This window comes from Tasmannia lanceolata, unplaced genomic scaffold (genome assembly GCF_043159265.1).
Source record: "Tasmannia lanceolata isolate RefF3 unplaced genomic scaffold, GAP_Taslan_0.1 ptg000003l, whole genome shotgun sequence".
In the NCBI taxonomy this organism is placed as follows: Eukaryota; Viridiplantae; Streptophyta; class Magnoliopsida; order Canellales; family Winteraceae; genus Tasmannia; species Tasmannia lanceolata.
The window spans coordinates 8652601-8940130 of record NW_027518680.1 but is presented as its reverse complement, the minus strand read 5'-3'; the positions used below and the strand labels follow the sequence as shown (position 1 = coordinate 8940130).

General features: G+C 40.2%; 18 protein-coding genes and 3 pseudogenes across 25 annotated transcripts; 13 read left to right on the top strand and 8 right to left on the bottom strand.

The window, feature by feature from the left end:
- The first annotated feature begins 1293 nt into the window (after positions 1–1293).
- On the top strand, positions 1294–2530 carry LEA4-5 (Late Embryogenesis Abundant 4-5). Its single transcript, XM_077371852.1, has 2 exons — positions 1294–1520; positions 2053–2530. The coding sequence occupies exons 1-2, from the start codon at positions 1413–1415 to the stop codon at positions 2359–2361; spliced, it is 417 nt and encodes a 138-aa protein (XP_077227967.1). The 5' UTR covers positions 1294–1412; the 3' UTR covers positions 2362–2530.
- A 26315-nt stretch (positions 2531–28845) lies between these two features.
- LOC143850184 (zinc finger CCCH domain-containing protein 31-like) lies at positions 28846–45920 on the bottom strand. The gene is made up of 3 exons (XM_077359455.1): positions 45714–45920; positions 44294–44354; positions 28846–29816 (listed from the first exon to the last, which is right to left on the bottom strand). The coding sequence occupies exons 1-3, from the start codon at positions 45778–45780 to the stop codon at positions 29048–29050; spliced, it is 897 nt and encodes a 298-aa protein (XP_077215570.1). The 5' UTR covers positions 45781–45920; the 3' UTR covers positions 28846–29047.
- Positions 45921–49969: 4049 nt separating this feature from the next.
- LOC143864870 (uncharacterized) lies at positions 49970–52333 on the bottom strand. The gene is made up of 4 exons (XM_077375738.1): positions 52103–52333; positions 50713–51019; positions 50483–50625; positions 49970–50273 (listed from the first exon to the last, which is right to left on the bottom strand). Exons 2-4 carry the CDS (start codon positions 51004–51006, stop codon positions 49970–49972), a joined length of 741 nt encoding a protein of 246 aa, XP_077231853.1. The 5' UTR covers positions 51007–51019; positions 52103–52333.
- A 12740-nt stretch (positions 52334–65073) lies between these two features.
- LOC143850159 (protein NRT1/ PTR FAMILY 7.2-like) lies at positions 65074–71102 on the bottom strand. 4 transcript variants are annotated; one of them, XM_077359448.1, is made up of 6 exons: positions 70985–71084; positions 70296–70348; positions 69784–69949; positions 69166–69383; positions 67707–68263; positions 65074–65981 (listed from the first exon to the last, which is right to left on the bottom strand). In XM_077359448.1, exons 2-6 carry the CDS (start codon positions 70332–70334, stop codon positions 65123–65125), a joined length of 1839 nt encoding a protein of 612 aa, XP_077215563.1. In that variant the 5' UTR covers positions 70335–70348; positions 70985–71084; the 3' UTR covers positions 65074–65122. The 4 variants fall into 4 exon arrangements, with proteins under 4 accessions (XP_077215563.1, XP_077215564.1, XP_077215560.1 ...); XM_077359449.1 differs by having other exon boundaries at positions 70299–70348; XM_077359445.1 differs by lacking the exon at positions 70296–70348 and having other exon boundaries at positions 70985–71102.
- A 1684-nt stretch (positions 71103–72786) lies between these two features.
- LOC143860968 (pentatricopeptide repeat-containing protein At5g15300-like) lies at positions 72787–75411 on the bottom strand. Its single transcript, XM_077371840.1, has one exon. It carries the CDS (start codon positions 75305–75307, stop codon positions 73688–73690), a length of 1620 nt encoding a protein of 539 aa, XP_077227955.1. The 5' UTR covers positions 75308–75411; the 3' UTR covers positions 72787–73687.
- Positions 75412–80402: 4991 nt separating this feature from the next.
- Positions 80403–81762, top strand: LOC143860960 (uncharacterized). Its single transcript, XM_077371828.1, has one exon. It carries the CDS (start codon positions 80519–80521, stop codon positions 81572–81574), a length of 1056 nt encoding a protein of 351 aa, XP_077227943.1. The 5' UTR covers positions 80403–80518; the 3' UTR covers positions 81575–81762.
- A 2814-nt stretch (positions 81763–84576) lies between these two features.
- LOC143850148 (zeaxanthin epoxidase, chloroplastic-like) lies at positions 84577–103711 on the bottom strand. The gene is made up of 10 exons (XM_077359439.1): positions 103061–103711; positions 91952–92114; positions 91303–91377; positions 91131–91231; positions 90854–90969; positions 89848–90059; positions 89567–89658; positions 89261–89375; positions 88990–89093; positions 84577–84849 (listed from the first exon to the last, which is right to left on the bottom strand). Exons 1-10 carry the CDS (start codon positions 103489–103491, stop codon positions 84840–84842), a joined length of 1419 nt encoding a protein of 472 aa, XP_077215554.1. The 5' UTR covers positions 103492–103711; the 3' UTR covers positions 84577–84839.
- Positions 103712–108182: 4471 nt separating this feature from the next.
- Positions 108183–116042, top strand: LOC143860926 (non-structural maintenance of chromosomes element 4 homolog A-like). 5 transcript variants are annotated; one of them, XM_077371805.1, is made up of 8 exons: positions 108183–108318; positions 108469–108515; positions 114014–114247; positions 114347–114424; positions 114504–114753; positions 114890–114980; positions 115064–115283; positions 115385–116042. In XM_077371805.1, the coding sequence occupies exons 3-8, from the start codon at positions 114040–114042 to the stop codon at positions 115564–115566; spliced, it is 1029 nt and encodes a 342-aa protein (XP_077227920.1). In that variant the 5' UTR covers positions 108183–108318; positions 108469–108515; positions 114014–114039; the 3' UTR covers positions 115567–116042. The 5 variants fall into 5 exon arrangements, with proteins under 5 accessions (XP_077227920.1, XP_077227928.1, XP_077227912.1 ...); XM_077371797.1 differs by having other exon boundaries at positions 108185–108318; positions 108426–108515; XM_077371819.1 differs by lacking the exon at positions 108183–108318 and having other exon boundaries at positions 108332–108515; positions 115385–115476; positions 115676–116042.
- A 2868-nt stretch (positions 116043–118910) lies between these two features.
- On the top strand, positions 118911–125390 carry LOC143850137 (alpha/beta-Hydrolases superfamily protein). The gene is made up of 2 exons (XM_077359433.1): positions 118911–119288; positions 124967–125390. The coding sequence occupies exons 1-2, from the start codon at positions 118943–118945 to the stop codon at positions 125287–125289; spliced, it is 669 nt and encodes a 222-aa protein (XP_077215548.1). The 5' UTR covers positions 118911–118942; the 3' UTR covers positions 125290–125390.
- Positions 125391–125473: 83 nt separating this feature from the next.
- LOC143850126 (protein EMSY-LIKE 3-like) lies at positions 125474–145279 on the bottom strand. Its single transcript, XM_077359427.1, has 10 exons — positions 144931–145279; positions 141162–141367; positions 140958–141067; positions 140570–140822; positions 140270–140473; positions 140118–140186; positions 127285–127530; positions 127127–127195; positions 126981–127044; positions 125474–126155 (listed from the first exon to the last, which is right to left on the bottom strand). Exons 1-10 carry the CDS (start codon positions 144956–144958, stop codon positions 125920–125922), a joined length of 1485 nt encoding a protein of 494 aa, XP_077215542.1. The 5' UTR covers positions 144959–145279; the 3' UTR covers positions 125474–125919.
- Positions 145280–151666: 6387 nt separating this feature from the next.
- Positions 151667–170201, bottom strand: LOC143850115 (uncharacterized). Its single transcript, XM_077359418.1, has 9 exons — positions 170022–170201; positions 169786–169838; positions 168931–169419; positions 155135–155300; positions 154991–155041; positions 154478–154660; positions 154227–154344; positions 153218–153999; positions 151667–152303 (listed from the first exon to the last, which is right to left on the bottom strand). Exons 3-9 carry the CDS (start codon positions 169392–169394, stop codon positions 151932–151934), a joined length of 2136 nt encoding a protein of 711 aa, XP_077215533.1. The 5' UTR covers positions 169395–169419; positions 169786–169838; positions 170022–170201; the 3' UTR covers positions 151667–151931.
- A 10329-nt stretch (positions 170202–180530) lies between these two features.
- LOC143860920 (uncharacterized) lies at positions 180531–181267 on the bottom strand. The gene has a single exon (XM_077371778.1). It carries the CDS (start codon positions 181200–181202, stop codon positions 180690–180692), a length of 513 nt encoding a protein of 170 aa, XP_077227893.1. The 5' UTR covers positions 181203–181267; the 3' UTR covers positions 180531–180689.
- A 4217-nt stretch (positions 181268–185484) lies between these two features.
- Positions 185485–188087, top strand: LOC143860909 (G-type lectin S-receptor-like serine/threonine-protein kinase LECRK3; annotated as a pseudogene).
- Positions 188088–192089: 4002 nt separating this feature from the next.
- On the top strand, positions 192090–194622 carry LOC143860903 (G-type lectin S-receptor-like serine/threonine-protein kinase LECRK3). Its single transcript, XM_077371757.1, has one exon. The coding sequence runs from the start codon at positions 192202–192204 to the stop codon at positions 194620–194622; it is 2421 nt and encodes an 806-aa protein (XP_077227872.1). The 5' UTR covers positions 192090–192201.
- Positions 194623–195954: 1332 nt separating this feature from the next.
- LOC143860895 (G-type lectin S-receptor-like serine/threonine-protein kinase LECRK3) lies at positions 195955–208032 on the top strand (annotated as a pseudogene).
- A 13765-nt stretch (positions 208033–221797) lies between these two features.
- On the top strand, positions 221798–224998 carry LOC143864845 (G-type lectin S-receptor-like serine/threonine-protein kinase LECRK2). Its single transcript, XM_077375708.1, has 3 exons — positions 221798–221884; positions 221974–222080; positions 222633–224998. Exons 1-3 carry the CDS (start codon positions 221798–221800, stop codon positions 224944–224946), a joined length of 2508 nt encoding a protein of 835 aa, XP_077231823.1. The 3' UTR covers positions 224947–224998.
- A 1508-nt stretch (positions 224999–226506) lies between these two features.
- On the top strand, positions 226507–242365 carry LOC143864837 (G-type lectin S-receptor-like serine/threonine-protein kinase LECRK3). Its single transcript, XM_077375695.1, has 3 exons — positions 226507–226690; positions 240069–241593; positions 241747–242365. The coding sequence occupies exons 1-3, from the start codon at positions 226507–226509 to the stop codon at positions 242363–242365; spliced, it is 2328 nt and encodes a 775-aa protein (XP_077231810.1).
- A 3703-nt stretch (positions 242366–246068) lies between these two features.
- LOC143860886 (G-type lectin S-receptor-like serine/threonine-protein kinase LECRK3) lies at positions 246069–248798 on the top strand. Its single transcript, XM_077371736.1, has one exon. It carries the CDS (start codon positions 246224–246226, stop codon positions 248639–248641), a length of 2418 nt encoding a protein of 805 aa, XP_077227851.1. The 5' UTR covers positions 246069–246223; the 3' UTR covers positions 248642–248798.
- A 3873-nt stretch (positions 248799–252671) lies between these two features.
- On the top strand, positions 252672–255204 carry LOC143860878 (G-type lectin S-receptor-like serine/threonine-protein kinase LECRK3). The gene has a single exon (XM_077371725.1). The coding sequence runs from the start codon at positions 252784–252786 to the stop codon at positions 255202–255204; it is 2421 nt and encodes an 806-aa protein (XP_077227840.1). The 5' UTR covers positions 252672–252783.
- A 1332-nt stretch (positions 255205–256536) lies between these two features.
- Positions 256537–268615, top strand: LOC143860868 (G-type lectin S-receptor-like serine/threonine-protein kinase LECRK3; annotated as a pseudogene).
- A 13746-nt stretch (positions 268616–282361) lies between these two features.
- Positions 282362–285510, top strand: LOC143864821 (G-type lectin S-receptor-like serine/threonine-protein kinase LECRK2). Its single transcript, XM_077375673.1, has 3 exons — positions 282362–282448; positions 282538–282644; positions 283197–285510. Exons 1-3 carry the CDS (start codon positions 282362–282364, stop codon positions 285508–285510), a joined length of 2508 nt encoding a protein of 835 aa, XP_077231788.1.
- The last annotated feature ends 2020 nt before the right edge of the window (positions 285511–287530 follow it).

The following is a 287530-nucleotide window of genomic DNA, read 5'->3' as shown; positions in this document are numbered from 1 at the left end:
CGGGCAACCCAACCCGCAAAAACATGGGTTGGGCCGGGTAAACCCGCGGGTACCCGCGGGTACCCGCATTTTTAAAGTAATTTTTAAGAATTTATTGGAGAATGTTATCAGCACTTGGGAAATCATCAGATGGAAATGATTTTTGGAGTATAACCTATTTTGGCTATGGCCCATCTAATGGACGGTTTGGATCATCCGATGGTGTGGGTCATACCATACTTTTAATAAAGTGAGAGTGCCCTCCGTAGTGTTGATAACATTTCGTTTTTTTTGTTTTTTAATAGGTGGTAATACTCTGTGCAAAGATGCGCACAGAGGCGAAGGTTTCTAGCAAAAGTAAAAAGTAAAAAAAAGTAATCATTACACAACACGAAAAGTAAAATAACTGAGTTATAAAGTTTTAAATGAAAAATTACGGATAAGTGGTTATAAAGTTATAAAATTACGAGAAAAATACGAAAAATGTATAGAGTTATTACAATTACGGGAAAAACTAGGGTGCGGTCAAATCACGTCAAATCAGGAGAATTACAATCCCATATTATATTTGCGGGTGACCCACGGGTTGACCCGGCCCACCTGCGGGCCGCGCGGGTCACCAAATTTCTGACCCGTGTGACCCGCACCCGCGGGTTGACCCGGCCCAACCCACCCGTTTGCCAGGTCTGGGCATCACCCTCCGTCTACAAACTTGGAAAGGCATTTGCTAGGCAATGTCGGGGAAAGCCATTCCGTGGCTAACTTTTGGAGGAGAAATAGCCAATCAAGCTCACTTTTTAGCCGATTTTGTCTTATTCATTTAATACATCATGGGGTGATTATTCTCTCCTGCAAAATTAGCCGCAAAATGGCTTTCCACGAAATTGCATAGCAAATCTCTTTAGAATATTCAATTCAGAGTTTACGTAAAGGCGATGCGTTTCCAAATAATTTATGACCAACTAATCAGGAAAAGACTTTTAATAAAGGTTTAAGAGTGAAATTACTAAAAGGACCGTGAAGTGTCATTTACTCACACGGCTCAAGATAGAAAAGTCTACACATGAATATGTCCCACGTGTCGCTTTCACAGATGCATCCAGTAAAACCGTGAAAGCTTTGGAATGGGTACTTGCGTTTTGACTATTTCCTTTACTTTATCCACATCATAGGACACGTCAGGTGCCACGTGTTATAACATGCATAAAACCTCCGTCCTTATTTCTTCAAAGCCCACCACCTGTCAGTAACAGCCCTCCACGTCACAACTAGGAACTGAGCTCTGTTCTCTTCTATTTAAAGGATCAATCACATCTCCCTTCTCATAAGAATTCTAAAGATTTGCTAATTTTCTTTTGGTTATTCGCGTCTGGTTCTGATAAATTCCACTTTGCTCTTTTGTCTTATTTGCCTCCTTTTGAAAAAAAAAAAAAATGCAGTCTGGAAAGAACGCAGCGGCTTCAGTGAAGGAAGCAGCGGGCAATGTAGCGGCCTCTGCTAAGTCCGGCATGGAGAAGACCAAGGCCACCGTCCAAGAAAAGGTCAGTGTTTGGAAAATAAAAAATGCTCTTGTGGGGTCCCAGGCCCATGCTATGCATAGGTGTAAAAAATGGCGGGTCCCACCCTATTGCATCGGTTTGGGTAGAGATGGTGAGCCCCACTTAATCAAAAACATGATGTGTTAAATGGTGGGTCCCACCCTATGCATGATTTTGGGTTGTGATGATGGGCCCACCACATCAGAGCATGAGATGTAAAATGGTGGATGCCACCCTCTGCATGAGTTTGGGTGGAGATGATGGGCCCGCTAAATCAAAACATGAGTTGTAAACTCATGAAGATGTTGGGCCCCACCCAATCACGAGGTGAAAATAGTACGCCCCACCCAATCAACATGTAAGTCTAAATGGTGCCCCCCCCCCCCCCGCCTCCTACCCCTGCTCTGCTTGGCTAATAAAATCTATAGCATGGGCATGGGTATAAAATGTTGGGCCCCACCCAATCAAAAATAAAACGAAGAGGAAAAAAAGAAAATGTTTTCCAATAAAATTTTTTGGTTGGTTTATTGGGCAGGTGGACATGGTGAGTGCAAACAACCCAGTCGAGAAGGATATGGCCCACCATAAGAAAGGGGAGAGGACCCACGAAGCTGAGATGCACAAGCAGGAAGCACGTGAGCATAACGCAGCTGCTAAGGAATCGACACGTGCCGGTGGGGTTGCCGGTCACACGACCGGTCAGGCGCATGGGCAGGCCCACGGGCAGGCCCACGGGCAGGGTATCGGTGGGCCCGTTGGGACCCACCCTATTGGTCATACTCATACTGCCCCGGGAGGTGAGACTGGAACCACCGGGTACGCGACAGGGGGTGGTTGTAAGTGAAGAGAGTTGGGTTTGGGTGGGTCTCTCAATTTGGATGGTCTGTCTGTTCGTATTTGTTATGGTTTAGTTAGGGATTAGATTGGTTGTTGGATCTATCTCTATTTTTGCTTCTAGGTTTGTTCGGGTTATTTATGTTCTGGAAATAAAGTGGTACGTTCTGTTGGATGTATTACAGTGAAGCCCAATGAGTGTTTACATAGAACACTAGGAAGATAAACATAGGAAGGTATATGGCAAGATTTGGGAAAATAATCCTAATCTAATCTAGTTACTTAACCTAGCCTATTACCAAATCAAATCAAATATCCTAATTTATTTAGGTTTTCATAGCTAAACTACTTTCCTAATCTTCAACCTAAGATGAACCATTCCCAAAGAAATTAAAATTAAATATTCCCATATAGAATATGTGAGATCCAACGGTTGGATTGGGTTAAAGATCCCACCGTCGGATCATCTTGGACGTAGAATGGGTAAGTTGGCTAGATGAGGCAACTACAAAGATTAGGCAAGTCTGTTAAATGGGATAACCTAGATAGATTAGGCAACTAGATTTGATTAGGATAATCTCTTTCCATAGTTACTTTAACATCCTCCCACTTGGCCTATGCCTGCATAAGCCAGACACCATATGATCACCATTATGGGTAATGGGTTTTGCAAACATTCGATGTTGAGAGTCATCGGAAACTAATAATGAATCAAAGTGGGAAAAAGCAGAAGCCGAGTGTGACCCCGGCTCATCTCCAATCCCGACCTACACAAGTAATTGTGTTCAGGCCTTGGAGGAAAAAAGGGAAGATAACTAGTATTAGTCCCACACATGAACACACATGAACAGGAAAACATCTTCACTTAAAATCGGGAGCAGAGAGGGCGGCGAAGGCAGTCTTGTGGAGCACCTTCCTTCAGTTAAGGTGTGAGCTACTTTATGCACCACAGCTTTGGCATTTTACCAGCTCCCTCACCAGCACCTGCCCAGCAACATGCCTTCCAGTTCTATATCCAAATTCAAATGCAAATAAAGAAACAGGAAAAAGGGATTGAGGGCTTGGCCCCGTCCCGTGTGGAGAATGCCCCCCTTACGGCACTGCTTAGTCAGTTATTCACCCTCTGGAAAGGAAAGACGAATCAAAACAATGGGGTATAACGAATCTACGTGGATCCAGGAATTCATCCTCAAGCAAATTTGTGCCTTGCTACTGTGAGACCGACTGGTCGAACAGAGACAAAAGTCAGCCATAGTGATCTGGGAGTCCCGTGTGGGAAGGGCTCTCGCTCAACGGATCAAAGGTCGACTCTACACGTGCGGACGGGCCGAGTCAACACGGGCCCATGAATTTTCTAATTTTTTTTAGGATTGATAATTTGGTAATTAGAAGGTGGAAAATGATATGGAGACCAAGAACAGGACCTAGCAAAGGACCTGCAATGAGAATATGCCATGTGGCGTGAATCAGTTTTCTCGGTCCAATTTTAGGTCCTACTCTCGGGTCCAATTTTAGGTCTTACTCTCGGTTTCTGTAGCATTAGTTTAGTTTCTAATTTGGGTTGTATTCTAAAGTGATTTGTTATACAAGGCCTTCAAATCGTCGCCATTTTTTCCATTAAATACAACAAATTTAAAAGTATAATGCTAGTATAATGCCATTAATGAAACAAGGGAGAAGGAATATCATTTTTCCCCAAAAAAAAAAAATCATTAAAAATTGATGTCAAGCCAAGGATCATATGTTTATTTGTTACTTAGCTTATGTGGATGAATGGGTATTTGACGTGACATTTTGTAGATGGAGAAAGAGGCCATGTGGTGCTCTGTTTCTTTTTTCAGTTTTTTATTACTTGGCTTATGTGGATCATTTTTTCTAGGACTGCAACTCGAGCCGGGTTTTACCCGACCCGCATCGACCCGACCCGAAAATAACCTGGGTCGGGTTCAGGTTTCATGGGTTTCGGGTCGAGCCGGGTTGAGCATTCAAAAGCCCGCATGAATCTTGGGTCGAGCCGGGCTTGAAGGGGCCCGACCCGACCCGGCCCAAGTTACATAAGTTATAGTATGTACATTTTTTTCTATTGTTAGTTATAAGTTAAAAGTAAAAACCCACGCACCCACTGTTATTGTATGTGAGTGTAATTTCTGCTTCTATGAGTTGAGTTGATTCGAGTGTTTGATTCAGCATTGTTTGATTGTAATTACAACATTGTTTGATTCAGCATTGTTTGATTGTAATTACAACATTGTTTGATTACGGCATTGTTTGATTCAAGTGTAATGTGAGTGTAATTACATCATTGTTTGATTCAAGTGTGATGTGAGTGTAATTTCTACTTCTATGAGTTGAGTTGCCTTGCCAAATAAGAATTTTCCTTAAAAAATTGCGTCAATGTGAAAAAACCCAACCCGACCCGAGATTTATCATGGGTAGGGCCGGGTTTGGGAATCGTGGGTTTTCCAAAAAAAAACCCGACCCGAGTTGTAGCCTTAATTTTTTCCATCAAACACAACAAATTTAAAAGTATAATGCTATTAATGAAAGAAGGGAGAATGAACATCATTTTCCCCAATAAAATCATTAAAAATTTGATGTCAAGCCAAGCAAGGACTCAATTTTGGAGGTTTTGTATAGGGCTGCAACTCTAGTCGGGCGGGTCGGGTTTTGGAGAACCCAACCCTACCCGAGAAATATCTCGGGTCGGGTTTTTTTTTGGAAAACCCACGATTCCCAAACCCGGCCCTACCCATGATAAATCTCGGGTAGGGTCGGGCCGGGTTTTTTCACGTTGACGTTGTTTGGCAAGGCAACTCAACTCATAGAAGCAAAAATTACACTCACATTACACTTGAATCAAACAATGATGTAATTACACTCACATTACACTTGAATCAAACAATGATGTAATTACACTCACATTACACTTGAATCAAACAATGATGTAATCAAACAATGTTGTAATTACAATCAAACACTTGAATCAACTCAACTCATAGAAGCAGAAATTACACTCACATACAATAACAGTGGGTGCGTGGGTTTTCACTTTTAACTTTTAACTAACAATAGAAAAAAATCTACATACTATAACTTATGTAACCCGGGTCGGGTCGGGTCGGGCCCCTTCAAACCCGGCTCGACCCGAGATTCATGCGGGCTTTTAAATGCTCAACCCGGCTCGACCCAAAACCCATGAAACCTGAACCCAGCCCAGGCTATTTTCGGGTCGGGTCGGGTCGATGCGGGTCGGGTAAAACCCGGCTCGAGTTGCAGCCCTAGTTTTGTAGATCATTGAGTATTTGATGTGACATTTTGTAGATCATTGAGTATTTGATGTGACATTTTGTCTTTCTCTCTCCACTTTCTCTCTCTAACCCAGAGGAGAGAGAAAGACACATGGGGAGTCGATTTATCACTGCCCTTGATAATTTGATGATTAGAAGTTGGAAAATGATATGGAGACCAAGAACAGGACCTAGCAAAGGACCTGCAATGAGAATATGCCATGTGGCGTGAATCAGTTTTCTCGGTCCAATTTTAGGTCCTACTCTCGGGTCCAATTTTAGGTCCTACTCTCGGTTTCTGTAGCATTAGTTTAGTTTCTAATTTGGGTTGTTGACTTGTTATACGAGTCCTATTCTAAAGTGACTTGTTATACAAGGCCTTCAAATCGTCGCCATTTTTTCCATTAAATACAACAAATTTAAAAGTATAATGCTAGTATAATGCCATTAATGAAACAAGGGAGAAGGAATATCATTTTTCCCAAAAAAAAAATCATTAAAAATTGACGTCAAGCCAAGGATCATATGTTTATTTGTTACTTAGCTTATGTTGATCATTGAGTATTTGATGTGACATTTTGTAGATGGAGAAAAAGGGCGATGCCATAAAACACCGGTGTGACACCCTATTTCTCCCTTGTTATTTTCTGCTTGATATGACAGGAAAATGATCGAAATCTTCTCTACGTCCTACCATGCTTTCAAATTTCAGACGAAATCAATTCAACGGCTATTTTATCTGGTCGTTTATTTTCGACCGAAATTTCAAAAATTCAACTTAGGAAATCTGCCATTTGAATTTGACTAAGGATTACCCTTTTCCTGTTCTTGTCGATCCCGTCTATCTAACAGCTTGATTTTTTCTCTTTTTCCCAACTCCCAATTGTGAAAACCAAACCGGGAATATAATTGAAAAACATTCCATTCCATTCCATTTTCATGTCACCACATCATTGCTTTCCCAGCATCCGAACGGATCCCAAAGTGAAGTAAGCTCGGAAGAAGGCGCATGAAGTGGCATTTCGGGTCTATTAAGTTTCGTAGGGTTTTGTTTTGTGCGACTTTGATTGCCAAGTGAAAAAAATAAACTCCCGTCGGTTGCAAGTAGAGTTTCAAAATACCAGGGAACAATTGACTAGTCTCCTTCTTGTCTTTCTGTCCAGTGACATAGCATACCAGCAAACTACTAGCAAAATCCATCCAGGATTTTGCGGGACTACCGATGCCACTCATTTAACAGGCTTTGAAACACGTAACGTGATCATGACCGTCCGTTGATTTTGCTAAAAATATCTCCGGCGAGGATGCATATAGGGAATGACAAAAACACCCCCTGTCATTATTTTTAAAGACAAAACTTCGTGCCATGCTTTTAGTTATGGGTGCTGATAAATTCGCATCCCCTGAAGGATAATTCGCACCACTGCGATGCTTTTTCACATAGGGGTGCGAATTATCCTACACGGGGTGCGAATTTATCATCTCTCTTTAAAATTCGTCGGAAATTACCACGTGGATGAAACTGTCCTTGCAGTTGTGTACAAGTTTTAGCAGCCACATGACCGTTAATAATTTATAATGTGTGGCGTACCAGCCGTCGTGGGGCCCACCATGATCGAGGAAAACCATTTCCACGGAAAACTTAATCCTGAGAGAAATTGATTCGATTTTGAGAGATTATATAAGGTGAGTGAGCGTAAAGTCCACAATTTTTCAAAAAGTAGGGTGGGATACCTGCATAGGATGATCCCAACCGTTCAGTTGCTGGGCCACAATGCAAATAGGCTAGACCCTATTAATTAGTAACTAGGTCAAAATATCGGTTGGCGGTTTAAATGTCAAAAAATATCGGTTCGCGGTTAAATGTCAAAAATGCCGGTTGTTAAGTGCCTAGATGGGTCCCGCTATCGGTACAATAAATTAAGGGAAATGATTCCTGCACAACTATGTTTTGATACGAGACGGTCTTTTAGCATTTAATTGTGAGTAAGTGCTTTTGGGACCGTAAAAACCTTTTACAACTGATATTTACGCTCCTTTTATCATGAGGGACACCCATTTGCCAGTATACTTTGCAATCAAAGGCTCTCGATTTTTCTGACATAAAGTACATGAGCCCCCTTTTTGCCATTGATTCACTGACGCTGGGTGTCCCTGGTGATGAAAAGGGGCGTAAATATCACTTCCCCTCTTTAAATGTAAAAGACAAGAAACATGAGCTCTGGTGTCAAAACATGGGTGTGTTGAAATCATTTCCCTAAATTAATTTAGATTTTTGTATATTGAGGAGTTTTTTCTAGCTGTTTATTATGGATTGGAGTCTTAGAAATAAGGGCTTCTGTGTCTATAGATGGGCTTGGGTAGGAGTTTTAGAGGAAGTGGTCAAGTGGCTCCCAATTGGGTTTTTCTTTTGGTATCAATGACATGTAAGTAGCCTTTCTCAAATTAATATCGAAATTTATGCTCAAAATTGAGTCTTTGCACATTAAGGAGTCAAGAGGCTTGATCTTCCCTTTGAGAAAATCAATCACATTGTGAACTGATTTGGCTCTGCAGTAATTGGTATGAAAGCAGCACGATACAATCTTTGGGAGAACCAGATCGGAGGAACACTCGATCATTGGGAAGGGGCAATGAGAAATATCAAAAGGCATCTAGCTTCTACGAATGCCAAGTTCAAAATGATGGTAATCTCGCTTGGCATGAAGATTGAAGAACCTCCACGTCTAAAGAAGCTAAATGAAGAGTTCAAGGAGAACACTATCGAGAAGAAGACTTAAATGAAGAGCAGAAAAAGAGAGAAAAAAAGCAAATAGAAGAAAAGAAAAATATAGAAAAGAAAGGCACCGATGATTATTAGCATTGTCAATTCCACAAGGTCATTGCCAGAAAATCAGTCATTCCTCGCAATTTCTCCAACATCGTCGAGAAGATCCTCACCATAACCATCCGTGTGCCAAAATTTTAATCATTCAAGAAAAGAACAATGAAGGAGGCTTGAGGGATGGCACGATGAGCTCAATTTGAAAATGGAGCTGCCTCAATCTTTGATGACGACACGCAAAATGCTGACTAATTGCAAGACAAAGAGGAGGTAGCTAGAGAGGAGAAAAAAGTCAAAAAGCTTGGAAAGTCTTGCACAAAAAGATCTCTACAAGGTAGAGTCAAGAGGATTTTGGGATCACTTCATCGGCATATGAATTGGGGTGTCCATTATGACATTGAGAAATATCATAAGCAAGAAAAGGGCTCATGAAATTCTTTAACAACTGACAAGCGCTTAATCTCAACACTCCCCCTCATTTGTGGCCATGGTTTTAAATTTCATTTTCGGTCCAAATTTCAGCCTTGGCCGAAAATAGTACGCCCCACCCAATCAACATGTAAGTCTAAATGGTGGCCCCCTCACCCCTGCTCTGCTTGGCTAATAAAATCTATAGCATGGGCATGGGTATAAAATGTTGGGCCCCACCCAATCAAAAATAAAAAGAAGAGGAAAAAAAGAAAATGTTTTCCAATAAAATTTTTTGGTTGGTTTACTGGGCAGGTGGACATGGTGAGTGCAAACAACCCAGTCGAGAAGGATATGGCCCACCATAAGAAAGGGGAGAGGACCCACGAAGCTGAGATGCACAAGCAGGAAGCACGTGACCATAACGCAGCTGCTAAGGAATCGACACGTGCCGGTGGGGTTGCCGGTCACACGACCGGTCAGGCGCCTGGGCAGGCCCACGCGCAGGGTATCGGTGGGCCCGTTGGAACCCACCCTATTGGTCATACTCATACTGGCCCGGGAGGTGAGACTGGAACCACCGGGTACGGGACAGGGGGTGGTTGTAAGTGAAGAGAGTTGGGTTTGGGTGGGTCTCTCAATTTGGATGGTCTGTCTGTTCGTATTTGTTATGGTTTAGTTAGGGATTAGATTGGTTGTTGGATCTATCTCTATTTTTGCTTCTAGGTTTGTTCGGGTTATTTATGTTCTGGAAATAAAGTGGTATGTTCTGTTGGATGTATTACAGTGAAGCCCAATGAGTGTTTACATAGAACACTAGGAAGGTATATGGCAAGATTTGGGAAAATAATCCTAATCTAATCTAGTTACTTAATCTAGCCTATTACCAAATCAAATCAAATATCCTAATTTATTTAGGTTTTCTCAGCTAAACTACTTTCCTAATCTTCAACAACCAAGATGATCCAACGGTGATATCTTCATACTCTAACCATGCCCCCTCAAATGTATGTGGATTAAAAAATCGAGATTACAATAAAAAATTCCCAAAGAAATTAAAATTAAATATTCCCATATAGAATATGTGAGATCCAACGGTTGGATTGGGTTAAAGATCCCACCGTCGGATCATCTTGGATGTAGAATGGGTAAGTTGGCTAGATGAGGCAACTACAAAGATTAGGCAAGTCTGTTAAATGGGATAACCTAGATAGATTAGGCAACTAGATTTGATTAGGATAATCTCTTTCCATAGTTACTTTAACATCCTCCCACTTGGCCTATGCCTGCATAAGCCTAACACCATATGATCACCATTATGGGTAATGGGTTTTGCAAACATTCGATGTTGAGAGTCATAGGAAACTAATAATGAATCAAAGTGGGAAAAAGCAGAAGCCGAGTGTGACCCCGGCTCATCTCCAATCCCGACCTACATAAGTAATTGTGTTCAGGCCTTGGAGGAAAAAAGGGAAGATAACTTGTATTAGTCCCACACATGAACAGGAAAACATCTTCACTTAAAATCGGGAGCAGAGAGAGCGGCGAAGGCAGTCTTGTGGAGCACCTTCCTTCAGTTAAGGTGTGAGCTACTTTATGCACCACAGCTTTGGCATTTTACCAGCTCCCTCACCAGCACCTGCCCAGCAACATGCCTTCCAGTTCTATATCCAAATTCAAATGCAAATAAAGAAACAGGAAAAAGGGATTGAGGGCTTGGCCCTGTCCCGTGTGGAGAATGCCCCCCTTACGGCACGGCTTAGTCAGTTATTCACCCTCTGGAAAGGAAAGACGAATCTAAACAATGGGGGGTATAACGAATCTACGTGGATCCAGGAATTCATCTTCAAGCAGATTTGCGCCTTGCTACTGTGAGACCGACTGGTCGAACAGAAACAAAAGTCAGCCATAGTGATCTGGGAGTCAGCCATAGTGATATGGGAGTCCCGTGTGGGAAGGGCTCTCGCTCAATGGATCAAAGGTCGACTCTACACGTGCGGACGGGCTGGGCCAACATGGGCCCAGGAAGTTTCTAATTTTTTTAGGATTGATAATCAGGACGACTCCCTAATATCTTAAATCGACTCTCCATGTGTCTTTCTCTCTCCACTTTCTCTCTCTAACCCAGAGGAGAGAGAAAGACACATGGGGAGTCGATTTATCACTGCCCTTGATAATTTGGTAATTAGAAGTTGGAAAATGATATGGAGACCAAGAACAGGACCTAGCAAAGGACTTGCAATGAGAATATGCCATGTGGCGTGAATCAGTTTTCTCGGTCCAATTTTAGGTCCTACTCTCGGGTCCAATTTTAGGTCGTACTCTCGGTTTCTGTAGGATTAGTTTAGTTTCTAATTTGGGTTGTTGACTTGTTATACGAGTCCTATTCTAAAGTGACTTGTTATACAAGGCCTTCAAATCGTCTCTCGGGTCTAATTTTAGGTCGTACTCTCGGTTTCTGTAGCATTAGTTTAGTTTCTAATTTGGGTTGTTGACTTGTTATACGAGTCCTATTTTAAAGTGACTTGTTATACAAGGCCTTCAAATCGTCTACCGGGTCCAATTTTAGGTCGTACTCTCGGTTTCTGTAGCATTAGTTTAGTTTCTAATTTGGGTTGTTGACTTGTTATACGAGTCCTATTCTAAAGTGACTTGTTATACAAGGCCTTCAAATCGTCGCCATTTTTTCCATTAAATACAACAAATTTAAAAGTATAATGCTAGTATAATGCCATTAATGAAACAAGGGAGAAGGAATATCATTTTTCCCAAAAAAAAAAATCATTAAAAATTGATGTCAAGCCAAGGATCATATGTTTACTTGTTACTTGGGTTATGTAGATCATTGAGTATTTGATGTGACATTTTGTAGAAGGAGAAAAAGGGCGATGCCATAAAACACCGGTGTGACACCCTATTTCTCCCTTGTTATTTTCTGCTTGATATGACAGGAAAATGATCGAAATCTTCTCTATGTCCTACCATGCTTTCAAATTTCAGACGAAATCAATTCAACGGCTATTTTATCTAGTCGTTTATTTCGACCGAAATTTCAAAAATTCAACTTAGGAAATCTGCCATTTGAATTTGACGAAGGATTACCCTTTTCCTGTTCTTGTCGATCCCGTCTATCTAACAGCTTGATTTTTCTCTTTTTCCCAACTCCCAATTGTGAAAACCAAACCGGGAATATAATTGAAAAACATTCCATTCCATTCCATTTTCATGTCACCACATCATTGCTTTCCCAGCATCCGAACGGATCCCAAAGTGAAGTAAGCTCGGAAGAAGGCGCATGAAGTGGCATTTCGGGTCTATTAAGTTTCGTAGGGTTTTGTTTTGTGCGACTTTGATTGCCAAGTATAAAAAATAAACTCCCGTTGGTTGCAAGTAGAGTTTCAAAATACCAGGGAACAATTGACTAGTCTCCTTCTTGTCTTTCTGTCCAGTGACATAGCATACCAGCAAACTACTAGCAAAATCCACCCTTGTAAAATCTCTCTCTCTCTCTCTCTCTCTCTCTCTCTCTTCTTATATTGGTAATGAAACCCTACTAGCAAAATCCTGCATACTAACAAAACCCATCCTCTCTCTCTCTCTCTTCTTATATTGGTAATGAAACCCCTACTAGCAAAATCCTGCATACTAGCAAAACCCATCTCTATCTCTCTCTATTGGTAATGACACCCCTACCACTATTCTACAAGGACACAACCAAACACTACTTACCACTACTCTACGAGGTAACAACATGGAGATTACTTGGCTTGTCTACTCCCTATTGACTACTTAAAGTTATAATTCAGCATCATTCTAGTTGGTAACCACCTGCAACCATGTGTGTGTGTTGCCATCATCACCAAACCCCGTGTGCGGAATGTAAGTTTGCCCGACCTTGTACTGGAAGAACTATCTAACCCCCTATTCCACTTGCCAGAAATCAAGACATAGCAGGCAGAAGTGTTTTATTTATCCCCAAAAATTAGAGATAAATTTGTAGGGCAATAGAAGAGGCCCTTCACACAACTTGGGTGATATCGGATTCCATATTTTGATTCTTCACCCAACATTAACATAATTATTTGGTATGGCTTCGACATGCAATTGAAGTAGGTGGGAACAACAACTGAAAACATATAGAAAGTGGGTGGGAACAACAACTGAAAACATATAGAAATAAGAAAATCAGACAAATATTCTTTGCAATGGATATGCTGTCTCGAAAGAAATGATTCTTAATAAAACTAAAGCTCCAATATAAGCCATAATCAGAAACCAATAGTTCCTACAAAAGACAAACCAACATGAAACTAACCACCTGTTGGACGGACGCGCGTCTGATATCTTTTGTCTATTTGATTATATCACAGTATTAGATACTACCTCTATTGACATACAAGAGCATAGAAACTTGCTCAGAAACCATGAATTTTAACATGTTCCTTCTTCACAATGCCTGCCTGACCAAGAAAAACAGAGAACACATATTATTATAAGCATGAATATACAATATACATTAGGGGTGCAAGTTTGGCCCTGTTACCCCTGACCTGCCCTGAGCCCAAACAGGGTCAGGGCTGGATTTTCGAACCCTGATATTTTTTCAGACCCTGACTCAAGTCGGGTCGGGTTCTGGGTTAATGCCTCGGGTACCTTGACCCGGACCGACCCTAAGTTTTCTATTATAGAATTGAACCATCTGTGCATGTTTTTTTTGCTAATGTTTTCTACTATCTTGGATTGATGTTTCTTTAGATTATTATTATTAATTATCTCGATTGCCCGTCATGTTGTTGAATTCATATTGTCTTATTTTGTTCCCTTTCTCTGTTTATTGATCATTTTGTTCTATATGATAAGTGGTTGCTTTATTTTTGGCACTCTTAAGAGGTATTTGCACTAGGGTCAATTAGGGCCGGCCTGGCTCGGCCATGCCCAATCAAGGCCAATCAGGGCCGGCCAGGGCCAGCACTGAGCCCTGTAGGGCGGGCAATGGGTTGAGGTTTTTCGGCCCTGACTCAGGGTCAAGGCCGAGATAATGGGTTCCAGGGTTGGGCTAGGGTTTTGAAAAACCCGACCCAACCAGACCCTTTTGCAGCCCTAATATACATGTATGAATCAAAGAGGAGGCAATGAATGATTGTGTTTAAACCAAATATTCAGCACATATCCAGAAGAGGAATGAGTATACAGCATGTAAGCTGAACATTCAGCATGTATCCCATCAAACCCAAACCCGACCCCAACCCCTACCTGAACACCCCCCACATGTACAGGCCCACCACCCTAAAAAGAAGGATAAAAAAGAATGCATGCTGAGTATTCCGAGTATAAATTGTCAAACACAAACTGGGACACATAAGGTATAAGCCCACATAAGGTTGCAAGTTGGGTTGCGTCTAGTTGAGCTATTGTTAGGAAATGAATTGGATTCAACCCTGACCTAACCTCAATACAAGGTAGAAGCTCAACCTAGCAAAGCCAAAAAGAGTGCAACCCTAAACACCCAAGAAGATGCTAGGTAGAGCTTTTTGGTAACATTTTTACGCTGGTCTCCTCGCAATTGAATAACCTGCATGTTGCAACATGGAAAGTGATGGGGTCCGGACTCAGCACTGAGGGAATCCGGACTCACCACTGAGGGAATCCGGACTCAGCACTGAGGGGTCCGAACTCAGCTCTGAGGGGTCCGAACTCAGCATCCAATTGGCTGCTGGCACGTGGCCCTCACAAGGACCGTTGGAAGGCCAACACCTGTCCCCACTAGGTGTGGCACCTGGACCAATCAGGGACTTCCACCTGCCCTTCTTAGGTATGAGACCTGGTCCATACAGAGCCCACCACCTGTCTTGGACATGTGGCTCAGAATTACCACCTGTCCTAGACAGGTGGCTCAGAATCACTATAAATAGCCTTCACTTGTGCTAAGGTGAGGGTCCTGAAAATCTGCGAACCAAAACTCTAAGCTTTTTGCTCTGACATTGCTCTGCACTCCTGCTCATACTGACTTGAGTGTCGAAGCGCCCGTCCGGAGTATCACTCCGGGTTGGTCCTCTGACCCTTTCCTTTCTTGTCTGTACTCTTGTGCAGCGCAGGACTCAACCAGCCCCTCAGTCGTGGCTTGTTCGCTCGGACCACCCAGCCCTACCATAACCTGTTACCGATTTTAGGCCTAACAGATTTGGCGCCATCCGTGGGACTACGCAACAAAAAGCTGTTCGAAATCTCACCTAGATAAAAATGGTAGGACAGACCGGCAAGCGAGCACCTCCGACTTCTCGGGCTACCCGGGCTACGGCCCCCCGTGAAGGACGAAGTGAGCGGCTGGCCTCACAGGTGGAGGTCGGGGCGGCCGTGGAGCGGACTTCGCCCCACTCGGACCGTTCAGACCCTACCCCGACCCCAAGGGAGATGCGGGCCCTTTTTCAAGAAATGACTGCTGTAGTTGCGCAGTTCAGGAATGCGGCCCCCGTACTCCAGCAACACCCAGTCGAGGTTTCTCGACCCGTTCAGAGGGGAGAAAGCTCCCGCAGAGAACGCGCGTCTCCACCCCGGGACCAAACTCGTCACTCCACAAGAAGAGACCACCGCTCGCGGGACAGGAACGTGCGCCCTGAGCCTCGTCAGCATCACCGGTCACGATCTCCCTCCGTGCAGAAACGTGGCAGCAAGAGAGACCCTATGCACGGAGAGGGATCGCGGCACCGGCGAAGGAGTCCCCTCAGCCAGTCCGGATCCGCAAGGAGCCCATCAGCCGTAAGGAGTAGACCTGCCCGTCTGGCCGAACAGAGGGATGATCCGATGTTACTGAGAATCCAGAAGATCGATAATAAAATCGAAGAGCTGGCTAGAGATCATGGCCGCCCTGCTTCAAGGATCTTCAGTAGCAATCCCCCTTTCACAGACAGGGTACTCGGTGCGGCAGTCCCCTTGGGCTTCAAGATGCCGCAGATCCCGCAGTACGATGGGACCACCGATCCCGTGGATCATCTGCAGACCTTCAGGACCATGATGCTTCTCCACGGGGCGTCGGACGGGTTCCTTTGCAGGGCACTCCCCACCACATTAACTGGAGCCGCGAGAGACTGGTACTCACGGCTGAAGCCCAAGTCTGTGGACAATTTCGACGACTTCGGGGACGACCTGGCCCGGCATTTCATGAGCAGCAGAAGACCTCGAAAGACAACGGCTTCACTGATGGCCCTGAGGCAGGAAGACGGCGAGGCCTTAAAAGCGTTCGTTGGCCGGTTCAACAGGGAGGCCCTGCAGGTACCCAACCTGGATCCCTCCGCGGCAACGAATGCTCTTCTGGCCGGAGCCCGGTCCACCAACTTCAGAAGAGCAGTCGCTCGACGCAATCCGCAGTCCTTGGCAGATCTGATGACCGGGGCGGAAGAGTACATTTCCGTCGAGGAAACTCTCGCTGCCCTGGATTCCGTCAGCAAGAGAAGACCAGAGGAGAAGAACCCCGCCAAGCAGCGTAGGGATGACAGACCCCAGAGGAAGGAGAGCAGCCCGTCCCGGAAGGAAAGGAGCTCCCCCCGGCCTCGAAAGGAGAGGAGCCCCCCGATGAGGGAGCGCTACACGCCGCTCACCGCATCTAGGGCTCAAATTTTGGCAGCCATTCGGAAAGAAGACTTCATCCGATGGCCGAAGAAGCAGACGCCAGAGGCGGGCACCCAAGATATGTCCAGGTATTGCCGGTTCCATAAGAGCCACGGCCACGACACCAATGCCTGCATTCATCTCAAGGAGGAGATCGAGCAGCTGATAAGCAGAGGGTACCTTGGGAGGTACTTAAAAAATAATGACAACAGAAGGGAGCGCCAGGACAACCCGAGGCCCAGAGACAGAAGCCCTCGAGACGCCCAACCCCTGGGCGACCGCATCCAGGCTCCTGCCCCGGCCGTTCTCCCTCCTCAGGTACCTCAACCTCAACTTCAACCTCATGGTGTTATTGGTACCATTTCAGGAGGGCCGACCGCGGGAGGGACCTCTTCATCGGCCCGCAGAACCTATGCTCGGCAGGTCAACGCCGTCCATGCCTGCAGCAAGAGGGCCGAGCCAGAAAATGAGATATCCTTTTCGGAGGCAGATCTTGACGGTCTGATCCTCCCGCACGATGATGCCCTGGTCGTCACAATGCTAGTGGCGAACTGGGAAATGAAGAAGATCCTGGTCGACAACGGGAGCTCCGCCGACATCCTCTACTATCACGCCTTCGAACAGATGATGATCGGAGCTGACCGTCTGAAACCGGCCAACTCAGATCTGTTCGGGTTCTCAGGAGAAGTTGTCAAGGTCGAAGGGCAGATTGAGCTTCCAGTTCTTATCGGGGAGCCGCCCTGCCAGTCCTTTGCCATGGTGACCTTCCTGGTGGTTAAGGCCAAGTCGGCCTATAATGCCATTCTAGGACGCCCTGGCCAGAACCTCCTCCGAGCCATTCCCTCCGCCTATCATCAGAAGATGAAGTTCATTACGCCAGGAGGCGTAGGTGAAGTCAGAGGGGATCAGCCTCAATCAAGACAATGCTACGCGGCAGCGCTGAGAGGGAAGAATGCGTCCGAGTCTCTTCCAATCGAGCTGTACGATCTGAGAGACGAAGCGCAGGTCACGGTCAACGAGCCCGCAGAGGACCTCATCTCCATTCAATTGAACAGCGGTGACGAGCAGAGGGTTGTCCAGATCGGCTCTGCCCTGCCAGAGGCCGCGCAGCAGGATCTCGCTCAGTTCCTCAGAGCCAATGCAGATGTCTTTGCCTGGACTCCTTCAGACATGCCCGGCATTGACCCGTCGATTAGCACCCACGAGCTCGGTGTCGATCAGACCTGCAAGCCCGTGAAGCAGAAGCGGAGACACTTTGCACCAGAAAGGCGGAGAGCCATCAGAGAAGAGGTGGAGAGGCTTTTGAAGGCCGATTTCATCCGTGAGATCCAGTATCCGGACTGGCTCGCGAATGTGGTGATGGTGAAAAAGTCCAACGGGAAGTGGAGGACCTGTATAGACTTCACAGACCTGAACAAGGCCTGCCCAAAGGACAGCTACCCACTCCCAAAAATAGACCAGCTCATTGACGCCACAGCAGGTCACGAGCTGCTCAGTTTCATGGATGCTTTCTCAGGGTACAATCAAATCAGAATGTACGAGTCGGACATCCCGAAGACATCATTCGTCACCGACCAGGGGACTTATTGCTATCGGGTGATGCCTTTCGGACTGAAGAATGCAGGAGCCACTTACCAGCGTCTCGTCAACAAGCTGTTCAGAAATCAGATCGGTCGGAACATGGAGGTCTACGTTGATGATATGCTAGTGAAGAGCAGAAGTGCTTCCAACCACGTCTCCGACCTCGAAGAGGCCTTCCAAGTCTTGAGGGAACACAACATGAAGCTTAATCCGACCAAATGTACGTTTGGGGTTGGAGCAGGCAAATTCCTGGGCTTCATGGTAAGCCAGAGAGGAATAGAGGCGAATCCGGAGAAGATCAAGGCAGTAATGGAGCTGACTCCTCCCAACACTATCAGAGAAGTACAGCGGCTGACCGGACTGGTGGCAGCTCTGGGGCGGTTTATTTCTAAATCCGCCGAGAGATGCCTCCCGTTCTTCAATGCGATCAAAGGTATAAAAACCGCACCCTGGACTCCGGAATGTCAAGCAGCGTTCGAGGAGCTGAAGCGGTACTTGTCCTCCCCCCCTTGTTGTCCACGCCGGAGCCAGGAGAAGAGCTGATTCTGTACCTCTCAGCGGGACCCTTGGCAGTTGCAGCAGTACTGATCAAAGAAGAGTCTAACCAGCAAAAGCCGATCTATTATGTCAGCAAGGTCCTCCACGATGCAGAGACCAGATATCAGCGAGTAGAGAAGCTCGTGTGCGCCCTCATTATGGCGGCCCGGAAGCTAAGGCCGTACTTCCAGGCGCACACAATCAAGGTCTTGACAGGGCAGCCTCTCAGACAGATCCTCCACCGACCAGACACTTCGGGCCGACTTGTCAAGTGGGCCGTGGAGCTCAGTGAGTTTGATATCAAGTATCTACCCAGGCCGGCGATCAAAGCTCAGATTCTCGCTGACTTCATAGCCGAGTGCACAGTTCCGGACCCAGACCCCGGGCTGGTAGCAGTTCCGTCTCCAGAAGCAGAGCTGGCTCTACCGGAGCCTCGAGTCGTTTCCAGAGCATCACCGCCCCCGGGACTGAGTCCGTCATCGCGCACCCAATTTTTGACGAAGAACCGCTCTGGACTAGTTCTCACTGGACCAGAGGACTTCGTCCTGAACTATGCCCTGAGGTTTGGTTTCCGTGCGTCCAACAATGAAGCAGAATATGAAGCGCTCATAGCCGGGATGAATCTCGCTGTGCAGACCCGTGCTCAGAGGTTAAGGGCGTACTGCGATTCACAGCTGGTCGTCTGTCAGATCCAGGGAGTATACGAAGCCCGTGAAGAGCGAATGATCAAGTACTTGGGAAGGGTCCGCAGTCTGGCCGTTCATTTCAAGTGCTTTGAGGTCGTCAGAATCCCCCGAGCAGAGAATGTAAAGGCAGATGTGTTATCAAAGCTTGCGGCATCAGGTTACACCGCCCTCAGAGAAATTCGCATGGAGTTTCTGAAGAGGTCCAGTATCGATGCCCAGTCCGTCGTGGTGATGCAGATTGACGACGAGCCGTGCTGGATGGATGAGATAATCAGGTATCTGCGCAGCGGAGAGCTCCCGGGAGAGAGAAAGGAGGCCCGTAAGGTCACGCAGAGGGCAGCGAGGTTTTCACTGGATGGCGAGACTCTATACACGAGGTCGTATACCCTCCCGTATCTGAAGTGTCTTCGCCCCAGTGATGCCTTGTTAGCCCTGCAGGAAACCCATGAAGGAATCTGCGGAGAGCACCTCGGGGGCAAGGCCCTGGCCATTAAAATCCTCCTGAGAGGTCTGTACTGGCCTACATTGAGGAAGGACGCGCTGAGCCTTGTGAAAAAGTGTGAGAAGTGCCAGAAGTTCTCTCCGACCGTCCACCAGCCACCCGTTCCGATGGCCCCGATCATCAGTCCTCTTCCCTTCGCAGTATGGGGAATGGATATTCTGGGCCCCTTTCCGCCGGCCTCGGGAGGCCGTGAGTTCGTCGTTGTCACCATTGATTATTTCACCAAATGGGTAGAAGCAGAGCCTCTGGCCAAGATCACAGAGCAGAATGTACAGAACTTCTTCTGGAAATCAGTGGTGTGCAGGTTCGGAATCCCCCGGGTCCTCATAACGGACAATGGCAAGCAGTTCGACTCGAGGAACTTCCGAAAGTTTTGTTCTGACCTGCACATAGAGCAGAGATTCACATCTGTGGCACATCCTCAGACGAATGGGCAAACAGAGGTGACGAACAGGACCCTCTTGCAGGGGATAAAGAAGAGACTGGATGGCAAGGCCGGGCGTTGGGCAGACGAACTGTATCATGTGCTCTGGGCGTATCGGACTACTCCGCGTACGGCCACAGGCGAGTCGCCCTTCAATCTCTCCTTCGGAACAGAAGCAGTGATCCCGGTTGACATCGGCGTCCCCTCCCCAAGGATCGTCCATTTCAGTGAGCAGCTCAACGGGGACGGACTCCGTGCCAACCTTGACTTGCTTGAAGAAGTCCGTGAGGAATCTCAGATCAGGTCGGCGGCCTATAAGCAGAAAGTATCCAGATATCATGACGTCAGGATCCGACCAAGAGAATTCCGTGCCGGCCACCTAGTCCTGAGGAAAGCCTCCGTTTCCCAGCCAAGAAGCGTGGGCAAGCTCTCTCCGACTTGGGAAGGACCATACCGAATCAAAGAAGTCATCCGCCCAGGAAGCTATCGGTTAGAGTCCCTCGACGAACAGACGCTACCACACGCCTGGAATTCTAGGAATCTTCGGATCTACTATCAGTAATTTTGTTTGCCTTCATAGGCTTGTAAAGAACTGCTGTAATCATCCAAGTTCTGGAATGAATAAAATAAGTTTCCCGAACAATTGTCCCTCTTTGAGTAACTTATGTAGACATCAGCATATAACAGTAGTGGTGCACTCCGGCTCATCCTAGTGGCTTGGAGATCAGTTCCAGCCAGGACGCCCGCAGTGGAAACCACCTTCAAATATTTCCTAAGTGTTTGAGTACCAAGCTTCCAGCTCGGTTCTCGCAGACTTAGGACGAGCAGCAGTGGTGCACTCCGGCTCATCCTAGTGGCTTGGAGATCAGTTCCAGCCAGGACGCCCGCAGTGGAAACCACCTTCAAATATTTCCTAAGTGTTTGAGTACCAAGCTTCCAGCTCGGTTCTCGCAGACTTAGGACGAGCAGCAGTGGTGCACTCCGGCTCATCCTAGTGGCTTGGAGATCAGTTCCAGCCAGGACGCCCGCAGTGGAAACCACCTTCAAATATTTCCTAAGTGTTTGAGTACCAAGCTTCCAGCTCGGTTCTCGCAGACTTAGGACGACCAGCAGTGGTGCACTCCGGCTCATCCTAGTGGCTTGGAGATCAGTTCCAGCCAGGACGCCCGCAGTGGAAACCACCTTCAAATATTTCCTAAGTGTTTGAGTACCAAGCTTCCAGCTCGGTTCTCGCAGACTTAGGACGAGCAGCAGTGGTGCACTCCGGCTCATCCTAGTGGCTTGGAGATCAGTTCCAGCCAGGACGCCCGCAGTGGAAACCACCTTCAAATATTTCCTAAGTGTTTGAGTACCAAGCTTCCAGCTCGGTTCTCGCAGACTTAGGACGACCAGCAGTGGTGCACTCCGGCTCATCCTAGTGGCTTGGAGATCAGTTCCAGCCAGGACGCCCGCAGTGGAAACCACCTTCAAATATTTCCTAAGTGTTTGAGTACCAAGCTTCCAGCTCGGTTCTCGCAGACTTAGGACGAGCAGCAGTGGTGCACTCCGGCTCATCCTAGTGGCTTGGAGATCAGTTCCAGCCAGGACGCCCGCAGTGGAAACCACCTTCAAATATTTCCTAAGTGTTTGAGTACCAAGCTTCCAGCTCTGTTCTCGCAGACTTAGGACGACCAGCAGTGGTGCACTCCGGCTCATCCTAGTGGCTTGGAGATCAGTTCCAGCCAGGACGCCCGCAGTGGAAACCACCTTCAAATATTTCCTAAGTGTTTGAGTACCAAGCTTCCAGCTCGGTTCTCGCAGACTTAGGACGAGCAGCAGTGGTGCACTCCGGCTCATCCTAGTGGCTTGGAGATCAGTTCCAGCCAGGACGCCCGCAGTGGAAACCACCTTCAAATATTTCCTAAGTGTTTGAGTACCAAGCTTCCAGCTCGGTTCTCGCAGACTTAGGACGAGCAGCAGTGGTGCACTCCGGCTCATCCTAGTGGCTTGGAGATCAGTTCCAGCCAGGACGCCCGCAGTGGAAACCACCTTCAAATATTTCCTAAGTGTTTGAGTACCAAGCTTCCAGCTCGGTTCTCGCAGACTTAGGACGAGCAGCAGTGGTGCACTCCGGCTCATCCTAGTGGCTTGGAGATCAGTTCCAGCCAGGACGCCCGCAGTGGAAACCACCTTCAAATATTTCCTAAGTGTTTGAGTACCAAGCTTCCAGCTCGGTTCTCGACGCAGCACAGAAATAATGCGTACAAAAAATAAGAATGCTGTACAGACAGTTGAACAAAAATGTATTTGTATTCAGTATTCATATTACAAAATTGCTCTCTTCGCCGAGCTGGCTTACAAAGAATGGGCATTACAAACTGTGCAAAAAAACATATTACCAAAAAGAAAGAAGGCTTCTACTCAGGCCTCCTCGTCTGCCACCACCTCGGTGACGACCTCTGTGGGAGTGAGGGCTGCAAGCTCGCCGCCCTCCGCAGAGGAGACGGCGGCCACAGTCACCTCCGCATCTACCTCAATAGGCCGGGAGGAGTCCGGTTCGTCTTCCTCCTCATCTTCCTCCTCCTCCGGAGGTGCATACGGGACGGTTAGCCCGTCCAAGGAGATGCCGGGGTGAAGCCTCTTCACCTGCTCGGAGCAGAGAAGGAAACCCGCCCTGTAAGCCTGGAGGCCTAAGTCGAAGTGCTGGGCCTCCTTCCTCTCCTCGGTTTCCTTCACGGCCTTCTCCACGGCCGCCTTCTCCTTCCTTCCGGCCCTCTCTGCCGAACTTAGGAGATCCTGCACGGCCTGGTTTTTGACCCTCTGCAGTTCGTCCTGTAAGCTGTTGAGTTCGGCCTCTTTGATCTGGACGGCTTCATTGAGCTCGCCGTTCTCCTTCTGGAGCTGGGCCTTTTCAGACTCGATCCTTGTGATCGTCTCAGAGAAGAGATATCGCTTCTTAGCCATATCCCTTGAGTAGACCTGGAGTTGATAGAGGGCGGAGCTGATTGCCGCTTCGCAGGTCTCCGGCACCTCTTTTTCGACTTCTAACCGGTCGCGTGGGAGGACGCCCTTGTACATCAACTCTGTGGCCACCCGGGTATCCCCCAGACCGGTGTCCGTTTTCTGCACGGCCCAGTTCGGGCGGAAGACGTTGTCGCCTCCAACTGATGCGGCGGCCGGAATACCCAGTACTGCCCCGCCGTGTTTTGGCCCTGTCGCCGCTCCGGACTTGGAGCTCTGACCCGTGGTATCTGCCCGGCTCGATAGGGCAAGCTTATGCGTCGCCCGGCTGCTTTTCAGAGGCTTAGCCAGTGCGACCATCGGCGGAGTCGACTCCGGCACCTTCCTCTTCTTGCCCTTTGTTTGGGGCTGTTCCTGCGCTGGGGACGCGCCCGAGGTCTGCTTGATTCTGTCCAAAAGGGACATCTGCTTCACCATTTCTGCAAAAGAGAACGGAGCGCAGTCAGAAATATGAAAATTGAAGAACACTTCAGAAAAACAAAATGTTATCCTAAAAGATCTACGTACGTGCCGGCGTCGCACGACTGACCCCGAGTGCGACCAGCTCGGCCTCTTCTTCGAACTCTGAGCAGTGTATTGGACCTCGCTTGAGCTCTTCTTTGATCAGAGCGAAGGTCATATGGTCATAGTCCTCGAGGGCTGGTTTCTTACTAAGGCGGCGAGTGTCCGGCGTTCTCCATTGTAATGAGAACGGCCAGTGCGAGCCCGGCACGGTGTCCTTTACATAGAAGAACCTGTTCTTCCATGTGTGAATGGAAGAAGGTATCCCAGTGATCATTTTCATTTCAGGCCTCTGGCTAATGTAGATCCAGCCGCCGTCCTTATGCCTCTTCAGGTGCGCACACATCCTGAAGACGGGCACGGTGGGGTTCCTACGGAGCCGGACTTCAAGAAGGTACAAGAAGCCGATCAGCGTTCTCCAAGAGTTTGGGACGACCTGTGTAACTGCCAGCCCGTAATAATTCAGTACGTCCGCAAAAAAGGGGTGGAAGGGGAGCCTAAGCCCGGCCCGTAAGGCCTCTTCATATACGCAGAGGTCTGCGCTATCGTTGCTGGCCCGATCCCCTTCGACAGCCGCCCTCAGAATGTACCGGCTAGGAATACAGTATTTGTCCCTCACGATCTGAAGCCTGTTCGGCCACAGATGGTTCACCTCGTATAGGGCACCGATGTTATACTGTGGGTTGGCTTCCATCTGTGCCTCCGCTATCACCTCGACTGGCATGCGCGACGATTGAGGAACTGCCGCTTCGACGTCCTCATCATCGTCGCTGGTTTCTACCCGGTCCGGTCCGTCCCCACAGGCCGGGATTGTGTCTAAATCCACACTCATTTCCTCACCGCTCTCCTCGTCTATTACGATTACTAGCTCTTCGCCCTCAATACCGGCCTCCACTATAGGTGAGGCCGGCACCGCCCTCTCCGACGCCCCGGACCCCGTGGCGGTACTGGTCGAACCGGACTCCTTTGAGCTGGAGTCCGTCTCCGAACTAGTGCTAGACATAAAAAAGGGAAGAAAAGAAAAGCTAGAAAAGATTACCGAACTGAAGTGTTGGACGAGGACCTCCGGGCTCGCTGATCCGAAGCGGGCAGAAAACTTGAATGGCCGAACAGAGGAGGAGGAGAGTAAAAGATGAAAAGTAAGAAATGAAGAGTAAACTTCAGTATTTATAGAGAGACTGGGAAGAGCGGGAAAAATCCCGCCCCTTTCCGCCAGCCGGAGTGCGCCACGTCGCCTTCCGCATTAAATGCGCCGTTCGCATTAAATGCGCCGACCGCATTAAATGCGCCGCCTGCATTAAATACAAGGCACAGGTCCCAAAGCGCCAGACGACAAAAGACCTGTCCGGCTGTCCGGCTGTCCGGACAGGATATGGTGCATACAGACGACAAAAGACCTGTCCGGCTGTCCGGACAGGATATGGCGCATTCAGAAGACAAAGACCTGTCCGGCTGTCCGGACAGGATATGGCGCGTTCGCTAGACGACAAAAGCGCTAGACGACAAAAGACCTGTCCGGCTGTCCGGACAGGATATGGCGCGTTCGCTAGACGACAAAAGCGCTAGACGACAAAAGACCTGTCCGGCTGTCCGGACAGGATATGGCGCGTTCGCTAGACGACAAAAGCGCTAGACGACAAAAGACCTGTCCGGACAGCCGGACAGGATACGGCGCGTTCGCTAGACGACAAAAGCGCTAGGCGACAAAAGACCTGTCCGGCTGTCCGGACAGGATATGGCGCGTTCGCTAGACGACAAAAGCGCTAGACGACAAAAGACCTGTCCGGCTGTCCGGACAGGATATGGCGCGTTCGCTAGACGACAAAAGCGCTAGACGACAAAAGACCTGTCCGGCTGTCCGGACAGGATATGACGCGTTCGCTAGACGACAAAAGCGCTAGGCGACAAAAGACCTGTCCGGCTGTCCGGACAGGATATGGCGCATTTAGAAGACAAAGACCTGTCCGGCTGTCCGGACAGGATATGGCGCGTTCGCTAGACGACAAAAGCGCTAGACGACAAAAGACCTGTCCGGCTGTCCGGACAGGATATGGCGCGTTCGCTAGACGACAAAAGCGCTAGACGACAAAAGACCTGTCCGGCTGTCCGGACAGGATATGACGCGTTCGCTAGACGACAAAAGCGCTAGGCGACAAAAAGCTTTACCAGCAAAGACCTGCCCGGCTGGCCGTTCACAGCCTTAGCCGAACAGGACCACATAACCTCCTGAACCAAGGACGTCCAGGAAGCCTGGCCGCCCAGACCTCTGGTCAAAAATTTAGCCGTGCTGGATAGCCGAATGCCTTCTGCCCGGCCGTACTCCTTCAGGCCAAACGCCAAGGCCAGGCCAGGGCGCCCGGAGTCTCCTGTCCGGCCACTATTTCTCCTAGCTGAGTCTGAGGCCGGCCTGAGCTGCCCAGAGGCCTTAAGGCCGGCCAGATGCTGTTTTTAACCCTCTCTTTGCTTCTCCCAGCCACTCTCATGGCTCGAAGAACCAGGGGGCAACTGATGGGGTCCGGACTCAGCACTGAGGGAATCCGGACTCACCACTGAGGGAATCCAGACTCAGCACTGAGGGGTCCGAACTCAGCTCTGAGGGGTCCGAACTCAGCATCCAATTGGCTGCTGGCACGTGGCCCTCACAAGGACCGTTGGAAGGCCAACACCTGTCCCCACTAGGTGTGGCACCTGGACCAATCAGGGACTTCCACCTGCCCTTCTTAGGTATGAGACCTGGTCCATACAGAGCCCACCACCTGTCTTGGACATGTGGCTCAGAATTACCACCTGTCCTAGATAGGTGGCTCAGAATCACTATAAATAGCCTTCACTTGTGCTAAGGTGAGGGTCCTGAAAATCTGCGAACCAAAACTCTAAGCTTTTTGCTCTGACATTGCTCTGCACTCCTGCTCATACTGACTTGAGTGTCGAAGCGCCCGTCCGGAGTATCACTCCGGGTTGGTCCTCTGACCCTTTCCTTTCTTGTCTGTACTCTTGTGCAGCGCAGGACTCAACCAGCCCCTCAGTCGTGGCTTGTTCGCTCGGACCACCCAGCCCTACCATAACCTGTTACCGATTTTAGGCCTAACAGAAAGTATGAAATTCTAGAATGATAGTAATAGGAAAAAATCGGGGCTTAGGCCTGTAGCTCAATTGGTTAAGGTTTTCTTTCTCAACCTTGACATCATAGGTTCAACTTCAATCTCAGCTTAACTATCCGGAAAAATAATACCTGGCCAAGCTCCGGGTCTTGGACGACAGTGCCATTGCAGCAGAATTCCTTCTTGAGATCCTACAAGATCTTGTTTTAGCTAAACACTTTCTTCAACCCCTGCACCGTGGTCAGGCTCTTTCTACCATTTCGCTGATGTATGCACACATGAACATACTCCATCGATGCAACACCAGAGTCCTCAGCATTTGCCTCAACAAAAGAGGAACTAACATAAACCCCATGCATGTTAAAAAATAATAAAAACTTGAACAGAGATGCATTCCAATTGGATTGATAGGTTAGAGTTAGACAAACATCCAAATCAAACTGGCTTTATAGTAAAAAAATTTCAGAATATTCAATATGTAGAAGACGATAACATGGTATTATTACAATTATCTTTCTTTTTTTTTGGTAATGAGAGGGAATTTTTTTTTTTTCAAAATTCATCACATTTTCAAGGCATGTATTCCAAAGAAGTTGACTGTTAAACTAACATACCAAAGGCAGTAGGAATCTTAACGTCGAGATCAGACAAGAACTTTAGCTGTAGAAAATTGAAGAGATGAACTTTAGCTGTTGAAAATTGAAGAGATTTCCTATCCTTTTCCTTTTGCAAATTCAAGAGACCGTATTTGACCACGTTTTAAATGGGGACTAGATGGAATCTCTGGAAACCCAACAACTCTGAGGTCTCAGTCTGATCAGAAATCACAAGCATGCACTGTTCCAATAAGATAAGAAACACACCACATTTTAATGCAATTATAGCAACAATCATAGGGCCTGAGAACTAATACACCGACTACCCAAGTATGCCTATAACTAATACTCAAGGAACTCACAATTAAACCAAAATAAATACTCAAAAATGTATATTACTGATAGATTCAAAAGCGAAAAGAAAAGACCAGTCAATCGGTGCATAAACAGAATATCTACTATGCACGCAACTAAGTAGAAATTGATTTAAGAGATCAATCCAGACTCATGCCCAAACATGATGATGAAATTGATTTCGGTGGAGACCGAAATTTGGCGGAATTTCGGTCCGAAATTTCCAGATGAATTAAATATTCTTTTTTAATTTTTACCAAATTTCAGCCCGAAATTTCGGATTTCCGTGGGGTCCAAAATAGGTACCGAAACCGAAATTTAAAACCTTGGTTACCAGATAGTTGTTTAGGTTATAGGTTGCGGGTGTTAGTTTTTATGTGTGATGTTAGTGGGTAAATGGTTTGGTTTGATTATGTGGCACTCTCTTGTGAATTTACACGAATACCCCTACTTAGTTAGTGTTTAGGTTTACGCACTACGGGGCTCCTACTAACTGGTGATTAGATTAGGAAAGAATCTGCAAGATATTGAGACCATTGATGTGTTCGCCCATCACACGTCATCCTGGCCAGTGGGACCAATCTGACCGTAATCAGATGATCCCTGGCCCTTGATCCAGTCGAACAAAAACACAGCCTATCCAGAGAAATTAAGCCGTTGATTGTTCTCAACCTTCATCTCATGGTTAAGTACACGACTTCCACATGATCGTGGGTCCAATCTAATCCATATGCAAATCTGGCAATCAATGTCTAGAAGTGAATTCGGAGAGAGTTTCATAGCCAAATGATCATCCACAAGTGATGAAGGGTCTATACATATCATGAAAACAGGATCCAAAGATTTTTATATGATGAGTGTATGTCTAAGCGCGCACTCATCATATAAATTCATCTCTCCATTAGCGAGTTTTTACATGGGTTTCCCCCTACAAACCCGAAGGTTAGGATCATCCTACAGAGATGATTTTCTTGCACAGCCTATTTAAAATGAGGGCCAAAAAATGAATGGTTTGGTTCTTCGAACAAGGTGGGCCCCACTGTAATTTTTGAAAAATACATGCTAACCTTTGGGGTTGCACCATCACAAGTCATAACCTACGAAGAAGCTGACACTCAACAAGGTTAATAACACAGGATATGGAGTTTCTCGAACTGATCAAAACACAGAATTTTTCAAAAAGAACAAGAAAGAAGATAACAGAGATTAGAAACGAAACACTGAAGACATCAGCAGATACCATATTCTTTGCTTCCACAAAGTTGCATCTCACCCATCAGCAGTCGGAGCTCACATCCCTTGCTTACGCAGATCACTCGCACCGTGTGCAAAGTGACACCGGTCCCCAAACGTACACGACCCCTTTGCAAAGTTCTCACACAGCTTCGTCTTGAAATTGTTCGCAGCTGCCACTGGAGCCGCTGCAGGGATCTTCATCGGACCAGGACCAGGACCAGGACCAGTGGCTGTGCCAATGTTCACAATCAGATCACGCACAAGAGTACTGGCCTGCTTGATCTGATCAAATGTTCCCTCAAGCTCAATGTTCTTCAAGTTGGGGTCAGACTCGTGATCCCTAATTGAAAGCTTAGCACCCGTAATGCGACATATTTGCTTTGAATTCACTCCAGCCTTTCCAATGATGGCACCGGCAAGGGAGGCATCAACACTGATTTTGGCTGTGGCAGAGGCACCAAAGTTTCCAGCAGTATTTTGCGCAGGAGGTGGAGGTTCAATTCGACCAGCTAACCGGCCCGTCATTGGGCCCATAGGGCGATCCTCGTGTGATGGCAAGAGGGGCCTACCGAGTTCCCACTCACCATGGGCGAAATGGCATTTGTCCCCAAACTTGCATCCTTCTGCAGTGTTGTACTTGTTGCACATACGGGTCTTTACAGTTGGAGAAGATGAACTGTCGGGAACAAATGGAACCACCGGGTTTCTTGAAGGCATTGGAGGAGTTGGATTGCCTAGATTGGTCATCTGGGCTATGGCATTGATGCCTCCGGGAACATAGTGCAGGAAATGGCAGGACTCACCAAATGGGCAACCAGCAACACTGCATCCCAAATCAGTTCAATCAATTAAAAAGATAGTGGGGGAAAATATTATGACTCGTGTAATAACCATCATCTTCAATAAGGTTAACAGAACAGAAACTGGTAGCTCACTAATTAAAAGAGGTGAGTTCCCTGATGAACACTAGATAGTAAAAGAGTACCGAGTGATCATACATAAAACCAAGTAACAGCTTGAAATTTGAATGTTTCATAACTGAAATTGTGAATCAGGGAATAGCCAATGAGATAATGCCATGTGAAGCGATTACCAATACGAGAAATAGACTAAAATGAAAACATGAGTCAAGGCCAAATGGTAAAAAATCCATATCAGAGTCATCATCAATGTTTACTATTTTTTTTTTGAAAAAAGACATTATATTTATACCATGAAGATCAACGTTTACTAAATAAACACCAACAATTTTAGTTCTTGCGGCATCACATGCATGTATTGCCACAAATTAGTTATTAAAGAGAATTTGGATTACTTAGATGACCATTCCAGCACCTACCAAATCTACTTGCTAGTCCTATTTACTAATGTTTGAATGATTAAACTACATGTTTTCATGCAATTGACCTTCCATTGGCTCTCTGTTGTCTTCTGGTCCTTGATTTGATGTTGTTCACTGAACGGATTGCATAGAAGCCCAATTGCTGGGTGCCTGGATAATAAACTAATTAAAATTGTTTCTATCAATTTTGTTCCTGGCTCAGTCTCAGGTCCTTTTGTTTGGGTGATTGATTTTTCTGTGTAAAGGGCCGAAAGCACAGTCTAGACTGCTCTTTGGAGCCCCCTAAACCTATAGTTACTATTTATATTTAAATAGATTACTCCTAGCTTAATAAAAAAACTGAAAGAGACTGAAAAAAAGATGCCTAATCGCCTCTGAAACCACAACAATGTCAAGAATGGAAGAACAAAGAACAGCATATCTTGCAAATCATAGTACTGTGCGACAATATACCAGGAGAATTGTACATTCTAAAAAAAAAAAACTAAAAATTTGTGACGATAGATGGGGGAAAAAACTTGAGCAATCTTAAAATTATGGTAAATCAATGGAAATCGATGAACAATAACTTGAGCACCCATCAGAGGAGAGCAGCCATCTATTACTTGATGCCAGACAATCAGTTAGACAGTTTGTGCCGATGAATATGCATCATCTGATACAAAGCTAATAAAGATTACCGATGAAAGAACCAATGGGAGAAAAAAAGCTATAAGATGAAACAACTAACTACTAGAGATGTCCCCCTGCCATCACAATAGGTTCTAATCAAACTGTCTAACTGACACCAGACAATCAGTTAAGACAGTTTGTGCCGATGAGCAATCTTAAAATCAATTAGAAAGGGCATTTTGCTAACTATGGTCATGATATATCAAGAGGATCGGGGAAGACAAAAGGGTTTGGATCTAGTGCTCTTGCGGGACCTTCAACATCAAATCATTCTATCACCAGTTAGTTCCTACTTATGCATCTTCGCCTCTTGCCATGATATGGGACCATCCCACCCCCACCCGGAGTTAGTGCTTCGGATGATCATCATTCCTCAATATAATTCTCACCGTGAATGACATGTGATGATCATCGATCATTTCACTTTATGCGCAGAGGCAGGGGAATCAGTCGATCATATGCTCCTACACTGCTGGGTGGCTAGGGATGTGGGGCAGAATCATGGATGCACGAAGCGGGTGCGGGGAAGCGTGGGGTTCTAGAAGAGTCTAAGGTTGGAAGCTCCATGGGAGTGTTTCTACAATATTTTTTTTTTATATGCTTTTCAAAATTCAAGTACATCAAAAAATGGAACGCCGGAGTGCTAAAAAATCGTGATTTTTAGAATAAAAAGTTTAAAGAACATTTAAAACGTCTAAAAAGCATTTTTTATCCTTTTTTCCAATTTTACACTGTTCATCTTTCAGATTTACAAATGTGCCATCCAACCCTAATTTCATCATCTCTCTCTCACCATCACGCCACTATTGGTCTCTCTCTCTCTCTCTCTCTCTCTCTCTCTGGTGCCCTCTTTTTCTTCCCCCTCTCAGAAATTGATCCCTCTCTCCCCTCTCACCCAATCAATCTCCCTCCCTTTTCCTCCATCTCTCTCTATTCTTTACCCCTAACTTTCCCTTCTCTCTTTTCATCCTCACTAGATCTTTCCCCGTTTCTCCCTTCCTTCCTTCTCCCCTCCCCTTCCACCATCCTCCCTCCCCTCTTATATTCTTTCCTCCAACTACGCTCTCTATTCTTCCCCTCTTTCTTTGTAGTCTCATTTTCCTTTCTATTATTTTCCCCTTCTTTCTCCACGCTTCCTTGGTTGGGCTTATAAATCACCCCGCCTGTATCTTTTCTCCTTTCTTGATCTCAATCTCTTTCTTTATCTTGATCTTTATCACTTGATCTTGATTCCCTCCTCTCTCTTTTTCATGATCATGATTCTCTCTTCTTTTCTTTCTCCTTATTTGGCTGAGATCAGCCTCTTTATATCTCAATTCTAGCAATCCCCTCTGGAGATCACTTGCAACAGGACTATGCCTGAGGTACGGATTCACCTTTTCTTTCCCTATTTTTCTTAATTTTCCCCAACATTAACCCTAATCATTCCCATCTTATTTCCTCTGCTGCACATGCCCTGAACCTTTCAATCCCCATTAGTTAGTAGATTTGACTGTTTTTTTTAATGATGAATTTTAGTAAGAAAAAGGAGAAGAGGCTTGGTCGAGAGAGTCGAGAAAAAAGAGAATGGAAGTCAAGATACTCCAAGAGGCACATACATCATAGGGGTAAGAAATCAAAAACTTGGACGGTGGGCCAATCCACACCAGATTTAGTAGTGTTTGATAGAATTATGTACAGATTTGATTTCTTTGCTTCATTTTGATTAGAACCTATTGTTGGAGCTTTACTTGGATGAGCTGATTGTCTTTTGATGAATTATTTCTAAAAGCTTTTGACCTTAATGAAAAATCTACTAGTTCTTGATTATCATGTGTTGTTTACTTAGAGTTGGGAATGTAATAGAAACCATTTCTAAGTTCCAAAGTTCCTAGAAAATGATCCACAAACCCCAAGTTTGAACCAGAGAGAGAGAGAGAGAAAGAGAGAGAGAGAGAGAGAGCGTGGGGGGAGAGAGTTGTGTCTAATGTTTCTAGGAGGAAGGGAAAAGATCAACTTTTTTTAGCAAGAAAATTTTGGCTAGAAATGGGCCGAGGCAATATGGTACAATACATGGTTACAAAGACTACGTATTTACGTGATCAACGGAGAACAAACCAATCGAACTAGTACTAAGTACGACCTACAAAGTGCAAGGCAAAAACTTTTTGAATTCAGAAGGCAAATCAATGGTACCCAAAAAATGGAAAGATAACAAAAAAGACCACAAAAACTACAATACGAAACATCTAGCAATAGAAGATGTACTCCTGCCATCACAATGATAAAAGTCACAAATATTGAGTAAAATGTCCAAATGGATAAAATCCAAAATAACAAGCCACGCGTACAAAGCGAAGATTTAGAGCCCAAAGTACAAGGCATCACACTTTTCTATTTCACAAGAAAAATCAAGGGCATCATTCAAAAAAAAAACAAGAAAAATCAAGGGCACCCAAAAAAGAAAAAATAAATGAAAACGAAAGAAGCAACACAATAAAAACTACAATATGAAAATACTAAGTAGAGGATATGTATTCCATGCATCACAATAGACAATAGCACGTGGAAAACTGTGTTTATCACTGCTTTAAAGGATACAGAGTCATATAATGGTTAGATAGCTAACAGAGAAAGTGTCACAAAACTCAGGCAATGATGAGAACTAGACCAAGGTAAAAAGAATTGAGTTAAGCGAGTCAATGGACCAAGGTAAAAAGAATTGAGTTAAGCGAGTCAATGGATGACACAGATCGATTTTGCATTAACTCAGCTGGTCAAAGCAGTTTTGAACGACTTAGTAGGGATGAAACGAGGAGTCAAAGACAAACAGGCTAAGAAAAGGGATTCAATGCGAGGGAGTGTCCGAAAGAACGAGTCACCCTTGCAAGAATCCGCCCAAGGTTACCAAGAAAACAAAGAAAAATAGACTTGTGTTCCTGGAATTAAAGTAATAAAAACCAAAATTAGCCTAGGCAACATAGATTCTACATCTTGGAACCAAGCTAATTTTGGAGCAGCTTTGTGATACTGAAACCAACCGGCAAAAGGCATTAACGCTGCAAAGACCAATGCACCAATTGTGGTACAATAGAGTTGTCATTCACTAGTTATCGCAGGCGTGTGTTGTACCCTCTACCACGGCCACCAAGAGCCGTGTACGCCTTTGATGAGCCTGACCGGTAGCAGCAACCAGGCCATGCCTGTGTTGTAGGTCAGGATTGGGACGAATCTGGCCCAAGCTTCAAACTGAGTTAACTCCTTTAGCTTGTTGGGAATGAATACTGATTACTAGGGGTCTGAACAGGTCAAGGCATGGCTGTTCTCCTCTTTCAGCTTGGTCTGTCTATACCCTATTAATTGCAACTGTAGTCTGAAATAATTATGGATATGTAACTGACTTTGAGGTGTCATTATGATAATTTAGATGATGCTGATAATTATGTCCTGTTTCCTCCACAATACTTGGTCTTTGTATTCTTGGATTACTTACTGCCTTTGAGGCAGCATCAGCTCTAAAACTTAAGAACTTGGCAGATCATATCTGCCTTAGATTTCTCTACATTAATTTTTAGTCTAAAGAGAAGCTCCATCTCCTACTTTGTAATGGGCAATTTAATGAGAAAACACCCTACTCTGTATGAACCGTGTTAGAATGAGCCTGCAGTTCTCAGCTGATTTCTTAAGTGCTTCAGTTCAACCAACAATTGACTTGAGGAGTGTTCATACAGAGCCTTTAATACAACATAACTATCATGGAATCCACTAAGAGCTTGTTTGGGTGCAAAGAAAAAAAATACAGACGGGATAATTTTTCCTTTCAGCAATTATATTATATTTTCTGGAAAAAATAATATAGATTTTTAATGGTCATATATAATAATATACTTGTTTGGTTCACTATATTCCCCCAAATAATTCTTCTATCTTCTTTGTTAGCTTACACAGATGAGTTAGGAAACTACCGCGGAATTGACCAACAGAAGGTCTTAACGGCATCCTGGAACGGTGTGAATAAGTTGACAAAATGGATAACGGAGCTGTCCAAAGATGCCAAGCATCTAATCAGGTCAGACCAACGTTTCAAAACTCAAACTCGGTCGAGAACTCATCCAATTTTAAAAGAGGATCGACTCAGCAAGTCAATGATTGACACTTAAATTTTAAGTACCTCGTGCGATTCAACAGAGTTTTGATTTACTTGGTAGGGCAAAACTTGAACTCCGATGAGAACTCGATCAAGGTAAGAGTGAAGCAGCAAAGATCCAAGCCGGTCATTATAATATCGGGATTGTCTGAGGTCATCATTTGTCATTAAAAAATGCAAAGGAGAATGCAGAGAAGATAGAGAGACTCAAGGGAGTTACGTCCACGGTTTTCCTATGAGGAAAAAATATCCACCAATTTCAGTTGGAAAAAAATGGGCCAAGGTAGAATGGTAGGATACAAAGTTATAAAGACTGTAATAAGTCAACCAATCAAGGGAGAACAAACCAAATGGAGTAGTACAAAGTAGGACATACAAAACGCAAGGCAAGATACTTTGATTTCACAAGATGGATCAACTGTGCCCCAAAAAAAAAGGAAAGAAATAACGCAACAAAAACTAAAATAACTAACAACTAACCACAGGAGATGTACGCAGACCATCACAATGATACACGTTTCAAAGACTAAGTGAAATTTCCTATTAAGTAAAAGTCCAAGGGACTAAAAACCAAATGACAAACCATGAGCACAAAGTTACAAAGTAGGACCCACAAAGTGCCAGGAAACACACTAAATTTATTTATCACTTCAAGAAGAAGTGTTTCAACAAAGGTTACATAGCTAACAGAGATTGCACTGTTGTTCATACTCCATACACTAAATTCGAAAGAAACAAGTTAGGAACTATATATAAAGCAAACACAACAGGAGTACGTGACCATGGCAAATGTTCCATAATGTAACATCTATCAAGAATCCTCTTCCAATAGTACATCATCGACCACTATGCCAAGCTTTACATCATTAGGTGAAATAGTCAACAGCCTTTGGAAATTTTGTTTTTAGGTCCTTTGATCAGTGTTCCAAAACTTGTCCAAGGGCAGTAACTTGGCTTTGGTACAAGGGAGTTGACTCAATCAAGTGAATGATTGATACGATCAATTTTGCATTAACTCGGGCTAGTCAAAGCAGTTTTGATCGACTTGGTAGGGGAAAAAATAAGACTTAGAAGACAACTAGGCCAAGATATAAGGGAGTCAACTCAAAGGAATCATCGACTCAGGGAGATCTTTAAATAGAGTCTTCAATATAACACATCGATCATGAAATCCATGAAGAGCCTGTATGGCTTTAAAGAAGAAGAAAATAATGGACAATTTTCCCTCAACCATTATATTACCATTTTCCCTAAAATATAAAATAGCCTCTTGGTTCACCATATTCCCCCAAAAATCTATTATCCTCTTTCTTTGTTAGTTTGTTTGCATAGAAGAGTAGGGGACGAGGGCGGATCTGACCAGCAGAAGGTCTTAAATCATAATGGCATCACCAGAATGGTGTGAATACACATACGAAATGGATAGCGGAGCTGTCTGAAGAAGCCAAGCATTGATCGGGTAAGACCAATGTTTCAAAACTTGGATTTGGTCAAGAATGTCAAAGGAGTTGTAATTGACTTGGTAGGAAAAAACATGAACTCCAACGAGAACAGGGCCAAGAGGGAGCCGGCGGAGGCATGTCGACAATCGATGTGGGGAGCTTTTAATTAGTGAGGTAGCAACCCAGACCAAAGCCAGCCATTACAATGTCGGGATCATTTGGGGTCGTGGGAGAGAGAGAAAGAGAGAGTCTTGTCCAAAGTTTTCTAGCAAGGGGAAGGGAAAAGTTCCACCTTTTTTACGTGGAAAATTTTGGCTCGAAATTGGCCTTACCGCAGATAAAACATTTCAGCAAAAATTTCCCTTCCAAAAAATGGGCGAAAGTTGGAATGGTCTTCCAACATTTCTCTGCAACAAAACAGACCCTAACTGTGATCCAAATTCAATGAGGTACAACACCCTGTCCATAATAGGAACCAAAAGAAGTTCATAACTTATATGCATGATGCCATCCATCTCATTCTATATGAGCATCTTCATCATCAAAACATCGCCATGTGAAGAGAAGGGTACAGAACTTCAGATCGAGTAGACAATCATCAATAGTTACATCCTTTTCTCGAGCACCCCTGATGTATCATAATCAGTCAACAAACAATTGGACACAATTTCAATATTTATTTATTTACTACTATTTTTTTGTTGTTGTGTGTGAGTGTGTGGTGGTGGTGGTTGCGTGTGTGTTGGGGGGGGGGGGGGGGGGGGGGCGGGGGGGGCTGGAATTCCAAATGAAACTGAACACGTAAAGGCTTTTCAAGTACTTAATCATGCTTTTGAGAAATAAAATATATTCAAACACAAATGGCAATGGCCTCAAAAATAGGTATTTTCATGATATTTCATGGGACTACGCACCAACTGAAATTTCTAAGATCAACTTCTCAGCAATCATAGCTCTGGTCAATCGTTATTCATGTATATGATAATGTCACCCATCAAAAAATCTTTCTATATGAGCATCATAATCAGCAAAACATCACCTTCTTCATGAATTTTTTCTAAAGGATTCATTTAGCCAACCCCAACTAGTTTGGGACAAAGGCATTGTTGAGTTGAGAATCAGCAAAACATCGCCATGTGAAGAGAAGGGTATAAAACTTCAGATCGAGTAGACAATCATCAATAGTTACATTCTTTTCTCGAACCCCTGATGTATCATAATCAGGCAACAAACAATTGGACGCAATTTCTTTTCTTTTCTTTTTTTGTTTGGGGGGGGGGGGGGGGGGGAAGAAACTGAACATGTAAAGGCTTCTCAAGTACTTAATTTTTTTTGAATGGTATCAAGAACTTTTATTGAAAAAACGAAAAGAAAAGGTGACTAAGACAGTCAGCCCAAAAGGATACAAAGGAAGAGAAATAAAGAAGAAGATAAAAAGAAAAAGAGGCCCAAAACTAAGGGGGCAGAAAATCAAACCACTCTAAAGCTAGGCTTTTCAAGTACTTAATCATGCGTTTAAGAAATAAAATATATTCAAACATAAATGGCAATGGCCTCAAACTAGACCTCAAAAACATAAATGACTACTCATCAACTGAAACTTCTAAGATCAACTTCTCAACAATCATAGCTCTGGTCAATCATTATTCATGTATATGATAATGCGATCCAATTCGCACCACAGGTCGTCTTTATTCTAATCAATGATAACAACACTATGCTTTAAAGTACATTAATCCCAACATGTGGAAGCCTCACTCACATCAATAATATCACTGCCATCCAACAGCATCTGACTTGGTGCCCTATAGCTACCTAAACAACATCGCACCAAGCGTTACATCCCTCAAAAATAGACATTTGAGCAAGTCAGTATCGACATCCAAATGATTTGTAGGAAATATATGCAAAGAACTTAATAATACAATCCCACATCAAATTTAACAACAATTATATACGATATCTTCTAATTGGCTTTAGTGTTTATAGGAACCTAGTTGAACAAAGAACAACCCTAGCTCTATAACTAGGCATATATCCCATAATAACATCAATAAAAATAATTTTGTGATCCAAGCAATCGAAAATGTTTTGCATCACACACCACCTTATACATCGGTGTTAGAGGGTGGCACTTCACCATTGTTTTTTGTCCAAAAAACTAAAATGCAAGTGTGTTTTGAATTTCTGCGATTGATTTCGCAGACCTGATTAAGTAGAGGGGATCCCTTTCAGAATGGAAATTCATTCATTGTACAGCCTGGCGATGACTTAGCAGATCAAGGTGCCTGATCACCATATGCATCTTTGAATGTGTTGTGAACATGTGCATTTGAAAAGGTTTTTGGACTGCTTGGGTAACTGTAGTAGAACTCAGTCAACCACCTCCATTTTCTTACAACCCCGTCAAAGGGTTCATCAGCACCGACTCAAGACTAACTATTTCAAGATGTTTAAACGATCACACTGCTTTCCCTTTCCAATTGGATTATTCCTTCCAGTTTTGAATGATATCAGTAAAATCCCAAGCTTATTGCTCATAAATGAGCTTTTAACTTTCAGATGACACTTTACAGCCTTAGCAAGCCTTTTAAGTCTTGCCTCATTGCAAGAGAAGAGAAATAACAGTTCTCTACAAACAAAAACAAGAACAACGCAAAAGAAGATGGGTGCAAATAACTGAATGGCCATCTCAATACCGAGCCAACTCCATTGCACATTTGTAGGTCTAAGAAATCTACACGAAAAAATCTTCAGAAATCTCGACAAAAAACAAAATATCATAATCAGAGAGGGGTGGAGGAAACTTCGGATCACGTAATGGTGCATTGCCCATTTTCATACCGATTATGGCAGGCCACCATTAACAGCTTCGGACTTACATGTGTATCGCATAGATCGATTACCAAAAATTTCTTAAATTGGTGTGGATGACCATTTGGAGAATTAGGCCAGGCCCTATGGAAATTGGTTCCATATGCAAGTACTTGGCATATTTGGAAGGAGAGAAACAATCGAATATTTAAGGAAAAAAGAAAAAGTTAGGGGAGAATCCTATTAGATGTGAAAATTGATCTAATTGCTTGAGGCAGAAAAGAACTAGGAGCAAACTATCAAGTACCTGACATTTTGAGAGAATGGCAGACAATCGTGACTGAGCAAAAGGCACGGAAAATCATTGCTCCAAAGTGGCAACCACCACCGGCTGGGTGGCTAAAATTAAACTTTGATGGCAGCTCAAAAGGTAAGCCGGGACCTGCAGGTATGGGACGCATCATCCTTGATTCATGTGGCAGGACGATATTGGCTTATTCAGGTTCGGCGGGAATATGTGACTCAAACGAAGCAGATGCCAAGGCACTATTATGGGGCCTTAAGTCGTATGCAAATGCTCGCGCCGGTCCCCTAATAATCGAAGGAGATTCAACTAACGTCCTTGCTTGGGCGTTTAACAAGGTGAAAGGGCCATGGAAATTAGCCACTTACTGCCGAAATTAGGGACCTTATACAGATTGTTGATCCTCAACTTCACAATATGAGGTGATCAGCAAATGTAAGCGCCAATAAACTGGATAAAGAAGGGGTGGATAAAGTGGGAGTTCAGATTGTAGAAGCCGGTATTATTTCCGATTATGATCCGCCATAGGGGGTTACATTCGCAATACTGGTGCTAACATGCTGATTGTCGCTTGGTGCTGAGAAGTTTATGGGCCACAAATTTGTGCTTGCAGTTTATTGTTGGTCCAAACGTAACTTTTGGCAAGGAATAGCTCCTGTGGAATTCAGTGTGGTGATTTCGGTATGCAGCTCAGAGGAGGACACGTATTGTGTAAATTGCATTCGTGGGACAACTTGTCGCCAAGGATGTAAGTCTGGTTTCACTTGTCTAATTAAATTCAGTTACTTTTAAAGAAAAAAATAATCAGAGAGGGGTGGTATGTAGTATGATCACCTGGCCTATTAATGGAAACTAGAATCCATAAAAAGCAATTTGGGGACTGGAGCAGATAAAGGATGACAATTATCGATCATTATAGAAATAATATTTCACTCAAAGTTGCACAAACAACACAACCTGTGGAAAGAAAAGAGAGGAAAAAAAAGGAAAAGTAAACATTTGAAGTATTGTGCAATCTCTGGAAGTGGCGGTTGAAACATGAATAATGACATTGAAAAATAAGTCATCAGATCTAAAAAGGTTTTGTTTATGTGAAATCAGCTTTAATCTTATTTAAACCAAGAGGGTAGCAGACCAAGATATTTTAAACATCCGAAATCTTGATTACTTGTGCTAGATCTATCATTCCATTCCAAACTCCATTAGGGAACTATTGGCCCCAAGACCATAAAAAAGTGCAGGAGAAAATATCCAAATTTGATGAAGAAAAAAGCAATGAGTAAAATGCATTTCTGGAACTTTCCTAAAGAATTTCAAGTTTGTTCTTACCACGGCTGATACTTAGGCAGACAAATGCATAGCAATCTTCGATAATTGGATATCGTAATTCACTGGGACATCTTGTCCCTGGTGGTTTGTATCTCCTTTTATTGGAATAAAATCGTTACCATTCAAAAAAAAAGAGCATAGAAATCTGTGTGCAACGTAAATACACACAAACAAGCAGGTGTGTACACTGACATGACATCTAACTATCTAAGGCTTCTAATGTATGAAACATTCTGGCAATTTTACTACCAAATTGCCTGACTGAATTACGTGTCTGTAAAATTGCAGCTTTTCTGCACAATACATGGACCCCGAAAATTGCATGAATGAGTTAAACTGTTAAAGTGATGGTGTGTCTATCCGTATGTCATAGTGGGTCTCTCGAACTCGGCCATTCTAAGTTCCGGGGTTGGGTCGGAGAGGACCAGGGGAGGGAGAGAAAGCACACTCATCGATCGAAGCAGCTGATAATCTCGCACCTGTAAAATCGCAGCTTTTCTGCACAAAACACAGCTAGCAATCCCATGGTGAAATCAATGATTCAAAACCAGAGATTTTATATGATGCGTTGACATGTATTTCCGTGGAAAATACGCGGGTAGAAATATGTAAAATGGGGCCCACCTATTTGGATGATCTAAACCATTCATTTGTTGATTTCCGCAATCGAGACGCCTCACCCAAATATAATCTCCATAAGATGGACCTAACCCTCCGATTTGTGGAGGTTTCTATAACGTCGTTTCTTTTTCACGGAAAAGCAGACTCATGTATCAATTTGCTTTTATGCAAGAATATGCTAGATCGCAAAGTGTGATGATTAGAGTGAAATTATGAAAAACTAAATACAAGTAGACAAACTAAAGAATATAGCAGGTTGCCAAGGAGTAGTTGATCAAGATTAATTAAATACCAAGGCAATTAAATGTATATCTAATGCATAGGTAATGACATTAGCATTTATTTTTATTTTATTTTTTATTAGTACATTATCATTTCTTATTATTGGTAACTGTGTCTGTTAATATCATGAATGGGACATCACATATCAGAGAGATATATCAGATAATAGCTGTCAAAGCCACCTTTGATAACCAAAAGCATGAATTATGGTTAGGACAGAGTTTTTATTCCAACAGAATTACAAGGATATATCAAAAGAAAAGCATATTCTCTACAAAATGTATTGAGAAATATTATTTTTGCTACCTCAACCCAAACTAGTTGGGGTCGGCTAAATGAATCCTGCAGAAAAATTTCATGAAGAAGGTGAAAGGAATCTACCCGACTCTATGAAATGAATCCTATTCTCTTTGCTACCATTCAAAAAAAAATATTCTTTTTGCTAAATGTTATAAAAAATATCAAGTGAATCTTCACAATCTGGGATTTGTCTCTATGTCAACTTGATGCTTGTTTTGTCTCTTGCATAGTTAAATTTGGGCTCGAGTCTCACAAGAGTGTGATTCTACTTCCAAAAACAATAGAAATAAACAATCCAAACCAAAGTATCCGGAAACTTCTTGGGTGGATGGGAAACTCATTTACCCTAAAATAAGTTTTGTAAACGTTTCTGAAACAAGATAGAAAAAATTGGGGAGCTGTTTCTGAAAAGCATGGGAAACATATGAGAAACTTATGTCAAACCTTGAGAAATGTATGGAAAACTCGTAGAAAACGTATCTGAAAAGTGAAACTTACGAAAATCATTTTGGAAAAGTACATAAAAAAATTGTGAAATAGATATTAAAAAGGAAAACAATAGCATATATTGTAATAAAAAAATAAAAAAAAGAAATTTTTTTTGAATGGTAAAATAAAAATAAGAAATATTCAAATAGAATTTTGAAATTAACAAATTTCAAATTTACAAAAACATATATTTTGTGTTTTCATTTGCATTTCTATCGTTTCTGAAATGTTTCTAATGCGTTTCATAAGATGTTTCTCGATGCATTTCCCATGCAATTTTCTATTGTTTTCCAGTTTCTCGTTTCCCTTCTATTTTTTCTCAGCGTTTGATGTTTTGTTTCACGTTTCGCTTCCCGAAATTCATTTCCCTTCCTAGTAACTATGATCCAAACCACTTATAAAAAGATCTTCTAACCTACTATATTTTATTGGAGCAACAGAAGCAGCCAATTTACTCCAGATTTAATACCATGTTTTTTGAAAAATATAGAACAAAAACAAGATGTAAAGAATGGTTTGCTTGTTCTTATAATTACCGCTATAAGAGATGGAACACAACAAGCAATGGATAATTTTTTTCAATGGTGAGTAGCCATGGCTAATCCAAGCATTAAATTGGTATATGCATAAACATACATCCAAAGTAAACAAGAAGTCAAGAATGGCCTACAAGGTCCCCTCCATTTATAAAGTTCTCCCTCACACAAGACTAAGACCAACTTCGATTATATCACAATCCAATCTGCACTCCATGTACCTAAAACCACTTTCAAACCAAGAGAACCAGACATTAAATGAAGTGATCCTTTGTCCCCCACTCATCTATTCACAGACTTCGTTCCAAAAAATGTGCTCTCCAATAAGGAAGCCCTCTTTCCACAAGAAATAAGACCGCTATTGATTCTACATAACCTTATTCTCAACCAAAACCAAGTTACTTGGGATGGCTTCATTAGTTAAAGATTTTAAAGCTCTTGATATCACAATCCCATCTGCACTTCATGTCCCTAAAACACCTTCAAACCAAGAAAACCAAACATGAAATGTAGTGAACCTTTGACCCCCACTCATTAAAAAGGAATGGGAGGAATTTGACCTTAGAAGAACTTGCACATGGTCCTCGCTCAAAAAAAAAATCAGATATGAATGTAACTAACAATTCTTAGCATAAGCTATGAAGTTAACCACCAAAAGTTAAAAAGCTGGCAATCAGATGAAATGATAATTAGTTCCGAGATTCTAAATTAAATATATGAATTAAATGCACAAATATATTCATTAACTAAAGGGCATATCCTGATATTATGGCTTGAGTAACATGCAGCACAGGAAGTGTTTATATGGAATGTGTTGTTGTAAGTCAACCCTTTTCTCTGTTCACAGGTCTTTGTTAACTTGATTAGAGCAGAAAAGGTTATGAACCTGTGCCACAACTTAGATGCCCAATTCATTAGCCTTGATAATATTAACTCCACTTGTAAAAAATTGTTAAAAAGGATTGTTATTAGAAGTTGCAAATACTTACAAGAGATGAGAGTTGCATTTAGAATATCCATCTTAGGCAGGTTAAGATTAGAACCTGAAAAACTTGGTGCATGGCTTCGATTTGCTTCCTATACCAGTTGATAAGGACTCCATTTCTGTTGCAGGACATTAATTACGTTTTCTCAGTTAAAATTTCTGTGCTTGTTAATCGTGATACTTCAAGAATATCCAAAACTTGCATCATCACTTAGCATCACTGGTAAAAAGATTCCTTGGGGTAAATTAGCAAGTTATTATCAGTTATTAAAAAATATATACAATGTTACTAGCATTGCCTTGTAAAAAAACAACATTTGCAAATAAAATCATGATACAATGAAGAAAACACTACTAATGGACTCCCTTAAAATAAAATTAACCACAACTAAATGAGTGGAATACCGAGAAAAAGAGAGAAAGAGAACGAGTAAAGATTAGGAAACTTTAACACTCATACTAAGGAAGTTTAGCACAATAAATTTCCAAGCGCCTTGGTTGAAACTTAAATATAAGTTGGCTTAAAGTTACCAGATAAGTATACAGAAACTTCAAAGCTCCAAAACAGGGTTTAAGGTTTTAGAAGCTATGTCACAAATATTTTCGATATTTTTTTCAAAATATAGCAATTTTATCACAATATTTTCATTTACGGTGATATGTTTACGATATTTTTAATTTAAATTTTTTACTAATTAATACATTTCTAAATTATTTTATTTTATCGTTTTTCCCCAATATAAGCCTGAAAAAATAAATATACAAATAATATATCCCGAGATTTTCCCCTATCGAGAAATTCCCGAGAATGGTATTTGTGACATAGTTTAGAAGTAGGGTTTAGGGCACCACAAACATATTTTATCAAACAACCACACTTTCTCCAGTTTCAGTTCAGCGTTAAGGAGATGCTATTGTACAAAAAACAGATATACAATCAGAATGGAATATCTCCAATCACTATTCACCACAAACACCCAAAGGAAGGTTACTACTGAAAAAAAAATGACAACATTGTGGAAAGTTGGAGAATTAAGACAGTTAGGGCAGCAACAGATACAAAAATCTACACCAAATCAAATGCTCTTGGACATAAACATCACCATTCGCCACACAACAACGAGCCACAAATCCTTACATAGTTACATCTTTAACAAGAATAAAAAACCCTCTCCACATATGAACTATTTTTTTAGAGAGAAATCAGTCTACTAAACACGTGAAAATCTAAAAAACCCTACAATCTACCTTGCTTCCATACAAGTCTACTTATTCCTAAGTGGAAACCCTAGAATATAACTTAACTCGTTAAGAAAATCCCTTGAAACCTTCAATACCCTAGCTCACATCGACAAAAGTATAATACAGATAACGATCATATAAAAGATCCAAAAAAACAGAAAATCGCAGAGAAGAAATGCAGATAAAATGCGAGAAACAAAACAAACAACGAACAAAAAAAGAAAAAAAAGATGGACCTTGCTTATTCCGCTTGGATCCAATGAATCCGCCATTTGCCCTGGGCCTCATCCGCTTACGCTCCATTGAAATCAACAGATCGAGATTCAAACGCAGAGAGAGAGAGGCAAAACCCTAGAAAAAAGAAAGGCGAAACAAAACCCTAGGATTTGCTATGAGCGGAGGTGAAGAGAAAGCTGAGGCTCCTCTCAAGAAAAACAGAAGGCCAGCATTCGAGCGAAGCGAAAATTATATGGGGATTTGCTAGCGTGCATCGTAAAAGGCATTTCGCGGATGAGCTGTAGTGAGAGTAGCCACACCGGCTTACTTTTCAGCAGATTTTGTCTTCATTTATGATATGCTGCCTCACTTGCAACAGCCCATCCGCGAAATGCATTCTGCTATGAATGCTAGCAAATCATAAATAATATTGAATTTAAAGGGGGTTAAATAAATGGGAAATGTTATCATCAGTCATCACAACCATACTAAAAGACAAGATGCTTTAGTGGAAATATAAAAACAGGGCAGTGCTGATATCATCTCCCTTCGCAACTTTAATCCTGTCAACATTGCTTGGCAACTTATGTAGTTTCTCCATTCATTTATACAGGAAAATAATATCAGCACAGCCATATTTTGATATTCTCACAAACCAATCTTGTCTTTTAGTATTTAAGGTGCTGTCAAAAGGTTATCAACTTATTACATTACATCTGTAATAAGTTGGGCCGAAATCTCGTAATAATCCGAAATTTTGGGCCGAAATCTCGTAATAATTAAAAAACATTATTTAATTTATTTTGAAATTTCGGCCGAAATTTTGTAACATTTCTTTCATTTAAAAAAAACACATTTTCTTGAAATTTCAGACCGAAATTTGGGATTTCGTAAAATTCTGGATTCGAGCAAATTTCGGCCGAAATTTCAAACCATGCTTGTGAGAGCCTTTTGGGAAATGTAATAACCTTTTGAAAGAAATTTTAAAACCTTGCTCACAAGTCAATTGAAAAAGAAAAGACAAGCTAAGACTATGCAACTATTAAAACAACTATTAAAACATGGTTGTGCTGACATCATTTCTCTCGAAGAAACTACCAACACGAAGTATTGATGCTAGAAAACTAAAATACCCTTTTGTAAAACGCCTCTCTCTCTCTCTCTCTCAACAACATTTTTGTCTACGAGGAATCGGCCATTGCATTTGGGTGATCATGTTTTTTTTTAACCAGCCAAAGGAATGATTTTTTTTCTTATATTTTACTTTGTTAAGCACCCTCTACCCTATAAGGAGATATTATGTACCTTAGAAGAAGGAGACACTCGCTACCCTAAAAGGATGCACCCATCGTCCCTGAAGGAGATGCCCACTAGCCTAGAAGGAGACATCGAGACACACAGTATCCTTAAAGGACACATTTCATGCCTTTTTTTATGAGTAAGCTAGGGTTTAGCGGGGACCCCTACCGATTTATTTGATAAAGAGTAAGATGATACAATAATAGCACAAAACTAACTCGGAACATGCGAGAGATGGAGAACCAAGCCTTAGCACATATGAGCAACAAACACAAAGCCTAAGAGATCAAAATGCTCAATACTTGTGAATTACATAATCAGGTAGTTTGGAAGGGGTATGTTGGGTTCTTTGTGAGCGTTTTGACCAAATTTTCTTGTGAACTTCCTACCACGATTCATTTGATTCCTCAAATTCTGGAGTCTCTTCTTCACCACTATCCTCATGCTCAACTGGAATACTTGATTACGTTCATCCACCCATAATACATTCTTTTTTGGAGACTTTTTGGGATCTTTTGTGTTTGTTTGATCGTCCTCCTTTTCTGAGGGGGATTATATTGAGGAAACCTCTTAAGGGTCGGAGTAGTCTTCTGATCCAGTGTCCTCTTCACTCTCTTAATTATCCGTCTTTGAATCAGTGTCCTGATTACTGATGGGTTTCTGCTGGGCTCATTGTGCTTGCTCTGCTGCCCTTTCTGGGCCTGGGGGATTATCAGTTTCAAGAGTATCGAGGATGTTGAAGGTGTTAGCTATGGGAGTGAAACCTTCATACCTCGAGATAAGGGATAGTTTCATGTCGGACAACGATGCATGGTTTGCAGATAGTTATTATTCTCATAAGGAGATTTTAGTTTGTCTTTCTTTTTATGTAGTGTGTGTAATCGTTTTGTGTGGTGTGTGTAATCGTTTTGTGTAGTAGAGCTTTCTAAAAAAGATTTAGAGAAGGTTAGAAGAGATGCCACCATCTTTCAAATTCAAAGGATAATATAAATATCATAGAAAGAAGTGGCGTCATATAAGACCAAAGCAACACATTATCATTCAACTATAGAGTGTATGAGAACAACAAATAATGTTACTTTGCAATTGTCAAATATTGTTTGTATTGTAATGATATGTGTAGGTGACTCCTAAGGCCAAGTTCCTCAAATTGTATACATTGAACAAAATGTCAAGGTTGGGAGGAATTCAAAATCCACTGAAGATAAATGTACACCCTTAACACCTATAACAAACAAGCAAAAAATTAACTAAGATAAAAAAAAAAAAAAATTTGAATCGTTGAAGAATGGGAAGGCCATTATTAGTGCACTTGTGCTTTATCATACTAAGAGGACAAGAATAGTTTAGGTCGATGCAAAGATTGACTACCATGCAAAAGAAGTTAATGATGAAATTAAACCCAGTTAGCCTACCGAATGTCGGTGCCATGGAGAAAAAGATTAAAGAATTTCTTAACAATAGTTATAAATAAAGCGTTTACCCTTGAGGAATTCTAGACTGAAGGGAGCCCTTGCAAAAACGAGGTGAAAGGGCTCTCCTATTAGCTGCACATCAACATGATGGTGATGTGCAGCCCAATGGGGGAGCCCTTTCACCTTTTTTTTGCAAGGGCTCTCTTCAGTTTAGACTTCCTCTTTACCCTATACATCTCTTTTGCAACTTTTCGACTACATAATACCTAATTATATTAATTTTTGTAGCCAAACTATTTTTGCAACTATAACTTGTTGAACTACAATGAAGATGCTTTTTATTGATTGATCCTCGGCAAATGTTTAAAGTTTACGATTCATTATCCACCAATCATATGGCTCTTGCAAAGACTAGTGTAAGTTGAAGTATTCAATCTATTTTAAGATACAAATTTTCCCACACGTTATGGTTTTTCTTACTTGCAGATTGTCTTTTTTCAATATGTACTTGAGAGCACGAAGATATAAAGGTACTCGTGAAATCCTACGAAGTAAGAAAATTCACTAGAAAGACAACGAGTGAGTATATTTTCAGCAGACTACATCAATATTATATTATTATTATTTTTCAGTTTTTTAGCTATGTATCTTTAATTCATATCATACTACACCGTTAGGACTGATTGTGGGGTAGAATGTCTATTAAGTTATTCCCCCCTTAACTTCACTCAGGTATATCCATTTATGCCCATAAAAAAGGTATACCTATTTACAATAATAATATTAGTGGATATATTATATGTTTGAATATTTCATTCTGTTGGGAAAGTTGCCTTATTTCCTAAGGCATGCCGGTCGAAGGCAATAGGGCAAAAAAGAAAGCTATTTTTTTTTAGGTTTTGAGGAAAACCTAATACCAAAAAGAGAGTGGGTTTTCTCTTGCGGAAGGACAGCAAGAGAGGATGAGCGAGAGTCTTGGGATGTGACGGCTACTCTAAGGAGAGAGAAGAAGAAGGAAGAAAAGGGTTTTTCTTGGGTTTCTTCTCGGGTTTCTCTTGGGTTTTCTTTCAGATTTTCTCGGGTTTCTCTTGTGTACGATATTGGGTTTGAGAAGCAAGGGAAGGGTTGCGGGTTTGTGGGTTTGTGATTAATATATTGTAATCCTTGTATTTTGTTTTTCTCATAGTGGAAGATCATATTTCTTGCCCATGGAGTAGGCTTTGCCAAACCACGTAAAATCTTGGTGTTCATCTTGTGGCTTGCTTGTTTATTTTACTTCCCATTTAATTTGCGCACGATCGGATTGGATTTGCCCGGCGGATTTTCTCAACACATTCATTGTCAAGCAAATATCTCCACCCTTAAAGCTGCATATAATATGAAATGATACATACATATATAATTGTAAATGTAAAACAGGAGTCGTAAATCAAGGAGAATATAAAGGCTCATCTAATAGAGTAGAAATTAGATGGGCAATCAAGGACAAAATAAAGGGTCTCCAAATGTTGTGAATACACCTCCATCGACGAAATTGAACTGAATGTAAAAAGAAAAAAAAATTATAGGTTGAAGGTTGTAAAATATATTTTGTAATTTCTCTCCCCCTTAAAGGTTGAAGCATATATTTTGTAACTTTTCTCCCTCCCTAAAGGTTGTAGCTGTATTTGTAAGAAAAATGTTTTTTTTAACTCACCAGTTGTTCTATCTTCAGCATCTACATGGAACTCATCAATAATCTCCAAATACTTACTTAGGTTTTCCTCTGTTATTCCCTCTCGTGACCCATCCACATCTTTATGCACTCCTTTTTGTGAACTATCTTCCTCGTGCTCTACCGCTTCTACTGATCCATCTACATTAGTCCTGTCATAAGAGAAAACATTATTGATTAATAAGTAAAATAATAAATAAAACATTCACTTCAAAAATATTTTACTAAAATACTTTTGAATACCATTCAGCCGACCCCAACTAGTTTGGGACAAAGGCTTAGTTGAGTTGAGACATTGGAATACCATTTAAAAAAATGATCATAGATGCTTGAAAATAAATTAGTATAAAAAAAAATATACCTGATATTATAATGACGGAAACTTGTACCACGTGTATCGATTTTATCAATACCATCTGTGCTCATGGGGATTTCTGAAGAAAGATCAGGCTCCAAAGCTCCGCATTGTTCCATATATTGGCAACCAACAGTCGGACTCCTCGACTGTGGTAAATTGTGGTTACACTCGGATGGCACATAGTCATCTCTTGGAAGTTTTGTTACAAATAGTTTCAAAGCATTCACACTTACATTACTGAAAAGTTGCATAACCGCCGGTAGATCTTCATCATCCATCACATCTAGCATAGTCATATGTGATATGTCGATTGGAAAATGACATTTTAATGATAAACTCATCTCTGACGGACTAGTTTCGATCCTTCTATGGATAATATTTAATAGATCGGAAAATTTAATCGTGCGGCTAACAACAATCGACTTTCTTTTACCCCCAAAATACCCATCTGGACAATCTTCTTTAATATATCCATCAAAGTATAGGATAAAACAAACCTTCTCTTTCTCCATATTTGAGGTATACATTTGATGTTAAGAACTGCATTAAAACAAAGAAACAATCAAAGAGATCATGTAAACCAAAAAAAAGGGGCAGTGCTATTCCCATTCCCCCCCCCCCCCCCACCCCCCCCCCGCGGCTCTCTGATGGCTATTTTCCACCCCTATAACAGTTTTCGTTAACTTTTATGAAGGGGTGGAGAAGCAACCGTTAACTCCAAAAGCATAAAAGTTAACGATTTCTATTGGGGGGGGGGGGGGGGGGGGGAAGGAATATCACTCCCCCCAAAAAAAAACCATAAGGGCAGGTAAGAGAAAAACCATTGATATTAAACTAAACCATCAAAGTCTACAACTCTTTATGGCTATTGATATAATTAACACCAACTATTAAAAGACTTGGACCCAAGTCCTCGCTAGTCATAACCAAAGCTCTTTACAGCCAAGGTCCTAAGAGGCCCGTAGACAAATGTAACTAAGGCCACGGAATATTTGTGGCGGGCAGTTGTGAGAGATGGGAGGGAGATAGAGAGACCTGAGAGGTGGCATGAATAATTTTTCATGGTTGCCAGACAGGCCTAAAAGATTTCACTTATCTAAGACACATTGTGATGATGGCCCACCCCAACAGAATATCATCCAGACCATCATTTCGAGATGCGAAAGTTAATAATCACCCATCACACCATCCGAACCATCTAACCCTAGTGATTTTCACATACGACACTCCATGGTGGGCATACATTATTAGTGGTGTGGATCACTCTATGACCAGCCCCAAATATGTTATTTTAGATATATTGTGGGCTAGATGTACGCTAAGAGGGTGAGCATTTGCACAACGGTAAGCTAGGTTGCTCTATTGTGACCTGGTGGTCACGGGTTCGAGTCACGGAAATAGCCTCTCTGCAAAACAGGGATAAAGGTTGCGTACATCTAGCCCTTCCTATAGACCCCGCAATGGCGGGAGCCTCGTGCACTGGGCCGCCCTTTTTTGTGGGCTATCAAATATATGGCATGGTGATGTATCATTTTAAAAGATGTTCTGAAAGGGGCTGTAGGAAAAGTAAGTTATTAGTACGCAGTCAATGTAGAGGAAAATTTGCTAATAAAGAGGACTTACAGATTTTCGATCCACAAAGATAGAAATCTCAAGGATTTAGAAACCGCCTAGCAGGGGCGGAACCAGGAATTTACAGTTGGGGCGGGGGACCCCAAGCTATATGTGCCTCCGCCCCCGCCGCCTAGGATCGGTCGGGTGATTCTTCATGAGGAAATGACAAGATTTGAAGAGAGAGAGAGAGTTATTGTTTATAACAAAGGGCAACGGCAAGACTTCATTCAAATATTGAAGTTTACATTTTGAGATGCAATAACGAGACCAAATTAAAGGAGTTTTACATCAATAAGAGGGAGATAGGAAAGAGAAAAAGTTGACAAATCCTATATTTTTTGAGGAATGATAGATACAAGGGCGTCCTTTCATAACGAGCCAGAAAAGGGCCTTTGATTGGATCCACTTCATTTTCGGTAACCTTCTAAAATCGTTTGAGAAAGTAATTTCAGTTGCACTTGATGCCGTGGATCGAATCAAGGGAACTTTTCTGGTCTTTATGCAAGGGCACCCTTGCATCTATCATTCCTCATATTTTTTTCATCAGGAAAGAAAAGCAGCATCGGAGGTTTTAAGACTTGGGAAGCATTTGGTCGGTTTAGGATGCCTTTCCTTTCAAAAAGGAAAGGACTTGCCGAGGCAGAAAGCTTTTTCCTTGGACCACAAAACGATGGTTAGAAGGTGAAAACTTTGTAAAGGGTTTCCTTTCCATTACTTTCTTCACAAGAGCTTAAATCAAGAACAGCCACCTAATTAATGAAATAAAGTCTACCACACTATACAGATTCCTCTATACAAAAAAAGAGCTTGGGAAAAGAAAAATGATGAAAGCTTTACAAATCATCATATATCATTTCAATCTTTCGGTCCATTCCTAGCTGTATTCACTTATGCTTTCTAAAAGTCATCCTAATCATTTTGCTTTCTTGTTAAAAAATTAAGTACACCCTTAGCTTTATGCCCGATTTGCCTAAGATACCCCTATTCTTTCAAAGAGAATAAATGCACCCATTATTAAGAATGACTAAAACACCCACCTTGACTCTCCTCAAGGCATCCTTCCAATGTATGTTAGAAATGAACACTCAATGAAAGAAAAATATAGGGAAGTGATATTTTCTCCCCCTTTTCTTCCCCGGACCACACACTAATGTATTTATGAGTTATGACCACGGTTTAAAATTTCGGTTTCGGTAACCGTTTCGGATCCCACAGAAAACCGAAATTTCGGTCAGAAATTTGGTAATTTGGTTAGAAATTCCGGACCAAAATTTCAAAATTTCGGACCGAAATTCCAAAATTTTGTAACCCTTTTAAAAAAAATAAAATAATGGCGTTTAATCAAAATTTAGGACCGAAATTTGGTAAATGGTGAAAAATGAAATTTCGGAAAATTTCGGTTTCGGTGCCCACCGAAATCCGAAATTTCGGTCGAAATTTAAAACCATGGTTATGACTATTCTTTTTTCACTGCAAGGAGTGACCCGAGGAAGAAAAGAGAGCGAATATATCATTTCCAAAAAAACAATGATGGGAATATAAAGAAGGGCCTATTTGGTCATTTTCTAAATATCGTGGTACTATGGTAATTTTGGGGAGTGTTGGATATGGTTGCAATTTTTGTGGAATAAGAAGGGCTTGTGCAAAACAACTTCCTTACAGAAGAAGGCATTTGCAAAGCATCAATGGCTATTCAACTTGATATATAGGGATAAACTTGGCTCACTATTTTACATTGTAAAACTCTTCAACCTGAATCAGATGGGGAGTCTCAAGGAAAAGGGCGAGGATTTGAAGCATCTCTTTCAACATGGGTTGAAAACCATTAAGCACATGGTCAAGAAAGGATGGCTTATGGCCAAAAACATGGGAAAGAAGGAAGAGGTTCATAGAGGCTACCATAGAAGCATGAGTTGAAGATCCTAATGCCTCTTTTGCTGTATTTTGCTGCTCCTTATTCGAGACGTAGATTCTGAAAACACCTTTCCCAGCATCTTGAGCCTGTTTCTTTCTTTGTTTCCTTCTTTTCTCTTGTTATTTGATTTTTCTTTTGTTCTTTTTTTTTTCCCTTGAGTTTGAGACTTGAAGTTTGTAGTTTGCACTATTCTATTGTCTGAATGAGTTAGTCATGGATTGAGACAAAAATAACATATAATGTTGTCAAAATTTTTTTTTTAGTTCTACCTTGTGGCCTTGCTTGAAGTTAGATTCTAAATTGTGAACATAAGAAAAGTATAGTATGGATATCTTCCCTTTCTTATGTGCAGACTAAGTTACGGAAAACCTTTTTTATTTTATTTTTTTAAAATGAAGATTGGGTTGTGGAAAACCTTGATTTGTCATTGATCAAAGAAACATTAACATATGAACTAATTAAGAGAAGAAGGATATAGCAATCGGTTCTCAAAATTATGGCCCCGTTCGTTTTAGATTGTGATAACCGATTGTGGGTCCAAACCAATTATTGGACATTTTGAGTCCAATAGGTTTGGGGCTCACAATCGGTTATCACATTCTAAAACGAACAGGGCCTAAATGGAAATTCCAGTCCAATAATCAGTTATGGACTCACAATCACCTCTCAAAATCCAAAACAAGCAGGGCCTAAGTAAACCACGAAATCAATCACAATTAGGCCCGCCAAGAGGAAATAGAATCGATCCATGTGACTTGTGTTAAGGTCTCCAAAATCCAACCAGGGCTCTTATCCGGTTGTCAAATAAATGTTCCATGTGTATAGTAAATTATAGATGTTTTAATTAATCTAAGCTGGTGTAAATTACCCTGTATAACACATGAGAGAGAGAGAGAGAGAGAGAGAGAGAGTAATTTGGTGATACTTTAGGGCCTGTTTGGATTGCAAGAAAAACATTTTTACGGGAGAGTTTTTCTTGGAAATTTTTTTCCTTTGCCCAATTAAGAGGTAAATGATAGGATTGTGGCTAGGTTGGTGAGTGTTAACTTACCAACTTCTCCAAAAGCTTAAGCTGTTGAAGAAAGGCGTTATTTATCTTTTATACTTTAACACTCCCCGCACGTGTGGCCTACTTGGCAAACACGTGGCACATGTGGTCCCACTTTGGGCTAACCATCGCATGTGGATTTTTGCTATCCGGAAGGTTTGAACTCGAGACCTTTGGCTCTGATACCATATTAACTTACCAACTTCTCCAAAAGCTTAAGCTAAAAGGCGTTATTTATCTTTATACTTTAACAGTGAGTGCATCCAGCAAGAGATTATCAACCAAATCAACTTTTCGTAGAGAGATAGAAAGGAAGAGAAACATAAATAAAGATGATGATGGTTTTTCGGGTGCATCCATATTGCCTATTCCCAAACAAGCCAACTTTTCCTATGATATGTCTTTGTGTAGTAAAAAGGAACCATACACACTCTGATAGAGAGAGAGCTTTTCCTATGGTATCTTTCTTAGAGAGACAGAGAAAGGTTTGGATCTTAATTGAAGAGATAATAGTATTCTTCTTACAACCCACACCATATGACTATGATGCCTTTAACGTTTGTGGCTACAATGATGTTGAAAAGGTTCCCCTATACGTAGCTATTTCATAGGAACATACCCTGGCATGTGACATGTGTCCCATGCAAACATTTCCAATTGTCCTCTGTCTCCATCTACCTCTATGTTTAAGTGTCCTCATCACCATATCACTGGGGCCATATGTACATCTACAACTTTGTCATCTATGTCAAAGGGACTTGCACTCCTATGTGAATGTGAATGCACATCAGCTGTCAAACTATTTTTACTACTCTCCATTTAAGGAAATGGAAAATCCGAATCTTCCCTCTCTTGAAATTTCTAACTCACCATCACTTGTTTAATACCTGCATTCCATGGTTAGTGCTTTGTATCAAATTCTAAATAAGGGAGACAACATTTCTACCAATTTTTAGTCACTTCCTCCCTTTCCTTTATTTAAATTACGAAGAAGTACCAATTGGTCGAGTATCTTTGACAAAATTACAAAATTTTCTAAACCCTTTCTTCTTCTTGCTTATTTTTAGGGGTTTTACAGTGTGTGTGTGTGAGAGAGAGAGAGAGTAAAAAAAGAGAAAAAGAAGAAGAAAAAGAACCCTAAAATCGGTCAAGAAGAAGGAGGAGGAGGTTAAGAAGAGGAAGAAAGGGAGAAAAATAAAAAATATATAATTATTAAAAAATGGGCAAGACGAAGAAAAAGAGAAAATTAAAAAAGAAGAAGAGATAAACCCCCAGAAGAAGAAAGTAGAAAAGATAGAGAAATTAAAAAAAACATCAAAAAACAAGCGATACCTTGTTAGACAACATAGACTACGCTAGAAAAGTTGTAGTACTATCTTGTGACACACGCACACACAAGTGTGATGGTCAAATACATTCTACCCTGGTAGGAAACATGCATTACTCTAGGATTCGCCTACTTATAATCAAGGAAAAACGACAATCTAAAGTAGAATCCGAAGTAAGTAGTGTGTTTTTCCTAGGTAGCGTGTATATTCTTTTCAAGGTAGTTTGTGTTTTTCAGGAGAGTGTTTTTTTAGGGTAGTGGGTATGTATATGGGGGCTAGTATGTTTTTCCGAAGTAGTGAGTATTTTTTTTTTCAGGTGTGATGCATTCTTAAAAAATTAGAAAAAACACTGAATTTAGTATTTTATTTTGATCTTTTTTTCTATTTCCTTATCTTCCTCCTTCCCCAAGATTAGTTTTGTTTTCTATTTATTCTTCCTTTTGTTTTTCTTCTCCTCCTTTTTGCCCATATTTTTTTATTATTTTCCTAATTTTCTACCCTCCTCCTTATTTTCTTCTCTTCTTCCTCCTTATGGGCAAAATTAGGTAGATAATAAAATTATCCTAGTAGAAAACCTACTGGTGCATGTTGATGTTATGCACATGGAAACAGATCCAAACCACCCATAGATTTTGCAAGTCTATAAGATACCGGTTTCTGTTTCTGCAGAATAATAGATAATAAGAAACCGGCAAAAAGAGAGTAAGGAAAGCTTAAAGAAGATTAAGAGAATGTAGAACTGCTCTGAAAATTTTAAGTTTGTAAGTTTCCACTTATTATGTCTGCAAATAGTGAGTTTCTACTTATTATGTCTGCAAATAGTGAGTTTCTTGTCTTTTATAGGCTTTTTGGTGTCTTTTTTGTTTGAAATACACCTTCTAAGGCACATGATTAGTTCGGGCTGAAATCTGCATTCTATCGTGATTCTACAGTCTATATCGACTTTGATCGTGACTATTGACGAGTGTAAAAACCCTTGTCCACCCATAACAGTTATTTGACCGTTAGATCATGATCTATTACCAACTTGGGCCCATATCGCATCCAATCATAATTTGATTGTTGGTACATGCATGATTGGTCGTGATCCCGCGGTCCAGATCGCACTCGACCAAGCACCGATCAACCAAGACCATCATGGATCACTAGATTGAGCACTGATCGACCAAGAGCATCATGGATCATGATCAACGGTTCATATCTCATTAGAGAAATTTTTTAACACTACTCGTAACGATATATACGGGGATACGGGGAGAGTGTGCCACTAAACACCCTACAACCCACTGCCGCATAACTGTCCTATTGGTCCCATCATTTGCAAAAGGCATTTAAATTTAAAACAAGTGGAAATAGTGAAGGGGATACTTATTACCCCTCATCACTATATCTTCTCATTTTACAACGTGGGACTAAACTTTTATTCTTCATAAACCACTTTTACTCTTAGGGGTGGCAATGGTTCCGTTTCGGTTCGGTTCAACCTCCAACCGAACCGAACCGAAATTTGAATCGGTTTGGTTTTACCAAACCAAAACTGAATTTTCGGTTCGGTTCCTCCAATTTTGCCACCCCTTACTCATAATAATTGGAAATATTCGGTTTCGGTTCGGGTTGATCCCCAAACCGAACCAAACCGAAATTTGAATCGGTTTGGTTTAACCAAACCGAAACCGAATTTTCGGTTCGGTTCCGGTTCTTTAAAAAAAGCTCCTATTTTCCAAATATGAAACATTTTTATTTTCAAAAAACTCTTTTATTTTGAAAATATCTAACACATTATAGAGGTTTTAATTAATCAAAGCAATACTGTTGGTGTAAATGTCGTTTTGATTTCGGCTGTTCAAAAAGACGAGTTCCAAAAAATAACTAAGCAATACATGGAGTGGAACATGTAATCTACCATTTGTAGGGCCATCACATATAGGGCTCGCAACGGGGCAGGGGCGGGGCCGGATGTTGCATTCCCCATCCCCGCCCCGTCTCACTTCGGGGATGGCGGGGGATCCCATCCTTGCCCCGCGGGGAATACTTAATCCCCATCCCACACAAAAAATCCTCACTTCAAAAAAGCTTTTTAACACCCATAAAAAAGAAAAGAAAAAGACAAGTCGTGTTTGTGCACTTATCAAAATATGGTAGTGCCAATATCACTAGCATAAAAGAAATATTTACTGTTGAAAAAAACACTAAAACAGTACTAAAATAAGAGGATATTGATAATGGCTTGCATATTAAAACGGGACGGGGCGGGTCCATTCCCATCCCCGTTTTGGGGAATACTTTAAGTCCCCGTCTCTGTCCCATCCCCCGCTCCAAGTCGGAGAATCCCCGCCCCGTGCGGGGCGGGGAGGATCCCCGTTTTCACGGGTGAAATTGCCAGCCCTAATCACACAAGGCATCCCCTGTAACTTTTCTAGAAGAGACCTGTTGAACATAATGATTTGATGCCATATATTGAATAGGATACAGTGACAGTGCAAAAGCTCTTGCACGCAGTCAACATCTAGCCGTAGCCCCTTGATAGTGTAGTTTCACTTTGATGTGCCATGTCCGCCGAGTAGTGCAAGGAATTGTCAATGTAACATTTGTTTCACTTGAAAATAACGTGAGAGCTTAATGGGTATAACCATCAAGAGATTATCAATTGTCATGTAATATTTGTTTCAATTGAAAATAATGTGAGAGCTTTATGGGTATAACCATCAAGAGATCATCAACAAAGTCAAGTTGTTCTATGACATGTCTTCTGTGGGGAAATGGTTATCTTTTGTATAACATGAGAGAGAGAGAGACAGAGATAGAGAGAGTTGACGATATGATTATCAAGCAAGTCAGCTTTTCGTAAAGGGGACAAGAAAATTTAGATAAAGAAATATGATGATGGGTTTTTGGGTGCATCTAAGAAATTATTAGACAAGCCAACTTTTCCTATGCCATGTCATTGTGGAGCAAAAAGAAACCACACTGATCTCTCTCTCAGCAAGGTAGGCCCCACCCATGTTTTTCAAATGAACCGTACGGCCCACACCATAGGATGATCCAAACCATCCATTTGATGGGCCACAACTTAAATAATTGTATCCCAAAAAATCATTTCCACAGGATGATCCAAGCCCTCCGATCTAAAGAGAAATTGCATATTATGGAAACCTTATAGATCGGAGGGTTGCGATCATCCTGTGTAAATGATTTTGGGGGCACAACCTATTTAGGTTGCGGCCCATCAAATGGACAGGATGGATCATCCTATAGTGTGGACCGTACAGTTTATTTTGAAAATTATAGGTGGGGCCTACAATTGAGCTTACTGTACAGTTGATGGGCACGCTAATATCAACTTTTGGAGGCAGTTTTTTATCTGCCATTATAGAGATGTTTAGGAGAAATGGTATTGAAAATCTCTATTTCTAGATAGATGATAGAGAGCTGTTTCATTTGAATTTATAGAAAATCATTCAAGAGTCAGAATGGAAGGTTATATTAACCAATTGGTTACTTTCCAAAAAAAAAAAGGCAAAATCTTCATTCTTAAATATAATACAGAAGATTTATAAAACTTTAAATTCTAACTCTTGAGATTTTAGTACGCAAATCTTCCGAAAGAATGGCATGCAAATATTCTAGAATGAAATCTTGACGTTTTTGTTGGATTTGGCAGGCTTGGATTCCATAAGTGAAAATACAGAATTTGGTTTTACGAAAAGACAAACAAAAGAGTGGAAATTTTGGGAAAGAAGATTAGAAATATCACTTCCCTAATCTTATATGTAAATGTTATGAAAAGAAAGAGGGCTAGAAATATCATTTCCCAAATATTACATGCAAACGTTATGGAAATTAAATAAGGCCACGTTTGGATACCAACAAGATTTAGATTTGGATTTAGTTGATATTTTGCACTGGATCAAATCCTTAAATTTTCAAATCAGCTACAACAATGCAAAAAATTCCGATTTTCAAATCTTTTCTGCGAGACATTATATGGAAATCAATATTTGTGGCAACTTCCTCCACCGTTGCTGCTCCTTGACGTTGCTCCGGCAGCAGCGAGACGTCCCTCCCTCTCTCTTTGTCTCCCTCTTAAAACATGTTCACGAAGATGATGGATGTATTTTGTATCCAAAACTCAAATCCAAATAAATAAAAATACAAATGCATGCGGTATCCAAACGGGCCCTTAGGTTATTTGCAAATAACAATTATAGCAATTTTAGAAATGAATGGCAACCATAAGACGTCTAGATATCATCGAGAACATCCTCATATATAGAATGATCTTAGGCGATGGCCCAAGATAAGTTCGCCAACTTCTTCCAGAGTAAAACGATCCTTAGAGAGTGTAGGCCAGAACAAATTAAGGTCTTGGAGAGGGGAAGGAAGAACCATTTTTATGAGGCAATGCTCAAACATTTTACCTTCATGGATCGGAACATGAGGCAATGCTCAAACATTTTACCTTCATGGATCGGAAGTGAATGAGGTAGCAACTTACAAATGAATGTGACAGAAAATGAAGCGGGAAACGGTGAATCTCTTTGGGGTTGACCGATAGGTAGTCCTATAGATGGATCTAGCCATTAGATTATGGGGGGCAGGAATACTCCCCCCCTGCTCTACTCTACAGCCTCTACAACTACTCCAAAGTCCAAACCAGTCTCTCTCTCTCTCTCTCTCTCTCTCTCTCTCTCTCTCTCTCTCTCTCTCTCTCTCTCTCTCTCTCTCAGAGACAGATTGATTGATTTGGCTAATGGTTTAGATCTTAACCGAAGAAACTGAGCTGTTTTCTTCTTGCAAATAGGATGATGCTTTATGGGTTCACTCACAATGTGACTATGATGTCTTCAACGTTTATGGGTTCCTCCTATATGTATTTCGTAGGCAAATAGAATGGCATTTCACACATGTCCCATGCGAATGTTTCCAATTGTGCTTTGTCTCCATTTCCCTCATGTTTAATTGTCCTCATCACTATAACACTATTTCACTTGGGCCATCTACATCTACAACTTTGTCATATATGTCAAATGGGCTTACACTCCTGTGAGCATATACATGAGTTACCTTGAGTTACCTAATTACTTTTACTAATTCTCTCCATTAAGGAAACTGAAAATTCTAGCTCACCATGACTTGTATAGTACTTGCATTTAGTAGATATTCCTTTCTACCAAATGCTAAATAAGGGGAGATGCTATTTTAGTATTTTTACACCCAACCACGCCACCCCTCACCCCCACGTACGCCCACCCCCACCCCCACCCCGCCTTCTTTTAGTCCCTTCAACCCTTTTATTTATTTAAATAAATTAGGAAAGAGTAACAAGTTGTCAAGTAACTTTGGAAAGACTACAAAGTTTCCTCATTAAAAAAAAAAAATCCCTAAAGCCAATTTTTAGGGTAAAAATAGGGTGATGATAAATTTGCACCCCCTGTAGGATGATTCACACCCCTTTAACGTGAATTGATGTCAAAAAGCGTCAAAGTCTGACGCTATTTGATGCTTTTTTACTCTTTTTACGTCAATTCACCTTAAAGGGGTGCACATCGTCCTACAGGGTGTGGGAATGTATCATCTCCCTAAAAATAGTGAAGTACCTTTCCTTCTTCTTGCCTAATTTTTAGGTTCATTTTATTTATGTGATTTGCTAGCGTCCATCGCAAAAAGGCATTTCGGGGATGGTCTGTTGCATGTGACAGCAGCCAGCTCACATTTCAATAGATCGATTTTGTCTTCATTTATGAGGTGGCTGCTATCACATGCAACAGACCATCCACAAAATGCCTTTTGCGATGGATGCTAGCAAATCCCTTTATTTATTTATTTTTTTAGGTACGGGTTCTACAACCATTACTAAAATGACAAAAAGGCAAAAATCCTAAGAATCGGTCAAAAAGACAGAAACCCCTTTATTTTTGCGATGGATGCTAGCAAATCCCTTTATTTATTTATTTTTGGAAAAGAGGGGGAAGGATCCTAAAAAGGTACGGTTTCTGCAACCATTACTAAAATGGCAAAGCAAAAATCCTAAAAATTGGGCAAAAAGACAAAAATCCTTTATTTTTTAGAAAGAGAATAAAACTAAAACGACAAAAATCCTAAAAATTGGACAAAAGAAGAATTAGAGGAGAAAAGGAGAAATTATGAAAAATAAAAATAAAATAAAAAAACCCATAAAATAGGGTAAGAAGAAGGAGAAGAAAAAAAAGAAGCAAAAAAAAAGAAAAAAGGAGAGGGCAATAAGGAAGAGAAATAAAAAACTGAAAAAAACCCACAAAAATTTGAAACACTTGGGCAAGAACAAGAGAAAATTGAAAACTAAAAGAAAACTATAAAACGTAAGCAAATACCTGATTGGGGTCAAAATTGACACCCAATAGGTGGCTTACATGTGTCCAAGGTAATAAGGTAATTCCACACCTTGCATATGGAAGCCCTAAAAACCCTAAAGGATGTTTCGAAAGCTAGCCACCATAGGCAATCCTAGAAACCCACCGTTTTGGGAAACTTAACAATCACACGATAGTCTTGGAAACCTCTATTCCAGGAAAGCCAGTAGTCGAGGGATATTTATAAAATCCCTAATTCTAGATATATTTCCCAATCCGGGAAGGAGACTTGGGACTCGAGGAAACTGAATTCGCCTAATATAGAAACTTACCTAATCTTGAAAGATCCCCAATCAATCAGGAAAGTACACTCTAAAGGTAACTTTCCTCTTCTCTCCAAGGCTCTCCACCTCTATAAGCACCCCCAAGGCTCAAAGGTACGGGTTCTGCAACCATTACTCTCTAGCATTCATTACGTATCTGTAACTGGTCGTTGACTTAAGCATCGAAGGACCTTCGCGGAGGACAAACTCCGGGTGGTCTTGTGACTGTATGTTCATGTGCGCAGGCAGCTCTTCCCATCTTCAAAGCCATCTCAGTGGATTTCAATTTTTGGCCGCAACAATTCCTTTTTAGGAAAAATGCGCTATCCTAGAAAAAATAGGCACGGCCTTGGAAAACACACATTCTATGCAAACACATGCAGTCGCACACGCGCACCATCGTGGACAAATGTATACACACTATCTTGGCAAGAAAAACCATAAGCAAATCATCCTAACAGAGATTCTAGCTAATATCAGAGTTCGAATCATTCACTTGGGAATGACATATTCCCCCAACCCCAGAAGCCTCCTGTTTGCAAATTCTTTCAATCTCAATGTCGGCCCTTCAAACATTCCTGAGATTTTCTCTAAATGGATCCTCTAGCTAAAAGCAGATCCAAACTGAATATTGATGCCTCTCTCGAAGAAAACAGAGCATCTATTGGAGGTATCATCCGAAATGAAAAAGGTATGGCCTCCATTGGATTCTCGGTTAACACCTCGGAAAAAAGCATCCAACAGCTTGAAATGGAAGCAATTCATAAAGGAATCCTCTGGCCTCCGATGAAGGAATTGAAAATCTCTGGATTGGATCGGACTCCCTCACCTCAGTTCTAAACATCTTGGGCACAGTCAGATGTCACTAGAAGCAAAGACCACTCCTTCATTCAATTCACTCCAAGCTGATTAGTTAAGGAACTCTCTACAAACGGCAGAAATGACTCCCATCCTCATCATGTTGTGGCTACTAACAGAAAGAGAACTATTCTCTTGTTGCTTTAGATGGCTCCATTGCCCCCTCTGTCTTGCTCAATCATTGCCTGAAGTCATGGAAGTTTCTTCTCAGTTGATTATTCCTATTTCTTCTAGCTTTCTTTTACTTCTTTTTTATATATCTTTTCTAGCTTGGCGCCGATTCAGGCCCCCGTGTATCTCTGTTTTATATTTATTTTAATGAATCTCTGGTCGGGGTCCGTCTAACCCCAGCTTACCGATAAAAATAAAAATAAAAACATGTATTACCCCATTAGAATTAGCCTATTTATAATAATGGAAAATTGAAACTCTAAACAACATATGGATTTTTAGGGACAACAAATAGACCGCCAGGTAGTGTGTTTATTTTTCAAGGTAATGTGTGCTTTTCTAGGACAGTGCATGTATATATGTTAGTGTGTAGTTTTTTAACAAGGTACGTACTATTATTTTTTTGGGTTTTGTCTGGGGCACTCGTTAAGGTGCATTGGAAATGTAAATCTACACATTGTCTGAGAAAAAAGACTCAAAAGCCATGTAAAACTCTTAATCCCTATGTAAATTTATTGTAGATTTACAATTTCAATGCACCTTAACGAGTGCCCCTGGGCACTCGTTAACAAAAACCCTTAGTTTTTTGGCACTTTCTTTTGATTAATTATATTTTTCTTCTTTTTGGTGGGTTTCTATTTTTCTTCCGACAAAGAAGAAGAAGAAAAGAAACAGAAAATAACCCTTAAAATTAGACAAGTAAAAAGACATGAGTGTTTTACATGAATGCACTTAATTAGGAGATAGAGCCTAATGCCCTAATCTACAAATCTTTTGTACGGAGAAGAGTTGGTTTATGAACGCTCTTAATTGATTTGGTATGAACCTGTTTTCAAAACTTAATTCATCAATGTACCATTATCATACCCAAAATTTTGCCATATAGGTGGGCCTAGATTAGGCTTCTTATAGTATTACTCCCCTCAATATTATAGACAAGAGGAATAAAATGAAGAATGTTTTGCTCTCATAAATAGAGTTATAAGGATCAAAGCTCATCAAGACATAAGCAGTCAAATCTCCTAAGAGAAACAAATCCATTTAAAAAAAACTATGCTTAGACCCTTCGAAGCATCTCTACATCATCTTCCTTTTCAGTACTAGGGTTCTCCAGTTCAATGGATTTGTATCTCTTTGCACAAAACAAGTAAAATACAAAATCAATTACAGTCAAACCCGCCAGGAGGAAGTAGAACCGGTCCATGTGGCCAGTGTTAAGGTTTCCAGGGATCCAACCAGGGCTATTATCCCTTGTAGTGATTCTCATAACTATCCTAACAAGCAAGCTACTAACATAATTACCAAAAGAAATGGAAGCCATGCAAAGAGAACTCCCAAAGCTCTTAATCCCATCTGGTGCTTGGTTATTGAAGAACTCTAACTGACCCACATACATGAAAACCTCAGAGGCTCCTATCAAAGCATATTGGGGAATTTGCCATAAAATGCTCAATGAACTTGAATCTTGTGCCACTATAACCCTCTTTAGTCTAGCTAACTCTACAATTCCGGCCGCAACCATGGCCAGCATTCCGATCACCAGTCCCACACCCATGCGTTGAAGCTCGGTGAGCCCATTAGGGTTGTTTGTGAACTTTGCGAGCAATGGAACGAGGATTTGTCGATAGAAGAGGATGAAGGTGGCGGCACTAAAGATGTCGAAGGCCGACATGCTTGCAGGAGGGATGTGGAAGTGTGCAATTTTGGTATTCATGGAGGCGCCTTGCTCTACGAAGAGTGAGGCCATTTGGGTGAAGACTACAGAGTAGATGATGGTGCAAAACCAAATAGGTAGCATTTTTAGCACACATTTTACTTCTTCCACTTGAGTTACTGTGCAAAGCCTCCATGGATTATTCTTTGGAGTTTGAAGGATCAAATCCTTCTTGGTTATGGTCGCTGCCTTGTCCAAAAACCTGTAAAAAGGGAGGAAATTGGAAAATTTTAGTCATCATACATATTGACTTTCATTTTTAAAAGCCATTGCATTTTACTTGTAATTGTTCATGTTGTAATGTAACAATTTTGAAAAGGAAAATTGTATTGCCACCAATATATTTTGATTCTTTCCACCAATTCTTTTGTATGGAAGTGTAAAGGAGATGGGTCAATATAGGAAATACTAGTGGGTGTTAGTACAAGCTCATTTGGAACATACCACCTTTTTAGCTCATGGTGATTTAAAATCTTAGACTAAGAATGTAGGCTGTCAATGCATGATCATTACTATATTTCTACAGGGAAAAACACATGATTCTAACTGTTTCGTAGAGGTTATGAATGCACTAATTTGGTTACGACACTTTCTCACTACCATGGGATTATTTCAAGTACAAAAGCAGACTTTAGTGCCCTTTTAGATGGCTTTAGATTATGTAAAAAGCTAAACGGGTACCATATCTCTATTGAATTTGAGAGCAACACTATAGTGGATGCTAACTTACCAACTTCTCCAAACGCTTAGGCTTCACTTGCGTTCCCGGGAAAGCAAATCCCTAGAAATCAGCCTCTTTTTTCATTGACAAGACATAATTCTGGTTTTCACTTGCTTTCGTGAGAAAGTAACAAGCCTAGGTGGAAAATGTCAAATAATGACATGGAAATTGCCAAAAATGATGTGGAAATGTCTCTTTTCTCACAAGTGTGGGAAACCAAATCCCACTATTTTGGTTGGATTTGCTTTCACGGGAACACTAGTGAAAAAAGGTGGGCAAGTAGTTTCTCGAGAAACCTTTTCCTGCACAGTTCCTGGGGACGTGAACAGGCGCGGGAAACCTTCTCCTACATAGTTTCCCAGGATTTCTTTTCCTAATGCCACGTCAGATTCCAGGGAAACCTTTTCTTTTCCTTTCCTGGCAAACACTTGGCACATGTGGTCTCACTTTGGGCCAACCATCGCATGCGGATTTTTGCTATCCGGGAGGTTTGAGAACTCGAGACCTTTGGCTCTGATACCATGTTAACTAACCAACTTCTCCAAAAGCTTAAGTTGTTGGAGAAAGGCGTTATTTATCTTTTATACTTTAACAAATGACCCAAAAAAAAGTTCTAGATACCATAAAAAAAATACTTTTGGAATGAGATTCACATTTATTGCGAGACGAACGGTACAGCTGACACCTAGGCCAACAAGGGATGTTTTACTCAAAGATAAGAGGCAACACCTTGGCCAAGGAGTGTTTTACTCAAAATAAGAGGTAGTACCACAGATGGAGGGATCTTCCCAGTATAGCAAGAAAAATGCACAGATGTGATAGATTGGCCTTACCTAATCTAAAGACGATGGTATTTCCTCTCTCTCTCTCTCTCTCTCTCTCTCTCAGTGTGGAACTGTTTCCGATTAGTTTTAAGTCCGTCTAGATTGGTTTCTCAAAGCCAAGGTGTCACCCTGTTAAGTATTAATAAAATTTTCGGATCTGCCCTGTTTTAGGTACCTAACCAATATGCAAAAAGCTCCAGAGCTGATGGAACGCGTTAGGCAAGACCCTTTCAACCTGTACCATACCATACCAGGCTGGGTCATACCTAGTCCCATACCTAGGCAGACCCCCCACTCATCACTGTATAACACCTTGGTTGATACACAATTCCAGGTTAAATTAAAAAAATAAAAAAATAAAAAGTTTTGGTCTCTTGCTTACCCAAATTCTTTACTATGGGTGATCTTCCTACTCCCTGCAATCGCAGACTCTTTCCCTTCCAACTCGTACAAGGTCTCTTCATTAGTAGTGACGCCCCATTTCCTAGCCGCAGCAACGAGTACCTGAGCAACACGTGATAATGGGTTGCCACTTGGGCGAAAGTGGCGGTAGCGAGGGGTCCCTAGCCAAAAGAGGAGAAGAGCTAGTGTGGCTGAACTTGTTGCTATCCAGAATCCGAGAGGCCACTTACCTGAATCCTCAAAGTAAACTAAGATGGTGTTGGAGAAGAGAGAACCAATGTTTAGGGCTAAGTAAAAATAGCTGAAAAATGCTGTTTTAGAGAGCCTTTCTCCAGGGTCTGTTACATCAAACTGATCGGCTCCAAAGGTAGCAATTGATGGTTGGTACCCACCATTTCCAAAGGCAATTAGATAAATTGATATGTAAAAGATCATACTTCCACCGTTGGATACAGGCATGCAGTCTAATTTTCCGTCTCCACAACCTGCTGGCTTGATCAACAACATCCATGATGATAGTGACAAGAGCATTAGACCCTAATTCACCAAAAAATTAATCGAATCAGTAAAAGCTACACTTATATAAAAGACAAGATGAGTTAGTGCAATTATCAAAACATGGTAGTGCCAATAACACTAGCCTTTGTTTTTAATAGCAATAGCCTGTTTTTTCATACCGAAAAACTCATCATATATAGGGGATCAGTGGATTTTTTGAAAATTTTGTATAGATATTTTTCCTTAAATAGTATTCCGGTGAAATTTTTTCTTAGGAAACAACACTATGGCATGGTTTTTTTTATTGAGATTCTATAAGGCTCTATTCACTTGCCTTCTTGAGAAAGGAAAGGAGAAGAAAGTAAGCCAAATTTTCCCGTGATTGGACATGATTTGACATTTTCCGCCGTTCACTTATTTTCTCGGAAAAGCGGAATTACACAGTTGGAAAATATAAATAATGACGTGGAAAACCAACTTTCTTGCACTTTCCCTCTAAATTTTCTTACCAAAAGGGTGAGAAAATCACTTTCCTGAGAAAACCACTTTGCCCGTCTTTTCCTTTCTCGGCCAAGTGAACAACGGAATTTTCTCACAATTTCTTTTCCTTTCTTTTCCAGTTTTCTACGTCATATTCTTTTCCTTTCTTTTCTTTTCATGCAGCTAGAAAACAAGTGAATAGAGCCTAAGGAATTTTTTTTAGTGTAAAAATCTCTTATTATCAAATTAACCTTGAAAATTTTGATTTTTACAGAACTTCTTTTGAGGAAAACATTTTCAGTGTATCCAAGCATGCCCCTGAAGTTAATTTCAGATGGAGGGGTGGTATAAGTTCTTTTAATTAGACATGGCTAATGTTTGGAATAGAAGAAAAATCAAATTACAAATTCACATAATTTCTTTGATTTGGAAACTTAATTAAAGGACTACAGATGTATTACCAACACAAAGATGAGCTGAAACACTGTGCACGTCCGATATCGTCCCCAATATGAATCACTGAGGAATGCTCCCACAAGTGAAAAAATGTAGACGGTTCCCGTCCATTGACTAACGTTATTCGCAGCATGGTCATTTTCTTGTTGCAGAACCCTTGTCAAGAACAAAACCAAATTCACACCAACCCCAAAGAAAGCAAGAGTTGCTAGACCTTGATTCACTGTGAAAAATGTATAATAACATAAGCATGTGAATAAGCATATAATGATTAAATAACACCAACTCTTCTTATAGCTTAAGCTTTTGGAGTAATTGGTCGTTTCACAGGGCATCATAGCTATTGCCTAGAGGCATGCCCCGAGTTCAAAACCCAACAACTCCTTGATATTAAAAATTCATGTGTATTACCAACCCAACAGAGGGGTCAACATGTGCCACATGTAAGGCTAACCCTAAAAAAAGTATAAATGATTATGTGACACCAACTCTAACGGCTTAAACTTTTGGAGTAATCCGTCGTTACACAATAGAGCAAAAACAATACAAGAGCATTAATTTTTTATTTTTTTATTTTTTTTTCGGGTCTGATCTCTTTATTTAATTATTACAAATTTGATTACCCAATAATAGAATTGCTGATTTCCACCCTCCTGTGCATGCTTTGATTGCTTGGTTTCCTTTTCTATCAATGGAGCCATCATCTGTGGTTTCATTAGAAACCGAATTTCCTTGATTCTCTTGTTTTTTCACAGCTTCGGAAGCTCCAAAATAGTCATCTTCTCTAATCTGTGCAATAAATTAAGAAATATAAGAATAAAAATCAGAATTTTGAATAACATTCATGGAAGAACCAATAGGGAGTGTCTTTCCATGCTTACAATTGGCACGAGATCTTAACCGTCTGATCATTTATCTACCAGTGGTTATGATCATTCCGTCAATGTTTGAGAATTAATTGGTGGGCCCGAGGTACATGATGTCACAACATCAAAATTACAAAAAAGGAAATGATATTTCCACCTTCTTTACCAGCAAAAGACAAACAAAAGGGAGTGGTAATATCATTTCTCGTTTTAAAAATATGACTAAATGCCATATGGTAAACCATATTGAGTATCTACGAGTCTCATACCACCTTAAATGGAAGATCTTTCAACTCCGAAGCTGCCATAATAATATATCCTTCTGAAAAAAAAAAAAATAGAAGAAAACACTTAAGATTTTTTATATAATCGACCATTTTGGTATAAAAAATGAATATTGGCACTAGCCTGTTTTAATAATCGCACAAACTCAGCTTGTTCTTTTTTATTTAATTGACTTCTGAGAGCTTTTTGGGAACTGTAATAACCTTTGACAGATGTTTAAATAATAAGAGACAAGATGGGTTAGGGCAATTATCAAAACATGGTAGTGCCAATAACAGTAGCCTTTATGAAAACTAATAATTAAGGGTATTTCTGTCCTTTTGTACACCACATGTTGTCCCTATTTGGGTGCATAGACCATATTCTTCCTGCTGCTTAATCCAAGCATGGGGTAGCAATAACATCTATAAGAAAAGGGTTTTGCTAACAAGCGCCCTAAGGGCACTAGTTAAGCATCATTTTATAGCCATTGGATCATGAACTTACGCATACTTTGATACTTTTACACAAGTTTTGAGATTTTTTTTCCTCAAAGCATGTGTAAATTCGTGATCCCGATGGCAATTAAATGATGCTTAACAAGTGCCCTAGAAAAACCCATAACATAAAATAGGAATAATAATAGAAAATCAAGAGGAATAATAATAGAAAAAGAGGAGAGAAACATGCATACCAGAAGAATAGAGAAGAAAGGTTGCAAGTGAGATGAGTTGAGAAATGAAGGGAGGGGTGGAGGCGAATATATAGGAAAAGAAAAGAAAAAAAGGGTCATTTTCGAAAATATTTTTGGAGAGAGGGACGTAGGGAAAAATTAATGAAATTTGTGGCCGATAGTAAAGAATGTCACTGTTTTTGGAAGGATATCTACCACGAACTGGATTGTTTCTTTCGTAGAGATGCTTTAGTCAGTGGATTTAAACACCAATGAAAACGATATTTTCTATCTGGATTTTGTTCTTCTTTTTTCATTTGTGTAATATTCACGTCACCTTTGCTGAATCTTACAATCCCAACCCTCTAATATGTGGAGATTTCCAGACCATTGGCCTTTTTATCAGGCCATATTTGAAGGGAAATCATAGTCCCACTCCCTTGTTTCAATAATGGCATCATTGGGAATTGTAATCAAAGTGTAAAGGGTTTTTTTTTTTTAATGGGTAAGCTGGGGTTAGGCAGGGACCCCTACTGGTTTATTTGATAAATAGAAATTAAAGATGATACAATATGAGGCATAAAACAATCCATGACTGGGAACGAGCGAGAGATGGAAAACCAAGGCTTAGCGCATATGGGCGACAATCACTAGGCCTAAGAGATCTAACTGCTCAACCCTTGTGAATTACATAATCATCTAATTTGGTAGGTGTATAGTGGGGTCTTTGTGAGCGTAAGTGTAAAGGGTTTAATTCTGAATCAAGGGGCTTTCTCATAAAAAGGTTGTTAACAGCGCCCCGTTTCTTAATCTTAACATTAGAAAAGTCGGTATCAAAGTCGTAAACATGGGAAAGAGTCATTATCAGGAGCAGAATACCAATAAAAGGGGCTTTCTCATAAAAAGGAGGGCCCTTGCTAACTCCAATTTGTTTTTGTATTTTTGTATAATTTTTTCCTTTTGGTCAAAATTCCAAGGAGTCATATGAAGTATTTAGTCAGTTTCAAAAGAAAGAGGGGTTAGAAGGCCAATTTGATCAGTCTTTAATAGAACTCTCTCTCTCTCTCTCTCTCTCTCTCTCTCTCTCTCTCTCTCTCTCTCTCTCTCTCTCTCTCTCTCTCTCTCTCTCTGCGTGCGTGCGTGTGTGGTGGGGGTAGCAGCTTAGAATGATTTTTTTATTAAGGTGTTAGGGTTTTTGTTTCTAAATCAGCACGATGAAGAGATCCAATGTTCTTTATAGAACCAGTCAATGAGGTAAAGATCAATGAGTCCTAAAGAAAGTCTTTATCATCCCAAGTGCCGTAATTATTTTAGTAGGAGCTGTAGTTGATGAGTTTGAAACTATAGGGTTAACGTTGAATGTGTCAAAAAACTTGAGGGGGGTGTAACTGTATTTTTCCTTCTTTTTTTTTTATGGGTAAGCTGTGTTTTGGCAGGGACCCCTACCGGTTTTTTTGATTAAGAGAAAGATGATACAATAATAGACACAAAACCATCCCTAACATGCATTTGTAATTTTGGCTTTATGAATACATACTGTTATCTTCCAAAAAAAACAAAACATCCCTAACTCAGAACATGCGAAAGAGGGAGAACCAAGGCTCAGCACATATGAGCGACAAACACTAAGCCTAAGAGATCTACATGCGCTAATTTGTTAAGGGTATATTGGGCTCTTTGTGAGGTCTTGGCCAATTTTTCTTGTGAACTTCCTGCCATGATTCCTGGGTTGTTTTCTTGTTTAAATTAAAACAAAACCAGAAGTATACTAAAACAACACAAAAAACACCCTTCTTCAGTGCTCCCTACTCCAAACACAAAGGGATAGAATTTTATTTTTTTTAATTTGACAAAATATATTTATACTATGAGAATTACATTGGGGACCAGAGGTCCCAACTTGCATTTACATAGTATGATGAGTCAAGACTATAAAAGGGATAGAAATATCAATGACAAACTTCCCTCTATCCATACCTTCTTTCCCAAGATCATCCGCCATAACATTTGCCCGACCAGATGTTTGTTTGAACTTTGAGCTGTGGTGCAATCTCTCCATAAAGATTCTATGCCTCCACGATAACGCTCCCTATAAATGCTTTCACACCCATAAAATTACATTTCTTGAGACCTCGTCCACCTAGAGATGTCTAGCCATCTCAGCATTGCAATTACGAGAAGCTCTGCCTAAAAAACTCTCACCTCTGCCTCATCTGAGCCAGTTTCGCCGGCTGGTCTGGACAATGGTTCGATTATTTCACCCAATGAATTTCTAACAATTCTCCCCACTCAGACAAGACCAGGATTTCCACACGAGAAGCTCAACTAAATAACATTACCCACCTATGGAAACAACCATCACATCTTTCACTTCAATATCGAGCGTCCGTTGTCTACAACCTTCTCTCAGTAATAAGAATAATAAATATACCCCATATGTTAATTTTCCAGGCTGCCCATCTAACAATATCCATCTTAATCTCCCTCATAATCCTGCCACCAGACATTTTTTCTACTCAAGAAATCCTAATCTCTCATCTCATTACCATCATTCAAATTAGGCTTAGAGTAAATTGTGAACCCTGATCAAACAACTCTATTTCTTGAATCCAAATTAGGCTTACAGTCCAACAGAAAATGCATGAGCTGTGTAATTTGGATTCAACAGTTCTCTCAAGTGACGTAAATTGTGAACCCTGTCAAATTAATTTCATATCATTTGGATCAAACAGCACTCTTTCTTGAATCCAATTTCGGCTTTGAATCCAACAAGAAATGCATGAGCTCTTTATTATCTGCCTCTATTAAACTACAACCAGCCTCTTTCCTGACTCCTCTATCATCCATCAGCCTCCTAACTCTCTCTACACCATTCCACTCACCCATAGATGCATATATGTTCGAAAGCAACACATAGTCCCCACTTTCGTCCGGTCTCATCTCAAGAAGTCGTTGGTTTGCATGCTCACCCAACTCAACATTGCCATGAACACGACAAGCCCCGAGCAGAGTCCTCCATATGATGGCATTGGGTTTGATCATCATTGTCTCTACAAACTCAAACGCTTCGCTCAATAGCCCCGCACGTCCAAGAATGTCTACCATACAACCATAGTGCTTAATATTCGGATTGATACCATACTCAATTCTCATAAGATCAAAGTATTCGCGGCCCTCATAGACCATCCCACCATGACTACAGGCTACTAGAACTCCGACGAAAGTAATCTCATTTGGCCTCACTCTCTCTCTCAGCATCTCTGCGAATAAGCATATTGATTCCTTGGCATATCCATGGAAAGCCAAACCACAAATTATCGAGTTCCACGTTGATACATCCCTCTCTCTCATTCCTCTGAAGACCTCAACAGCTCTCTCTATACTTCCACACTTTGCATACATGTCTATAAGCGCATTTCCCAGAACTATACTTATTTCCTTCAAACCCGTCTCCATAAGAGAGCAATGTATCCTCCGCCCGATATCTAGAGCTCCAGAGTCCGCACAGGCAGACAACAAGCTTAACAATGTGACCTCATCGGGTTGTTCCCGTGCTCTTTGCATCTCTTCGAAAATCTCCAATGCCTCCACATGAGCCCCGCACAACACATACCCCGCGATCATTGCATTCCACGACACCACATCTTTCTCGGGAATGTCATCAAACAGTTTCCGAGCGCTCTCCATCTCACCCCTCTTCGCATAAACACTAATCATAACATTCCAAGAAATCAAATCTCTCTCAGGCATTTCATCAAACAGTTTCCGTGCAGTCACAATCTCACCCCGTCTAGCATAGCCCGCCAGCAGAGCAGACCATGCCACCACATCCCGATTCTCTGATCCTTCAAAAATCACTCCGGCAACATTCAAGTCCCCACAATTGGCGTGCAAATTAATGAGGCTGTTCCTCACAAACGTATCAGATTCGAAGCCTAGCCTTACAATCTTGCCATGGATTTGGTTTGCCATGGAGACCCAAGACAGTTTGGTGCACGCCTTGAGAAGAAATGGAAAGGTGAATTTATCAGGTCGGAAACAACTTTTTTCCAACTGGGTATAGAGTGAAATTGAGTTTATCGGGTTGGAGCTTTGAGCTGATCCTCGAATCATGGTATTCCATATAAAGATGTCTGGGTCAGAAATTTGTTCAAACAGTTTGTGGGCATAATTTATGGTACCGGATATGGCAACGGCAGAGGCGTAGATGAGCTCTCGTAGTGAAGAGAGATGTGAGTTGAATCCGTTAACCACCATTAATGCGTGGATTTGCTTTAGAGCTCGAAAGCTCGTACAGAGTTTCCATGGGCCCCAACTTAGTCGTTGGTGGGATTTTCTTATCATGCTCTATTCCAGTCCAGTAATACAGGCTAGAATCGGACACAGGTGGATTGAAGGAATTTTCTGGAAAGGTTTGGAAAAGAGAAACTTTTCCAAATTTTCTTACTATTCTTATTTGTTTGATAACAATCGAATAAAGTTACATCCATGGTTTAAAATTTCGGTTTCGGTAACCGTTTCGGACCCACCAAAAACCGAAATTTCGGATTTTGCTGAAATTTCGGTCCGAAATTTGGTAGAAATTTGGTAATTTGGTTCCAAATTCCATACCCAAATTTCGAAATTTCGGCCGAAATTTTGTAACACCTTTTTTTTTTTTTTTTAATAAATAATGTCATTAAATCAAAATTTCAGATCTAAATTACAGAAAATCCGAAATTTCGGACATCTACCACAATACTAAAGTTCTCCAAAAATTGAAAACAAGATTGAAGATTTGAATTTAATGAATAGGTCATTTTATGGTACAATGGTGTAAATGGTCAAATGAGAGGCTATTGGCGTAGGTAGGGCTGCAACTCGGGTCGGGCGGGTCGGGTTTTGGAGAACAGAGAATCCAACCCTACCCGAGAAATATCTCGGGTCGAGTTTTTTTTCGGAAAACCCACGATTCCCAAACCCGGCCCTACCCATGATAAATCTCGGGTCGGGTCGGCCTTTTTCACGTTGACGCAATTTTTTAATGAAAATTCTTGTTTGGCAAGCCAACTCAACTCATAGAAGCAGAAATTACACTTACATTACACTTGAATCAAACAATGATGTAATTACACTCACATTACGCTTGAATCAAACAATGCTGTAATCAAACAATGTTGTAATTACAATCAAACAATGCTGAATCAAACACTTGAATCAACTCAACTCATAGAAGCAGAAATTACACTCACATACAATAACAGTGGGTGCGTGGGTTTTTACTATTAACTTTTAACTAACAATAGAAAAAAATGTACATACTATAACTTATGTAACTCGGGTCGGGTCAGGCCCTTTCAAACCCGGCTCGACCCGAGATTCATGCGGGCTTTTGAATGCTCAACCCGGCTCGACCCGAAACCCATGAAACCTAAACCCAACCCAGGCTATTTTCCGGTCGGGTCGATGCGGGTCGGGTAAAACCCGGCTCGAGTTGCAGCCCTAGGCGTAGGGATAATTTGGGAATACATGGCTAGACAAGTTACCACCAAGCAGGGGTGCAGCTTGGGTTGGGTTCGTCTTGAGCCTACCCGGAGTTCAAATGAACCCAAACCCCAACCCAACTTTACAAACTTCGGACATTAATCTCACCCATTTTTTTAATTGGGTTCATTTAATAATTTAATATTTTAAAATAAATGTTAGGCATTTTAGTAATCACAATGTAGACTTTTTATATGGGACATGAATATGCAGCCAAAAATTAGTCTGGCCTACATGAATGGATGTTCTAAATCATTCTATTCTTGGTCTCTGTTGTATATAGGCCATTCCTTGAAAATGAGTGAGATGAGATGATTTTTACCTAAAGTGACTAGAAACTTCATAGTTGGAGGGAAGCTTGCTTCCCCACAGCTAGCTTTGGAAGTTAAACTTCTTCTCACTTCTCATATTTACAGTAAGCACGCCTCCGACACGCTTCCTATGCATTTCTTCTGTATTAGCTCAATTAAGAGTACGTTTTATATTTTGGTGATAATTTTTCTTAACAGTGTTTTCTTCTTTTGATAATGCCAAAGGAACGCATAAAAAAATGGTATATCTAAAACTTAAAGACTTATGTTTAAGTTTTAAATGAAACTTATGTGGATCTTCTTCCAAAAACTTAACATTAAATCTACCTGAATAAATCATGTTAAACTATAAATCCTTAAAACTTGTAATTTTAAGTAGTTGAAGTCTTCTTTTACTAATAATCCTTACCTACAATAACCCTTCCTACTTAACATACTATAATCTTACTTTGCTTATACGCTTCTTATTTGCTTCTAATGCAGTTTATTAAATGTTTCATTTTGATTTTCAATGACACTTCCAACACATTTCTTCGTTACTTTTTTTTAGAACTTTCTGTTTCTTAAATTTTTTTTTTCCTAAACCCCTCGCTTCCCGCATAGCTTTTCGCTCTCGCTTCCCACTTTGGCACCTATGGACCCTTTGATTTGTGGATGAGTCAACATTGACATTTTCAATGTATGGATCATACCTTGCCCGTCCTGGGACTCTAGTCTCAGGTCTTTTGTGGAGAATGTGCTGACTAATGAACTCTCAAAGCATGGAGCATTGCTAGGCTGAGCTCCTATCCCCAAATGCCGCTTGGCTTCTAAGAAAGAGTGTGCTGGTGGAATTTGCATCTTTAAGCTCACTATCCGTTCCTCCACATGAGGGGTTACCTTCACTGCACTCACCATTGGGCAACCTTAGTGTTGTCCAATCCCCCGTTGTTTTCTTCCCAAAACAACCTAGAGGGGTGGAGACCCGGAGGCAATGAACGCACATCTATTCTCTACTCCGTTGATCAGTGTAGATTCATATACCAAAAGAGGGAGGAAAAAGGTGGCTATCGATCGAATGCAATGGAAGCGATACAATCCATATGTTTCTATACCACCATCTGTTCCTTTTGAAAAACGTGAGGGCTCCTATCAGTCCTTATAAATATAGTACATGATATGGCTTAACATTGACTTTGTGCTTGCATTAACTTTCTTGGTCAATCAACTGCGGGTTAGGATCCCCTGCTTTTGGGGCACAGCCTATCTATAGGGTGGACCAAAAAAATAAATGGTTTAGATCATACGTACATGAGGGCCCATTGTTCTTTTCTGGGGTGCACCATCTTTAAAACAAAACAAAAAGCAGCCCAGTGCACGAGCCTCCTTCCATTGCGGGGTCTGGGGAGGGCTAGATGTACCAACTTGGGGCTGCACCGACTTCCACCATAAAAAATGTAATTACACATAATTTATTACTGTATATGTTAAGAGTTTCATTGCAACATACCTATATTAAGGCCCTGTTTGTTTGAGATTGTGGCAACCGATTTTCCCTCCCCACTCCGATTTTGGATTAATATATCGCATTTCCACTCCCTCTGTCTCTTCCACACCTTTTGTTTGGCTAATGGTGTATTGTCTATCGAATATGGATGACCTATTTAAACACCATTGATTGGATGATTAGAATTTTTTAATCATAGTGCTCTTCTTACTGTGACCCATTCCGTATAGGTCCAACCAAATAGACACTGCTTGTCATCCTTCCGTGCAACTATTTCTATAGGTGATAAGTGGTAACAGGCAATTATGTGCGTCATGAGGGAAGACCCACAAATTAAATTTGTTAAGAGAACCAAAAAACGGTTGGGAAAAGATAAAATATAACGAAATTACAGATTTGAAGAAGGGTTTTGCTAAGGGCACTCGTTAAGGTGCATTGGGAATGTGTTTTCACACTTATTTCCAATGAAAATGTCTTGAACGTTTTATAAAAATCCCAAAACATTCTCAAAACATGTGTGAAAACACGTTCACAATGCACCTTAATGAGCAGGAGAAATGAGCAGATTCACTAGGAGTGTCAACAATGTTGGTGGGCCATATGCATTCATGACTAGGACGGTAGGACCCATGTTAGGCCAATCATTAATCTCAATCCAACGCCCCGCTTGTCATAGTGTGGGCCTGGGCAATCTTTGCAAATTGGTATTGAGGGTCGCGTAATTTGGTGATGGTAAGCAGAGTTAACAAAATGTGATTTGGTTAAAAACGGGGTGGGAAAAATTCGAGCTTAATAGGGTATTGCTTCGAATTGGAGCGCATGTTTATCAAAACATTGGAGCGCATAAATCATTTCCCAAATCATTTACAAAACGAGTGTTGCTAGGAAAACATGATCGAAAAAAGGCACGGGATCCTCTATTGTGACACGTGCACATACACCAAAAAAAGAGAGGCGCTTAGAAATGTAAAAAACACCCAAATCGATCCCCCATGTTTCTCCCTTCTTTCTTTTCAGTACAGGATCCCGTTTTAGAAGTGTTTTCCTTTACAAAATATAACTAGGTTAAAGTTGGAAAGAGTGCCAAAAATGTGCTTAATGCGTTTTTTTTCCCTCAGAGGGCCATTTTGCTAACTATGATTGGGATTTAAGTATTTATTGGGTGGGCCACCGCGAGGCTCTATCTTCCAAAATTAAGTTTAAATTTCAAATGACAACTTTATAAAATTAAGCTTAAATTTCAAAGGAAAATGATATGGAGACCTAGAGTAGGACCTAAAATGGGACCTGCAACGAGAATATGTCACGTGTTGATGATTTCCCTAAACTTCACCTAACTAGTGATGTTGTGGCGTGAAACAGTTTGTTAGGTCCCCTTTTAGTTCCTATTACCGGTTTCCCTAGCATTACTCAATTTCGAAATACAACGTTCCAATATTGAGTTTAAATTTCAAATTTGAGTTTCAAATTTGGTTAGGTCTGGATTTTTGTCTTCACTCTTAAAGGCAATTCTCCCTAGTTAGCTTCGTTAGAGAAGACATAGGGCGCCAGCTTGTACATGCATGTGTTGTTTTCCTTGTTTAAAAAGTGAAGTGGGCCCATGTGGTTTGATCTTGGGTCCTTAGTTAAATAGGTCGCTCTCCATAGGCTGATCAGAACCCTCCGATTTGAAGAGATTTCTGTAATGTGCCATTAGGATGATTTTTCAGGGGACAACATATTGAAGCTGGGTCTAATAAATGAATGGTATGGATCATCAAACAATGCAGACCCACCATAGATTTCACTGATTGCCCTTGTGACGAGAGATCACTTGATTAATCAACAAAATTGAATTGGAGAGTGATAAATCCACTCCCCATGTGTCTTTCTCTCTCCTCTAGGTTAGAGAGAGAGAGAAAGAGGGGTCGATTTATCCATTTGGGGAGTCGATTTATCACTGCCCAATTCAATTTCAATCATTAAAACGATCAAACGGCCACCATCTCATCTCATTATTTGTCCTGTCATGATTCCTGAAGCTAGAATGAGCCATAAATATTTAAAAAAGGACCCACTCATGGCCCACTAGTGCCGTTTTTTATTCCAATCCAACCCAAATAAACTGGCTAAATATGTCCTCTTCCTCTCACACCCTCCCCCCCCCCGATAAATTTAGTAAACGCCACCCAATTCACTTCATTCCTCCAAAAGAGAACATAAACCCTACCTTCTTAGGGTTTTTCTGCAGAGAAAATGAAGGCGTCTTTGAAGTTTAGGGAAGATCAAAAACCTCTTGTAAGAGCAAAGATTCCATTGAGTATTTTAGGGCTTCCGTTTCTCTCTGGAATCTCAGCCGGAGATTCAAAAGAGCTCTGCTTAAATCTCAGTACTTTCTTCGAATCAGGTCCTTCAATCAAACTCTCTTACCGTCCCAACGATTCATGGAATCCTTTCAGCCTCGTGTTAAAAACAGGAATCGGAGCCTTCGGATCGCCGGTCTCCACTCCCATGGCTATGAGTGCCGAGTTCAGCCTCCTCGGCAGTACAAACCCTAGCTTTTCCCTCCAAATCAAGCCTCAGATCGGCGATTTCTCAATCAAAAAGATCTCCGGATCGCCGATCGGATTTCAGGCGAAGTCTTTGGTGTTAGGATCTAAAATTAAACCGCCGGAGAAAGATCAAGACGAGGATAGGGATGGATCTGAGACTCCGAGCGAGAACGGATTTTTTTCGCCGGAGAAAACGAATGAGGGGTTTCTCCGGCGGAAAATGATCGGATTTCCGTCGGAGATTAATAACTCCGGCGGGATCGAGAGACTTTTTGCTGACGTGGAGGTGAGCGCGAGGAGCGTATTGCCTTTGAGGAATCGCGCTCTGTTGAAATTCCGATGGGGAATCAGATTCCCATCGAACATGTTTCATGAGGAGAGGAGGGAGAATTCGACGGCTGAGATCTCTCTTCGGAAGATTCCGTTCCTGATGATGAATAAAATCTCGATCGAACACGTGGCAGAAGATGGAAAAGAGAGCGGGAAAATACCGACAGCTGGCAGTGTGATTTCAACTGGAGATGCTGACGTGGCAAGAGCGTGTTTATCTTTTCAACGACAGCTGGAAGTTTTACAGGCGGAGAATGGAGTGCTAATAAAGGCGGTGGAGGAGCTCCGGTCGGAAATCGGTGCCGGAAAATTAGCTCCGGCGACTGGGAAAAAGGAACACCGGAGTGAGAATAAAGCACCGGAATTTGAAGGGTTTGTGGGGAAAGCTAAGGAGGCTGATGCGAATGAAGAGCTGAAGAAGGTTTACTAGGCTTCTTTTCTAGTAGTTGGTTTGGGGGTGTAAATGGGCTTTACATAGTTTGAGATATTCTTCGTTAATAAGATAATAGTAAGATAATATTTGCCTAAAGTTTTCAGTCTATTGTGATAGATAGTCGAAGTATCTTGTTTAATTTTATAAGTTTCCAATGGTAAAGATATATTCACTCCCTTTTGTCACTTTTGTTTACTGTTCCTTTTTAAAATAAATGTAAGTTTAAGTGATTTGGTAATGCTTAAGGAGAGTTTAACTGCTATTGGGATCCTGAATTTACATAAACTTTGAGGGGCCGTTTGGATACACGGATTTTAGAAACTAGGTTTTTAGTTTGAAAACAGTGCAAAAGAGGGTTAGAGACAAGAGAAGAAAAGGACCGGCCGCTGTTTTTACCTCATATTTTACTTCTCTCTCTTCTTTCCATCAGCAAGAGAGTAGAAGATCCTCCCGTTTTCCTAGTTTGTTGCAGGAGAGAATTTTTAAACTTGATTTTCTTGCTTAAAATCTAAGAAATGTTGTCAGGTCAGGACAGAGCACACAATAGCCTGATCATGAACCCTCTTTTACACTGATTTCGAACTAAAAACCTGGTTTCTAAAACCGGCGTATCCAAACGGCCCCTCTTTTACACTGTTTTCAAAACATGTCTTGAGATTTTATTATCAAAACATATGCGTAAATCTAAAACTGATTTTAAGAATTGATTTTGAGTCCAAAACTGATTTTTTTAATGGAAATTCAAAACTGATTATTGGACTCTGTCCTACCGTAGCGCCAATTCCAGGGTAGAACAAAACATTCCTATTATTCGGTCCGAGAGCAAAGATGAGTGGAGATGAAAAGGAAGTTTGAAGTGGGTGTAGAGTAGGCAAGCAAGCTCCTTTCAGGTCTTGTGTTCAAGTGAGTAGATCAAAGCTTTAGGACCCAAGACATGAAGTATCGTCTCTTTTTATCTGTATTGATAATGAGGTGAATCCCTGTAATTTTCATGATTTTAGGCATATCATCTGTGTCTCACAGGCCATGAGCATGACTCGACATTGAACTGCCTATGAACGGCCGAGACGTAACAAGAGACCATTTTCCCCCCAAATTCTTGTTTTATTTTTCTGTTTTTTTATCTCCACCATATTCGTTGTACTACTGATCACCGCGGCAACTCGGAAGAGGGAGAGGAAAATGAAGAGGAAGAAAAAAAAACATAGAAATAACGGAAAGAAGAAGAAAACAAAGAAGGAAAAAGCAGAATCGGTGCTAGTAAAACAACAATTGCTGAAAAAAATGGAAAAGAAGAGAAGGAAAAGAGAAGAATAAGGTCGAGTCACAAAATGATTGGGTCATCTTGTAAGAAGTTTGGGTCGAACTGCAAACTATCCGGGTCAACTTGCAAGCAGATTGGGCCAACATGCAAAAACATCCGGTCAAAATGCAAAATCTGGGATGACTTACAAAAACATCCAGTCAAATTGGGTTGAGTGAAAAAAAATCGGATCAAATTGATAAAATCATGTCGAATCGTCAATAGTCAGTTCGAGTCAATAAATATCCGGTCGTGTCAGTGAAAAAAAATGAACCAATTTTTTATCGATTTGACCTAATTTTTTGTTGATTTGACTTAATATTTGCAATTTTGACTCTATTTTTTACCGATTTAACCCCTATTTTTGCTGAATGGAACCCATTTTAATGAGTTGATGTTATTTTCCGCTGCGGTGATCTGATTTCTAATGAATTAAAATAAATAAAAAAAGAGAAGTAGAGGCGGACCGAAAACAATTTGGATAGAAACAGTGAAGAAAAACTTGAGGGCTAGGAATATAACATAGAACATGACCTTGGATAGAATAGAATGAAAGAAAATGATACATGTAGACAAACACAACTAGTGTCAGGATTAGACTTAGTCAATTTGAGCCGGGTAGATCCTTTCACCTTATTCATGAATTTTTTCTGAAGGATTCATTAGCGGATCCCAACTAGTATAGGACAAAGGCTTAGTTGAGTTGAGTAGAATTCATCCTCTCTTCTTCTTCTTCTTCTTCTTCTTCTTCTTCTTCTACTTGTTATTCTCTTCTTCCGTGTTCGATCAGCAGTCAGTGGTGTAACGAAAACAGTTGCAAGTGGAGATTTAAAAACAGAAAATAGAAGAAGAAGAAGAGATGAAGAGGGCAAATGGCCTTTGGTACGGCGCCCTTTCCGAGTGAAAAGAGTTGAAACTACGCACGAGCCGTAAATTGAGATACAATGTAATTATTTCGTCTTTTGGTCCTAAATCGAAAAGAACTTAAAGGATAATTGTACAAACTAGGGACTAATTAGCAAGAATCTTTAGAAGAAAATATTAATGGAGAACGTACAAACTAGGGACTAATTAGCAAAAGAGTAATATTAATGGTGGTTATACAAACTAGGGAGTAATTAGCAAAAGATATCTAGAAAGAAATATTGACGGTGGTTGTTAAGCATGGGATAGCCAGGACAGTGAATGGCTAGGGGTGGTTAGGTGTCTGATATAAAGACATTTCTATAATGTTCTGGGCCCCTACAGATCATAGGTTAGGATCATCCCCTAGAGATGATCCGAGGGTCAGGATCATCCCATGGAGATGTTTACAGGGTACAGACTATTTAACTGTGGGCCAACAAATGAATGGTTTGGATCAAACTATGAAGTGGCCCACTATAACTTTTTTGAAATACCGGACTTCACACACATACAGCATATAGAATCTCCTTCAGTAATATACTGAGGTGGATGTAATAATTCACCATCATCGTGTAAATATGGAGATTTCACTCACAGAAATGCACACAACCACCTACCTCAGTGGAAACTTCTAATCTGTGGAAACTTTCTTGATGAGTGAACTATTTGTGGAAACTTTCTTGATGAGTGAACTATTTAAATGGCAGAAATCAAAGTGTGGAGCATTTGTTGTGTAGGATTTTTGGGTGATGCCAAATCATAGCAGGGCCCATGATGTGAATGGTGTGGATAATAAAGAAAAATGGCCTCTTAGAACCTTTTCCCATCAATTGTTATTCCTTAGCTATACTTTATCAAGCCACATCCCTTGCTTAGAAAGGATATGTAACAATACACACAATAATATGTTTACAGTTCATCCTCATTCTTCTTATCCAAGACATTTAGCAATAAAATTTTCTGACCAAGCACTTTGAACGCACCAACACTCAGCAGTAGATGATAAGTCTTCAGCTTCATAAAATTTATTTGTCCTTTGGGTCCTCTCACCAGTCACCACAACCTTCGAGAAGAGCCACATGACAAAGTTTATTAATATCAGGGGCATTCTAATAAAAAGGAAACCAAGAGTACGTAATCTTCTATGTTGAGTAGTTGTCACATATTTATTGCATCTACCAAGCATGTCTTGCATATTAGGGTTCTTTGGATGTAGACTCATATTGCAATTGGGCCTTTTTAATTGTACATTGTGTTATTAGAGAGTTACTGTGTCATCAAGGGTATTTTAATAATTTTGTCTCTCATTCATGTATATAAGTGATGTACTCCTCTTATACGTACCTAGATGGGTCCCACTTAGTGGAATAGATTAATTAGATATTTTAGTGAATAAGATCATATCTTGATATATTTAGTAGTTAGTTTAGATTAGGATAGTCTCTAATTAGCTATTTCTATTCTTATAATAAGATCTTTCTACATCTTTCTATGTTTATCATTAAGTGCTTTATATAAGCATATGTTATCATTAATGAAAAGGAATGAAGAAAATATCTTAGAAATTGTGTCTTGAGCACAAGGGAGGACTGATCCTTCCCTCGAAGTGGATCAAGAGGCTGATCTTCCCTCCAAGAAGATCAATCACGTTACGTCGGGTTCGTAACATCCTCTTAGTTGAGGTAGTGAAAGCATAAGCATAGGGTGACATTCTGCTCAGCAGCATTTGTATTAAAATGAGAGAAGATAGACAGAAATGTGACCATCATGACACCTCTTAATATAAAACTTATGTAAGATAATAAGCTAACGTCATAAATGTTACTGAACAGAATGACTTCTCCCAAGGCTTCATGGAATTCTGTCATTCCCTTGGTATCTTACAAGAATTTCACCTAATCCTATACACCATCTCATACTGAGAAAAAGCATCGCCATATGACCGAGGCTGGATTGCCTATAATGTTTCATTCTGGTGCTCTGAAGCACTTCTAGACGGAAACCCACAATGTCAATCTGCTTCCTTCTATTACTCTTGGCCATTAGACACCCCCTTATGCTCTCATTGGTCAACATTCTGATCACTGATTTCTCGCTGTATGATTGGATATGTTAATGCTCTCATTGGTCAACATTCTGATCCCTGATTTGTATCTTTGTTGGGTAGTCATGAGCACATAGGTGATCAATGTTCCCTCCAAGAAGATGTCTCACGCTATGTCTCCCTCAATAAAGGTCAGTTCTATGATCCTCTAGACATTGGGAGTGAGCTTAGCCATCACACCTTTCCTTTCATACACAGCTCGGGATTCTAAAGTCTTATGAGAGGTTCATACCTGTCTGCACATACATAAGCACGCTCTTCCAGCATAGGCAATGAGTATTAGTGAACCCTCTTCTTTCACTGACTCTATCTCAAGTGACTGATGGATGGAAGCCATGATCGATGGATGAGTGCCTTGTACAAGACTGATACCTATAATTTTCCCGTAAGGTAAGAACATCGTTGGATATAAGTGGATTTACAAACTAAATAAAAGGATGATGGTACATAGGTAGGTACAAGGCTCAACTATAGCAGAAGGACATAATCAACAACATGGGGTAGATCATGACAGTACATTTATCCTGTCGTCAAGATCACTGTTCGATTTATTATAGCCTCGGAAAATATTTTTGGTGGTCTCTATCACAAATGTATGTCAAGAATGCATTTTTACGTGGAGGGCATGAGACAACAAACAGAGGGAACTCTGTGTGCATACTAAAAAAAGCGTGTATGAATGAACTTGAGAAAGCTTCTTGGGCATGGCTTGATAGATTCCATTGAGGACTCAAGAGAAATCAGTATCAAAGGAGTCAGATGGCTTGTTCACGAGACACTCATTCAGGAATGGCACTCGCTTAGTTTATGTTGATGACATTGTAATTACTGAAAATCATGTTGAGGAAATAAAATGGATGAGAGAGAGCTTGAACCAAGATTTCGATATGAAAGATATTAAGGAATTGTTCTAACTTCCTGGGTGTTGAGATTGAGCGGACCAAGAGGTGACAATGACCAAAGAAAATATGTAACAAATCTTCTTAACAGGTTTAGAATGATGAATTGCAAGCCAGTAAGCACAGATGTAGTTTACAATAAAAGGATGATAGGTAAGGAAGGGTAGAAAAATAAAAGATCCTCTCGTGTATCATAGTATGGTAGGTCCTTTTCACTTTTCTGTATCTTACTTTCACCACACTTGCATATGCAGTAAATCAGTTCTATCAGCATCTGCATGATCCTAGAGACGAGCATTTATAGGCAGTGAAGACAATTCTAAGAGGAAAAAAAATAATAACCATGGCTTATGGCTTATTTTATGAGAGGATCTAGGACAAAGAGGTTGTAGAATATTCTGATGCAGAATGGCAAGAGATCCAAACACGAGGTGGTTGTTACAGGTTTCTGTGTAATGGTAAGTGGGAGTTTGGCTTCCTATAGAAAGAAGTAGAATAGATTAAATATATCCACTGAAATAGGAGAGTACAGGGCCATGTCATCCATCATTTCAGAGCTTACATAGATGTGGCATTTGCTACAAGAGCTTCATCACAGGTCAAGCGTGCATAACCTTTCTTATGAGAATCAAACTACCATTAAGATGTCTCTCAACATCTAGGATTCTGTTTTGTTTCCTCCAGAATGAACGGAACATTCTGTTCCATGTTGGAAAACAGAGCAAATCACCAAACAAATCTTTCTACCCAATAATCTGGTCTGATCGGGTCAAAATCCAGATGAAATAGGGCAAAATTTCCTTGTTCCAGATGGAATTCTCAACTCAACTCAACTAAGCCTTTGTCCCAAACTAGTTGGGGTCGGCTAATGAATCCTTTAGAAAATTTTCATGAAGAAGTGAAAGGATCTACCCAGCTCAAATTGACTAAGTCTAATCCTGACACTAGTGGTTTGTTCCACGTGGAATAAACCAAAAAAATGGGAAATATTCCAGATTCATCATTTTGAGGCATTTTTGGGATTTCCATTTTTACCACTGTTTAGTGGCCATTTTGTGTTCATTTGAAGGGCATTTGGTGTCTTTTAAGTTTTAACCTTCCCAAACAAATGGAGGGTTAAAAATACAACAAATCCCTCCTTTTTACACTTTTGAAAAATCCATTTCTTCCATATAATCATACCCAAAGCTTGAATTCTTTTGACTAATTAAAATAACAATTCATCAGTCGGTGGTCTTTTTTTGGAAGAGAACACAGGAATTACCTATGTACAAAACCTAGTGCTTTAAGCAAGGACCCAGCATGTTGAGATCGACTTCCACTTCATGTGGGAGAAAGTAGAGAAGGGTGAGGTCACTCTAGTGCAGGTTCCTCGTTAAGGACAAAGTAGCAAATGTGTGCACCGAAGGTCTGACCACAAAGCATCACAATTACTTGATTGACAAGCTGAAATGTTCCAATGAACATAACTACATGAGAGGAGCGTTCGAGAGTCCTTGTACTTCATTAATATATAAGTGATGCAATATCTCTTATTGGGGTAATGATAATACACACTCAATGATTTGGGTCTCCATCTTCTTCTAGGTTCATTTCCATAGTTCATTACTTCTTTAATGTCTTTTCTTTCACCCTGACAGGTGTTTAGTCCTTTTCAAGCTATGTCAAAATCAGTCAACTGATGTCTTATGCAAAGCAACTGGAAAGATAGATCCATCCATAGATTTGTAAGTTCGGAATGAGAGTGCACTTTTCGGCTTCAAGGGAGGTTCATGTTATTCAAGTTTGTTGTTTTCACTTTTTGGAAGAGCAGCGGGATGACTTATCACATGAATATTCTTTCTCTGTTCTGTAATGACTGTACCTGATGCTGGTATGTTAGTGGCTGTGATCCATTTCTCCAAACCAATGATAATTTGTATTGTTTTGAAAGTTTCTAGCACTTTTTAGGCTGTTAGTTTCTGCATATGCTAGCATTTTATTTATTAATTGAGTCTGACTGGGTTTAGTATCATGTGAAACTGGTTTCTCTCATGTCTCTAAGGTGTGTAAATTTGTATGACATAAATTTCTATTTCCTTGCCAAAGAAAGATTGCAAGTTTCTTGGAATTTCAGTGGCAGATGTAGTTAGGTGAAAAAAATTTGATTGTATCTATATCCTCCATGATCCAACAGGTAGATATTATAAAAGAAGCTCACCCGTGACCTGCTAATAACCAAGTCATAAACCTTGGCATCCCAAGCATAACAAATAAGCGTCCTACGAGTAAACCCGGATGGGGTATCCGCAGCTTTGTCAGGAACTGCAACAATGAAATGCCATGCCCTCAGTAAACAGAAAATTGGATGCCTACCAAAGTTAATAATTCCAAAGCATTAATTTACTTCATGCTAGACTCTTAAAGAGAGATAAACAAAGTAAAGGATGACATGAAAACTTTTCAGAATAATACAAGAACAGAAAACTTACAGAGAGACTGCCCGACCCAAAATTCATATAAGGTTGGTATGTAGAAGCCATTTTTGATGCCATTCGAGCAACTGCATGCACTTTACTTACACGAATAATCCTTTTCCTCTCATATCTAATCAGGAAATCAACGATATAGGTTAAGCAGCACTCAGTCACCAAATTTCGAATATTAATATGGATAAGTTAAGATACCTTTCAAAAAAAATATGGATAAAGTTAACATTGAACCAGATGAATACATTGTTCTACTTCTATACCCTTATTGTAGCAGCAACCATATGGGTGATGCTCACTAAGTAATACCTTTTAAGAGCAAACGCAAGTTCATCTGAAATTTGACAATAAGAGCCTCTCTCGGAAGCTTTCTCAAGCTCAACTACAAGTTGATAACAGTCCTGCATACATTTTTATAGAGTAGAATAAAAGAATTTGACAACAGATTTTTTTTTTTTTTGGAATAACTATGTACATTAGGAAATCCTACTATCTACAAAAACTGGGTCATATGTTTTTTTTTTTTTTTGGAAAAGTGAAACCAGGGTCATATGTTGGTTTTACATGAGTGGAAAATGCAAGTAACATACCTCAATTGCCATGCAACCACCCTGACCTAGATTTGGCTGCATTGCATGGGCAGCATCACCTAATAGTGTCACACGCCCCTTTCCCCATGTGTATATCATGTCTCTATCATAAATATCCCTTCGTAGAATCATAGGTTCTGGTGTTACAGATAATAGAGTAACTACTTCAATGCACCAACTGCCAAATAGTTCTAGAAGCCTCTTCTTTTTACCTGCAACTTTCAATGATATAAATGTTAAATTGATTTCTCTAGAAAGCGAACTTTCCAAGCAGTTTATTAGATGAGGTTAAACTTAAGTCGTACACTTGATATTGGGAGGCTAGTAATTGCAACATCCTCATCATCTTCCTCTGCAACTTCATTCATTGGTGCCATATGGAACCAATCTCTTGTAATACTAACTGTATTCTTTCTAGATTTTCCTTTTTGAAACCTTCCAAAAGCTTTGCAAATCTCTATTTTACATCTAAAAGAACATTCTTACATGATGTTACTTCGCCCGGAACACCCGCTAGATGTTCTTTTAATGGGATAAGACCTCCACCCGATATAATCTTACAGCAAAATGAGCAAATGGTTTTATTTCTTCGACTTGACACTAACATACCATATGCCCATGCCAGGTCAACCCATCTAGTGAAGGCGGAACCAATAGGCAATACTTCTTCGGAAGGGACCCAAACTCATTTTGGGAGAGAGATTTAATAAAAAAAAATGGAGGCAAAGAATCCTACTCTTTGTGTAGAATGCGATGGAAGAAAATATTGAACAGGTATATTGCAAAAGGAGAAAACCAACTAAAAATCAATTCGTGAACCAACATAGAATGATATAATTAATAATGGAGTTAAAAATACCACGGAACGGGGACATTATGATAAACAAGTCAGTAAAATAGCATAGATGGTGTAATAAAGACGTGTGAAGCTAATATCAGAAAAAACAACAAAGCAAAGTTTACAAATTCTCCCAATAGAGGATAAAGGACAGAAGAATTGGCATGCCTGAAGGAGGATCAGCGTTTCCATGAGGCTCCTTATGGAATGCATACCATTGCATCTTTCCATCACCAATGTCAGAAGCAACAAAGTACTGATTGAAACCTAAAAACACTCGATACCTTTGAAGCAAAACACCAAAATTGCATGTTAGCTAAAAATATTCCCTGGAATGAATAACTCTAATTAAGAGTATATGTTATCCCAAGCAAAATTATTTCAAGTGGATATTCTTTTACGCTGGAGGAAAATATTCCAGTAGCTGCAAATAAATGAGCAATACCCAATGGTGGTGATATATGGTGGAACAAAGTCCACTAATCCACTGTAGCATGTAAAGCTTGAATACTGTGCTTCTTTCCACCCAAATAGTGTTGAGCGTACCTATAGGCTAAATGAGTTTAATAAAAATACATTTGACAATATAAATGAGAAATAAAAAATCCAAGGTTCACCTTTGACCATATTCCATCTGCCCCAACTAAAATATCACCTTCATAGTGGCGTCCATCTTCAAGGATGACGGTGACCTGATCAAGGAAATAGCCTGAATGTCAATCCGCTGCCATACAATATGCACCATGTTACATGGCTTCTTCTAAATGGGAGACGAATACATGCCGGACACGTCTCGTATTCCAATTCTTCAGGTTTCTTTGAGACACTTTTAGATCTATTTTATCTGTTTTTTTCTGAATACTATTACCATTACTTTGCAATCACCGCATATTTTGAGTTTTACCCATCCTAATAGTAGGTTTCTTAAATGAAAATAAAATATTATATCTACTTAGCATATTAAAAATTTTAATATATTACTTGTTATAACCAAATTATTATGTAAAAATAAATAAATTTGAGAATTGATTAAAATATTTTGGTGAATCCATGAATCGTTCTTTTTGGAGGTTTGTTGAAACACTCAATACCCGTGTCGGATTCCAACACTCGTATCCGTACTGATGCAACATGGAATATGCGAAACCCAATTGCCAGGATATAAATGAGTTGTTTGTTTTACCATTTTATCCTACACCTTATCAGATCAGATTCAAACTTCAAATTCAATTGAGTCACGGAAACAGAAAAATTAGTCATTCTAACCTTATTAGAATCTTCCTTGAAATCCACAACCTTAGACGTGTTATGTATCATATCAAATCCAACTGCATTCACTAAAATGTTTTGCAATCTCATCCTACAGATCACTTGAGTAACTGGAAGTCCCCTCTTTATGGCAGGGGTCAATGTATCAAACTTGGCAAACCTGCACTAGAAGAGTAAAAATATGAGCCAGTCAACTGAAGCCTGGCATATCTGAATGCTGATCTAATGAAATAGAACTTTTATTAGGTTCTCAGATGTTAACAAAAAGTTTAGAGAGAAAAATGAATGAGTTAGGGTTAATCTCCCCCTGACTCATATCTTTATACTAAAACATAAAGGAATGTACAAAGTCCTAAATGCCCTGAGGCAAGTTACATATTCCCCCTCAAGCTGGAATGTAGATATCATACATTCCTAGCTTGTTACATATATCACTCAATTTTGAGTTATTTAAGGACTTTGTAAACATATCAGCTAATTGGTCCCCTGACTGAGTAAACACAGTGCAAATCTCTCTTTTCTGGATTCTTAGACAGATAAAATGGCAATCCACTTCAATATGTTTGGTGCGCTCATGGAAAACTGGATTGTTGGCAATGTATATTGCAGCTTTGTTGTCACAATAAAGCTGCGAAGGAGAAGATGAAATGAAGCCAATCTCAGAAATAAGTGAACGTAGCCAAATAAGTTCCGTGCTTGTCTGTGCCATTGCCCTGTATTCAGCCTCTGCACTGGACTTAGCTATAACATCCTGCTTCTTACTCTTTCATGAAACAAAATTGCCACCTACAAATGTACAATACCCAGTGGTGGACCGTCTATCTGCTGGAGATTCAGCCCAATCTGCATCAGAGAAGCCTTCAACTTTCATATGACCATGTCTTTTGAACAGCAATCCCTTCCCTAGAGCCCCTTTCAAATACTTGAGAATCTGTATCACTGCAGCCCAGTGAAAAGTACGTGGAGAGCTCATATACTAACTGACAACTCCAACAGCATATGAAATATCTGGCCGAGTCACCATGAGATATATAAGTTTACCACAAGCCTGCGATACCTGCCAGGATCTCCAACAACTCTCATTCTTCTGGAACGAGTTCCACATTAGGATCCATGGGTGCAGAAGCTGGTTTAACTCCAAGATTGCCTGTTTCTTTTAGCAAGTCAAAGACATACTTTCTCTGTAATAGGAACAAGCCTCTAGAAGAACGAGCAACCTCTATCCCCAAGAAATACCTGAGCTGACCCAAATCCTTAGTAGAGAATTCCTTTTGTAAGAAGTTTTTCAAACGATGTATACCTTGTGAACTGCTCCCTGTGATGATTATGTCATCCACATAAATTATCAACAAAATACACCCAGCTGAAGAGTGATAACTTAAGACTGAGTGATCCACTGCGCATTGTTTCATGCCAAAGCGCATGATTGCCTCACCGAATCTCCCAAACCACGCACGCGAAGATTGTTTGAGGCCATAGAGTGACTTGCGTGGGCGACACACATAGGAGGAAGTCTCCCCCTAAGCAACAAACCCTGGTGGTTGCTCCATATACTCCTCCTCAGTCAGGTCGCCATGGAGGAAGGCATTCTTCACATCCAGCTGATGAAGGGGCCAGCTATGATTAATAGCAAGAGACAGGAGCACACGTACAGAGGGAATTTTCGCAACTGGACTGAAGGTCTCAGTGTAGTCAACACCAAAAGTCTGAGTGTATCCTTTCACGACTAACCGTGCTTTTAAGCGCTCGATAGTACCGCCAGGGAGGTATTTGATGAAGAAAACCCACTGACAACCAACAGGACGGGCACCAGGGGGTAGGGAAACTAGATCCCATGTATCATTACTATGAAGAGCGCCCATTTCTAGGTTCATAGTATCACGCCAGCCAGGATGTTTAAGAGCCTTAGTCACTGACTGTGGTAAAGACATAGAAGACAAAGAGGAAACAAAGCTCTGGAAGGTACTAGTGAGCTTATCATAAGAAACAAAATTCGAAATAGGATGTGCAGTGGAACGGGATCTCGTATGAGATGCAATAGGAGAATCAGAAACAACAGGGGAAGGCGGAAGAGAAGATACCTGAGAGCGGGAGAGAGGGATAATCGGCTCAGAAGATGATTGTGTGAGAGGAGGTAAAAGAGACCTATCTGTAACTTGGCGCTGCTGATACTGCTGTGTAATTTTAGGTGGAGCTGGCTTCTCCAACAAGGCAGAAGAAGTAGAATCTGCAGAAGTTGGCTGCACGGAAACAGAAGATGACGAAAGAGAAGCAGGTAGATTTGGTAAGAGAAGCGAGACCTCGGACTCGAGAGAAGGGGAGAAAGATTTCGCGCCATGTTTGAAGAATGCCTCAGACTCAAAGAACGTAACATCGGCTGAGACAAACCAGCGACGCAGACGAGGGCTATAGCAACGATAGCCTTTCTACGTATGGGAATACCCCAGAAAGACACAACGCTCAGATCGGGGATCGAGTTTGTCATGGCCAGGTCCAAGGTAATGAACAAAACAAATGCATCCAAATACACGAGGTGTCAGAGGAAACTGTTCCTTACCAGGAGATAAAATCTTGAAAGAAGAAGCACCCTCTAAGACGGAGGAAGGAAGGCGATTTGCTAAGAAACAAGCCGTGATAAGGGCATCACTCCAGTATGCCTTAGGAACACTCATCTGAAAAAGAAGAGTGCGACCTACTTCAAGCAAATAACAAAGTTTCCTCTTAGCAACACCATTCTGTTGAGAGGTGTACGCACATGAAGACTGATGTAGAATCCCATGTTGGGAGAGATAGGATTGAAAGCCATTAGTATCAGAAAAGTATTCTCTAGCATTGTCAGTACAAAGACATTTAATATTGCAATTATATTGAGTCCTAATTTTAGAATGAAATGTGCGAAAAGCAAAGAACACGTCAGATCTACTTTTCAGTAAATATAACCAGGTCATGCGTGAGAAGTCATCAATAAACACAATAAAATACCGAAAGCCAGTACAAGACGCGACCCTAAAGGGTCCTCATACATCAGAATGGACTAGACACTCGACTAATGACCCAGGAAGGAAACGACACACGACGGTGTTTCCCGAGTTCACATGACTCGCACTGAAAACTAGAAAAAGGTCCGGGAACCAGAGAAGTTTGCTGCAGCCGCTGAAGTGAAGGATGCCCCAGGCGACAATGCCACTGAAATATATCCACAGAGCATGTAAGACAGTAGGCGGTCGACAGTCAAGACGATAGAGTCCATCTACGTCACGACCTGTTCCAATCGTCTTCCCAGTCGAGAGATCCTGAAACAAGCAGTAAGATGGGAAAAATGAGACAGAACAGTGAAGAGATTTAGTAATTTGGCTAACTAAAAGTAAACTAAATGGTGATTTTGGTACACATAAAACAGAAGATAAGGTAAGAGCAGGATGATGGGAGATATGACCAACACCAGTGATAGGTGTAGTGGACCCATCAGCAAGGGTGATAGACTGAGAGGGAGACGAGAAGGAGCGAAAAGAATGAAGCTGAGAAGAGTTACCAGTCAGGTGGTTGGATGCGCCAGAGTCAATGATCCATGACCTTGAGCTAGATAGAAGGGTAGTGGGTGAACTACCTGGCTGAGTGAAACCTGCAAAGGAAGGACGATAACGCATGGGCGTAGTGGTAGATTGAATTGAGGCGGCAAAAACAAGCAGCAGATGGCTTGTTGTAGAGATAGCAGCAGGTGGCTCTCTCATAGAGGGTCAAAAGAGCAACAGGTGGCTCTAGTGGAGGTTCTCTAAAAAGCAACAATAAGCAACCAAATTTTATTCCAATAATGATCAAAACGTTTTACAATGATGCCTATTTATAGGCTTTTGAAAAGACTAATCCTAATCCTAATCATACGTTAATTAATTTCCTACTCTAAAGAAACTTCCCAAAATAATAAAACTCCTAACCTCAATCAAATTCCTAAAAATTCTCTAACTAAATCTATATAAAAGTGAAACTATTAACTAATTCCTTTTCTTGGACGTCACATCTAAAGAAAATTGCTAAAATTACTTAAATCATTGCTAAAATTACTTAAATAAAATCTTAAATAAAATCAAACTAAAATAGGACTATCTTGAAGATTAGTCATCAATGTGGACCATTGATTTGAGCGCCGCATAATATCTTCTGAGTAGAGGAATTCTGACAGTCCGATCAAGTTTCTAATGATCTTGACCGTTGATCTTCTTGAGTGCGCAAGATGCACCTGCATCAGACCCCCCTTTCTTGAAAAGAGCTCGACCACGATTTCAGATCAAAGGATATGTTAGCACTCTTTGCTCTAACTTGTAATTGGAGGCTTTTCCAACAGATTAGATACTTCCACCTGGTGGCAAGTGTAGGCAAACGATGGAATTTGATTTGAGTGGAAAGCTTGCCCTCGCTATGTTCATCTAACCTTGTTTGCGAAGGAAGAAAGTAGCTCTTGCTTTTGTTGGAATCAAGGGCTTTGAGCTCGTTTCAATCAATTCTTCATCAGCATCCTTATCGATTTTGTCTTCTTCCTCCAAGGAATCCTCAAGGAGCGGTTCTTTTGGCATCTGTGGATCTTCAGGGATAGATGGAGATTGTGCTTTGCTCAAACTATGTTCACCAACACGCTGGTCTAATCTATCAACCATCGCCTTGACTTGCTCAGTAAGGGTGTCGATCTGAGTTTGAAACTTTTCATCGCGAACCCGTTGTTCTTCATCTCGAGTCCGTTGTCGTTCTTCCATATCACTTATAATTTTAAACATCTTGGCGATTATATCTGCTCGTGATAGAGACATGGTGACCACTAATATTTTTCTGACCCAAGATTACAAAAGAGATAGAATCCTTTGCTCCCTAAGCTTTGATACCAAATAACGCATGGGCGTAGTGGCGGATTGAATTGAGGCGGCAAAAACAAGCAGCAGATGGCTTGTTGTAGAGATAGCAGCATGTGGCTCTCTCATAGAGGGTCAAAAGAGCAACAAGTCGCTCTAGTGGAGGTTCTCTAAAAAACAACAATAAGCAACCAAATTTTATTCCAATAATGATCAAAACGTTTTACAATGATGCCTATTTATAGGCTTTTGAAAAGACTAATCCTAATCCTAATCATATGTTAATTAATTTCCTACTCTAAAGAAACTTCCCAAAACAATAAAACTCCTAACCTCAATCAAATTCCTAAAAATTCTCTAACTAAATCTATATAAAAGTGAAACTATTAACTAATTCCTTTTCTTTGACGTCACATCTAAAGAAAATTGCTAAAATTACTTAAAGCATTGCTAAAATTACTTAAAGCAAATCTTAAATAAAATCAAAATAAAATAGGACTCTCTTGAAGATTAGTAATCAACGTGGACCATTGATTTGAGCGCCGCATAATATCTTCTGAGTAGAGGGATTCTGACGGTCCGATCAAGTTTCTAATGATCTTGACCGTTGATCTTCTTGAGTGCGCAAGATGCACCTGCATCAGAGAACTGAGCCTCAGACGCTGCAACTCCTCATAATCGGCAAGGGATAATGTATAGGTGGAATCCGCTGGCGCAGGAACAGAAGCAAAGGGAGCGGAATCTGAAGCAGAAGCAGTAGTAGCACCCATGTGAGCCGAGCGTGCCTGACGAAGCTCGGGATGCAGGGTATAGCAATGGTCTATATAATGTCCCTCGCGCTGATAGTGAGTGCAAAAAGAACGGCCGCGGCCACCACCAGAACGACCACCACCATGGCCGACACGGCCAAGACCACGACCAGAGGAGGCCCCACCACGAGGCAGACGAGTACTGCCATCATAGGTTGCGAGAGCAGAACCATCAATAGGAACAGATATGACCGGATCACAAGGAGAGCACTGCTGGACGCGGGAGTAAATCTCAGTAAGGGAAGAAATATCGCCAGAACCGATAATCTGCTAACGAAGATGCATGTACTCTGGACCCAAACTCTCAAGGTACTGCACAACACGGATATGATCCCTCTGACGGGCAGCCTCTGTGAGATCCGTGGTAAGCGGCATGTAAACATCAAGATGCTGACATAGGCCACCGAATTGGCTGTAATGGGTGGCAAGAGGGAGATCACCACGTCGGAAATGCACCCACTCAGAATAGGTAGAGCAGATCCGACTATTGTTTGCAATGCCAGAGTAAAGAAGAGTAACCTGATCCCAGATCCGTTTCGCAGTAGGTAGAAGCATCAATGGCCCAGAGACGTGAGGGGCCATACTCTACCACAGAAGGGTACAAACAAGAGCATCCTCCTGTTCCCATCGATCAAAGGTGGGATCCGTCTTAGGAGGAGGATCACGACGAATGACGTGGGCTTTCCCACGGGCAATAAGATACTTCTCAACGGCTGCTTTTCAAGTAACGTAGTTTGTCCCATCCAACTTAACAGTAGTGATCTGTGGGAATGATCCATCAACGGAGAGAGATGATGACGAAGAAGACGCCAAAGAGGGTGTCGGACGAACAGTAGGAGCCACTCCTGTGGAATGATGGTCAATCACCTCCTCCATAACAACAAGCAAGAAAGAAACACACAACCCAAACCAAGACGAATAACAGTAGATAACTGAATAGGTAGGCAAACTAGGACACGCCAAGAAAGCTAGACACGGCTCCAAGAATGATGGTCATCGACGAAGCTTGACAAGACGGAAGCCATGGGGCACAAAGAGGAGCCACAAAGACAAACAAGAATCAAAATAGAATAGGAGATGAAGATCTAACACATAGTAAGAGGGAGAAAAGAGTTTTAGGTTTTACAGAGGGAGAGGAGGAAGAATGATGTGGGTTGAAAAACTTGGGGGGGCTTACCTGCAAACCCAGGAATTAGGGGCTGAAAAAAAAATCACAGGGGCGGGGTGGATCGCAGCCCTAGAAACAGATTTCCGGGAAAGTGAATATTTGGGGGGGGGGGGGGGGGGGTCAGAAAATATTTTCCGGGAAAATTTTGGGGGTGCAAATCTAAAATCAGGAAAGATTTTCCTTGGGTGGGTGGGTGGGGCCGGGAGCTGCGGCTGCCCCGTGGGGGTGGATAGGTCGGGATGTGCTGGTGCCTGCAAGGGGCAAGCAGAGAGAGGAGCAGGAGGGATGCGCAGCGAAAGAGAAGATGGTGGCGGAGGAGATGAAGGGAGGGGGGAACGACTCCTTCTCAAGAAGAAAAAGACAGCATACCGTTTTGCCTAAGATGAAAGTTTGGCCGGAGTTGGGGTTAGGGTTTTGCAACGAGAGGGAAGGGGGTTTCGGCTATGTGAGGGTGGCGGAGAAGGTGAAGGCTGATAGAGAACCCTAGGGATCAGAAAACCCTAAGTCTTTGATACCATGTTAACAAAAAGTTTAGAGAGAAAAATGAATGAGTTGGGGTTAATCTCCCCCTGACTCATATCTTTATACTAAAACATAAAGGAATGTACAAAGTCCTAAATGCCCTTAGGCAAGTTACATATTCCAACATCAGAAAAAGAAGAAATTCTGGTAGGTGCCATAAGTGTTTCCCATATAGTTCCTTCAGCTCTTACCCGAACCACACGACATATGTGATGTGTTCATCACTTTATCCACTTATAGCGACCATATAATCAGAAATACATGCAGCCATCCAGGTCAACACATGCAAGTGAGCACTTCTCTGGAAGATGACTTTTTTGGGGTCATGGGAAGGGTACAAGGTATAGTCAGATATTGAATGTTGGTGCAAATCATGCACACACAATATACAGAGATGTGAACAATAACATAAAGAGTCAAAAGTTTACTCGACATGATTTGTCCTTGCAGAGAATCTACTCTAGAGAAAATTCCGAAATAGGAATGGAGGCCAGTAAAATTGCCCCAACCCAATGAGGAAAAACCAAATTTCCATGATGGTAGAAGGACGTAGAAGACTAGGCAAAAGACCACTGGAGATAAAAGCCCAACAGTGACGACCAAGCATCAAATCCAGACCACTCATGTTAATCTCAAAACAGATTCTCGATACTTGAAAACAAGGATTCGGAAGATTGCTTCCTGGAAATTCAAAAGAGGAATAAAATCACAGAGAATGGAATGGAAGATGAAAAAGTTGGGAAAATTTATATGTAGTTTTACATAAATGTATATGTGAGCTACTGATATTAGCACTACCATGTTTCTTTTGTTACTTTAATAGCGGTCAAAATTTATTACAATTCCCAAAAAGCTCTCACAAGCCAATTAAAAATGAAAAGACAATATGCATTTGTGCAATTATTAAAAGATGGTAGTGCCAATATCATTAGCCTATATGTGCAAGTGTATTTGTGTATATGTATATCCATATGCTTGAGTATACCACAAGCAAGACCATCCAAAGCCTAAGTATGTAATGCACGTGCATGCGAAAGTAACGCATGCACATGCGTACATGCATGTGTAAGTAAGTGAGTAACCAAGCAAAGCATGTGCGTGTGTGTGCGTGCACGCGCATGTGTGTCCTATCAATAACCTCACAAGAGAATTTAGATCTCGAACACACAAGGTTCTTTTTCCATCCACTCGTTTTCTCAAATCTTGTTGGATGATAAAGGTGGCAAATCTCCCCTTGCAACAGATAGAAGCTCTCTAGCTCGGCCTAGAGTTGTTGCTTTTGCTTGGACGTTCCCAACAAGAAAGATAAATACATGTGATAGACTCAAAAGAAGAAGGGTCTGATTAGCTAGTAGTTGTGCAGTATGTAGAATGGGAGAGGAAACACTTGATCTTTAATGATTCATTGCCCAATATCATGGAAAATTTGGTGCTCTGCTCTTAGAAGATTTGGTGTCTCATGAGTCAATTGAGAAGATTATTCTTAATTGGGAAGGTACATCTTTTGGGAGTGCCAAAAAAGCCCTTTGGCATCCTGTACCTTTTGTAATAGTGTGGCATATTTTGAAGGAGAGAAATAATTGAATTTTCAACGAGAAGTCTAAACCAATGGGACAAGTGTTAATGAAGATAAAAATTAAATCTAATTCATTGTGCGATGAAGAATAGCGCAATGCCTATACTCCCGAGCCCAACACAAGAAATTTAAAGGAGTTGGAGGAAAACATTTGGTAAAGAAAGCAGAGATCTATCTTATCTCATAGTTCCTGATTCAAAATGTTCATCCAGTGAGCCCCACCATGGAGATGACATAGACCAAAAACTACCCTGATTGTACAATCCTAACCACCAGATTGAAGGACTTTTCCCATTGAATTTGAACAGTTGCTCCATTGACCGAGTAGTAGGGATGTTCAATTGGAGTAATTCTGCAGCTACCAAACTCTTAGATGCAGTGACAGGGCTCAAAGAATGCATCATACAAGAGCTATGAGATAAGAACATCTAATGCAACCCAGTTAAATATTTTTAAATTTTGATAAAGGTGGTCAAATTCAACTCATGGTAGTTCTGAAATTGCTTTCTTTGGATCTAATCAGATAACATATAAACTAGTGTGTAGAAACTCTTCGACCAAAGTAAAGCTGATCGGGTCAGTGAATGATTGATGCATAGTTTTTCTTTGACTTGGGCAAGTCAAAAGAGATCCTTACTAACTCGGTAGGTTCAAAACCAAGTCGACTTGGGGGCGTCAGTGATTGATGCCGGGAGTTTTTAAGGAGTGATGTGAACTGCTGATACAAATTCAAGATAGTAAACTTGTTTAGCTCCAAATGATGAGCAGTCCAATTTCATATCAGAATTTGGACTAGAAGGGAAGAAGAACAAGAAAGGGAGTGAATTAACTTATTGTCATCCCCCTCATATTCATTTGTTCATGACCTTGAAAAAATTCGTTAAAATTAGGATTTTCCAAAAACAAAACCATGAACAGAGCAGCATTAAATAAGACATCTGTCCCCAGGTACGCAAAGTGACTATCGGTTTCGAGTGATGGAAGCAAAAAATACTATCAGTAAATATGCCAGCTAAATAAGGGCAGTATTGATATAAAAAAAAATTAGGTTAATGAAGAAAGAGATGGAAGCAAAAAATATGGCTACCAAAACGTGCCACATGATTTACAACATGAAATTTTTCAATATTTTGCAACTCTGAGAAAAAGGCTGAATAGTTCTGTTGCCAGTAAAAAATGGCAGAAAATAAGGTACACTTTCTGCTTTCACAATCTTGAGATCAAGGATTCGATCTCAGCTCTGCTACCAAGTAAGATATACAAGGGACATGATAGAAAAGAGAGTTCAACCATTGCAAAGATACAGATCTGTGTGGGTGTGTGTGTGTGTGTGTGTGTGTGTGTGTTTCTTTTTTGGTGATAAGCTTGGGATTGAAACCACAATGTTGTGGTTGCGAACCAAAGTACCTTCGAACTAGGATACATGTTCCAGCAAAAATCTAACTATTTAAATGACATTTGTAATGGAAAAAAATCTCTTAAAGACAAATTAAGATTGCAGTACCAGTAACAGCAGTCAGTTGGATACACAAGCAGGAACTAACCCTACGCATTAACATCCAAATTTATGGAAATTCTGAAACCAATTAGATAAAATCTAAAGCACATGTGGTTCTCTGAGATACTGCCATGATATGGTTTACAGAAGCTCATTGTTATTTATATGGTTACTTAAATCGTTTACTTGTGTTTAAGATCTTGCATCAATTAGATCCTCATGCCATAATTGCAAACAACTAATTGAGAAGTAAAAAAGCCACCAACTCTAAGAACTACAGCAGCAGAAAGCAAACGACTTGGCATACAAAGATTAAATCTAAGTAAAAGCTGGACCTACTTCTTCATGGAGTTTCAGTTATTTGCAATTTGTTAGTTCACCTTCTGAGAGTTCCTTTTGTAGAGACTCAATTATTTGCTTTTCTCATGACTTAGTAAAACAAAATCTTACACAAATATGAGTAATAATATCTATCCTGCGATAATTATGCAAGCATAATTTTCAATTTTAAGTGAGATGACAACAGAAAGAAAAGAAATACCAAGCATAATTTAAGGGATGCATGTTTCTAAATTTTTAGTATGGAAGTCTTAAATGATAGAGAATTACAGTTCAATGAAACTAGTTACACTAACCCACATCCTATACTTCAGGAATGATAATAATCAGGGCAAAACTGGAACAGAATTTACCAATTTCCCGTGAGGCCATCAGCGAGTCCATTAAGCCGATCGCCTGTAACACAACCAGCATTCATTACTTGCTCAAAAGCATCTTTATCTATGGCTTCCAACACTGCCAATGCATTGCTTTGGAGCTGAATTGGACCCCTGTACTGACCCTCCCCTGTTACACTGCTCAAATTCTTCTCAAAGATCTTCACTTCAAATCCTCGATTCTTCGCAGCAAGACCCAGAACCAAACCACCTATTCCACCACCAGCTATCAGAATCCTCAATTTCTTCCTCTTAACCCCCTCTAAATCCTTCTCCAATTTGGCAGAACTCTGATCTCCACATTGGATAATGGTGCTCATAGGAACAAAGTTCTTTAGTCTAAGTTGAGAAAATTTGGGAGAATATTGGTATTGGTTGGATAAACAAAGGGTTTTAGCATATGCCATGGTTCAAAGAGAATGAAAGAGAAGGGTATTGATATGTGAGGATAGTATAACATAATGCTCCTCCTAATTATAAGAATATAAGAGTAAGTGTCATGAATCCCTTAATCTTGTCACTATTCTGGTGTGAAAAACAATAGGAATGGGCTGAAAGTCAATTCATATTTCTCTCTGTTTGTAATGAATATGGAAGAAGGTAGGGGTCCAGCTAAAGGGGACACAAGTAGTGGAGAAGTAAAGAGGAGGAGGAGAAGAAGCACTTTTTCCTGTAGCCATTGAGAAGAGCAAAAACAGGACACGTTGGATTTGGACTTGTGTATCTAGGTGGCATTTTCGTAGCGAATTAAAATAGAGAACCTCTCTAACTGTTCCTTTCATCGAAAACATGTGTCACATGAACAGAGATTTGATGGTTTGTCAATTTTCTTGTCAGTGTCGTGGTTCGCGAGTCTCTCCAAATCGTGTCCCTCGCCATGCTCCACACTACAGTGTACACCGACTTCAAGGGGTGGACACACTTTGATGGGCCAAAGTAAAAGGGAGATGATAAATTCGCTCCCCCTGTAGGATAATTTGCACCCCTGACTCCCTGAGGACGTGAATTGTGGCGGACTTTAATGCTTTTTGGACCCAAATCACGTTGCATGGGGTGCGAATTTATCATCACCCAAGTAAAAACTCTTTACCATTCGGGACAGTGGCTGAGCAGGGGTACAACTTGGGTCGGGCTCAACCCAAACCCGACAGGTTCAACCCGATTTTGGCTCGGGTCGGGTTGGGTTAGGGTTGAGGCCTTGGCAACCCGACCTCCCTCTATTTTTTTCATGATTTTCTAAGAATTATGTTTTTTATCTTGCATATTTTTGTTTGGCTCTAGATTAACCCGAACCCAGCCCGATTTGGTGGCGGGGTTGGGTTAGTGTTGACAATCCTCAATCCGAGGCTCGTGTTGGGTCGGCTTAGGGTTGAGGAAATGCTATCTCGGGTTGGGTTAGGGTTGGACCCAACCCGACCCGAGTTGCACCCCTAGGCTAAGAGAGAAGCCAAAAGGGAGAAAAGCATTTGATAATGTATCTGGGGAAATGATATCAGCACAGCTATGTTTTAATAATTGCATACACCCAGCTTGTCTTTTCCTTTTAAATTGGCCTCTGAGAGCTTTTGGGAACTGAAATGACCTTTTGGACAGAGCTTTAAATACTAAAATACAAGATGAGTCATTGAAAATATCAACACATGGTTATGATATCATTTCCCTATATTCTTCTATAAATTTCTTTAGGCTACTGATATTGGCACTATCATATTTTAATTATTGCACTGATTCACTTTGTCTTTTGTTTTTAATGGCTTCTGGGAGCTTTTTAGGAATTGTAGCAACCTTTGAAAGCTAGTTATATAACAAAAGACAAGGTCAGTTAGTGCAGTTATCAAAACATGTTAGCACCAATATCAATCGCCTTTCTGTGCATCAAGGAATCAGGCTGAATGAGGCAAGCATGATTGATAAGGTAATAGTGAAAGGTGATTCATTGAATGTGGTAAAATGATTGAATGGTAACCTCTCTCATCCTTGGTGTTTTGCACACTAGATCGATGAGATTTTGGATTGAGTGGCAGGACCCTCTAGCTCCTTTCATCACGTGAGGAGGTCGGCTAATCGTGAGGCCGATAGGTTAGGTACAGGGCGTCATTGTGAGTCTTCGATTTCCTACCTCCTTGAGGGGTCTTGATTTGGCATTTTGGTTCTCTTTCTTTTTGGTTTTCCTTGTATTTGTTTTGCTTGTTGGCGGGTGATTTCTTGGGTTTCATTCCTTTTTTATATAATTCTTTGCCATTCAGAAAAAAGTATCAATCGCCTTTCTTTATTGCTATTAAATGTTTTTATGAACTAAAAACTTAGATATAATATATTAATTAGTGAGCTATACATACATGATGATGTGAAAAAGACTCAAGTTTATGAGACTGAATCATTGATTCATCCAGACATAAGTGTGTATTCATCCAGGCACGAATGTATTTATGTCAAATTATTGAAAAAGTGCCACACACGTGTATTATCTGTATTTTGAATCCCTTGTTGGAAGTTACTAAAGGTTTAGGGTTTCTAAACTTAAAAGTTTCCTTTGATTTGGATTCTCTAAACCATGGATTGCCATGTTTAGAGTTACTAAAGTTGTATGGCCTTGCATATTTAGAAACCTTTCATGTTCAAAGGGAAATCCCTTGAATTTGGAAACATTTGGGAAGGGAAAGATGACTCTAATTGCACTTTCTAATTAGGGTTTAATTGCCAAACGAATTTGGGCACTTTAGGAAAGCTCTATGAGAGCTTTTGCTTATAAAAGAGACCCTTGGTCCCTCTTGCCACACACCACAACACTATAACTCATTGAGAGAGAGATAGTTCACTTTTGAGAAGTTTCTCATAGACCTATTGGTGTGCAAGCTAAGAGAAGATCAAAGGGGCGTTTCTAGGCTTTTCGCCATGCTCAGAAAAGCTACGAGGATCGTCAGATTATACACGTTCAAGCACAAGCCATGGTGAAAGGTACATCAAACCCATCTCGTTTAAATTCGAATTTTTCTTTGTTTTCATTGCCCAGGATCCAAAGGGATCATTAAGTTAATGTTTAGAATAACATCCCTATCAGCGTGTGTTTGCATAACGAAATGGAATCACAAATACTTTTAATTCTACTCACAAATCTCAAAATTCTATCGGTGCTCACCATTCAAATTTTAAAATTTTGAGATCTATGATCGCCTGGGATGTTGAAATGTAGGTAATAATCCTATACATTGTACTTAATCTATACGATATCATTCAAAGAAGACATATCAGATCTAAGGAAATTAATACAAATGAAGAACTCTACGTACTTTTAAAAAAATCAAAGACAAACTAATTTTCAAAGAAATTAAAGTGGGGAAACACTACCAAGCTTTTGTTATAAGAAATCAATTGGGATTTTCTTTCTTCTTCTTATTGCATGCAAGAATATTATTACTTGTGATCAAAATTGATTCTCAATCCCTTGAGAATCTCTTGTTTTCGTTTTTGGTAATTGGTGGTAGATGAATAATCATTTAAGGTCACTCCCATAGTGTGAATCTTCAAATTAAGTGGCCAAATTAACTTGTTTCACTTGTGTATGATTCCTTTATGCATGTATATGGTGCTTTCGTAGAACTGTTCCAAGAAAAAGCACTAGCACAATTACAATGAGACTTGTATTATGTTCGCGATTGTGGACTCCCCGTGTTGAGTCCCTTGTCCGAGTTGCCCTACAAAGTCCATAACAATACCTTTGACCCTCTCGATTAATAATTGTGCCAACCGAGTATTCAGTTGCATTAACATGAGTACTTGACCGCATCGTGCTGAGTTGACTAGGATTTCCTTTGGCCGCATTTTGACCCTTATCCGTTGTTTCAGCTCACTCTGATGCCGATCGATTAGCTCGGCATGGTGTCGAAAGGGATAGCCTAGCCATCTTTGATTTCTTACCTCCTTGATATATTTTGCTTTCCTTTGTTTCTTTTCTTTTGCCTGTTTCCTCCTTATTTGTTGTTTTTTATTTCTGCCACCGCTTTTAATAATATTTGATAGGCCATTAAAAAATAGTTTAAATGACATTGTACCACCTTGATTTCCCAAAATTCATTTCCATAGATCGGACGGTTAGGATCATCCTATGGAAATGATTTTTCGGGCACAACCTATTTGCTTTGTGACCCAACAAATGAATGGTTTGGATCATCCTATGAAGTGATCCTTACAGTACTTTTTAAAAAAATACCAGACTACAAGCGTATATAGATAAAGCCTTCCTTTGTCCATTTCTTTGTTTCGATACGCCATTACATAATCGTTTTTGTGTTTACTTTCCTTTGAACTAGGGCTGCAACTTGGGTCGGGTTTTACCCAACACGCATCGACCCGACCTGAAAGTAACATGGGTCGGGTTCAGAAATCATGGGTCTTGGGTAGGGTCGGGTTGTAAATTGGAAAACCCGACTCAATCTTGGGTAGGGCAGGGTTTAAAGAAAAAAAAACTTGAATTCTGAAACCCGACCCAACTCAAATGGTTGTACTGTGACTTTCTTAAATATCTCTTGAATAACATAGATAATTATTTTCCAATATATTGATACAATTGTTTTCATTAGATGATCATGTCTGTTATGTGAAAATATATGAAAATATATGAAAATACAGTGTCCTCCTTAATTTATATACTTTCTTAAAATTAGTCACTATCCTACACTAAAAAATGAAAACCTGACCCGACGCGAGAAACTATCTTGGGTAGGGGTGGGTTTACAAATTTCGGGTTTTCCGGTAAAATATTATACCCGACCCGACCCAAGATAATTCTCGGGTAGGGTAGGGTTTTGGAAAGCCCAACCCGCCCTACCCGAGTTGCACCCCTACTTTGCACGTATATAATTTGATTTTACATCATAGCAAAAATTCCCCACACTTTAAAAAGCCCCTAAAATCACCCATATATTATCAAGGGCTAAGATACATCCTATCAGGGTGGGACCGGCAGGCATTAGGTGCGGACTTGTGGTGGCCCTCCCCATTAGTCATTGTGGGTTTAAAAATTCAAACGCCTCCATGGCTCCGTTCAGCTATAAAACGCGTTTCCCCGCTCCTCACAAGGTTTTTCCCCTTTCTTTCGTCTTTTTCTGTAGTTTGCATCTTTTGCCTCTGTAGATACTCATTTCTTCTCTCTCTACGCTCTCTCTCTCTCTCTCTCTCTCTCTCTCTCTCTCTCTCTCTCTGAGATCTCATTTTAGAAGATCTGCGCCTGCAAGGTAAGATCAAGATCCAAGATTTTTTCTCCAATTTCCCTCGATTTCTTTCTTATTTGTTTGTAATGAAGATTGTATTTTTCTGGTTCGAGTATCTGGCTTCTTTGTAGATTATTTTGGATAATAATCGGTTTTGGAGTCCGTGATTTGCAGTAGAGTAAAGCTGATAATCTGTCGAGATTATTTTGCAGTAGATCTAGGTAATTCTCCAATTTTATTCTTCTTATTTTTAAGGAAACTGTGATTAGATGAAATCTTTACAATTTTTAGAAATTAAGAGATGAACGATGAGGATTTTATTTTATCCTACTGTTAAAGTAGATCTAGGTAATTCTCCAATTTTATTCTACTTATTTTTTAAGGAAACTATGATTAAATGAGATCTTTACATTCTTTAGAAAGTCAGTAATGAAAGATGAGGATTTTATTTTATCTTATTAGGTACTCTCAAGGATTTCATGTAAACTAGTTCCATGTTTTATAGTGCATGTATTGAGAATTTGATTTGAATGGATCTCAAAAGTAGTTCATGAGGATTTCTCAATCAGGAAGGTTGATCATTGCTTGCGGTTACCTGAAAGACATGAATATATAGTTGTTTATTTATTATATTAACTTTTTGCACTGAATAATTCAACTGTGGACAATATGCTCAATTTCATTTATCAGTGTTCTTCTTTTGGTTGTGATCCATCTGGTGGTGATAAGTATGGAGACTGCATTTACGAAGAAAACAGCTTCTTAATATGCAAATGTTTGAGCAATCTGGTTAGGTAAATGATGATTTTCTATGCTGGATATTGTGCACGTATTTGTTAGTCAAATGCCAAATCAACATTACTTTTCAAAGTTTTCCACTAATAACTCCTACGGTCTTAAGGATAAGTACATATCACAAGCTTGTGATTCCACAGAGCATCTGCAGTTTTTTGTAAAGTTTGATAATTCTATGATGTTTCTAAAGTCAAGTCAGTGTTATATACATATCAAATATTTGCTCATCCAATAGGGTGGATGGGAAGCTAGTGCATGTGTATGCTGGCTGATTTGACCAATAACTTGTTGGCATAGCTTATCATTGTTTTTTGAGGATCGTGAAAAAATAAAAGGACGATGCTTAATTCCCTTTTGTGCGGTTAGATGGATTATATTGGTGATTCTTTGGGACTTTTCTTTTATATTGTTTGTTTTGATTTATCTATCCCTTTCTCCCACCCTATGATTTAGCCGACAAGGGTTGGGCCTGCAGCTCAATGGTTAAGGCTTTGTATCTCAACCTTGAAGTTACAGGTTCAATCCCAGCTTACCTACCAAAAAAAATAAAATGAAATAAATTTAGCTGAAGCTTTAAATTTTCATGTCGACACATATCGACACTTTTTCAATACTTGTAAACGTACTGCTAAACGTTATTGTATCATGTCAAGTGAAATACTATTTATTATCGAACATTGTGTCTACTTCCTCTTTTATCATTAATTTTTATTTTATGATTAACTCTTCTTTAACTAGTATTTCTTGTTACCCGCCTTCTTGAAACCTAAAACACTAAACAAACACTCTTCCAATATTTATTCATTGCATTCTATTGGTCTCTCTTTCTTGATGCATATTTCTTTGAGACTTATAGTTGCTTAATCCTAATATTTATTAGTTTTTTAAATGAATATCATATTTATTTTGTTAAAAATTATGATTGGTAATCAATACTTATATGTAAGATGTGTATGGGCCTTTCCCCATTTCTAGTTTTTAGGGGTTTCCGTATCAGGCATCTCGTATCCTCACAACACTGGACACACGATTCCGTGTCCACAAATCATAGTTCCTAATGCATTCCATTACAATAAAACATGTAATCTTATATCCATCACTCTGTTGGCTGTTGCAGGACTTGGAGAGTAAGTTTTAGGTGGCTAGGTTATCATGAATTTATCTTTTTTTTTTGTTTTTTCTAACAGGTGAATCTCAGAGGACATTTTACTCAGTAAACCCCATTGGTTGTCTTAGTAGCACCACAAATGATTACATACGTTAGTAATAAATATGTTATGTTATTGTTAATAATTGAAGGAAAAGATATTACAGAATTCACTGTTAAGCTATGATTTAGCCGACACTTTGAATTTATTGCTGACACACATGTCCGACACGACACGCATATCGACACGTGTTGACACTCCTTTGGACACTTTTAAATGTATTGCTGAGAGTGTTAGTTAATATGGGTGTGTGGACACGTATTTATGTAATAATCAATAATTTTGTGTAAGTACGTTACCAATTTCTAGATTTTTAGATGTTGCCATGTTGGACAACTCATATCCTTGTTGAAACTCGACGCACGCATCCATATCGAAAATTATGATTATATATAATTTCTATTTAGCCGTGTCCCCGTTTCTAAATTTTGGGGGTTGTCGTGTCCGACACTCCGTGTCCGTGTCCACAAATCATAGCTGTTAAGTATTGCACTGTGCTTTCATAATACATGGAGTTATTCACTTGATAGTCACTCAGCATAAACTCAAAGTCACCACATATTATAAAGATCTAGGAGATGAGTCATTGAGCTAAACTTCTGAAGAAAACTGGATGACACAAATCATGGTGATTACCATAAAGAATCATGGCTACTAAGTTCAAGAAACACCGCAGAATAGAAATTGAATTACTAGAATTCAATTATATTCATATAAGCACACTCTCAGAAAGGGAAAACGGTTGTGAATGGGACCTTTCCAAGAAAATAAGAGGGATATTTTTTTCATGTGAGAAATGTGGGAATATCTCAATTGGCAAGATATTCCACTGGTGTTTAACTAGATTTACAATAGGGGAAGTTTTGGTCAGATTCATTTTCCTAGACAAAGAAATTGAGCACCAGTAGCATAATTGCAATAAGTCAGTTGTAAGTGGGAGATTTTTGTTACATGTGATTTTTTTTTTTTTTTTTTTGAAAAGGCAAGATGAATTCATTAAAAAAGAAGAGGGCCGAGGTGGACCTCAACCAAAATTACAAGAAAACAAAACAACAATAACAAAAAAATACAAATCTCAGGGAGGAAGTCAAACCACTCCAACTCCAACCTCCTAACCCCACTCCTAGCCAAGGAGTCCGCCTCCCCATTAGCAGATCACTGAACATGATTGAAAACAATAGATGAGCCCTCAATTAAATCATCTATTTCATCAAAAGTAGAAGAAAATCTCCAAGGAGGCGACACCAAACCCTTCAACCATCTAATCACATTCAAAGAGTCTCCCTCCACAATAGTGCTATCCATGCTATCTCTCTCAAGCCTTTTTATGCCATGATAAACCGCCATCACCTCGGCCTCCGAGGCATCACAAACTCCAAGAGGGCGGGAAAAAGCCCATACAACTTCACCACAAGCGTCCCGACACAAACCACCAACTCCGGCCGGGCCCGGGTTCCCAATACTTGACCCATCAAAGTTAATTTTGAACATGTCAGTAGGCGGAGCCTCCCATCTCTGAACAATCCGATGCCGGATCTCACTACTAAAGCAAACAATCCTCCAACCCTCCCATAAATCAAAGGCCGATACAAAACGGAAAGCCGGTAAACTTCTTGCCCATGAAATAGTGAGCGTAATAATTTTCATATATAGCCAATACGGAGATTTTGCAACCCCTTCAAAGACACGGGAGTTTCTCTCTTTCCATATCACCCACCATGTTGCAAGAAGACACAAATTCCACAATACTTTGCCTTTCTTCTTCCATGGCACAAAGGTCCAAAGAAGCATCAACTCCGGAATAGAGAATGGAAAAATCCAACAGATGTCAAATCTCAGAAATATCAAACTCCATACCTGACACGTAAAGGAGTCATGCATGAAGAGATGATCCACAGATTCACCATCTTTCAAGCATAGGGGGCAATGGTCAACAAGCATCATATCGCGCTTCCGGAGGAAGTTAATCGATTGAATCCGATCGCGACATACCGTCCATCCAAAGATACCAACTCTAGGCGGACAATGAAATTTCCATACCTCGGCTGAAATGGAGGATACACTACAAGGCAACAAGCTGAAATAGGAAGATTTGACAGAGAAAAAACCAGAAGATTCTGCAGTCCATACTCTTTTATCCAAACCGCTTCTCTTAATGTAGCAACCATCTAAAAGCTTAAGAAATTGGGCAACCGACTCTAGCTCCCGATCAAAGAAGTTCCTTCTAAAACTCTCTTTCTCAACGGCTACACTATATAAATCCGGGAATAAACTCATAAGAGGCTCATCAGCACACCACACATCCCTCCAAAATTTAATCCGAGCCCCCGAATACACTCTAAACCTAACACTCAAATGAAAAGCAAATGACATTTTCAAAATGTCACGCCAAACGGTCAAACCTTGTTTCTTGAATTGGTTATTGGATTCCCACTTCCCCGGCTTACACCCATATTTACTCCCAATTACCCTAACCCACAACTGAGAATTTTCCTCCCCAAACCTCCATAACCATTTTCCTAACAAGGCATGATTAAATTCTTTCACTCTCCTAATACCCAAACCTCTATTCTTAACAGGTAGGCACACACTCTTCCAACTCACCAATACCCTTTTTCCTTTCATTGCCTCCCCATAAAAATCTACATTGGATTTGTTCAATACGCGACGCAACACTGACCGGGCATTTAAACAAAGACAAAAAATATATGATTTTTTTCAATACGCATTACATGTGAATTTTATGAGTAGTGTCTTCTCAACTTGTGTTATCTACAATTGGATGCATCCATCCCTAGTGATTTACACGCATGGTATAGTTGTCCTGGGTTGATACCCCTTGTGAGAATAATCAAAGTATAAGGAAACACATTCAGCTCAATTGTCTCAATTTGTTCGAGGTTGCCAAGGAGTTGGGGTAAACTTGTTAATAAAAATGACTGATGAATGCCAAACAATGCACAGCTGTATATATTAAAAACGGGACCGGAAGAAACATACATACCCAAATAAGCAAGCTGAAGGACTACATTTGTCTCCCTTGGAACTACCTATACCCGAAACTCCGTTATATAGAGGTTTGGTAATACATATGACTTGTAAGCAATAGGGGCTAATCCCACTTAATAACGATAGCTCCAGAAATGTAGTTTAGCAATGCATAATTGTAAAATTGCACCATTACTTAGGGACTACATTGAGTTTTTTCATAACAGTTGGGGATTGGGTATGATATTAGATACATTGAACTCAAGGGGAACGCTAGTTAGATTCAGTGAATGAGGTTTACTTAGAAATATTAGCATTTACACATTGATGTTGCTTGGACAAGATTTTGATAATTGCATTCAGGTTAATCCTGGTGAAACTATGTAGGCATTTTCTTAAATAAATATGGATACTTAATGCAGGTGGACATGGGAAACTTCCCGGTTAATGACAAAACTGGGATAGTTAAGCAATGCATAATAATAAAATAACAGCACAACATTGTTGGAAATTGATTTTTTATTCATAACAGTTGGAAATTGGATATGAGACTAGATGCATTGAACTCAAGGGGCATGCTAGTTAGATTCAGTGAGTGAGGTTTGCTTATAAGTATCATCATTTACACATTGATTTCGCAATGAGAAGATTTTGATATTTGCATTCAATTTTTTCCTGCTAAAAGCTGTGTAGGCATATTCTTAAAAAAATCTGGTTACTTAATGCAGGTTACAATAAGAAATTGCAAGTGGACATGGGAGGCTTGAGGATTAATGAGAGAACTGTGATCGAAACTAACGGTCTAAATCAAGAGCAAATGATTGAGAAAGTTGCCACATTACGTTCACAGGAACATGAACATGAAAATGAAAATGGTGACAGAACTCCAAGTAGCCAGCAGTGTGTGACAGACCTTCATAGTTTGAGGTCGCAGTATGTTGCTTTCAATGATTCAATCATGGGTATTTTTCCTCCCATGCATTCTTTTGCAGCAAAAAAAAAAATCCTTTTTTGAATCCTACCACTCCAGAAATTCAATCAATTGGATTTTGCTGAAAAAGGAGGAGAGGAAATTTCAAGAGCAGAATCGGATGAGTTCTATGCGACAATTCGCCAAGTAGAAAACCTGCATCAACAAGGTGATTATATTTGCTTTTGGCTGTAATGGTAATGTTATGTGGTGCCTTTGTCTTATTTATATTTGCTTTCATTTTTCAGTTCAGAAACCCCGAGAGCAAGTTTCTGATGCAGAGACCCTTCTCAACATTGTGAATACCTTGTTTTCATCCCTCAAATCCTCTCACAACCCTGAGGATATTCTACTATCAGATTTTATTTCTAGTCTGATAGAGAGATATGAAGAAAACGGAGGTGTGGCAGGTTGCAATGATCACAAAGCTGTATCCTGGATGAAGATGGGCTTAGATGCATCTTATATCTTTAGAAAAGGCTTAGGAATGCATACCATGTAAACATCCTCGAGCTTTTCTATACAGCAATTGTTGTTCTGCTCTAGAAGAGATATAGGCCCTTTCGTTTTGGATTTTGAGTCAAAAACTGTTTTTTAGTTCCACTCTGCTATTCCTAACCCTGGTTTTGTTCAGGGTTGGACCAATGGATGTCAAACCAACCCATAAGATGGTTATTACTCGAAGGAAGCGTGTGAGGGCTCCAGATATTTGTCGTCCCGATGAGGTGAATCAATCACAATTTCTCAGAGCCACATAATGTAGATTTTTTTTTTTTTAACTTTTTAAATAGTTTTCTAATGCCTTTAGGTGGAAGATACTGCAAGCACAAACAAAATTGATGATACCCAGAAAAATGTGTCAACAATGTTTGAAATTTTGAAGAAGCAGAAGTGCATCCAACTGGAGAAGCTACTACTGAACCGAATCTCATTTTCTCAAACCATAGAGAACATATTTGCCCTTTCATTCCTTGTCAAAGATGGAAGAGCTGAAATAAAAGTTAATGAAAATGGGATGCATCTCGTCTGTAAGATTTCTAGAATGCAGACTGCAGAGTTCTAGGCACTTTTTATTACTTCTATACCATGAAACTCTTCCTAAATATAAGTTTCTTTTGGCGTCCATCAGTACCACGAAATGCTCCTACTGCAGAGGCAATTGCGAGTGGGGAGATCACTTACTATCACTTTGTTTTCAGGTTTGATTTCAAGGATTGGAAGGTAAGCATTCCAAAGTTTGGAAAAAGTCCGAGTTGGTTTGCATATAATTTGCAGAAAAATAATACCATATTACATAGGGACCCTTTGTAATTTGCAGCAAAAGTAGCATTTACTTGCTACACAGAAACAATCACTAGTCTTTCCAGAAATTGTTTTTTTCCAGTTCTCATTTTACTTATCTGGCATTGAGGTTTTACAGTTAATGATGACTAGAGTTGAGAAGGGGGATGAGGTGATGCCCCACAGGACTAGTTTCCATTGACAAAAGCCTCATATCAAGAAGTTCTTGAGAATGAGGCCTGATGAAGAGGGGATAGATTGGACACTTGTGATGTTGAAATGGAGGCCATTTTTACTTTTAGGATTCAAATACAGCACAAGGGAATTTCTTTGTAGCTTCTTGTATATAAATTTCATTCCATAACTGATGCTGTTGATTTTCTACACTGGTGATGAAACACATTTCTTGTACAAATCTTCCCATTTTCTACACTGGTGATGAAACACACTCTTGTTTGGGTGTTGACAAAAAGTGTATGCAAGCTTAAGGTTCATCCGCCGGCCATTCGAGGAACCAAGTCTGAAAAAAATTTAAAGAAAAAAAATGTGTTTAAAGTTGATCATTTTATAATATGAGGAATACTAGCCACAGATGCAAGGGCTGTGTATGCACCTTAAAGGCTTAAGCTCTTCTCAAAATAATTGTTTTTTTCCATATTTTTTCGACCACTTCACACCATAACCTCAATCATGCCCTCTCTAACTCTTCCTGCTCATTTCTCACCACTTGTAAACTAACGTTCCATGAAAACAAAATTCATGGTTGCCAAACATGGCCTTGGATGTTTTGATTGTGCTCAACTAAATAAAATTTGGGAGAAAAAGGTAAGTATGCTTGTTTTTCGACCTCTCGAGGGGAAAATACAGATACACCCGTCAACTATGGCCAAATTACACTTCTAATCCCGTGGTATCGAAGGTCCTAAAGACACCGCCTCAACTTTCTGACATTTTTAAGTAGAACCCTTCTGTTGACGGTCCGTTAGTTTAACTTGACGGAATGATTAAAACTAACCATGATTAATATTTTGAAGATAAAAATACCCTTGTTACTGGTTTTAAGCCATTGGCAGAGGGATTAGGGCTACGTCATTTCCCACCGCCGCCGTCGCCATCTCCGGCCACAGCTGTCACCTCCACCGCAGACAATGAAACCCCACTCCATGGCTACATCAAACCCCACATTTGAAGGAAAAAATTCTAATAAAAAAGAAAATCTAAAATATTAGGGCTTCTGTGCAAAGCATGATAATGATGTGAATGAAGACAAATACAACCCCTACATCGAGGGTTTGTGCTAATAAATAAACAAGGGTTTGAATCAAACCCTAATTTTCAGTTTTCAGGTATGAAAATCCTAATTTTTAGTTGGGGAAGACCAGTGCATTATAGTCATTCCTCCTCTCCGTCCACTCCGTCATGTTAAAAAAATCCACGGATAGTTTAGGGGTCTCTTTGGTAACTTCGAAACCATGGGTTAGAAGTGGAATTTGGCCATAGTTGAGGGTGTGTATCTGTTATTTTTCCCAAAAAATAAAAATAAAAATTGAACCTCAAAAGTCTGGCTCGAGTCAAACGCTCACCGAGTGAACTCGGCGAGATTCTTTTCCCAGTTTGACCCTGATACACCAACCATAGTTGGGAGAAAGTGAATGCATCAACCACCCTCTCTCTAGTCTCTCTCGGTCTCTTTAGTTTCTTGGAACAATTACCAATAGGAGACAAAAATTAGGCGGAATTATCAACAGGAACCATGCTTTTAAGAAATTATCAACGAGGGACAAAAGAGGTCTTGTCAGTAAAAGTTGGACGAAAATGCCCTTTGGCATTTACAACATGTTTTCATCTTGTTTTTTCCTTCTTCCCTCTTCTTTTACTTTTCCATTTTCACTTTTTTTATTTTTTTACCCTACTAGTCATCTCCCTCTTTGTCCAGCCACCATTGTTGCTGGCAAGTTTTGAAAAGTTGAATGTTGAGTTCTTACCATATATCTCTTTGTATCTAGGTTTTGTTTTTATTTTTTTTAGGGTTTTGCACTATTTTTCATTCCATTGTTTCCGATTTATCTTGTTTAGGGTTTAAGCGGTTTGTATTTTAGGGTGTGTTCTGGAGATAATGCATGGATGGGTTCACTTACTTTTTGGAAGACAAGTGGTTGTATAAGAAAATTTTGATGTAATACATGTATGGATGGCTACACATTTTTTTGATATACTTAATTTTTTTTTGTAATACACAAATTGGGATGTAATACATGATGCACATTTAATGAAAACAACATCATTTTCTTTTGTTATTTCTATCATGAGCAGAATTGTAATGCGATTAGAAGAGTTCCTATAGGCAGGGGGTTTTGTAGCAGAAGGGGTTTATCAACTCTTTGAAAGGGGGTTAGCAACTCTCAAAAGTAGGGTTACCAATTTCCAAATGAGCTTATCAACTACCTGAAAATTGGCCGAGGGTACTGGAGTTTTGGAAGGGATTTTCAAGTCTCTGGGATTTTGGGGTTATCCAGCATAAAAAATGGAGTTACCAATTTCTGAATGGGGTTATCAAGTCCTTGAAAATTGGCCGAGGGTACTGGAGTTTTGGAAGGGGGTTTCAAGTCTCTAGGACTGGGGTTATCTAGGATAAAAAATGGAGTTACCAATTTCCGAATGGGATTATCAAATCCCTGGAAATTGACCGAGGGTACTGGAGTTTTGGAAGGGGGTTTTCAAGTCTTTGGGATTGAGGTTATCTAGTATCAAAATGGGGTTACCAATTTACGAATGGGCTTATCAAGTCCCAAAAAATTGGCCAAGGGTACTGGAGTTTTGGAAGGGGGTTTTCAAGTCTCTGGGATTGGGATTATCCAATATCAAAATAAGGTTACCAATTTCCGAATGGCTTATCAAGTCCCTTATGAACACGTTTTTACTTCCTGTTTTTTCACTCGTTCATTTTCAGTGTTTTTTTTTCTACTGTACGATTCATCTTCCTCATCTGCTATTGAAAGGGAGAAGGAGAAATGCAAAACCCTAAAACAAATGAAAAATAAAACCTAAATATAGGAATGAACTCGCGTTTTAAGTTTTCCCGCCTTCAATGTTAGCTAAACGATGAAGAAGATAACTGGTAGGGTAAAAAAAAAAGTTGAAAATGGAATATAGTAAACAAAAGAGGGAAAGAAGAGTGAAAGAGGGAAAGTGGAAAAGCAAAACATGTTGCTAAAGAAAAGGGCATTTTCGTCTAGCTTTTATGACAAGACCTGTTTGTCCCTCGTTGATAATTTCATAAAAGCATGGGTCCGGTTGATAATTCCGCCTAATTTTGGTACCCATTGGTAATTGTTCCTGGTTTCTTTGTTCTTCTTTTTCTTCAAAACCCCCATAGATTAACATCTCTCTCTCTCTCTCTCTCTCCATGTCAACATCTTCTGGTTCGGAGTCTTGTACGGTTGAAACAAGTGATGGGGTTAAGCTTCGGACTCGGATCTTCAAACCCAACGAGCTAATGGACAATTTGGTGATTATCCTAGTCCATCCTTTTGCCCTTCTTGGGGGTTGCCAAGCTCTTCTTAGGGGAATTGCTGTTGGGTTAGCAGAAAGAGGATACAGAGCTGTCACTTTTGATACCAGAGGTGCCGGTAGATCTACGGGTAGAGCTTCTTTGACCGGTTTTTCTGAAATTCGTGATGTCATTGCTGTTTGTAAATGGGTCTCTGAAAATTTGTCTACTGATAGGATTCTCTTGGTGGGTTCTTCTGCAGGTACTACTTTTGTCCCCCCTAATATGTTTTTTCTTGAGTTTTTTTTTATAAGCTTTGTAGGTTTTATGATTTTTGGATATTGATGAGTGAATCATGGGTTTTGATTAAATGGGTATTTGTTTATGAATTTTGTGATTGTATGGAATTGCTAATCATGTTAGGAGAACTTTGATTAGATGGGTTTTGTGTGATTTAGGGTTCTGGGGCCTACTGTTCATTTGGTGTGGAGAGGCGTGAAGATCGGTCTGTATTGGTTGATTGTTTGATTGAGTATTATGATGAAATTATGAGTTTTTAATATATGGGTTTCTGTTACGTCCCGAATTGGTTCGTAACGTGATTGATCTTCTTAGAGGGAAGATCAGCCTCTTGATCCACTTCGAGGGAAGGATCAACCCTCCTTTGTGCACAAGACACACTTTGTCAAACTAATTTCTTCATTCCTTCAATTCCAAAACGAGTGTTTTGATCTTCTTAAAATCCTCACGCATCGAATTCAAAATCTCCGAAGATATAGCCATGGCGTATGATCGACCGCTTTGATACCACTTGTTACGAACCGATTCGGGTACGTAACAGTTTCTGTTTTTATGTGATCTTATCTTGTCAAAAATGAGGTTCATGCTCGCACATTTTTTTTATGAGTTTGTATAATTAGGGTTTTGGATGTTTTTTGTTTTTTAACCCAGAATTTATCTTAGGGTTTTGGATTTTATGGTTCATATGTTGTAGATGTATTCCATTTCAAATTTTTTTTTTTTTATAGTACCATTTCAAAAAAAATGTTGTAGATGTATTCAGATCTTACCCACCAAGACAAAATGTATTCAGATCTTTCTGTATAGGTTGTATAATGGGCTGGGTATTACACAGATATTAGGAATTTGATGGTATGAGAGATGAACTTCAATTTTAAGGGTTTTTAGCTTGTCAAAATGGTTTGGGTGTTGTGGTCTTAAGGCTTCGGGATCTAGGCTTCATTTGTTGATGATTTTGGACATTTACAGGCAAGATGGATTTTCTGGGCTTAGGCACTCATTCAAATTTGCTTGGGTTTAATTTATGTGAGAAAGTTTGACTTTGTTTTCTTGTTATAGATTAGGGGAAATGGTGTTGAAGGTCTAGTGAGATGATAGTGGTATCAATTTCATGCTGCAGTGTAGTATTATAGCTAGATTACTACCTGGGGTTAAGGAAATTTTAGCAAAATTTACTCAAGGATTTTGCTAGGGACCATAGCAGAAGGCATTTCGCGTGTGGGCTGTTGCATGTGAGAGCAGCCACATAAGATAGAATTAAATGATTAAGACAAAATCTGAGCATGCGTGACTGCTCTCACATGGAACAGCCCAGGCGCGAAATGCCTTCTGCGATGGTCCCTAGCAAATCCCTTTACTCAAATTTAAATCTTATAGTAATTAGTGTTTAGTTTTATTTATTGTAGCTGAGTCTTTCTAGAGATTGATAGAGTGATTTGTTTCAGCTCTATAAAGGATAATTCAAGGATTTTGCTAGGGACCATAGCAGAAGGCATTTCGCTCGTGGGCTGTTGCATGTGAGAGCAGCCACATATGATAGAATTAAATGAATAAGACAAAATCTGAGCATGTGTGGCTGCTCTCACATGCAACAGCCCAGGCGCGAAATCCCTTCTTCGATGGTCCCTAGCAAATCCCTTTACTCAAATTTAAATCTTATAGTAATTAGTGTTTAGTTTTATTTATTGTAGCTGAGTCTTTCAAGAGATTGATAGAGTGATCTGTTTCAGCCCTATAAAGGATAATTCAAGGATTTTGCTAGAGACCATAGCAGAAGGCATTTCGCGCGTGGGCTGTTGCATGTGAGAACAGCCACATAAGATAAGACAAAATCTGAGCATGTGTGGCTGCTCTCACATGCAACAGCCCAGTCGCGAAATGCCTTCTGCGATGGTCCCTAGCAAATCCCTTTACTCAAATTTAAATCTTATTGTAATTAGTGTTTTGTTTTATTTATTGTAGCTGAGTCTTTCTAGAGATTGATAGAGTGATCTGTTTTAGCTCTATAAAGGATAATTCAAGACATTAAATGTGACGGCATATTAAATCTCAAATGGGAGTTTTTTTTTTTTTGGGTAAGTAAGTTGGGGTTAGGCGGACCCCGACCAGCTAAAATAAATGAGAAAGAGAATTACAATCTATGGGGGCTCAAAGGCCAACAGGCGGGGAACATGCTCCCAGGAAACAAAAAGAACAAAAGAGACAAGAAAAAACATAAGAGATACAGAGCTATGTCCTTGTGTAGGGGACTCCAGCAGAATCAGTTGCAATAATATCTTTGAGAGGGTTTGGGATGGACGACGGAGGGATGTCATCACCCTTGCAAGGGCAGTCCTCTTTTGAAAGGAAATCAGCAGCTGAGTTTGCTTCTCTCCAAACATGAGTGACTTTCCAGTCAACAAAGGCAGCCAGACCAAGGCAGATTTTGTCCAACAAGGTGAGGGCCTTCCATGGGCAGGGGGCTTGAGAGTTGATAATATTGACTGCATTGAGGGAGTCAGATTCAACCCAGATTCTGTTGAGGGCTTTTTCCTGAGCCAAAAAGATTCCATAGTCAATAGCTTTCAGTTCCAAGATTGTGATGTCGTCGCCAGAAGCAAGAATAGAGAAGAGGGCGAGAACAGAGTTGGGGTCCCTAATTAGACCTCCCAAGGAGGCACCATTAACAAAAAGGGATGCATCAGTGTCAAATGGGAGTTGATAGAGAAAAGCCATATTTTTAAGGTAAGAGTTTTCATTGTAAGTGAAGAAATCAAAGTTACAAGAAGAGGAACAAGATGTCCCATTAGAAATTATAAAGATTGAATCTTCCTAAAAAAACCCAGAATTAGAAGCTTCATCTGATTATTATGTGCTACATACGAGGCTTAGGAACATTGATGTTACAGACAGTATATTTTTCATTATTATCAAACTGTGAAACTATATACCGCCTACATTAACAATTGAAGTAAAACTCGTTTGTGTGGACGAGGGTTGTGGTTTGACTTTTCTAATTGAAAATTTTCTCTTCTGCATATTACAATAGGCTGAAAAAGGGGCACATATATCACTTCCCTTAATATTTTGCTTCTCACAGATGTAGTGAGGCTTAAATACTTGCTAACCATGCAGAGTCAAGTACACGATGAACACCTTCTAATGAAAGTCTAGGGCTAGGACTGTTTTGCCATTCTCCTATATAGGCATTTGGTGTGTTTCTTTGAAAGTACTACAATATTTGCTACCTAAACGCCTACACACCCATATGTCTATGTATGCATAATTGTATATTATATAGTAGTTACATTTTACCTTTCCTTGCTCAGCTAACAAGTTCAAGACCTAGTTCTTTCTTGCTCAAGCTGCCTCATGCAAATATAGTGTAAGAGATTACAGCTCATAGATGTTCATACTTCATTCATACCAATTATTTATGCAACTTGGCATAAAAGTGTCTTGGTGCACCAGGGCTTGCATATAGCATCATGGAGCCCAACCTGCTGACATGTCCATAAACTTATGTATTATTATGTAAATTTTAGTTCAGAACTGCATACTATATAGAGTTGTTTATATGGAAAAATAAAAAAGCCATTTGATCCTTTAGATAGTATATAAATAGTACCAAAATGAGAAAGAAAATAAATTAAGTCCTGTGGTTATATGACAAGTAGTTATACCCATGCCGTCGTGTGTTTGACGTGGTAGTTCTTTTTAAAAGTGGGGAGTTCTTGCAACATAGCCTATTTAGTTTTTGTGTTTCCATATATAGAGTAGTTTATCTGGAAAAATAAAAAAGCCATTTGATCCTTTAGATAGTTTATAAATAGTACCAAAATGAGAAAGAAAATAAATTAAGTCCTGTGGTTATATGACAAGTAGTTATACCCATGCCGTCGTGTGTTTGACGTGGTAGTTCTTTTAAAGGTGGGGAATTCTTGCAACATAGCCTATTTAGTTTTTGTGTTTGCATTGCATGCAGAATGACACGGTTAGAGGTTTGCATTACAGTGTGTTGCAAATAACTTACCTAGTCTGTGGTAATGATACCAAGGAGTTTTACAGCAATTAGAGCAGGCAAAAGTGTGTCTGAGTGCCATGACTTAAATAAAAGTTGGAGAAATCACATGCAAATCTCAAATGCGGAAAAAATAATCAGTAAAAACAAGTGTGTTTCAATTAAGAAGGCTAGAAAGTCTGGGTGTTTCAACTAAGGTACTGCAAGGACATTCAAAATTTATTGAAAAGATTCAGAAACAAATTCAAAGAACAATGAACTGACTCAATTATGTGATTGATCAAATTCTTCTCAACATATGCAGCAGTTAACAGAACAGTTGGTCCAATAAGCTGCCAATTTCTAGAAAATTACGAAGCACATTTATGTTGTTTTATCAACAAGAAATTGAGAATAACACCTCCCAATTTATCCGATTAGGCCGCCAATAAAAATCCTATTTAAAAAAAAGGGATATCCATGACAGGGTCGGTCATGCACATAAGGTTTTGTGCAGCGGGACTACAAGCCGGTGCTATGCGAACAGTCATATAACACATTCAAATATAAAAATATAATATTTAAAAAAATATATGAAAATTAGAAATTTATGAAAAAAAAATGATAAGGAAACCTAATCTTTTGTGCAACCGTATTGACACATACACCCATGCTCATGTGGTCAGGTACCCGCTACGTGTTCCTTGTACAGATATGACCTGTAACAATGCTAAAGGATGCTGTTTGCACATCCTCTAATAACTGAGTCCCATCTGAAACCAGATGCTAAAATCGAAACCAGGAAAAAAAAGATTTACACTGGATTAGAGCTTAGGTAACATCTACAGTTTGGAAATGAAGGTTGCCATCAAGGAAGTAGAGATATCTCAAATCCCAGGATCTACACTGATGGTAATTGGCGTAACACGCGTGATGTCGTGATTTGAAACTGTTTACTTATATTCTGGTCTGCCTTGATGTTGTTTAACCTTATGTGTTCACTTTAGCCATCTTTCATCATTTACTACTGCTTCATATGCTTGGGATGTAATTTTGCATGAGGAAGAATAAGATACAAGAACCGCCATGGAGAGACACAGATAACCCATCCACATGCTGATTAATCAGACAAAAAATGTTTCGAGGAGGAAGTACTGTAAGAAGTAGAATTGAAAGTGAAGAAAGAAGTCTGTGGTGCTTGGATTAGAATAAACTAAGTCTTTAATACCAAGAAATAACCAAATGGCTCCTACTAATCTTTAAAATTACTCATGTAGCTGTATTAAACCTCTTTGCTTCATTATCTTTATTGATGAACATACCCAGAAATAGCTACCATTTACCTGTGTGTACACAATAAAATCAGGGCAATCTAGGGAGACTACGACTAGCCTCGCCCACAATTTTATGAAATGACTCGTTCCCTTTGCAATTGCAACGTACCTTCTCTTTTTGTTGGTTTGTTCTATGGCTTACTATTTGAAGATTTCAAGTAGGAAAGTGATATGCTCTCTCCCTTTTCTTCCCTGGGCCAACCCCACATTACAAGGGGTGGCCCGGGGAAGAAAACTAGTTGAATATATCGTTTCCATTTAAATTATTAAGTCTCCTGAGGTATCCATATCTCTACAGGCTTTTCTGAACTTTGTCTTCACACACAGGTGCGCCAATATCAGGCTCTGCAGTGGATCAAGTGGAACAAGTTGTGGGCTATGTAAGCTTAGGATACCCTTTCGGTTGGACTGCATCAATCCTCTTTGGAAGGCACCATAAAAACATTCTACAGTCCCCAAAACCGAAGCTCTTTGTTATGGGCACCCGAGACGGGTTTACAAGCGTAAGGCAGCTTGAGAACAAGTTGAAATCTGCAGCGGGCCGCATCGAAACCCATCTGATTGAAGGGGCAGGCCACTTCCAAATGGAAGGGCCTACTTACGATGCCCAAATGGTGGATCTGATTATAGGATTCATTCAATCCTTGTAGGTCTACCAAACGTTACAAGCTTGCCATGTATGTACTCTAAGAACATGTATAATGCCCTAGTTTGAAATTGATAGAAATCTTGGAGGGCGATTATTATCGTGGTGATTGTAATCCTTGTTCGGCTTTCGTGGAACTGCTTACCACTACATTTCATCCCTTCTATGACCAACATTAGAGGAAAAGATGAACACAAAAACCAGCTCCTTAACATTCAAATTGGGCTTCCGAATTTCATATACAAAGAGAAACTTCTGAAAAAATATTGCAGGTTTACCATTCCTGCATTCCCACCATCCACAAGAACATGTAACCATGCTGAAGTATATGAAAAAAAAAAAAAAAAAATGGTTTCGATGAATTCATATTACTAAAAACAAGCCATTTTCAAGACACTCTTTATACAGTCACAAGTAATTTTACAGTGGGTATTCTAGCTTTTCCTAGCGACTTCATACCAGAGATACGTGGATGGATAAACAATTAACGCTAATCATTCTCCCCACAACACAAAAAAGACCAATGCAAGGAGGTGTTAGTTTTAATTTGGTAAGAGGCTAAATTAGAGAGCGTGGAATTTTACAGGGAGGTGGGAGTATTCCACCAATCAGGCACACAGAGAACACCCATAAATCAGATATCTCCGTCGCCTTCTTGCTGGTCATCGGAGGCAAATCTGCCCTCTCCGACCATTTGATCTCCGTCCGAGTATGCAAATCTGCCCTCTCCGGCCATTTGATCTCTGTCCGAGCCTTCGCCTCTACCTTCTCCAGCCATGTCCTCGAGGCCTGCATTGTTCTGGTTCCCACCACCATACTGCCGATTTCTCCACCCTTGTTCTCGGTCCACGGATTGATGCTCACCCTCGTCTGCTTAAGAATAAAAGTCCGGTATCACAATGCATTCATTTAAAAAGAAAAAAAGAAAAAAAAATGAAAAAGGATGCTTTTTGCTGCTTTCTTTATATAAACAAAAAGGTTGGCAGTAGTGAAGGGGCTGTATCAGGAATTTATTTCCAGAAAATTATTATAGATTAATGATAAAACCTATGCACAGGCTGGTGATCTACCGTTATGTCTCATTATCAGTTAATGCTGAATTGTAATATGGTAGGTAGGTTTTAATTGCATTTTGGTAAATCTGCTATTAGTCCAGACCCATAAAGAGTAGCCCGATTCTAAACAGATCAAGATACACCAAATACAAAAAATAGAGCCTAATTTCAATGAATCACATTACACTTCATTTGAACAGTGGATCAAAGAAAAAGGGGGAGAATGAATAACAATGTATCTGAGAAGGTTCCATTGGCCGTAAAATATGTTAGTGCGTCAAGTTAATTGTATTAAAAGGGGGAAAATGAATAACAATGTATCTGAGAAGGTTCCATTGGCCGTAAAATATGGAAGTGCGTCAAGTTAATTGTATTAAAAGGGCTACCTTCAAGATTATTAGCGCCGGGTTATTTGCCTTTATATGTACAGACCAGTGGCCGCCAAAAAGCACGATCAATTATTTACACAAAAAGAAAAATCCACCCAACCCATTAATTTAGAAACCATAAAGATGTTTCTAGAACAAAAGAAATGATTTGATACAATTGATAATTTATACAACTTGAAAGGACATCTTAGAGCTTGGGGAAACAAGATGCAAGATATAAATGTAAGCAAATGGAGCCTATATATATTTACCACTTTCGCCATCAGATGCATCTGCAAGTCTCGCGATTGCATCAACCAGTGCTTCCTCATGCTCCTGCCAATACAACTAGAAATCATCTAGTTTGCTCAACAGTGGAAAATGTAAACTCAGCAATTATAAAAAAAGAAATACTAACTTTCAGAACTTTCTTTGCATTCTCAACCTCGAGAGGATCGGGATGACTTGTACCAAAAACCCTCTCCACCTGGTCAATATCATTTAAGGGGGAAAATGAAGAAGATAGAATGAACATTTTTGGACTTCACAATCTGGAATGAGTTTCTTTGTGCATACCTCCTTAATTACATTATCGGTGCGAAGTAGTTCAATATCATCTGGGCCTTTCTTTCCTATGCCATTCTGTGATGGAGGGAAATCTTTCTTGAACTGATTCTTTGGGGCCCCTCTCCCTCTGCCTGCACCTGGAACCCCACTGCCACGGCCCATGGGCTTCTTAATCCCACGCCCTGGCCCACCGCGACCAGTCCAATGATTGATGCCCGGATCCTCACCTTCCCATCGGATGTCCTCAGGAGAAATCTGACAGTTATTTATAGAGAAACCAAATGAATCACGAGTTTACTCTTTGACAAGGAATTTACAAGTCCTGAGAAATATTTGCTGGGAACATAAAAGTAAAAGCAATACACAAAAATGATCTATCCATAATTCAATGACCACCAAGCTATACTGAGGAAGAAAGCAATCAAATACTCCAAGAATACCTAAGAAATACTGAAAATGATATTGAGTCTAGCACCATTTTCAATACATCAGGTGGAAATATTGGCAATTTTATCATCAATTATATTGCAACTAACTTGCATATGATGTGGCACCATAGAGTTCTGCAATTGCACCTCCCACAACAAAAAGGCAACTAGGTACTTCTATGGCCGGGACCACCTTCATTCTTGAGTGATTTTATTGACGGGCAAGTTCTTAATCATCATAGATAGAATTAACTTGAACAAATTCACCTTTTTACCACATTGTGTACTTTTAAGATTCTGGCTCCAATTGCAACGAAACTCTAAAAGATTTTATGCCCTTCCACAAGAAAGAATGGGGAACAGTCCATCCCGGTTAGAATCTGCCCCCTTTTTTTAAACAGTACAAAAACTTTATTGTGGAGAAAGGAAAGGAAAACTACAGCTGGGGTAGAGATTGCCAAGATACAATGATACTTTTCAATAAGAGATTTGGTAACTTCAGGTATGGCAACATCCTCATCAACATCAGGTGCCACCAAACCTCTATATACAAGGCCAAAGACAACAGCTCCATTCTCCAATTCATTCTTTACATCATATATTGACAAAAAAAAAATCCCTTTCTTCTCATCCTCATTTTTCTTAATGATTTCTTCTCATCCTCATTAATGTTATTTAACCAGGTCAATCGGGACGGGCGTGGATGAGGAGTGGCCTGCTAGTATTTTTATTTTTATTATTATTATTATTATTATTTTGAAAGGTAACAGATTTCATTCCAAGGAAAAACAAAATTTACAACCAAGGGGACAAGTTATCCCCCAAAGCATGATACAAATCAAACACGCCGTACACCAGACAATACATAAAATCCAAAAGATATACATCCTTAGCCAATCGATCAGCCTTCTCATTGGCGGACCTTCTCATGTGTTGAATTTTAGGACAAATTACGTGCACCAAGTAATATGTCTGCTAATATTCATCTCCTTGAAGGATATAGGTCTCCTCTTCTTCAGCATCAGTCTTTTAGATGATGCTCAACGTCAACACCTAATCCCTTTTCTTCTTACACATACAACTGTTGTTTCTGCATTGGGCAGTCATGCAAATAATAACCAATAATTCCGAACGCATGACATTTTGTTGTGGTCCTCACTGCTGAGGCACCTTGTTCGACAACATAAGACCTTGTAAATGGTCTGTCGGGGAATGTAGTAGCAGTTGCAGCCACAGACGGTTGAAGGTCTAGCAGGGGCAGGACATGTTGCTGGTCTAAACAGTTGTGGTGTCTCTTGATAACCAACATGTGATACACTGTTGCGATATGTAACCCTTCTGAGAGTCTTCCACTTGCTGAGCTTTGGCATGTGCCTCGAAAACAGAGTAGAATGTGTGTACTTGCACGACATCTTGAATGGAGGGCTGCATGTGATGCAGTATACTTGCAGGGTAAAATGTACTCACGACGATTAAAGGTCTGATAAGAACAGAATGTGAGGGCTCAATGGCAATTCACAGTGGCAGCGGTGCATGTGCTCGTAATTCTCAAAACTGAGATAGTATGTGTAGGCTATCAAATGCTTGGCTCCTTAGGAATTTTGAGATTCCGAAGTTAATTGCTGCTCACGACCTGTGGGAGATGAATGTGGGGTAATTCAGCACAAGCCTACCTCTTGAAACAAGAAAACAACATCTGCTGCCCTTAATCAAATGACATTGCAAAGTTCCAAGATGCTAATTTTCCACTAGGTTCCTTAAATCAAATGATGGAAGCAGGATTCTTCCCTGGGAGCCTTCGATTCCCGCTTTCGATTCCTGCTCTGGCAACCTTGAGCAAGATTCTTCCCTGGGAGCCTTCGATTCCCGCTATGGCAACCTTGAATCAAACTATCATGACTGTCCCATGGAGAGTTCAGCAATGGACAACTCAAGCTGAATGTCTTCTCTGTTTCTTTCATATGTCCATTAAATCTAAGCCTCACAAGGGGAACAAAAATTTAATCCTGACATTTTGGCCTCTATGGAAACACGAGTCAGCCTGCAAATTCCTGCTGATTTCATATTCGAACAGGCCCAACTTCGGTTCATTAGCCACTCGTGTAGTTCTGGTGATGTGACTACTGGTCCTTGTAGGAATTTGGAGACCCAATGCTTGGAGGCTTTGAAGCTTTATTAACTCAAAGACAATTGCACAGACAGTACATGTGCATCTTCAATGGAAGAAAGTTCAATAGTCATGACAACTCAGTTAATACACGAAATCTGGATTGCTTAATGCCATTGTTCTTTTGTTAATACTATTAAGTGCCAAATTAGACCACAGATATATCTCCAGGTCAACTAAAATTCAAGGCCTAAGGTGAGTGACAGAAACCAAACATAGGATCTGATATCAGGGCTTGAGAAGTTGTCCACAAAACATGCAAGTGGAGAACTCTAAACCTGAACCTTGGAAATTCCCTTGATGCCACATAAACCGTTCCATTTCAGGTCATAAAAATCATCTACAGTGGAAATCTGAGCGAGAACTTTCATTGCGGTGATCAGAAAATTGTTATAAGCTATATGCAAAAGGCCTGAACATTTTCCATGATAGTTGTGCGTTTCCCACAAGTAAAAACCAGGCCAGAAGGAAGCTCAGACGTCCCTTTTCCTTGTAATTTTTAACACTAAATCAAATTCTTAGGTAATTGAATATTGAAAAATGTGAGAGCACTAAATCAGAGAAGCATTGTGAAGGAGTTCCAGATCGTTTCAGCTCTATTGGCTAAAATGACTTTGAAGCCAAATTAAGAAAGAATTCAATTGAAAACTCTCTTCAAGCTAGTCTTTTTAAAATTGAATTGCAAGCCATAGGCAAATGCGGCTACAGATGTTAACATTTTTTTTTTTTTAAAATGGCGAGATATATTGATTAAAAGGAACCGAGATGGTCCTCGGAATACAAAGGGAAAGAAGAAAGAAGAGAAAGAAGAGAAAAACACATCAGGGACACAAAGTACAATTAAGGTGGCAGATAATCAAACCACTCTATACCCTGCCTAATGACCCCAGATTTAGCTAAGCCGTCAGCTTCTTCATTGGCTGATCTCTAACATGGGCAAAAGAAATCTCCGATCCGGACATCCAAATCAAAATCTCCTCAATAAGGCTGAGAAATCTCCTAGGAGGAGGAGCTTTACCAACAAGCCAGCTAATAATATTGGAAGAATCCCCTTCCACAATGACTTTATCCAAGACATGTCTTTCAATGTGAAGGATACCATAATACGTTGCTTTTACTTCCGCCTCTGACGAATCTGAAATCCCATTCGGTCCAAAGAAAGCCCACTCCAGAACTCCTACATTGTTCCTCATCAAGCCACCAAAGCCAGAAGACCCCGGGTTTCCGAAGGATGCTCCATCCACATTTAGCTTGCTGAACCCCACGGGCGGCGGAGACCACTTCTGAATTGTCTTCTGCCTCCTTAATCCTTCCATACATATGACATCCCATCTTTCCCACAATCATAAGCCGACACGAATCTGAACATAGGAAGACTCTTCGCCCATTGTATAGCCATAGCTATAACCCTCTGGTAAATACTGAAGGATGAAGAGGCTGTACCCTAAAAAACCCGACCGTTTCTTTCTTTCCATACCGACCACCATAGAGCTAACAAACAAATCCTCCACAGCACCTTCCCTTTCTTTTTCCAAGGAACAAAGTCCCAACAATTCAAAAGCATAGGTAATGATTGAGGGAAAACCCATTGGATACCAAATCTTACTAAAAGTAAACCCCATATCACCCTTACTACTTTACAATGTATAAACAAGTGATCAATAGATTCGCCATCCTCCAGACATAACAGACAGTGATCAATCAACCAAAAACCCCTTCTTCTCAAAAACTCAATAGTTTGGATACGCCCACAACTAACAGACCAACCAAAAAAAGACACTCTAGGGGGGCAATGAAAGGACCAAACCTTAGCCGCACAAGAGTCATCACCATCCGGAACAATCTTAGCATGCACTCAGACATTAATGGAATAATCCTCCAAGCTCAGGCTCACAATGGATCAGGAAATATTACAGAACAGCAGACTTGAGTTCCATCAAGCACATTATGATCACACAAAACTGAGCAAAACATAGGTGTTTCTGCTCCTAGTCTTTAATTCATGTTCATCGCCTGTTACATTCTAGATTAACAGAGATTGCATAGGATCCTACTGACAGAACAGAGTATGTTTGAAACTCACGGAAATATTTTTCTTTCCAGCAGCTTATAGGTAATGACAGCACCTTAGGACAGATTCTCCACCCAAGTACTCTTCTTGAACTTGTTGGAGGATCTCTCCATTAAAGGTTGCAATTCTCACATGGTGATGAGAGAATCAAGGAATTGACATACACTGTCTTCAACAAGGTGGAAGAAGAAGAAGAACTTAATGATCAAGCTCCAAAAATCCTCCTCCTCTGGATGAATCTTGAAAGGGAAAGATATTTCCCTCCAAATTCCAAACTCTAGATCTCGATCTCAGAGCCAAAAATCAAATTCAATTTCAAAAATCAAAAGGTCTCATACAAAAGAGAGGGGAAATGGCTATTTATAGCCTATTAATACCCCCATCTAATATCAAATGACCAAGACACCAAGAGTGATTGCGAAAAATGCTCAAGATCACTAACCTACCACTAGGCTAATGCATCAAATGAAAAAACTCCTACACTAATGAGCATGAAAGGGCCAATGTAGATATTCCAGGTGGGGATGCTCCTACATCATCATGTCACTTAGATACCTAGTGACCAGCAGTTATTGAGTGTTCTTCAAGTTGTTCCTCCACACCAACTCGAAACAATCTTTGATCCCTACATAAGCATGTGCAATCTCAAGCACATCATCTATTGGCAATCAAAAGGAGGAACTCTTGCCTCAAATCCTTTTTCATGTCTTCCCAACTCTGTATAGGGGTGTCATCCAATTGCCTCGGCGACGCCCCCAACCTGAACCCGGAAGCCTTCACACACGTGCTTCAGCATACGAGTGGTCACCGCAAGTCAACACATGATGCGGAAGTGATAATTCTCATGTTTCATCAGAATATGCAGCAAAAAAAACAAACATGAGGGAAGAGCAAAAGGAGATACCATTCCATTATTCCAAGTCAATTTTCTATGACAAATTCTGGTGAACAAAAAACTCAGGACTCAAGTTCCAAAAAGATTTTGATCTGTCCTTGGGCAAAAGGTGAAGCAACCCAACTACGAGAAAGCCACAAACCAAAACCTATCCTCACATTGTGGTCCTCTGGCAAGAAAAAATGATCGCAACAATGATCTATGCTCTACGAGACTGTTGCTTTGTAATTTAGCATATCCAGCACTCGTACATTATCCATCCAACATCTTGTCGAAATTCAGGCCAGTAATATTTGCTAGCATTCATCTCATTGACCTTTTCGAGACCAAAGTGACCTCCCAAGCCACCAGTTGGCAACTCAAAGACGATCCTCTCCCTTATCGAACCAATTAGAAATGCAGAATTTGTTTCCTTTGAAAATAAAAACATCATGTATAACATAATCAGCCCCCTACACCTTGCAATAATCCCAGATCTCCTTGGAATAACCATCCTCATACAGTTCTTTGAGATGGTCCATGCTGGAAGTTTGATGGACATAGTGTCAAATTGTCAATCAATGAAGTGATCTGACTATTGTATTTTGCACCCTTGATTTTTTACTTCAGGGCATGTAAGAATTCTTGTAGCTAAGAAACTCATTTTTGCAGATCTTAGATCAAGCCCGTATTGGTCATTAATATGTGACATGGATTCATGGTAATACAAGAAACTCATTTTGCATGTCTTCAATTAAGCTCGTATTGGTCATTAATGTCACATGGATTCATGGTATTAATGAATATGAATACAACATAAACTCACTTTGTAATAAAGTGCCATCAATTCCAAATCGATTGGACATTGGCATAAAATTAGGTGATATGTGTATTAATTCGTCCTCAAATCATTCAACTCCTCGTTTAAAAAACAATATTAGTCATCGCTCTTGGCTTAAATAGCCATACACCCACTGCAAATGAATAACCCTCCAAATAGTTTATCAATGCGTGAAAGCGCTAACACTGGAGTCCAACACATTCTTTCCTCAAGTATTTGGAAAGCCTTATCCGCATCTTTTGCCCACTCAAATCTGCCCATTTTCATACAATTAGTAGTTGGCGAAACGGTTGCACTAAAATCTCGGATAAACAACATATAGAACAATGTTTAATCATGAAAACTGTGAACCTCACCAACGCATGAAGGTGCAGGCCAGACTTGGATAGCTCGTACCTTGTTCTCATCAGCGATATGCCTTCTCCACAATCAACATACCCCCCACCCCCGGAAAAAAAAACAATCGGTCCGTCATAAAATAGCACTTCCTTATATTAGCAAACAACTCTTCTCTTAATAAAATTTCCAATACCTCACATAGATACCACATAGGAGTCTTTTTGTCAGCAATCTACACTAGTATGTCGTCGAAATGTACCACCGCTAATCGTATATCTTCGTTAAAAGTGCGAAGACAGCAAATGGGCACACCAATTCCCTAATAAATCCCTTCTTCATCAATTCCTCCGCTTGCCTTTTTAGCTTTCAATGCTCTAAGGAACACACTATAATGTGGGGAGTGAGTCAGGTAATTGTGACCTCGACACTAGGTCTATATGGAGTTGGATGTCCTGTATAGGTATCAACCAATAAGGTAAATCATCCAACATAACACCCATGCCTTCCTTCATGAGAGATTCCAATTCCTTATGGATCTTAGGAGCCCCTTCATCTCTTTCCCTTAGGACCCTTACTACAAGTGCGTAAGCCAAGCCACTCCTATTATTTGTAAAAGTCATTTAGCACAAGAACCTCCTCTATGGTGGACTTCAGAATTGCACAGATCCAAGAAAATTCCAATCATCAAGCGGCTCATCATATGAAGCACGCGAATGGACGGGTAGTCTAGGGATCTTGGGTTTCCAACAGCATCATTTGTCCCATAAATTCTCATATGCTCCAAATTGTTGGCAAACTTGCCCATTTTTTGTGTGTAATGTTCCTTTTTAGGAACATTGATCGAGTATTATGAATCAGATGGAGGTGCACGGATTGGGCTGTGTTGGGCCATTTTTGTGTGTTTGGGCATCATCGGTGGGGCCGGATTGGGTGGAGATGGTCCACTTGTTGGGCCATTGGAGTGTGAGTCCCTATTTAGGGGATTGGCCAAGGAGCCATCCAGCGTCCAAAAGGTCCATTAGATGGCCATATTTTGTACTATTTCTGACTTGTTGCAAAGCTTAAAACTCCACGACTCATAGTCATGTTGGTTTGGTGCTGTGTTGCATGATTCGGATTCACGTGTCAGGATCCGACACGGATTCGAGGTGTCGGATTCGGCAAACCCCCAAAAGTAGGATTCGGATTTTAAAAATTAAAATTAAAAAATAATAATAATAATAAAATAAATAAATATATATATATATATATATATATATATATATATATATATATATATATATATATATATATATACATATGAGAATAGAGTTCCTAAGGTGTCACCTCATATAGCTTATATGAGGTGGCGCTCACAAAACATAAATGAGCCACATTTTGGGGGTGATCCAAACCACTCATTTGAAAGGCACTTATATGGATATGGTGTCTACAAAAAATCAGGTGCATAGGATCATCCTAACCCTTCCATTTATGGAGGTTAAAAATGGGCAGATTTATGGAGGTTTATACCCATCCATTTCAACCTCCACAAATGGAAGGGTTAGGATGATCCTATGAAGTTGATTTTTTGGGCACACCCTATCTATATGAGGGCGTATCAAATGAATGATTTGGATCATCCAAACAAAGTGGGCCCCTTATGTTTTTAAGCGCCACCTCATATAAGCTATATGAGGTGACACCTTATGAACTCTATTCTCTCTCTCTCTCTCTCTATATATATATATATATGAGGAAAATGATTGTGAGCTTGAGGGTCCAAACACATGGGTCCCACATTTTTTGTGGTGATCCAAACCATTCATTTGCAAGGCCCCATCATAGATAGGATGTGTACCAGAAATCAGATCCATTGGATCATCCTAACCCTTCCAAAAGCGGAGGGCAAAAATGGGTAGATTTGTGGCAAACGGTGTCTGTCCATTTTGCCCTCCACATTTGGATGGGTTAGGATGATCCTATGAAGCTGATTTTTTGTACACATCCTATATATGTAAGGGCCTTTCAAATGAATGCTTTGGATCATCCTAACAATGTGGGCCCACATGTGTTTGGGCCCTCAAGCTCATATAAGCTATATGAGCTTCAAGCTCACAATCATTTTCCTCTATTATATATATATATATATATATATATATATATATATATATATATTGAGGAAAGTGTTACTAAGCACATGATGAAAAACACATGTGGCCCACATTTTTTGGGGGATCCAAAGCATTCATTTGGAAGGCCCTTCCATGGATAGGGTGTGTACGAAAAATCAGCCCTATGGGATCATCCTAACCCTGCCATTTGTGGAGGGGAAAATGGCAGAAACATGGACACACAGTGTCTGTCCATTTTCCACTCCAACTTTGATTGGGTTAGGATGATCCTATAGGGCTGATTTTGGTACACACCCTATCCATGGAAGGGCCTTCCAAATGGATGCTTTGGATCCCCCAAAAATGGTGGGCCACATGAGCATGTGCATAGATAAGTTTATCTAAGCACGTGCTTAGAAACACTTTTCTCATACATATATATATATATATATATATATATATATATATATATATATATATATATATATATATATATGAAAAATTTAAGGGTGGAGGGTCGAGGAGTTTTTATTATGAGAGTCGAAAAAGGGGGAAGGGGTGTCAATGTTCGAGGGTTGAGGGTCGAGGCGTAAATGTTTTAATTAAAAGAGTACATGTATTGATTTTATATATAAAAAGTTACGAAGAAAACACGTTTAAAGGGAAAATATATAGGATTCGCATTTTACAGAAAAACAAGATTCATGTGGGACACGGCTGTAACAAGAATCTGGGTGTCCCACGCGAATCCATGTCTGATTCACGTGTGGAGACGTGTCGACATGGATTCGGCATAGGGGGTAAAGAATCGATGCAACTCATGTTTGGTGGATTATCTCCACCTTTTCCTGCCATGGCCATGAAATTCACCAACCAAATAGGCCCGAATACCAACTAACGTACAGTGGTATCAAAGAAGAAGAAAAAATTACATCAAACAATGGATCCCCAAGAAGACAATCAAGAAAAAGATATTTTAAAGTGCCACGATGTGAACTTTTGTCAACACTTCAACTAACTAACCTAACATTACAAAACTTCCCCTATAAAATATTTTAAAGGAAAATGACATATCAGCCTGTATTCACACAGTATTTAACAACCCAGTCCACTTCTAATTACCAAAAAACAGAGCAAACTTGATCTATTTCACACCAAAGTTAAACCATAGGTAAGGAGTTGACCTGATGATGATTGTCTACGCAAAGTTCAACTCATATGCTTCAACATGGGGCCCGAAGCAGTGGAAAAAAAAAGTACGGTGAGAAAAGAAGGGGGACTGGTGTTGTGATATCTGTGCATATTCGAATTTTAAATGGAGGTGATCTTGTCGCTGGGCAAAACAACACATTCGATAACCTGCTTCTGAAATTAAACCGCCCAATTCGTGGAGGTGGGTTGCAAGAAAAGGCGTGGGGTCGTCCAAGCGACTGGTGTTGCTTTTCATGTAATTATCTCAATTTTAGCTGGCGAGTTAGATGCCGGAGATGTTGTTCGGAGAAGAAAAAACAAAAAGAAGGAATTCCTCCTCCAGACGATAGGGGGAACATCCCAGAAGTTGTACAAGCCGTTATTGAAGGTGATCAATGGCCTGATTCTGGTACGAGGCGTTACCCCAGTCCTATCCATCTCTGGAGAGGACGCAGTGCTAAGATCAAAATCACTAAAAAGTTGCTTAATAGGGAAAAGAAAGGATATCTCTGAGACTCTTCATAATCTTTGGTCTTGGGCTAGGAAAGTTTGGAACCTTCCTCTGTTGGCATGCCCATGTATTTTATCAAAGGATGAGGTCTCATTTATTTTCGAAACGGAAGAGGAAGCCACGGTGACGTTAGACAAAGGCAATGAGGTGTGGGAGAGCAATTACTTGCTCTTTTTCCTTGGAATAAAGACTTCATTCCGGGTATAGAGAAAATCTGGGTAAGATTTTATGGTATTCCCCTCCATGTTTGGGCCACGTCAACAGTTGAAGCTTTAGGTAACCTTTTTGGTCAAGAATTAGAAGTGAAAAAGGAAGGCATTCATAATCAATGTACGCCATCTGTGGCTGCTAGAATTCTTGCCCCTTGGTGGAGGATCCCGTCGTCCTTCATTCTAATCCAAATTTCCGGTCAAAGTTATACAATTGGCATTGAGTCGCAATTGCATAAGTCCTTGACGGTTCCTGCTGCAGTAGCTTTGGTCCTGCCTGTGATCTATGACTCTCATTCCCCGGAAATCTCTGTGCCAGATCCACCTATTGCCCCGTCGGAAAATCTTGCAGGGGAGCTATTGAACGCTCGGGAGCCTCCTTTTCAAATTCAAAATTCAAATCTCCCTCTTGCTCAGAAGCACCATCCCATACCGGCCGTACGGTTTTCCCTTCCTTTAGGAAGAAAGGAGCAAAGTTGAAGGGAACCTATCACAAGAGTCACCCTGGCAGAGTCAGTCTCTTTCGTTGTTGGTCTAGTAAGAGTAGATTTGTGGATTTAAAGAAAATCTGGGGGGATGATCGAGTTGGAACCCCCAAATCTTTTTCAGAGAAGAGTACCTCTAAAGTCAAGCACGTGAAGAGAAACATTGTCAGTAGGATATTAATTAAGCATAAGAGAGGGTTTCTTCAAAAAAGTGGACCTACTCTTGACCCTATTCCAGAGAAAACAGAAGTTTTCTGGAGGAAAGGCGCCAGGGCTAATATGCTCCATACGGGAGCTGGAGTCTCTATTGGATGATTTGCCCGGCAATAAATAGGGGAGCCTCGACAAGACCCGTCTGCGGATAAGAAAAGGCTTATTTATTTAAGATTAAAGGAACTTTGTTGGAATATATAACATGCAAACTTGGAATTATGAATTGTGATTATTAACCTGTAAAATGGAAGAGGATCATAATGTGCGCGTTGGATTTCGGTATCGTGAAGGTGCTTCTGGCGGTAGTCGTTTTTCTCTAGTAATGATAGGATACTTGTTCGGGAAGCAACTTTTATAACACCTGGAGGTATAGAGAAAAGGACGTGGGCCCGGGGATGCGAAAAGGTGAGTCTTATTTTACATAGGCGTTTAAAGGGGGAGTAGATTACTTTTTTGGGTTGTTCTTCAACAAAGACATCTTTCTTACTGTGGTAAAAAAATAAAAAATGGCCGTTTCCTCCTCTTCCTCTGGCCCTCGTACCTATAAAAGAGTGCGAAAAGAAATCCCACATTATATGGAATGGTTTCAACATCATGACTGGGATCGAGTAGAATTGATTTTAGGTTAGTAATGGATGATACAAGCAGGTATCCATATATATGTAAAAAGGGGGCATAAGAAAATGTTAGCAAATTGGATATGGTGGATGCTCTGAGGCTGCTTTTGGCATTAGTAACGTTTAGGAGATAGTCCCATTTCTCTGGTAGCTTAGGGTATGCCTTGAACTACCTATATAGATACTGTGTTTTGTTTTTAGGGACTCCTTGTCCCCAATGTATGACTCATGGGGTGTGTGTGTGTGTGTGTGTGTGTATCACTTTTCAAAAAAAAAATCACGGGGCCTGAAGCAGTAATCTGAAATTGGGAAAAATGTGGGACTTGCACACTGATTAGTCTCTTGTATCTTCTTACCTAGATCTACAATCATTTTTCTTTGATTTCTTTCACACATAGAATACCTTGGAACTCCATAAGCAAGCATATGAGTTCTTCTATCTAAAAATTTGAGACTTTATAAGTTCTTCTAAAATATCCTTCAATTATTCAATATTGTCCTTCACAAACCCTTGAAAAGGGATTTAGCGTCCAAATAAAATAACAACACATCGCACCCAAATTTGGCTACCTTGTCATGCTAATTTGATGATACCGAGGTGGTGCAAAAAATGTAACAGAACAGATGGAAATGGCCAGACATATATATGACCCAGAAGGGATATCACCTTCATAAATAAATAGAAATATGAGTGCAAAAGAAAAGATAAATTGACATGACATGCAAGAAAGCATGGATTCAGACAATTGTTTCTCCGTATTAAATTTGAAATAGTGAATCCTATGCTAATGTATGAACTTTACCTCTTTGAGATTGACCCACTCCCATGTCTCATTTGGTGTATTCATATCATAAACCAGAGCATGCAGGCCCTGACAATGATTTGAAAAGGCTAAGATCAGATACAAACCATGTTCTAGAACTGACATCATGAACAGTCACTATTCCAACATACCTCTTCAGGATTGTAGTCCGTTATAACAGCCTCATAAAAGTTGTTGTCTTCAGGCCAACGTGTCATCACTTTCCGCCCAACTAATGGATCATAAGGTGCAGCTTCAACAGGTCCATTTGCAACAAGACCACGGCCCCTTCCAGTTGGACCCATGGATGGATATTGCATGGACTTCATCGGAGATACACCAGGAAATGTCTGACCCTGTAAGAGAAAAACGAAGAAAAATAGAAAAGGAAACCAAATGAATATTACTCTCTACTTTTGAGATAGCATTTCTTTTTAAAATATATTACTTACTGCTTTAGGCTTCTTTCCCCTGGCTCCTATCGCAGCTCCTCGTTTTGCAACAGATGATGACGGCTGCATAGAAGTAGGAATCCTTTGCGGGTGTAAACCAGGGGATGGTGCACCCAAGGTTAGAGAAGGCATAGAATGCACTGTCTTTTGTTTCTTGCGAGATGCTGAGACAGTAGGACTGGGTATTGCATCATGAACAGGTTGAGAAGTACTGAGCAAGCCAGATTGGACCCCACCTGCCTTTCTCCACTCCCTAAGAAAGAATTATTTGATATAGTTTCCAATTAAAAAGTAGAGACCAAACTACTTGACATAGAAGAACACTTATGAGGAATGATAAAAAAATGAAACAATAGATTTTGTGTCACAACTCACAACAACATCAGACCTTATCTGACGGAGGATGTCATCTGCCTTAACCCTGCTGAGAAGAACTCTGTGTTCCTCATCAGATACTCTTAGCTCCTTCCTAAGTTCAGTTATCAAACCTTCCTTTTCCTGAAGAAAATATAGTTCGGAGAGACGCCATTCGAGATGTTTTATCAACAAATTCCAATAAGTTAAACAGTAGTAATGTGCAAATGATCTATACCCAAGAAAGGGAGTCTGATTGAGCTTTAAAGGCCCGCAAAACAGAACTGTATGCCTCTTGCTCAAGCCGGTGGATTTGGGTCTCCATATCGTTATGTATTCTAGAAAATGGGAGGGCACCAACAACCGCAGTTCTTCCATTCCCAGTGAAGTGGCTTCCTCTTGCAACTCTGTTTTGATGCGATGGAGGAAGGTCATCATCCGTTCCTGTAGTCATTTTGGAAAGAAACACGTCATGAAAAAAACATTGGAAAGAGGTATTCAACCAACCAAAAAGTCCCTGGTAATAAACAGAACTTTGCGTCAGGTGTCTTTTCCCACTGGGCTCAGCCTCAGCATCCCCTCTCATCAGCCATTTACATATCTAATCACAGATTAAAGATGTTTATTTTATTTTTCAAGAGTGCAGGTGATTCAATTGAAAGCACTTGATAAGGAACAACCGGTGCCAAAAAATCGCCCATGTACAGGGCTTCAGGCCAAGTGAGGTGAGAAAACCTGTGCATGGAAAGACAAAGGACACCATAGGGCAATCATGTGCATCAACATTCGATGCAATATGGTCGCACAAATGCATCTAGTAACTCAGTCTAAGATCACAGAAGCAAGGCAGAGAAAAGACTTTGGCATCCGTTGGCAAAGAGATAGACACATTAGTGCTCCACAACAATAGAATTCTAGTTGAGGCTTTGGAGTGGTGGCAAAGAGCTCCTTGGAGGAATAAAGGTAAGATATTGTGGAATATATCTTTCCTTGTGGAAAGAAAGGAATGGCAGAATTTTTAAGGGGCATTCTAAGAGTTCCTCATATTTATCCTCTAAGGTGGTGGCACTAACTATTTTTGGGCTAAATCCCTTCCATGCTTTAATTTTGTTTCAGTCTGAGTTATGGAATAGGTGGAGGGAGGTTTGTAGCAGTTCGGAGGTGAGACCTTCGATTGTTCGGGTTTGGGAGCCTCCTGGTACTGGCTTCCTTAAGCTTAATTTTGATGGCTCTAGCTTTGGAAACCCGGGCCTGGACAGAATTGGGGGACTGCTTAGGGATGAAGAGGGAGCAGTGAGGTGGGCTTTTGCAGGCCTTATTGGCATTGCTGACTCTAGTAAGGTGGAGGCACGTGCGGTACACCAAGGCATGAAACTTTTAGTGGGTGAAGATTTAAATCGTGTGGTGGGGGTCGCTCTTCCAACGTGATTTGTTGGTTGACTAGCTCTAACGTTTTCCCTTAGCACTTTGCGGATCTAGTTAACGAGATTAAAGATATTGTGGGTAACTCGTGCACCTCCTTTCATCATATTAGGATACCTGCTAATGGCAGGCAGAGAAGCTCGCTAAGGCAGGATTTCATATGGAGGTTTTTCAGCAGTTCGATTTCCTCCCGCCTTGATTTGTCTTTTCTTTTTTATCATTTTATTTGCTTGTATTGCTCTGTTGCTCTTTCCTCCTCTGTTTCTTTGTATTTGACCATCTCGGTCTTATTTTTCAATGAAATTTATTACCATTAAAAAAAAAATAGAACTCTGGACAGAAAATCCAACTCACTAGGAGCAACAAGTTCTCAGGCTTGACAGCACAAAATATGCATGTACAAGTATATACATCAAGGAGTTTGTTTCAAATGTGCCTCTTGGCTTAGTTTTTCAGACTTAATTACCTGAAGATCTACATTTACAAAGTTCATTCATTTTTATTATAAAATTCAATCAGATGGGGATTAGATGGGGGCTCCTTCTTGAGAACAATACGATAAAATATAACTCACATAAATGTTAAGTGAGTGTGTCCATCCTATGAGACAATGGAATATAAGATGAAATAAGTCATTAATTATTTACCTAAATATCGCTACTTAATGATAATGAAACTAATCACTGAAAGATAATAAGGGCAACATATGTGATGAGGTAGTATGGGGAGTATTGTGGACCATAAATGATGAGGACAACCCCCACATCTAGGCTCCAAAAATAGCAACAGACAAAAATAGGAAGAGAGCTGGAAATAGAAACTATCATAGGTGCTAAAATAGAAACTACTCAAACTAAAAGTCTCCAAAATGAAAAGTCACATATGGTCAGGGCTCGATCAAATCAAAAGAGGTAACTGTTGGTCCCCAAACCGAGGGGGAAGAGCTGTGGGGTGGGGGGAGGGCGAGGGGGAGAGGGGGGGGAAGAAGGGAAAGAGGGGGATGGGAAAGAAGGAAGAAGGAGGGAACTGTCTGCTGCAGTCCTGGACTGATGGCTGGCAGAGAGGAGGAGAAGGGGAAAAGAAAGAACGAAATGAGAGAAGAAAGAAGAGAGAATGAAGGAATAAAGGAGGGAAGAGGAAGATGAGGAAAAGGGGATGGAGAAGAGAAACGCGGGAGAGGGGGAAACACACTTTGCGGCTAGGGAGAGAGGGGCTCCTTTGCATTAAACCCTTTCAAACCGTCATTAGAGCTGGAGGGTATAAGGGGTTTTACAATAGATGGGAGTTGGGAGTGTTCAACAATCGGATAAATGATAAAAGAAAGAAGAACTTTTAACTGAGTAAATGGCAGGTCCTCTAATGCAACAAATGGGATGTAAAAGCAGTTTAAGTTGTGGTGAGTCATGGTGTGGGATGGGGATGAAAGGGAAATAAAAGGATAACACAAGGAAAAAATAAAGTGGGTCATAGGTGATGTGGATAGCCCCCACATTTAAGATAAAATGTATCTAAAAATAGAAATGAATCTTAAACTAACAAAGACTCTCAAAACACAACTAAATCAACTATAGTGGTTAACACATGCTATGCAACGAGCCTTAAAAGTAATTTACATTTTAAAATAATTCATATTTCTGTTGAGGTTTGACCATAGTCCATACACCAACTTAAACACGAGTTTGAAAGGCTTGGGTATAAAAAAAACAAATGTAACAAAAGCTAAAAAAAAACAAGACAACCATAGAAGTAAAATATTTAAAAAAATTAAAATTTGACAACGATGCTTAAAAGATATATAAATCATAAAAGCAGTACTAATACTAAACCAAGCATCAAAGAAATCAATCACACACAAACATGAGCTGAACTAGGATTACTCATATACAGTTCTTTACTGAACAAGCAAAGGAAAAATGTGAATTTTTTGAACAATTATTACATTTTTGTGCATTGCATGCCGGACCACGGTTTAGCTCGAACCTAAATTGTTTCCTAAAGAATGGACTTCTCAGACAAAATACCAGTGAATGCTACAAGTCTGCATCAACTAAGTCCAGCTGTAGCTTAATGCACTCTCGAGAAAATTTAAAAAAGAAGAAGATAGCATAGCTCTTCTGTTTGATGCAGAAAATCCATCTAAACGATGTTATCATATAGAACAAAATTATCCTCAGCTCTTGCATTTCCCTGGAATCTTTTTCGCCAAAACCATTAGAATGCAATCCAAAGAAAAGAAGACAAAGAAGAAAACCCAAGCCCTTCTCTATTCTTGGAAGCGATCAGATCTCAATTAGATCAAAAGAACTACCCTAGACTATGACAAAAGAGAAAATGAAAATCATTCCCCTAAGTTCTTCCTCCAGTTCAAAACCCTAAAAATAATTCTCAACAGGTCAAACTCCAAACCCTAATTCATCCGCTCTCGCTCCATACACCAGATTAGAAAGCTCGCCAACAGTTCCAGGTATGGAATTTTTCTGAAAATAAGAATTCAAGAAGAAATCTCGAAACCCTAACCCTAATCCAAGAACCAAAATACCAAAGCTTCGTAGTAAATGAGGGCGAAAGAGATAAAAGTAACTCACCGCTGCTATCTGAAGGATCGTAGTCCATGGCCAGATTTTCCGAACCAAAACCCTAGAAATCTCTCCAAGAGTAGAACAAAAGAGGGAAAAGGGGGAGAATGGTTGTTCAAGAGCCGAAACGGGGATAAAACAAGAACAATGGATCGGCTTTCTTCGAATATTTTCTCCAAATCATTGAAAGAGGAAGAGGAGGTGCGAAATTCGGATTCGAGAGAGAATTCGGAGCGCGAAATAGGAATTATTTGGCAAACATTGGAAAACCAATTGAGGTGAAGCGAGCGAGGGAGAGACACCAACCAGAGGGAGGGTAGCGAGAGAGAGAACAAGCGGAAAAAACACGGACTTCAAAGCCGTTTCACAGCGCCCGTTTTTTCATATAATCGTTTTGGGTTCCGCTCTCTCTCTCTCTCTCTCTCTCTCTCTCTCTCTCTCTGGGTGCAACTCGGGTCGGGTTCGAACGGGTTGAGGCCAACCCTACTAACCCAACCCGAGATTGTAATCCCTCAACCCTAACCCAAGCCAACCCGAGCTCGGTTTGAGGATGGTCAACCCTAACCCAACTCGCCTCTAAATCTCTCAATCCTAAACCAACCCATCTAATCCGAAATCGGTCGGGTTGGTTCGGGTTCACCTTGGGCCAAACAGAAAAATACAATAACCCAAAGAAGATCAAGATAAAATTAGAGGACGGATGTCGGATGTCGAGTTGCCAAGGCCTCAACCCTAACCCAACCTAAAATTAAATCGGGTTGGCTTTTCCCAACCAGAGGAAATGCTGACCCAACCCGAGCCAAAATCGTGTTGAACCCGTCGGATTTGAGTTGGGCCCGACCCAAGTGGCACCCCTACCTCTCTCTTGCACCCTTGTGCGCTAAATGGTCGGTGTAGTCTACTGCTTTGTTTGAAACTCTGGTACATGGATTTTATAATTAGGGTTGTAAAATCTTGGATTGTAAAATTCTAGATTTTATAAGTTAAAACCTGGATTTCATGAGCAGATTGTACACTTTCAAGATTGAAAAGTCCAGGTTTTGGCTTATAAAATCCAGGTTTTAGATTTGAGAAAATGACCAAATAGAAGGGGTTTCTACTGACTATGACATATGAAGAGGGGTGTTTTCTAAATCACCAATCAAGAGTGCATATGACTAAAATGCCCTCGATTCTCTCTCTCTCTCTCTCTCTCTCTCTCTCTCTCTCTCAAATCACCTTTTTTGAAATGATTACATTTAGAATACAAATCCCAAAACCCACATTTTTCCCTCTTCTTCTTCTTCCTCCCACATACCAAAAAAAACTTACGTATGAAAAACCCAAAAACCTCCATTTTTGAAACCCAAAAACCTCCATTGTTAGATGCCAAAAGCTCCATTCTATTGCTGAAAACCTCATTTTTAGATGTGAAAGCCTTCTTAACCCTTCATTGCATTGTACAACGCCTCCATTTACAACAACTATTAGAAAAAAAACGTTATTGGATTTCAAAATCGTAAAAATCTTCACTAGAAACCACCATTCCATTGCACAAAGCCTTCATTGAATGGAAATGTGTGTATTTGTAGCCCTCTCCCTTCTCTTTCCATTATAAGGCATGTTTATAAACTCGAATGAAAGTTTTCCATGTTAAACTACTGTCTTCCATTGCACAAAGCCTTCAATCACTATTTAATCATATTTAAATTACTTTAAACACTTTATAATCACTGTTATTTTACTGTAAACCAATAATTTCTTAAGTTAAACCACTATTTCACTACGATAAACCACTACTGAAGTGGGTGTTTATAAGTGGTTTATAGAGCTTCTTTGGTTAAGAATCCTCAGTAGTAGTTTATAATCCTAAGTAGTAGTTTATTAAGGCTTACCAGTGGTTTATAGTATTTATAATTGGTTTATAAGAATTGACAATGGTTTAAAGTGTTTATAAGTGATTTATACAGGGTGAGCAGTAGTTTATAGTGTTTATAAGTTGTTTATATAGGCTTATCAGTAGTTTAGAATGTTTACAACTGGTTTATATAGGGTAAACAGTAGTTTATCTAAGCCTATCAGTGATTTATAGTGTTTATAAGTGGTTTATATAGGCTTATCAGTGGTTTAGAGTGTTTATACATGGTTTATACAGGGTAAGAAGTACTTTATAGTGTTTATAAGTGGTTTATATAGGCTTATCAGTGGTTTAGAGTGTTTACAACTGGTTTATATAGGGTAAACAGTGGTTTATCTAAGTCTATCAGTGGTTTAGAGTGTTTATAAGTGGTTTATATAGGCTTATCAGTGGTTTAGAGTGTTTATACATGGTTTATACAGGGTAAACAGTGGTTTAGAGTGTTCATAAGTATTTTATATAAGCCTAGCAGTGGTTTAGAGGATTTATAAGTGTATAATATATGGTAAACAATGGTTTAGAGTGTTTATAAGTTGTTTATATAAGTCTAACAGTGGTTTACAACTGGTTTATATAGGGTAAACAGTGGTTTATCTAAGTCTATCAGTGGTTTAGAGTGTTTATAAGTGGTTTATATAGGCTTATCAGTGGTTTAGAGTGTTTATACATGGTTTATACAGGGTAAACAGTGGTTTAGAGTGTTCATAAGTATTTTATATAAGCCTAACAGTGGTTTAGATGATTTATAAGTGTATAATATATGGTAAACAATGGTTTAGAGTGTTTATAAGTTGTTTATATAAGTCTAACAGTGGTTTAGATTGTTTATAACTAGTTTATATAGGCTTAACAGTGGTTTAGAGTATTTATAAGTTGTTTATACAGTATAAGCAGTGGTTTATATAGGGGTAAGCAGTAGTTTAGAGTATTTACAAGTGATTTATATAGGGTAAACAGTTGTTTAAAGTGTTTATAAGTTGTTTATACAGTGTAAGCACTGGGTTAGAGTGTTTATAAGTGGTTCATGTAAGCCTAGCAGCGGTTTAGAGTGTTTATAAGTTGTTTATATAAGCCTAACAGTGGTTTATAGTGTTTATAAGTGGTTTATATAGGCTTAACAGTGGTTAAGAGTGTTTATAAGTTGTTTATACAGTGTAAGCAGTGGTTTAGAGTGTTTATAAGTGGTTCATGTAGGCCTAACAGCAGTTTAGAGTGTTTATAAGTGGTTTATATAAGGTAAGCAGTGGTTTGGAGTATTTACAAGTGGTTTATATAGGGTAAACAGTGGTTTAGAGTGTTTATAAGTATTTTATATAAGCCTAGGAGTGGTTTAGTGTGTTTACAAGTGTTTAATATAGGGTAATCAGTGGCTTAAAGTGTTTATAAGTGGTTTATATAACCATATCAGTGGTTTAGAGTGTTTATAAGTGGTTTTAGAGTGTTTATAAGTTGTTTATTTAGGATTACCAATGGTTTAGAGTGTTTATAAGTGGTTTATATTGGCTTAACAGTGGTTTATAGTATTTATAAGTGGTTTATATAGGGTAAGCAGTGATTTATATTTCCTTGTCATGACTTAGTAGTGGTCTAGAGTGTTTAAAAGTGGCCCGAATTGTCTTAATAGTGGTTTATGTTGTTTTATGGAGACTTAGTAGTGGTTGAAGTTGTGCATAATTCTAAAATGACTGCTTTACTTGTTAATTGGAATGGTTTTTTATCAATTGGTTATTTTGACAATGGTTTAATTTTGTGTAAATAGAAGAACGGTAGAACAAAGAGCTTCTTTTATCTTACACGTCAACGGCTTTGTAAAGGATGCGGTATCATTTGAATACGTCGGCGGGAAGAAGTTGCCCGTAATTGTGGGTTGGAAAAAAATTATGAAAAAATTGGAAGCAATTAGGGGTTTAAACCAAACTTTAGGGCTCTAAACCATACAATTCTAAGAAATTAGGGGTTCAAACAAAACTTTACGACTTTAAACCATATATTTCTAAAAAACATAACCAAACTTTAGGGCTTTAAACCATAGATTTCTAAAAAAAATTAGGGTTTTAGTTGTTGATTTTCCAAACTGAAAGAGAGAGAGTACCAACCCTAACTTATTGGTTTGAGTCTAAACTGATTTGGGAAAATTATAGAGTTTTCTAAACTGATTTTCCAAAATATACGGTTTTCTCAACTAATTTGGGAAAATATAGGGTTTTCTAAACTGAATTTCTAAACCAAACTTGGAGGTTTAAACCAATAATCTGTGAAAAATTAGGGGTTTAAACCAAATTTTAGGGCTTTAAACCATAGATTTCTAAAAAAATTAGGGGTTTAAACAACTGAGAGGGAGAGACTACCAACCTGTGAGAGGAGGTTCACTCAGAATAAGAGGATACCGGAGAGAGGTGCACGAACCTGTGGGGCATTGTGACCCTCTAATGGACGGTTGGGATCATCCCATGAGAGAAAGAGGGCATTGTGGCCCTCTAATGGACGGTTTGGATCATCCCATGAGAGAGAGGGGCATTGTGACCCTCTAATAGACGGTTGGGATCATCCCATCAGAGAGAGGGGGCATTGTGGCCGTTTAATGGACAGTTGGGATCATCCCATGAGAGAGAGAGGGGGGCATTGGGGCCCTCTAATGGACGGTTGGGATCATCCCACGAGAGAGAGAGAGAGAGAGAGAGAGAGAGAGAGAGAGAGAGAGAGAGAGAGAGGGCATTGTGGCCCTCTAATGGACTGTTGGGATCATCCCATGAGAGAAAGAGAGAGGAATTGTGGCCCTCGAATAGACGGTTGGGATCATCCCATGAGAGAGAGGGGGCATTGTGGCCCTTTAATGGACAGTTGGGATCATCCCATGAGAGAGAGAGAGAGGGGGCCATTAGAGGATCATCCCATGAGAGAGAGAGGGGGGCATTGGGGCCCTCTAATGGACGGTTGGGATCATCCCACGAGAGAGAGAGAGAGGGGGCATTGTGGCCCTCTAATGGCTGTTGGGATCATCCCATGAGAGAGAAAGAGAGAGGAATTGTGGCCCTCTAATTGATGGTTGGGATCATCCCATAAGAGAGAGAGAGAGAGGTGACGGTATCTTTGTCCTAAACCCTTGCAAACCAGTCACCATCACTCTAGATTGGTTATTTCCAAGTCTCCCCTCTTCATATGTCATAGTCAGTAGAAAGCCCTTTCATTTGGTCATTTTCCCTTTAGATTTTAAAATCATTGTATCCAAAACAGCCACGTGAATTCCAGTATATTTCAAAAAGTAGAGTGGGCCACACTTCTTACTATGATCCAAACCATTCATTTGATGGGCCACAAATGGGGCCCACTGTACACTAGACTCGTGCGACATCGTACGAAAATTTCAGAAAGTTCAAACCTAGGGATGGGTAAGCTCTCCTTTTGTGTTCTGGTCTTTATACGATACGTGGCCATGTATTTCTACATTAGGAGCTCTCTGAATGAGCTCAGGGGAGATTGCATTGCATCATGAGTTCTTCCCGGCCAGGGCAAAATGGGGAGTTGCCATTTTTACAAGATTATGAAAGGTGTTGGATAATAAACCTGTCCAGTAAAATTGGTTTCCACCCATGTGCATAGGATGTTTATTTAGATGTTTATAAGGGTAAAACTTTGTAAAGGAAACATCAATCTAACACATGGACATAACTTTTGATTTGCGGCTTGTAGAAGGGATGGTTAAAACTAACGACAACCGTCGTATTTAAGGCAGGAATCTCTGCAAAATGTAGGCTTAGGATTATCTGATGGGGGAGAACTTTGGGGCGGTGCTCATTCATAGAATCATAGCAAGGTTCAACAAAAGAAAGGTCTTCTGGATCATTGAAAAGTTGGCCCTACAGCTAGTATTTTTCCGAAGAGAAGTAAGCATCTGCACCATGAACTCTCTCGGGTAACCAATTTAGATTACTATTGCTCCTCATTTTCGACGAGAAGCAACACAAATAGTGGGAGATTAGACATGTTTCTTACAGTCCCACTCAGCTACGGATAGTTGTTCAGCGTGGATAAAATTGTGGGGACATCCGATACTGGGGAAATTATATCTGCACTCCCTTTGTCTTGATAATGGCATCCCAACTTGATCAAATCGGTTGCTGGTTGGTTTTTCAGGAATTGTAACAGCTCATTTGAGGAATTTTAAATGAAGGAGAATGCCATTTTTAAAACTAGGGACTGCAGACATCATTTCCAGTAGCAAATTACACCTAATATTGCAACTTGGGTTCACATCCAAGTCCAACAATCTTAGTTATCTAAGGTGCAAATGATCATGTGAAAATGAGTGCCCAGAATGGATTTTTTTCAGAGTTTAAACCTTGGAAGCAACTCAAGCCGCGCCAACAGTCCGACCTTTAGAGAATTTGAACCAATGTTGACGTGCATCTCAATTCCCAAATCGTTCACAAAGGGACTGTTCTCCATGGAGAGATGGCACTCCAAGATTTATTTTATCCGTGTATAGCCAATGCCAGGGAGTTTATTCAAGATAGAACTGTACAAGAAGGATAGCCAATCCGAGGAATAGCTTATCCAAGGATTTCAATCACCATGGAGAACAGTTCCAAAAGGTTTACAGAATTACAGAGCAGCGAGTGTCCACATGCTGATTGACACCACCGCTATCTGATTCTGGATATCAAGATGTGATGTGTGGAAACACTGTTTTTTTCACTGTCCCCTCAACCCACTTATCATTCCTCAATAACAGTAGGATCAAATCCGATTCATGAATTTCAGTGCGAGGTAAAACCGAAGAATCCCAACACTAGACAGGAAATGGATAGAGAAAACAGCACAAAAAAGTAGCTCCAATAAGACAGTTCATAGATAAAATCATTATTAGATGGGTGCAAGAACTATACACTTGTTTAGTCCGGGGATCTCTCTGAAGACTCCAATAAATGCCCCATCCTCTATTTTTCCAATTTGGGATCTACACACCACATAAATACCAGACAACAAAACAAGGCACAAAGGCAGACATTTCTTTGAAAAAAGAGGCACCAATGTAAGATATTGGTACTAGCAGCATATATTTTCTCACAAAATAAAAGCTTATCGATAAATTACCTTTGTTATACTGTGGGGCTTAGAAACCAGCCCATCCAGCAGGCTGAGAAGCCTGCTTGTTTACTATGTTTTTGGGTTCACTGAATTGCTGAGAACTATTCCCTTCAGCTGGGGTCCTGGATATCTGAGAGCTAGAAGGGGTTGCAGCAAAACTATCCTGGCCAAAACCCCATGTGTTGTCGGTACCAGAGCTTACGGCAACCTGTTTGTGCTGGCGGCCATTTGTCGTCCTCACTGATCTAGGTGGGCCATTCCTAGAGAGGGACTGTGGTTTTGGTTTTGGCTCATCGGTAAAAGCTTGCCATGGCTTGGAATCTGTGCCAGGTGTAGAACTGTTCTCAAGAATCCCTTGTTCGAGTTCCCACACGGATCCTTCAATTTTTTCCCTTTGCTGCGACAGAAGCACAAGGTTAGCTCAGATTAAAAACATGCATGAAAATCAGCAGATCACACTGGAGATTGAATCCAGACTTTTTCATCAAGAATGACTACATACACAATTACAATTAAGGCTTCTTTAACAATAACATAGGAGTTATATTAAGGGAGGAGATGGCCCCAGAAAGAGGCAAGAAGCAATAATATAGCAAAAACTGGTCAGAATGTGTGGCTCTGAGCAGCTGGCTCCTTTATTAGCTAATGTATCCTCCACACTATTGGTAATGGTGCTAATCAAAATGTGTGTAGACAATGGAGAGTTGGAGACGCATCCAAAAGAAGATCAACGATTTTCATGATAGCACATGCTAATCCCCAAGGATCCAGGCTTGATATCTTTGTCAATGAATTAAGACTATTTGGGTGCCGGTGATATTGCAGAGGGAAGGATTTGGAATCCACAGTTTTTGTTTTATGATGAAGCATTACCAAAGGCTTGAGATACAGCCGTGTACGTTATTGAGCCCCAGCACCCCCCTCCTCCTCCTTTTTCTAATTGTGTTTCAGAAGCTGGTATGGTCTGATTTTTTGAGTTATGCAGTCATATCGAGTTTCTTAGAGCAATGAGAAAACTGGGTGGTAATAAATTAATAATACCCCTTTAACTCAATGCAATTTTGACTGAGCTACTTAACTTGGTGGTGAATTTAGAATTCCTCAATTGAGTTTCTTAAATTGGTTAGAGAACACTACTGTAAAGCATGCATCGCATTTTTTTCTGTATAATTAAATGAAAATACTGTTGCATTTTCATTTGTTTAATGTAAGTAGTTACCTTCTTCAAAAGGTAATTAAACTCTAATCATTGGGTTGATTGGCCCTGGAAAAGGAAAAGAAAGAGAAGATATGCATGGACAGAAGCAATACCTGACTACCAGATTGCCCACTTCCAGCAGAGTTCTGGGTCTTTGAACCATTTTTGTTTGGCGACGGGGTTCGGGCAGCAAGGGCATGCTTTAGCTCCTGGATCTCTTGCCGCTGAGAACGGCAAATGGCCGACAGCTTTTCGTATTTGGATGTTATTTCAGACTTCTCCAAATTAGCTTGCTTAAGCTGCTCCTTCAGTCTCTCCACTTCTGCTTCCAACTCTTCCGTTTCCTGTCTATTATTCCCAGAGTTGAGCTTACTGCTATCAAATTCAGCAACAAAAGTATTAAAAGCCTCGTTCTGGAATGTCCCTATATTTTCAGGAATTGATATTGTTTTTGTTTTCTCAGAACCACGATTACAATCCTCTGTGAAAAATCTTATTTCGAAGTCCTCAGAAGGACCTTCATCAGATCTCTTGAGGGAGTTTCCATGCGCACTCCTCTTGAATTGATGCCCAGCTCGAACATGCTGGCTTTTTGGAGGGCTAGCATTGTCCTGATGACCGCCTTTTTCAGGGCTTTGACGATTGAGCTTCAATGTGCTTTCAGCAATCACTTCTTCATCAAATACGGGACCTTTGTCCTCTGCAACCAGCGAGTCCTTTGCATGATGGGTGGACCAAAATGCACCTAAGGGGCCCCCACTTCCACCTGACTTTGAAGCATGCTGAGCTGGTTTTGGGTGCTGTGTTTCCTTAGCATGTTGAACTTGTTCCTCAGATAACGGTGGGGGTGGGGGAGTTCTCCTGGGCGCAGTAGTCCTTGCATGTGTTGGAATAACTGCAAAACCCATCTTCGTTGTATCTCAACATTGCGGCATACACAGATATCATAACCAATTACAGGACATCTAACAAGAAAATTTTTAATTTTAAACGATTAAAGCATATTAACTCACGGAACTTGAGCACAGAAATCATAATTCAGGACATAGCCCACAACTTTCAGACATTTACAAATAAGAAGCATCAGATGCCCTAAGTGTAGAGTTTCTTCAGAATACACACCTTTGTCATGCACATCTGAAGTTGGTTGATTAACATCACCCATTATCATGGATATTGGCCTGTCCGGAGTATGCTTTTGCAGCTCTGCAGGCAATTGCTCATTGACACGAAACCAAACCTGCCACAGGATGACATTTGAAATAGATGAGTAGAAAACAAATTTCTTAGGATCTAAGATTGTCGTGGTTACAAACAATCTAGAACTAACCTAGATTCATGGAGATGAATGGCCAATCAAGCTAAGCCCTTGCCTGCGTGATGTCTGGTCTGGCATCCGGAGAGGATTCAAGCATGTCTTTGATCAAGTCTGTTATGAAAGAGCTGTATCTCGGTAACTCCGGGATGCGATAGTTTCCATTCAGAATTTGTAGCTTTGAGTCACCATCAAATGCAGATTTGAGGTAGCAGATCCTATATAGAAGGCATCCAAGGGCCTGAAGAGAAGAAAAAAAAAAAGTAACTTCAGCCCCAGAGTATTGAAGGAGCCTGTTTGGTCAGGGACACGTAGTTCTCACTTCTGACAGTTGGCACTGACAGTAATATACATATATATAATGTGGTTAATCAAAGCGTGTGACTTTACACCATATTCTACATAATACAAATTGATGTAGATACAAAATAAAACCTATGGAGTAGATTACATATGGTAGTAATTATGGCAACATACTTGCTGGGTAGAGTGAAAATTCATTATTCATTTCACCTATGTTGATCGAGTCAACTTAAATGCATAAATACCCACTGAATGATAATCTACTTACCCAGATGTCTACCTTCTCGCTTATTATTTCTCTTCTGAAAAGGTCCCACATCTGAGTGCAATAAAAAACATGATGGGATGAGTCATCATTTTCAGCACCATATATAAATATGAAACAATCAAAGGGAAGATTAGTTCTTTCAACCTCAGGAGATCTGTAGGCAGGAGTTGTATGCTTCCTAATATTGTCTTCTTCAATACCCATCTCTTCAGGCCTTTCAAAGCACTTGTGGTTGGTGGAAGTACTTCCAAAATCACACAATTTCCAGGCACCATCAGGCCCCAGTAGAACATTCTCAGCTTTCAGGTCTCTGTAAAATGCAACAAAGAGGGAGAACATAGTATGATATTTTTCATTTGAAAAAGGGTTCGTTGAACTCGAAAATTCACTCATTGAATGAGTCAACGATTGAATTGGATTCGGTTGGATAGTACCAGCGAAATCGACCACAATAAAGTTTCTATGCAGAACAAGAAAGAGGCAGATAAATTGCAGCTTATCTGAAAGATCAAGGGAGAAAACAGCAACCTATGAAAGAATCATGGTCTGTTTAATCTAATTTGAATTTCTACTCTCCTAGACATTACATAAAAGTGGCAAAAAGGGTGAAAAGGCCACTTTCCAAGACATTGGAAACATATAATCTGCTACCGATAATGAGACTTGAAGTGACTATAGATCAATATTTTCAAAGTCACCAGAGGCATACGCCTCAAGACGATGCGTTAAAAATTTGCATCAAGGTGATAAAAAAGACAGTATGCCTTAAAGGTGTGCGCTTTTGGAAGAAAAGGAATAAGAGGTGAACACCTTTTAATTAAGGTGCACGCCTCCAAAGAAAGGTGCACACCTTTCAGGACCGCAACCAAAAAATGTTAATTGACCACATCCACCTAAAATTTGGATTTTCACATTTTTGGTCTTTTCTTCCCCTAAACGCCTATTTGTTTTTTTTAGAGATTTTCGACGGTTTCAGGAGTCTTTTCCTTAATTCATGTTATTGTGATTTCTCCCTAACCATTCAACAGAATCAAAATCCCCCACTTCCGGTGGTTTTCTTTCATCAAAACGAAGCTAATGGTGGCGGACACGTTTGTGATTGCCCTTTCACTTAGTGAGTAAAAATGCATAGGTTATTCAATCTTTCTACACATCAATTAAAAATTATTTTTCACAAATATTTAGGGCTATTGGAGTGCTTTTGATCTATTGGGTGTAATATAGATGATAAGTGTTGAATAAATTGTATTAGGTAGTTTAGTCATTACTTGTAGACTTAGGGGTATTGTAGTCATTGTATAGATGATGCCCTATTTGGGCCTATATATACATCATTTACATGAGGAGCTCCCTAGTGGAGACTCTCCATCTCTCTACTCCTCTTCTTTTTCATCTCTTCTAACCCTAATCTCATTTCTAACATGGTACCATAACAAAGATCCTTTGGGAAGGGGTAGAAGGAAAGAAGAAGAGTCTATCATCGCCATGCCATTCTCTCTCTCTCTCTCTCTCTCTCTCTCTCTCGTATCTCTCTTTGCCTTTACACAAAAGGTGTTGTTTCCTCTTTTATTTTTCCAAAAATCTCTCATCAAATCTCCCTAATCTCTCTCTCGGTATTCTCTCTCTTTCTTACAACTCTCTCTCACACATATCTCTTTTTTTTTTCCATTTTCTTTTTTTGGAGTTGCTGCAAATCACAAAGAAAAAAAAAATCCTAAAATCTCTCGAAAATATATCTTTCCTTATTTTATTTTTTTGGTTTTCCACCCAAAATCTCATTCTTCTCTAAGTCCATACCCTTGTTGGGTTCTTTCTAGTTTCTTTCACCTCTCTATATGTTTTAAATCCTTTCCTTCTTTCATAGTTTGAGCCTCTTCCCCCACCCTCTCCATTCTAATCTTTATCCTTTCTCCTCTAGATTCGTTATCTTCTATGTCTTTTGTGTTGTTCTTCAAGGTGCCCACCAAGTGTTCGGTGAGATGCCTAAAAGAGATTTGGTTCCTTCGATGTCTTCTTTTCGTTTCAAGTAGAAGGCCTTCGGCTTCAACTTGAGGGGGAGTGTTGTCATCTCTTTTTTTACATTGTCTAGTGTTGTCTTCTATATCTTCTTATGTCTTTTATGTTGTTCTTCAAAGGTGCACACAAGTGTTTGATAAAATGTCTAAGAAAGGTGTAGTGCCTTGTTTGTCTTCGTTTCTTTGTCTTCTTCAAGGAGCACACCAAGTGTTCGATGAAATGTAAGAGGTGTGGTGCCTTGTTTGTCTTCTTTTTTTTGTTGCAAGTGTTGTCATGTTTTTCTTGGAGTTGTTCATTTTTCTTGGTGTTGTCTTCGTATTGTCTTCTTGAGGGAATGTTGTTTTTTTGTCAACCTTTCTTATCTTATCATCTCCGGGCTCATCTAGTCTCTCCCGAGGGAGAGTATTGTGGTGATTATATTCTTCGTCTCCTTCATCATGTATCTTCTCTTTCATGTCTTATCTTGGTGTAGTTTTACGCATTAGTTTCCGGCTTTATGCCTTATCTTTTCCGGGTGATGGTTTCCTATCGTTGGTCGGCTCTCTTACAGGCGACAACTTCGTTTTCCCGTCGACTTTCTTTCCGGACGATGGTGTCCCCATCGTTGGTTGGTTCTCTTCGGGCGACGATTTCCCCATCGACCTCTCTTCAGGCGACGATGTTCATGCCGTCGGCTTTCTTTCCAGACGATGGTGTCCCCATCGTTGATTGGCTCTCTTCAGGCGACGGTTTTCCCATCGACCTTTCTTCAAGCGACGATGTTCATACTGTCGACCTTGTCTCCAGACCAGTGTTTAAAAATGCAGATTTACCGCGGAACACGGCCAAGAAAAATCCTCGTCGATTCAGCGCGAGCGCGGCCAAGAACACGGATGACACAGTTGACGTCATAACTCGGGAGAGTCAAAGGACTTTATTGACTCTGGAGGGCAAAACACGAAACATGAATGTGGTGCAACGCAGAACGCGGCCGAGGTAAAAAGGAGTTGACTAGGGCGAGTTCCTTGCCGAGTCAAGGAGTTTTTAAACACTGCTCCGGACGATCATTTCCCCATCGCTGGTTGGTTATCTTTTCCATCCTTTTCTGGGTGATGGCTTCCATATCCATCGTTGGTCGGCTCTCTTATAGGGACGGTCTTTTCCCGTCTACCTCTCTTTTTCGGGCGATGGTTTCCCCATCATTAGTTGGTTATCCTTTTTCTCTCTCTATTCGATCTCCCCAGGCGATGGTTTCCCCGTCAATCTTATCTCCGATGGTTTCCTCATTGGTTGTTATCCTCTTCACTTGGCGTTGTGTTGCTTCATCGATGTTTGTTGTGCGCACATTTGGTGTCCCCTTTTGCTTGTTGGATAGTAGTTGTTTCTGCCATGACGCATTCATTGCTAGTGATATGCGAATTTGTTCGCCATGATCTTATTCATGAGGAGCCATGTTTGATCGCTCTCGTTGTTGTGCTACTTCAAGGGAGCTGCTCTTTTTTATGGCCATTGATCTTGATGATGTTTACTATGGCCGTTGTTGTCATTTTTAGTATTATGCTTTTCGTTATGTATTCACCACACTAGCTTGAGGAGTGTTATACCAAGCTGGATGTGTGTATGAGCTTATTGTACCTTTTGTTGTTTTTAGTTGGTTGTTGCAGTCTCTTTTGTAGCAAGCTGGAGTTCCATAGTATAAACACTCAAGCTTGAGGGGGAGTGTTGAATAAATTGTATTAGGGTAGTTTAGTCATTACTTGTAGACTTAGGGGTATTGTAGTCATTGTACACATGATGCCCTATTTGGGCCTATATATACATCATTTACATGAGGAGCTCCCTACTGGAGACTCTCCATCTCTCTACTCTTCTTCTTCATCTCTTCTAACCCTAATCTCATTTCTAACAATAAGGAAGATTCTGCATCGAGATATGCAGAGAAAATTGAGGGAAAACAAAAAAAAAAGGTATATTATGCGTTTGCATTGTGATCAAAGGTGCACAGGGGGTATTAGGTGCGGAAAAAGAATAATTTGACAGGAACAAATTACGAACATAATATAGTAACCATTTGCTTTTCATTTAAAAAAAAAACATAGATTACTAAATTTGATAAGTTATGATTTTGTGTATTTGTGTTTTTATATGAGAAATTGAAAAATGTACTAGCATATTAATCACTCTAATGTCTAATTATCTGCTTTGTATTATTTGGTTGGTAACTTGGTAATGATAGTAAGATACTTTATTTTATCAGTGTATTGATGATTGAACGACAATATTTTGTCAGAAATAAAGCACATATATATGGTGTATATATATATATATATATGTGTGTGTGTGTGCGTGTGTGCGTGCGCTATATATATATATATATATATATATATATATATATATATATATATATATATATGTGTGTGTGTGTGTGTGTGTGTGTGTGTGTGTGTGTGTGTGTGTGTGTGTGTGTGTGCATGAGTGTATAATTTTTTTTAGTAATAAAAATGCATTGCCTTATGCCATTTGTCTACGAAAAGACTGCTATGGATAAGTTCGATTTCATCCAGTTTATCTTCCTCACAGAAAATAATCAAGAGTCAAGACAACATCCATATTGTGACTGCCAGTAGAATATATACACACATAGGAAAAGAAAAGAAGAACATACAATAGAACAGACTTAAAACTCAAATGCATTATACTAATCACAGTGCACTTCCAAAGCTCATGGATGTTGGAGTTCCACGCAAAAGCATATAGTCCCACATTGAATAAGTGAAATGGATGTGGACGGGTTATAAGGAAATGGGCACCCTCCCTCTACATGCTAGCTTTTAGGGGTGAGTTTTACCCTGTTAAAGTCCCTACAAATGGTAGCGGAGCTCAGGGCGTGGTAACCCCGGTTTGCCTCCGAGGGCGGGAAATGTCCCTCGGGGAAGATCTTGGAAACCCCGGCGTAAGAATCTCGTGGTTCCCACGTTGCTTCCGTGTGGAGGGGGGATTGTAGGGGTTCCACGCAAAAGCAAATAGTACCACATCAGATAAGTGACTTGGATGGGGATGGGTTATAAGGGAATGGGCACCCTCTCTCTAATGGCTAGCTTTTAGGGGTTGCATGAAGAGAGTGTTGGTGGGGTTTTCACCGTTGTTGAAGAGGTAAGGGTTTTTCACCCTTGTCGTAATTTCCCACGATTGATAGTGAAGTTCACTTGTCGGATTGCCCATGGAGTAGGCAAAAGTGCCGAACCACATAAATCTCTCTTGTCTTTTGCTCTCTTGTTTTCTTTCTTTATTTCACTACACTCTTGATTTGTTGCACACACTCGTTTTGGCTAATTCCGTGGGTTGCCAAAGGCTATATGTCACCTTTTGCTTGGAGTAGCCTCTGATAACCAGATTTCTAGCGGTGGGTTCTTGCTGCTACAAATGGTATCAGAGCTCAGGGCGTTGTAACCCCGGTTTGCCTCCGAGGGCAGAAATATCCGTCGTGGAAGATTTCGGAAACCTGGGTGTAGTTATCTCGTGGTTCCCACGTTGCCGCCGCTGCGTGTGTAGACACCCCATTTTGACCGAACCCTTTCATGTCTTGTTTTAAATAATTGTCCTAATAAATTAGTGTTCTAAGGTCCCAAATTGTGCCCTAGGCTAGCTTAGGGTCCCACCAAGGTCCCTGTAAAATTTCATCGCGATCCGAGCCCGTTTGCCTAGCAAACGAACTAAGACAGTGTCGTGGGGCAAGTTCAGAAGAGTGGCGATTTAGCCAGAAAAGGGGTTGTGCTGGAATCTCAAAAACCAGTTCAAATTAGCCATGGCGGGCTGTCCGGGGAGATATAGGGGTATGCAAATTAGTGTACAACTTAATTGAGGGGTGTATTATCCTGAGCCAGGGCAATTTCGTAATTTGTAAAGATGCTTTTCTTCTTCTCCAAGTCACCATTAAGCCCTAAGCTAGGTTAGTGAGTGATTAGGACTAGGATTAGTTAGAGGGAATCTTAGTTGGTTATGTTTCTTTTGATCTCAGCCATTGAATGAAAAGGTGATTTTAACGGTTGAGATCATTTTTTCAAAGAAGATATTTTTGCAAAAAATTTTCCCCCTGTTTTCTGCTTGGGCCGCCTCTTATAGAATGGTAGTTGTCCTAAATTTGCCAAGGGGGGTGTCCTGGAAGGTTTGGGGGTATCAAATATATCATTTCTCGTTTTCTTCTTGGGCACCCCCCTGCCAGTTAAAAAGTTCCTAAAAATTACACTAGAGGTGGTTGTCCAAGTAGAAAAGGGGCGTGTTTAATTACATCTTTTCTTTTGTATAAAAAAAAAAAAAGCCATCGAAGAGGGGAGAGGAGCTCATTTTCGTAGAAAATTGCAGAGGGAGAGAAAGAGAGAGAAGGAGAAAAAGGAGAGCCACCATCTTCTCACCACCGACCCCATCTCCGGCCAGCCATCTTTTCCGAGACCACGCCACCATCTTCTTCTTCATCTTCTACCTCCACACCCACACCAGCCATCACCTCCATCAAACCCGACAACCCTTCTTCTCCGGCATCAACACCGGCCGGACTCATCTTCCCACCACCGGTCAACACCACCACCTCAAACCCATTCTTCTTCTTCCTCTTCTCTTATTTCTCAAAACCCATTTCATTTCCCTCAAACCCTATTCCATTTTCTTCCACAGACACCATCTTCATCATCTCCGATCTCCCATTTCCACCGGAGCTCCGTCCAAATCCCACCACCGTCTCTCTAAAACCCATCTCATTTTTACTTCCCCAATCTACCTCCTTCACAGTTATTGCCACCACCAAACCCATCTCCTCCTTACCACTAAAACCCACTTCAAATCCCTCATCTTCTCCGGTGGGTTTCTCACCGGAATCCGGCCTCATCAACCCCAAAACTCCAACCCTCTGGTTTTCCTCCACCTCCTTACACCTCCACCTTTTTCTTCACTACCCAAAACCACCATTTTCACCCAAAACCCTCACCTCTGCAACTCACCACCGGACACCATTAAATCCGGCCAGCCACCAATCCCACCCTCATTTCCACTTCTCAAAATCCCCTAAACCCATTTTAAAACCCATCCCCTGTTTTGTTCAAAACCCTCATCATCTTCTTCCTCTTCTCCTTCTTCTCCCCCCACTAAATCCAATTTCATCTTCTCCGGCAAGGCATTGCCGGATTCCGGCCGACCCCATTTTCAACCTTCCTTAGCCACCATTTCTTCACAGCCATTTTTCTTCTTTATCTCCACCATCAACCCCCCTCTCTCAGACCTAATAGGTTTGTTGAAGCAAAGTCTTAAATTTCGAAGAGAGAGAGAGGAACCCCAAGATCCAAGAGAAATTAAGAAGTGAAGTTTTTTTTTTTTTATTCCTTCAGCAGATTCAGGTAATATTTATCTTCTATTTTTATTTTTATTTTAGAATCAGGAGATATTCATTCTCTGTTTGTGTTTATGCTCCATTTGCATGCTTGAGGTTCGAAAATTTGAGATGTAATCGATTGATCTAGTGATAGATTCTGTTTGTTGTAGATTCATTCTTTGAAATATTTTTGTTGATAAAAAAAAAGGGGGGATAGGTTTCAGATGAACTTAAATGATTTTGTCAAAATTCTTTTAAAGAATGTGGGAAAGTACGTTTGGGTATCTATTGTGTATATGTGGGAATCCAGTGGATCATTCTTTTTAGGACATGCCTAGGGGTAACATAATGGAACAGATTGTGGTGTGCATATAGTTTACAGGGGGCATTTTATTGTTGATGTATGAATAGTGGTATTATGACAATCATGCTTTGAAGGCTTATAAGAATGAATGAAAGGATGCTTTAATGCTAAGGTTTAGATGTTGGTTTCCAAGAAGACTGACCTCGTTTCCTTTTTCTGAAAACTGATGTACAAGTCACAGAGGTTCTATGAATTCTTGTAGTTTCGGAAAGAGTAAGTTGATAGATAATAGTATTTGTATATGTTTAAGTAAAGGGGAGGAAAAAAGATAACCATTATAATCTCTTAAAATGTGCAAATTGGGCGACTTCCATATTCTATTTTGAGTAGTGAGGTATACATTTTTAGATTTCATATGTAAATGAATTTCAAATAGCACTACAGTTCAATTCGTGCTTGGTTCTAAGATGGAAATCGAAGATAAAGTGTTATTTACATCTTCTTCATCTTCACATAATATGCCTTTTGGGTAGCCTCTCAGGTAACTCTCTAACCTTTGCAGCCCTTGCAGACATTAAAACCCAGCATTATCAGATTTGATGACTGCCACAAATGTGCTTGTTGGTTTTGATGAGTGCACTTAATCCTGTCCTCTATATCAGTTTCATGGTAGTGTAAATAGGGGTGGTACCTCGGCCTTGTTAATCGTGGGGAATGCACAAATTTGTTCATAGTTTACCCCTGTTTCAGCACAATACTAGTCCATTTCAGCCCCATGTTTCAGTCCATGTCAGCCCCATTTTGAGTCCATTTCAGCCACCTTTCAGCCCCTGTTTTACACCAAACTCTGTCCATGATCAGCCCCTGTTTTTAGCGCCGGTTTAGCCAACAAATCTGCCTTATTTTTGGGCACAAATTCTGTTCATTTCCTGCGCACAAATCTGCCCAGTTTTGGGTACAAGATTTGCTCATTTTCGGCACCAATTTTAGCCCACAAATCTACCCAGTTTTGGTACAAAATTCCGCTCATTTTCTGCACAACTGCTGTCCTGCAGCGCATATTTGTTGTCTTGCACCTCATAGCTGTTGTCCTGTATTGTATAACTGCTGTACTGTAGATTATATGTTTTGTAGTTATGTTTTTGGGTTGGGTTAAAACAAATATAGCTGTGGTCCAGGGCATTGACCCGCTAGTTTCCAAAGGAGTTTTCCAATTCAATCTTTCCTGTGTAAGGTTGTCAATAGAGGATACACCGTATCACTCTCATTTGTTGTTTTCAATAAGGCATTTTATACAGGTTATTAACTGGTCTTTGGAAAGAGAGCAAATGAGAAAAGGGTTGTAGCGGCATCATTTTGGTAGTTAAATGATAGTCAAGTTCGTTTTCAATGGCTTACTGATAGCAGGGCTTAATGGTATTTCAAGCACTTCACTTATTAGGGATTTTGGGTATCAGAAGTCTTTTATCCTGTGTGAGTCTTGAAGGTCTTGTAGTTCAATAGCTTGCAGATGCGGTCATTGGGCTTGAGTGAATTTTGCAGATGGGGCATTTCATTGCCTCTATCAGGCCTCACAAGCTTCCATAGTCTCTTGGTCGCAGCCTATCCCCGCTTCGTTATTGCGTCTCTGTTAACATCTTGTTTTGCTACAAGAGTGATCCGTGACAATCCAATTTCGCAATGCCCTTAGCATGAGAAAAAGTTCCCTCCTATTGATTGGCTTGCAAGGTTCATGGGAAGTGTAAGATGTCTCTAACGGCCACTTAAAGTTAGTGACAAGGTGAGCGGTGTAGACTCTAAAGGATAGTAAAGTCTGAACTAAGCTATCTCATTCATGCTTCAGATTTTTGTCTTTGCAATGACATAAAATCAGTTTGCCATTTCTATTTTGATTGATCTTTGTTGGGCCGCAATAATATACATGGATGCTATTTGCGAAGAGTAATGGGGCGGGGAGATAAGTTTCTATATTTAGTCACTATGTGTCAGTTTTGGAATTCCCCGCTCTTATTTTCTTTACCCTTAGCGGCTTTGCCCTTTTTATATGCATTTTTTTTAATGGTAGGGGTATATGGCTAAAGTCTTCCATTCTGTTCTTTTCCATGTACTGATGATCTCAAAATTTGCCTTGGTCTCATTCTCTCTAAAGATATGAAAGATGAGCAGGTAGCGTTTGTACAAAAACCATGATTTTGTTGAAGTTTTAACCTTGTTTTTTTTTAATTCTAGAAGATGAAGCGGGCTATGATGAGGTTACTCGGAGCCCACCATTATCTTTCTCTTTCCTTCCCTTTCGAGACTTCTCTTAGTTTTAGGATTTTCCTTAGATCTCAGGGTTACCTTATTGTCCATCGATTTCAGAAGTTTTCTGTCGGGTTATGGCAACGATGGAACGTTTCTTGAGCCAGCCTCTTCCCTTCCTGCCTTAGAGTTTTCGCAGGTTAAGGGATTCTCTCATCTTAGAGTGTTTAGCCAGTTAGAACCGTTCTCGGGGCAATGATAAGGTTACTTGGAGCCCGTCTTTATGTTTTGTGGCTCACCGCTTCGCACTTGGATCTGTACAAGTTGATGTCCCCTGTATGCACTGAAATTTTTACTAATTAGAATTATTATAATCTTTTGATATTTCTAATACTCTTCTTATCTTAAGCATTGAGTTAGGTTGTGAAGACAATAATGAATGGACTGTTCAGGTGAGATTATCTTGAAGCTTATCATATTTGTGTAATTTTATTTAAATAAATTGTTTTAGGAAAGAAGGAGATCAGATGACTACTCTATTCGATATTATCGACATGAGTACTATCTGATTTCAAGGCGGGATTAGAAATAATATCATGTGTATTATGATATCAGATGATTACTTTAGCATCATCTGATTTCATCCCCATATTGGGGTGGTGTTTGTGGTTGGGCATAGAAGTGTTTGATATTGTTTTTGCTTTATTAGGCTATCCAGCGGCTGGTCTGGACTAATTTATGTTGTTTATCATTTTATGATTGCTATAGGTTGTGTATTTTTTTAATTGAAAATTCTTCTTCGCTTAACACTTGATTTATTTTTATAATAATTGAATGGAGATCTGAGTTTACTTGATAACCTTTTTCTTCACTTTGATTAGAGACTAACACAGTCTTATAGATTACTATTAAATTTCTTTCGATGCTAGAATCCCCTCTCATTGCGGGGGCGATGAAGGCGCTAGCCCAAGCCCATCCTTAGGGGACTTGCTCAGTCCGAGTAGCATACCCCTCCTTTGTATATAGGAGACTTGCCCAGTCTCATTCTCTTGCTAAACCTCCTCTTTGTGCGTCGTTTGGTTTTGGGAGAACACCCTACTCGGCTTGGCAGCATACCCCTACCCTTATGGGTATTGGGTTGCACATTTGTTGCACCCTAGGGCTAGGTAGCTGTCCGGCCCGGCTGGGTGTTTTACCTTTGCCAAATATGCACAGGGTCTCTTTTTTCCTTTTTACGTCATTTGTGTCTCGGAGACAAGCCTTGTCTCATATAGAGAGTTTCCCCTTTAGGAGGCTTACCTAGCCTCATGATAGAGTGGCCTCCTCTTTTAGAGTGAGTCTTTGACTCGGTAGTGTTATTAGAGAGTCTCTGACTCATTTGTTCTCCCATCTTTAGTGTTTTTAGTTCGGAGTTTCTCCTTTAGAGTTGTCGTTATTTCATTTTGATTAGAGACTAACTCAGTCTTATTAGAGCTTTGCTTGCTTGGGATCTTGGATCGTTTTCTCTCTTCTTGGGACGCTATCTTTCTTGTTGTGGTTCGTCTTTTTGAGGCGTTGGTTGCTTGTTTGGGGTTTCCCCTTTTTGCTTTAGGGCTTTGCCCTAGTTTATGGTTATGCTTGTTTGTTCTCTGTAAGAGTGAATTCATTTAAAGGTTTAGAGCATTGGAAAAGCTTTAAAATCCAAAAAACATCAGAAATTTGAAACTCAAAAACATTTAAAAACTTTAAAAATATCAAAAACATTTGAAAATATAAAAACCTTAAAAAAATCTGAAGTGTGAGTGTTTCTTTTAGAAGCGTAGTTTGAGAGTTCGTTTCGAACTACGTTGGCTTGATCCTCTTCCACGAGGTACGTAGTGCAGCTTGAGATTCTTATCTCAAGTCCAGCCAAACTTTGTAAATAAATGCTTTAACCCTTTTTTTTCTTCAAAACCTTGTTTTCAACAAGATCTTCCTCTAGAGTTAGGAGTTTGTCCTAGATAGAGAGTTTTAGAGTTAGGAGTTTGTCTTTTATTTGTTGTGTGCTTGTTTACGTTTGTTTTAGGGTTAAGAGTTTCGTCCTTGGTGTGTTGTTTGATTGTTGTGTGTTTTGTTTGTGTTTGTGTCAGAGTTAGGAGTTTGTCCTAGCTAGAAGCGCCTCCGTCCGGTCAGTTGGCGATTCACATCGCCGACTGATGACTAGGTCTAAGATGCGTTAGTGATCCCATTGTTTTCCTTAGGACGCACAGCCTAGTTACACATAGGTTGTAGGAACCACCTGCATTAGCTTAGGGCTAACCTGCATTTAGCTAGGACATATAGGGTGTCTTAAAATCTACAATCCATTTGGAATTTAAATAATCGCGCAAGAAGCTTTAAGAGCTAGTCCGGTCTTTTAGATCGAGTCTAAGATAGAGGTCTAGGTGTCTTAGGCATCATAGTTTAGAATAGGTGCGAAGAACTACGTTGCCTTGATTCTCGTGGAGGCGGGGATACATAGGCTTCTTTGGATGAACATCAGACCATCCGAGGGCTCGGGCTAAATCGTTTTAGAGTCTTAGGATTTTTGTTGTGTTATATTGTATATTTTGTTGTGTTTTCTTACTTTCTTGTGCAGACCTATACTTTTAGCTGTAGCATGCATGTGTTCGTCCACCAGAACTTAGACACCTGTTAGGCATGTCACTCATAACCTAGCAATATTTAGGTGGCACCTCTTTATTTTATTTTGTGTGCTTATTATTTGTATTCTCAGGAAATGCATGCTTAGGTAGACGACTCCTGAGGATTGTTCCCATTTCACATGATTTTCGCCTAAAACTCTTCAAGGTTAATAATAAATGGCATAAGAGACCAAGTGTTCGCACTCGGGCGAATTGGGGGCGCTCTTCGGACCTTCTCCATTCGTCATCAGGCACGGACCTTTTGTATCTCTGGTTATCCATTGCAAACAGAGCATTTGTTTTGGTTCCATGGCGTGTCCATAGATGGCGACTCTGAGTTTATTTCAGATATGTCTTGGTTTCGAGCCTTGGCTCCGGATCGAGACATATCTCTTTCTTTTATATCGCCACTCATGCTATGCTGTGAGGGTGGCACCACTTTCGAGAGTTCCCTGGTAGAGCTCTCCTTCACTTTGTGGAGATCTAGAGGATTGCAGGAGGGATCTCGCGTCCCTCGGCACTCGTCCTCGGATCGGGGTCCACAGCGTGGAGTGGCAATATTGTCCACGTTGCTTCTGCTTGGAGGGGGAGATTGTTGGGGTTCCACACAAAAGCAAATAGTCCCACATCCGAGAAGTGAAATGGATGAGGATGAGTTGTAAGGGAATGGGCACCCTCCCTCTAACGGCTAGCTTTTAGGGGTGAGTTCTACCTGGTTAGATTCCCCCAACAATGGATGTGAATCTATATTTGGCAGAGGAGGCGAACATACTCGTGAAGGAAACGACCTTTACATTGAAATGAAAGAATTCAGACTTATTAATTAAGAAAATATTGCAGAATCAAAAGTAGCGCTAGTCTATGGTCAGATGAAAGAACTGCCAGTAGCTCATATGATATTTGGTTTAAAACAAAATCCAAAGTTACTACATTAATCAGATACAGCATTAAGCATTTTTATGGATATTTGGACCAGAAAAACCATGGTTTGGTTGTAGAATGTAACCATATATCAAGAAAGTATCATAGATATTTCAAAATCAAGACACAAAAGGACATTGAAAAGAAAATACTTTGGGACAAAATTCCCTTTAAGCATCTCACAAAACATACTCAGATTTCATGTGCCTACTGAAAGAAATTTAACAGAAAAACAATAAATTCTGAAATTAAAATAGTTTCTACTGGACTCGTATAAATCATCCAAATCCAGACAAGAAATTAATTAAGTACTATAGAACAAAGGGAACACAGAAGCTACAAACACTACTCCAAGAATCCAAGATCATAGGTTCTACTGAACTTGCATAAATCATCCAAATCCAAATAGTAATTACTAGAGAAAAAAGGGAGCACAATCGATACAAACACAAATCTAAGAAACTAAGATCCTTACCTATGAGCAATTGGTGGTGACAGGCAATGCATTGCAAACACCGCATTGCACACATCTCTGAAAATCAAAAGGATTTGCTTCTCCTCGAAATAACCCGCTCCCCTGTTCTCCAGCACATTAACCAGCGATTTCTCACAAAATTCCATAACAAGCATTGCCTCCTTTGTTCGTCCCATATCAAATATATGCTGTGCATGAAGCGTGACAACATTTGGGTGACCTTTAAGCATTTTCATAACCGAAATCTCTTTCTTGACAAGATCTAGTGTTTCCTCATCATTACATATAATGTGCTTCAAAGCATATTGCTTCGATGCATGAACAGCATCACGGGCAAGATAAACACAAGAGAATCCTCCCTCAGCAATAGCATTGCGGACATGGACCTTTAAATTGCCGATATCGACTGTTCGGCCTTCCATGCCAGTCTGTTCTTTCGGCTTAAATTGCTTGAGCCTCCACATGATTGGAAGAACAAAAACGAAAGCCCTACATTTTTAAGCAGCAAGTCTTGAGCATCTATAGTCTTATAAGACCGCAAAATAAGATCTAAAGATTGGAAATTGGATCTTAATTCCTTGTTACAGAGCTAATACAAGCCTTTTATGTTTTTTCTACAGTGCTTTCATAGGAAAAATCCCTGATTTATATATTTAAAGGTCTACACCAAAAGAAAACTTAAATTTTGGAAAAAAAGAAGAAAAAGGAACAAAATATGCGATTAGAACTTGAGCCAAAGTTCCAAAATTTATAGATCTGCCTCTCCTAATCCGTGCATTTACAGATCTGCGGCATACGAAAAATCCTAAAATTTGATAAAATGAACTAAAAAACAGAGAGATCGGGGATTGTAACCTGGTTACAGAATCGAGATCCGAGCTTTCCCAGGGCCGATTTGAATGAAAACACTAAAAATCAAGTAACGACAGATTTAGAAGATGCAGAAACCTGAAATTTCATTTTTAAAAAATCGGTTATCAAAGCTAGAATCATAGCTTCGGACCGCATATTCGAACGGTAGAAGATGAATCATAGCTTTAGATTGCATATTCGAATGGAAAAATGCGAAAGAAAACCGAAAACTCACGTACCTGAAAGATCAGAAGATTCTATAGAAGCAAAATTGAAGATTAGAGGTACGCCATTAAAGCTCTGACGCTTGTTGCAGGGGCTAGATCTGAGACTTTTCTTGATCTAAAAGACAAACCTTTTTAAGCTTCGGAATCGTAACTTTGCTGTGAGGTAAAGTAGAAAAAGGAGGGAGCTTTCATTGGTCGGCAAATGAAGCTAGTATTTATAGCCGTCGATAAAAGGCCCGCTTTTTTAGTGGGGTCCACCTCAGTGGACCTACGAGAGGTGGGTCCCATCAGTAGAGATGAGTGGATGGACGGGTTTTTCTCTTGTCTTTTACGGGGGGAGTTTCAAGATTACTTGAGCGGAGTTAGGTGGCGTGTTCTAGACTTGTAGAGCAGCTTCACTAACCAAGACGCAGAAAACTATTGATGTGTATTGGTTGAGATTGGTGGGCCCACTCTTTGCGTGTGTGATTTCTTTTTTTCTTACTCTACAGATGGTATGTATGTGTGGTGATTGGGGCAGATGACATGGTGAGCCACCATCAAACGTTATAGACAAGGTTTGTCTTACATGAATAGGTATCCTGTATGGTTTGCAAACATGAATGTGGTGGGGAAGGCGTTGGGGGGACGAGACAACTATATAATACTCTCCACCACAGAACCATTGTGTGGCGATTAGAGGATCGTGCATGAGAAAAAAGAAAAGGAGGAGAGACATAAAGGGCCTTGGTTTAGAGGGCACGGGAAAGGGTTGTGGATTGCAGGTTTACGGGTTGTAGGTTAATTCCATTGTAATTCTTGTAATTTTATTTTTTTCCTAGTAGAAGATAGTGATCGTGCTCATGGACATAGGCATCTTGGCCTGATCACATAAAATTTCGATGTTCATCTTGTGGTTTGTGTTTAATTATTTTTACTTTTTCATTTATTTGTGTATGATCTGATCGGATTTGCTCGATAGATTTTCTCAACAGATGTTCAAAATTTATTATGAGAATCCTTTAAAAAGCTCCAATGAGACACCTATTATTGTATATTAGAGGCATGTGTTGATTGTCGTATTATCTATTATTCTCCTTCAAACTACTGTATCACTTGATGCAATAGTTTAGACCAAAGCTCATGAAAATAAGAAGTAAAAAGACCTCTAGTAAAAATGCATGAATGCTAATAGGCTATGGGAATGTGGAGAGCTTATAGTTTTCCATATGATATCCTTTTCAGAATAAAATGATAATCTTGTTAGAAATTTGTTAGGCCTAAAATCGGTAACAGATACGGCAGTGACGTAAGAGCTGGGCTTGAGGACCCGAGGAGCTGAAGTGAAGGAGATTGAGCCCTGCACAAAAGCGGAAGAGGTCAGAAGACCAACCCGGAGTCGTTGCTCCGGACGGGCCCTTCGACACTCAAGTCAGTACGAGCAAGAGTGCAGAGCCAAATTTTAAGAGTGGTAGCTTAGAAGTTATTACCCCTTACTTTGAGCCTTGAGAGGCCTTTTATAGAGGGAGGCCTGGGGTGGTTGAATTACCTACCCCAGGATAGGTGTCGGCCCTTCTGTGGGTATAGGTTTACCTACTCTCAGGTAATTACCGGATTACCCCTGGGCAGGTGTCGATTTCGTGGTGGGCCCTTCCGGGGCCACGTGTCGACAACTCATTAGTTATTATTTTTCATACCCCATCAGTTGCCCCCCAGTTCTCCAAGTCATTGTGATGATTTGGGGAAGTATGAGGCCGTGCTCTGGAGCGGCTGGAAAAATGAAGCGAAATGATCTGTCCGGGCAAGCCATCTGAGCGGCCTGGGATGGGCAGAAACTTGGAGTGAAATCTGTCCGGCCAAACCATATGGGCGGCCTGGGACGGGCAGAAACTTGGAGTGAAATCTGTCCGGCCAAGCCTTCTGGGCGGCCTGGGACGGGCAGAAACTTGGAGTGAAATCTGTCTGGCCAAGCCTTCTGGGCGGCCTGGGACGGGCAGAAACTTGGAGTGAAATCTGTCTGACTTAGAGTGAAATCTGTCCGGCCAAGCCTTCTGGGCGACCTGGGATGGGCAGAAACTTGGAGTGAAATTTGTCCTATAGCGAATCACGCCGAGTCCTGATCGGCTTCAGATGACCAGAGTTTTGTCCTGTAGCGCATTGCGCTATATCCTAGTCGGCTTGAGATGACCAGAATTTTGTCCTATAGCGAATCACGCCGAGTCCTGGTCGGCTTCAGATGACCTGAGTTTTGTCCTGTAGCGCATTGCGCTATATCCTGGTCGGCTTGAGATGACCAGAATATAGCGCAATCTGCTAAAAGACAAAATTGAATTTTGTCTTGTAGCGAATCACGCCAACTCCTGGTCGGCTTCAGATGAGCAGAGTTTTGTCCTGTAGCGCATTGCGCCATATCCTGGTCGGCTTGAGATGACCAGAATTTCATCATGTAGCGCATCGCGCTATATCCTGGTCGGCTTGAGATGACCATAATTTTGTCCTGTAGCGAATCATGCTGAGTCATGGTCGGCTTCAGATGACCAGAGTTTTGTCCTGTAGCGTATTGCGCTATATCCTGGTCGGCTTGAGGAGCGGATGAACTGGAAACTGATTCAGGTCAGCCATTTCAGGTCGTCCATCTCAGGTCGGCTGAAAAACAGATAAGCTACAACTTACCCTTCTTTAGGTTAAGTTTTACCCACGCTTTATATCCAGTCTGGCTGGAGATGTTCTGAACGGCTTAGGACGACCAGGATTTTGAAGTGAAATATCATGTTCGTCCATGTATGCTCTGAACGGCTTCGGATGACCAAGTTTTATTGAACTTGGGTTTTTGCAAGGGTTTGGTTTTTTTGCCCAGGCCCGATCCTAACTAGGAGTGAGGCTCCCGGTCTTTGTGGAGACGAGCCGAGGCGAACCAAGCAGCGAGTACCCAAGTTTTTGTAAACTGGGTTTCTGAGACGGTTTGGTTTTTCTGCGCGGGCCCGTTCCCGACTAGGAGTGCGCTCCAAGCCTTTGTGGAGACGAGCTGGGGCGAACCAAGCAGCGAGTACCCAAGTTTTAGTGAACTGGGTTTCTGAGACGGTTTGGTTTTTCTGCGCGGGCCCGTTCCCAACCAGGAGTGCGCTCCTGGTCTTTGTGGAGATGAGTCGGGGCGAATCAAGCAGCGAGTACCCAAGTTTTAGTGAACAGGGTTTCTGAGATGGTTTGGTTTTTGTGCGCGGGCCCGTTCTCGACCAGGAGTGCGCTCCTGGTCTTTGTGGAGACGAGCCGGAGCGAACCAAGCAGCGAGTACCCAAGTTTTAGTGAACTAGGTTTTTAAGATGGTTTGGTTTTTGTGCGTGGGCCCGTTCCCGACCATGAGTGCCCTCCTGGTCTTTGTGGAGACGAGACGGGGCGAACCAAGGAGCGAGTACACAAGTTTTAGTGAACTGGGTTTCTAAGATGGTTTGGTTTTTTGTGCGGGCCCGTTCCCGACTAGGAGTGCGCTCCCGGTCTTTGTGGAGACGAGCCGGGGCGAACCAAGCATCGAGTACCCAAGTTTTAGTGAACTGGGTTTCTGAGATGGTTTTGTTTTTCTGCGCGGGCCCGTTCCCGACCAGGAGTGCGCTCCTGGTCTTTGTGGAGACGAGCCGGGGCGAACCAAGCAGCGAGTACCCAAGTTTTAGTGAACTGGATTTTTGAGATGGTTTGGTTTTTCTGCGCGGGCCCGTTCCCAACCAGGAGTGCGCTTCCAGTCATTGTGGAGACGAGCCGGAGTGAACCAAGCAGCGACATGATCTGAGGAACTCGGAACTTCGCAAAGAAGCAGTAGCCTTTTTTCATTATCCACACAAGCGTAATTACAATGGCATCCGCTTTTGTGTCGGGCGGCAGGCTATTGATAGTATTTTCTGAGGTCTTCGGTGGGTTCAGTCACCTGGGCTTCGTCTCTCAGATCAAGTAGCTCAATCGGCAACGATTCTGATGCATTTTTGCCTTTGAGTGCCATGGTATAGCACTCCCTGGATTGTGGTTGATCTCCTCTGACTTCTCCCACGCCGTTTGGCATTATAAACTTCATTTTCTGGTGATACGCTGAGGCGACTGCACGAATGAAATTCTGGCCTCGACGTCCCAAGATAGCGTTATAGACCGAAGTGGCCCTCACTACCAGGAAGTTGACCATTGTGAAGCTTGACACAGCGGCTCTCCGACGAGGACTGAGAGTTCAATCTGTCCTTCCACTTTCACGACCTCCCTGAGAAACCGAACAGATTGGAGTTCGCCGGCCTTAGGCGGTCGTTTCCTATCATCATCTGCTTAAAAGCATGATAGTATAGGATATCGGCTGAACTTCCGTTGTCGACAAGGATTTTCTTTAGCTCCCAGTTTACGACGAGCATGGTTATGACCAGTGCGTCATCGTGAGGTAGTATCAAGTAGTCGAGATCTGCATCTGAAAAGGCGATTTCGTTCTTCGTCTTCATCTTTTTTGCCGCACGTGTGCACGACATTGACTCGGCGTGCGTAGGCTTTTCGAGCGGCGGATGATGTGCCCCCAGCGGCCGGTCCGCCCATAATCGTGTTGATGACCCCATTTGGCTGGGATCGGCGCGCCTCTAGTCGTGGACTGGATGGCGGGAGAGATTGATCCCGCACAGGGGGCGGCTGTGGCCGTCGAGGGCTCTGGCCCTGGAGACTCTTCTCCCTGCACTCTCTTTTGTGGCCGTCATCTTTGACATACTTTTTCAAGTATCTCCGACTAATCAGCAGCTCGATTTCTTCCTTGAGCTGCCAGCACTCGTCTGTGTCGTGCCCGTGGTCCCTGTGGAACCGACAATACTTCGACTTGTCTCTCTTATTTCTCTTGGAGATCATTCTGGTCGGCCACCTTACGAATTCTTCTCCTCTGATTGTGGCCAGTATGTGTCTCCGGGAGGTGTTGAGAGGGGTAAAGTTTTCTTCCCTCCTCTGGTGGGACCTCTCTCTTCTGGGGGCCTTATCATCCCTACGCTGCTTGGTAGGGTTCTTTTCTTCGGAGGTTCTCCACCGGTTTGAGTCTAAGGCCGCTAGAGTCTCCTCCACGGCTATATATTCGTCGGCCCCTGCCATCAGATCCACCAGTGAGTGCGGGTTCTGGCGAGCAACTGATCGGCGGAAATCGTTGAATTTGGCACCTGCGAGGAGCGCATTCATGGCTGCTGATGGATCCAAATTCGGCACTTGGAGAGCCTCTCTGTTGAAGCGACGAATGTTTTCAGAGGTTCGTTATCCTCCTGCCGCAAGGCCATCAGGGATGCTGTTGTTTTCCTTGGCCTCCGGCTGCTCATGAAATGGCGGACCAGATCATCCCCAAAGTCTTCAAAGTTGCTGATGGAGTTTGGCTTGATCCTTGTGTACCAGTCCCGGGTCGCGCCCGTCAGTGTGGTCGGGAATGCTCTGCCGAGGAATCCGTCAGAGGCGCCGTGGAGGAGCATCATAGTCCTGAACGTTTCCAGGTGGTCCACAGGGTTGGTGGTTCCGTCGTATTGCGGAACCGTCAGCATTTTGAACCCTCTAGGCGCTGGCACATTCATAACATTATTTGTGAACGGAGGTCTGCTTGAGTACGTCTTCGCAGCGGGCCGGCCCTAATCTTTCGCCAGCTCTTCTATACGATGATCTATTTCTTCTATCCTCTGTAACATTGGGTCAGCCCTCCGGTCTGCTCAATCCAACGACTTGTTTTTCTCCACCGATGGGCTTGCAGCAGAGCTGGACTGACTTTCCGGACTCCTTCGATGAGGCCGGGATTTTTCCTGCGGTGCGCGGTCTTCCTGGGCTCGGTGCTTTCGCGGGGAGCGGGACCGTGACCTCCGACGGTGGTGAGGCTCTGTATGGGCATGCCTGGTTCTGTAGTGATGGACTCGCCTTGTGGAGTGGTGGGTCTGGTCTCCACTGGGGCGCGCTGACTCTCCCCTGTGGGCACTCAACCTTTCCTGTACAGCTCGTGGGGCCTCTGGGGGATGCTGGGGAGGCTCTTGGATCAGATGTTGGTATTGATCGACAAGAGCAGTCATCTGTTGGAAGAGAGCTTGTACTTGATCCGGAGTGGGAGTGGGATAGAGGTGTTCCGAATGAGCTGGGCTCTGCTCTGCTGTAGCAGAGGGAGCCACCACCTGCAAGGCGATTCACTCGCTTCGGGTCCTGCGAGGTACTACGGCTCGGGTAGTTTGGACGGTTGGTACCCGAGCACTCTTCTGCCCTGCCATTTTGTATAGGGGATTTGAACAGCTTTTAGTTCGGAGTCTCACGGATGGCGCTAATCTGTTAGGCCTAAAATTGGTAGCAGATACGGCAATGACGTATGAGCTGGGCTTGAGGACCCGAGGAGCTAAAGTGAAGAAGACTGAGCCCTGCACAAAAGCAGACGAGGTCAGAAGACCAACCCGGAGTCGTTGCTCCGGACGGGCCCTTCGACACTCAAGTCAGTACGAGCAGGAGTGCAGAGCCAAATTTTAAGAGTGGTAGCTTAGAAGTTATTACCCTTTACTTTGAGCCTTGAGAGGCCTTTTATAGAGGGAGGCCTGGGGTGGTTGAATTACCTACCCCAGGACAGGTGTCGGCCCTTATGTGGGTTTAGGTTTACCTACTCTCAGGTAATTACCGGATTACCCCTGGGCAGGTGTCGATTTAGTGGTGGGCCCTTCCGGGGCCACGTGTCGACAACTCATTAGTTATTGTTTTTCATAGCCCATCAAAATTCACTCAGCCTTAAGCGGAAATAGATCGTTACCTCCGGCCATGATGATCAGATAGAAGTTGCCGACGATGCACGTGGTCCGACCATTGAAGATGCTCCTCGACGAACTTGACGAACTCAGTAATGAAATAGACTTTAGATATATCCAAGCCTTACCCTTATAACAATGGAACCATCAGCTATTCTTGATGGACAGAGATCACATAGATAAAGGAAAGCCTAAAACCTTTGATTAATGTAAGTGTTGTTGCTTCCATTAAGCAAACACATCTCTAAAAGATTAGAGATAATTAGTTTCTTGATTACACTAAAACTCTAATTTATTTTGGACTCCTTTGAGAGTTATCTTTACTTATCTAAAACCCGAAAGTGAAAAATATCTAAGTCAATGCGGATTGCTTTAAGTGAAAAACACATTTCCAAAAGTCTCCCACTTGGACCATATTGACAAGCTTAGGTTTTTAAAAAGACTCTTGGGTTTTAGACATTTAAGAAACTAATTCTCAATCCAAACTCCATATAAAGCTTACCTAATTCACGTTAAGAGTGTCAAGTGCACAAATCGTGCCTGCAATTACCCTAATTAAGGTAAGTACTCCCTTCCATGTTATCTCGTGGTTCCCTAACAGTTTAGTGCTTATCTTGTTAACTAGTCTAACTTTCTAGTGAAAATTATTATTAAGAATAAAGTCTCAAATACTCAACTATTTGTAATGAAAAAAAACTAATAGAAAAGGGAACCTAACCACTTCTAGATAGGGGTGGCAAAATTGGCCGAACTAAACCGAAACCGAACCGAAAACTCGGTGATTCAAATTTCGGTTCGGTTTCAGTTTAGGTCATCGGTTCGGTTTGGACATATATATGTTTGGTTTGGTTCGATTTCGTTTTGTAAGCATGTTCGGTTTCGGTTCGCTGAAACCGAACCGTTGCCACCCCTACTTCTAGGAGTGGTTATTCGGTTAAAACCGAACCGAATAAACCGAAATAATTTCGGTTATCAAATTTCGGTAACCAAAACCGAACCGATTAACAATTCGGTTATAACCGAATAACCGAATTGTGGGAGAAAAAGAGAGAAAAAAGGAAAATCTCGGTTTGGATCGGAGGGCTAGGATCATCCGATCGAAATGATTTTTTGAGCACAACCTAATTAAGTTGTGATTAATCAAATTGACGGTTTTGATCATCTTACGGAGTGCCCATATAACACTTTTTTTTTGGAAAAAAATGGTTTTCATCCATAATTTTGGTTATTCGGTTAACCGATTTTATTTTTGAGATAACCAAAAACTGAAACCGAGTAACCGAATTTTCAAAAATAAAAAACCCAAAATTGAACCGAAAAGAAAAAAAACCGAACCGATATTATTCGGTTATAACCGAATACTGAACACCCCTACCTACTTCTAGATCGGAAAACCAGAGGAAAAACGTTGTAACGAAGAAGACATTTTTTTTGTGGTTAATGAAGAACACTTGGCTTAAATAGACTCTGTATTTTTCTATCAAGGTGTAGTAATCAAAACTTGGGAAGGTGTGTTAATTAGTTTCCTTCAACCATTTCATCAACACTCTAAACCTTGATAGTATCTTCCAAGAGTAATTGCGGATAAACCGAAGACTCACTTTTATTGAAAGCAATTCTAATCAAGGGGGACCAAAGGAACCGACATGCTTCTGTTAAAGCTTAATTTCTCTTCGGTAAAAGCAGTATAGAGATACCTCGAATAAAGAACTCCGCAAAGAGCAAAGAAGCCTCCTGGATATTTCACCATCTTCAAGACGCAAAAGGAGAAAAAGTAGGCTTGACCAACTTGGTTCGGTAGCTTCTATTCCTTAGCTAACAAGTTTCTTTAGAACTGAAGATTATTTGGGCCACTATGTTATTTGTTAAGATATGCTCATGATTATTTCTGTAACGTTGCCTAAACTCCTGTTTGAGATATTGTTATGGCATTTTTTAGATGGAGTGCATCAAGACCCTATTAAACTATAAGGTTCTCATGGGATTAATTCAAAATCTCCCTATTGAAATGTAAGTTCTCTTCCATATTTCATATTATACCTCAAATTGCCTTCTCATCTCTCTCTCTCTCTCTCTCTCTCTCTCTCTCTCTCTCTGGGTGTGAACGGATCTACTTCAGAATTGGATCTTCCTACGTATTTGTCATGATCTGTTTGGATCCCTTATCTGTTTGGATCATTTTCAAAATGCTTTTTGGATCATACTTGGTCAGCCTGTGCCATGATTAATTTTGGATCGGAGTGTCTTAGTCTTGTTAAAGTATAAAGAATAAATAACGCTTTTTCCAATAGCTTAAGCTTTTGGAGTAACTGGTTGTTTAATTGTTTTACATGGTATCAGAGCTAGGTCCTTAGTTCTAACCGTCTTTAGTTCTAACCTCCTTGGTGTCAAAAATCCACATGCAATGGTCAACCCAAAAGTGGGACCACACGTGCCATGTGCAGGCCAGCCCAAAGAAAGAGGGCCCACACGTGAGGAGTGTTGAAGTATAAAAGAATAAATAACGCCTTCTCCAATAGCTTAAGCTTTTGGAGTAACTGGTTGTTTCACAAGTTTGTCTTACGTTGCACAGTTAATAAGTACTTAGGATTAGGAGGGAAGGGGGTATTAAATAGCTAATTAGTACTTAGGATTAGGAGGGAGGGAGAGAGAGAGAGAGAGAGTATTAAATGTTACAAATAAATGAAAATATAAAGGGTATTTCGTACATTAACACCCACTATTCGAATCTAAGAAGCTCCAATTTTGTGACTCAGTCAGCGTCACTATCCGAAATAATTTTGGACCTTAGGATATGGTTCCAATGGATGCAGATTGGATCTAGCTGCAATGCCCAAATCATGTCAATTAACGTTTGGATCCTTCCATCGGACCATCTGGATCCATTGAAACCCCTACTCTGTTTCTCTCTCAAAAGTCCAAAAATTTATGTAACTAAAATCAAAACAACTTGTGCCAGTGAACACCAATCAAATCAAATCACTGCACCACTTAGATGATTATTTGTGCTATCTGATGACAATTCAATGTACGTTAGAGCTTTTTAACGCGCCCTGACCATCCACATGGTCTCATGAGTTGTGTACTCTCTCGTTGATGGTTGTTGCACCATTGGTTGTGACATATGGGGTTGTTACTATGTGGGATGCATGACCTTTGAATAATTCAGCTTCTCGCTAAGAGCAAGGTGTCATTGACAGGACGCTCTCGTTAAATCCATGTGCTTGGCTTGGAAAATGCTTTCCAAGTTTACCCTTTTAAGACACCTGTTGGACCCTATAACTTCCTTTTGGCCCAAAAGAGAAGTATCTTATCAATTAAAGGAAATCAGCATCTTAAATTTGAATAAAAAATAGAGGGAAGGAGAGAGTTGAGGGCGGGGGGCGGCTTGGGGCTCATAAGTCACAAGTGGCATGAATTTTGAATTCAAAATTGATTGGAAGTTAAAAAACCACGAGCATCCCATCTGTTGCCGATATTTGTAGTTAATTTATGCCCAAGAAACTCCAAAATTAATGATTATAACTCAATCCTTTGAGAAGGTTTACAATTCTCTCCACACCCAACAAGAAGGAAGGAAAAACAAAAAAAAAGGAGATGATAAGTCCTAAATTTAAATGCATGGGTATTTTATGCCCTTTCTTACCAGAAACATCCTTGTAATTGGCATCATTTCAAAGTATTAGAATATGTGAGTGTGAGATCTCACATATTCTCTCAAATTTTATCTTAAAATACCCTCCATAACCCATCAAGATAAGGGAAGAAGCAGAAGAAAGAAAGAAAGAAGAAGTAAGAAGAAAAGGAAGTTCAACCCCCTTACAACCAATCTTTTCTCACCTTACCCCACAAAAGAGCTAGAAGAAGAAGATAAATGTCCAACCTACTTACAACCAATCTTTCCTCACTCCACACCCATGAAAGAGCTAAGTATCCACCAATGAAACATCCCTTACATGCTTCTAGCCAGCATCTCCTGGTACATCCTATATGACTCTTGCTTCTCCAACCTGAATTTCTCATGGCAACTTGCTATAAACATGTCGGCTAGCTGATCAATCTCATCGGCATCAACATCAGCCGTTGGATTCTCCAATACCTTCTCCTCAAGCCAATGTGGGTACCTTGATATTGGTGGCTCCATGTCATCCTCGCCGCCATATTCCATAGAAATGGCTGAATTCCAAGTGGAATCGTAGTACACCTGGCTCGCATCTAACCTGTGGTTGATAGACTCCGGCGTGGGTAGCACATGTGAGGAAGACCAGTTGTAGTGCAACCTAAATGAACCATAGAGCTTCTTCTTATCTTTGTGATAGATGATTTTGTTCTTGTTGAGGAGATATATGACCACGGATTTTGCTTTGGTGATTGCTCGGAAGACATGGCACAAGTGCTTGAAGATGTGAGACTGGAAGAGGGTTTTGATTTTCATGGAATTTGAGCTATGGGATGGTGTCTTCATTGCAAAATTATAAAAGAGTTTGGATGGAATTTTGGTGTGCACACTGTGGGGTTAGGGACCCCCAACTCTCCTCAGGCCTTTATATGTGCTTAGATTTACAATTACCATTTGAATTTGGTCTAAATAACGAAACCGCCCTTGCCGTTGGTTGTTTAGCCCAATAAATTTAAGGGAAGTGATATCTTCACCCCACTTTTGTTCCCAGGCCACCCCATCTAATGTAAAAAGGGTAATCATTAACACACTAAATGGGGTGGCCCATTGAAGAAAAGGGGGCGAATATATCATTTCCCTAAATTTAATCATTGGTTAGGATAAAAAGGTGTTGGAATTAATAAGGGATAATTACATTTTCACCCCCTCTAGTTTCTGACACATCCACTTCCACCCCTATAGTTTAAAAAGTGACAAAGATATCCCCTCTAATTTCATTTTGTTTAAGGTTTGCCCCCTCAGCTGAAGGTTCCCCCATAGATTGAAGGGTTAAGATGATCCGATAGAGCTGATTTTTTGGGCACATAATGCTTTGGATTCGGGTATGGGCCCACATTATTTGGATGATCCAAAGCGTCCATTTGATGGGTCCTGACATAGATAGGGTGTGCCCAAAAAATCAGCTCCATCGGATCATCTTAACCCTTCAATCTATGGACGAACATTCAGCTGAGGGGGCAAACCTTAAACAAAACGAAACTAGAGGGGATGTCTTTGTCACTTTTTAAATTATAGGGGTTGAAGTGGATGTGTCAGAAACTAGAGGGGGTGTAAATGTAATTATCCCTTATAAATTTAATACATTTTTACTAGAATTTTTTTTTGAACACTCATTGATTCCGTTAAGACATACATTAATCATTGATCCATTGTTAAGAAAAAAGATAATCTGAATTCTAACCATTTGATTAAGAGTTATTATTCCTATTACCATTTCAAAAAAAAAGGAAATGGCTGAAGAGAAGGCTGTGTGTTTCTCTTCCAACATTTGCACTGTGGGGAGAATAGAGAATCTTGAGCTAAAAAAGAAAGCAAGTAGAGGAGTAAAAGAAGGTAAATCCTAAACCAACTTTAGCTAGTACTGGAGATATATCCAATCACATGGAAGATTGGAATACCTCACTTTCTTTTCCATATTCTCTAGAATCAAATGGTCATCAACAAAGGGGTCCAAGTTACTACTTTATAGGTTTGAGAATTCTTTTGGAACTCACCTTTTGGTTTCTTGTTTCAATTAAGACTTTCACTTTTAGACTCAGTCCCCGTTTGGATTGCTGGAAAAATATTTCCTAGGAAAGTTTTTTGCATCTGCGATTTGGACGGAATTGATACAGTTACGGCTTATTCAGTATTATAAATTGAAGGTGTTCTAAATAAAACTTGAAATTCCGTGGTTCATGTAATCAAATAAGAAATTATAGACTACTTTATTTCTTTGGAATACTCACTTGAATCAGTAAAAAAATCAAGCTTTTTCTAGGCTTGAGACATTTGAAACCTTCCTATCCTTGCTTGTTTCTATTAGGAACTCGAATGTACATGAGAGTTTTTAGTTTATTTTATGCCATTCTCACCAAGTATGTCAAGATCTCTCACTCTTTCATTCTTCTTTTAATTTTGAGGTCATGAGAGTCTTCCCCTTCAGAAATATGTGAATGTGGGGGTACCCAGTATATATTTTTTAGGGAATTGCTAGCGTTCCACCGTAGAAGGCATAAAATCTGCTGAAAAGGGAGCCCCTGTGGCTGCTGTCAGATGCAACAACCATCCGCGAAATGCCTTCTGCGATGGACGCTAGCAAATCCCTTGTTTTTTTATTAGGATGAGAAGTGTACAAGAAAAGTAAAATTTGATATTTTTCTTTCGTCGAATGAAGAAAAATCTTCCCATAAGTGGCATGCCTCTTTATTGTTTTATGGCCAGTTGAGGTGCTTTTGCTTATTCAGTTATTTGTGTGTTGTTTTTTTTTTTCTTTTTTCTTTTGATAATGGAACTCCAGTCTCTATCTTATAGTGATTTGATTCTCTTTTATAGGCTGTTTAATTGGAAAAAGGCTATAAACAGCCAATCAGAAAGGTGTTTAACAAGGCGATCGAGGAGTGTAATTATCAAAGCATTGGAGTTTCAATATCATTTCCCTTAATTTATGTCCCTTATTTCAAGAGAAATTATTATAGCAAAGCAACATATAAACAGCAAAAAAATCACATGATGCACCCAATGCAGAATAAAAACATCATCGTTGCAAGCAAGACATGCTATATTAATAAATAATCAAAGAGCAATGATAGATACAAGGGAGCCCTGCATAAAGAGCCGCAAAAGTGCTATTCATTGGATCCACATCATTTTCAGTTACATTTTAAAATCGGTTCAAAAAGTAAAATCGATCCAATGAAGAGCGCGGTTCGCTAATGTGAGGGCTTCTCCCTTAAATCTAGATTTCATTATTTTATTTTTTTTGCCTTAAACCTTACTTCCCAATCATTCTTCTATTATAACATTATTTTGTCAACATCATGTAAAAGGTTAAGGGTCCTTTGGGACATTTCATTTTTATATTACTTATAAACACAAGGAGATTTCTTTTAGATATCAGTCTTAGAAGGCGAAAGGTGACATGTATCTCGATAACAGAATAAGATCTCTTTTTTCTTTAGCTAAGATGTGTTCCTATATGATCAGAGTCAATCTCTTTATTCTTTTGCTAAGGTGTGTGGAACAGGGTAACATCTTTATTTAGTGAATTTGAATTACTTTGCTTTGCTAACTTGACATGGGCTATGCATTTTTTATGGAGGGTAAATAAGTATTTCATTCTTTTGGTGAGTTTGAAAAGATTGGGAAAGGGAAGGATGGTTGACATCGCTCTCAGTTTTGGTTGCTTCACCCCAATAATCATTTGCACATGGCAAAAGGGAGATACACTATACCCACACACATCATCTATTTCATGCACATATATGGGGTTCAGCTGTGAAATTGTTAGGGGTGCAACACGGCCAGGTTGGATCGGTTTGAGGCTAACCCTAGCCCAACCTAAGGTAGCATTCAGTCATCCCTAACCCAATCCAACCCGAGCCTTGGGCCGGGGAGGGGTGACACTAACCCACCTGCCCTAATCTAACTCCGTATTTTCTAAATTGGATCGGGATGAGTCGGGTTGGGTTTTGATTTACCCAAGGCAAAAATAGAAAAAGTACAAAAGAGAAACAATAACCATAAGATTTTGAAAATCGAGATAAAAGTAGAAGACAGGGCTGGGTTCGGGACTGGTTGCCCGAGACCTTAATCCTAACTCAACCCAAAATCAAATCGGTTTGGATTTTCCCAACCCAACCCGAGCTGAAATCAGGTTGAACCTGTCCGGTTCAAGTTGAGCCAGGCACCCGTAGAAATTGTATATAGTTGTGGAGAATTTCTTTGTTAGGGTGCAATGGTCCCACCTTTGATTGATCTGAACCGTGTACTTGATAGGGTTTGCCGCCCCACGCCCCCGCCCCAAAAAAAAAAAAAAAAGAAAAGGAAAAGAAAAAGAAAAAAAATGTTCTAACCATGAAAATCCCTTTCCACATTGATTTGTGACACCTCAAGCTGTGAGAAAATGGTAATGGCAGATATCATCTAAGAAAATTTTAATGATTTAGTGGGATCAAGAAACCTTGTTATTTTAATTGAAGGACTATGGGTGGGGCCCACCATAATATGTTGAAGGGCCCCACATTAAATAAGCCTAACGAAGGACGGAAAAGATCAACTCATCTAGAAGAACGTGCATTGAATTGCTCGCCATTTCCAGCTTCCTACGTTGTTACGCGTTGATAACGACACAGGTTAGAATAGTTCAATAAACATACGAAGAAATGGTCATTTGCATAAACATACACCAAAGATTGGTGTACGGCCGTTTCAAACAATCAAAACTATGCATAAAAGGGTGGGTCTACTCTAGGATTGATCATAGACGCAAAAGCAAGTTACTGACCAGATGGTTATAGACTTTGAATTAGGGAGATTAGAGGTCGTGCGGTCAAGATTGATCAGCAAGCATTCATTAGACACTAAAGATGGGTTATACACTAAGTTTCAGTATATGCAAAGTCAATGGCAATGGAAACGTCACTGGAGTCAGCTGCAGAAGTAAACATGAGAAAGTCTCTCTCTCTCTCTCTCTCTCTCTCTCTCTCTGTGTTTGAATGTTTCTCCTTCGACGCCAAAGACTTAATACATATATAATAGTGGCGTGTTGAATGAGTGTATTTCATTTGGGTGGAAAAATAAGTGAATAAGTTAAAACTAGCGATTCATTCTTATAGCTCCATGGAAACCATTTGATTTTTAATGAAACCCTCACCTATCATTTCTTCTCTTGTTTCATGAAACCTTCAGCAATTCCTGCCACTGTTTTTTTCTATATCAAAATTTATACTATAATTCTCTCAAATGGCATCTGCTCTTTCTAATCTTCTCTGCCTCTTGTTTCTTCTTCATCCCCTTCTTGCCATGGTTCAAACTAATGGTAGCATAAGTTTGGGCTCTAGTCTCTCTACTAGTGACAGTTCTTCATGGGTTTCACCTTCTGGTGATTTCGCATTTGGGTTCACACTTGTTGACAAAAATCTCTTCTTGCTTGCAATCTGGTTCAACAAAATACCAGAAAAAACTATAGTTTGGTCGGCAAATGGAGATAATTTGGTGCTGGATGGATCGAGAATCGAGCTGACGAACAGTGGACAGCTTGTGCTAAACAATCATCAAGGAAAAGATATATGGACAGCTCAAGTCACTAACGGTAGTGTCACCTCTGCCTCCATACTCGATACGGGGAACTTGGTGCTCAGGAATTCAAATTCTGGTATCACTTGGCAGAGTTTCGATCATTCCACGGACACCATCTTGCCTACGCAGATATTGGATATGGGCAGCAGTAGCACACTCTCTTCTCGTGAAACAGAGACCAACTACTCGAGTGGAAGGTTTGAGCTCGATTTCCAGACAGACGGGAATCTCGTGCTTTATACAGTAAATCTCCCTACCAGAATCCATTACAACTCTTACTGGAGTACCGCCACTATAGGAATAGATTCTCAGATGATCTTCAACCAGTCAGGCTACATTTACCTAAGGCAAACAAATGGGAGCATATACAACCTCACTTCGGGAAACGTAGTTTCAACGAGAGACTTCTACCAGAGAGCAACACTCGATTTTGATGGAGTTTTTAGACAATATGTCTACCCAAAGAACAGCTCGAGCAGCGGAAACTGGGTTGCTGGGTCCTGGTCTGTTGTATGGTCTGTCCCTTCTGACATTTGTATGGCAATTACCGATGTTTATGGCAGTGGAGCTTGTGGGTTCAATAGCTACTGCAGACTAGATGAGACTCAAAGGCCTCGTTGCTATTGTCCACCTAATTATTCCCACTCTGATCCTAGTAACACCTTCAAGGGATGCGAACCGGACTTTGTTTTGCAAAGTTGCGAGCCCAATGGAACAGGAAAAGAGTCTGGGCCTCAATTCCAAATGACGGAGATAATGAACACGGATTGGCCGTCGGCCGACTATGAATGGTATACTCCAGTAAATGAAGACCAATGCAGAGAAACTTGCTTGGGTGATTGTTCCTGTGCAGTTGCCATTTTCAAAGGTGCAAACTGTTGGACGAAGAAGCTCCCAATGTCAAATGGGAAGATGTATGGAAATTTTGGAGGGAAAGCTCTCATCAAAGTACCCTTTGGTAATTCCACTTCACAGATTCCTTCTCCTTCAGGCTCAAACAATGGGAAGCGTGATCGAGGGACTCTGATCCTCATAACATGGACGCTTTTAGGCAGCTCTGTGTTTCTAAACCTCCTCTTTCTTGTAGCCATTTTGCTGGCTGCTTTTTTCATCAAACATAAGAAACTGCTGAGACATCAGCCAGAACAAATTTCCTTGGGAATGAACCTGCGCTCTTTTACTTACAAAGAGCTTGAAGAAATTACAGATGGGTTCAAACAAGAATTGGGCAGGGGTGCTTTCGGCACAGTCTACAAAGGTATGCTAGTATCAAATGCTGGAAATTTGATCGCGGTCAAGAAGTTGGAAAGGTTGGTGGCTGATGGGGACAAGGAATTCAAAGCTGAAATAACAGCAATCGGCCGAATCCATCATAGGAATCTGGTCCAATTATTGGGATTCTGCAACGAGGGGTCACAACGGCTTTTGGTATATGAGTTCATGAGCAATGGCTCTTTATCAAGCTTCCTCTTTGGAAGGTCGAGGCCCAGCTGGAACCAACGGACAAAAATTGCCTTTGGAGTTGCAAGAGGGCTCACATACTTGCACGAAGAGTGTGGCACCCAAATCATTCACTGTGATATAAAGCCGCAAAACATACTTTTAGATGACAGTTTTACTGCAAGGATTTCGGATTTTGGCCTAGCAAAGCTTTTGCACGCGGACCAGACTCGAACAAATACGGGATTAAGAGGAACAAGAGGATATGTCGCACCCGAATGGTTCAGAAACATGCCAATCACACAGCAAAGGTGGATGTTTACAGTTTCGGCACCTTGCTGCTAGAGATAATTTGTTGTAGGAAGAATGTCGAACTGGGACTGGATGACATGGATAATGTGATACTGACGGATTGGGCTTATGATTGCTATAGAGAAAGGCGACTGAATTTGTTAGTGGATGAGGACGAAGAGGCATTGAGCGATGCAAGGAGGCTGGAGAGGTTCGTGAGGGTAGCAATTTGGTGTATTCAGGAAGAACCATCACTAAGGCCTTCCATGAAGAAAGTGACACAGATGCTTGAAGGAGCAGTTGAGGTTTCGGTGCCCCCAGACCCGTCCTCCTTCATTAGTTCAATTGATTGAAGCCGCATCTCCTCCCATTCCGTGTACGAGGGTGTGCATTTGTGTGTGTACATGTGCAATTATACTCATTCATTATTTAGCGTATTTATGTCACATATTACTTTCTATTTGATCTTTAACCAAGGCGTGCTTTGGTCATTAAGAAGTCGAGAATCCATTGTCCCAAAATGCATGTTAGACCAATGAAATTCTTTGTGGATTTAATTCATCATAGAATAAATTTTAGGGACTTCATCAGCAATAAAAATTCAAATTTTAGAGCCATCGATGTCCAAATGATTGAATCAAAGAGAGAAACGAAACTACGGATGGTTTTGCAGATAGTAGGTTTCAATGGAGTGGTGGATATTTTTATAAGAAGTAAATCTAGTATTGTCTTTCAATGGTGCTTTATGAAGATTCACCCTGAATCAAAGGATTCTTTAGATCCTATAGCGATGCTATTTGAGTAAATTTCTTAGAAAAACACCACGCCCCAAGTGGAAAATAAAGAAGGCAGCACATGCTATCTAGGTAAATTTCTTAGAAAAAAAATTCACTCAAAACATTTCATTTGTACGTTGATATGCGAAACATTGGTGGCTGATGCACTAATTAAACATTTATTTGTGTCTCCATCCATTGAATCCCTTCTTCCCCTTAAGTCTTCATCTTAAGTAACAGAAAGAGATGATAAACATATTTTTTTTAAAAAAATTTATCCTCCCAAGTCTCTATTCATATATAGGTACTGGCACTCTGATTTTTTACTGTGAGTTTCTTCCGCAGACTTAACAAAATGAAACTGACACAGAGAAATTCAACCCAAGAAAGTAGCCAATAATGCATGTATGAAAGAAATATTGCTGTGAAAAAAGAAATACAAACATGGAGTAGACATACCTGTGTAATCAACAACACCGACTGTATGATTCGACATTTGTTGAAATCACATCTATCACGCAAAACCCATTTCAGGCCTTTGATGATTCACTAGAATTGAACAGATTAGAGCAGAGAAGGAAGCCACATTTTTTAAAACCCTAACCCGGGTGTTTTTAACGGCATAGCTCGGTTTTGGACGATGTGAAGGAGGGGATTATGATAGCACTGATGAGATAAACCCTAACCCTTACTAAGTTTTAAGAACTTAAGTTGAAATTTTTTTTATGGGTTTTGCTAACCAGGGCCCTAGGGGCACCATTGGAAAAGAAATTTTCCAATTATTTTACACATACTTTTATACTTGTTTTGATCGACATAGCTGCGGTTATTGATGAGTTGACACAGGGGATAATGAGATAAACCGTAACCCCAATTAAGTTTTAATGGCTAAGTTGCAAATATTTATCAACTAGGGACGGTTGGTTTTGAAAAAAAATAGGAAATGATACACTCATGACTCACCCCCTGTTTTTTTTCGCTTGGGACATCCTTTGTGTAAAAGAGTAGTCATAAATACTAGGCATGCAACTCGGGTTGGGCTGGTCGGGTTTTCCAAAGCCCTACCCTACCCGAGAATTATCTGGGGTTGGGTCGGGTCTATTTTTTTACGGGAAAACCCGAGATTCGTAAACCCGACCCAACCCAAGATAGTTTCTCAGGTTGGGTCGGGTTTTCAATTTTTTAGTGTAGGATAGCGACTGACTTTAAAGATTGTAGGGAAAAAAAATCTTCACACCAAAAATCTCTAAATTTATGTCATCATGTGTATAAATTTAAGGACACTAAAAATTTAAGAGATATGTTATTCAAGAGATATTTAAGAAAGTCACAGTACGCCCATATGAGTCGGGTCAGGTTTCAAATTTTTTTTTCTTTAAACCCGGCCCTGCCCAAGATTTAGTCGGGTTTTCCAATTTAAAACCCAACCTTACCCAAGACCCATGATTTCTAAATCCGACCCATGTTATTTTCGGGTCAGATAAACCTGACCAAGTTGCAGTCCTAATAAATACACTAGAGAGGGCTGTCCTAAGTAAAAAAAAAAAAAAAGGCGAATATTACTTCCCAAAAAAATTAAAATAATTTGCAGTGTGTGTGAGATCAAATGCGTGTCCAATGGGTCAATGACTTTATCGTCATTTCAATTCCCTACGGATTCTGGGATAAAATTCCACCCGCAAGTTGAATGGTCAATAAGGAACCCAATTCTGTCATTACTACTCTAATTTCAATTGCCAACTGATCGATCCTTCCCTTGGGCCCCACTATAAAGTATAAACATGTGTTTCTCACTTTGAATAGCTCTTGGAGATTGCCAGATTCTTCAAATTTTCACTCGGTTCGGACGTGCGACACTATTCATTCGGACGTCTTTGAGACTTCAGAAGGAAAAACACTCACAGGTTCTCGGTTCATGTTCCTTCAGACGTCCGACACTATTCATTCAGACGTCCTACAGACCGACATTATTCATTCGACTGGTTTTTGAGAAAATTCCAGATTCATCCCGATTTTACCAAAACTTCAACAAGCCATAACTTTCTCGTTTGATCTCCGATTCGCATGTGATTGGATCCGTTGGACTCGTATCGACGAGAGGAATCCAATAAACCCAACTCCACGTTCTGAATCGGTAGACACAATTTCTGTAAAATAATGTAATATTTAGGTCATATCTTTCCAAAACCTAGCTTCCATGGATATAACTGCTCGATCTTGAGTTCTTTGGGGGTTTCGAACAATTACGAACCCCAAGGAATCCAAGATGAAACACGGAATTCATCCTTGGACAAAAATAAAGCCTATAACACATCTCCTCTCTCTAATTCTTTTTTTAGGGTTCTTTAATTCATCTAACACATCATAGATCATAGATCTTACCTCGATCCGCGTTTTCCACTTCATCCTCCTCTTCCTCACGCAATCCTCTCTTAGGGCTAGGGGTGTAAACGAGCAGAGCCAAGCTTGGCCAGGCTCGGCTCGGCTCGGCTCGTTAAGCTCAAAAGCTTGGCTCGGGCTCGAACCAGGCTCGAGCTCGGCCAGGCTCGCGAGCCTTACCGAGCTCGAGTTATATTAAGTTCACACCCCTCATCTTCCCTGGACAGCCCTATCTAGTGTAATTTGACTACTTTTTTTACACTATGGGGGGTGGTCCAAGTAACAAATGGGGTTCCAAAAATGAAGTGACATATTTTGCCTCCCCCATTCACTCCAAGGACAACCCTTTTAGTGTATATATTAATATATAATATATATATTTAAATATATTAAATTCTTAACGAGCCTTAACGAGCCTGGCGAGCCTGGCCTAAATCGGGCTCGGCTCGTTAAGCTTAACGAGCCTGGCGAGCCGGCTCGTTAAGGATTCGAGCCGAGCTCGAGCCAAAATTGACACCCTTACTTAGGGCTGAACAAAACGAGTTTAGGATTTGATTAAACTCCCATGCTCGAGCCAAAATTGACACCCTTACTTAGGGCTGAACAAAACGAGTTTAGGATTTGATTAAACTCCCAAAAAATGTATTTATAGGCTTTCTCTTAAGAAGTCCTAATTAAATAAATCAATATGGGATAAAAACGCTCCTTCCTAAGAGGAAGAAACAAATTTTCGCTTAGGGGTATTTACAGGTCGTGAGCCCAAATACCTGTCAAACGGATTAATGTCTTGATATTCATTTATTTCCTACGAATTCCACGCGGAGGAATTAATGCCCATATGGGATTAGATTCCACTCGGAGGGGTGAAAGTCGAGTCAAATAAAAAAAATCACGCGATAATCGTATGGTCCTAAGAGCTTCTAATATAATGTTGCTTTCAACTTTTGTTGGCGGTCAAGATCAGTAGATCACATTGATTGATGTCATCCCCAAAAGCAAGTTTTACAATGTGGCTAAAATTAGCTGGACGGTCGAGATCAGTAGATCACATTGATTGATATGATACATGGAGTTTCAGTATATGCAGGTTGATGACCGTGGAAAAGTCATTGGTAATCCTACGCTCCTACCATTGACTCCAAGTCGCTGTGGAAGCCAAAAAGACAAAAGTTTCTTGTACTTGACGTAGAGAACCAACCATATTATCTCCATCTATACAAAAAAAAAAAAAACAAGCAGAGGGAATTATTAGATCACTTTTCCTTCTCTAATTCCATGTAAACCAGCTGATCAGCAATTCCTTCTCTTGTTATCAAAATTTATACTATCCTTAATCTCAAATGGCATCTGCTCTTGATAATCCTTTGTTGTTCTTGCTTGTTCTTATTCTTTTTCCACTTTCTGTCATCGCTCAAACTAATGGTAGGATAAGTTTGGGCTCTAGTCTCTCTACCAGTGACAATTCTTCATGGGTTTCACCTTCTGGTGATTTCGCATTCGGGTTCAAACCTGTTGCAGACAAAAATCTCTTCTTACTTGCAATCTGGTTCGACAAAGTACCAGAAAAAACTATAGTTTGGTCTGCACAGAGAGGTAATCTTGTGCTTTATGGATCGAAAGTCGAGTTGAAGAGCAGTGGACAACTTGTGCTGAGCAATAATCAAGGACAAGAGATATGGACGGCTGAAGTCACTACCGGTAGTGCCACCTCTGCTGACATTCTCGACACTGGGAATTTGGTGCTCTGGAATTCGAATTCTGGTATCACTTGGCAGAGTTTCGATCATTCCACGGACACCATCTTGCCTTCACAGATATTGGATATGGGCACCACACTATCTTCTCGTGAAACAGAGACCAACTACTCGAGCGGAAAGTTTGAGCTTCGTTTCCAAACAGATGGCAATCTCACGCTCTACACAACAAATCTCCTTACCAATTCTCTTTACAATGCTTACTGGAGTAGCGGCACTGCAGGAACCAATTCTCAGATGATCTTCAATCAGTCAGGTTACATTTACCTCAGGCAAACAAATGGGAGCCTACACAACCTCACTTTGGGAAACATAGTTTCAACCAGAGACTTCTACCACAGAGCAACACTCGATTTTGATGGAGTTTTTAGACAATATGTCTACCCAAAGAACAGCTCGAGCAGCGGAAACTGGGTTGCTGGGTCCTGGTCTGTTGTATGGTCTGTCCCTTCTGACATTTGTTTGACAATTACCGATGTTTTGGGCAGTGGAGCTTGTGGGTTTAACAGCTACTGCAGACTAAATGAGATTCAAAGGCCTAGTTGCTATTGTCCACCTAATTATTCCTACTCTGATCCTAGAAACACCTTCAAGGGATGCGAACCGGACTTTGTTTTGCAAAGTTGCGAGCCCAATGGAGCAGGAAAAGAGTCTGGGCCTCAATTCCAAATGACGGAGATAATGAACACGGATTGGCCGTCGGCCGACTATGAATGGTATACTCCAGTAAATGAAGACCAATGCAGAGAAACTTGCTTGGGTGATTGTTCCTGTGCAGTTGCCATTTTCAAAGGTGCAAACTGTTGGACGAAGAAGCTCCCAATGTCAAATGGGAAGATGTATGCAAATTTTGGAGGGAAAGCTCTCATCAAAGTACCCTTTGGCAATTCCAGTTTGCAGTTTCCTTCTCCTTCAGGATCAAACAAAGGGAAGAGTGATCGAAGTACTTTGATCCTCATAACATGGACACTTTTGGGTAGCTCTGTGTTTCTAAACCTCCTCTTTCTTGTAGCCATTTTGCTGGCTGCTATTTTCATCAAACATAAGAAACTGCTGAGACATCAGCCAGAACAAATTTCCTTGGGAATGAACCTGCGCTCTTTTACTTACAAAGAGCTTGAAGAAATTACAGATGGGTTCAAACAAGAATTGGGCAGGGGTGCTTTCGGCACAGTCTACAAAGGTATGCTAGTATCAAATGCTGGAAATTTGATCGCGGTCAAGCAGTTGGAAAGGTTGGTGGCTGATGGGGACAAGGAATTCAAAGCTGAAATAACAGCAATCGGCCGAATCCATCATAGGAATCTGGTCCAATTATTGGGATTCTGCAACGAGGGGTCACAACGGCTTTTGGTATATGAGTTCATGAGCAATGGCTCTTTATCAAGCTTCCTCTTTGGAAGTTTGAGGCCCAGCTGGAACCAACGGACACAAATTGCCTTTGGAGTTGCAAGAGGGCTCACATACTTGCACGAAGAGTGTGGCACCCAAATCATTCACTGTGATATAAAGCCGCAAAACATACTTTTAGATGACAGTTTTACTGCAAGGATTTCGGATTTTGGCCTAGCAAAGCTTTTGCACGCGGACCAGACTCGAACAAATACGGGATTAAGAGGAACAAGAGGATATGTCGCACCCGAATGGTTCAGAAACATGCCAATCACAGCAAAGGTGGATGTTTACAGTTTCGGCACCTTGCTGCTAGAGATAATTTGTTGTAGGAAGAATGTCGAACTGGGACTGGATGACATGGATAATGTGATACTGACGGATTGGGCTTATGATTGCTATAGAGAAAGGCGACTGAATTTGTTAGTGGAGGAGGACGAAGAGGCATTGAGCGATGCAAGGAGGCTGGAGAGGTTCGTGAGGGTAGCAATTTGGTGTATTCAGGAAGAACCATCACTAAGGCCTTCCATGAAGAAAGTGACACAGATGCTTGAAGGAGCAGTTGAGGTTTCGGTGCCCCCAGACCCGTCCTCCTTCATTAGTTCAATTGATTGAAGCCGAATCTCCTCCCATTCCGTGTACGAGGGTGTGCATTTGTGTGTGTACATGTGCAATTATACTCATTCATTATTTAGCGTATTTATGTCACATATTACTCTCTATTTGATCTTTAACCAAGGCGTGCTTTGGTCATTTAGAAGTTGAGAATCCATTGTCCCAAAATGCATGTTAGACCAATGAAATTCTTTGTGGATTTAATTCATCATAGAATAAATTTTAAGGACTTCATCAGCAATAAAAATTCAAATTTTAGAGCCATCGATGTCCAAATGATTGAATCAAAGAGAGAAACGAAACTACGGATGGTTTTGCAGATAGTAGGTTTCAATGGAGTGGTGGATATTTTTGTAAGAAGTAAATCTAGTATTGTCTTTCAATGGTGCTTTATGAAGATTCACTCTGAATCAAAGGATTCTTTAGATCCTACAGCGATGCTATTTGAGTATATTTCTTAGAAAAACACCACGCCCCAAGTGGAAAATAAAGAAGGCAGCACATGCTATCTGGGTAAATTTCTTAGAAAAAAAATTCACTCAAAACATTTCATTTGTTCGTTGATATGCGAAACATTGGTGGCTGATGCACTAATTAAACATTTATTTGTGTCTCCATCCATTGAATCATTTCTTCCCCTTAAGTCTTCATCTTAAGTAACCGAAAGAGATGATAGACATATTTTTTTTAAAAAAATTTATCCTCCCAAGTCTCTATTCATATATAGGTACTGGCACTCTGATTTTTTACTGTGAGTTTCTTCCGCAGACTTAACAAAATGAAACTGACACAGAGAAATTCAACCCAAGAAAGTAGCCAATAATGCATGTATGAAAGAAATATTGCTGTGAAAAAAGAAATACAAACATGGAGTAGACATACCTGTGTAATCAACAACACCAACTGTATGATTCGACATTTGTTGAAATCAAATCTATCACGCAAAACCCATATCAGGCCTTGGATGATTCACTAGAATTGAACAGATTAGAGCAGAGAACGAAGCCACATTTTTTAGAACCCTAACCCGGGTGTTTTTAACGGCATAGCTCGGTTTTGGATGATGTGAAGGAGGGGATTATGATAGCACTGATGAGATAAACCCTAACCCTTACTAAGTTTTAAGAACTTAAGTTGAAATTTTTTTATGGGTTTTGCTAACCAGGGCCCTAAGGGCACCATTGGAAAAGAAATTTTCCAATTATTTTACACATACCTTTATACTTGTTTTGATCGACATAGCTGCGGTTATTGATGAGTTGATACAGGGTATAATGAGATAAACCGTAACCCCAATCAAGTTTTAATGGCTAAGTTGCAAATATTTCTCAAATGGCATCTGTTCTTGATAATCCTCTGCTCTTCTTGTTTGTTCTTCTTTTTCCCCTTTCTGCCATGGCTCAAACTAATGGTAGCATAAGTTTGGGCTCTAGTCTCTCTAGCAGTGACAATTCTTCATGGGTTTCACCTTCTGGTGATTTCGCATTCGGGTTCACTCCTGTTGCAGACAAAAATTTCTTTTTACTTGCAATCTGGTTCGACAAAGTACCAGAAAAAACTATAGTTTGGTCTGCACACGGAGGTAATCTTGTGCTTTATGGATCGAAAGTCGAGTTGAAGAGCAGTGGACAACTTGTGCTGAGCAATAATCAAGGACAAGAGATATGGACGGCTCAAGTCACTAACGGTAGTGCAACCTCTGCTGCCATTCTCGACACTGGGAATTTGGTGCTCTGGAATTCGAATTCTGGTATCACTTGGCAGAGTTTCGATCATTCCACGGACACCATCTTGCCTTCACAGATATTGGATATGGGCACCAGGCTATCTTCTCGTGAAACAGAGACCAACTACTCGAGCGGAAAGTATGAGCTTCGTTTCCAAACAGATGGCAATCTCGTGCTTTACCCAAAAAATCTCCTTACCAATTCTCTTTACAATGCTTACTGGCGACACTGCAGGAACCAATTCTCAGATGATCTTCAATCAGTCAGGGTACATTTACCTCAGACAAACAAATGGGAGCATACACAACCTCACTTTGGGAAACATAGTTTCAACTAGAGACTTCTACCACAGAGCAACACTTGATTTTGACGGAGTTTTCAGGCAATATATATACCCCAGGAATGGCACAAGCAACAGAAACTGGGCTGGTGAGTCCTGGTCTATTGTATGGTCGGTGCCAAGTGACATTTGTACGGCAATTACCGATAGTTTTGGCAGTGGAGCTTGTGGGTTCAATAGCTACTGCAGACTAGATGATACTCTAAGGCCTAGTTGCATCTGTCCACCCAATTATTCCTACTTTGATTCCAGTAACACTTTCAAGGGATGCACGCCGGACTTTGTTCCTCAAAGTTGCGAGCCTGGTGGATCAGGGGAAGAGCCTAGACCTCAATTCCAAATGACAGAGTTGCCAAACACAAATTGGCCGATGTCTGACTTTGATCGATATAATTCAACAAATGAAGACCAGTGCAGAGAACTCTGCTTGGGTGATTGTTTTTGTGCGGCAGCCATTTTCAATGGTGTAGACTGTTACAAGAAGAAGTTCCCACTCTCAAATGGGAGGATAGAGACTGGAACAACAAAGGCACTCATCAAAGTTTCCCTAGGAAATTCCACTTCTCAGTTTCCATTTCAAAGGGAAATGTGTTTTATCTTTTTGGAGCAAGAAGGAATATAATTCCATAAAAAGAAAAAGATAAAAAAAGTGCCCTTTGTATTTAGTAAATTTTCATGGAACTCATGAACCATTTATAGGCTTGTAGCCCGCTTTAGTAGTTGGCGGTGTACTAACGATATATATCTATCTTTCTACTATAATAAGCAAGCTGGGAGGAAAAGCCCAGGCATTTTTGAATTTTTTGAAAATTCTGTGGAATTAACACCTCACTTTTCTTGACTTTTTTTAACGCACCCATTCAACCCACATATTTTCAATCCTACCCCCTTCTTTATGCTTTTTAACAAAGGCACCCATTAAACCACATAATTTCAATCCTACCCCCTCTTTTATGCTCTTTTTACGGATTGGGTGCATATGCCGTAATTGTCATAGCAAGGTGCCATTTGTGGGTACTTTTTTTCGGTAATTGTTCTCTTTTACAACCATTTTGCCGTAATTTCCCTCCAAAACTTTAGTACCTTATGATTATTATTGCTAATTTCTTTCGGTACTTATTATTGCTAGCAACCTTTCCAGAAATAGTATTGCCGTGCAATTTTCACCACGTCTAATAAGACAAATCTCTCAACACATACAATTGCAAAGGATGGCCGAGAAGTAGCCTTTGGAGAAGGTGGCTAGCAAATACCTACCAAAACAAAAAAAAACCAGCAAAAACAAAAATTGGAGAGTTGTGATCATCCCATGGAAATGATTTTTGGGGCACAACCTATTTACAATGTGGCCCATCAAATGGATGGTTTGGATCATCCTATGGTGTGGGTCGTGCATTAACATTAAGGCCCAATTGTAGACCCCACCCATATTTGTCAAATGAAGTTTACGGTCAACGCCATAGGATGATGCAAGCCGTCCATTTGATGGGCCGCGATGCAAGCCCCAACAATCATTGCCATATGATGATCCTAGCCCTCTGATTTATAGAGAAACTAATTACCATGCCAATTATCGAAGCCATTGCCCTTTTTTATCATTTCGTATGTATGCCACTTTGAGTTATACAAATTCTTCCATTTCGCTATTGTTAATAGTTTTAATGCTTCTTTTAATTAACCATTATCTTTTCTTCGCCGCCCGATGCACGGGGTTTTTACTAGTACAATATAAAGTTGAAGGTGGTAAGCTGCGTGGCGCCACGTGTGAGCCCCTTCTTTATTCCGAAATTTTACAAAATCTAAATTTCAAAAGACTTTTATACATGCAACTTCTGTGTATAACTACTTTTAAGAGAAAGATAAATATACACGCTAACTTCTGTGTATAGTGCCTTAATCATAAAGGATTATTATTTAACACTCTTAAAAGTTTTTTTACTTTCGTATGTATCTACTCAAGTTTAACGTATATAAATAAACACGCTAACTTCTGTGTATAGTGCCTTAATCATAAAGGATTATTATTTAATACTCTTAAAAGTTTTTTTTCTTTCGTATGTATCTACTCAAGTTTAACCTATATAAATATACATGCTAACTTCTGTGCATAGTGCCTTAATCATAAAGGATTATTATTTAATACTCTTAAAAGTTTTTTTACTTTTGTATGTATCTACTCAAGTTTAACGTATATCTTCTCCCAACGATTCGTTTTCCGATATCATATGTAACCCTTCCCTATTCCACGATTTCACACATATGCAAGCCCTATATTAGCAAAGCCTTTTCATCTTTACCAAGTCTTTTTAGCTGGATCTTCGCCGGTCCAAAATTTCTCATCATTTTTTTAAAATTTTTACACTCAATCTTTGATAGGTACCTAGAAATGGACAAGAAGAAGATGAAATAATGGTTCGTTTGGGAAACCAGTCCCTCGTACAATAGCACGAAATTAAGTTGAATTCTTCTTTACCTTTTCCATTAAGAGATAAGAAAATATAAACATCTACAATGATCTCAAGTTTCAACACCCTAGGACTCTACAACCAATCAGAATAAATGATTAATAAAAGAAAACTAAAAGATAAATATAAAAGATAGCTAAAACTAACTAGCCAACGTAATCGTTGGTTATTGACATCTCTAATCTAACGTAGCTACAAGCAATATCCGATTAAAGAAATCCCTAAAATCTAGGGATTCAACAATCTTTCTCTAGGGTTTCTGTAGGCGGAGTTTTCATTTTTTTCTTTATTTTTTGAGATTATAATTTCTTCTTTCTTTTATTCCAAGTTCATTGATTCAATTAATACCCTCAAGTCTTCCGCTGCAGATTCGTCATCCAAATTGGTGAGCGAACCCATTTATGCAGCAGCTTTTCCTATTGCTTACATAGTTTTCCCTTCTCTTCTTTATAAATAATTTAGAAAAAAAATCTATAATTCCATCTTTTCAATTCATTTTTTATGAATCATTAACTTTCCTTTGCCACGCTGTCCAAGTAGAAATTTTGTATAAATACATATTTTTTCCTTTAATTTCTTTATAATAATTTAGAAAAATATTTCACTGTCTTTTAAGCTCATTTTTTATGAATCATTTACTTTTCGTTTTTATACCATCTGAGTATAATATGAATTGTTATACCATTGAGGTCATTTACATTCTTTTATTGGTAAAAACTTTTAAAATACCTTTGATTTTAAAAGTTCGATGAATTTGGAAAGAGTAATGTCGCTCGAATATTAGTGAAGCATTTATTTAAACCACGAATAAAAGACGAGAGAAGATTTATTTGGCCAAGATCTGAGGTGTGGGTGCCTATCATGTGTAGTACACATTTATGTATCTAGGCATGCCCACGCTTATTCTGAATGTTTTTCTAAAACTGATAATATTGAAGTTCTTACCAGTGAACACAAATGCAGCCCATTGCCACTAACCACAGCTTGATTGGATGTTCCTATCCTTTTAATCTATTTGCCTTTTAATCTCTCTATGTTTCATATCAAATAAAATTGTTTAGCACTTGACGCTTATATAAGAAGCTCTAGAATTTGGAAGTGATGGTTGAAGAAATGTGATGTGCTTTGCCTTTCAGCCTACTATGCTTTGCATTTTGAATCTGATTTGCTATGTTTGTTTTTTACTTGATCATCTGAGTTTATCAGATTCTGATGTTCACCTATTTTGAATGGGATATGCTTTTGGTGAGTCTTTTCCTAACATGATGTCAATTTTTACTTGCAGTTGTTAGTTTAGTTGTAAACGAATGTTGATTTCTGCATTTTGATCAACGGGTGTTCCTTGGGTTGTTCATATTGTGTTGTATATGTTTAAAGTGCAATGTTTCTTAAGATGCGTATAAGTTGTTTGATCAAATGCTTACCATAATTAAGTTACAATGATAATTTATAATTTACATCAAGCCATTTTGTGATATTATATTTCTTGATATTATTATTGTTATATAAACTTGCATGGTTCTTTTTAATTGTCTTAATTCAGTGGAAAAGCTTCCAAAGATAAGAGATGGTAGCCCCTTGATCAAGTGAGATAAAGAAAAAGATTTTTTTTTTTGCCTCTTTAGGTCTTTAAATGGTCAATACCTTGATCTTTTGAGAGGGATGTCTTCTTCTGCTGAATGTGTTAGTTTAGACAGGCCAAATCTTGACAACATATACTGTAACTTCCCTTATTGGAATGCTACCAAAAAAAAAAAAAAAAAAAACACTACTTGCATATTAGCTTCCTTCTAACATGATTTTTGCCTTCCAGTTGATGTTGTTTGCTAAGAATGTGAAGTGGAAGTAGGGACAGTAACTTCCCTTATTGGAAGTTGTTTGCGAGTGGAAGTAGGGACCACGTCCAATAAGTCTTTTCGTTTTCCCTCAGGCGTCATGTCTCTATAAATGCAAGTTACTGTTCATATATAAATAACCCAACTGTGTGGGAGAGAGAGACTCGTTTAATGTTGGGTTGTTTTTAACACTTGGGCTATTAGAGGTGCGTGGGATGTTTTGGTAGGATTTTAATAGGATTGGGTATTCAAATCCATTAAAAATTGTTCCCCCCCCCCAAAAAAAAAAAATCATGTGGAGAGGTGTGAAAACGTTCCACGTGCCCGGTAGGGGTGTAAACGGATCTAATTCGAAGCGGATATGGCTATATCCAAATTCGATTACAGAATACACTATCCGAATTCGAATTCGACGGATATTTAATATCTATTACCGAATTCGATTCCGCCGGATATTGTTCGAATTCGGATATTATCCGTATCCGTTTATCCAGTAAATTTGAACATTTAACTGTAACACTTTATCTTTGTTCTCCTCTTTACTCCTCGAATGAATTTTCCAAACCCTAAAACCAGACCTCTACTTTCTCTTCTCAAAATTAACTTTCAAACCCTAAAATATATGAGATTCTCTTCTTCCTTTTAAAACAAAGGCAGAGAGAGAGAGAGAGAGAGAGAGAGAGAGAGAGCGGCGGTGGGGATGGATGGTCTTTGGGTTTTTTTTTTTTTTTGATGGAATGGGTTTGGGCTATTTTGAAGAGGAGAAGTGAGAGTGCTGATGGTGGAAGATGAAGAGAAAATGGGGATGGAGATGGGGATTGTGTTAGAGATGGAGGTGGCCGTGTGAAGGTGGAGAGGGGCGGCGATGGATTTTGGTGGGAGTTGGGTGCACCAAGGAATGGCGGAGATGGTGTCTCTGCCTCCTCTTTTCTCCTCTCTCTTGCTTCTCCTTGCAAACCTCAGAAGTCCCCTCTTTTAATTGCATTTTGGGTTTTTATATAACCCTAAGTTGGAAAATTGATCGAGTCGTCCATTTACTATCAATGACCTAGATGGCTGTTTTGCTTTAGAATTCTCTAGAAGCTATGCCATCTTCTTTCAATCACCATCATCCATTTGTCTCTTTTATCCTACAACCCACATTTGTTGCTTCATAAAGAAGCCATGTCAAACTCCAAGATTGCCCTTAAAATGAGAAATTATTCAATTTCCCACCCAAAATACTTTTGTTTTTTTTTTTCTAAAAAGAAAATTCACTTTTCTTTTAGAAACAAAAGATAGTGTGTCATTACTAAAAATAAATATTAATGATATTATTAATAATAAATAAAAGGAATATACCATTTACTAGATTCGCATCCGCTAAGAGCCGGATATCTCATAAACGGATTCGGATAATATCCGCTTGAAACGGATTCGGATAATATTAGCTTTAAACGGATTCGGATGCGGACGGTAATCGAATTTTTGAATATCCATTTACACCCCTAGTGTTCAGGATTTCGCAAGACCGTGAATCTTCCCAATTAAGGGCGATAACCTTTATGAGATTTTCTTCCAATCAATCTCCAAGTCGGTTCACCAAATAAATCAATGCATGCGAGTTGGTTTTCCATGTTTCATTATGATATTCATTAAGCAATTTGTTCATTTTCTTCTTGCACACCTATATGGTTTTAGGGGCCGTTTGGATATGCGGATTTTAGAAACCAGGTTTTTAGTTTGAAAACAATGTAAAAGAGGGTTAGAAAAGAGGGTTAGAGAGAAGAGAAGAAGAGGACCAACCATCGTTTTTTACTCATTTTTTACTTCTCTCCCTTCTTTCCATCAGCAAGAGAGTAGAAGATCCACCCATTTTCCTGGTTTTAGAAATCTCAGGTTGCAGGAGAGATTTTTAAAACCTGATTTTCTTGCTTAAAATCCAAGAAACGCTGCCAGGACAGCACACAGCAGCCTGATCATGAACCCTCTTTTACACTGATTTCTAATAAATTTTATTATTCATTTATTTTTTTGGCCGTCCCGTGCATCGCACGGGACTACAACTAGTCTATTACTGTATAGCAGAAGAGAAAAGGAGAGAATTACTTGAATTTCTCCCAAAATTCTAATAGAATTAAACATCACTTTTTTGACTTTTTTTAACAAAGGCACCCATTCAACCCACATATTTTCAATCCTACCCCCTCCTTTATGCTTTTTAACAAAGGCACCATTAAAGCCACATAATGTCAATCCTGCCCCCTTCCTTTGCGCTTTTTTAATAAAAAAAATGGACAAAGACGGTTTTTTTTCTTTGCAAAATTATGGACAAAGTACTTGAAAGTTGCAAAATTAAAGAAAAAAGTACCGAAATGGGTAACTATATATGACAATTGTACAATTACGAAAAAAAACTACAAAGAAGAGATATCGAAATATGGCAATTACAAAAAAACTACTTTTACTTATAAATTTTTTGACGATATTACGAATTCTGGACACCTTTAAAAATATTTACGAATTCGGGGTACCTTAGGAGGAACAACATATTATGGAAACCTCTATAGATTAGAAGGCTAGGATCAACCTATGGAAATGATTTTACGGGCACAACCTATTGATCTTGTGTTCCATCACATGGACGGTTTCGATCAACCTATGATGTGGTCTATACAGTTCTTTGTCGGCCCCGATCGCACAGGGTTTTACTATTGATGTTGTGTTCCTCAAAAAATTTATAAGTAAAAGTAGTTTTTTTGTAATACTGAGCTGAACTTGTCATCTTATTGGTAGTGATATAATGATATTACTGCAGGACGAATTTCCATGGATTGTATGGTTTGGATGATTCGATTAGCATAATATTTGTATAGTGGACCATCCAAGGTAGGCCAACTGATGGACCATTCCAAATCAATGTAGCCATGGAGGTATGCCATGTGTTGGTTGGATATTTGTGCCAACTACTGATTTGCGTCGGGTTTTACCCGACCCGAAAATAACATGGGTCGGGTTTAGAAATCATGGGTCTTGGGTAGGGTCAGATTTTAAATTGGAAAATCGGACTAAACCATGGGTAGGGCTGGGTTTAAAGAAAAAAACCCTACCCGGCTCATATGAGTGTGCTGTAACTTCCTTAAATATCTCTTAAATAACATAGCAAATTATTTTCCAATATATTGATACAATTGTTTTCATTGAGGTGTTCATGTCTCTTATATGAAAATATAGTGTCGTCCTTAAATTTATACACTTATGACATAAATTTAGAGATTTTTGGTGTGAAGATTTGTTTTTCTTTCCACCAATCTTTAAAATTAGTCACGTTCCTATGCTACAAAATGAAAACCCGACCCGAGTTGCACCATTGTTTTGTTTTAGGGATGCTGTGGCAATTAATTTCTAAAAGCATGACTTCTGTGTAAATATGAAACTATTAAAGGATTATTTGGCAACTTTATAACCTTGGAACGATTTGGTTTGGGATAAAAAAAGAAAATAAATTCCATGGTGGTGAGACCAAATGCCTGTCAAACGGATTAGTGTCGTTATCTTCATTTATTTTCTACAAATTCCTTGTCCATATGAGATTAGATTCCACGCGCGCAGGGGAAAAGTCCAGTCAAATAAAAAACCCGTGTTATTTATTTCTCATTTTTTGATAAAGCAGTTTCAATTTTACTTTTTTACGACGTAGGATGTCCCCACCCCACTTTGTAGAGTGGGACTAATTCCCTCCGGATGCGCGCAATCACCCGTAAACCAAGCACATCGGGTAAGCCCAGAGAGATTCGAACTCTCGTCTCTGTGGAGCATACCCAAGACTTTAAGCCAAAGAGCCACACCTGTACGGGTTAAAAAAGCAGTTTCAATTGCCGAGGTGGGAAAGTGTGGTGGGGGCCCACAAGATGAATGGTCCGGATCACAACAAGGATCCCAATTATCTTATTACTACCCTAGGGCCTAGTATACCGATGGAGCATGATCAAGACCGTTAAATACATATTACCCCTTGGTGGCCCACAAGATGAACGTTAATCTTATGATCATCACATCCATGCCACGTGTATTTCTTACTTGGATTACCTCTCGAGATTGCCGAATTGCCAGATACTTGTTTCCAACCGTTAGATTTGTGATACCAAGCAAACAAGGATTGGAAGAAATCCCAATCAACGAATCCAAACAAAGACATGTAGAATGGGCCCCACCATATATGTTGATGGGTCCCACCGAAAAATAATGGTTTACATATGTTTTGAGACTTTTACATGTTTTTTCGACTTTTTATCAAAAAAATGTGCAAATTGATATTTCCAAGGGCATTTAAATGCTCCTTAACTAGTTTGGGACAAAGGCTTAGTTTAGTTGAGTTGAATTGAGTTGAGTTGAGTATTGAAATGCTACTTAACTAGTTTGGGACAAAGGCTTAGTTTAGTTGAGTTGAATTGAGTTGAGTTGAGTATTTAAATGCTCCTTAACGATCGTAAAAGCCATTTTTTATTTTATTGGTTGTCTTGTACTTAATTGTTTTTTACTAATCCAGTTCTTTTGCCAAAAAAAAAAAAAAAAAAAAAAGGCTCACAGGAAGCATCCCACGAAGCAGAGGGGACTCTAAAAGAAGTGCTCTTCCTCAACAATTCATTATCGGGCTGTCTTCCTTATGAGATCGGATTCCTATCTAAGGCCACGGTCTTCGACGCAGGATTTAATCTATTAGTGGGTCCGATCACGCGCTCGTTGGGATGCCTTAGAAAAATCGAACAGTTCAATTTCGCGGGCAACTTTCTCACCGGATTTATACCGGAAGAGATTTGCAAGGTCGGCAATCTACTCAATTTCTCGCTCTCCGACAACTATTTCACCGGAGTTGGGCCAATCTGCTTGCAATTGATCAACAAGGGCGTGCTCGATATTCGCATAAGTTTGGGCTCTAGTCTCTCTACCAGTGACAATACTTCATGGGTTTCGCCTTCTGGTGATTTCGCATTCGGGTTCACTCGCGTTGCAGACAAAGATCTCTTCTTGCTTGCAATTTGGTTCGACAAAGTACCTGAAAAAACTATAATTTGGTCGGCAAATGGAGATAATCTTGTGCTTGATGGATCGAAAGTCGAGCTGACGAGCAGTGGAAATCTTGTGCATCGCAATCATCAAGGACAAGAGATATGGAGGGCTCAAGTCACTAACGGTAGTGTCACCTCCGCCGCCATGCTCGAGACAGGGAACTTGGTCCTCAGGAATTCGAATTCTGGTATCACTTGGCAGAGTTTTGATCTTTCTACGGACACCATCCTGCCTACGCTGATATTGGATCAGGGCAGCATGCTTTCTTCTCGTGAAACAAAGACCAACTACTCGAGCGGAAAGTTTGAGCTTCGTTTCCAAACAGATGGCAATCTCGTGCTTTACACAACAAATCTCCTTACCAATAATCTTTACAATGCTTACTGGAGTAGCGACACTGCAGGAACTCATTCTCAGATGATCTTCAATCAGTCAGGTTACATTTACCTCAGGCAAACAAATGGGAGCATACACAACCTCACTTTGGGAAACATAGTTTCAACCAGAGACTTCTACCACAGAGCAACACTTGATTTTGATGGAGTTTTCAGGCAATATATATACCCCAAGAATGGCTCAAGCAACAGAAACTGGGCAGGTGAGTCCTGGTCTATTGTATGGTCGGTGCCTCATGACATTTGTATGGCAATTACAGATAATTTTGGCAGTGGAGCTTGTGGGTTCAATAAATGAAGACCGGTGCAGAGAACTCTGCTTGGATGATTGTTTTTGTGCGGTCGCATTTTCAATGGTGTAGACTGTTTCAATGGTGTAGACTCTCAAATGGGAGGATGGAGACTGGAGATGGAACAACAAAGGCACTCATCAAAGTTCCCCTAGGAAATTCGACTTCTCAGTTTCCAAATTTCACTTCTCAGTTTCCATTTCCTTCAGGTTCAAACGGAGGGCAGAGTGATCGAGGTACTCTGATCATCATCTTCTCGACCCTTTTAGGCAGTTCTGTGTTTCTCAACCTCCACTTTTTGGTAGCCATTTTGTTGGCTGTTTTCTTCCAATATCATAAGAAACTACTAAAACACCAGCCAGAACAAGCGACACCAGAACAAAATTTCTTATGAATGCATTTGCGATTGTTTACTTACAAAGAGCTTGAAGAAGTTACAGATGGGTTTAAACAAGAATTGGGTAGCGGTGCTTTCGGCACAGTCTATAAAGGCGTCTTAACATCAAGTACTGGTAATTTCGTCGCAGTCAAGAAGCTGGAGAAGTTGGTGGAGGAAGGAGATAAGGAATTCAAAGCTGAAATAACGGCAAAATCCATCATAAGAATCTAGTACAATTATTGGGATTCTGCTACGAGGGGTCACAACGGCTTTTGGTATATGAGTTCATGAGCAACGGCTCCTTAGCAAGCTTCCTATTTGGAAGTTCGAGGCCCAGCTGGAACCAACGGACACAGATTGCCTTTGGAGTTGCAAGAGGGCTTACTTACTTGCATGATGAGTGTGGCAACCAAATCATCCATTGTGATATAAAGCCTCAAAACATACTTTTAGATTGCAATTTTACTACAAGGATTTCGGATTTTGGCCTGGCCAAGCTTATGCGATCGGACCAGACTCGAACAAATACAGGATTAAGAGGAACCAGAGGATATGTCGCACCCGATTGGTTCAGAAACATGTCAATCACTACAAAGGTGGATGTTTACAGCTTTGGCGTCTTGTTGCTGGAGATAATTTGTTTTAGGAAGAACGTGGAAGTGGGGCTGGATGACATAGAGAATGCAATACTGACTTATTGGGCTTATGATTGCTATAGAGAAAGGAAACTGAATTTGTTAGTGGAGGATGATTTAGAGGCACTAAGCGACGCTAGGAGGCTGGAGAGGTTCGTGATGGTAGCAATTTGGTGTATTCAAGAGGAACCATCACTAAGGCCTTCTATGAAGAAAGTGACCCAGATGCTTGAAGGAGCAGTTGAAGTTTCTGTGCCCCCCAGACCCATCCTCCTTCATTAGTTCAATTGGTTGAAACTGTAAGCGGCAACAGATCTTGGCGATTCAACATTGAGAAAATTACAGAACAATAGGGATTGAATTGTAATGGGAAAAAAATCATACCGGAAGCCATGAATTGGGTTTTTCTTTCTCTCTGAGTTTCTCTTCGCTACACAACCGTCGGTGATGGGGACCGGTTTCTTTCTCTTCAAGCGTGGATTCTCAAAGATTGAAAAACGAATTTGTTGTGTGCAAATAGGACCCAAGAGTTCCCTTTTATAAGCGTTTGTGGGAAGAGATGCGACTCCTCATCACGCCCATCCCTCTCCCCAAACGTCTCTTTACGTTCATACCTTTTCACATAAAGTCTTTTCATTAATGACTTTTCACAAAACCAATTAACTAACCAAATGATCTTGACCATCGATCTTGCAAAAGCCACATCCACCGTTAGGATTATTTCCTAACATTCTCCCACTTGGCTAGCAAGATCTTTGAGCCAAACATAAGGATCATATCCGTTTAGCAAAAACTACCAACAATAAACCATGTAACCATTGGGTCACCAACTCTACCCAATAGCCTACCCCATGATTATATTATTAGTAATTCTTACTAACAGGAATGTAAAAGCATACATGCATAAGATGTAAACATGGTCCAAAACAGTCATACAGACACATTCTACCTCTTATTAACAATCCATTTACAAAATGTGCACGAAATGGAGCGGTAGAAAATAATCATATATATCAGAATCATAAATTATAATGTGATCACAATAGTGTATCTCAATACCAAATGCAGACTCCCACTATCATAGGCTATCAAAAGTGTCAACCAATCCCATGCGCGCTACATGCTCTCTGAAGAGCTTTGGTGACAAGCCTTTAGTCAAGGGATCCGCCAACATAAGTGCGGTGCTTATGTATTTCACAGATACATACTGATTCTGAACTCTTTCCCTCAGAACAAGATACTTTAGATCTATATGCTTCGAGCCGTCTCCAGACTTGTTGTTCTTGGAAAAGAAAACCGCAGCGGAATTATCACAGAGAAGTTTCAGCGGCCTCTCAATAGAATCAATCAAATTAAGCCCTGAAAGAAAATTTCGCAGCCATAAGGCGTGAGCCGAAGCCTCCGAACATGAAATAAACTCTGCCTCCATAGTGGATGAAGCCGTCATTCTCTGCTTGACGCTTCTCCAAGAAATAGGTCCTCGTGAAAGCATAAAAATATAACCAGAAGTGGACCGATGGGTGTTCCGACAACCAGCGAAGTCGGAATCAGAATAGCCAATCACCTCAAGGCTATCCGATCTCCTAAATGTGAGCATGTAATCTGAAGTCCCTCGCAGGTAACGCATAACCTTTTTGGCTGCCTTCCAGTGATCCAGACCTGGGTCACTTTGGTATCTACCAAGCATGCCAACTGCAAATGAAATATCTGGACGGGTACAGACCTGAGCATACATGAGACTACCAACAGCGGAAGCATAAGGAATATGTCTCATCTCATCCCGTTCCAGTGCGTTCCTGGGACATTGTAACTGACTGAATACATCACCCTTAACTATAGGGGCAAGACTAGGGGAGCACCTCTCCATGCTGAATCTCTTAAGGACTTTTTCTATATAGGTCTTCTGAGACAATCCCAGCAATCCTCGAGTCCTATCTCGATGAATCTCTATTCCTATAACATAGGAAGCTTCACCAAGATCTTTCATATCAAAATTCCTTGAGAGGAATTGTTTTGTTTCTTTCAGCATGCCTAGGTTACTACTGGCAAGTAGTATAGCATCAACATATAACACTAGGATGATGAATCGACTCCCACTAACCTTAAGATATATGCATTGATCTACAGCATTTTCCTTGAACCCAAAACTAGACACTACCTCATGAAATTTCAGATACCACTGCCTAGAAGCCTGCTTAAGTCCGTAAATGGACTTTTTAAGCCTACAGACTAGGTGCTCTTCGCTCTTAGCCTTAAGACCTTCAGGCTGAATCATATAGATATCCTCATGAAGGTCACCATTTAAAAATGCAGTCTTCACATCCATCTGGTGTAACTCTAAGTCATAATGAGTCACCAAAGCCATAACTATTCTTAAAGAGTCTTTCCTTGATACTGGAGAGAAAGTCTCTTTGAAGTCTATTCCCTCTTTTTGAGTGAACCCCTTAGCGACTAGTCTGGCCTTATATCTTTCAATACCGCCCTTAGAGTCTCTTTTGGTCTTGAAGACCCATTTACAGCCTACAGGCTTGACCCCTTTAGGTAATTCGGTGAGTTCCCAGACACGGTTCTTTTCCATCGAGAGCAACTCATCCTTCATGGCTTGAAGCCACTGAGCTGATCGGTCGCTATTTATGGCCTGACCAAATGAAAGTGGATCATTATCCATTTCACCGTCGTAGTCACACTCGTTTAGATAGACAACATAGTCATCAGAAATGGCTGACCTCCTCTCTCTCTGTGACCTACGCACAGATTGCTCAGCGACAATCGTTGCTGGAGCATCAGGAATGTGGGGCGAAACGCCGAAACCTCCAATGTGCCATCTGGTGCATCGATATCCTCAGGTGGAGGAATCGACACTACTCTTTCTTGGATTACCGGTATTGGAACAAATATTCGGTTCTCCTCAAAAGTAAGTGACCTAGGCACAGAACTCCCACTGATATCACCATCCTCTAAGAATACAGCGTATCTTGTCTCTACAATCCGGGTGCTATGAGTAGAACTATAGAACCTATAACCCTTAGACCGTTTAGGGTAACCTATGAAGTAACAAGAGATGGTCCTAGCGTCTAACTTTCTCAACTGTGGGTTATAAATTTTGGCTTCAGCCATACAGCCCCAAACATGCAAATATCCTAGCTTAGGCTTTTTACCGGCCCATAACTCATAAGGGGTCTTAGCCACAGCTTTACTTGGTACACGGTTTAGGATATGAACGGCTGTTTTCAATGCTTCTCCCCACAAGGACTCAGGCAATGGTGAATTGCAAATCATGCTCCTCACCATATCCATAAGAGTACGGTTTCGTCTCTCAGCAACACCATTTTGCTCAGGTGTACCTGGCATCGTGTACTGAGCGACAATACCGTTCTCCTGTAGGTAAAGTGCGAACGCACCTGGACTGCGGCCCGTATCGGAATATCTGCCATAGTATTCCCCACCTCTATCGGACCTCACAACCTTAATCTTCCGGTCAAGTTGTAACTCAATCTCAGCCTTATAGATCTTAAAGGTATCCAGTGCTTCCGACTTTTCTTTGATAAGATAGACGTAGCTAAAACGAGAAAAGTCATCGATAAAGGTAATGAAATATCTCTCGCCACTTAGGGCAGGAGTAGGAAATGGCCCACAGATATCAGTGTGAATAACTTCTAACAGGCCGGTACTCCTAGTGGCGCCCTTCTTACTAGTTTTGGTTTGTTTACCCTTAAGACACTGCCTACAAATCCCGAAATCAGAAAAGTCAAGAGAAGGAAGAACTCCATCCTTCACCAGTCTTTCCATACGACTAATGGAAATGTGGCCTAAACGCTTATGCCACAAACTGGAAGAGTTTTCATCAACTCGACCCCGTTTATTGCCACGGTAACTGATTTCCTCATTCACATGCATGGACAACAGAGAATGTGCAAACGAGCTATCTAAATTAATCATATATAGATTGCCCACAAGAGGACCAGAACCAACAACATTGGAATCATGGAGTAATGTAAAACCTTTATTCCCAAACTTAAATTCAAATCCAGAGGAATCAAGTCTGGATACAGATATAAGGTTTCTGCTCATGGCAGGTACATAAAATGTGTCTTCCAAATACATAATGAAGCCACTATCTAATACAAGACGAAAAGTGCCAATAGCCTTGACGTCTGCTTCTACTCCATTTCCCATCTTAATGGTTCGCTCCCCTTTCCCGAGTCTCCGTCTCTCTTGAAATCCCTGCAAGGAATTCGAGATGTGAATAGTAGAACCTGTATCTATCCACCAGGTATTTCTAGGTGCATCTATAAGGAAAGATTCATGACAAACAAAAACTGAATTATTACCTTTCTTATGCAGCCACTCTTCATACTTGGAGCACTCTTTCTTTATGTGACCAAGTTTCTTACAGAAATGGCATCTAATGCGACTTTTCATCCCACCAGTCAAGCCCTGAGCCGAATCACTTGCTACCTTCTTCTTGCCTTTCCCAAAGCCCTTACCTTTGGTTTTCTTCTTGAAGTGACCCTTCGATGTTCCCTCTGTGGTGTAATGAGCACTTTCAGGTTGCTCGGTCTTCAACCTCTCTTCTTCTTGAACACACATGGCTATGAGTTCACTCATTTCCAACTTCTCTTTCTGCGTATTGTAATTAATTTTAAATGGAGTAAACTGCGCAAGAAGAGATGTCATCATGAAATGAACAAGGAAACCCTCAGAGATCTCCATGTTCATTTTCTTTAGTTGGGAGGCCATGTCATTCATTCGCATAATGTGCTCTCTCACACCACTACTACCATTGTACTTCATAGTGATCATCTTCATCATCAGTGTACTGGCAAGAGCCTTAGACGATCCCTTAAACTGATCCTCTACTGCCTGTAGGTACTCGCTAGCAGTAAATTCCTCATTTTCTTCTGAGTCGGGAATGCCTCCTCGGATAGAGGTAGAGATCGTGCTTTTCATAATCATAAGGCTCATGCGGTTTGACCGTTCCCATTTTTCATAGGTAGCCAAATCCGCAGCAGTACTCTCATTAGAAGGCACTTCAGGTTTGTCATTCCTAAGTGCATAATCTAGGTCCAAACACCCTAAGACTATGTGAATATGATCCTTCCATTTTCCGAAATTAGTCCCACTCAAAACCTCGATCCCGGACAAATAACTAGAGATAGAACTAGGGTTCAATGCTGTAGACGAAAAAGACAGACAGTTACAATTTTGCTCACTATCTAAGACACCATTTAAATCCACAAAAGGAGTTTATTCATTAAAATCCACGATTTGATGTAATCCAACTTTAAAATAAATGACTAAAGTAAACAGAAACACAAAATACATAAGTGTGTTCTTGATGGAACACCCGGTGTGTCACCGTGGGATGTCCGTTGGGCCATGCCACGATACACAAGTGGCTCCATTTTTAAGTCAATTTATCTTTAGGGAAGTTAGTTGGATTGCCTAGAATCACAGAAACACATAAATGTGATTCTAGGGAGACACCAGCGTATCATCATGGGTCGTCCGTTGGGCCGTGCCACGACACACATTTGGCTCTCATCCATGAGACTAACTAGGGCCAAATAACTCTATACTTAAGGTACACATCACCGTTGGGCAGAAGCGCAACCCCAAACCAAGTTATCGAGGCCTAGCCCTCTCACACCGCATATTTGTACAAAGCAACAGTCATCCGTTGGGCTGAGTGTTGCTCTTGGACAAATGGACGGAATTTAAAGTGGTTTTGTAGTTCATAATGTGTCACTATATGCGACACTGTTCTTTATTTAAACCACTAATCCTAAGCGATTTCGTTTCCCAGTCGGAATCACAATTCTTTGTTCATTCATTTAGTGTTTGAGATTTAAACCAAACACAAAACTCATATAATATTTAAACAAAATAAAACCAAATTTTGTTGAATTTACACTGTAACCATATAATACAGTGCTCAAATGTAAAAACTGACTCAAAAAATGGGTTCAGGAGGGTTCCAAACCCCTAGAATCAATATTAGCCGGACCCAAAACCCCAAAAAATGCCAGAAATGGCCCAAAAAAGGTCCCTGGGCCGATTTGGGTTGGGTCTGCTGGGCCCAGACAGGTTTTATGGGCCTTCTCTGTTAACTGGGCCTTTCAAAAATCGCGGATCCTTGATGGATCCTTAACGGGCCGGCGCGGCCCATCGGCTCATTACTATTCATCATCTTCTCCAACAGCAGTTATAAATTTCAGAAAATTCCAAAAAAAACAACAAATTTCAATTTCAATTTCTGGGTTCGTTTGACATCGGATTTAGGCACCGTTTGTTGCATTGGACTCGTCTCTCGACGAACTTCACATCCATGCCGGAAAATCACCGATCGGAGCAACCGTTTTCCGGCGGCACACCGTTTTCCTGCGATGTCAAAAAAAAAAAATTCCCAAAAATAAAATTTCTCGCCGTTTTCTCGCTAAAACCGTGGCTCTGATACCACATGTAAGAGGCAACAGATCTTGGCGATTCAACATTGAGAAAATTACAGAACAATAGGGATTGAATTGTAATGGGAAAAAAATCATACCGGAAGCCATGAATTGGGTTTTTCTTTCTCTCTGAGTTTCTCTTCGCTACACAACCGTCGGTGATGGGGACCGGTTTCTTTCTCTTCAAGCGTGGATTCTCAAAGATTGAAAAACGAATTTGTTGTGTGCAAATAGGACCCAAGAGTTCCCTTTTATAAGCGTTTGTGGGAAGAGATGCGACTCCTCATCACGCCCATCCCTCTCCCCAAACGTCTTTTTACGTTCATACCTTTTCACATAAAGTCTTTTCATTAATGACTTTTCACAAAACCAATTAACTAACCAAATGATCTTGACCATCGATCTTGCAAAAGCCACATCCACCGTTAGGATTATTTCCTAACAGAAACATCTTCTCTCTTTCCGCATACGAGGGTGTGTGTTTATATGTGTAGATGTGTGATTATACTCGTTCAATATTTACAGTCGTATGTCTGCTGTGTATTTATATGTAGTTGATCTTTAATGAAAGTGTATTGTGGACAATAATTGACAATAAACTGACAAAAGTCCCAAAATGCATGTTAGGTCAATAAAATTCTTTGTGAGATTAATTCTTCATAGAAGACAATCTAAGGAGTTCAACTGCAATAAAATTTTAAAGTTTAGAACCACCGATGTCTCAGAATGATCGAATCAAGAACATAAACAAAACTATATCTCAGAATAATTGAATCAAATTTTACAAATAGTATGCATAAGCATGCCATTTAAAAAAAAAAACCACCGTTCTCTTTGCAAAAGTCAAATGAAAAGCCCTTGTTTTTTTCATTTATTCACAGCCCTTGCCACATTCACAGCCCTCATCTTATAATCATTCTTTTTTATTATAAGATAAAAAGATCCGATCCAGACCGATTTCTATTAGGCTAAGAGATTGGTCTACACGTGCGGCACACAGGGAGCCGGGCACAACCCTTTTCACCTTTTCATCTTCCCCACCCCTCTAACTTGAAAAAATCAGCACCACCACCTTCACCATGTCTCTCTTCTTTCTTTCATTTGCTACAGAGAGAGGGAGAGAGAGTATACAATATGAAGTGATGCTGGTAGATTTATAGACCTGAGGGAGCCACATTTTTTCTTTTATTATAAAAAGGTGCTTCACAAAGTGACTCCCACCACGCACCACCTTTCCTAAACAATCTTCTCAAAACCCTAATTTAGGCTGGCGGGTTTTACCATATTGCTCTGTGGATTTTCTCCTCTAAATTTAGCTGAAATTGAGATACAGAGAATCTTTGGGTGCAAAGAACCATAGTTAGCAAAACTCCGTTTTTTTTTAAAACGTGTTTTAATGGTGTGCCATTTAAAACTTTCACAATGAATAAAACTCCGTTTTTTTAGGCAAACGTTTTAACCACGTTTTAAATGCTTTAAACACATTTTTTTGGGTCAACTTTCCAATTTTACCCCCACCATATTTTGTAAATGACAAAATTCTAAACTCATTTTCTTGTGTTTCCGTTTTTTTTTACTACGTTTTTTTTGAACCAGTACCGTATTAAACTCGAAATTTTTCCGTCCCGTTTTATTGGCGAATCACGTTTTGCTAACTATGCAAAGAACCCCATTTTACAAGCTTGCATGCTTGGATGCTTTCCTTTTTTTGCCTTGAAAAAGAGATTTCTTTCCCCTTATGAGAACGGATTTGTCTGGAGTGCTTGGAGGAATTCAGATTCTTTTGCCAACTAAATCCAACGATTAGAATTAAGAAATCATTACACTCTTGTGAGTATTCATACTTCTTTGTATATAGGCAATACTTCTTTGTATAGCTAAAAAAACTGAAAATCCCTCAATGAGTATTCATTCCTGGATTTTCGCTATCAAACCTTTTTACCCAAATCTAACAATATTCAAATTTGTTCCTGGGATTTATGTGGGAGAAAAAAATCCGAGATTGGTGGGAAAAAAAAAGTCCTAGAAGTATCCCGGTAAAATAAAAATCCCATGTCCGTTTGGTTGCCAGTAAAATTTTTGTCTTAGGAAGTTTTAGTAAAGTTTTGAACCCATCCCATGTTTGATTGCCTTTTAGCACTAGAATTTTTTTAATCCCACTCTTGTAATGATTGCTTGTGTGGTGAATTTTTTTAATCCCACTCTTGTAATGATTGCCTTTTCATCCCATCCCAAAATAATCCCATGAACCAAAATAATCCCAAGAACCAAAAATAAGCGTGAGAAGAATTTTTTTCTTCCCAACAGTCCAAGCAACCAACCAAAGTTTTTTTTTTTTCCCACCATAGTCCGGGGTCGGCACTAGATTCTTACCCACTCGATAAAATGATTTGGTTTTATCAACTCTTAAGAGTCCTTAGTAAATGGCAATTGCCATTCTTATCAAACTTTCCAATATCTTATTTAAGAGATCCTGTGGTTGCCAATCTTATAAAGCTCGAGTCCCTTCCGTTTCCAAAAAACTCTCTCTCTCTCTCTCTCTCTCTCTCTCTCTCTCTCTCTCTCTCTCTCTTATCAAGCTTGGGAGGGTGTCATGAATCTTTTGGATTGATCGATTTGCTCTTTTTCCCTTCGGGACAGCTGTTGTGCCGTTTGTTGTATATGTTACTACGATGTATTTAAAACAACAATAGGCTAAGTGGGTTTTAAGGTTTTAAGGTTTGTTAATTATTATGAAGTCTTTCAATCTCCCTTTGAAATTGTCCACTTTATTTAGGTTAAATAACTCTCTGCATTCTTATTTTCTATGGATCTTTCCCTTAAATTCTGTAATTATGTCACTAAAATTGAATTGCAGAAGTAACTTGATTCCTCTCTAGCAAGGTAATGCATAGAATAAAATATTTGTATTCTAATTAACGTTTTGCAGATGTCATTCATGAATTTTACCAGTAAATTTGTGTTATTCGATATGATATTTAGAAATGCAACAACTGATCCCCAATTTGTCCAATTGTGTGAGAAAGACACTCATTGCAAGTGAATGAGTTATGTGAGTTCAATTTGGCTATGATTTTGACGTTAGTTAAAATAAAGGGATAATTACATTTACACCCCCTCTAGTTTATGACACATCCACTTCAACCCCTATAGTTTAAAAAGTGACAAAGACATCCCCTCTAGTTTCAATTTGTTTAAGGTTTGCTCCCTCAACTGAAGGTTCGTCCATAGATTGAAGGGTTAGGATGATCCGATGGAGCTGATTTTTTGGGCACAACCTATCTATGTCAGGACCCATCAAATGAACGCTTTGGATCATCCAAATAATGTGGGCCCATACCCGAATCCAAACACTACCAAACACTTTGGCGCCACATGTCGGCCCTTCCTCCATCCCGCAATTTTAAAAAGCCCCAAAACGTCCAAACGTTCAAAACCCCCAAAAATTGTGACTCTTCATTATCCAACGTTTCTTGCAATTTTAAAAAGCCTCAAACGTCCAAACGTCCAAAACCCCCCAAACGTTGTGACTCTTCATTATCCAACGTTTCTCATATAAACTTTTTCTAAAACCCCCTCGTAGATATCTTCTCTTTCTAGCAAAGAATTTTATTCTAATAGGCAATCGACCAAACTCTTTTTGAAACTCTGCTGTGCATCTTTGCAAAGTAATTCTATTTTTGTGTGTGTGTGTATCTGTTATTCTCAAACATTTTTCTATTCATGTTTGTAGTCAAGCTTACATGGGTTTATAGTGTAGTTAGGAATTTTCTTTTCATTTCAGATTATGAAGGTTACATTAACATAGGGCAAGCTTTGCATACCGGTTTGGTGTTGAGATTTTTTTTTGTCAAGCTTCCGAGCAGCCATTAACTATATAGATATATTAAAATCCTTTTCTCCTCATACAGAATTTGGGACTATTCTTCATATTTTCCTCCACCACTCTCCCTGCCTAATAAATTAAACCTTCTGGACATGGATCCCGACGAAACCCAAAGAAGACATTCAAACAGTTACGGTTTTTGTATGATTTTGGTAAAGTATTAGAAATGTTTCTTCTTCTTATTTTGTAATTTTTATGAGCTTTGATAAAGGACCAAGTAAACAAGTTTTAAAAGCCTAATATGCTTCCCTAATTTTTTGTTATAATATCTTCTCCTACATCGTGTTCACATAGGGGGTATTTCTGTTTGTTGAAGAATCAGAAATGGGTGGCGTGCTGGGTTTGTTAAAACTATATAAATAATTAAATTCAATCTATTACTTTATATCAATACGATATCATTAATAAAATATTTTTGCCGTTGCTTATGTTTTCGATCTATTCTCGCCATGTGTACAGGTTAAAAGTAGCAACAAGTGAGAAAATCCTTTTCTCAATCTGTAGGTTATGTCACAGATATTCATTATAAATGCTTTATTATCCAAAGTTCATCCTTAACCCACTTTATTTGTTTATTCTTCATATTCGTTTGTAACAAAGCTAAAAAAATCAGCCCAATTTACTATTTGACCCATTAATTTCCAAAAATATGGTATGTATTAGCAGCAAGCATGAGCATTTTGTCAGTAGAACCCTAGATTTAATGGCAAGAACTAAATTAAATCATTGTTTCCAATTGATTGTTTCCACTTCTTCCTTTCTCTGGCAGGTTTGTTTAGAAAAAAGCTCATGAAATTAAAATCTGTGAGAAGTCCATTCCAACAGCCAATCGGAATAATAATTTACTCTTTCACTTGCCATGGCAGTTGATTTTGATGCATGTCCCATCCACAATAGGGCCTAGCAGATAAATGATTTAAATCATTGAACAAATAGGCTCCATTTATTAAAGGGATAATTACATTTACACCCCCTCTAGTTTCTGACACATCCACTTCAACCCCTATAATTTAAAAAGTGACAAAGACATCCCCTCTAGTTTCGTTTTGTTTAAGGTTTGCCCCCTCAGCTGAAGGTTCGTCCATAGATTGAAGGGTTAGGATGATCCGATGGAGCTGCTTTTTTGGGCACACCCTATCTATGTCAGGACCCATCAAATGAACGCTTTGGATCATCCAAATAATGTGGGCCCATACCCGAATCCAAACACTACCAAACACCAACCACCACCTTTCCTAAACAATCTCCGCAAAACACTAATTTAGGCTGGCGTGGGTTTTACTATATTGGTCTGTGGATTTTCTCCTTTAAATTTAGCTGAACTTGAGATACAGAGGATTTTGGGGTGCCAAGAACCCCATTTTGCACCCCGGCGGGTGTATGTGATGCGAACGAGGCGGAAGCTGGAGCATTATTATTCGGCCTTCGTAGGTTTAGGAATCATAATTTGGGGCCCTTAATCGTGGAAGGTGATTCAACCAACGTGATTGCATGGGCGAGGAACCAAGGTCCTGGCCCTTGCAGCTTGCAAACGAGATTGATGAGATACGAGATCTCATGGGTATCATACGTCCGTTGATAACGCATCGAAGGCGTACGGCTAACTCTCTGGCCGATCGTTTAGCGAAGGAGGGAGTGGGATTATCGGTTCCGAATGTTGTATTTAATGCTCCGGGAGCGAATCTCTTGTAATTCACCGTATTACACAGGGACATCTTGTCCCTTCTTCGTGTAATTTCCTTCCAGGAATAAAATAAACTGTTATCTTCTTTTTTTTTTAAAAAAAGAACCCCATTTTGCAAGCTTGCAGGCTTGAATGCTTTCCTTTTTTTGCCTTGAAAAAGAGATTTCTTTCCCCTTATGAGAGCGGATTTGTCTGGAGCGCTTGGAGTAATTCGGATTCTTTTGCCAACTAAAGCCAACGATCAATATTAAGAAAGTATAAAAAATTAAAACTCCAATGTCACCAATGTCACCATTAAGAAAGTATCAATATTAAGAAAGTATAAAAAATTAAAACTCCAAACCCCAATTCGGATTCTTTTGCCAACTAAAGCCACCAAAATAACCCTATTTTCGGATAAATTTTAAAAGTAATAATTAGTGACTCTAGCTAGGGGGAACGGGGCGGGGCAGGATGTTGCATTCTCCGTCCCCATCCCCGGCTCAAGGAAAATTCCCTGTCGCTGCTTCAGGGATGGCGGGGAATCACCATTCCCGCCCCGAAGGAAAATCCAATCTCCATCCCCGTCCCCGCCTTGCACATTACGGGAAAACGTGTTTGATGGATTTTATTATTGGAAACATTCTAATATAAATGAATTTGAGGAAGATAATAGGAAAATTTAGGAATACCAAATGAAATTTGTTCTATGGTAAGTACGGCTACACAAATTAAAAGCAGCAAACCCAAATTTAATAGCAAAAAATTCAATTTTGCATGGGGATTACGAGGCGGGGCGGGGCCAGATCCATCCCCATCCTTGCTTTGGGGAATTTTTTAATCCTCGTCCCCGCTTAAATCGGGGAATCCCCGTCTCGTGTGGGGCGGAGCTGGGAGGATCCCCGTTTTCACTAGTTTAATTGTCGGCCCTAACTCTAGCTGCCGGATGCCACTGACGACGATGATTGGAGTCTCTCTGCCTAGCTAATACATCATTAGAGGGAAGCCTTGAAGGCAAAAGGTGGTCCGCTAGCGCAGAAAAAAAGGGCAGCCTAGTGCACGAGGATCCTTCCATTGTGGGGTCTGGGGAGGGCTAGATGTACGCAGCCTTACCCCTGCTTTGTAGAGAGGCTGTTTCCGTGACTCGAACCCGCAATGAAGCAACCTTACTGTTGTGCCAAGGCTTGCCTCGCCCTCTAATGTTTGTAATAGATTAGTTGTTTGACTGTCAGGACACCCATTGGTTCACTTCTGGATACACTTTTCATGCTCGGAGAAGGACGCAGTATGTCATGGATAAGCGGAAGCATGACTTCTTCATCTGTTTTGGAGGCGGAGTTTATTTCATATTGCATGAGGCTCCATCTGATGTCGATGGACCACTTTTTTCCCTCTTGTATCGTAGCAGCTAGATGAGAAAACCCTAATCGGCATTTACCGTAGGCGGCCAAGACAACATTAGTGGATAGGGCATTTATTTAAAAAAAAAAACCTTGAAAAAGGGTATTTTTGTCATTCGACACATTATATTTATTTTTGGAAACTGAGTCCCATATTTCATATGATTTTTCCTTGCCTTTTTTTTATCTTTTACTTTTTATGGAATTATATTCCTTCTTGCTCCATCTTTGTAACTGACATTTTTACCATATATTTTAGGGCACATCGATCTAAAAATTAATTCAATATAATCTTATTTCCAAATTGTTTGAATGTTAAATATAATTATTTACAAATTAAGTTTATAATAGTTGCAAAAATTCTCCACTCTTGACTTCCAAAGAGTCGTTAATGACCCCGCTTGCATACCAGATTAAATTAAAATATTTTGCTAAAAATAGGAAACAATTTTGGTAGCATCCAAAGAGGCAGTGTTAAGGGCAATTGTGATGTCGTTATCTTCATTTATTTTTCTACGAATTCCTTGTCCATATGGGATTAGATTCCATGCGGAGGGACGAAAGTCCAGTCAAATAAAAAAACAACCGTGATATTTATTTTCCATTTTTGGGTATGCCAAAGAGAAAGCATTTTCAATTGCACAGAGGTGTGGGCCCACAAGATGTGTGGTCCAGATCACAATAAGGACCCCAATTTTCTCATTACTATTCTAATTTCAATTGCCAAGGATCTAATCCTCTTGGGCTCAGTAAACCGATGGAGCATGATCAATACCGTAAAAATACAAAGTATATCTTGGTGGCCCACAAGATGAACGGTTAATCTTCTGATCAGCAGTTTCCGACCGTTAGATTTAATACCAAGCAAACAAAGATAGGAAGAAATCCCAATCAAATAATCCAAACAAAGACATGTAGACTGGGCCCCACCATATATGTTGATGGGTCCCAGCGTAAAATAAAGGTTGAAAAGAACAACCCGTCAAGAACGTACATGCAATGAATTGGTAACGATTTCCGGCTGTGAATTAAAGAAGGGTTGATAGGGATCGGGGTTAAGAAATGATAACCTGTATAAACTAAAAATATACACCAAAGATTAGTGTATAATCCGTCTTAACACTCGAGCCGTGCATAAAACGGTGTCTCCTCTTTGGTTGGTCATAGGCCTAAAATCACGCGATAATCGTATGGTCCTAAACATATCTGATCAAGAGCTTCTAGTATAATGTTGCTTTCAACTTTTGTTGACGGTCCATTCCCAAAAGCAAGTTACTAATCTAACAGCTATTAACTTTGAATTCCCTATGTTTTACAATGTGGCTAAAATTAGCTGGACGGTCAAGATCAGTAGATCACTCCAAGTAGCTGTGGAAGCCAAAAAGACAAGAGTCTGTTGTACTAGACATAGAGAACCAACAATATTATCTCCATCTATAAAAATAAAAAAAAACAAGCAGAGGGAATTATTAGATCACAATTCCTTCTCTCTACCAGTGACAATTCTTCATGGGTTTCACCTTCTGGTTATTTCGCATTCGGGTTCAAACCTGTTGCAGACAAAAATCTCTTCTTACTTGCAATCTGGTTCGACAAAGTACCAGAAAAAACTATAGTTTGGTCTGCACACAAAGGTAATCTTGTGCTTTATGGATCGAAAGTCGAGTTGAAGAGCAGTGGACAACTTGTGCTGAGCAATAATCAAGGACAAGAGATATGGACGGCTCAAGTCACTAACGGTAGTGCCACCTCTGCTGACATTCTCGACACTGGGAATTTGGTGCTCTGGAATTCGAATTCTGGTATCACTTGGCAGAGTTTCGATCATTCCACGGACACCATCTTGCCTTCACAGATATTGGATATGGGCACCACGCTATCTTCTCGTGAAACAGAGACCAACTACTCTAGCGGAAAGTTTGAGCTTCGTTTCCAAACAGATGGGAATCTCGTGCTTTACACAACAAATCTCCTTACCAATTATCTTTACAATGCTTACTGGAGTAGCAGCACTGCAGGAACCAATTCTCAGATGATCTTCAATCAGTCAGGTTACATTTACCTCAGGCAAACAAATGGGAGCGTACACAACCTCACTTTGGGAAACATAGTTTCAACCAGAGACTTCTACCACAGAGCAACACTTGATTTTGATGGAGTTTTCAGGCAATATATATACCCCAAGAATGGCTCCAGCAACAGAAACTGGGCTGGTGAGTCCTGGTCTATTGAATGGTCAGTCCCAAGTGACATTTGTTGGGCAATTACGGATAGTTTTGGCAGTGGAGCTTGTGGGTTCAATAGCTACTGCAGACTAGATGATACTCTAAGGCCTAGTTGCTTCTGTCCACCCAATTATTCCTACTTTGATTCCAGTAACCCTTTCAAGGGATGCAAACCGGACTTTGTTCCTCAAAGTTGTGAGCCTGCTGGATCATGGGAAGAGCCTAGACCTCAATTCCGAATGACAGAGTTGCCAAACACAAATTGGCCGATGTCTGACTCTGAACGATATAATCCAATAAATGAAGACCAGTGCAGAGAACTCTGCTTGGATGATTGTTTTTGTGCGGTCGCCATTTTCACTGGTGTAGACTGTTTCAAGAAGAAGCTCCCACTCTCAAATGGGAGGATAGAGAGAACAACAAAGGCACTCATCAAAGTTCCCCAAGGAAATTCCACTTCTCAGTTTCCATTGCCTTCAGGTTCAAACAGAGGGAAGAGTGATCGAGGTACTCTGATCATCATCTTCTCGACCCTTTTAGGAAGTTCTGTGTTTCTCAACCTCGTCTTTTTGGTAACCATTTTGTTGGCTGTTTTCTTCCAATATCAGAAGAAACTACTAAAACACCAGCCAGAACAAGCGCCACCAGAACAAAATTTCTTAGGAATGCATTTGCGATCGTTTACTTACAAAGAGCTTGAAGAAGCCACAGATGGGTTTAAACAAGAATTGGGCAGCGGTGCTTTCGGCACAGTCTACAAAGGCGTCTTAACATCAAGTACTGGAAATTTCATCGCAGTAAAGAAGTTGGAGAAGTTCGTGGAGGAAGGAGACAAGGAATTCAAAGCTGAAATAACGGCAATCGGCCGAATCCATCATAAGAATCTAGTCCAATTATTGGGATTCTGCTACGAGGGGTCACAACGGCTTTTGGTATATGAGTTCATGAGCAACGGCTCCTTAGCAAGCTTCCTATTTGGAAGTTCGAGGCCTAGCTGGAACCAACGGACACAGATTGCCTTTGGAGTTGCAAGAGGGCTTACTTACTTGCATGATGAGTGTGGCAACCAAATCATCCATTGTGATATAAAGCCTCAAAACATACTTTTAGATTGCAATTTTACTGCAAGGATTTCGGATTTTGGCCTGGCCAAGCTTATGCAAGCGGACCAGACTCGAACAAATACAGGATTAAGAGGAACCAAAGGATATGTAGCACCCGAATGGTTCAGAAACATGTCAATCACTACAAAGGTGGATGTTTACAGCTTTGGCGTCTTGTTGCTGGAGATAATTTGTTGTAGGAAGAACGTGGAAGTGGGGCTGGATGATATAGAGAATGCAATACTGACTTATTGGGCTTATGATTGCTATAGAGAAAGGAAACTAAATTTGTTAGTGGATGATGACGAAGAGGCACAAAGCAACGCTAGGAGGCTGGAGAGGTTTGTGATGATAGCAATTTGGTGTATTCAAGAGGAACCATCACTAAGGCCTTCTATGAAGAAAGTGACCCAGATGCTGGAAGGAGCAGTGGAAGTTTCTGTGCCCCCAGACCCATCCTCCTTCATTAGTTCAATTGGTTGAAACTTCTTCTCTCTTTCCTTGTACGAGGGTGTGTGTTTATATGTGTAGATGTGTGATTATACTCGTTCAATATTTAGAGTATGTCTGTTGTGTATTTATATGTTGATCTTTAATCAAAGTGTATTCGGATTCTTTTTGCCAACTAAAACCAACGATCAGTATTAAGAATATAAAAAATTAAAACTCCAATGTCAGCATAATTGGATAAAATTTTAAAAGTAATAATTAGTGACTCTAGCTAGGGGCAACGGGGCAGGGTCGGATGTTGCATTCTCCGTCCCCATCCCGCCTCAAGGAGAACGCCGTCAAGACAGCATACAGCATACAGAAGCTTGATCATGAAGCCTCTTTTACAATGTTTTCAAACTAAAAACCCGGATTCTAAAATCCAAGTATCCAAACAGCCCCTAATTTTGACTCAAAATTCATGATTTTGAAAAATCAATCCAAAAACCCGACCGGAGTTATACCCCTAATGTTTAGGGATGCTGTGGCAATAATTTCTAAAAGCATGACTTTTGCGTAATTATGAAACTATTAAAAGATTATTTAGCAATTTTATCACCTTGGAACGATTTGGTTTGGGGAAAAAAAAAGAAAATAATTTCCATGGTGGTGAGCACAAATGCCTGTCAAACAGATTAGTGTCCTTGTCTTCATTTATTTCTCTACGAATTCCTTGACCATATAGGATTAGATTCCACCCGCAGGGGGGGAAGTCCAGTCAAATAAAAAAACCGTGTAATTTATTTTTCATTTTTGGTAGGCAGAATAGAAAGCAGTTTCAACTGCCCGAGGTGGGAAAGTGTGGTGGGGCCCACAAGCTGAATGGTCCAGATCACAACGAGGATCCCAATTACTTATTACTACTTTTGGCCCCAGTATACCGATGGAGCATGAACAAGACCGTGCAATACAGATTACCTCTTGGTGGCCCACCAGATGAACGGTTAATCTTATGATCACTACATCTAGGGCTGCAACTTGGGTCGGGTAAAACTTGACCTGCATCGACACGACCCGAAAATAGCTTGGGTTGGGTTCATGTTTCTCGGGTTTCGGATCAAGCCGGGTTTATACTGTTGATTCTTATTTCCAAACTCTCTTTATGGTGAGTGAAATGAAACTAACCTTGGGTATTCAACATAATAGGCATCGGTGTTAACACACTATTCTTGGTATGAAAGTAAGTTTTTGAAAGGCAAGGAATCACCCTTGGCCTAGCCCATTATATGAAAAACTACTTTCCTTTTGAGGATGTAGCGAGTGCAAACCAATTGAGACACCATTTGATTATACCAAGAAGCTGATCACTAAGGAAGAGACAGTGAGTGAATCAGTTAGATTATTCCAAACTGATTGGTAGTCTCATGTATGTTATGTGTTGCACTAGACCAGACATAGCCTTTACAGTTGGCATGCTGAATCTTTAGACTAGCAATCCTGGCCATGAGCACTGGATGCCCTTATGAGGCTGATGAGATACCTTTCGAGTACTCAAGAGCATGCTCAAAACTATGTTGGCCATCCACTTATTGTGGAAGAATATTCTGATGCATTATGGGGATCAGAATCAGGGGACAGCAAATCTGTTGCTGTTGTGTGGAAGTCGAATTGGAACTTTATGCTCTAACTTCAGTTGCAAATGAAGTTAAAGAGATAGAGAATCTAATTATGGTTATGGACGTTCCACTGACCCGGTTAAGGATTAGTTCCTTAAGTGTGTTCTGTGATAGTCAAGCTTGTGAAGAACTCACTCTTTAATGGTAAGATGAGATATCTTGGGCTGAAAAATGCCATGCTGACTTATCTCAAAAACACCGGATTATCACTTTGATTTATACGAAATCAAAGGATAATAGGCCGAAGCTCTCACAAAAGGGATTGAACATAGATCGATTATTCAAAACTGTAAGGGAAATGTGATTAAAAGTCTGTAAAGACAGAGGGAGATGAAGTTACAGTCTATGTAAGACAAGACTTAACTTGTAGATTACAGTCTATGTGAACAGAACTTAACTTGGATAAAGTTTCTGTATACAGGACTTAACTTATAGGTTAAAATCTATGTGGACAGGACTTAACTAACATTATCCATGTTATGGACTTAATCTACATTATCCATGTTAAGTTTGAATTTTTGAATCTCCCTTATGGCCCAAAGATAGGCACTTGATATGTTTTCTTTAAATGTTTAAAGTTGTTGTATATCATTCCACACTTGATGATATACCATCTTTTGAGATAGGTTGTACATTCCACATTTGATGATACAACTTAACTCAAACTTGGTTAGCCTGTTTGGGAAGGGTTGAACATTCCACACTTGATGATTTCAACTTGACTCAAATATGAATAAGACGACTTAACATTTTATGGAAACATGAAATGGTTGTTTACAAAAGAAACCAACTTTTGGTCTTGTTCTATATTGAAACTTGACAATTATGGTGTAATAGTTCTTTGCAAAACAAGCTATTTTGTTCTTGTTATTTATTGAAACTTGATAATGCTGCTTATGGTGAGAATGATACTGATACTTTTTCAGCCATTTTTGAATTGTACTAAGTTCTTATGGTAGAACTAGATACTTTCGTGAATTATGGATTGTACTAAGTTCTTCTTAAGGTAGAACTAGATACTTTCATGTCTGTAATCATGTTTTTACACAAATGATTGGATTCGTTCTCATGAAATCCATATTTTGTAATTCACAGGGATTAGCGAAAAAGGAGGAGCTTGTCTTGATTTTGACTTTGATGATGATGACTTACTTGATGAGTGTAAATCTTCTAAAGTCATGAAGACTATGCTTTTATGTCAGTATGTATAGAGTTCATTTTTTTTTTGTGGAACTTTATTATGGATTTCGATGAGAATCATACCCCATGAATGAATTCATCTAACATCAGTAGGGGTTCACATATATGTGCAACTACCTTTTGGTTGAGTTTAGATTATTGTATATCTAAAACTCTTGGTTTGTCATAAAATGAGTCGTGTTTTCAATTGGATTACAGATCTTTTATGATATAGACCATATGGTGTTCTGGATGCTTCAATATTTTGTTTTGAACATCACACTATCTATCTATTGGATTGTGTTATATGTAGAACATAGGAGGAGATTGTTGGATATGTTCTAATATAAGCCCATAGATAGTGGACTAGATGTATGGGCCCATATGGGCTGAAGCCCATAACCTCTCTTATTTCTCATCCTTATCCCTTCAATATTTACAACCGTAAATAGGTCCTGGGGGCAGCTGTCTTGGTATTCCACTTTGATACCTTGGGAGTGATGCTTATCTTCTCCACCGACCCTCTCTTCCCCCATCTTTCTCTAACATATACTATCCTTAATCTCAAATGGCATCTGCTCTTGATAATCCTCTATTTTTCTTTCTTGATCTTCTTCTTTTTCCACTTTCTGCCTTGGCTCAAACTAATGGTAGCATAAGTTTGGGTTCTGTGGGACATGATCCCGCGAGAGGTGCGTGGGGCGCGAGCCGCCGCGCCTCTCTCTTGGTCTCTCGTACCCACGCGATTGGCGTGTGCATTTTAATGTTGATTTGAATTAATCTTTCCTGTGAACTTGGGATCACTAAGGCAATCCGAATTCCACACGAAAGAGACTGACAGAGTCGCCACCTAGATGTGGGATCTAGGACCCGTAATTAACCAGAAATCTAGACTCGCTACCTGGTTACGAGAATGGAAGGTATGGGGAGTTATCCGCCACATGCACCATTCCTGCCCGATAATCGGTCTTCGATTCCAAAAGCTAATTCTTTTAAATTTATTTTAAATGGCTCATTCAACTCTATGTTAATGTGCGAACTAAGTGACATGCATCCTATGATCTAATTTTAATGTGAATCCTAGATGTGTATCTTGATTTATTAATTTGTCTGGATTCATTCTAAGTGAAAGTTCTCCTAGAATTCTAATTTCATGGAAAATCCTAAGTGATTTGATTAAGCATTTACAAGAAAATTAATATACAAAACACCACAATTTGTTTGTGGTGCCGACTCGCGGGTGGTATGCCATCAGACATCCAAGCTGCCTACGTACCCAAGCCTTACTGGGATCAGAGTCGACGTAGTTCGGTGCACCTAAGCTAAGTTACATATGCCTAACTCAACTAAGACACCGACCTAGACGGGATTGACTGTTTCAACAGTTTTAAGAGAAGTTATTTAATTCAAGTTGAGGATTTTATTATCTTAGGATTTCATCGAAGATGCTATATGATTCTTATCTAAATGCAAGTTGTCCCTTAGACTAATGCAGGTTAGCCTACATCCTAGTTTACTAGGCTTGTCCTATGGAAAAGATCGGGTGACTAGTGTAACTAAACCTATGGCACGGTTGCTATACATAGCAAACGTCCGTGATGAGGCTGGACTCCTGACTCTAGGACTCCCTAAAACCTAGGACTCCCTAAAACTTAGGACACGACACGACACGACACCAGTGTTCCTAAATTGGGCTCTAAGGGTTCCTAAAGGAATTTTGAATCCACCGGCTCTTGGGAATCTCGAATTCTTTTGGGTTTGTGGAAACTTTTAGAGTTTTCTTGAAGCTTTTATTATCTGAAGGTATTTAGTGTGTTTGGTAGCTTTTAAAGTTGTTTATTTAGAAGGTTTTAGTTTCATTTGAAATTTTTAGTGGTCTTTTGGTTAATGGCTTTTAACGGATTTTTATCAGTGGATTTTAAATGGGTGAATTTTAGTTTTGTTAATTTTAGGTTGGATGTACTTTAGATTAATGTCTTTCGATTTTGGTTTGGAAAATGACGTTAACACAACCAAGTTTTGACAATTGCACAAATTCGACAAACCATTGACCATTAAAAGATCTGACAAATGCAGCCCACTAAAACTGTCGTAACTCTTTAACCGCTTGGCCAAATTCAACGTACAAACATGCGTTGGAAAGATCTTTTATAGGGCTACAACTTTGTAGTTCTCCATTGTTTGTAAATCTGTGATTTAGAGGTTCGAATTTGTGTTGCAAACAAAAGGACAGCAACATTAAACTGGAAATGCCTAAAGGTGTGCCGCAACCATTTTGGACTTAACTTTTTAACCGCTCGCTGTCTGATCTAGCACGAATACTCGTTGGAAACGGCACGAAAATATCTACTACTTTGTAGTTAACCATTTCCCACGATTCTGTTGTTTAGAGGTCGAAAAATCTGTTTAAAGTCTAACAACTAGCACTATGACGGGAATGATATTGGCACCCCCATGTTTTCTTTTGATAGTTCTTATTTTTTTAGTGATTAAAAGACGGTGAATATGAAAAATGGCTTGAATGAGCCTGAGATTAGATTTAAATGGGATGTTTGAAAAAGGGGTTGTTTTTATCTACTTGGCAAGGTGGGGTATGGATATTGGGTTCTTGAGATTGAGTGGGGGCTGTTGTTATCAAATTGGAGTGGGGGCTGTTGTTATCAATTGAAAGATGGAGGTTTTGTAAGCCAAATTAAATGGGTTTTGATAATTCATGTAAAATTCAAGTTTTCTTTCTTGTAAATGTTCAAAATTTTTAATGAATTGTTTTCCCAAAAGAAATCTAAATTCCCTAACAAGCCAATGATTTCAACATCCCATCGCAAATAGGTTCTAATGACCCTAACACATTAATTATATTTAGCATAAGTGAGAACATGACCAAGGCCAAACTAGTACAAAATTAAACATGACATCAACCAAAATATACGCAAAACAACACTCAATCCTACAAATATAGAAAAGAAAATAAAATTCCAAAAGACATACCTTTTTGTAGACGATATTCCATGCAAACTTATGGAGAAGAGGGATTTGGTCTAGAGAGAGGGCTTGAATTTTCTAAGAGAGGGGTTCTCTCCTCTTTTCTTTTTTTTCCTCCTTTTCTTTGGTGAGATGAGAGGGTATTTATAGGAGAATGGGATAGGAGGTTAGGTGAGGTTAGGTGAGGTTAGGTAAGGTTAGGTGAGGTTAGGTGATGTTAGGTGAGGTTAGGTGAGGTTAGGTGAGGTTTGGATGGTTATGATGGGAGGAGAGGTTAGGTGAGGTTATGTGAGGTTTGAATGGTTAGGATGAGAGGAGAGGTTAGGTGGTTTTGGATGGTTAGACCCAGGTCATGATCTGCCATTGATCTAACGATTTACGGAAATCGGGTCTCGGAATGGAATCAGGGTCCGGGCTATGAAGTGACCCTAGCTTATTTTGTCCCGATTGATGATCCGTAAAGTCAGATCAAGATATTAATGACCTAAAACATATAAATCAATGATAGAGGGGGTTCTCACATGGATTTAACACACTAATTTATTTGTTGATTAAAACAAAACAAAATGGGGTGTCTACAGATGCCCCTCTTTGGTAGAGATGACGTAGTCATTGAATACCAAAGTTAAAAATGACAGAACCATTTTGCGTAGTTTTAATCGACAAAGGACTCTCTAGACACAACGCACCTTAACATAATGCAAAACCTTAGATGAAACCCTAGAACTTGAATAATAATAAAAACTCGATGCGGCGCCGTTCACAAACGGGCAATTAGAGAATGAGATATCATTTTCGAATGGATTCTGAAGGGAAAGGACAAAGATCGCTCTCAAACAGTTTTTAGAAGGAGATGAGACGCCGCTCACAAGCGGGTTCAACGAGGATAAGAAGCATTCCCAAATGGACTTGGATAATGAGGCACCGTTCACAAACGGCCTCAAGGAGGATAGAAAACCATTCACAAATGGACTCGAGAAAAGAGGCACCGTTCACAAACGGGCTCAAGGAGAAGACAAGACCATTCACAAATGGACTCGAGAAATGAGGCACCGTTCACAAACGGGCTCAAGGAGGACGATACCATTCACAAATGGATTCGAGAAAAGAGGCACCGTTCACAAACGGGCTCAAGGAGAAGACAAGACCATTCACAAATGGACTCGAGAAATGAGGCACCGTTCACAAACGGGCTCAAGGAGGACGATACCATTCACAAATGGATTCGAGAAAAGAGGCACCATTCACAAACGGGCTCAAGGATAAGACAAGACCATTCACAAATGGACTCGAGAAATGAGGCACCATTCACAAACAGGCTCAAGGAGAAGACGAGACCATTCACAAATGGACTCGAGAAATGAGGCACCGTTCACAAACGGGCTCAAGGAGAAGACGAGACCATTCACAAATGGATTCGAGAAATGAGGCACCGTTCACAAACGGGCTCAAGGAGAAGACAAGACCATTCACAAATGGACTCGAGAAATGAGGCACCGTTCACAAACGGGCTCAAAGAGGACACGAGACCATTCACAAATGGACTCAGAAAATGAGGCACCGTTCACAAACGGGCTCAAGGAGAAGATGAGACCATTCACAAATGGACTCAGAGAATGAGACACCTGTTCACAAACGGGTTCGAAGAGAAGACGAGACCATTCACAAATGGACTCGAGAAATGAGGCACCGTTCACAAACGGGCTCGAAGAATTTAGGGATTTTTTTATGAACTTGAATTTGACGTAGGAATGGATTTTTATTTTTATTTTTTAATTAAGGATTTTGGATTTGATAAATTTTTTTATTTTTGGAAAATGAGGTACCGTCCGCAAACGGGCTCAAGGAGAAGATGAGACCATTCACAAATGGCCTCGAGAAAAGAGGCACCGTTCACAAACGGGCTCAAAGAGGACATGAGACCATTCACAAATGGACTCAGAGAATGAGAAACATGTTCACAAACGGGTTCAAGGAGAAGACGAGACCATCCCCAAATGGCCTCGAGAAAAGAGGCACCGTTCACAAACGGGCTCAAAGAGGGCATGAGATTTTTCATGAACTTGAATTTGACGTAAGATTGGATTTGTTTGAATCGGGGATTGGTTTTGATGAATTTTTTATTTTTGGGAAATGAGGTACCGTCCGCAAACGGGCTCAAGGAGAAGACGAGACCATTCACAAATGGGCTCGAGAAATGAGGCACCGTTCACAAACGGGCTCGACGACACAAGATAGCTTTGATTGATGAATTCAACAATGAAAAATTTAGAGATTTTTATGAATTTGAATTTGACGTAGGATTGGATTTTTTGAATTGGGGATTGGATTTGATGAATTTTTGATTTTTGAGAAATGAGGCACCGTCCACAAACGGGCTCAAGGAGGACATGAGACCATTCATAAATGAACTCAGAAAATGAGGCACCGTTCACAAATGGGCTCAAGGAGAAGACGAAACCATTCACAAATGGACTCGAGAGATGAGGCACCGTTCACAAACGGGCTCAAGGAGAAGACGAGGCCATTTGCAAATGGGCTTGAGAAAAGAGGTACCGTTCACAAACGGGCTCGAAGAATTTAGAGATTTTCCATGAACTTGAATTTGACGTAAGATTGGATTTGATGAATTTTTTATTTTTTTGAACTCAATGAAATCGGGGATATTATGGATCGTGCCCGACAAAGATGTTGGAAACTAGGACTTTGACGAATGATGAAACGGCAAACCTTTGGAACGAAGAACCATTACTAGCAAGAATGGATTAGGAACATTTTTATGAAACTTCAACAAGATTTTTCTCAAAGAGACTGCTGGTCTTGTCTTCTGGGGATTTTGATAACTGAAACCTTGAACAAGACATTTGAGATTGGTAATTTAGAACAACGACTCTCTTGGATATTAACATGGAAAAGCGGGATCTGCTTCTTGACAGGTGTTTAGATAAACATTTCTTGACCAGGATAACTAACCGGAAGGGAATTATGAATTTGAATGGTTCATCTTTCTGAGAAATTGGCTCAACCACCATTGCATCTGAGGTTCTTCCAAGCTTAAGGTGCCTTCCTGGGGTATGATCTTTTTACGGAAGCTGGGCTTTCTGATGTTTCTACTTCTGAATTTTTCTGAGCTGATCTTCTTTGAAATGAAGTTGTTTGACTAAATTCTCGAGCTCTTTCAGGTATAATTGCAGGGAGCTGCCTAGGCCTGGCCTCCTTCACCAAGACAGTTACATCATTTGGACATAGGAACGACAATTGACTCTTTCTAAAGAGAAAACTTAGATGAAAGGCACTACTCAAAGGATTGAGCAGCCCTGAAGGAGTGAACTTAGAATAATAAAGATTGACTGACTATACTGACAAACATAGTGATGCTTCTGACTTAGTTAATGTTTTGTTTGGTAAGTCTATCCTTTCAAGGAATAGTTTTTCAATTGGTAAACACCGGACTTCTTCCTCGAAACAGTAATGCCTCAAGAATTTAATTACGACCCCTAAGATTGCTTAGCTTCAATGCCCCCAGTTTTGAGGATATCACTTGAATTTGCTTGAACTTCAGTTGATCTTCAGTCTTGATACCGGCTGTTGCCTTCTTATACTGATTCTCTTACCGTGACCAAGTCACCTCTTCAGGGTTTTTAACTTGGTGGACCGCGCTAGCCTTAACTTTTGCCTGAACCACCTTTCTAGGTTTTCGATCCAGCAGGCTATCCCCTTAGCTTTTGCCTAAGCCGCCCTTTCGGGTTTTCAACTTAGCAGGGGAATGATCTTAAATTTTGCCTAGACCGCCCTTTCAGGTTTTCAGTCTATCAGATCTTCAAACTCCGTTATTTTTCTTATTCATCATCATTTCATTTTTTTTATTGTATCTCAGGACCTAGCTCATTAGTTCTGAACACCAGAAGGACTTTTATAGGTAGGATAGGGCTTTTCAAAGAATGGCTTAAGGTTCAACAAAGATTTCGACCGAACCTGTGAACAGGTTGCCTACATATCCCAAGGTAGGAATTAGGTCGTGTGTAGTTCAGGACGAATGCCCCTAGTTTGAAGATAAATTGTTTGAAGGTTAATTGATTTTTTTCCTTTTTTCTTTTCTTTCTGGAATAATTATCTTCTCTTCTTTTGGAACTTGTCCCTCTTTTTTTTTGGAACGATTGATTTTTCTTTTTCTTTTTCTTTTGAATCGACCGAACTCGGTTTAACCGAGCTGCCTACGTACCCCAGTGTAGGGATCAGGTCTCGTGAAGTTCGGGGGAATGCCCCAAGTTTGATGGGTTTTCAAGAAAATTTGATTTAGGCTCGAAGGGTTTGCAAATCGGTATTCTTTTGACATTGGGTTTTGATTTTGGGATTTAATCGGCCAAAGGAGGCCTTTCGATGTTCAGATTGGGAATCGATCTAGGTTACTAGAGTCCCTCTGGTACTGATTATTTTTTTTTTTCTCTTTTGTTTTTTTTTTTTCGCGGAGTTTGACGGCATTTCCAGGTAAGAGATAATGGATCTTCTTCTTTCAAGATTCTAATACGTGCTTTTGACTTTCATAGAGCGAAACTTGTTCTTTGACATCCTCCATCTATGGATTCGTACTCTCGATATCTGATGATCACTTTTCATTGTTTGCTCTTGAACTTTTCATCTTGAATTTGTTGGCTTTATGAATTTGAGAACCAAGGTCATTGATTGGAAATATGAAAGTTGTTTCCACTCTATGCCCCTTGTATAGCATATATCTTCTCACTTTCTTCATTTTCTTTGAGCTTTCCATCTATGTCTTGCCCCTGGTATCGGTTGTAGCTTTTCTAGACAATCTTCTTATTCTTGAAATAATTTTATCAATTCTTCACACTCTTTAGAGGGTAATGTATTTTCAATCGGCATTCACTGAATCAAAGTTTCAGTGCCAGTGTTTATCATTTCAATTTCATCTTTGAAAGGTTGGGATTGGCGCTCCTCCTCTCGTTCAAGTAATTGCTGTGACTCAAGTGGAGTTTCGTCAATTTTGTCCTCATTTGAGGAGGGAGTCTTATTTTAAGATCAGAAGCACACTTAAGAACAGACACAAGTGAACTTTTTGGAACTGACTGAAATTTTATTTAAAGAAAAGCTATTACATCAGACGACCTATCCTGAACATGCTCACGATTCACAACTCTAAATAAGAAAGAGAAACAGAAGATAACTTGCCTGGACTAGGCATTGACCTTTAACTGTAAGACCGGACTCAACAATTATACTGACCATGATGACTGACTCAACATAAAATAGTAAGTGACTAAAACTTTAACTGCTGCAACTGTTTGGCGTTGAAGGCTCGGCGAAGGCTGGTTCGTTCTGAACATCATCATGGCTGATACTTTCAATTTTGGACAATGATGACTGATTCGCATAGGGAAATGCCCCTAGCTCAATGATTCTGAGAGTGAACTCTGAAGGACTTAGCAAAATAATCTTGAAAAAGGTAGCCCCTAGAGGAGGAACAGACCAGGGGTACAAGCAAGATTGGATTATCTGGACCAGGCATGATCAGATCATGAGAACGCATAATCGAAAGATTGTGAGATTCTGCATCTGCCAGTTAGGGGATGGCATGAAGATACGATCGAATCGTATGACAGAAGAACGAAAGACGCACGATCAAAAGATTAGATGAGATAGCATAAGATTGCTTTCAACGGATAGATCATGAATGACTAATCCTATGAGATCTTTGAAAATTATGGGATTTATATCCTAACCCAAAGGGAAATTTTTTTTTTTTTTTTTTTCACATTTTATCAGTGTTACCTGAAGGCATCAACCTTAATCCTAATCTATCGGAGTGGAGAGAGAATCTCGACTCATGACTTTGTTCGTGTATATAAGGACCGATCGTGACCATTGGAAGATGGACCACGGCCTAATCTAGACACCAATGGGTAGGATATCCTAAACTAGGCTCACACACGTGATGCACATGTGTTCGTATACTACATGCATGTGTGGGTTAATCTAGGGGTAAGGCCAAGAGTTCCCTTAGCGCGAATCCCTGCTCGATATACTGTACCAGTGTCCGGCGTATCAGTACGTGAACAAGAGATCCGTTTACGTACCATAAAGGTACCAGGCTAAGGGTGGAATGCTTCTCTAGCACAGAGGCACCAGGTGATGAAATCCCAGTCAACCATGCTAGATAACACTCCGGGTTCCTAAAATAGGACGTGTGTGCACGTGAGATGCAAGAGTTTAGATGCAAGTGATGTAAGTGTGTGCAATATGTTTGCGCAATCTATGATGCCTTCAGGTTTTGTTAAATTAAGTTTGAGTAAAATGTGATGAGAAAATAAAACAAGACAAACTAATCTAACAAGTATAGAGTTTTTATGAGCCATTTAAAATTAAATTCAAATGAATTATCTTTTGAAATTTTAATGAAGTTAGGTGATCCCCAGCAGAGTCGCCAGACTGTGGGACATGATCCCGCGAGAGGTGCGTGGGGCGCGAGCCGCCGCGCCTCTCTCTTGGTCTCTCGTACCCACGCGATTGGCGTGTGCATTTTAATGTTGATTTGAATTAATCTTTCCTGTGAACTTGGGATCACTAAGGCAATCCGAATTCCACACGAAAGAGACTGACAGAGTCGCCACCTAGATGTGGGATCTAGGACCCGTAATTAACCAGAAATCTAGACTCGCTACCTGGTTACGAGAATGGAAGGTATGGGGAGTTATCCGCCACATGCACCATTCCTGCCCGATAATCGGTCTTCGATTCCAAAAGCTAATTCTTTTAAATTTATTTTAAATGGCTCATTCAACTCTATGTTAATGTGCGAACTAAGTGACATGCATCCTATGATCTAATTTTAATGTGAATCCTAGATGTGTATCTTGATTTATTAATTTGTCTGGATTCATTCTAAGTGAAAGTTCTCCTAGAATTCTAATTTCATGGAAAATCCTAAGTGATTTGATTAAGCATTTACAAGAAAATTAATATACAAAACACCACAATTTGTTTGTGGTGCCGACTCGCGGGTGGTATGCCATCAGACATCCAAGCTGCCTACGTACCCAAGCCTTACTGGGATCAGAGTCGACGTAGTTCGGTGCACCTAAGCTAAGTTACATATGCCTAACTCAACTAAGACACCGACCTAGACGGGATTGACTGTTTCAACAGTTTTAAGAGAAGTTATTTAATTCAAGTTGAGGATTTTATTATCTTAGGATTTCATCGAAGATGCTATATGATTCTTATCTAAATGCAAGTTGTCCCTTAGACTAATGCAGGTTAGCCTACATCCTAGTTTACTAGGCTTGTCCTATGGAAAAGATCGGGTGACTAGTGTAACTAAACCTATGGCACGGTTGCTATACATAGCAAACGTCCGTGATGAGGCTGGACTCCTGACTCTAGGACTCCCTAAAACCTAGGACTCCCTAAAACTTAGGACACGACACGACACGACACCAGTGTTCCTAAATTGGGCTCTAAGGGTTCCTAAAGGAATTTTGAATCCACCGGCTCTTGGGAATCTCGAATTCTTTTGGGTTTGTGGAAACTTTTAGAGTTTTCTTGAAGCTTTTATTATCTGAAGGTATTTAGTGTGTTTGGTAGCTTTTAAAGTTGTTTATTTAGAAGGTTTTAGTTTCATTTGAAATTTTTAGTGGTCTTTTGGTTAATGGCTTTTAACGAATTTTTATCAGTGGATTTTAAATGGGTGAATTTTAGTTTTGTTAATTTTAGGTTGGATGTACTTTAGATTAATGTCTTTCGATTTTGGTTTGGAAAATGACGTTAACACAACCAAGTTTTGACAATTGCACAAATTCGACAAACCATTGACCATTAAAAGATCTGACAAATGCAGCCCACTAAAACTGTCGTAACTCTTTAACCGCTTGGCCAAATTCAACGTACAAACATGCGTTGGAAAGATCTTTTATAGGGCTACAACTTTGTAGTTCTCCATTGTTTGTAAATCTGTGATTTAGAGGTTCGAATTTGTGTTGCAAACAAAAGGACAGCAACATTAAACTGGAAATGCCTAAAGGTGTGCCGCAACCATTTTGGACTTAACTTTTTAACCGCTCGCTGTCTGATCTAGCACGAATACTCGTTGGAAACGGCACGAAAATATCTACTACTTTGTAGTTAACCATTTCCCACGATTCTGTTGTTTAGAGGTCGAAAAATCTGTTTAAAGTCTAACAACTAGCACTATGACGGGAATGATATTGGCACCCCCATGTTTTCTTTTGATAGTTCTTATTTTTTTAGTGATTAAAAGACGGTGAATATGAAAAATGGCTTGAATGAGCCTGAGATTAGATTTAAATGGGATGTTTGAAAAAGGGGTTGTTTTTATCTACTTGGCAAGGTGGGGTATGGATATTGGGTTCTTGAGATTGAGTGGGGGCTGTTGTTATCAAATTGGAGTGGGGGCTGTTGTTATCAATTGAAAGATGGAGGTTTTGTAAGCCAAATTAAATGGGTTTTGATAATTCATGTAAAATTCAAGTTTTCTTTCTTGTAAATGTTCAAAATTTTTAATGAATTGTTTTCCCAAAAGAAATCTAAATTCCCTAACAAGCCAATGATTTCAACATCCCATCGCAAATAGGTTCTAATGACCCTAACACATTAATTATATTTAGCATAAGTGAGAACATGACCAAGGCCAAACTAGTACAAAATTAAACATGACATCAACCAAAATATACGCAAAACAACACTCAATCCTACAAATATAGAAAAGAAAATAAAATTCCAAAAGACATACCTTTTTGTAGACGATATTCCATGCAAACTTATGGAGAAGAGGGATTTGGTCTAGAGAGAGGGCTTGAATTTTCTAAGAGAGGGGTTCTCTCCTCTTTTCTTTTTTTTCCTCCTTTTCTTTGGTGAGATGAGAGGGTATTTATAGGAGAATGGGATAGGAGGTTAGGTGAGGTTAGGTGAGGTTAGGTAAGGTTAGGTGAGGTTAGGTGATGTTAGGTGAGGTTAGGTGAGGTTAGGTGAGGTTTGGATGGTTATGATGGGAGGAGAGGTTAGGTGAGGTTATGTGAGGTTTGAATGGTTAGGATGAGAGGAGAGGTTAGGTGGTTTTGGATGGTTAGACCCAGGTCATGATCTGCCATTGATCTAACGATTTACGGAAATCGGGTCTCGGAATGGAATCAGGGTCCGGGCTATGAAGTGACCCTAGCTTATTTTGTCCCGATTGATGATCCGTAAAGTCAGATCAAGATATTAATGACCTAAAACATATAAATCAATGATAGAGGGGGTTCTCACATGGATTTAACACACTAATTTATTTGTTGATTAAAACAAAACAAAATGGGGTGTCTACAGGTTCTAGTCTCTCTACCAGTGACAATTCTTCATGGGTTTCGCCTTCTGGTGATTTCGCATTCGGGTTCACTCCTGTTGCAGACAAAAATCTCTTCTTGCTCGCAATCTGGTTCAACAAAGTACCAGAAAAAACTATAGTTTGGTCTGCAAACAGAGATAGTCTTGTGCTCGATGGATCGAAAGACGAGTTGACGAGCAGTGGAAATCTTGTGCTAAGCAATCATCAAGGACAAGAGATATGGAGGGCTCAAGACACTAACGGTAGTGTCACCTCTCCCTCCATACTCGATACCGGGAACTTGGTGCTCAGGAATTCGAATTCTGGTATCACTTGGCAGAGTTTCGATCATTCCATGGACACCATCTTGCCTATGCAGATATTGGATATGGGCAGCAGTAGCACACTCTCTTCTCGTGAAACAGAGACCAACTACTTGAGCGGAAGGTTTGAGCTCGATTTCCAGGCAGACGGGAATTTCGTGATTTACACAGTAAATCTCCCTACCAGGGCCCATTACAACTCTTACTGGAGTACCGCCACTATGGGAACACAGTCTCAGATGATCTTCAACCAGTCAGGCTACATTTACCTCAGGCACACAAATGGGAGCATACACAACCTCACTTCAGGAAACATAGTTTCAACAAAAGACTTCTACCACAGAGCGACACTCGATTTTGATGGGGTTCTCAGGCAATACGACTACCCAAAGAACGGCTCGAGCAACAAAAACTGGCCTGCTGGGTCCGGATCTGTTGTATGGTCTGTGCCTGATGACATTTGTATGGCAATTAACGATGTTTATGGCAGCGGAGCTTGTGGGCTTAACAGCTACTGCAGACTAGATGAGACTCAAAGGTCTAGTTGCAATTGTCCACATAATTATTCATACTCTGATCCCAGTAACATGTTCAAGGGATGCAAACCGGACTTTGTTTCAGAAAGCTGCGAGCCCAATGGATCAGGGAAAGGCCCTAGGCCTCAATTCCAAATGATGGAGATATTGTATACTCCAATAAACGAAGACCAATGCAGAGAAACTTGCTTGGGTGATTGTTCCTGTGCAGTCGCCATTTTCAAAGGTGCAAACTTTTGGACGAAGAAGCTCCCAATGTCAAATGGGAAGATGTATGCAGATTTTGGAGGAAAAGCTCTCATCGAAATACCCTTTGGTAATTCCACTTCACAGATTCCTTCTCCTTTAGGCTCAAACAATGGGAAGAGTGATCGAGGTACTCTGATCCTCATCATTTCGACGATTTTAGGCAGCTCTGTGTTTCTCAACCTCCTCTTTCTGGTAGCCATTTTGTTGGTTGTTTTCTTCATGAAACATAAGAAATTGCTGAGACATCAGCCAGAACAAATTTCATTAGGAATGAACCTGCGCTCTTTTACTTACGAAGAGCTTGAAGAAATTACAGATGGGTTCAAACAAGAATTGGGCAGGGGTGCTTTCGGCACAGTCTACAAAGGTATGCTAGTATCAAATGCTGGAAATTTCATCGCGGTCAAGAAGTTGGAAAGGTTGGTGGCTGATGGGGACAAGGAATTCAAAGCTAAAATAACTGCAATTGGCAGAATCCATCACAGGAATCTGGTCTAACTGTTGGGATTCTGCTATGAGGGGTCACAACGGCTTTTGGTGTATGAGTTCAAGAGCAATGGCTCTTTTGCAAGCTTCCCCTTTGGAAGTTCGAGGCCCAGCTGGAACCAACGGATACAGATTGCCTTTGGCATTGCAAGAGCGCTCACGTACTTGCACGAAGAGTGCGGCACCCAAATCATCCACTGTGATATAAAGCCTCAAAACATACTTTTAGATGACAGTGTTACTACAAGGATTTCAGATTTTGGCCTAGCAAAGCTTTTGCACGCAGACCAGACTCGAACGAGTACAGGATTAAGAGGAACAAGAGGATATGTCACACCCGAATGGTTCAGAAACATGTCAATCACAGCAAAGGTGGATGTTTATAGTTTTGGCACCTTGGTGCTGGAGATAATTTGTTGTAGGAAGAACGTGGAACTGGATTTGGATGACACGGATAATGTGATACTGACGGATTGGGCTTATGATTGCTATAGAGAAAGGAGACTGAATTTGTTAGTGGAGGAGGACGAAGAGGCATTGAGTGACACAAGGAGGCTGGAGAGGTTCATGAGGGTAGCAATTTGGTGTATTCAGGAAGAACCATCACTAAGGCCTTCCATGAAGAAAGTGACACAGATGCTTGAAGGAGCAGTTGAGGTTTCAGTGCCCCCAGACCCGTCCTCCTTCATTAGTTCAATTGATTGAAGCCGCATCTCCTCCCATTCCGTGTACGAGGGTGTGCATTTGTGTGTGTACATGTGCAATTATACTCATTCATTATTTAGCGTATTTATGTCACATATTACTTTCTATTTGATCTTTAACCAAGGCGTGCTTTGGTCATTAAGAAGTTGAGAATCCATTGTCCCAAAATGCATGTTAGACCAATGAAATTCTTTGTGGATTTAATTCATCATAGAATAAATTTTAGGGACTTCATCTGCAATAAAATTTCAAATTTTAGAGCCACCGATGTCCCAATGATTGAATCAAAGAGAGAAATGAAACTACGGATGGTTTTGCAGATAGTAGGTTTCAATGGAGTGGTGGATATTTTTATAAGAAGTAAATCTAGTATTGTCTTTCAATGGTGCTTTATGAAGATTCACTCTGAATCAAAGGATTCTTTAGATCCTACAGCGATGCTATTTGAGTAAATTTCTTAGAAAAATACCACGCCCCAAGTGGAAAATAAAGAAGGCAGCACATGCTATCTGGGTAAATTTCTTAGAAAAAAAATTCACTCAAAACATTTCATTTGTTCGTTGATATGCAAAACATTGGTGGCTGATGCACTAATTAAACATTTATTTGTGTCTCCATCCATTGAATCATTTCTTCCCCTTAAGTCTTCATCTTAAGTAACCGAAAGAGATGATAGACATATTTTTTTTTAAAAAATTTATCCTCCCAAGTCTCTATTCAGTATTATAAATTGAAGGTGTTCTAAATAAAACTTGAAATTTCGGAAAAAAAATTATTTTCCAAATTTTTCCAGAATTTTTTTGCAATCCTAGCAGCGCCTTACGGATTTCAATTATAGACCACTTTATTTCTTTGGAATACTCACTTGAATCAGTAAAAAAATCAAGCTTTTTATAGGCTTGAGACATTTGAAACCTTCCTATCCTTGCTTGTTTCTATTAGGAACTCGAATGTACATGAGAGTTTTTAGTTTATTTTATGCCATTCTCACCAAGTATGTCAAGATCTCTCACTCTTTCATTCTTCTTTTAATTTTGAGGTCATGAGAGTCTTCCCCTTCAGAAATATGTGAATGTGGGGGTACCCAGTATATATTTTTTAGGGAATTGCTAGCGTTCCACCGTAGAAGGCATAAAATCTGCTGAAAAGGGAGCCCCTGTGGCTGCTGTCAGATGCAACAACCATCCGCGAAATGCCTTCTGCGATGGACGCTAGCAAATCCCTTGTTTTTTTATTAGGATGAGAAGTGTACAAGAAAAGTAAAATTTGATATTTTTCTTTCGTCGAATGAAGAAAAATCTTCCCATAAGTGGCATGCCTCTTTATTGTTTTATGGCCAGTTGAGGTGCTTTTGCTTATTCAGTTATTTGTGTGTTGTTTTTTTTTTTCTTTTTTCTTTTGATAATGGAACTCCAGTCTCTATCTTATAGTGATTTGATTCTCTTTTATAGGCTGTTTAATTGGAAAAAGGCTATAAACAGCCAATCAGAAAGGTGTTTAACAAGGCGATCGAGGAGTGTAATTATCAAAGCATTGGAGTTTCAATATCATTTCCCTTAATTTATGTCCCTTATTTCAAGAGAAATTATTATAGCAAAGCAACATATAAACAGCAAAAAAATCACATGATGCACCCAATGCAGAATAAAAACATCATCGTTGCAAGCAAGACATGCTATATTAATAAATAATCAAAGAGCAATGATAGATACAAGGGAGCCCTGCATAAAGAGCCGCAAAAGTGCTATTCATTGGATCCACATCATTTTCAGTTACATTTTAAAATCGGTTCAAAAAGTAAAATCGATCCAATGAAGAGCGCGGTTCGCTAATGTGAGGGCTTCTCCCTTAAATCTAGATTTCATTATTTTATTTTTTTTGCCTTAAACCTTACTTCCCAATCATTCTTCTATTATAACATTATTTTGTCAACATCATGTAAAAGGTTAAGGGTCCTTTGGGACATTTCATTTTTATATTACTTATAAACACAAGGAGATTTCTTTTAGATATCAGTCTTAGAAGGCGAAAGGTGACATGTATCTCGATAACAGAATAAGATCTCTTTTTTCTTTAGCTAAGATGTGTTCCTATATGATCAGAGTCAATCTCTTTATTCTTTTGCTAAGGTGTGTGGAACAGGGTAACATCTTTATTTAGTGAATTTGAATTACTTTGCTTTGCTAACTTGACATGGGCTATGCATTTTTTATGGAGGGTAAATAAGTATTTCATTCTTTTGGTGAGTTTGAAAAGATTGGGAAAGGGAAGGATGGTTGACATCGCTCTCAGTTTTGGTTGCTTCACCCCAATAATCATTTGCACATGGCAAAAGGGAGATACACTATACCCACACACATCATCTATTTCATGCACATATATGGGGTTCAGCTGTGAAATTGTTAGGGGTGCAACACGGCCAGGTTGGATCGGTTTGAGGCTAACCCTAGCCCAACCTAAGGTAGCATTTAGTCATCCCTAACCCAATCCAACCCGAGCCTTGGGCCGGGGAGGGGTGACACTAACCCACCTGCCCTAATCTAACTCCGTATTTTCTAAATTGGATCGGGATGAGTCGGGTTGGGTTTTGATTTACCCAAGGCAAAAATAGAAAAAGTACAAAAGAGAAACAATAACCATAAGATTTTGAAAATCGAGATAAAAGTAGAAGACAGGGCTGGGTTCGGGACTGGTTGCCCGAGACCTTAATCCTAACTCAACCCAAAATCAAATCGGTTTGGATTTTCCCAACCCAACCCGAGCTGAAATCAGGTTGAACCTGTCCGGTTCAAGTTGAGCCAGGCACCCGTAGAAATTGTATATAGTTGTGGAGAATTTCTTTGTTAGGGTGCAATGGTCCCACCTTTGATTGATCTGAACCGTGTACTTGATAGGGTTTGCCGCCCCACGCCCCCGCCCCAAAAAAAAAAAAAAAAGAAAAGGAAAAGAAAAAGAAAAAAAATGTTCTAACCATGAAAATCCCTTTCCACATTGATTTGTGACACCTCAAGCTGTGAGAAAATGGTAATGGCAGATATCATCTAAGAAAATTTTAATGATTTAGTGGGATCAAGAAACCTTGTTATTTTAATTGAAGGACTATGGGTGGGGCCCACCATAATATGTTGAAGGGCCCCACATTAAATAAGCCTAACGAAGGACGGAAAAGATCAACTCATCTAGAAGAACGTGCATTGAATTGCTCGCCATTTCCAGCTTCCTACGTTGTTACGCGTTGATAACGACACAGGTTAGAATAGTTCAATAAACATACGAAGAAATGGTCATTTGCATAAACATACACCAAAGATTGGTGTACGGCCGTTTCAAACAATCAAAACTATGCATAAAAGGGTGGGTCTACTCTAGGATTGATCATAGACGCAAAAGCAAGTTACTGACCAGATGGTTATAGACTTTGAATTAGGGAGATTAGAGGTCGTGCGGTCAAGATTGATCAGCAAGCATTCATTAGACACTAAAGATGGGTTATACACTAAGTTTCAGTATATGCAAAGTCAATGGCAATGGAAACGTCACTGGAGTCAGCTGCAGAAGTAAACATGAGAAAGTCTCTCTCTCTCTCTCTCTCTCTCTCTCTCTGTGTTTGAATGTTTCTCCTTCGACGCCAAAGACTTAATACATATATAATAGTGGCGTGTTGAATGAGTGTATTTCATTTGGGTGGAAAAATAAGTGAATAAGTTAAAACTAGCGATTCATTCTTATAGCTCCATGGAAACCATTTGATTTTTAATGAAACCCTCACCTATCATTTCTTCTCTTGTTTCATGAAACCTTCAGCAATTCCTGCCACTGTTTTTTTCTATATCAAAATTTATACTATAATTCTCTCAAATGGCATCTGCTCTTTCTAATCTTCTCTGCCTCTTGTTTCTTCTTCATCCCCTTCTTGCCATGGTTCAAACTAATGGTAGCATAAGTTTGGGCTCTAGTCTCTCTACTAGTGACAGTTCTTCATGGGTTTCACCTTCTGGTGATTTCGCATTTGGGTTCACACTTGTTGACAAAAATCTCTTCTTGCTTGCAATCTGGTTCAACAAAATACCAGAAAAAACTATAGTTTGGTCGGCAAATGGAGATAATTTGGTGCTGGATGGATCGAGAATCGAGCTGACGAACAGTGGACAGCTTGTGCTAAACAATCATCAAGGAAAAGATATATGGACAGCTCAAGTCACTAACGGTAGTGTCACCTCTGCCTCCATACTCGATACGGGGAACTTGGTGCTCAGGAATTCAAATTCTGGTATCACTTGGCAGAGTTTCGATCATTCCACGGACACCATCTTGCCTACGCAGATATTGGATATGGGCAGCAGTAGCACACTCTCTTCTCGTGAAACAGAGACCAACTACTCGAGTGGAAGGTTTGAGCTCGATTTCCAGACAGACGGGAATCTCGTGCTTTATACAGTAAATCTCCCTACCAGAATCCATTACAACTCTTACTGGAGTACCGCCACTATAGGAATAGATTCTCAGATGATCTTCAACCAGTCAGGCTACATTTACCTAAGGCAAACAAATGGGAGCATATACAACCTCACTTCGGGAAACGTAGTTTCAACGAGAGACTTCTACCAGAGAGCAACACTCGATTTTGATGGAGTTTTTAGACAATATGTCTACCCAAAGAACAGCTCGAGCAGCGGAAACTGGGTTGCTGGGTCCTGGTCTGTTGTATGGTCTGTTCCTTCTGACATTTGTATGGCAATTACCGATGTTTATGGCAGTGGAGCTTGTGGGTTCAATAGCTACTGCAGACTAGATGAGACTCAAAGGCCTCGTTGCTATTGTCCACCTAATTATTCCCACTCTGATCCTAGTAACACCTTCAAGGGATGCGAACCGGACTTTGTTTTGCAAAGTTGCGAGCCCAATGGAACAGGAAAAGAGTCTGGGCCTCAATTCCAAATGACGGAGATAATGAACACGGATTGGCCGTCGGCCGACTATGAATGGTATACTCCAGTAAATGAAGACCAATGCAGAGAAACTTGCTTGGGTGATTGTTCCTGTGCAGTTGCCATTTTCAAAGGTGCAAACTGTTGGACGAAGAAGCTCCCAATGTCAAATGGGAAGATGTATGGAAATTTTGGAGGGAAAGCTCTCATCAAAGTACCCTTTGGTAATTCCACTTCACAGATTCCTTCTCCTTCAGGCTCAAACAATGGGAAGCGTGATCGAGGGACTCTGATCCTCATAACATGGACGCTTTTAGGCAGCTCTGTGTTTCTAAACCTCCTCTTTCTTGTAGCCATTTTGCTGGCTGCTTTTTTCATCAAACATAAGAAACTGCTGAGACATCAGCCAGAACAAATTTCCTTGGGAATGAACCTGCGCTCTTTTACTTACAAAGAGCTTGAAGAAATTACAGATGGGTTCAAACAAGAATTGGGCAGGGGTGCTTTCGGCACAGTCTACAAAGGTATGCTAGTATCAAATGCTGGAAATTTGATCGCGGTCAAGAAGTTGGAAAGGTTGGTGGCTGATGGGGACAAGGAATTCAAAGCTGAAATAACAGCAATCGGCCGAATCCATCATAGGAATCTGGTCCAATTATTGGGATTCTGCAACGAGGGGTCACAACGGCTTTTGGTATATGAGTTCATGAGCAATGGCTCTTTATCAAGCTTCCTCTTTGGAAGGTCGAGGCCCAGCTGGAACCAACGGACAAAAATTGCCTTTGGAGTTGCAAGAGGGCTCACATACTTGCACGAAGAGTGTGGCACCCAAATCATTCACTGTGATATAAAGCCGCAAAACATACTTTTAGATGACAGTTTTACTGCAAGGATTTCGGATTTTGGCCTAGCAAAGCTTTTGCACGCGGACCAGACTCGAACAAATACGGGATTAAGAGGAACAAGAGGATATGTCGCACCCGAATGGTTCAGAAACATGCCAATCACAGCAAAGGTGGATGTTTACAGTTTCGGCACCTTGCTGCTAGAGATAATTTGTTGTAGGAAGAATGTCGAACTGGGACTGGATGACATGGATAATGTGATACTGACGGATTGGGCTTATGATTGCTATAGAGAAAGGCGACTGAATTTGTTAGTGGATGAGGACGAAGAGGCATTGAGCGATGCAAGGAGGCTGGAGAGGTTCGTGAGGGTAGCAATTTGGTGTATTCAGGAAGAACCATCACTAAGGCCTTCCATGAAGAAAGTGACACAGATGCTTGAAGGAGCAGTTGAGGTTTCGGTGCCCCCAGACCCGTCCTCCTTCATTAGTTCAATTGATTGAAGCCGCATCTCCTCCCATTCCGTGTACGAGGGTGTGCATTTGTGTGTGTACATGTGCAATTATACTCATTCATTATTTAGCGTATTTATGTCACATATTACTTTCTATTTGATCTTTAACCAAGGCGTGCTTTGGTCATTAAGAAGTCGAGAATCCATTGTCCCAAAATGCATGTTAGACCAATGAAATTCTTTGTGGATTTAATTCATCATAGAATAAATTTTAGGGACTTCATCAGCAATAAAAATTCAAATTTTAGAGCCATCGATGTCCAAATGATTGAATCAAAGAGAGAAACGAAACTACGGATGGTTTTGCAGATAGTAGGTTTCAATGGAGTGGTGGATATTTTTATAAGAAGTAAATCTAGTATTGTCTTTCAATGGTGCTTTATGAAGATTCACCCTGAATCAAAGGATTCTTTAGATCCTATAGCGATGCTATTTGAGTAAATTTCTTAGAAAAACACCACGCCCCAAGTGGAAAATAAAGAAGGCAGCACATGCTATCTAGGTAAATTTCTTAGAAAAAAAATTCACTCAAAACATTTCATTTGTACGTTGATATGCGAAACATTGGTGGCTGATGCACTAATTAAACATTTATTTGTGTCTCCATCCATTGAATCCCTTCTTCCCCTTAAGTCTTCATCTTAAGTAACAGAAAGAGATGATAAACATATTTTTTTTAAAAAAATTTATCCTCCCAAGTCTCTATTCATATATAGGTACTGGCACTCTGATTTTTTACTGTGAGTTTCTTCCGCAGACTTAACAAAATGAAACTGACACAGAGAAATTCAACCCAAGAAAGTAGCCAATAATGCATGTATGAAAGAAATATTGCTGTGAAAAAAGAAATACAAACATGGAGTAGACATACCTGTGTAATCAACAACACCGACTGTATGATTCGACATTTGTTGAAATCACATCTATCACGCAAAACCCATTTCAGGCCTTTGATGATTCACTAGAATTGAACAGATTAGAGCAGAGAAGGAAGCCACATTTTTTAAAACCCTAACCCGGGTGTTTTTAACGGCATAGCTCGGTTTTGGACGATGTGAAGGAGGGGATTATGATAGCACTGATGAGATAAACCCTAACCCTTACTAAGTTTTAAGAACTTAAGTTGAAATTTTTTTTATGGGTTTTGCTAACCAGGGCCCTAGGGGCACCATTGGAAAAGAAATTTTCCAATTATTTTACACATACTTTTATACTTGTTTTGATCGACATAGCTGCGGTTATTGATGAGTTGACACAGGGGATAATGAGATAAACCGTAACCCCAATTAAGTTTTAATGGCTAAGTTGCAAATATTTATCAACTAGGGACGGTTGGTTTTGAAAAAAAATAGGAAATGATACACTCATGACTCACCCCCTGTTTTTTTTCGCTTGGGACATCCTTTGTGTAAAAGAGTAGTCATAAATACTAGGCATGCAACTCGGGTTGGGCTGGTCGGGTTTTCCAAAGCCCTACCCTACCCGAGAATTATCTGGGGTTGGGTCGGGTCTATTTTTTTACGGGAAAACCCGAGATTCGTAAACCCGACCCAACCCAAGATAGTTTCTCAGGTTGGGTCGGGTTTTCAATTTTTTAGTGTAGGATAGCGACTGACTTTAAAGATTGTAGGGAAAAAAAATCTTCACACCAAAAATCTCTAAATTTATGTCATCATGTGTATAAATTTAAGGACACTAAAAATTTAAGAGATATGTTATTCAAGAGATATTTAAGAAAGTCACAGTACGCCCATATGAGTCGGGTCAGGTTTCAAATTTTTTTTTCTTTAAACCCGGCCCTGCCCAAGATTTAGTCGGGTTTTCCAATTTAAAACCCAACCTTACCCAAGACCCATGATTTCTAAATCCGACCCATGTTATTTTCGGGTCAGATAAACCTGACCAAGTTGCAGTCCTAATAAATACACTAGAGAGGGCTGTCCTAAGTAAAAAAAAAAAAAAAGGCGAATATTACTTCCCAAAAAAATTAAAATAATTTGCAGTGTGTGTGAGATCAAATGCGTGTCCAATGGGTCAATGACTTTATCGTCATTTCTATTCCCTACGGATTCTGGGATAAAATTCCACCCGCAAGTTGAATGGTCAATAAGGAACCCAATTCTGTCATTACTACTCTAATTTCAATTGCCAACTGATCGATCCTTCCCTTGGGCCCCACTATAAAGTATAAACATGTGTTTCTCACTTTGAATAGCTCTTGGAGATTGCCAGATTCTTCAAATTTTCACTCGGTTCGGACGTGCGACACTATTCATTCGGACGTCTTTGAGACTTCAGAAGGAAAAACACTCACAGGTTCTCGGTTCATGTTCCTTCAGACGTCCGACACTATTCATTCAGACGTCCTACAGACCGACATTATTCATTCGACTGGTTTTTGAGAAAATTCCAGATTCATCCCGATTTTACCAAAACTTCAACAAGCCATAACTTTCTCGTTTGATCTCCGATTCGCATGTGATTGGATCCGTTGGACTCGTATCGACGAGAGGAATCCAATAAACCCAACTTCACGTTCTGAATCGGTAGACACAATTTCTGTAAAATAATGTAATATTTAGGTCATATCTTTCCAAAACCTAGCTTCCATGGATATAACTGCTCGATCTTGAGTTCTTTGGGGGTTTCGAACAATTACGAACCCCAAGGAATCCAAGATGAAACACGGAATTCATCCTTGGACAAAAATAAAGCCTATAACACATCTCCTCTCTCTAATTCTTTTTTTAGGGTTCTTTAATTCATCTAACACATCATAGATCATAGATCTTACCTCGATCCGCGTTTTCCACTTCATCCTCCTCTTCCTCACGCAATCCTCTCTTAGGGCTAGGGGTGTAAACGAGCAGAGCCAAGCTTGGCCAGGCTCGGCTCGGCTCGGCTCGTTAAGCTCAAAAGCTTGGCTCGGGCTCGAACCAGGCTCGAGCTCGGCCAGGCTCGCGAGCCTTACCGAGCTCGAGTTATATTAAGTTCACACCCCTCATCTTCCCTGGACAGCCCTATCTAGTGTAATTTGACTACTTTTTTTACACTATGGGGGGTGGTCCAAGTAACAAATGGGGTTCCAAAAATGAAGTGACATATTTTGCCTCCCCCATTCACTCCAAGGACAACCCTTTTAGTGTATATATTAATATATAATATATATATTTAAATATATTAAATTCTTAACGAGCCTTAACGAGCCTGGCGAGCCTGGCCTAAATCGGGCTCGGCTCGTTAAGCTTAACGAGCCTGGCGAGCCGGCTCGTTAAGGATTCGAGCCGAGCTCGAGCCAAAATTGACACCCTTACTTAGGGCTGAACAAAACGAGTTTAGGATTTGATTAAACTCCCATGCTCGAGCCAAAATTGACACCCTTACTTAGGGCTGAACAAAACGAGTTTAGGATTTGATTAAACTCCCAAAAAATGTATTTATAGGCTTTCTCTTAAGAAGTCCTAATTAAATAAATCAATATGGGATAAAAACGCTCCTTCCTAAGAGGAAGAAACAAATTTTCGCTTAGGGGTATTTACAGGTCGTGAGCCCAAATACCTGTCAAACGGATTAATGTCTTGATATTCATTTATTTCCTACGAATTCCACGCGGAGGAATTAATGCCCATATGGGATTAGATTCCACTCGGAGGGGTGAAAGTCGAGTCAAATAAAAAAAATCACGCGATAATCGTATGGTCCTAAGAGCTTCTAATATAATGTTGCTTTCAACTTTTGTTGGCGGTCAAGATCAGTAGATCACATTGATTGATGTCATCCCCAAAAGCAAGTTTTACAATGTGGCTAAAATTAGCTGGACGGTCGAGATCAGTAGATCACATTGATTGATATGATACATGGAGTTTCAGTATATGCAGGTTGATGACCGTGGAAAAGTCATTGGTAATCCTACGCTCCTACCATTGACTCCAAGTCGCTGTGGAAGCCAAAAAGACAAAAGTTTCTTGTACTTGACGTAGAGAACCAACCATATTATCTCCATCTATACAAAAAAAAAAAAAACAAGCAGAGGGAATTATTAGATCACTTTTCCTTCTCTAATTCCATGTAAACCAGCTGATCAGCAATTCCTTCTCTTGTTATCAAAATTTATACTATCCTTAATCTCAAATGGCATCTGCTCTTGATAATCCTTTGTTGTTCTTGCTTGTTCTTATTCTTTTTCCACTTTCTGTCATCGCTCAAACTAATGGTAGGATAAGTTTGGGCTCTAGTCTCTCTACCAGTGACAATTCTTCATGGGTTTCACCTTCTGGTGATTTCGCATTCGGGTTCAAACCTGTTGCAGACAAAAATCTCTTCTTACTTGCAATCTGGTTCGACAAAGTACCAGAAAAAACTATAGTTTGGTCTGCACAGAGAGGTAATCTTGTGCTTTATGGATCGAAAGTCGAGTTGAAGAGCAGTGGACAACTTGTGCTGAGCAATAATCAAGGACAAGAGATATGGACGGCTGAAGTCACTACCGGTAGTGCCACCTCTGCTGACATTCTCGACACTGGGAATTTGGTGCTCTGGAATTCGAATTCTGGTATCACTTGGCAGAGTTTCGATCATTCCACGGACACCATCTTGCCTTCACAGATATTGGATATGGGCACCACACTATCTTCTCGTGAAACAGAGACCAACTACTCGAGCGGAAAGTTTGAGCTTCGTTTCCAAACAGATGGCAATCTCACGCTCTACACAACAAATCTCCTTACCAATTCTCTTTACAATGCTTACTGGAGTAGCGGCACTGCAGGAACCAATTCTCAGATGATCTTCAATCAGTCAGGTTACATTTACCTCAGGCAAACAAATGGGAGCCTACACAACCTCACTTTGGGAAACATAGTTTCAACCAGAGACTTCTACCACAGAGCAACACTCGATTTTGATGGAGTTTTTAGACAATATGTCTACCCAAAGAACAGCTCGAGCAGCGGAAACTGGGTTGCTGGGTCCTGGTCTGTTGTATGGTCTGTCCCTTCTGACATTTGTTTGACAATTACCGATGTTTTGGGCAGTGGAGCTTGTGGGTTTAACAGCTACTGCAGACTAAATGAGATTCAAAGGCCTAGTTGCTATTGTCCACCTAATTATTCCTACTCTGATCCTAGAAACACCTTCAAGGGATGCGAACCGGACTTTGTTTTGCAAAGTTGCGAGCCCAATGGAGCAGGAAAAGAGTCTGGGCCTCAATTCCAAATGACGGAGATAATGAACACGGATTGGCCGTCGGCCGACTATGAATGGTATACTCCAGTAAATGAAGACCAATGCAGAGAAACTTGCTTGGGTGATTGTTCCTGTGCAGTTGCCATTTTCAAAGGTGCAAACTGTTGGACGAAGAAGCTCCCAATGTCAAATGGGAAGATGTATGCAAATTTTGGAGGGAAAGCTCTCATCAAAGTACCCTTTGGCAATTCCAGTTTGCAGTTTCCTTCTCCTTCAGGATCAAACAAAGGGAAGAGTGATCGAAGTACTTTGATCCTCATAACATGGACACTTTTGGGTAGCTCTGTGTTTCTAAACCTCCTCTTTCTTGTAGCCATTTTGCTGGCTGCTATTTTCATCAAACATAAGAAACTGCTGAGACATCAGCCAGAACAAATTTCCTTGGGAATGAACCTGCGCTCTTTTACTTACAAAGAGCTTGAAGAAATTACAGATGGGTTCAAACAAGAATTGGGCAGGGGTGCTTTCGGCACAGTCTACAAAGGTATGCTAGTATCAAATGCTGGAAATTTGATCGCGGTCAAGCAGTTGGAAAGGTTGGTGGCTGATGGGGACAAGGAATTCAAAGCTGAAATAACAGCAATCGGCCGAATCCATCATAGGAATCTGGTCCAATTATTGGGATTCTGCAACGAGGGGTCACAACGGCTTTTGGTATATGAGTTCATGAGCAATGGCTCTTTATCAAGCTTCCTCTTTGGAAGTTTGAGGCCCAGCTGGAACCAACGGACACAAATTGCCTTTGGAGTTGCAAGAGGGCTCACATACTTGCACGAAGAGTGTGGCACCCAAATCATTCACTGTGATATAAAGCCGCAAAACATACTTTTAGATGACAGTTTTACTGCAAGGATTTCGGATTTTGGCCTAGCAAAGCTTTTGCACGCGGACCAGACTCGAACAAATACGGGATTAAGAGGAACAAGAGGATATGTCGCACCCGAATGGTTCAGAAACATGCCAATCACAGCAAAGGTGGATGTTTACAGTTTCGGCACCTTGCTGCTAGAGATAATTTGTTGTAGGAAGAATGTCGAACTGGGACTGGATGACATGGATAATGTGATACTGACGGATTGGGCTTATGATTGCTATAGAGAAAGGCGACTGAATTTGTTAGTGGAGGAGGACGAAGAGGCATTGAGCGATGCAAGGAGGCTGGAGAGGTTCGTGAGGGTAGCAATTTGGTGTATTCAGGAAGAACCATCACTAAGGCCTTCCATGAAGAAAGTGACACAGATGCTTGAAGGAGCAGTTGAGGTTTCGGTGCCCCCAGACCCGTCCTCCTTCATTAGTTCAATTGATTGAAGCCGAATCTCCTCCCATTCCGTGTACGAGGGTGTGCATTTGTGTGTGTACATGTGCAATTATACTCATTCATTATTTAGCGTATTTATGTCACATATTACTCTCTATTTGATCTTTAACCAAGGCGTGCTTTGGTCATTTAGAAGTTGAGAATCCATTGTCCCAAAATGCATGTTAGACCAATGAAATTCTTTGTGGATTTAATTCATCATAGAATAAATTTTAAGGACTTCATCAGCAATAAAAATTCAAATTTTAGAGCCATCGATGTCCAAATGATTGAATCAAAGAGAGAAACGAAACTACGGATGGTTTTGCAGATAGTAGGTTTCAATGGAGTGGTGGATATTTTTGTAAGAAGTAAATCTAGTATTGTCTTTCAATGGTGCTTTATGAAGATTCACTCTGAATCAAAGGATTCTTTAGATCCTACAGCGATGCTATTTGAGTATATTTCTTAGAAAAACACCACGCCCCAAGTGGAAAATAAAGAAGGCAGCACATGCTATCTGGGTAAATTTCTTAGAAAAAAAATTCACTCAAAACATTTCATTTGTTCGTTGATATGCGAAACATTGGTGGCTGATGCACTAATTAAACATTTATTTGTGTCTCCATCCATTGAATCATTTCTTCCCCTTAAGTCTTCATCTTAAGTAACCGAAAGAGATGATAGACATATTTTTTTTAAAAAAATTTATCCTCCCAAGTCTCTATTCATATATAGGTACTGGCACTCTGATTTTTTACTGTGAGTTTCTTCCGCAGACTTAACAAAATGAAACTGACACAGAGAAATTCAACCCAAGAAAGTAGCCAATAATGCATGTATGAAAGAAATATTGCTGTGAAAAAAGAAATACAAACATGGAGTAGACATACCTGTGTAATCAACAACACCAACTGTATGATTCGACATTTGTTGAAATCAAATCTATCACGCAAAACCCATATCAGGCCTTGGATGATTCACTAGAATTGAACAGATTAGAGCAGAGAACGAAGCCACATTTTTTAGAACCCTAACCCGGGTGTTTTTAACGGCATAGCTCGGTTTTGGATGATGTGAAGGAGGGGATTATGATAGCACTGATGAGATAAACCCTAACCCTTACTAAGTTTTAAGAACTTAAGTTGAAATTTTTTTATGGGTTTTGCTAACCAGGGCCCTAAGGGCACCATTGGAAAAGAAATTTTCCAATTATTTTACACATACCTTTATACTTGTTTTGATCGACATAGCTGCGGTTATTGATGAGTTGATACAGGGTATAATGAGATAAACCGTAACCCCAATCAAGTTTTAATGGCTAAGTTGCAAATATTTCTCAAATGGCATCTGTTCTTGATAATCCTCTGCTCTTCTTGTTTGTTCTTCTTTTTCCCCTTTCTGCCATGGCTCAAACTAATGGTAGCATAAGTTTGGGCTCTAGTCTCTCTAGCAGTGACAATTCTTCATGGGTTTCACCTTCTGGTGATTTCGCATTCGGGTTCACTCCTGTTGCAGACAAAAATTTCTTTTTACTTGCAATCTGGTTCGACAAAGTACCAGAAAAAACTATAGTTTGGTCTGCACACGGAGGTAATCTTGTGCTTTATGGATCGAAAGTCGAGTTGAAGAGCAGTGGACAACTTGTGCTGAGCAATAATCAAGGACAAGAGATATGGACGGCTCAAGTCACTAACGGTAGTGCAACCTCTGCTGCCATTCTCGACACTGGGAATTTGGTGCTCTGGAATTCGAATTCTGGTATCACTTGGCAGAGTTTCGATCATTCCACGGACACCATCTTGCCTTCACAGATATTGGATATGGGCACCAGGCTATCTTCTCGTGAAACAGAGACCAACTACTCGAGCGGAAAGTATGAGCTTCGTTTCCAAACAGATGGCAATCTCGTGCTTTACCCAAAAAATCTCCTTACCAATTCTCTTTACAATGCTTACTGGCGACACTGCAGGAACCAATTCTCAGATGATCTTCAATCAGTCAGGGTACATTTACCTCAGACAAACAAATGGGAGCATACACAACCTCACTTTGGGAAACATAGTTTCAACTAGAGACTTCTACCACAGAGCAACACTTGATTTTGACGGAGTTTTCAGGCAATATATATACCCCAGGAATGGCACAAGCAACAGAAACTGGGCTGGTGAGTCCTGGTCTATTGTATGGTCGGTGCCAAGTGACATTTGTACGGCAATTACCGATAGTTTTGGCAGTGGAGCTTGTGGGTTCAATAGCTACTGCAGACTAGATGATACTCTAAGGCCTAGTTGCATCTGTCCACCCAATTATTCCTACTTTGATTCCAGTAACACTTTCAAGGGATGCACGCCGGACTTTGTTCCTCAAAGTTGCGAGCCTGGTGGATCAGGGGAAGAGCCTAGACCTCAATTCCAAATGACAGAGTTGCCAAACACAAATTGGCCGATGTCTGACTTTGATCGATATAATTCAACAAATGAAGACCAGTGCAGAGAACTCTGCTTGGGTGATTGTTTTTGTGCGGCAGCCATTTTCAATGGTGTAGACTGTTACAAGAAGAAGTTCCCACTCTCAAATGGGAGGATAGAGACTGGAACAACAAAGGCACTCATCAAAGTTTCCCTAGGAAATTCCACTTCTCAGTTTCCATTTCAAAGGGAAATGTGTTTTATCTTTTTGGAGCAAGAAGGAATATAATTCCATAAAAAGAAAAAGATAAAAAAAGTGCCCTTTGTATTTAGTAAATTTTCATGGAACTCATGAACCATTTATAGGCTTGTAGCCCGCTTTAGTAGTTGGCGGTGTACTAACGATATATATCTATCTTTCTACTATAATAAGCAAGCTGGGAGGAAAAGCCCAGGCATTTTTGAATTTTTTGAAAATTCTGTGGAATTAACACCTCACTTTTCTTGACTTTTTTTAACGCACCCATTCAACCCACATATTTTCAATCCTACCCCCTTCTTTATGCTTTTTAACAAAGGCACCCATTAAACCACATAATTTCAATCCTACCCCCTCTTTTATGCTCTTTTTACGGATTGGGTGCATATGCCGTAATTGTCATAGCAAGGTGCCATTTGTGGGTACTTTTTTTCGGTAATTGTTCTCTTTTACAACCATTTTGCCGTAATTTCCCTCCAAAACTTTAGTACCTTATGATTATTATTGCTAATTTCTTTCGGTACTTATTATTGCTAGCAACCTTTCCAGAAATAGTATTGCCGTGCAATTTTCACCACGTCTAATAAGACAAATCTCTCAACACATACAATTGCAAAGGATGGCCGAGAAGTAGCCTTTGGAGAAGGTGGCTAGCAAATACCTACCAAAACAAAAAAAAACCAGCAAAAACAAAAATTGGAGAGTTGTGATCATCCCATGGAAATGATTTTTGGGGCACAACCTATTTACAATGTGGCCCATCAAATGGATGGTTTGGATCATCCTATGGTGTGGGTCGTGCATTAACATTAAGGCCCAATTGTAGACCCCACCCATATTTGTCAAATGAAGTTTACGGTCAACGCCATAGGATGATGCAAGCCGTCCATTTGATGGGCCGCGATGCAAGCCCCAACAATCATTGCCATATGATGATCCTAGCCCTCTGATTTATAGAGAAACTAATTACCATGCCAATTATCGAAGCCATTGCCCTTTTTTATCATTTCGTATGTATGCCACTTTGAGTTATACAAATTCTTCCATTTCGCTATTGTTAATAGTTTTAATGCTTCTTTTAATTAACCATTATCTTTTCTTCGCCGCCCGATGCACGGGGTTTTTACTAGTACAATATAAAGTTGAAGGTGGTAAGCTGCGTGGCGCCACGTGTGAGCCCCTTCTTTATTCCGAAATTTTACAAAATCTAAATTTCAAAAGACTTTTATACATGCAACTTCTGTGTATAACTACTTTTAAGAGAAAGATAAATATACACGCTAACTTCTGTGTATAGTGCCTTAATCATAAAGGATTATTATTTAACACTCTTAAAAGTTTTTTTACTTTCGTATGTATCTACTCAAGTTTAACGTATATAAATAAACACGCTAACTTCTGTGTATAGTGCCTTAATCATAAAGGATTATTATTTAATACTCTTAAAAGTTTTTTTTCTTTCGTATGTATCTACTCAAGTTTAACCTATATAAATATACATGCTAACTTCTGTGCATAGTGCCTTAATCATAAAGGATTATTATTTAATACTCTTAAAAGTTTTTTTACTTTTGTATGTATCTACTCAAGTTTAACGTATATCTTCTCCCAACGATTCGTTTTCCGATATCATATGTAACCCTTCCCTATTCCACGATTTCACACATATGCAAGCCCTATATTAGCAAAGCCTTTTCATCTTTACCAAGTCTTTTTAGCTGGATCTTCGCCGGTCCAAAATTTCTCATCATTTTTTTAAAATTTTTACACTCAATCTTTGATAGGTACCTAGAAATGGACAAGAAGAAGATGAAATAATGGTTCGTTTGGGAAACCAGTCCCTCGTACAATAGCACGAAATTAAGTTGAATTCTTCTTTACCTTTTCCATTAAGAGATAAGAAAATATAAACATCTACAATGATCTCAAGTTTCAACACCCTAGGACTCTACAACCAATCAGAATAAATGATTAATAAAAGAAAACTAAAAGATAAATATAAAAGATAGCTAAAACTAACTAGCCAACGTAATCGTTGGTTATTGACATCTCTAATCTAACGTAGCTACAAGCAATATCCGATTAAAGAAATCCCTAAAATCTAGGGATTCAACAATCTTTCTCTAGGGTTTCTGTAGGCGGAGTTTTCATTTTTTTCTTTATTTTTTGAGATTATAATTTCTTCTTTCTTTTATTCCAAGTTCATTGATTCAATTAATACCCTCAAGTCTTCCGCTGCAGATTCGTCATCCAAATTGGTGAGCGAACCCATTTATGCAGCAGCTTTTCCTATTGCTTACATAGTTTTCCCTTCTCTTCTTTATAAATAATTTAGAAAAAAAATCTATAATTCCATCTTTTCAATTCATTTTTTATGAATCATTAACTTTCCTTTGCCACGCTGTCCAAGTAGAAATTTTGTATAAATACATATTTTTTCCTTTAATTTCTTTATAATAATTTAGAAAAATATTTCACTGTCTTTTAAGCTCATTTTTTATGAATCATTTACTTTTCGTTTTTATACCATCTGAGTATAATATGAATTGTTATACCATTGAGGTCATTTACATTCTTTTATTGGTAAAAACTTTTAAAATACCTTTGATTTTAAAAGTTCGATGAATTTGGAAAGAGTAATGTCGCTCGAATATTAGTGAAGCATTTATTTAAACCACGAATAAAAGACGAGAGAAGATTTATTTGGCCAAGATCTGAGGTGTGGGTGCCTATCATGTGTAGTACACATTTATGTATCTAGGCATGCCCACGCTTATTCTGAATGTTTTTCTAAAACTGATAATATTGAAGTTCTTACCAGTGAACACAAATGCAGCCCATTGCCACTAACCACAGCTTGATTGGATGTTCCTATCCTTTTAATCTATTTGCCTTTTAATCTCTCTATGTTTCATATCAAATAAAATTGTTTAGCACTTGACGCTTATATAAGAAGCTCTAGAATTTGGAAGTGATGGTTGAAGAAATGTGATGTGCTTTGCCTTTCAGCCTACTATGCTTTGCATTTTGAATCTGATTTGCTATGTTTGTTTTTTACTTGATCATCTGAGTTTATCAGATTCTGATGTTCACCTATTTTGAATAGGATATGCTTTTGGTGAGTCTTTTCCTAACATGATGTCAATTTTTACTTGCAGTTGTTAGTTTAGTTGTAAACGAATGTTGATTTCTGCATTTTGATCAACGGGTGTTCCTTGGGTTGTTCATATTGTGTTGTATATGTTTAAAGTGCAATGTTTCTTAAGATGCGTATAAGTTGTTTGATCAAATGCTTACCATAATTAAGTTACAATGATAATTTATAATTTACATCAAGCCATTTTGTGATATTATATTTCTTGATATTATTATTGTTATATAAACTTGCATGGTTCTTTTTAATTGTCTTAATTCAGTGGAAAAGCTTCCAAAGATAAGAGATGGTAGCCCCTTGATCAAGTGAGATAAAGAAAAAGATTTTTTTTTTTGCCTCTTTAGGTCTTTAAATGGTCAATACCTTGATCTTTTGAGAGGGATGTCTTCTTCTGCTGAATGTGTTAGTTTAGACAGGCCAAATCTTGACAACATATACTGTAACTTCCCTTATTGGAATGCTACCAAAAAAAAAAAAAAAAAAAACACTACTTGCATATTAGCTTCCTTCTAACATGATTTTTGCCTTCCAGTTGATGTTGTTTGCTAAGAATGTGAAGTGGAAGTAGGGACAGTAACTTCCCTTATTGGAAGTTGTTTGCGAGTGGAAGTAGGGACCACGTCCAATAAGTCTTTTCGTTTTCCCTCAGGCGTCATGTCTCTATAAATGCAAGTTACTGTTCATATATAAATAACCCAACTGTGTGGGAGAGAGAGACTCGTTTAATGTTGGGTTGTTTTTAACACTTGGGCTATTAGAGGTGCGTGGGATGTTTTGGTAGGATTTTAATAGGATTGGGTATTCAAATCCATTAAAAATTGTTCCCCCCCCCCAAAAAAAAAAAAATCATGTGGAGAGGTGTGAAAACGTTCCACGTGCCCGGTAGGGGTGTAAACGGATCTAATTCGAAGCGGATATGGCTATATCCAAATTCGATTACAGAATACACTATCCGAATTCGAATTCGACGGATATTTAATATCTATTACCGAATTCGATTCCGCCGGATATTGTTCGAATTCGGATATTATCCGTATCCGTTTATCCAGTAAATTTGAACATTTAACTGTAACACTTTATCTTTGTTCTCCTCTTTACTCCTCGAATGAATTTTCCAAACCCTAAAACCAGACCTCTACTTTCTCTTCTCAAAATTAACTTTCAAACCCTAAAATATATGAGATTCTCTTCTTCCTTTTAAAACAAAGGCAGAGAGAGAGAGAGAGAGAGAGAGAGAGAGAGAGCGGCGGTGGGGATGGATGGTCTTTGGGTTTTTTTTTTTTTTTGATGGAATGGGTTTGGGCTATTTTGAAGAGGAGAAGTGAGAGTGCTGATGGTGGAAGATGAAGAGAAAATGAGGATGGAGATGGGGATTGTGTTAGAGATGGAGGTGGCCGTGTGAAGGTGGAGAGGGGCGGCGATGGATTTTGGTGGGAGTTGGGTGCACCAAGGAATGGCGGAGATGGTGTCTCTGCCTCCTCTTTTCTCCTCTCTCTTGCTTCTCCTTGCAAACCTCAGAAGTCCCCTCTTTTAATTGCATTTTGGGTTTTTATATAACCCTAAGTTGGAAAATTGATCGAGTCGTCCATTTACTATCAATGACCTAGATGGCTGTTTTGCTTTAGAATTCTCTAGAAGCTATGCCATCTTCTTTCAATCACCATCATCCATTTGTCTCTTTTATCCTACAACCCACATTTGTTGCTTCATAAAGAAGCCATGTCAAACTCCAAGATTGCCCTTAAAATGAGAAATTATTCAATTTCCCACCCAAAATACTTTTGTTTTTTTTTTTCTAAAAAGAAAATTCACTTTTCTTTTAGAAACAAAAGATAGTGTGTCATTACTAAAAATAAATATTAATGATATTATTAATAATAAATAAAAGGAATATACCATTTACTAGATTCGCATCCGCTAAGAGCCGGATATCTCATAAACGGATTCGGATAATATCCGCTTGAAACGGATTCGGATAATATTAGCTTTAAACGGATTCGGATGCGGACGGTAATCGAATTTTTGAATATCCATTTACACCCCTAGTGTTCAGGATTTCGCAAGACCGTGAATCTTCCCAATTAAGGGCGATAACCTTTATGAGATTTTCTTCCAATCAATCTCCAAGTCGGTTCACCAAATAAATCAATGCATGCGAGTTGGTTTTCCATGTTTCATTATGATATTCATTAAGCAATTTGTTCATTTTCTTCTTGCACACCTATATGGTTTTAGGGGCCGTTTGGATATGCGGATTTTAGAAACCAGGTTTTTAGTTTGAAAACAATGTAAAAGAGGGTTAGAAAAGAGGGTTAGAGAGAAGAGAAGAAGAGGACCAACCATCGTTTTTTACTCATTTTTTACTTCTCTCCCTTCTTTCCATCAGCAAGAGAGTAGAAGATCCACCCATTTTCCTGGTTTTAGAAATCTCAGGTTGCAGGAGAGATTTTTAAAACCTGATTTTCTTGCTTAAAATCCAAGAAACGCTGCCAGGACAGCACACAGCAGCCTGATCATGAACCCTCTTTTACACTGATTTCTAATAAATTTTATTATTCATTTATTTTTTTGGCCGTCCCGTGCATCGCACGGGACTACAACTAGTCTATTACTGTATAGCAGAAGAGAAAAGGAGAGAATTACTTGAATTTCTCCCAAAATTCTAATAGAATTAAACATCACTTTTTTGACTTTTTTTAACAAAGGCACCCATTCAACCCACATATTTTCAATCCTACCCCCTCCTTTATGCTTTTTAACAAAGGCACCATTAAAGCCACATAATGTCAATCCTGCCCCCTTCCTTTGCGCTTTTTTAATAAAAAAAATGGACAAAGACGGTTTTTTTTCTTTGCAAAATTATGGACAAAGTACTTGAAAGTTGCAAAATTAAAGAAAAAAGTACCGAAATGGGTAACTATATATGACAATTGTACAATTACGAAAAAAAACTACAAAGAAGAGATATCGAAATATGGCAATTACAAAAAAACTACTTTTACTTATAAATTTTTTGACGATATTACGAATTCTGGACACCTTTAAAAATATTTACGAATTCGGGGTACCTTAGGAGGAACAACATATTATGGAAACCTCTATAGATTAGAAGGCTAGGATCAACCTATGGAAATGATTTTACGGGCACAACCTATTGATCTTGTGTTCCATCACATGGACGGTTTCGATCAACCTATGATGTGGTCTATACAGTTCTTTGTCGGCCCCGATCGCACAGGGTTTTACTATTGATGTTGTGTTCCTCAAAAAATTTATAAGTAAAAGTAGTTTTTTTGTAATACTGAGCTGAACTTGTCATCTTATTGGTAGTGATATAATGATATTACTGCAGGACGAATTTCCATGGATTGTATGGTTTGGATGATTCGATTAGCATAATATTTGTATAGTGGACCATCCAAGGTAGGCCAACTGATGGACCATTCCAAATCAATGTAGCCATGGAGGTATGCCATGTGTTGGTTGGATATTTGTGCCAACTACTGATTTGCGTCGGGTTTTACCCGACCCGAAAATAACATGGGTCGGGTTTAGAAATCATGGGTCTTGGGTAGGGTCAGATTTTAAATTGGAAAATCGGACTAAACCATGGGTAGGGCTGGGTTTAAAGAAAAAAACCCTACCCGGCTCATATGAGTGTGCTGTAACTTCCTTAAATATCTCTTAAATAACATAGCAAATTATTTTCCAATATATTGATACAATTGTTTTCATTGAGGTGTTCATGTCTCTTATATGAAAATATAGTGTCGTCCTTAAATTTATACACTTATGACATAAATTTAGAGATTTTTGGTGTGAAGATTTGTTTTTCTTTCCACCAATCTTTAAAATTAGTCACGTTCCTATGCTACAAAATGAAAACCCGACCCGAGTTGCACCATTGTTTTGTTTTAGGGATGCTGTGGCAATTAATTTCTAAAAGCATGACTTCTGTGTAAATATGAAACTATTAAAGGATTATTTGGCAACTTTATAACCTTGGAACGATTTGGTTTGGGATAAAAAAAGAAAATAAATTCCATGGTGGTGAGACCAAATGCCTGTCAAACGGATTAGTGTCGTTATCTTCATTTATTTTCTACAAATTCCTTGTCCATATGAGATTAGATTCCACGCGCGCAGGGGAAAAGTCCAGTCAAATAAAAAACCCGTGTTATTTATTTCTCATTTTTTGATAAAGCAGTTTCAATTTTACTTTTTTACGACGTAGGATGTCCCCACCCCACTTTGTAGAGTGGGACTAATTCCCTCCGGATGCGCGCAATCACCCGTAAACCAAGCACATCGGGTAAGCCCAGAGAGATTCGAACTCTCGTCTCTGTGGAGCATACCCAAGACTTTAAGCCAAAGAGCCACACCTGTACGGGTTAAAAAAGCAGTTTCAATTGCCGAGGTGGGAAAGTGTGGTGGGGGCCCACAAGATGAATGGTCCGGATCACAACAAGGATCCCAATTATCTTATTACTACCCTAGGGCCTAGTATACCGATGGAGCATGATCAAGACCGTTAAATACATATTACCCCTTGGTGGCCCACAAGATGAACGTTAATCTTATGATCATCACATCCATGCCACGTGTATTTCTTACTTGGATTACCTCTCGAGATTGCCGAATTGCCAGATACTTGTTTCCAACCGTTAGATTTGTGATACCAAGCAAACAAGGATTGGAAGAAATCCCAATCAACGAATCCAAACAAAGACATGTAGAATGGGCCCCACCATATATGTTGATGGGTCCCACCGAAAAATAATGGTTTACATATGTTTTGAGACTTTTACATGTTTTTTCGACTTTTTATCAAAAAAATGTGCAAATTGATATTTCCAAGGGCATTTAAATGCTCCTTAACTAGTTTGGGACAAAGGCTTAGTTTAGTTGAGTTGAATTGAGTTGAGTTGAGTATTTAAATGCTACTTAACTAGTTTGGGACAAAGGCTTAGTTTAGTTGAGTTGAATTGAGTTGAGTTGAGTATTTAAATGCTCCTTAACGATCGTAAAAGCCATTTTTTATTTTATTGGTTGTCTTGTACTTAATTGTTTTTTACTAATCCAGTTCTTTTGCCAAAAAAAAAAAAAAAAAAAAAAGGCTCACAGGAAGCATCCCACGAAGCAGAGGGGACTCTAAAAGAAGTGCTCTTCCTCAACAATTCATTATCGGGCTGTCTTCCTTATGAGATCGGATTCCTATCTAAGGCCACGGTCTTCGACGCAGGATTTAATCTATTAGTGGGTCCGATCACGCGCTCGTTGGGATGCCTTAGAAAAATCGAACAGTTCAATTTCGCGGGCAACTTTCTCACCGGATTTATACCGGAAGAGATTTGCAAGGTCGGCAATCTACTCAATTTCTCGCTCTCCGACAACTATTTCACCGGAGTTGGGCCAATCTGCTTGCAATTGATCAACAAGGGCGTGCTCGATATTCGCATAAGTTTGGGCTCTAGTCTCTCTACCAGTGACAATACTTCATGGGTTTCGCCTTCTGGTGATTTCGCATTCGGGTTCACTCGCGTTGCAGACAAAGATCTCTTCTTGCTTGCAATTTGGTTCGACAAAGTACCTGAAAAAACTATAATTTGGTCGGCAAATGGAGATAATCTTGTGCTTGATGGATCGAAAGTCGAGCTGACGAGCAGTGGAAATCTTGTGCATCGCAATCATCAAGGACAAGAGATATGGAGGGCTCAAGTCACTAACGGTAGTGTCACCTCCGCCGCCATGCTCGAGACAGGGAACTTGGTCCTCAGGAATTCGAATTCTGGTATCACTTGGCAGAGTTTTGATCTTTCTACGGACACCATCCTGCCTACGCTGATATTGGATCAGGGCAGCATGCTTTCTTCTCGTGAAACAAAGACCAACTACTCGAGCGGAAAGTTTGAGCTTCGTTTCCAAACAGATGGCAATCTCGTGCTTTACACAACAAATCTCCTTACCAATAATCTTTACAATGCTTACTGGAGTAGCGACACTGCAGGAACTCATTCTCAGATGATCTTCAATCAGTCAGGTTACATTTACCTCAGGCAAACAAATGGGAGCATACACAACCTCACTTTGGGAAACATAGTTTCAACCAGAGACTTCTACCACAGAGCAACACTTGATTTTGATGGAGTTTTCAGGCAATATATATACCCCAAGAATGGCTCAAGCAACAGAAACTGGGCAGGTGAGTCCTGGTCTATTGTATGGTCGGTGCCTCATGACATTTGTATGGCAATTACAGATAATTTTGGCAGTGGAGCTTGTGGGTTCAATAAATGAAGACCGGTGCAGAGAACTCTGCTTGGATGATTGTTTTTGTGCGGTCGCATTTTCAATGGTGTAGACTGTTTCAATGGTGTAGACTCTCAAATGGGAGGATGGAGACTGGAGATGGAACAACAAAGGCACTCATCAAAGTTCCCCTAGGAAATTCGACTTCTCAGTTTCCAAATTTCACTTCTCAGTTTCCATTTCCTTCAGGTTCAAACGGAGGGCAGAGTGATCGAGGTACTCTGATCATCATCTTCTCGACCCTTTTAGGCAGTTCTGTGTTTCTCAACCTCCACTTTTTGGTAGCCATTTTGTTGGCTGTTTTCTTCCAATATCATAAGAAACTACTAAAACACCAGCCAGAACAAGCGACACCAGAACAAAATTTCTTATGAATGCATTTGCGATTGTTTACTTACAAAGAGCTTGAAGAAGTTACAGATGGGTTTAAACAAGAATTGGGTAGCGGTGCTTTCGGCACAGTCTATAAAGGCGTCTTAACATCAAGTACTGGTAATTTCGTCGCAGTCAAGAAGCTGGAGAAGTTGGTGGAGGAAGGAGATAAGGAATTCAAAGCTGAAATAACGGCAAAATCCATCATAAGAATCTAGTACAATTATTGGGATTCTGCTACGAGGGGTCACAACGGCTTTTGGTATATGAGTTCATGAGCAACGGCTCCTTAGCAAGCTTCCTATTTGGAAGTTCGAGGCCCAGCTGGAACCAACGGACACAGATTGCCTTTGGAGTTGCAAGAGGGCTTACTTACTTGCATGATGAGTGTGGCAACCAAATCATCCATTGTGATATAAAGCCTCAAAACATACTTTTAGATTGCAATTTTACTACAAGGATTTCGGATTTTGGCCTGGCCAAGCTTATGCGATCGGACCAGACTCGAACAAATACAGGATTAAGAGGAACCAGAGGATATGTCGCACCCGATTGGTTCAGAAACATGTCAATCACTACAAAGGTGGATGTTTACAGCTTTGGCGTCTTGTTGCTGGAGATAATTTGTTTTAGGAAGAACGTGGAAGTGGGGCTGGATGACATAGAGAATGCAATACTGACTTATTGGGCTTATGATTGCTATAGAGAAAGGAAACTGAATTTGTTAGTGGAGGATGATTTAGAGGCACTAAGCGACGCTAGGAGGCTGGAGAGGTTCGTGATGGTAGCAATTTGGTGTATTCAAGAGGAACCATCACTAAGGCCTTCTATGAAGAAAGTGACCCAGATGCTTGAAGGAGCAGTTGAAGTTTCTGTGCCCCCCAGACCCATCCTCCTTCATTAGTTCAATTGGTTGAAACTGTAAGCGGCAACAGATCTTGGCGATTCAACATTGAGAAAATTACAGAACAATAGGGATTGAATTGTAATGGGAAAAAAATCATACCGGAAGCCATGAATTGGGTTTTTCTTTCTCTCTGAGTTTCTCTTCGCTACACAACCGTCGGTGATGGGGACCGGTTTCTTTCTCTTCAAGCGTGGATTCTCAAAGATTGAAAAACGAATTTGTTGTGTGCAAATAGGACCCAAGAGTTCCCTTTTATAAGCGTTTGTGGGAAGAGATGCGACTCCTCATCACGCCCATCCCTCTCCCCAAACGTCTCTTTACGTTCATACCTTTTCACATAAAGTCTTTTCATTAATGACTTTTCACAAAACCAATTAACTAACCAAATGATCTTGACCATCGATCTTGCAAAAGCCACATCCACCGTTAGGATTATTTCCTAACATTCTCCCACTTGGCTAGCAAGATCTTTGAGCCAAACATAAGGATCATATCCGTTTAGCAAAAACTACCAACAATAAACCATGTAACCATTGGGTCACCAACTCTACCCAATAGCCTACCCCATGATTATATTATTAGTAATTCTTACTAACAGGAATGTAAAAGCATACATGCATAAGATGTAAACATGGTCCAAAACAGTCATACAGACACATTCTACCTCTTATTAACAATCCATTTACAAAATGTGCACGAAATGGAGCGGTAGAAAATAATCATATATATCAGAATCATAAATTATAATGTGATCACAATAGTGTATCTCAATACCAAATGCAGACTCCCACTATCATAGGCTATCAAAAGTGTCAACCAATCCCATGCGCGCTACATGCTCTCTGAAGAGCTTTGGTGACAAGCCTTTAGTCAAGGGATCCGCCAACATAAGTGCGGTGCTTATGTATTTCACAGATACATACTGATTCTGAACTCTTTCCCTCAGAACAAGATACTTTAGATCTATATGCTTCGAGCCGTCTCCAGACTTGTTGTTCTTGGAAAAGAAAACCGCAGCGGAATTATCACAGAGAAGTTTCAGCGGCCTCTCAATAGAATCAATCAAATTAAGCCCTGAAAGAAAATTTCGCAGCCATAAGGCGTGAGCCGAAGCCTCCGAACATGAAATAAACTCTGCCTCCATAGTGGATGAAGCCGTCATTCTCTGCTTGACGCTTCTCCAAGAAATAGGTCCTCGTGAAAGCATAAAAATATAACCAGAAGTGGACCGATGGGTGTTCCGACAACCAGCGAAGTCGGAATCAGAATAGCCAATCACCTCAAGGCTATCCGATCTCCTAAATGTGAGCATGTAATCTGAAGTCCCTCGCAGGTAACGCATAACCTTTTTGGCTGCCTTCCAGTGATCCAGACCTGGGTCACTTTGGTATCTACCAAGCATGCCAACTGCAAATGAAATATCTGGACGGGTACAGACCTGAGCATACATGAGACTACCAACAGCGGAAGCATAAGGAATATGTCTCATCTCATCCCGTTCCAGTGCGTTCCTGGGACATTGTAACTGACTGAATACATCACCCTTAACTATAGGGGCAAGACTAGGGGAGCACCTCTCCATGCTGAATCTCTTAAGGACTTTTTCTATATAGGTCTTCTGAGACAATCCCAGCAATCCTCGAGTCCTATCTCGATGAATCTCTATTCCTATAACATAGGAAGCTTCACCAAGATCTTTCATATCAAAATTCCTTGAGAGGAATTGTTTTGTTTCTTTCAGCATGCCTAGGTTACTACTGGCAAGTAGTATAGCATCAACATATAACACTAGGATGATGAATCGACTCCCACTAACCTTAAGATATATGCATTTATCTACAGCATTTTCCTTGAACCCAAAACTAGACACTACCTCATGAAATTTCAGATACCACTGCCTAGAAGCCTGCTTAAGTCCGTAAATGGACTTTTTAAGCCTACAGACTAGGTGCTCTTCGCTCTTAGCCTTAAGACCTTCAGGCTGAATCATATAGATATCCTCATGAAGGTCACCATTTAAAAATGCAGTCTTCACATCCATCTGGTGTAACTCTAAGTCATAATGAGTCACCAAAGCCATAACTATTCTTAAAGAGTCTTTCCTTGATACTGGAGAGAAAGTCTCTTTGAAGTCTATTCCCTCTTTTTGAGTGAACCCCTTAGCGACTAGTCTGGCCTTATATCTTTCAATACCGCCCTTAGAGTCTCTTTTGGTCTTGAAGACCCATTTACAGCCTACAGGCTTGACCCCTTTAGGTAATTCGGTGAGTTCCCAGACACGGTTCTTTTCCATCGAGAGCAACTCATCCTTCATGGCTTGAAGCCACTGAGCTGATCGGTCGCTATTTATGGCCTGACCAAATGAAAGTGGATCATTATCCATTTCACCGTCGTAGTCACACTCGTTTAGATAGACAACATAGTCATCAGAAATGGCTGACCTCCTCTCTCTCTGTGACCTACGCACAGATTGCTCAGCGACAATCGTTGCTGGAGCATCAGGAATGTGGGGCGAAACGCCGAAACCTCCAATGTGCCATCTGGTGCATCGATATCCTCAGGTGGAGGAATCGACACTACTCTTTCTTGGATTACCGGTATTGGAACAAATATCCGGTTCTCCTCAAAAGTAAGTGACCTAGGCACAGAACTCCCACTGATATCACCATCCTCTAAGAATACAGCGTATCTTGTCTCTACAATCCGGGTGCTATGAGTAGAACTATAGAACCTATAACCCTTAGACCGTTTAGGGTAACCTATGAAGTAACAAGAGATGGTCCTAGCGTCTAACTTTCTCAACTGTGGGTTATAAATTTTGGCTTCAGCCATACAGCCCCAAACATGCAAATATCCTAGCTTAGGCTTTTTACCGGCCCATAACTCATAAGGGGTCTTAGCCACAGCTTTACTTGGTACACGGTTTAGGATATGAACGGCTGTTTTCAATGCTTCTCCCCACAAGGACTCAGGCAATGGTGAATTGCAAATCATGCTCCTCACCATATCCATAAGAGTACGGTTTCGTCTCTCAGCAACACCATTTTGCTCAGGTGTACCTGGCATCGTGTACTGAGCGACAATACCGTTCTCCTGTAGGTAAAGTGCGAACGCACCTGGACTGCGGCCCGTATCGGAATATCTGCCATAGTATTCCCCACCTCTATCGGACCTCACAACCTTAATCTTCCGGTCAAGTTGTAACTCAATCTCAGCCTTATAGATCTTAAAGGTATCCAGTGCTTCCGACTTTTCTTTGATAAGATAGACGTAGCTAAAACGAGAAAAGTCATCGATAAAGGTAATGAAATATCTCTCGCCACTTAGGGCAGGAGTAGGAAATGGCCCACAGATATCAGTGTGAATAACTTCTAACAGGCCGGTACTCCTAGTGGCGCCCTTCTTACTAGTTTTGGTTTGTTTACCCTTAAGACACTGCCTACAAATCCCGAAATCAGAAAAGTCAAGAGAAGGAAGAACTCCATCCTTCACCAGTCTTTCCATACGACTAATGGAAATGTGGCCTAAACGCTTATGCCACAAACTGGAAGAGTTTTCATCAACTCGACCCCGTTTATTGCCACGGTAACTGATTTCCTCATTCACATGCATGGACAACAGAGAATGTGCAAACGAGCTATCTAAATTAATCATATATAGATTGCCCACAAGAGGACCAGAACCAACAACATTGGAATCATGGAGTAATGTAAAACCTTTATTCCCAAACTTAAATTCAAATCCAGAGGAATCAAGTCTGGATACAGATATAAGGTTTCTGCTCATGGCAGTCTTCCAAATACATAATGAAGCCACTATCTAATACAAGACGAAAAGTGCCAATAGCCTTGACGTCTGCTTCTACTCCATTTCCCATCTTAATGGTTCGCTCCCCTTTCCCGAGTCTCCGTCTCTCTTGAAATCCCTGCAAGGAATTCGAGATGTGAATAGTAGAACCTGTATCTATCCACCAAGTATTTCTAGGTGCATCTATAAGGAAAGATTCATGACAAACAAAAACTGAATTATTACCTTTCTTATGCAGCCACTCTTCATACTTGGAGCACTCTTTCTTTATGTGACCAAGTTTCTTACAGAAATGGCATCTAATGCGACTTTTCATCCCACCAGTCAAGCCCTGAGCCGAATCACTTGCTACCTTCTTCTTGCCTTTCCCAAAGCCCTTACCTTTGGTTTTCTTCTTGAAGTGACCCTTCGATGTTCCCTCTGTGGTGTAATGAGCACTTTCAGGTTGCTCGGTCTTCAACCTCTCTTCTTCTTGAACACACATGGCTATGAGTTCACTCATTTCCAACTTCTCTTTCTGCGTATTGTAATTAATTTTAAATGGAGTAAACTGCGCAAGAAGAGATGTCATCATGAAATGAACAAGGAAACCCTCAGAGATCTCCATGTTCATTTTCTTTAGTTGGGAGGCCATGTCATTCATTCGCATAATGTGCTCTCTCACACCACTACTACCATTGTACTTCATAGTGATCATCTTCATCATCAGTGTACTGGCAAGAGCCTTAGACGATCCCTTAAACTGATCCTCTACTGCCTGTAGGTACTCGCTAGCAGTAAATTCCTCATTTTCTTCTGAGTCGGGAATGCCTCCTCGGATAGAGGTAGAGATCGTGCTTTTCATAATCATAAGGCTCATGCGGTTTGACCGTTCCCATTTTTCATAGGTAGCCAAATCCGCAGCAGTACTCTCATTAGAAGGCACTTCAGGTTTGTCATTCCTAAGTGCATAATCTAGGTCCAAACACCCTAAGACTATGTGAATATGATCCTTCCATTTTCCGAAATTAGTCCCACTCAAAACCTCGATCCCGGACAAATAACTAGAGATAGAACTAGGGTTCAATGCTGTAGACGAAAAAGACAGACAGTTACAATTTTGCTCACTATCTAAGACACCATTTAAATCCACAAAAGGAGTTTATTCATTAAAATCCACGATTTGATGTAATCCAACTTTAAAATAAATGACTAAAGTAAACAGAAACACAAAATACATAAGTGTGTTCTTGATGGAACACCCGGTGTGTCACCGTGGGATGTCCGTTGGGCCATGCCACGATACACAAGTGGCTCCATTTTTAAGTCAATTTATCTTTAGGGAAGTTAGTTGGATTGCCTAGAATCACAGAAACACATAAATGTGATTCTAGGGAGACACCAGCGTATCATCATGGGTCGTCCGTTGGGCCGTGCCACGACACACATTTGGCTCTCATCCATGAGACTAACTAGGGCCAAATAACTCTATACTTAAGGTACACATCACCGTTGGGCAGAAGCGCAACCCCAAACCAAGTTATCGAGGCCTAGCCCTCTCACACCGCATATTTGTACAAAGCAACAGTCATCCGTTGGGCTGAGTGTTGCTCTTGGACAAATGGACGGAATTTAAAGTGGTTTTGTAGTTCATAATGTGTCACTATATGCGACACTGTTCTTTATTTAAACCACTAATCCTAAGCGATTTCGTTTCCCAGTCGGAATCACAATTCTTTGTTCATTCATTTAGTGTTTGAGATTTAAACCAAACACAAAACTCATATAATATTTAAACAAAATAAAACCAAATTTTGTTGAATTTACACTGTAACCATATAATACAGTGCTCAAATGTAAAAACTGACTCAAAAAATGGGTTCAGGAGGGTTCCAAACCCCTAGAATCAATATTAGCCGGACCCAAAACCCCAAAAAATGCCAGAAATGGCCCAAAAAAGGTCCCTGGGCCGATTTGGGTTGGGTCTGCTGGGCCCAGACAGGTTTTATGGGCCTTCTCTGTTAACTGGGCCTTTCAAAAATCGCGGATCCTTGATGGATCCTTAACGGGCCGGCGCGGCCCATCGGCTCATTACTATTCATCATCTTCTCCAACAGCAGTTATAAATTTCAGAAAATTCCAAAAAAAACAACAAATTTCAATTTCAATTTCTGGGTTCGTTTGACATCGGATTTAGGCACCGTTTGTTGCATTGGACTCGTCTCTCGACGAACTTCACATCCATGCCGGAAAATCACCGATCGGAGCAACCGTTTTCCGGCGGCACACCGTTTTCCTGCGATGTCAAAAAAAAAAAATTCCCAAAAATAAAATTTCTCGCCGTTTTCTCGCTAAAACCGTGGCTCTGATACCACATGTAAGAGGCAACAGATCTTGGCGATTCAACATTGAGAAAATTACAGAACAATAGGGATTGAATTGTAATGGGAAAAAAATCATACCGGAAGCCATGAATTGGGTTTTTCTTTCTCTCTGAGTTTCTCTTCGCTACACAACCGTCGGTGATGGGGACCGGTTTCTTTCTCTTCAAGCGTGGATTCTCAAAGATTGAAAAACGAATTTGTTGTGTGCAAATAGGACCCAAGAGTTCCCTTTTATAAGCGTTTGTGGGAAGAGATGCGACTCCTCATCACGCCCATCCCTCTCCCCAAACGTCTTTTTACGTTCATACCTTTTCACATAAAGTCTTTTCATTAATGACTTTTCACAAAACCAATTAACTAACCAAATGATCTTGACCATCGATCTTGCAAAAGCCACATCCACCGTTAGGATTATTTCCTAACAGAAACATCTTCTCTCTTTCCGCATACGAGGGTGTGTGTTTATATGTGTAGATGTGTGATTATACTCGTTCAATATTTACAGTCGTATGTCTGCTGTGTATTTATATGTAGTTGATCTTTAATGAAAGTGTATTGTGGACAATAATTGACAATAAACTGACAAAAGTCCCAAAATGCATGTTAGGTCAATAAAATTCTTTGTGAGATTAATTCTTCATAGAAGACAATCTAAGGAGTTCAACTGCAATAAAATTTTAAAGTTTAGAACCACCGATGTCTCAGAATGATCGAATCAAGAACATAAACAAAACTATATCTCAGAATAATTGAATCAAATTTTACAAATAGTATGCATAAGCATGCCATTTAAAAAAAAAAACCACCGTTCTCTTTGCAAAAGTCAAATGAAAAGCCCTTGTTTTTTTCATTTATTCACAGCCCTTGCCACATTCACAGCCCTCATCTTATAATCATTCTTTTTTATTATAAGATAAAAAGATCCGATCCAGACCGATTTCTATTAGGCTAAGAGATTGGTCTACACGTGCGGCACACAGGGAGCCGGGCACAACCCTTTTCACCTTTTCATCTTCCCCACCCCTCTAACTTGAAAAAATCAGCACCACCACCTTCACCATGTCTCTCTTCTTTCTTTCATTTGCTACAGAGAGAGGGAGAGAGAGTATACAATATGAAGTGATGCTGGTAGATTTATAGACCTGAGGGAGCCACATTTTTTCTTTTATTATAAAAAGGTGCTTCACAAAGTGACTCCCACCACGCACCACCTTTCCTAAACAATCTTCTCAAAACCCTAATTTAGGCTGGCGGGTTTTACCATATTGCTCTGTGGATTTTCTCCTCTAAATTTAGCTGAAATTGAGATACAGAGAATCTTTGGGTGCAAAGAACCATAGTTAGCAAAACTCCGTTTTTTTTTAAAACGTGTTTTAATGGTGTGCCATTTAAAACTTTCACAATGAATAAAACTCCGTTTTTTTAGGCAAACGTTTTAACCACGTTTTAAATGCTTTAAACACATTTTTTTGGGTCAACTTTCCAATTTTACCCCCACCATATTTTGTAAATGACAAAATTCTAAACTCATTTTCTTGTGTTTCCGTTTTTTTTTACTACGTTTTTTTTGAACCAGTACCGTATTAAACTCGAAATTTTTCCGTCCCGTTTTATTGGCGAATCACGTTTTGCTAACTATGCAAAGAACCCCATTTTACAAGCTTGCATGCTTGGATGCTTTCCTTTTTTTGCCTTGAAAAAGAGATTTCTTTCCCCTTATGAGAACGGATTTGTCTGGAGTGCTTGGAGGAATTCAGATTCTTTTGCCAACTAAATCCAACGATTAGAATTAAGAAATCATTACACTCTTGTGAGTATTCATACTTCTTTGTATATAGGCAATACTTCTTTGTATAGCTAAAAAAACTGAAAATCCCTCAATGAGTATTCATTCCTGGATTTTCGCTATCAAACCTTTTTACCCAAATCTAACAATATTCAAATTTGTTCCTGGGATTTATGTGGGAGAAAAAAATCCGAGATTGGTGGGAAAAAAAAAGTCCTAGAAGTATCCCGGTAAAATAAAAATCCCATGTCCGTTTGGTTGCCAGTAAAATTTTTGTCTTAGGAAGTTTTAGTAAAGTTTTGAACCCATCCCATGTTTGATTGCCTTTTAGCACTAGAATTTTTTTAATCCCACTCTTGTAATGATTGCTTGTGTGGTGAATTTTTTTAATCCCACTCTTGTAATGATTGCCTTTTCATCCCATCCCAAAATAATCCCATGAACCAAAATAATCCCAAGAACCAAAAATAAGCGTGAGAAGAATTTTTTTCTTCCCAACAGTCCAAGCAACCAACCAAAGTTTTTTTTTTTTCCCACCATAGTCCGGGGTCGGCACTAGATTCTTACCCACTCGATAAAATGATTTGGTTTTATCAACTCTTAAGAGTCCTTAGTAAATGGCAATTGCCATTCTTATCAAACTTTCCAATATCTTATTTAAGAGATCCTGTGGTTGCCAATCTTATAAAGCTCGAGTCCCTTCCGTTTCCAAAAAACTCTCTCTCTCTCTCTCTCTCTCTCTCTCTCTCTCTCTCTCTCTTATCAAGCTTGGGAGGGTGTCATGAATCTTTTGGATTGATCGATTTGCTCTTTTTCCCTTCGGGACAGCTGTTGTGCCGTTTGTTGTATATGTTACTACGATGTATTTAAAACAACAATAGGCTAAGTGGGTTTTAAGGTTTTAAGGTTTGTTAATTATTATGAAGTCTTTCAATCTCCCTTTGAAATTGTCCACTTTATTTAGGTTAAATAACTCTCTGCATTCTTATTTTCTATGGATCTTTCCCTTAAATTCTGTAATTATGTCACTAAAATTGAATTGCAGAAGTAACTTGATTCCTCTCTAGCAAGGTAATGCATAGAATAAAATATTTGTATTCTAATTAACGTTTTGCAGATGTCATTCATGAATTTTACCAGTAAATTTGTGTTATTCGATATGATATTTAGAAATGCAACAACTGATCCCCAATTTGTCCAATTGTGTGAGAAAGACACTCATTGCAAGTGAATGAGTTATGTGAGTTCAATTTGGCTATGATTTTGACGTTAGTTAAAATAAAGGGATAATTACATTTACACCCCCTCTAGTTTATGACACATCCACTTCAACCCCTATAGTTTAAAAAGTGACAAAGACATCCCCTCTAGTTTCAATTTGTTTAAGGTTTGCTCCCTCAACTGAAGGTTCGTCCATAGATTGAAGGGTTAGGATGATCCGATGGAGCTGATTTTTTGGGCACAACCTATCTATGTCAGGACCCATCAAATGAACGCTTTGGATCATCCAAATAATGTGGGCCCATACCCGAATCCAAACACTACCAAACACTTTGGCGCCACGTGTCGGCCCTTCCTCCATCCCGCAATTTTAAAAAGCCCCAAAACGTCCAAACGTTCAAAACCCCCAAAAATTGTGACTCTTCATTATCCAACGTTTCTTGCAATTTTAAAAAGCCTCAAACGTCCAAACGTCCAAAACCCCCCAAACGTTGTGACTCTTCATTATCCAACGTTTCTCATATAAACTTTTTCTAAAACCCCCTCGTAGATATCTTCTCTTTCTAGCAAAGAATTTTATTCTAATAGGCAATCGACCAAACTCTTTTTGAAACTCTGCTGTGCATCTTTGCAAAGTAATTCTATTTTTGTGTGTGTGTGTATCTGTTATTCTCAAACATTTTTCTATTCATGTTTGTAGTCAAGCTTACATGGGTTTATAGTGTAGTTAGGAATTTTCTTTTCATTTCAGATTATGAAGGTTACATTAACATAGGGCAAGCTTTGCATACCGGTTTGGTGTTGAGATTTTTTTTTGTCAAGCTTCCGAGCAGCCATTAACTATATAGATATATTAAAATCCTTTTCTCCTCATACAGAATTTGGGACTATTCTTCATATTTTCCTCCACCACTCTCCCTGCCTAATAAATTAAACCTTCTGGACATGGATCCCGACGAAACCCAAAGAAGACATTCAAACAGTTACGGTTTTTGTATGATTTTGGTAAAGTATTAGAAATGTTTCTTCTTCTTATTTTGTAATTTTTATGAGCTTTGATAAAGGACCAAGTAAACAAGTTTTAAAAGCCTAATATGCTTCCCTAATTTTTTGTTATAATATCTTCTCCTACATCGTGTTCACATAGGGGGTATTTCTGTTTGTTGAAGAATCAGAAATGGGTGGCGTGCTGGGTTTGTTAAAACTATATAAATAATTAAATTCAATCTATTACTTTATATCAATACGATATCATTAATAAAATATTTTTGCCGTTGCTTATGTTTTCGATCTATTCTCGCCATGTGTACAGGTTAAAAGTAGCAACAAGTGAGAAAATCCTTTTCTCAATCTGTAGGTTATGTCACAGATATTCATTATAAATGCTTTATTATCCAAAGTTCATCCTTAACCCACTTTATTTGTTTATTCTTCATATTCGTTTGTAACAAAGCTAAAAAAATCAGCCCAATTTACTATTTGACCCATTAATTTCCAAAAATATGGTATGTATTAGCAGCAAGCATGAGCATTTTGTCAGTAGAACCCTAGATTTAATGGCAAGAACTAAATTAAATCATTGTTTCCAATTGATTGTTTCCACTTCTTCCTTTCTCTGGCAGGTTTGTTTAGAAAAAAGCTCATGAAATTAAAATCTGTGAGAAGTCCATTCCAACAGCCAATCGGAATAATAATTTACTCTTTCACTTGCCATGGCAGTTGATTTTGATGCATGTCCCATCCACAATAGGGCCTAGCAGATAAATGATTTAAATCATTGAACAAATAGGCTCCATTTATTAAAGGGATAATTACATTTACACCCCCTCTAGTTTCTGACACATCCACTTCAACCCCTATAATTTAAAAAGTGACAAAGACATCCCCTCTAGTTTCGTTTTGTTTAAGGTTTGCCCCCTCAGCTGAAGGTTCGTCCATAGATTGAAGGGTTAGGATGATCCGATGGAGCTGCTTTTTTGGGCACACCCTATCTATGTCAGGACCCATCAAATGAACGCTTTGGATCATCCAAATAATGTGGGCCCATACCCGAATCCAAACACTACCAAACACCAACCACCACCTTTCCTAAACAATCTCCGCAAAACACTAATTTAGGCTGGCGTGGGTTTTACTATATTGGTCTGTGGATTTTCTCCTTTAAATTTAGCTGAACTTGAGATACAGAGGATTTTGGGGTGCCAAGAACCCCATTTTGCACCCCGGCGGGTGTATGTGATGCGAACGAGGCGGAAGCTGGAGCATTATTATTCGGCCTTCGTAGGTTTAGGAATCATAATTTGGGGCCCTTAATCGTGGAAGGTGATTCAACCAACGTGATTGCATGGGCGAGGAACCAAGGTCCTGGCCCTTGCAGCTTGCAAACGAGATTGATGAGATACGAGATCTCATGGGTATCATACGTCCGTTGATAACGCATCGAAGGCGTACGGCTAACTCTCTGGCCGATCGTTTAGCGAAGGAGGGAGTGGGATTATCGGTTCCGAATGTTGTATTTAATGCTCCGGGAGCGAATCTCTTGTAATTCACCGTATTACACAGGGACATCTTGTCCCTTCTTCGTGTAATTTCCTTCCAGGAATAAAATAAACTGTTATCTTCTTTTTTTTTTAAAAAAAGAACCCCATTTTGCAAGCTTGCAGGCTTGAATGCTTTCCTTTTTTTGCCTTGAAAAAGAGATTTCTTTCCCCTTATGAGAGCGGATTTGTCTGGAGCGCTTGGAGTAATTCGGATTCTTTTGCCAACTAAAGCCAACGATCAATATTAAGAAAGTATAAAAAATTAAAACTCCAATGTCACCAATGTCACCATTAAGAAAGTATCAATATTAAGAAAGTATAAAAAATTAAAACTCCAAACCCCAATTCGGATTCTTTTGCCAACTAAAGCCACCAAAATAACCCTATTTTCGGATAAATTTTAAAAGTAATAATTAGTGACTCTAGCTAGGGGGAACGGGGCGGGGCAGGATGTTGCATTCTCCGTCCCCATCCCCGGCTCAAGGAAAATTCCCTGTCGCTGCTTCAGGGATGGCGGGGAATCACCATTCCCGCCCCGAAGGAAAATCCAATCTCCATCCCCGTCCCCGCCTTGCACATTACGGGAAAACGTGTTTGATGGATTTTATTATTGGAAACATTCTAATATAAATGAATTTGAGGAAGATAATAGGAAAATTTAGGAATACCAAATGAAATTTGTTCTATGGTAAGTACGGCTACACAAATTAAAAGCAGCAAACCCAAATTTAATAGCAAAAAATTCAATTTTGCATGGGGATTACGAGGCGGGGCGGGGCCAGATCCATCCCCATCCTTGCTTTGGGGAATTTTTTAATCCTCGTCCCCGCTTAAATCGGGGAATCCCCGTCTCGTGTGGGGCGGAGCTGGGAGGATCCCCGTTTTCACTAGTTTAATTGTCGGCCCTAACTCTAGCTGCCGGATGCCACTGACGACGATGATTGGAGTCTCTCTGCCTAGCTAATACATCATTAGAGGGAAGCCTTGAAGGCAAAAGGTGGTCCGCTAGCGCAGAAAAAAAGGGCAGCCTAGTGCACGAGGATCCTTCCATTGTGGGGTCTGGGGAGGGCTAGATGTACGCAGCCTTACCCCTGCTTTGTAGAGAGGCTGTTTCCGTGACTCGAACCCGCAATGAAGCAACCTTACTGTTGTGCCAAGGCTTGCCTCGCCCTCTAATGTTTGTAATAGATTAGTTGTTTGACTGTCAGGACACCCATTGGTTCACTTCTGGATACACTTTTCATGCTCGGAGAAGGACGCAGTATGTCATGGATAAGCGGAAGCATGACTTCTTCATCTGTTTTGGAGGCGGAGTTTATTTCATATTGCATGAGGCTCCATCTGATGTCGATGGACCACTTTTTTCCCTCTTGTATCGTAGCAGCTAGATGAGAAAACCCTAATCGGCATTTACCGTAGGCGGCCAAGACAACATTAGTGGATAGGGCATTTATTTAAAAAAAAAAAACCTTGAAAAAGGGTATTTTTGTCATTCGACACATTATATTTATTTTTGGAAACTGAGTCCCATATTTCATATGATTTTTCCTTGCCTTTTTTTTATCTTTTACTTTTTATGGAATTATATTCCTTCTTGCTCCATCTTTGTAACTGACATTTTTACCATATATTTTAGGGCACATCGATCTAAAAATTAATTCAATATAATCTTATTTCCAAATTGTTTGAATGTTAAATATAATTATTTACAAATTAAGTTTATAATAGTTGCAAAAATTCTCCACTCTTGACTTCCAAAGAGTCGTTAATGACCCCGCTTGCATACCAGATTAAATTAAAATATTTTGCTAAAAATAGGAAACAATTTTGGTAGCATCCAAAGAGGCAGTGTTAAGGGCAATTGTGATGTCGTTATCTTCATTTATTTTTCTACGAATTCCTTGTCCATATGGGATTAGATTCCATGCGGAGGGACGAAAGTCCAGTCAAATAAAAAAACAACCGTGATATTTATTTTCCATTTTTGGGTATGCCAAAGAGAAAGCATTTTCAATTGCACAGAGGTGTGGGCCCACAAGATGTGTGGTCCAGATCACAATAAGGACCCCAATTTTCTCATTACTATTCTAATTTCAATTGCCAAGGATCTAATCCTCTTGGGCTCAGTAAACCGATGGAGCATGATCAATACCGTAAAAATACAAAGTATATCTTGGTGGCCCACAAGATGAACGGTTAATCTTCTGATCAGCAGTTTCCGACCGTTAGATTTAATACCAAGCAAACAAAGATAGGAAGAAATCCCAATCAAATAATCCAAACAAAGGCATGTAGACTGGGCCCCACCATATATGTTGATGGGTCCCAGCGTAAAATAAAGGTTGAAAAGAACAACCCGTCAAGAACGTACATGCAATGAATTGGTAACGATTTCCGGCTGTGAATTAAAGAAGGGTTGATAGGGATCGGGGTTAAGAAATGATAACCTGTATAAACTAAAAATATACACCAAAGATTAGTGTATAATCCGTCTTAACACTCGAGCCGTGCATAAAACGGTGTCTCCTCTTTGGTTGGTCATAGGCCTAAAATCACGCGATAATCGTATGGTCCTAAACATATCTGATCAAGAGCTTCTAGTATAATGTTGCTTTCAACTTTTGTTGACGGTCCATTCCCAAAAGCAAGTTACTAATCTAACAGCTATTAACTTTGAATTCCCTATGTTTTACAATGTGGCTAAAATTAGCTGGACGGTCAAGATCAGTAGATCACTCCAAGTAGCTGTGGAAGCCAAAAAGACAAGAGTCTGTTGTACTAGACATAGAGAACCAACAATATTATCTCCATCTATAAAAATAAAAAAAAACAAGCAGAGGGAATTATTAGATCACAATTCCTTCTCTCTACCAGTGACAATTCTTCATGGGTTTCACCTTCTGGTTATTTCGCATTCGGGTTCAAACCTGTTGCAGACAAAAATCTCTTCTTACTTGCAATCTGGTTCGACAAAGTACCAGAAAAAACTATAGTTTGGTCTGCACACAAAGGTAATCTTGTGCTTTATGGATCGAAAGTCGAGTTGAAGAGCAGTGGACAACTTGTGCTGAGCAATAATCAAGGACAAGAGATATGGACGGCTCAAGTCACTAACGGTAGTGCCACCTCTGCTGACATTCTCGACACTGGGAATTTGGTGCTCTGGAATTCGAATTCTGGTATCACTTGGCAGAGTTTCGATCATTCCACGGACACCATCTTGCCTTCACAGATATTGGATATGGGCACCACGCTATCTTCTCGTGAAACAGAGACCAACTACTCTAGCGGAAAGTTTGAGCTTCGTTTCCAAACAGATGGGAATCTCGTGCTTTACACAACAAATCTCCTTACCAATTATCTTTACAATGCTTACTGGAGTAGCAGCACTGCAGGAACCAATTCTCAGATGATCTTCAATCAGTCAGGTTACATTTACCTCAGGCAAACAAATGGGAGCGTACACAACCTCACTTTGGGAAACATAGTTTCAACCAGAGACTTCTACCACAGAGCAACACTTGATTTTGATGGAGTTTTCAGGCAATATATATACCCCAAGAATGGCTCCAGCAACAGAAACTGGGCTGGTGAGTCCTGGTCTATTGAATGGTCAGTCCCAAGTGACATTTGTTGGGCAATTACGGATAGTTTTGGCAGTGGAGCTTGTGGGTTCAATAGCTACTGCAGACTAGATGATACTCTAAGGCCTAGTTGCTTCTGTCCACCCAATTATTCCTACTTTGATTCCAGTAACCCTTTCAAGGGATGCAAACCGGACTTTGTTCCTCAAAGTTGTGAGCCTGCTGGATCATGGGAAGAGCCTAGACCTCAATTCCGAATGACAGAGTTGCCAAACACAAATTGGCCGATGTCTGACTCTGAACGATATAATCCAATAAATGAAGACCAGTGCAGAGAACTCTGCTTGGATGATTGTTTTTGTGCGGTCGCCATTTTCACTGGTGTAGACTGTTTCAAGAAGAAGCTCCCACTCTCAAATGGGAGGATAGAGAGAACAACAAAGGCACTCATCAAAGTTCCCCAAGGAAATTCCACTTCTCAGTTTCCATTGCCTTCAGGTTCAAACAGAGGGAAGAGTGATCGAGGTACTCTGATCATCATCTTCTCGACCCTTTTAGGAAGTTCTGTGTTTCTCAACCTCGTCTTTTTGGTAACCATTTTGTTGGCTGTTTTCTTCCAATATCAGAAGAAACTACTAAAACACCAGCCAGAACAAGCGCCACCAGAACAAAATTTCTTAGGAATGCATTTGCGATCGTTTACTTACAAAGAGCTTGAAGAAGCCACAGATGGGTTTAAACAAGAATTGGGCAGCGGTGCTTTCGGCACAGTCTACAAAGGCGTCTTAACATCAAGTACTGGAAATTTCATCGCAGTAAAGAAGTTGGAGAAGTTCGTGGAGGAAGGAGACAAGGAATTCAAAGCTGAAATAACGGCAATCGGCCGAATCCATCATAAGAATCTAGTCCAATTATTGGGATTCTGCTACGAGGGGTCACAACGGCTTTTGGTATATGAGTTCATGAGCAACGGCTCCTTAGCAAGCTTCCTATTTGGAAGTTCGAGGCCTAGCTGGAACCAACGGACACAGATTGCCTTTGGAGTTGCAAGAGGGCTTACTTACTTGCATGATGAGTGTGGCAACCAAATCATCCATTGTGATATAAAGCCTCAAAACATACTTTTAGATTGCAATTTTACTGCAAGGATTTCGGATTTTGGCCTGGCCAAGCTTATGCAAGCGGACCAGACTCGAACAAATACAGGATTAAGAGGAACCAAAGGATATGTAGCACCCGAATGGTTCAGAAACATGTCAATCACTACAAAGGTGGATGTTTACAGCTTTGGCGTCTTGTTGCTGGAGATAATTTGTTGTAGGAAGAACGTGGAAGTGGGGCTGGATGATATAGAGAATGCAATACTGACTTATTGGGCTTATGATTGCTATAGAGAAAGGAAACTAAATTTGTTAGTGGATGATGACGAAGAGGCACAAAGCAACGCTAGGAGGCTGGAGAGGTTTGTGATGATAGCAATTTGGTGTATTCAAGAGGAACCATCACTAAGGCCTTCTATGAAGAAAGTGACCCAGATGCTGGAAGGAGCAGTGGAAGTTTCTGTGCCCCCAGACCCATCCTCCTTCATTAGTTCAATTGGTTGAAACTTCTTCTCTCTTTCCTTGTACGAGGGTGTGTGTTTATATGTGTAGATGTGTGATTATACTCGTTCAATATTTAGAGTATGTCTGTTGTGTATTTATATGTTGATCTTTAATCAAAGTGTATTCGGATTCTTTTTGCCAACTAAAACCAACGATCAGTATTAAGAATATAAAAAATTAAAACTCCAATGTCAGCATAATTGGATAAAATTTTAAAAGTAATAATTAGTGACTCTAGCTAGGGGCAACGGGGCAGGGTCGGATGTTGCATTCTCCGTCCCCATCCCGCCTCAAGGAGAACGCCGTCAAGACAGCATACAGCATACAGAAGCTTGATCATGAAGCCTCTTTTACAATGTTTTCAAACTAAAAACCCGGATTCTAAAATCCAAGTATCCAAACAGCCCCTAATTTTGACTCAAAATTCATGATTTTGAAAAATCAATCCAAAAACCCGACCGGAGTTATACCCCTAATGTTTAGGGATGCTGTGGCAATAATTTCTAAAAGCATGACTTTTGCGTAATTATGAAACTATTAAAAGATTATTTAGCAATTTTATCACCTTGGAACGATTTGGTTTGGGGAAAAAAAAAGAAAATAATTTCCATGGTGGTGAGCACAAATGCCTGTCAAACAGATTAGTGTCCTTGTCTTCATTTATTTCTCTACGAATTCCTTGACCATATAGGATTAGATTCCACCCGCAGGGGGGGAAGTCCAGTCAAATAAAAAAACCGTGTAATTTATTTTTCATTTTTGGTAGGCAGAATAGAAAGCAGTTTCAACTGCCCGAGGTGGGAAAGTGTGGTGGGGCCCACAAGCTGAATGGTCCAGATCACAACGAGGATCCCAATTACTTATTACTACTTTTGGCCCCAGTATACCGATGGAGCATGAACAAGACCGTGCAATACAGATTACCTCTTGGTGGCCCACCAGATGAACGGTTAATCTTATGATCACTACATCTAGGGCTGCAACTTGGGTCGGGTAAAACTTGACCTGCATCGACACGACCCGAAAATAGCTTGGGTTGGGTTCATGTTTCTCGGGTTTCGGATCAAGCCGGGTTTATACTGTTGATTCTTATTTCCAAACTCTCTTTATGGTGAGTGAAATGAAACTAACCTTGGGTATTCAACATAATAGGCATCGGTGTTAACACACTATTCTTGGTATGAAAGTAAGTTTTTGAAAGGCAAGGAATCACCCTTGGCCTAGCCCATTATATGAAAAACTACTTTCCTTTTGAGGATGTAGCGAGTGCAAACCAATTGAGACACCATTTGATTATACCAAGAAGCTGATCACTAAGGAAGAGACAGTGAGTGAATCAGTTAGATTATTCCAAACTGATTGGTAGTCTCATGTATGTTATGTGTTGCACTAGACCAGACATAGCCTTTACAGTTGGCATGCTGAATCTTTAGACTAGCAATCCTGGCCATGAGCACTGGATGCCCTTATGAGGCTGATGAGATACCTTTCGAGTACTCAAGAGCATGCTCAAAACTATGTTGGCCATCCACTTATTGTGGAAGAATATTCTGATGCATTATGGGGATCAGAATCAGGGGACAGCAAATCTGTTGCTGTTGTGTGGAAGTCGAATTGGAACTTTATGCTCTAACTTCAGTTGCAAATGAAGTTAAAGAGATAGAGAATCTAATTATGGTTATGGACGTTCCACTGACCCGGTTAAGGATTAGTTCCTTAAGTGTGTTCTGTGATAGTCAAGCTTGTGAAGAACTCACTCTTTAATGGTAAGATGAGATATCTTGGGCTGAAAAATGCCATGCTGACTTATCTCAAAAACACCGGATTATCACTTTGATTTATACGAAATCAAAGGATAATAGGCCGAAGCTCTCACAAAAGGGATTGAACATAGATCGATTATTCAAAACTGTAAGGGAAATGTGATTAAAAGTCTGTAAAGACAGAGGGAGATGAAGTTACAGTCTATGTAAGACAAGACTTAACTTGTAGATTACAGTCTATGTGAACAGAACTTAAC

Excerpts from the sequence above, each read along its gene's own strand:
- LOC143850184 (XM_077359455.1), bottom strand. The coding sequence starts at position 45,780 with ATGGAGCGTAAGCGGATGAGGCCCAGGGCAAATGGCGGATTCATTGGA. Across the intron at positions 44,355-45,713 it reads ATCCAAGCGGAATAAGCAAG|AAATGGAGTCCTTATCAACT; the intron begins GTCCATCTTTTT and ends GTCCTGCAACAG. Across the intron at positions 29,817-44,293 it reads CCATGCACCAAGTTTTTCAG|TGTTGCTGGTTGCCCATTTG; the intron begins GTTCTAATCTTA and ends TTTGGGATGCAG.
- LOC143864870 (XM_077375738.1), bottom strand. The coding sequence starts at position 51,006 with ATGTATACCTCAAATATGGAGAAAGAGAAGGTTTGTTTTATCCTATAC. Across the intron at positions 50,626-50,712 it reads TTATGCAACTTTTCAGTAAT|TCGAGGAGTCCGACTGTTGG; the intron begins GTAAGTGTGAAT and ends AATTTACCACAG. Across the intron at positions 50,274-50,482 it reads TTCCGTCATTATAATATCAG|GACTAATGTAGATGGATCAG; the intron begins GTATATTTTTTT and ends CTCTTATGACAG.
- LOC143864845 (XM_077375708.1), top strand. The coding sequence starts at position 221,798 with ATGTGTGGTCCAGATCACAATAAGGACCCCAATTTTCTCATTACTATT. Across the intron at positions 221,885-221,973 it reads ATCTAATCCTCTTGGGCTCA|TTTCCGACCGTTAGATTTAA; the intron begins GTAAACCGATGG and ends TCTGATCAGCAG. Across the intron at positions 222,081-222,632 it reads CCCACCATATATGTTGATGG|TGACAATTCTTCATGGGTTT; the intron begins GTCCCAGCGTAA and ends TCTCTCTACCAG.
- LOC143850126 (XM_077359427.1), bottom strand. The coding sequence starts at position 144,958 with ATGGACTACGATCCTTCAGATAGCAGCG. Across the intron at positions 141,368-144,930 it reads CGATCCTTCAGATAGCAGCG|GAACGGATGATGACCTTCCT; the intron begins GTGAGTTACTTT and ends AAATGACTACAG. Across the intron at positions 127,196-127,284 it reads CCGATAATGTAATTAAGGAG|GTGGAGAGGGTTTTTGGTAC; the intron begins GTATGCACAAAG and ends GATATTGACCAG.
- LOC143850115 (XM_077359418.1), bottom strand. The coding sequence starts at position 169,394 with ATGTGGAGGCTCAAGCAATTTAAGCCGAAAGAACAGACTGGCATGGAA. Across the intron at positions 155,042-155,134 it reads CTGCCTACAGATCTCCTGAG|ATGTGGGACCTTTTCAGAAG; the intron begins GTTGAAAGAACT and ends TATTGCACTCAG. Across the intron at positions 152,304-153,217 it reads GTGGGCAATCTGGTAGTCAG|CAAAGGGAAAAAATTGAAGG; the intron begins GTATTGCTTCTG and ends CTTCTGTCGCAG.
- LOC143860920 (XM_077371778.1), bottom strand. The coding sequence starts at position 181,202 with ATGAAGACACCATCCCATAGCTCAAATTCCATGAAAATCAAAACCCTC.
- LOC143864837 (XM_077375695.1), top strand. The coding sequence starts at position 226,507 with ATGGGGATCAGAATCAGGGGACAGCAAATCTGTTGCTGTTGTGTGGAA. Across the intron at positions 226,691-240,068 it reads GTTCTGTGATAGTCAAGCTT|GTTCTAGTCTCTCTACCAGT; the intron begins GTGAAGAACTCA and ends GGGTGTCTACAG. Across the intron at positions 241,594-241,746 it reads GCGGTCAAGAAGTTGGAAAG|CTTCCCCTTTGGAAGTTCGA; the intron begins GTTGGTGGCTGA and ends CTCTTTTGCAAG.
- LOC143860878 (XM_077371725.1), top strand. The coding sequence starts at position 252,784 with ATGGCATCTGCTCTTGATAATCCTTTGTTGTTCTTGCTTGTTCTTATT.
- LOC143860903 (XM_077371757.1), top strand. The coding sequence starts at position 192,202 with ATGGCATCTGCTCTTGATAATCCTTTGTTGTTCTTGCTTGTTCTTATT.
- LOC143850159 (XM_077359442.1), bottom strand. The coding sequence starts at position 70,403 with ATGGTCGATTATATAAAAAATCTTAAGTGTTTTCTTCTATTTTTTTTT. Across the intron at positions 69,950-70,298 it reads TGAAAGATCTTCCATTTAAG|ATTAGAGAAGATGACTATTT; the intron begins GTGGTATGAGAC and ends TTTATTGCACAG. Across the intron at positions 65,982-67,706 it reads ACCCATAGTAAAGAATTTGG|GTTTTTGGACAAGGCAGCGA; the intron begins GTAAGCAAGAGA and ends CCCTTTTTACAG.
- LOC143850148 (XM_077359439.1), bottom strand. The coding sequence starts at position 103,491 with ATGGCATATGCTAAAACCCTTTGTTTATCCAACCAATACCAATATTCT. Across the intron at positions 91,378-91,951 it reads TCAAGGAAGATTCTAATAAG|GTCACCGTCATCCTTGAAGA; the intron begins GTTAGAATGACT and ends TTCCTTGATCAG. Across the intron at positions 90,060-90,853 it reads AAACGCTGATCCTCCTTCAG|GTAAAAAGAAGAGGCTTCTA; the intron begins GCATGCCAATTC and ends TGAAAGTTGCAG.
- LOC143860968 (XM_077371840.1), bottom strand. The coding sequence starts at position 75,307 with ATGATAAGAAAATCCCACCAACGACTAAGTTGGGGCCCATGGAAACTC.
- LOC143860886 (XM_077371736.1), top strand. The coding sequence starts at position 246,224 with ATGGCATCTGCTCTTTCTAATCTTCTCTGCCTCTTGTTTCTTCTTCAT.
- LEA4-5 (XM_077371852.1), top strand. The coding sequence starts at position 1,413 with ATGCAGTCTGGAAAGAACGCAGCGGCTTCAGTGAAGGAAGCAGCGGGC. Across the intron at positions 1,521-2,052 it reads AGGCCACCGTCCAAGAAAAG|GTGGACATGGTGAGTGCAAA; the intron begins GTCAGTGTTTGG and ends TTTATTGGGCAG.
- LOC143850137 (XM_077359433.1), top strand. The coding sequence starts at position 118,943 with ATGTCAACATCTTCTGGTTCGGAGTCTTGTACGGTTGAAACAAGTGAT. Across the intron at positions 119,289-124,966 it reads CTTGGTGGGTTCTTCTGCAG|GTGCGCCAATATCAGGCTCT; the intron begins GTACTACTTTTG and ends CTTCACACACAG.
- LOC143860926 (XM_077371813.1), top strand. The coding sequence starts at position 114,040 with ATGGGAGGCTTGAGGATTAATGAGAGAACTGTGATCGAAACTAACGGT. Across the intron at positions 114,425-114,503 it reads AGAAAACCTGCATCAACAAG|TTCAGAAACCCCGAGAGCAA; the intron begins GTGATTATATTT and ends TTCATTTTTCAG. Across the intron at positions 114,754-114,889 it reads GGCTTAGGAATGCATACCAT|GGTTGGACCAATGGATGTCA; the intron begins GTAAACATCCTC and ends GGTTTTGTTCAG.
- LOC143860960 (XM_077371828.1), top strand. The coding sequence starts at position 80,519 with ATGAAGGCGTCTTTGAAGTTTAGGGAAGATCAAAAACCTCTTGTAAGA.
- LOC143864821 (XM_077375673.1), top strand. The coding sequence starts at position 282,362 with ATGTGTGGTCCAGATCACAATAAGGACCCCAATTTTCTCATTACTATT. Across the intron at positions 282,449-282,537 it reads ATCTAATCCTCTTGGGCTCA|TTTCCGACCGTTAGATTTAA; the intron begins GTAAACCGATGG and ends TCTGATCAGCAG. Across the intron at positions 282,645-283,196 it reads CCCACCATATATGTTGATGG|TGACAATTCTTCATGGGTTT; the intron begins GTCCCAGCGTAA and ends TCTCTCTACCAG.